The 254,862-nt window shown below is 42.6% G+C and overlaps 13 protein-coding genes across 28 annotated transcripts; 4 read left to right on the top strand and 9 right to left on the bottom strand.

Annotated features, from left to right (window-relative positions):
* Positions 1–23,621: 23,621 nt before the first annotated feature.
* LOC101171617 (trithorax group protein osa) lies at positions 23,622–41,512 on the bottom strand. 3 transcript variants are annotated; one of them, XM_020712575.2, is made up of 9 exons: positions 41,486–41,512; positions 41,008–41,080; positions 31,601–31,878; positions 31,309–31,392; positions 29,716–29,766; positions 29,495–29,637; positions 25,483–25,881; positions 25,089–25,343; positions 23,622–25,017 (listed from the first exon to the last, which is right to left on the bottom strand). In XM_020712575.2, exons 4-9 carry the CDS (start codon positions 31,373–31,375, stop codon positions 24,043–24,045), a joined length of 1,890 nt encoding a protein of 629 aa, XP_020568234.1. In that variant the 5' UTR covers positions 31,376–31,392; positions 31,601–31,878; positions 41,008–41,080; positions 41,486–41,512; the 3' UTR covers positions 23,622–24,042. The 3 variants fall into 3 exon arrangements, with proteins under 3 accessions (XP_020568234.1, XP_020568233.1, XP_011487405.1); XM_020712574.2 differs by having other exon boundaries at positions 29,495–29,640; positions 31,309–31,389; XM_011489103.3 differs by having other exon boundaries at positions 29,495–29,640; positions 41,486–41,511.
* Positions 35,328–41,680, bottom strand: cops9 (COP9 signalosome subunit 9). Its single transcript, XM_004081184.2, has 3 exons — positions 41,486–41,680; positions 41,008–41,080; positions 35,328–35,503 (listed from the first exon to the last, which is right to left on the bottom strand). The coding sequence occupies exons 1-3, from the start codon at positions 41,546–41,548 to the stop codon at positions 35,466–35,468; spliced, it is 174 nt and encodes a 57-aa protein (XP_004081232.1). The 5' UTR covers positions 41,549–41,680; the 3' UTR covers positions 35,328–35,465.
* A 92-nt stretch (positions 41,681–41,772) lies between these two features.
* Positions 41,773–43,576, bottom strand: otos (otospiralin). The gene is made up of 4 exons (XM_011489101.3): positions 43,494–43,576; positions 43,357–43,414; positions 43,053–43,076; positions 41,773–42,380 (listed from the first exon to the last, which is right to left on the bottom strand). Exons 2-4 carry the CDS (start codon positions 43,406–43,408, stop codon positions 42,193–42,195), a joined length of 264 nt encoding a protein of 87 aa, XP_011487403.1. The 5' UTR covers positions 43,409–43,414; positions 43,494–43,576; the 3' UTR covers positions 41,773–42,192.
* A 1,527-nt stretch (positions 43,577–45,103) lies between these two features.
* LOC101170718 (apolipoprotein D) lies at positions 45,104–49,255 on the bottom strand. Of its 2 annotated transcripts, none has more exons than XM_004081182.4 (5): positions 49,132–49,255; positions 48,020–48,159; positions 47,829–47,950; positions 45,574–45,659; positions 45,104–45,498 (listed from the first exon to the last, which is right to left on the bottom strand). In XM_004081182.4, the coding sequence occupies exons 2-5, from the start codon at positions 48,143–48,145 to the stop codon at positions 45,278–45,280; spliced, it is 555 nt and encodes a 184-aa protein (XP_004081230.1). In that variant the 5' UTR covers positions 48,146–48,159; positions 49,132–49,255; the 3' UTR covers positions 45,104–45,277. The 2 variants fall into 2 exon arrangements, with proteins under 2 accessions (XP_004081230.1, XP_004081229.1); XM_004081181.4 differs by having other exon boundaries at positions 48,020–48,278; positions 49,132–49,235.
* Positions 49,256–50,335: 1,080 nt separating this feature from the next.
* LOC101170475 (apolipoprotein D) lies at positions 50,336–52,855 on the bottom strand. Its single transcript, XM_004081180.4, has 5 exons — positions 52,621–52,855; positions 51,466–51,601; positions 51,264–51,385; positions 50,884–50,969; positions 50,336–50,813 (listed from the first exon to the last, which is right to left on the bottom strand). The coding sequence occupies exons 1-5, from the start codon at positions 52,692–52,694 to the stop codon at positions 50,563–50,565; spliced, it is 669 nt and encodes a 222-aa protein (XP_004081228.2). The 5' UTR covers positions 52,695–52,855; the 3' UTR covers positions 50,336–50,562.
* A 1,160-nt stretch (positions 52,856–54,015) lies between these two features.
* On the bottom strand, positions 54,016–57,590 carry LOC101170232 (apolipoprotein D). 2 transcript variants are annotated; one of them, XM_020712570.2, is made up of 5 exons: positions 57,025–57,590; positions 55,193–55,305; positions 54,945–55,066; positions 54,683–54,768; positions 54,016–54,581 (listed from the first exon to the last, which is right to left on the bottom strand). In XM_020712570.2, exons 2-5 carry the CDS (start codon positions 55,301–55,303, stop codon positions 54,313–54,315), a joined length of 588 nt encoding a protein of 195 aa, XP_020568229.1. In that variant the 5' UTR covers positions 55,304–55,305; positions 57,025–57,590; the 3' UTR covers positions 54,016–54,312. The 2 variants fall into 2 exon arrangements, with proteins under 2 accessions (XP_020568229.1, XP_004081227.1); XM_004081179.4 differs by having other exon boundaries at positions 55,193–55,308; positions 57,025–57,588.
* A 470-nt stretch (positions 57,591–58,060) lies between these two features.
* arhgap21 (Rho GTPase activating protein 21) lies at positions 58,061–134,159 on the bottom strand. 5 transcript variants are annotated; one of them, XM_023950022.1, is made up of 26 exons: positions 133,741–134,159; positions 133,011–133,258; positions 94,294–94,482; positions 90,147–90,168; positions 80,506–80,598; positions 79,476–79,554; positions 78,754–78,808; positions 76,903–76,926; positions 74,124–75,939; positions 70,331–70,477; positions 70,145–70,244; positions 69,153–69,189; positions 68,859–68,978; positions 68,484–68,783; positions 66,038–66,102; positions 65,824–65,972; positions 65,603–65,745; positions 65,360–65,518; positions 65,193–65,271; positions 65,048–65,121; positions 64,885–64,974; positions 64,669–64,794; positions 64,549–64,590; positions 62,627–62,732; positions 60,724–60,755; positions 58,061–60,298 (listed from the first exon to the last, which is right to left on the bottom strand). In XM_023950022.1, exons 2-26 carry the CDS (start codon positions 133,086–133,088, stop codon positions 58,733–58,735), a joined length of 5,691 nt encoding a protein of 1,896 aa, XP_023805790.1. In that variant the 5' UTR covers positions 133,089–133,258; positions 133,741–134,159; the 3' UTR covers positions 58,061–58,732. The 5 variants fall into 5 exon arrangements, with proteins under 5 accessions (XP_023805790.1, XP_023805789.1, XP_023805788.1 ...); XM_023950021.1 differs by lacking the exons at positions 133,011–133,258; positions 133,741–134,159 and adding an exon at positions 125,467–126,829; XM_023950020.1 differs by lacking the exons at positions 133,011–133,258; positions 133,741–134,159 and adding an exon at positions 99,026–99,604 and having other exon boundaries at positions 70,145–70,214.
* A 2,877-nt stretch (positions 134,160–137,036) lies between these two features.
* Positions 137,037–146,690, bottom strand: prtfdc1 (phosphoribosyl transferase domain containing 1). Its single transcript, XM_023950017.1, has 10 exons — positions 146,529–146,690; positions 146,315–146,377; positions 145,994–146,100; positions 145,736–145,919; positions 143,270–143,335; positions 141,687–141,704; positions 141,305–141,387; positions 141,050–141,096; positions 138,828–138,904; positions 137,037–137,448 (listed from the first exon to the last, which is right to left on the bottom strand). The coding sequence occupies exons 2-10, from the start codon at positions 146,363–146,365 to the stop codon at positions 137,401–137,403; spliced, it is 681 nt and encodes a 226-aa protein (XP_023805785.1). The 5' UTR covers positions 146,366–146,377; positions 146,529–146,690; the 3' UTR covers positions 137,037–137,400.
* Positions 146,691–146,915: 225 nt separating this feature from the next.
* On the bottom strand, positions 146,916–151,488 carry enkur (enkurin, TRPC channel interacting protein). The gene is made up of 6 exons (XM_011489098.3): positions 151,268–151,488; positions 150,950–151,139; positions 149,147–149,292; positions 148,851–149,077; positions 147,974–148,120; positions 146,916–147,807 (listed from the first exon to the last, which is right to left on the bottom strand). The coding sequence occupies exons 2-6, from the start codon at positions 151,027–151,029 to the stop codon at positions 147,634–147,636; spliced, it is 774 nt and encodes a 257-aa protein (XP_011487400.1). The 5' UTR covers positions 151,030–151,139; positions 151,268–151,488; the 3' UTR covers positions 146,916–147,633.
* Positions 151,489–151,539: 51 nt separating this feature from the next.
* thnsl1 (threonine synthase like 1) lies at positions 151,540–156,432 on the top strand. 5 transcript variants are annotated; one of them, XM_020712478.2, is made up of 4 exons: positions 151,550–151,663; positions 152,139–153,508; positions 153,650–154,462; positions 155,020–156,432. In XM_020712478.2, the coding sequence occupies exons 2-3, from the start codon at positions 152,147–152,149 to the stop codon at positions 154,445–154,447; spliced, it is 2,160 nt and encodes a 719-aa protein (XP_020568137.1). In that variant the 5' UTR covers positions 151,550–151,663; positions 152,139–152,146; the 3' UTR covers positions 154,448–154,462; positions 155,020–156,432. The 5 variants fall into 5 exon arrangements, with proteins under 5 accessions (XP_011487399.1, XP_011487397.1, XP_020568137.1 ...); XM_011489097.3 differs by having other exon boundaries at positions 151,540–151,640; positions 152,179–153,508; positions 153,650–156,432; XM_011489095.3 differs by having other exon boundaries at positions 151,543–151,640; positions 153,650–156,432.
* Positions 156,433–161,653: 5,221 nt separating this feature from the next.
* ptchd3 (patched domain containing 3) lies at positions 161,654–167,827 on the top strand. Its single transcript, XM_004081177.3, has 4 exons — positions 161,654–162,428; positions 163,966–164,087; positions 165,708–165,853; positions 165,930–167,827. The coding sequence occupies exons 1-4, from the start codon at positions 161,712–161,714 to the stop codon at positions 167,489–167,491; spliced, it is 2,547 nt and encodes an 848-aa protein (XP_004081225.1). The 5' UTR covers positions 161,654–161,711; the 3' UTR covers positions 167,492–167,827.
* Positions 167,828–173,444: 5,617 nt separating this feature from the next.
* gpr158 (G protein-coupled receptor 158) lies at positions 173,445–254,181 on the top strand. 2 transcript variants are annotated; one of them, XM_023949968.1, is made up of 12 exons: positions 173,445–174,441; positions 185,436–185,541; positions 208,889–208,991; positions 214,693–214,925; positions 217,446–217,514; positions 230,969–231,078; positions 234,362–234,600; positions 236,249–236,387; positions 244,531–244,636; positions 246,900–247,046; positions 247,143–247,226; positions 247,683–254,181. In XM_023949968.1, exons 1-12 carry the CDS (start codon positions 173,585–173,587, stop codon positions 249,519–249,521), a joined length of 4,032 nt encoding a protein of 1,343 aa, XP_023805736.1. In that variant the 5' UTR covers positions 173,445–173,584; the 3' UTR covers positions 249,522–254,181. The 2 variants fall into 2 exon arrangements, with proteins under 2 accessions (XP_023805736.1, XP_023805737.1); XM_023949969.1 differs by lacking the exon at positions 247,143–247,226.
* LOC111946597 lies at positions 238,556–243,049 on the top strand. Of its 3 annotated transcripts, none has more exons than XM_023949972.1 (4): positions 238,556–239,192; positions 240,720–241,777; positions 241,863–242,030; positions 242,567–243,049. In XM_023949972.1, the coding sequence occupies exons 1-4, from the start codon at positions 238,869–238,871 to the stop codon at positions 242,634–242,636; spliced, it is 1,620 nt and encodes a 539-aa protein (XP_023805740.1). In that variant the 5' UTR covers positions 238,556–238,868; the 3' UTR covers positions 242,637–243,049. The 3 variants fall into 3 exon arrangements, with proteins under 3 accessions (XP_023805740.1, XP_023805738.1, XP_023805739.1); XM_023949970.1 differs by having other exon boundaries at positions 241,863–242,179; XM_023949971.1 differs by lacking the exon at positions 238,556–239,192 and having other exon boundaries at positions 240,536–241,777; positions 241,863–242,179.
* Positions 254,182–254,862: the final 681 nt, after the last annotated feature.

Genomic DNA, 254,862 nt, shown 5'->3' with positions numbered 1-254,862 from the left:
TTTGTGCAGCTCGAAGCGCTTTAACACTAAAAACAGTAAACACACAACATTACAATAAAAACCCCAACCCACCCTTCACCCTTCCCACTCCCCTCCATTAAACCACATGACCCATGGCTCCCAGGTACAATGAATTATGACTATGTAACTGTAAAATAAATAAATAAATAAATAAATAAACAAACAAACAAGTATGGCTTGGCTCTGCTGTGAGGAAACAGTATCTGGGAATCCTTTCATACCAGGAGCCAGCCCGGCCAACGGAACATCGCCACAGTGCCCACCCAGACCGGGACAACACCGGGGTACCCCTCACAGCCATAAAGCTGTAAAATTAGACCCCAGCTGCCCCAGCAAGGGCAACAACTGCAGCAACAACCGCTGACCAAGCCGGCAAGCCCTGGAGGAAAAGATCCCCTCAAGAAACACTGGGGCTAAAATCATAAGATGCTAAAATTAAAAACATAAAAAAAATAATAAATAAATAAATAAATAAATAAATAAAAAAGATTTGAGATGTATGTACATAATATGCAAAGTTTGCTGAACAATAAGTAAAAATAAAAACAGAAGAATTTATAAGGATATGAAACTTACAGGCAAAAACATTTGGATTAAAAGAGAAACAATTTTTCCTCACAAACCAACAAGGGTTTTGTTTAATTCACACAAAGAATACAGGATGAACCCCTGAGGACCAGACTGGGTGGACAACCTAGCAGCCCCTCCCTGAAGCTCTTAAATTTTAGTTCAAGTTGGAGACTTGTGTCATAAATAACCGGAAGACAAAAACGATTTTTAGAATGTTCTCTAAAAATTGTGTTAAGAGAAAATGGCCGTCCCTGGTACACATGATGCGCTGTCCCCTAATGGGTTAGTGCGGGGGTCGACAACCTGCGGCTCTTTAGCGCCGCCCTAGTGGCTCCCTGGAGCATTTTCAAAAATGTTTGAAAATGTAAAAAGATGGGGGAGAGAAATATATTTTTTGTTTTAATATGGTTTATGTAGGAGGAAAAACAAGACACAAACAGTCTTAACGTTTTCCAATGCTGTAAGAATGTGTAGAATAAATATTAAATTTCAACATTCATAGCCTGCGACACACGTTTCTACCAGCAGGGCAGCGTTCTAAGCAGGGGGCTGATGGAAATGAACCCCCGTCAGTTCCGTGCATTGCTTTGTATCAATTCACCCTCCACTCAGCAGGGGAACGTCACAACGCCGTTCTACGGCTGGGGCATTAAATATCAAGACAATCTGCTCTCTAATATTACCAAGAAAAAAACTCATTACAGTTTGTTGGTGCTGCTGATCAGTTAGAGGGCCCACAAATTAAATTTCGCTTAGGGCCCCCGGAAGACCAGGGCCGGCCCTGGCCATAACCCAATTTTCATGCCGGATCTTTGAGGAATTAATTTGGAATATTAAAGATTATTATGGGTTTGTTCTTAACTGGAGACTGAAAATGGTTTTTTAAGCCTTTGTTCAGCTCGTGCTGCACACAGGCTCCCTGTCACGCAGATGAAGGAGCTGTTCCACATGTTCTGCAGGAGCGCCACGAGATTTTCCAGTCTGTGTTGTTCTGTCAGACTCTGTTTCTCTCTGCTTTTCTGGAAATGTTGTTCTGTGTCTGTGTTCTGTGTCGTCTCCAAGTGTCTTTTTGTGCGACTTAAATGAAACAATATCTTCAACAGCGTCCGTCAGTTTGTCCTGCAAAAAGTCGGACAGAACATTTCAAATGTTTGATTCCCGACTAAACAAAAAAATAGTGAACGACTCTCACAGAAAAGTGATTCGTCAGTAAGAATTTGATATAAATGTTTTTTTAAATCCAACTAGTCATGTAATGTGGCAAAAATGGACCAGAAATAAAAGTAAATGAGTAATTCTTTGTTTATTGTTTTCAAAAATATTTCTTAAACAGTAATTTCAGGAACAAATAATCAAATAAATCATCTAATTTTGACAGTAAACCTGACTTCTCATTGAGTCGATGCTGTTTAAAGCCGATACATTTAAATGTTAGCTCATGATTCATGAGTTTAAATATAGCTTTTCATAGATTATAAATAATTGAAGTTCCTAAAACCACGTTAAATAAATTATATGTTGTCAAAAGCAGGTGTGGTACAGAAAAACAACTTAAGTAATAGTAAAAGTAGTCATCTGAGTAATTACTCTAGTGGGAGTTAAAATGTACAAATGTGTAACAGTTTGAATTTCTGTGCTTTAGAGTCTAAAAGTTTTTACAGAATTAACTAAATAAAAATAAATTCCTCTTATTTAGAGTCTATTTGTGGATTTCTGATGATAGCGTAACTTCTCTGCTGAATCAAGTCTGATTTATTTTTAAGCCAATGATGTTTTTTATATTGTTTTGTGTTGAATGAATGCTGTTTACTCGCCACACAGCTGAGACGCTTTACTCTCTGTAGTTTTACACCATCAATGTTCACATTCCTCACATCGATGCGCTCAAATCATCTGAACTTCTTTAAACTGTCTGATGCAAGGTGCAAACTGATACACAACAAATTTAACATGTTTTCCTAGAATAAATGGTTCAAATGTCTCAAACAAACAAAAACTAAACGGGTACAGCCCAGTGTAAAAGAGTGAAAGAACCTTTCTATCAGAAATCAACTGCAGTAACCGGTACAGAAAACTACTTACAAACAAGCCTAACCAGGTTACCTTTGCATGCTGGGTAATCAAGTTTTTCTTAAATAGAAATGAACAGCGAATGTAATTATTTCTTTTCAATATATTTCCTTCATTCTCTCCTTTATTTATTTCATACGTAATAAAAAATCCTGAAAAACTGTCTTGACTAAAGCTCTTGACTAAAGTGACGGGAAAAGAGCTGCTGGAGGTCAAAGGATGAAGTGAGCGCCAGCAAACGTGACGTTTTTGTGTTCATTCATTTGTTTTTATGTCCAAGATGGTAAAAGATGACTTTAAATGTGAGTGGAGGTGGTTGGAGATAAAGCTTCACCTTCAACCTCCTACCTTCCTCCAAGACCAAAGAGACATGAAGGAAAACCAGCAGAAGAAGCCGACAAAGCCTCTGATGTTTGCAGAAACATGATGTGGAAACCTTGAAAATCTTCTATCCAATTTTAAAGTCTTCTCATTTTTCTTAAAGAATAATAAAAAATTGACTGAAAATTGTGAGATTTATGCAACATTTTGCACTTACAGAAAACGTTGTCAGGACTGTAAGACTCCGAGGACTGTTGCACCGCGTTACATCAACAGTTTGATTTCACCAAAACCCTTTCTGTCTTCTCCTGCAGCTCTCCTGTGAGCTCTGTGGAAACCCGACTGAGGATGCAATCATCAACTGGGATTCAGTCAAATCCAGAGGCTGCAGGTTCAGTTATTATTTAGAAAAAATATCTTCACCATGACGATCGGAGTTGGAAATAACTTTTTGAATAAACTGGATATTTTAGGAATGGGGAGTGGCAGCCCACCCAGACCTGCTTTGGGAACACAATCATGTCAAATAGAACATTTTTAACGACTTTTCTATGTTTTATCTCCGAAAAAAACTTCCTTTCAGTACTAAAGGTTCAATAAGAAGAAAAAAAAACTACAACAGAAAACTGAAACTGAAAAAAAGGAATTATTAAAAGCTGAAACATTAAAAGTTTATTGAATTTGATTTTACAATGATGCACATTTTACCAAAATAGTACATTAAAAACATGAGCAACATTTATGGCCCGCAGGAGCAGTCTATGACTGCAACGACCATATTGTTTAATGCAGTATGAAAGATTTCTGCGCCTTTCAGCAAAAATTTGACTCCTGCCACATGCAAGAAAAGTCCTCAAACAATGTGCGCACACCTAGGACTCGGATATACTGACATCATCGATTTCACGAATTGATATGAGCTTTTTGAATCCATTTATGAATCCACTGTTTTCTGAAGATGAACATGTTGATGTGATAAATAAAAAATACATTTAAATGCATTTATTTGGCAAAAATTGTTCAGATGCAAGTCATAGCGGTCTATATTAGCCAATCTATTGAGCATCGATGGACACTGGGTTTTTGCAGGGACTTCTGGGAAGTTTCTAGGACACTCAATTTTGGAATTGTAGATTTAGACAGCACTACAAAATGTCGAACGCACTATGTAGTGTTCTATGTAGTAAGTAGTGGAGGAACTCTGACATGTGTGTGTTTACTTGATTAAGTCACAGAGGACGCATGACATCAGTGGTCAGGTGACAATTCTAATGTCAGTTTTAACACTGTCACATTGCATGTCATATTTTTTTGTTCAGCTTAAGCCACAGAATTCATGGATACCATTTTTAAGACATTCTGATAAAAAATGTGCGAACCAGCTAAGATCGCAACAGTTGCAAACTCGCCAAGCGCACGCCGTTGAAAATCTACAACTTCTGATTCCAACATTATTCCACAGTGGCTTGCCATTGATGCCCCAGAATTTAAGAAACAACTGACAAAAATCTCTAGGAGTTTTTGTTTGTATCTGGAACCAAAGGTGCTTTTTTTTAAATTCAAGATGGCTGCCTTTTCCCAAGGTCAAAGGTCAGTGAAACTTCTGTGGTCAATGTACACTTAAGCTGGGGGCATGTCTGTGAACTCGTCTTAGGGATTTTCATTGATCATTCCCTAACTTCTCTGCAATCATTAGGAAGCAATTATGGAAAAATGTTGCCATTAAAAGTTGTAGATTTTGATTTGTTCTGAAAAAGCAAACGTGGGGTTGTGAGGCACGATGCTTTGTGGAAAGACTCCACTGCAGAGGACTGGAGACGCTTTGATAAATAAATATGAGGGATCTGCAACAGAAAACGGACAGAAAAACATTGTCTTTCAGAGTTTCTCTGTGGACTAAAGGACGCAGCTGCAGTTGCACACATAAGCAGCCGTTACAAACCCTCACTCGTTTCTTCGGATGAAACTGACAACCTGAGCCCCACTCCTAATTTTAAAAATAAGAAAAGAAACATGTTCTGACTTTTTCTGGCTCCACTGTCATACCTGAGGCTGTAGAGGCTAAGATGCAGCTCTGAAATTTTCTGCACTTTTCCTAAATACACATTAGGCTTGATGTGGGGCTAAATGTACCATAAATACACAAACAATAGTTCATTCATCTCCCTATGCATTGTGGTTTTTTTTTTGTAGGAACTCCGGTGTGGCTCTGCAAGAGATTGTTCAGGGTGAAACCCGACTTCACCCATCAGCAGCTGGGATGGGCTCCAGCAACCTTGTGACCCCAAAACGGATTTAGTGGGTTCATAATTTGGATGGATGGAAAATAATTAACAACCTTTCCCAGACTGATGGACAGAATACCTCACTCAGGTTCATGAATTTCTGTCTTCTTTTCTTAACTTGCATCTAAAACCAAAAAATCTGCAACAACTTCATCAGTAAATCCGCTCTTGACTCATTGTGATATTTTCTCATTAGCATCTGAACAGCAGGTGTGTTTTCTGCAGTACAGTCTGTGCAAACACCTGCCTGAAACACGGAAAGGATGTAAATAAAACCCACAGCGTGGCGGATGAGCCCGGCCTTCACACACATCACAGGCTGGGACAAATGACATGAGATAATCACACTTCCACAGCCCAGCCCAGCACACTTCACATCGCCCAGTTTAGCTAATTATTCTGTTCTCGTTATGGGATGTTGGATTCACACTTTAATTATGCTGAGGAGTTCCAGGCCATGAAGGAAACAAATGTGTGCAGCAGACTCTGCACAGCTTGTTACGTCGACTTTTGTACTTTCAGAGCAGATTAGTCGTGTTAAACAAATCAGTGTTTTAATGAAGCTCTTATTTGTCCCTGAAATGTGTTTGTTGTTAAAAGTGGATTGCTTTCTTCTAACCCGATTCTTCACTCAGACTCTGCAAACACTACTTACTTTCTGTGTCGACGTCTGTGGGACTTGCAGCGGGATTTGGCGGGTGGAGGAACTCTAAGATCTGGTGATGCAGTGAATAAAACGTCTGAAATAAGGCCCAGAGGGATTTCTTCCACAGAGCAGCTTCTTTGTCAGCTCACCTGTGCTGCTGCTGTGGCTCTGGATCTCAGAGCTCCATACTTGAACTAACTTCACAGCATTTTCCATTGAATGTTCTGGAGCCAAACACATCAACAAACATGGAGCTAAAATTGGAACTGAGCCGCTCTTGTAACTGGAATTTCGTGTTGCACCTTCTGAAAAAGCCCCAAAGTCAAAAGAAAAGCTTCAAGTCTATCAGACTTTAAATACTCAATGGTACTAAAGTGTACTTCTACATAAACTGATGGTAAACTCAATGAAGTCTGTTGTGGAACACCTAATTCAAGTTTGAATCTAAAAAACAAGTAAGGATTTATGATTTCATGTAAGTAAATGCTTGCTGAAATGGAAAAACCTTCAGTTCACTTTTTGTGCAAACGTATTGCTGTGCATTTGCCATTGACTGTATGTGAGAGCTGGACTGAGTAACCACTCATGGAACGCCAAAATCCCATAGACTTCTATAGAGAAATAAACAGCCGTTCATCAGTTATTCTATTGGTCAGAACAACTGTTCTTGCTCTGAAACCATGTCCTAAAAAACAACACAGGTTTTGGATTCGGCATCATCATAAATGAAAGACCACTGGGAATACTTTGAAAATAGATCCAAAGATGATCGGAGCGGAACTTTAAAACATTGAATTGTTCTTGTAACCCAGCAAAATCCGTTCTCTGCAGAAAATGTCACCTAAACAACAATTTTAAAAAAATCCACAGCCTTTTTCTAACATCTTCCTGCCTTCAATTATAGTTGTTATTGCAGAAATATTTGACATATTTTGATCGCTCAGTGGTAATCAGTTCAGTCTGACGAACATGAAGCTTCAGCTCAGAAAACATGAACGAACGGCTTAACATTATTGTGCCAATCATGTTTGCTTACTTATTAAGAGCTTCCTGATTTTTCCACATTAATCCGCTTCAATTAAGAGAATTATCTGCTTTAGTAGGATTGGCTGTTCACTGGGATGGCTTTAGCTCAAAAATTAACACATCCATTTCCCCCCCAATATTTGTTGCATTAATAGTCCTCTGTGACGAGTCTCAACTCTGAAGTCCAGACATTAGCCCGAGCCTGAGATTCCCTGCGCAGATGGAGCAGTTGTACATTTATTATACGGGTGCGCTGCGAGCGACGGGTCGTGGTGAGCACCTACGTCGTGACGTAGGTCAGAAGCGTGTCCTACTGATTTTTTATTTATCAACCCTCCCAAATCATACGGACTCCACAAGGAGCACGTTAACGCGTTACATGCGCACTCTTTAGCCCAGCCTGACCGTTAGAAATGAGGAAATTAGAGTGTCGTTTGTGAGCACCTGCCTATCACGGGCACACAGTCAGTACAGTGCCAGTACTTGGACCTCACCAATGACTAGAGCGTGGCGTAAGGACGCCGTATGCCAGCATCACCCATACCCCATAAGTGCGAGCAACTTCCTTTATCCCTTGTGCTATCCTAGGGACTTTGACATTGGGAGTTGGGTCATCTAGACCCCACAAGACAGTGCGCTTAACTTTCTTCTTTAATGATCTGTGATCTTCACTGGTGTCCATGGATCACATGAAATCTTTCCTACCTGTCATGGTAGGGAGAACACGTCAATGGTCATCTTGACCCCATAGAATAGCACAAGGGTTAACATCACAAATACTTCACAATACACTTATCACACATGGTACGTTCCATTTTCATGACAACCTTTTAGGTGGCCGCACGAGCCTCAAGGGAACTTCTCCTCTCCAGGGCCTTCCACCCAAGGACCCGCAGAACCCAGACAGATCAACCCTCTGCATGCGACTGGGCTAAAGGGACCTGCAGCCAGAGCACTGTAAAGACGGAAGACTCAGTCCACAAGTGTCCAGATTGCTCTGATTTGTCAGTTCAGTTGAGGTTTTTGGTTTTTAAAGTTTAGAGGCTCCTGCTATCTCAAACACACCTGTTCTCCTTCTCCAAACAGACAAACAAAAGTTTAGGTTACAAAGTAGTTTTTGACGATCCGCCTGGACAAACTGACGCCGCAACACAGCAGCGGTTATCAGCCGGGTCAGTCAGCACAGGTCTGCAGACCCCAGGGGGCTTTGGCAGCACATGACTGCACATTTCTCTTTAGAGGAGCAAACAATCCTCAGCAAATTAGTTTGAAACAAAAACATAATTCATATTCACAACGGCACAGCTGCTGCTGCTGCATCTACAGGAAGGAAAACTGGCTGAGTAAAAAAAGAAAAGAAGAAAAGCGCCAGCTGCTGCCAGTGAGATATAAAGTAGCCGAACCTCCTGCTGATACTTACCTGGCATTAATACGCAGCTACATTCAACACAGGTGATGAAAGCATTGAGTCAGCATGTAGCAACAGTGTCTCTGAGACGCTTCCTGCACAACCCTAACAATTTATAGCAAGTAAAACACTGATAAGATTCAAACTGTTGGTGCTTTTTAAAAGTAAGTACTTATATGATTAAGTAGTAGAAAACACCTCATTATGACAAAGGTGCAGCAGGTCCAGTTTTGTCTCCCATTGGGCATGTCACACGCCAATCATGCAAATTAAAATATCAAACCCGATGTAAGACATAAAAAAATGGAGTCAGCTATAGAGAGAACTTAAAAACAAACTAAACTTGCTTGAAAAGCTTCTAAAGAACAGAAACGGGAACTCTCAGTGGCTCTGACATTGGACTGAACTTGCTCGTATGCATCTCTTCTGGAAGTAGGACATCGTCTCAGCTGTTGGAACTCTTCTGAACATGATTGTATCTCCTCTCCAGGTAGATGGACAGCATCAGCGCATAGGTCTGGGCGGTCCGGACGCCGTCGGACCTTCAAACCCTCACATTGCCGCTTTGAAAGATTTGCTCATGCATACAAAGTTCTGGCTGTGATAAGAACAAGGCTAACTCTCTTCAGTCATAAACGTCCCATTTTCAATAATTGTACATTGTCAAATGCATCGTTTTTATCTATTTTTATGGTTTTTAAAGAATTCCAACTCTTGCAAACTGACAAAGAACCGATTACAGTTACACTTATCATATAATGTTCATTGAACTCTCGCTCCTCCATTCTTATCGGTCCCGTTATAATATTTTCCGTGTGCGCTGGACAAGACTTTCAAATCTCACAGGGTTTCAACTCCGATTTGCAGAGTCATCAAACTCTTCATCACCTCTTATGCTGAGACGAAGAGCGCCAGCTAACAAAGAGCTCTCATGCAGCGAACAGCTTTCCCATTAACTCCCAACCAATCAGAGCAGCTGTGGTGGAAACACCACCAGAGAGCTCTGATCTTCCAGAAGCTTCTGAGGAGCCGTCATGAAGCTGCAGCAGAACTTCAGCACATGTTCTCAGAGCAAAAAAGGAGGTGTTCTCCTCCTTTGAAGAGTCTTATCTCATGGTGCTGAGATGTTGAAAGTTTGCCAATGACAAATGGGGCAATTTATGAGCTACAAATGAAGGGATCAAGATGCATCAAACTGCAGAGAGAAAAGGAAAGATTGGACGAAGATGAAAGGAGATAAAACTGTTCTGCTTGAATTAACTTAATCTGTGTTCGGGATGAAGTCATTATTTTCACGATGCATGCTGGTATTAAAGCAAAAGAGAAAACCAAATAAATCCCTCGCGGTGAAAACAAAAAGATAAATTAATCACTAATCTTGTAAACAAACTTGTTCTTCCTCTGATGCACAGATCTACCACCAAGCATTTTTGTTGTGGGATTTCAGTTAAAAACATAACAGTTGTAATTAAAATCACCACTGGGAAGGTTTTTTATTAAAAACTGTCATTGGAGGACTTTTCCCGCGTGCCTGTAAATGATGTTCCTCTATTAAAGCTCTCTTTCTGGCTCCAGCTTTCTACTGCGTAGACTCTCAGAGGAAATGTCAGAGTGCATGTTGAGTAATGAGCAAATTCATCACAACCGACCGCACGCAACAGTCGTCCCGCACGCGCGCGGTCCGAGCTGCACCTGGGCGGCCTCGCGCGCGCGCGGAGGCGCTCAGCCATGGGATGCTCGTGCTTGTTTATTGTTCTGCCTTTCACTTCCATCCATCATCTCTCAGATTCGTCCTTCTCGCCATCCTGTGGCCGCTGACGGCGATGAAGACAGATGCTGCTGTCCCCCCAACGCACTCACAATGTTTGAACAGGAATCAAGTGTTTCTGCTGGAACAGCATGTTACAACAGAAACATAAAGAAAGCCTGTTTTGATGTAGTTTATTAATGTAATGCATACTTGTAGAAACAAAAAAGCAGACCAAGAAGAAGAGCAACAAGACACACGAATCAGAAGAGGATAAAGATAACAAATACCAGGATGCCGTGTGTTTGCCTTGCAGGCAAACTCACAATTCCTGCATGACAAAAAATTGAAAGTGCAACAGCTTTGACCAATAGCCTTGCCACAGTCTTTAATCTTTTCACGTGCTGTAACCCTTGTTCTATCCTAGGCTTTACCATTGGGAATTGGGTCATCTAGACCCACTAGACAGTGCTCTGAACCTTTTTTCTTCAATGATTTGTGATCTTCACTGTCCATGGATTACATGAAATCTTTCCACCTTTATCCACCTTTGTCATGGTGGGGAGAACACGTCAATGTAAGGGTGGGGTCACCCAAGATAGCAAAAGGGTTAAGTTGGTTGAAAACCAGAGGGAAAGTGAACACAACGTGCTGTGAAAGAAACACAAATGATAACAAACCGGTAACATCCACATTTATTTAGGACTTTTTGTGTTCAAACGTTACACATTTCTGTCTTTGTGTGTGTCTAAAATGAAGTTTCGTAACACCTAACATGACGCCTAGCACATAAACCACTTTTCTTCCGCTGGTTAGTGCTCATACACCAGCTGCAGCAGAGCAAGCTCCAGGTTACCATGACAACTCGTCACACCAGGTATCATATGAAGTAGTTTGCTTCTTATGAAAAATGATTTAAGCGTTAAAAATGACAAGATTAAACCACTAACAATTGATTTAATATCTATTTCTTTCCTAACTGACCATCTAAGTCCTTTTATCAGAAATTGATGGACTTTGCAGAACCAACCACCTTTCACTTTGTGTAGGACGGTTCACGTCTCCACGTCATCCATTATCTCTTATACGTATGAAACTGAGTTTAAGCGTTTTGATATTCCAGATCAGAAAACAAAATCTGAGTCTTTCACAAAATTCCTCGTTGAGTCTGGCAGCAGCAGTGAAGTTTGAGCTACAGAAAACTGAGAAAGTGAGAAGAATGAGAAGCAGCTGTCAGAGAAGCAGCTTATCAGGATGATTGGATTCAGCTCAGAGACGTGGAAAGAGCATCTTAGAGTCGCTGTGAAGTGAAGACAGCTGGTGACTTTTCTGCAAAAGACTGAAGAGACACTCAAGAAAACCAAATATACAAGAGAGGAGTCTCATTATAGAATTAAGGATCTTGAAAAGTGTCGGTGACAAAAACCTGATTCAGGTCCAAAATCAGGAGGATGAAAAACGGGTTAATCTGGAAACAGTGATGCAGAAGAACATCTGCCTCCTGATGCTCCTACGTTTTGTCTGAAGTTCACTCTGGGCGTTTTGTTCAAGAACGCACTAAATCAGCCCATGTTCACACTGGACAAGCAGGGAGGGGCTTCTTCTTTTCCTGCTGTCTACCTGCACATTTCTGCCACCTACAGTTGGCAGAGTCTTGGTGTGAAATGTCAAAAAGGTGCAAATCTGGTGAATCTTGCTCCAGGCTTTTTCTTTCACCGCTCCACTCCGATGTTTGAAAAACGTGGGCCGAATCCGAATTCTACCCCTCTACCCCTCCAGAAGTAGGGGGCATTTGGAGCTGAAGTGGTGTCCGATCTGCAGTGACGTAGGGCTGGACATCCCTCCCCAGAGAAGATACGCATTTCCTCACGTGGGTGTGCTCTGAAGCACAGACGTTTACATTTATTTATTTATTTATTTAATTATGCACTTATTTTTATTGAGTTTTTAACATATTTTCAAAAAAGAAAACAATAACAGATTACAAGAAACAATTTGTAGAAAGAAAAAGAGAATACATAAAAAGAAATGTATCCGGTTTTTGCCAACTCATTAATAAAGGTGGATCAGAGATTGAAAAATTCCCCTACCGTCCCTGCAAGGTGTAAGATGTTTTCTGCATGACCTTCTAAAGTTATAAAATCGCTGTTATGTATTTTCCGAGCGCCGTTACATACGCGCTAATGCAGCTCACCTGTGACTTTAGGGGAAGAATTCGGATTCAACCTTGGAGTCATAGAATTCCGGCAGACACAAACCACAGCTACCAATTTCTCCTTCATGATCAATTTTCAAACGGTTGGCACTTCTGAGAATGAAAGGGGACGCCATCCATAGGTCACGACCAAATCTGAGTCGCTGATTGGTAAAAGTTTGACCCAGTTAACGCACATTCAATGGTGTTAGCAGAGCATTTTCTACATATAAAGCGAGAGTTTTGAACACAGATGTGAAGATGGGCCTTTCCCATCGATAGGAAGAATTGTTTGTTCCATTTCTATTTTTATTTTAGCAAAGTCCTTTGTGTTCTCAATTACAGATGAGATCACTGTATGCCATTTTTTTTTTTTTTTGGTTCTGGAAGAAGTTCCTCTTGCACTGAGAGTCTTTGAGAAGTGGCAGTGCTGATGGAGGAGATTATGGAGATCAACAGAGGAGATCATTAACCCGAGTCCACCGTGCCCCCTCCACTCTCAAGGGTGCTCTCAAACAGGAAGGAATGAAGGGATATCAAGATGGATGAGGCAGAAGAAGGACGTGATGGAGACAAATGCAGTGAGCTGCATGGTGGCTCGCGCCGGTTTGTTCTGTCAACATTCAAGGTCAGACACAGGAGAGGCAAACCAAAAGAGGACAGTAGAACCGGTCTGTCCAACACTCTGAACATCCAAAAACAAGGTTTTGACAGTGGAGTTCAGGAGGTGGCATAGTCTCCTGTCATCTAAAGGCTCGTAGTGTGGTGAATGCCGGAGATAAGATGTGCAGACTTCCCACCAGATCGGCCGCAATCAGCCAGACAACAGTGGCGTGACAAATCCCGAAGAATTTCCTGCTAACATGCAAATACCAAGACGCCTTCAGAGGTTCACGGGAGTTCACACCTCCGCGGGTCGGAGGTGTTGCTGCCTGTCAGCGTTCTCATTTCACCTCACATCTATGTGGGCTGTCTTCCTTTCAGGACACGCTTTCTCCAACAGAGAGGTTTGCAGAACCCTTTTCCAGTTCAGCAACCCCCGCACACTCCCCCCCCCCCCCCACACACACACACACATGCTGCCGTGTCTCCTCAGCTCAACACTCGTTTGTTTTTTACCCAGCAAACCTTTTCTGTCCTACAAGCTTTTTCCTCATCAGATTACTTACAAACTGTAAAAACAACTTGAAAACAATCTTCAGGGAAGAACGCCTTAACCACGATCACAAACCTGTGAAGCTACGTTCACAATACCTTCAGCAACACGTGGTCAAGCGACCCCCTCTAACGATGCAAAGCCCTTGCACTCACATGTCGGCAGTTTTCGGGCTCTACCTTCAAAAAGCGTTATTAAAGTTAAACTAGGAGGAATTTTGACCAATCAGAGCTCAGATTTGTATGGATGGCATCCCTTTTAATGCAGTTTCAGGCTTAGATTCCTTCATATATGTGCTCCGTCATGAGAAAACGCTACATAAACACGTTAAAAACACCATTTTCATTGTAGTGGGAGTTTGAATAAGCATAGATTGAACAAGATGGCCTTGCAGCGTTTGTGACCTGAGTCCTTCATAGGGTCACAGTCCTCCAACATCACTTGCTTTAAAACAACCTAGATACATGTTTAAAACTGATCTGCTAGAAGCGGTTCTATGGGACTGCTTCAGTGTGAGAACAGCCTGTATTGAGTTTGAGTTTTATAACACCTGGTTCATTTCTTGAAGCCACAAAGCTGGCTCAGACCATCACACTACCACCACCATGCTTGACAATTGCAGTAAAGACGTGTTTGACTCTGGATGTAATTCTGGTTTAGAGTTGGTTTGATATTTTTATTCTCGTCTACTGTTGTTTCTTGTGACTTCGCCATTTCTTTCTAGTAGATCTGTTAAACGTCAGATTACTTTATTCTGAGTTTTTAAATGTTATTCTGTTCATCCCAGTTCCCTCTGTGGTCTCATCTGGTCAAAGTTTAATTAACGCCTCTTTTTTCTGGTTCTGTCAGTTGCTTTAGTCCCGTTATTATCACCTGTTTTACAGCTTCTCTTTGTGATTCTCGCACAGTTATTTTTGTTCTGGGAGCCAGTCACTTTCACATATGGTCCTTGTTTAAGCTCATGATTATTTTGGGGTTTGTGAAGCACTTTCTGTTTTTGTTCTGTAATTTAATAAATATCTTTAAGTCTGTTCTTTGTCCCCATAAATGTTCCGACCTGTCCTTCTGTTTGTGTGATTATTGTTTGACATAAAAAGGTACCTCAATGGAGACATTTTGTTTAATTGCACCATGTAAAAGAAGAAATGAAAGTCCATGGCAGAGAAAAGAGAACGTTTCAATGGCAAAATAGATGTTAACATGACAGGAGAGTAAAGGCTCTTCATTGTTTTTATGACAAATTATTTTTTTAAAGCTGAAATGTTTTTAAACTTATTTAAAACTGACACCCCCCCCCCCCCGTATTTTTTAACAACTGATTTATACAATTTTCTTTATTAAAACAAGTTAAAAAGCAGATTTAAGTGTTTCTTCTTAATCTGGAATAATTAAAAACCTGTTTAAATTAAGGATTAAGTCTAAAATGAAAAAGAACTGCATAAAAATCTTTTTTTACTTCAGTTTATTTTGTGTTTTTTTGCGGGGGATTCTGGATTTCCTGCTGAGGTTTCTAATTGTTCACACCTGGGTTCACATGTGGCTCAGGTGTTTTCCGTCAGATCATTACTTCCTCAGGTCTGTCGATCTCAGGTTTCTATCTCTGAGACATCCTCACGCCTGAACTTTTTTTTTAAAAATGTGGGTCCACACCTGGTTCTTTAAGTTTGCTTCCTCAGTTAAATCGCTTTCATGTTTATTGAAGTTTAGTTTCTGCTTTTCTGCGTTTGACCCTTCACCAAACCTTTTTCACTAAAACACACATTCTGACAATCGTTGAGTCCTCATTCAAAGCAGATTCTTGCTCTGGTCATTCAGTTCAATTTTATTTATATAGCCCAATATTACAACAATAGTCATCTCAACGGCCTTCTTCAATTTATGGACTCCGTAGTTTTGTGTTTTTTAAAAAGAGAACAGAAGTTCTGAGAGGAAATACATAAGAACTAATACATAAATAATAATTAAAAATATAGGTACATTTTTAGTACTTTACAAATATTTTCTAAAAGTTTATATTTTTCCCCATCAGCTTTCATCCAATTTATCAAACTGACCTAATTTCAAACATGAATCTATAAATGCTGTCAAGAATCTTTATTGAGGCTGTTTTTTTCCTCTTGAAGTTAGTTTTCCTGCCGAAGGGTTAAAAGTGCCGAGCTCCAGGACAGAAGAGGAGGACGAGCCATCTGTTAGGTTTTTTTAAACAGCTGCTCTCCACTTCTGTGTACGAGCACGCAAACACAAACCTGGGGCGCCGCCGCCGCTCCAGATGGCGACAGGAGAAGTTTGGATGTGTCCTCGCACACGGGCAGGCCAGCTGGATGCTGGGATACGTCAGCAGATGAGTGCTGTTGAAGGACCCCCTCCTCTTAGGTAGATAGATGGATCCTTATTTGTCATTTTCACACGTACAATGAAAATTATAAGTGCTTCCTGGTCAGTGCAACGTTCATACCTTAAAAAAGAACTTAGTACTAAAGAATAATACATGAAAATACATAAAAAGAGCTTCAAAATGTGTTAAAATTGTTAAAAACCAGAGAAATAATAATGATAATAAAAATGATTGATATTCCAGCCGGCCAGACCTCATTTTCCGGTTCCTTTTGTATTTATTTATTGGATGTAAATGCGGCCAAGAGGAGAGACAATGTTCACTTTTTCAAGGGAAGTTTGGCAAAAGAATGGAGGGATGAGCAGGAAAGGACAGGCGTGCCTACTAGTGTTTTAAAAAGTGATTAATATTTATTGGGATGAGCCCCAATTCCAGCGGCAGAATGATGAATGAGAGCCGCAGCTAAAGGATGGCGAGATAAACACCGGAGCATTTGCCAGGAAGACGGCAGAGAGGTGGGGGCATTTATCACAACAAGGTTGCTATGACAACCTGTCCGGATGCTGAGAGCCTGGGCCCTTGAGAGTCAGGCGACGCGGGATCGCGATGTTTTACAAGTCGGAAACAAAAGCAGGGAAAACTGCTTGAAAATGAGGACAAAATTGGGGCCATGTCGAGACTTAAACATTTTACCAGGAGTTTGTTTTTTTGGAACAGGCTGATGAGCAGCAGAAGCCGCTTTTTCACACCTCACATAAGAGCAGAAACCAAATTACATTTACATAATAATGTCTGTGCGCGCTTCAAATAATTGCCTCCAACATTTCTTACATTTCGGAGTAATTAATGGCAATTTTTATGTAAATTTGGTATGAAATTAGTTAATTGTCTTTGGTCTCTGAGCGACCCTGCTTGACAATGATAAGACAAGCCCCCCTGCACATACGTCCTCCTCTTCCTCCTTGGCAGAACGCTTTGAACAGCCTTAAAGACGGAAACACAACTGCAATCAAACTCTACACATCACAATCAGCATCTGTTCTCACAAACAAGTACAATTATGGGTCAAATTGATTTCAAAGAAGAGATATTTTGAAAGATGAAGAGGAGATAAAAACACGACGGATGAAAGTTTCCCTGAAATCCTCACATCGACCTTGTGGATTCCTGCAGCTTAATCCTGCAGAGTTGGAGTCTGCTTCAATCAGCTTCTGAAACCGCTGACTTTGTCAATCTTTGACCTGTTTATCTGATGTGGGGGCACTGAGGGTCTTTGGGGGCTTTCACACGTCTCTTGATGTTCAACACCAACAGTAACTTTGTTCAATGGTAAAGTCTGAGCCTCAAAACAGGCATGACGCGGCATCCGTTGTAACGCTGGTTCTCCTTGCTCCATCCTCTGTCCCACCTGGATCAGGTGGATCCAGTCAATCAGAAGCTGCAGGAAGGGTTTCTGGGAAAGAATCTGGACTGAAAGGCCTGCAGATGTCCTTAAAGACCCACTCCAATGAAAGAGGATATTCCGCTAACTTCTGCTAACAGAGGGATGAGCGTCTACCTGCAGGTGAAGCTGAATCAGATTGTTGAAAAGACTAAGAAATCTGCAGTTCACCACAGACTTTATAATCCGCCTACATCTCTACTGTTTGGCTGGTGAAATGGCTTTTTAAAAATGAGTAATTGGGTGGAAGTTTTTGAAATATTTGGACAAATATTGGACCAGCGGATCAGAAAAATGCAACAAGAAATGCACAAGCGGAACGTGCAAACTCCAGAGAAAGGAACCCAGCCGGGATTTGAACCTTGTTTCCATGACATAAAGAGGAAATCGTGAGCAATTAAGTGGACTGATGAAGTAATTTCAGACTTTGAGAAGTCTGGTTCCTGTCTGATCGAGACTTCCAGGTAACAAGCTTCATCTGTTCAAGCTGCAAAGCTCAAAGATGACGATAATGGGAACACGCGGCCTTCACACCTTAGTTTAGTTTCTCAGAAACAAACGCATCTCCATGTGAAAGGTACAAACGAACTCCTAAACAATGAAAGGACCTTGTGAAGATTAAACCAGAATCGGTTTCCTCGTCTACCAGAAAGTCAGTTCTGAGAAGCCGTAACGGAATAAGATGCAGTAGCATCTTTACATTTACAACTTTTAAAGGGCCTAAACATTCTTTTGTTTTCATTTCTCTAAAACAAGTTGTCAACCAGAACTCAGTTCATATGAGATCTTGGGACAGATTTCCTTTTTAATAAAATAGTGTTTTTAGTTTAATAAAATAACTGAGTTCAGGAAGGGAATGTTGTATTTTCTTCATCAATGGCAGATTTGACTTTTTTTTATATAAACATATTTTAATTAATTTCTGACATAAACACCTTTAATAGCAACCACCACAATGTATCTGTAAGTTTGATTCAACCTCCTTTAAAAAGGCGTGTAACCCTTGTGCTATCCTAGGCACTTTAACATTGGGAGTTGGGTCATCTAGACCCACTAGACAGTGCTCTGAACCTTTTTTCTTCAATGATTTGTGATCTTCACTGGTGTCCATGGATTACATGAAATCTTTCCACCTTAATCCACCTTTGTCATGGTAGGGAGAACACCTCAATGTAATGGTGGGGTCATAGGATAGCACAAGGGTTAAAGCATACTGTGCACACGCTGCTGCTGCGTCGCCATGACAACCACGAAGACACAGGTCCTATTGAGCAAGCTGTTAAAGGAAAAATTATTTTGTGAACTTCTCTAAATTTATCAATTTAAGTCAAAATAATGGTTTACTTTACTTTAAATCTGCTATTTAAGTCCTTAAATATGAACATTTCAGATTATGTATTCAAATGTGTGATTTTTTTCATATTCAGTTTTAATTTTGGAAAAATGGGTGACGTGTTTGGCATTTAAAAAAAGTAGTGAACATTAAAATAGTCTTTTAGTGGTTAGGGAGTGAATTTGGACTTTTTTGACCCATATTTTGTAGCTGTAGTAAATTCATTTGAGATCAAAATTGCAGATTGCTCACATATTTTTTTAATTTTAAGGATATTTTACATCTTGTCCACGGATTACAGAGAAACTTTAATTTAAATGAGACAATAGGTTGACATTAGAACAAAAAGAGCCATAAAAAAATAGCTCTTAATTAATTCAGGCTGTAATTCTATAGGGCAGCAAAAGGTCCTTGAAAGAATCCGCTAATCGAGCTCATTCCATGCTTGTTTCTGCTGGAGCTTTATTATAAAGACACAGTTAATATTTAAACAACAAAAAGAATAATTACACTAATGTTCATGTCAGATTAATGAGGCTTTTTTTGTTTTATCCAGGAAGTGAAAGGGCAAACATGTCATATGTGACCTTTACGGTCATGCGGCAGCAGGCCTGAACACACCAGATAAGCTACGCTGATTCTGTTTGACAAGCACACCTCTGTGAGTCAGGAAGAACCGCACGGAAAAAAGAGGAGTGACAGTCCGCCAACAGACCTTTTCACCTTCACTCGGGGTTTCATAATCAGTGACGTGAGCTGGAATATTCCTGTGCATTGAGGCGCTGTGAAGCGCCGTTTTTAGCCGCTCGCCTGCTGTGTGTCTTTATTTCCTAATCAGTCTAACCTCTTCCTGGGCTTCTCTCCACCTGCTTTCCTCCCTTGATCTTGCTGTGGTTCCCTAATCAGAGATGTGATCATTCCACCTCTTCCCCACACCGGTTTTTCAGAGCAAGGTGACAGAAGCTGCAGCTCTGGGGATGTGTTGTGCTGCCACCACCTCACCGAGTCCAAGTTTGTAGGTGTTGGACAGATTTTTCTCCTCATTACCTTGAAGGTGTCATTTTTTCTTTACTCAAGTCCGTGTCACAGGGCCGCTACGTTGCAGGCAGCCGTCGTAAAGTCAAAGCTGTTGTACCGAAATCTGAAGTTTTAATCCGTGAACAATCCCGAAAAGGACTGCCAAGCATGGGACTTGTACTATTCTATCTCTCGTTGCTTTGCCCCGCCCTCTTCTCTCCTTGCCAACGACTGACGAGATCTTTAGTCACATGGTTTTGTTTAAAACCTTTAGCCAAAACAAGAAATGTCCGGTAGTCCGTATACAGGACTCGGTCCAGACCAACTTATCCCTTGTGCTATCCTAGGCACTTTAGCATTGGGAGTTGGGTCATCTAGACCCACTAGACAGTGGTCTGAATCTTTTTTCTTCTATCATTTGTGATCTTCACTGGTGTCCATGGATTACATGAAATCTTTCCACCTTTATCCACCTTTGTCATGGTAAGGAGAACACGTCAATGGAAGGGGGGGTCATCTAAGATAGCACAAGGGTTAAAGCAAAGCAGACTTGGTCCGGACCAACAGACTTTAGGTTTACATCAACTTGAATCATTTAAATGTGTTAAAATTGAATTTGAATTGTAACAAGAGTCTTCCTGTTTTTGAGCGTTGGCTCCGTGAATTCTAACGGATCAGATGGACTGGGTGTTGGTCCTCATTCTGAGCGTGTGGTTGTGGCATTTATTTCCCCTGGCAGCAGCCCGTCTGCTCTCACCTTCTGTCCAGAGCACCCCCCCCCCCCCCCCCCCCCCCCCCGGATCACATTTGATTTTCTCTCCTGCTGGGTCAAATTGTTCCTGCCTCTGCCCCCATGCCCGCACTCTCCATGTCCAATTCAGCTGCTTGTCCTCTTTCATTTTGCAGGAGTTTTTTCTGGAGTTTGGCTCAGAGGCCGACTGCTCCACGTTTCCGGCAGCCTCGTGTTTGTTACAGGTCAGCGACCCCGTGAATCCCCACTGGACCTGTAGAGGATGAGCAGCTTGGATTCTTCATCAAACCACTTCTGGAGAAACTACAAACTCAGTCATGAAGGCAAACAGATCGTAAAATGAAGAAAAGAATTCTTTATAGATGGTTCAAAGCCACAGTGTGGCCTCTGAGTCACATCCTCACATTTTCAAAACTAGGTTTACTGATTCAGTCTGAAGTAATGTAATCAAAACAACACGCTCAGGAATCTGCGAGAACAAAAGGAAGAACACTGACAATAAGTAGTGAGCAGACTAATCAATTACATGCGCTCATCAGCTCACTTCCAGTGGAAAATTGTCAGAACAGATTAACGGCATCTCGCCTGCATGAGCAGTTTTCTGAAAAAGCAGATGAAAGCAAAACAAAGCATGCGGCTCAGGTTTACTGAGATGGAAGCGGAGCATTGCAGCCACATCTGATCATGCAGCTCAACACGCACGATGTGCTTTTTCCGGATTTGACAAAGAAGCAGAACCAGACAGAATACTAAACTGTGTATTGGAACTCATGCCTGAGCTGAGAGAGGGATGTGAAGCTGGGATGAACTGTCCAGAAAAAACCCTGACATTAAAATGATCAAATAATAAAGTACATTTATAGACGATCATGGGCTCATGTGAAGTTGGACCAGCGTGGAGCGGAGGCTGAGAACTCGCTAAATCCAGTTTTTGAGGGGAACGTTTGTCTTCTGGACATTCTCTTTAATTGAACTTTATTAATGAAGTTCTTTTCCTGTTGCAGAAAACCTTTACGTGCTTTATATATATATATATATATAAAAATGTAAAAACTGTATAACTAGAGCTACAAGCAGCACTGTGTGGTCCACAGGTACTGCTTGCCCCCACTTTACACTTTGTCACCATAGCAACCAGTTTATGTTTTGGTGACAAACAGGTCTATGTCACTTTGGGAAGAATCTGCAAAAGTAACTTTTTGGATTTCCTTGGCAACAGAGTTTTTTATCAACCACGCCCACATTTCTAATACGTTCATATTGTCATGTATTAAATTTTCCCAATATTCCTGTAAAAACGTGGAACACCAGAGCAACGCCACTTTTACAAGCTCGTCACGCTGGCGCCGTTCAAAATCTACAAACTTCAAAACCAGCATGTAGCCTCTGAATGATGCTTGAGGAGTTGGCAGGAGACAGACTGAAATTCCTAAAGAAATATTTTTTTATTAATTTTGTAATTTTAGTAATTTAGTAATTTTAAATTAAAAAAAATTAAAATAAATAAATAAACTCAAGATGGCAGCCTCTTCCCAGGATCAAAGGTCAGTCAATCTTTGGCACTGGTTGCAGAGTCAGCGTGATGGCGCATGTGGGACATTTCATGAAGATCGCTCAAACAAAAGCTTTCTCTGGAAAGATAGAAGCTGTCACACTTTGCCACAAATAAAACGTCATTTTGGGGTTCTGGGTACGGGCAAATGTTGTTTTTGAGTTTATGGCAGGGGTCAAATCTTTGCTAAAGCATGCAGTAAGAAAGAAAAATGTGAAGAGAACCCCTCAAAGAAAAGAATAAATACCAATATCATATTCTGCCCAAAGAAAAGGGAATTTATTCCATTTCTGCTCAAATATTCAGAGAAGCATGCAAAGGTGAAAAAGGGGAGGAACTTAACAACATTTCTGAATATATATTTATATTCATGCAAATAAATTAAAAATAAAAAATCTTTTACCAAACTCTTTTTGACAAACCTTTGACTTGTTACTTTTTCAAATTGATTTCTGATCACGTTATAGAGGTTCTGGCTAATATGAAAGAGAACCACTTTTACAAAGCAAAGTTTATTTCTTTCATTGAAGTAATTCAATCAATTGTTGTTCATAACCAAAGAGCAACACCATGACTTCAAGACTGAAGCGCATTTAGGGGTGAAAGTGGTACCTCGTGCAGTACACAAACTGACCACTAGGGCACCACATAGTTCCCACTCACCCCCGTGTTAATAAGCATGTGTGTAGGATTGTTAAACTTATTCTATTCAGTGCTAGAGAGACAACATGTATGACACCTGTGGAGTTAATTCAATTGAACACATTAATCAGAAACATTTGACTGTAATTGTACACAAATGTGGGCGGGGTTTTTTGATTGACAGATGACTGCGAGCCATCCTCCACAACCCCTCATCCATCCAACTTTTTTTTCTACCTCCAACTCGATTATTATTCCTTGACAACCTTTCATTTCGTTTCTGTTGTCAAACGCGCCTTTATCTCAAAGAGCCGACATTTTCTCACACAGCAGTAATTCCAGCTCAGATGTCGGAAGGCAACTTTTTCACGGCGCGCTGCCTCCTGCTTCTTATCTTGTTTTATAGTTCATCAGACTAACGTAATTTAATTTGAATCCGTTTGCTGCCTTCCAATTTAATTTGTCTCCAGAGTGGATTAATAGTAAATAAGGATTGCAATAAGCAGACAGCTGAGCCGGATTCTGATTGAAAAAAAGGCAATAAGAGGTTTAACTGCCTGATACGAAGACTATTCGTGTTCTTCTTCAGTCATCAGAAGTATGTTACTCGTTAAAAGCCAAAAAGGAATCAATCCATAATGTGGTCTATGAGACACTTTGATTACTAGATTAAAAGAAGGATCTGAGTTCAACATTGACTGTGTATGAGAACTGGACTGAGGGGCCCCTTCGCCCTTCGCCCTGGCGTTGTAACCCTTGTGCTATCCTAGGCACTTTAACATTGGGAGTTGGGTCATCTAGACCCACTAGACAGTGCTCTGAACCTTTTTTCTTCAATGATTTGTGATCTTCACTGGTGTCCATGGATTACATGAAATCTTTCCACCTTTATCCACCTTTGTCATGGTAGGGAGAACACGCCAATGTAAAGGGGGGTCATCTAAGATAGCACAAGGGTCACAGACATTTGCAGGTTGATTGACTGTCGTGAGATTGAAAATGTGTTGGCAGCCGATAGAGATGAATGCAGCGTGTTGAAACCGTAAAATAAAAAGAATAAAATAAATAAAAAGAAACCGTAAAATCCATGAAAAACAAATCATAAATACACATTTCAGGAGTTTTTTTTATTATTATTATCAGGACGTCCAAAGTGAAAACGAATCTTTACATCATCCATCACTGAGAAAAAGCAATAAACCTAATCAAGAAAAAAGATGCAAAAGCAAAGCCAAGGATCATGAAGACGGTACGAGTTTGAATGAGCGGACGTTTGAACAGGAAATCAGAAAAGCAGGAAACCAGCAGAGGTCTGCAGCAGCTAAATACACACAAAGCAAAGGCTCATCGTTCCGGATCAGGCTCCTTCAGCAGGAGGTCATTTTGGATGCACTTGCTCATTAAGTCCCTTATCTGTGTCCCACATTTAGAACCAGTTGCTCCCTGCAGGAGGCGCTCAGGGGCCGACTTAGGAGAACGCAGCATAGCTCTGCGTACTCATGTCCAGCTGCTCGCGTGTTTGGATGCTCACTTTTTGCGGTAGTCGTCTGCGTACGCTCTGTGATCATCCTGCTCCGGGAATCGGTCTCCGTAGCTCCTTAGTATGTCCTGAAGGCTGGGCATGCCCGGTGGGGGGGGCTGGTAAGACATGTAAGGCTCTTCCTGGCCGCTCTGGTAGGGCTCTGCCTCGTACTGCTCCTCCTGATCGGCCTCTGCTGCCCCCTGGTGGTGGTCTTCCTTGGGTCGGGTCTCGGCACGGCCCTGCTCCGGTTCGAAGCGTCGCAGACGGCAGTCAGGGTCGTATTCGGGGTCACAGTGAGGGTTGGAAGGTTCTAGGACTCCGTTGCGGGTGCCGTCAGTATTCAGGTAGGACTCGTAGGCTTCCGTGGGGTAGGGGTTTCGGTGGTGGCCCCCAGAGCGAGGTTCGCTGGGCCGCACAGGGAAGCACTCCCGGTCATACCCAATGTAGCAGTCATAGCCCTCCTTGGTTTTACCTGGTGGACCCAGAGGGTGGCGCTCTTCTGGGGTTGGCTCCTCAAAATGCGGTGGAGGATGCTGTTGCCTGGAGGAGGGGGGGCCTCTGCGATGCATAGCAGCTGCTGTGTCACGCATGGCGGTGAACGGGTCGTTCAGAGTGGACTCCGGGGCGGCGTCCATGCGCGGAGCGTGAAGGTCACTTTCCTGAGCCTGGTCCATGAACTGGCGCAGCAGAGCATAGGGGTCAGCGGCTGGAGCTGGGGGCGGAGCCTGACGGTACCCAGCATAGGGGTCTGGAACTCTGTTAGCATTAGCATAAGCGTCCCTGAACATGGCATAGGGGTCGCTCCGCTCGACAGCAGGAGGCGCGGCGCGCTGAGCGGCAGCCTCCTCTCTCTCCTCACTTCTGTACGCCTCTGGGGGCGAAGAAAACCTGGTGGCCGTCAGGGGGTTGCAGTTGTTCTCAAACAGAGGGTTGCAGGATCCAGGCCCAGCAGGAACGGGGGGGTTGGGAGCACGTGGAGCCTGAAAAGACAGAGGCGTACCGATGAGAACAAAGCAGCAGCTGGAGGGTCTGATTCACGGAGCTGACGTACCGCCAGCGAGGCGGCGTAGGCGCAGTACGGGTCCCGCAGTGGATCACAGTTGGGGTACTGAAGGTAAAGACCAGACGGAGCCTTCTGCACCAGCTTGGGCTTGCAGGATGGGTCTTTGTGTGGGTCGCAGCCCAGGTGAGCATATGAGGGAAGGGGCCCAGCGGAGGGGCGGTACCCATACGCAGCTCTTAGATGGTACTGCAGGCACTCCACATCGTCAGCAGAGCAGATGCGCAGCAGCTCGGCCTTTTGCTCCTGCAGGAGGAGAAACAAAAGGAGACGGTAGAACATCTGTGAAATGTAACTGGGGGAAAGCATCGGATAAACATCAGAGTTGGGACTTTTTGGAATGAAGTGAATGATTGAATAAAACCACAGAGTCAGAGTGGAATACCTTGGTAAGGAAGGACACTGCAGATGGAGAGTAGTAGTAGTACCCGGACTGCGGTGCCTTGGCTGGTGCGGAGCGGACATATAAAGGGGCAGGAGCTTTGACTGGAGCTGCAGGGGCCACTGGGACCACCAGGGGAAGGTAAGGGCTCTTGCCTTGGACCAAAGCCATATACAAGCAGTGGGGGTCTTTAGTGGGATCGCAGGTCTTGAGCGGTGCTGGTTTGGCCGGTTCAGGTTTGGGTCTAGTGGTGTAGGATGCCACGCAGTTGGGGTCAGCAGAGTCTGCACAGGATTTGTAGATCTCCCCCAGGTGACGCAGGTATTCTTTGTAAGAGCGACGCGCCTCAGCGCGGTTCTTGTTCTGGAGGTAGGCCAGGTAAATGCGGTCCATGTCCTGAACCTGGAGAACAGATTTGGTTAGTGAGAAGAGCAGGTTGGTGTGGTTTATTGGGACATCGTTGGGACCAAATGAAGAAAATTTGAGAATTAGACATCGTGGTGGAAGAATTTGCAGCTTTTGAGCGTTTTGGCTCCAGTCCAGCCAAGAACAAGTGTCAACTACAAGCTAGAAGAGGAGCAATGACAGGCACCCGTCTAATGGGGGGAAGTTTCTGTCTCCTGGGAATACAGTTGTTTTTCTGGTGGGTGTGCTAGTTTCTAACCATATGAACAGCAAGTCCAGGATTTTCAAAACCGGTGTATTTTGGTCGCATGCTGTCCTTTGGTACTTCTCCGGATGGTGTACTTTAATCAAAGTTCTGTAAGATATCAACACAGCTGGTTGACCCCTCCCCCAGTGGAACAGAGAGCTGCAACCATTTAGTGGTTTGCACCTCCAATCCAATCCCTTAATGCTGAGTGTGGGTCCCATCAGTGGCGGTTTTTGATATGGGCGATGTGGGCGGTCGCTCAGGGCGGCCCGATGCGTTTGCGTTACAATGTACTACTATATTCAAACAGGCGGCTTTCCGCTTTTAATTTGAAATTGCTTCAACTGCCGACACTTTACACTTTAACCTTGACACATCAGACTCTTAAAAATGTCTTGATCCTGTTTCCTTTTCACACTTAAGGCCTGTTCACACCGGGACGAATTTCGCCGGCGATTTTCGCCGACGTTTAACGCCTCGTGACTAAACAAAGGGCACCAACGAGAGTGTGCACACCGACGCGAAAAAACGCGACGCGTTAAAGCGTCAAAAAAAAAAAAACGCCTCGGGTTCGTTTTTTTTTTTCGACGCGTCGCGTCGAAATCTACTCGACCAATGAGAATGGCGCTTTTGCTCACGTGTCTGGAGCTTCTGAAGTTACAGTAAAACACAACTTGGGGGCGCTCAAACACAAAACTGCCTTGCTGAGCACACATACCAGCGAAGAAGATAGACGCCAAGTAGCGTCTACACAGCCGCGAAGCAATAATGACGGACATTCTAAAATATCCCCGAACCAAGCACCAGTTGGACCTACTGGTGCTTGAAATATTCATGTTTTCGTTGTTTGATTCTGACAAGCGTGTAAATACTTGCTCTCTTCTTCTGAGTGAAAAGCGACTTTAAGAAGCGTAAAGTTGCGCAGCGCCACCTTGTGTACAGGAGTATTTCTGTTTTACATTAAGCGCCATCTAATGTCAGGGAATGAAATTGCATGTTCACTCCACTCATCGTCAGCGAAAATCGCCTGGGTGTGAACACAAAAAACGTGGCGAAAAACGCTGGCGAATAACGCCTGGCGAATATTCGTCCCGGTGTGTACGGGCCTTTATGGTGCAAAAAAAAAAAAAAAAAGATGAAATTACTCAGAATGAAAAAACGTAAAACAGGCACATGAATAAGAATTAGGCAGAACAAACACCCATGCTCAACCAAATTTCGACAAAAGCAGGCAATGGGGATTATTTCCCACAATTACTTGCTCCAACACAGCAGACCCGACGCGCACGTGACCACCGCCGTCTGCTGCAAGATGCTTGCGGCCACACCTTTTTGCGGTAGTCTTTGGAACATAAGTAAAAAAACTCGAGAGGGGGGCGCAACTCGCCGGTGGCTGAATCACACTAACAGGTGTGAGGGGAGTCTTTTTCTATCTGACAATCAACTCTGGGCCGCAGCTGCGCCTCCCGTCATAGAGACGGAGCCGCGTGTGTCAGAGGGAAGGGGAGGGGGAGGGGGAGGGAGGAGAAGGGAGGAAGCACCCAGGCGCAGAGAGCGAGAGGAGGCAGGAGGTTGCAGGGGAACGGGGGCTTTAATAAACACAACTAAGGACACAAAACCAAAACCACTGCAGACGGCAGGCTAGAAACTCGAAACACTAAACCCCCCAAACCGGGGGAGCAGACTAACATACTAACTAACATACTATGGACCAGCCCAGGAGGAAGGAAATGAAAAGACTTAAATACATACAGACAACCGACACACAGGTGAACACAATCAGGAAGGATGGGGAACCAAAGTAGAACTCACAACAAAAACGAAACAGGAAACCCTACAAAATAAAACAGGAAGTTAAACTCAAAACATGCCAGAACACAAAGGAAACAAACCACAAGGGCAAAGAAACAGAAACCGTAACAGGGGTGGTGGGTGCAGACCATTTTTTATGGATTGAGTTTTTTTGGAGGATTTCTACTGTTGGTGTTGCACAAATTTAGGGAAATGCCAAATATTTTTGGAGTAATCCCACTGATGAATTCTATGATTTAGTCTTTAATGTTTTATAAGACCTAAACATATTAATCACAATAAGTTTTATTTTAGATCTAATCCCTCTGATATGTTTCACAAAGACACACAGGACGTCACACATTAAGAAATTATTGCTAAAAATGAAGCAGGAGTCCAGCTCTAAAAAAAATGCTCTAAAAAATTATAAAAGAGCAAAAAAACCCGGAAATATTTGATTTGTTATTTCTTACTAATATTTCCAGGCTTTCTTTGTTTTGTTCTGCAGCATGTTCATATTTGTATAATTTTGACAGAATATATTTCTATGGAGAGCAAAATATTACAAGTTATTTAAGGTTTAACTTGTGTTCCTGTTTTTATTCATATTTATGTTCAAAAAGTTTAGTTTAAAAGGTTTAAAAGTTTAGCTTTAGTGTGTTCAGTAAATGAACCGGCCCAAACCTTAAGCGTGTTTTTAACTTAGATCCCCTGTGTGACTGAGTTTGACCCCCCTGTAATACGAGTCTAGAAAATTCATGCATTTTTTGTGTAAAATGGCTAAATAGAAGATAGGGAACACAACAGGATGCTGTCAAATTTTGTATGTGTGCGGGGGGGGGCGCCTGTGGGGTTACTCGCCGAGGGAGTAAGTCAGTGTAGAACCGCCACTGGGTCCCATATTTAGAGTTTTTAAGTATGAATCAATCGTGGATTTGAACTTACGACCTTCCAGTCTCAGGGTGGACACTTAACCACAAGGCCACTGAGCTAACAGGTGTAAAAGGTCACCTGATCTCTAGAGCCCTGCTGTACTTTAAAACAAGGGTTTCTGTTTACTTGAAAATGAACTCTGGTGTGGTTCACCTCAGTTTGAATGCACAGACACTTTCTGCAGAGAGGAAGAGACCCAAAGTGTGTGAATCTATCAGCTCTGTAAGATGAATCTGTAAATGTGACGAAGAAGAAGGTTATGAGTTTGGTTGGAGAGGATGGACCCATGCCAGTCCAAAAACCTGTTGCATGGGTTGAATGGAGCGTCTGGCGCCTCTCTGGGCGTGGCTCTGACTTCTTCCTGACTGACTCACTCTTTTTTTCCATGTCCCTCTCTTCAATTATTCTTGTGATTTTCGCAGAATACATAAGAAATGTTCAGGTTTTATTTAAAGTGCGGTTCTGCATGACGTGACGATAACGGAACATTTTTGCTTCTTGAATGTTTCTGTTTTCTTTAGAAGTTTCAGGACCTCCCTTAGGAGGAAGAAGGTTCAGCGCTGATGCTCTGAACAGACGTTAAGCCATACGTTCGTGAGCGGAAAGAGGTTGAACCCGTTCCCGTCAGCGTTCACTCACTGCCTCCAGGTTGCCGTTGTCGGTGAAGTACTTGTACCAGGCCCAGAAGTCGGAGTGCTGCTTGTACCAGCTGATGTTCCTGCGGTTGCGGATGAGCTTCCTCTGCCACGCCCCAGCCGCCGCCTTCTCCTGGATGCTCTCCACTGCTGGAGAGCAGAAAGGCGGAAAGGTCGGAGGTCATGCAGCCCCGATGTGTCTCGGTGTCTCAGAGTGAAACTCACCTTTGCCGTCTGCTTTGCTCTTTTGCACAACAGGTCCTGCAGACAGGAAGGCTGCAAGCAGAAGCACAGGCAGCAGTGAAATTGACCTGAAACTCGCCAGTGAAAATATGACATGAAAGCTCAAACGCTGACATTTCTCGTTGGAGGGCAGGAGTAATTGGCTCTGCCTGCAGCGCTTACTTTGTAGATTTTTATGAGGACGCCTGTAACATCAAACCTCATGCTGAGCTTTGTGTGCATGTTTGTGTTTGACCCTTTACAGCCGAGGGAACCGCAGATTCAGCTCTGCTCCCGGCCGCTTTCATCTCTGCGGGGAGAAGGTGTTAATCCCTTACAGAAGGGGAGGAAGAGCAGAAGGTGGAGGAAGAGGAGAGGCCCAGATGATAGGTTTTATAGGATCCAGAGGGGATGATTCAGGGTTAAGGAGGAGGAAGAACTTGTTTGGAGTTTGGATGATCGTCTACTGCCGCTGAAAACTGTCAAAAAGACAGGAGTGACTCAAGGGGCCCCCAGGTGATGAAGAGCAGCAGGAGGAGGAGGGCAAGGTAAATGATTTTGTGTCGAGCATCCGCTGTATTGTTTTTTACGAGGCTGTAAAAAAAAAAGGCACATCTGGAAGCAGCTGAATTTTAAGGAGGCAGAGCAGCAGGAGATGCTGACAGGTACTCATTTTTTTAACTGGACCATGAGCGATGAAAGAAAACCTCCTCTTCCTCCCCCTCAGTGTAACTTCAAAAACCGCCAATCACCTCAAACGCGGCGTTGGAACCAGGTGGCGGAGCAGCAGAAACATTCAGGTCGGGTGACCCCTCAGCAAACTGAGCCCCGATGTAGACGGGAGGCAGTGACTCTGATCACATCAGCTGAGACCCGGCGGTCTCTGGCGTCATTTCAAGGTTTCTCGACCTCCAAAGCGTTTCTGGCTCGTTTTCAGAGACAAACTGCAGAAATGCATCACCTGGCAGCTCGCTTTGATGGACGAGTGGGCTCATTTTTCACATCTGCATCCCTGCAACAAGCAGGTCGGTGCTTTCCTCAGCTATTGATTTGCCTCCCATTCAGTCAGTGGGTGAGATGGTGGGAGGCACTTTCAGCTCTGAATAGGAGAAGACTTGCATTTCTGTCAGGGCTGAGCTTAATGACAAATACGACGCAGGAGAAGTCGCCTCAATGGCGGCCCCGATGAGCTCCTTTGTCACTTTTTGACTGTAATTGCAGCCTCACAGCTGTTTGATGCTTTCTCTAAGTGCACTTTTCTTTTCGAAGGTAATCTTTTCACAAAGTTTGGTGTGAATCACACTAAGAAAGGGGCCTCTTGTTTGCTGTTGGAGTTAAACAGAGAACCGTGGCATTGAAAGCACCGCGGATGAATAGATAGATGTAATGTGCAGAGAAATGTTGTGGGTTTCACAAAAAAGTAACCCGGAGCTTCAAAGTTTCACGTTTGTTGTTGTTTTTTTTAATTTCATAAATCACTGAAGCAATGATCAGGGAGCCGATAACATCTGCAGCCTTTAATCGCTGCAGCAGAACAACAAGGCGACACAGATTGGATGAACTGAGGACGGATGATGAGGTCGCTGGTTAACTCACCAGGCAGCAGCATCACAGCCAGAAGTGTGACAACAAACACGCCGTGGAAACTCGTCCGCTCAGCCATGACTGACCCCACCTCTTCTGCACAAACAAACATAAAAATCAACCTAAAAACTGCAGGAAGAACAGCTTTATATGAGTTTATAGCAACTCTAGTCAAGACTCTCAGCTAAAAGCTGCAGTTTTAGGAGTTTCTCATGGCTTCCATTGCACCTCAGTCTGGAGTTCACCTTCAGAGCTGCTCAGGAGCTCCAGCAGCTGCAGGAAAGCACCTGGATAAACGTCTCACCTGCGCTTGCTCCGTGTGATCCTGCTGCTTGGAGGTGGAAGGAGCTGTCCGGGTGGATGTGCTTGACGGGGATTCCTCCTGAACTCTGTCCCTCTTCCTGTCGGGTGGCCAGACAAGGAAGACTCTGCAAGGTTTTAAACCAGTCCTCTGGGATTCACACAAACGCACACTCAGACCCCCTGAGGGGTCCAGGCCCAACTCCAGTACGGCAGCAGGTTGGCTCAGAGTTTCAGCCAATGAGGCTGAAGGAAGTAATTAAAGACAGGAAAACATGAAGCCTGGAAAAGAGATGAAGACGTGGAAAAGTGGGTTAAAAACGCCCCCACTCCATTTGTGTGTTTGTGTGTGGGGGGGGGGGGGGGGTATTCACAGCCCGATTAACATTTAGGATATAAAGTTATGAAATTAATCTTCACGGTGAGACTTAGTGACTGTGGAGCAGGTGAAACACGGAGACAGTGGCAGAGCGGTGCCACATAAGCACGTCTCAGAGACCTGAGCACGGCTGCACAGCTGGTCTGCACGTGAGGAATTTAATCATCTGCAGCTTCCTCTGCAGTTTAGTGGCGTTCAGACATGCAGCCCCCATTAGAGTCGCAGGTACAGCAGCACGAGAGGAAAGTCTGAGTGCAGGGATGCAGCCGCCAACTGTTAAGATGCTGGGAGGTGTTGTGGCGTTTGCGTGTTCAGAGGACCAGATTAGAGAGAAGTGCTTCCAAACCCAGAAGAAAATGTCCAAAACGTTTGTCACCAAAGCAGAGCATTTTCAAAAAGCTGATGTGTTCATAGAGATGCACATGGCTGCCTGTTTATGAGACCGATGAAAGAAGAAATGATTCAAAAAGTGAAGATGAACTAAGTCCTTGACTTGTTTCTGTCTAAAACAATCAAAGACGTTTCTGCAGACGATCCTGGAGAAAAGTGGAGCCTGCTTCATGATTCAGTTCAATAAACTTTGTCATTCCGTCTTTTCTTTTCATTTCAGTTGCTGCCTTTAGGGGGCGCCACAGTGAGTCACCTCCACGTAATCCTCTCCTCTTCATCCTCATGTCCTCCTCCTCTACATCCATGAACTTCCTCTTTGGAGGCTCCATCCCTCATCTTCCATCTGCTTTTATCTCCAGAACATCCACCGTGATCTGTTCTTCGATGGATCCATTGTTCCTATTGGTCCTCTGGTGGCCGTTTCAGGGACATTAAGGAGCAAAACAAGAACCAACGGTCAGAAAGAGACTTTTGGACAAACATGGATCCATCAAGGAGAAAGACGCTGACGAACAACAAGAACTCAAAGAACCAGGATGATCCAAAACACTTCTGGACTAAAGCTCTGATGAAAACGAATCCAAACTTTAAAAAAACAAACTACAACAAATGGTGGTGGTAGTATAATAGTGTGGGGCTGCCTCAGGATCTGGACGAATTCAATTCAAACCAGCAGATCCAAGAAAGCAAACTAGATGGCTTTTATCAATATTGATTTGCACTTTCTCGTTGGGAAATCCTCCACTTCGTCTGGAAATGAAATGAAAGATTAGAACAACATTTATACAAAATCTTGATGACAGTGGCAATCGTTTATTTACGCGGACCAAAGTAAGTTAGAGAGCTTTTTCTTCTTTCTCTTTCGGCTTTTCCCATCAGGGGTCGCCACAGCGAATCATCGTTTTCCACCTCACTCTATCATGAACATCTTCTACCCTAACATTAGCCAACTTCATGTCCTCTGTTAAGACATCCATGTATCTCCTCTTTGGCCGTCCTCTTGCCCTCCTGCCAGGCAGCTCCATCTCCAACATCCTTCTACCAATATATCCACTATCCCTCCTCTGAACATGTCCAAACCATCTCAGTCTGGCTTCTCTGACTTTGTCGCTAACACAGGCAACATGAGCCGTCCCTCTGATGTACTCGTTCCTTATCCTGTCTAACCTGGTCACTCCTAAGGAGAACCTCAACATCTTCATCTCCGCTACCTCCATCTCAGCCTCTTGTCTCTGTCTCAGTTAGAGAGCTTTTTAAACTTCATAAATAATGCTTTTCTTTAAAACAGGACACCATAATTCCTGCAAGACAAAGTGGTTTCATAAATCCAGATCTTTACAAACACTGTGCTTCTTTTACCAAACTTGATGAGTTTTTATTCCTGGTCTTTTGTGCCTTTGAAGCTGCTTCGTGTTGAACCACAATGAGCTGCAATGCTGACGCTGAAAAAGCGGAAACTTTTTCCACATGTTCCAATAAAAGCCTCCAGAGACCTGAAGGCACCAGAGACCCGGCTTCACGTTTAGATGTTTGTCTTTCTAAAGCACTTTTGCTCCGTTGGGGTTTAAAACAGGACACGTGTGGTAAATGTTGGCATTTATAAACTTATTTTTGTTTAGTCCTTGCTGTGGTTCTATTGTACTGATGTTTACTTATTTATTTACTGGGTTTTTATTTGGTGATTCTGAGTTTCTTTTTTTCTCACATTGAAATAATTAGGGTGATTGTCGAAGCTCCAAATGCAATTTCGCTGTTCATGCTTTGATGACAAATAAATGAATCTTTCAATTTATTTTATGCTCTAATTTCTGAACACATTCATCAAGCAGCACTCCATTAGCTGAGTGTTTTTAACTCTTCATTTCGCAGAAAAACTAAGAGCTATGAAGAAAAAATACACTAAATCCGAGGAGGCAGAAGATAGAAAAGACTGGAACAAATTTAAAAAATCTTTATTGTTACTGTTTAGGTCCACAATAATATGTATGCATAACACTCCTACTTTGCATTAAGGGTGAAGACCGGCTTCAGGGATGGAGGAGCTCCACCCGTCAACCTTCGCCCGTCACTCCAGGCTAAAGTAGGTCTTTTCTGAAAACAAGTGAATTCATGAATAACACCTGCAGTTCCAGAGAAAAGAGATGCAGATTCTAATGGATCTAGAAACATCCAGCAACCTGTTGCTTCATGATGCTTTATGATTTTACCCCCCCCCCCCCCCTCTCTCTTCTTCCCTCCATTTCTTTTCCATCCGGTCCAACAGAAAACTGTTACAAATAGAAGTAAGATGAGTAAAGTTTAGTCTAAATTACAGAAGGGGTTTATTCAAATATACCTCTGGTTTGTCAGAAGATTCATAACACCTGTTGTTAAAATAAAATATGTGCAACACTAGAGGCCTTCAGCTCTCATCTGCCTGCTCATCTGTTGGACAAGTAAAAAAGAAAGAAATGGATCAAATCTCTTCTTTATGCACATCCAATGCTCTCAGAGTGGCTGAATGAAACTTTCAGATGTGATCAAAGGTGAAGAACAAGCTGCCTCCGTCGTTCTTCACTGACGTACAAATGTTGAAGAAACAAAAACCCAACAAGGATGAGAGTTTCTGCTGAGACGTCTGCGTGCTGGAGGACAAACTTTTCCACCTGAATGGAGGACTCGACATCCTCAAAGTGCGCCCTTCACTGAAAATGTTGTTCCTGCTGGAAAACAGAACCCCGTCCGTCGGTTGCTCTGATGGCATTTTTCCATCCCGTCGTGTTCCATCGTGCCTGAGCATTTGGCGTGCGTTTTCCTCCAGCGCTGCACGCCGTGTGTAATTTGCTAACAGGTGTTCCTCTCGGCCCGCAGACCTTCAATCCCGGCAGGAGCCGACCAGAGCGCGGCGGCGCACACACCATCCCGGTAATTTTCTCCAAAGCTGGAATGTCAGCAGCTCTCAGAATTTCACACACACACCTGGTTCTGGCAAAACAAAAACTTTATTTTCTCATAACACGAAACTCATGCAAAGGAGGGAAGGCGCACGCGGGCTCCCAGGGAAACATGGCATCCGTCTTTTCCACGCGGACGTAACTGGACAGATGTTGGAAGGCCGGCGTCACTGCAGGTCGTCGTCATCGAAGAGGTCCTCAAAGTCTGCAGAGCAGAAGAGAGCAGAGGTGAACACTCCCACTCTCTGCTGCTGCTGATGATGATGCCCACTTTCTGAAGGGGAACAGAGTTCAGGCTTCAGCGCTCTGAAAGTCTGCATGTGAGCCGCCCACATGCATCAACGTGACCTCCTGGAGACGGGAGCAAAACACGCCAGAAGAACAACACAAACCTAACATTACCATAGAAAAAGTTGGACTGCGATGCAGTTCCAGAAAATCCTCACTGGCTTCAGTTTAAGTCTGTTTTTTAGAGTTATAAATAAGCTCATTAAGGCTTTTTAAAAATAGAAATACTCAGTTAGACCTGGAACCAGGATAAAAATAAACATTACAAAGACTCCAATCAAGTCCGTTCAGCGTATAGACTCGGTTCTGAGTCTTATCTGCGTGTCATGCGTGTTCTTTTCTGTACACAGGCTGTTATGCATCAAAGAAAACGGTGATGAGATCTTTAAAGTTTCACCCCGATCGTCTTCTGACCTTTTTTCATTAGTGGTCTTTCATTATTATTATGCTGTTTCTAGTCAAAATAAAAAATCTCTAGGGGAAAAAAAAGAGAAAAAAGACAGAAAAAAAAGAGAAGAAACAAAGAGAAAAATACTCTGTTGTTATCTGGGACATAGTTTCTGCAGAGCGGCACGAGTTCACTAGAAATTTGCCTCCAAGTTGTGGGTGGGACCTTTGATGTGGAGCAACCCCGCCCCCCTTCCTCCCCCGCTGGCTTCCAGCCCTTCACACGAACGGCGTACAAGCGGATGCATCTGAACGGATCCCAGCGTCTTTTCTACGTCACAAATACGATCTTTATCCAAACTGCTTCTTTTCATCTGTTCCTGATTCACAACGATTTGAGTAAAGAGATCTTGAGAAATGGAATTTTTGAGCTTCATCTTCTTTATCATCAGAAAAATGCCACAAGAACATGAAGTGAGCAAGAAGAGGTTCTTTAAAACAAAACCAAAGGTTTCTTCTATTTTCTGAAACAAATTCTTCTACTAAAAAAGCTCCAGCTGCTCGAGTTAGTAAATGTAAAACGTGTTGATCTGACTTTTTAAAAATGTTGTTTCCAGAACTTCACGTTAGCCGTTTGATTTGGATCAACTCGTTGTTTCAAATCAGGGATGACGGAGACTCTGGTGGATCTGTGGCGACTCAGATGGTGGTTTTTCTCTCAGTTCATTTCAGTTTCAAATGAAAAAAAACAAAAACAAAAAAACGTACGTTCTCCTACAGAAATCAAAGATGGTGAAAACACAAGTTTACTCTTAACTTTTCCACATTTCACCACGACTCACAGTAGAAGGATGACCGTTTGTGGACTTCTCCTTTGCTCTGAGGAAGAAAAGCGCTCACGTTTATTTTATCATCATTTGGAAAACGTACAGATTTTCCTCCACAGAAGACGGAAACTAAATTTCAAAACAGGAAAAATGTGTCACTTTTAATGGCTTTTTTCCTGTCAAATGCAAGGAAAAAAGGAGAAACCTTTTCGTGTTTTGGGAACACTTGTGCTTCTTGTTAAAGCAATCCGTGTGTCTTTGGGGAAGAGCAGGTTAAAGGAACAGTGGCTCAGGAAAGCCTCGCTTTATCTAAACTCCTTCATTAAAGTTTCTCTTTAAACTTTCATGTAGCAGCTTAAGTTCTGAGATTCAGAAGAGATGTTTTTTCCTGCAACTCCGGTTCTGCTTTCCTCGGGATGAAGAGAACGACGCTTTCAGAACAAAAGTGTTGACGATGAAGCAGAAATGACATAAAGTTTGGTCAAATAAAAGATGGTTGTGCCGTTGACGGGACTCTCCAGTGTAACCAGGACCACCTCCACCGCTGGGGGTCTCAAACCTATCAGAGAAAGCTCAGATTTCAGTTATGCAACCAACCCTCCCCCCCGTGTTTCACACTGTTGAGCTGACCTTATACTGTCATGCCTGCAGAGATCTGGTAAAGGCCACAGCCTCGCTCTGCATTATCAGCACAGATGAAAGATCTTCTAGCTGAACTCGAGAAGAACAGAAGGTTTGGGAACGCAGCACCAGAACGCCATCACAGGAAGATAGATGGTCGGATGGAAGCATCTCTTTTTGCTGAGACTCTCTCTCTAGACCAGAATCTTTGGCAGGTTCAAAGGCCGACCTGAACTCTGGTTCCCCCGAATCTTTTGCATAAGATTGTACTCCAAACATCCTCAAAACTCTCAAAGGTTAGAATTTCACTCTAGTTTCTGTCTCAGTTTTGTGTAAAAATACGTTTCTGTTTAGTCTCAATTCAGTCCCAGTTCTGTTTCAGTTCCTTCTCAGGTCTGTCTCCAGTGTCAGTCCCTCTCCATTCTGTTTCAGCTCAGACTCAATTTTGTCTACGTTTAGTCTCAGTTCTATCTTAGGTGTGTCTCTAGTCTCCGTTCTGTCTAAGGTCTCCGCTCTTTCTCAGGTCTCTCTCTGTTCTGTTTCAGCTCAGTCTCTATTTAGTCTCAGTTCTGTCTCAATTGTCATCTCAGTTTGGTCTTCAAGCTTTCTGATCTTTCTCAAAGTCGTCCTTCATTTTTTCTCTGTTCAGTCACAAACATAGAAGTTGAAAATGAGTTTAAAAAGACCTTTGTCAGAAACATTTTTGGAGGCAAGGTGACTCTTAAAAAGAAAAAAACTACATCCCCTTCTTAACATTTCAAGACATTTTGGATGCATGACGTTTCTTCACATGTAAAAGTCAACGCCCTGAAGGACAAAACACCAACTTTTCCGTATCAGAGAGATAACCGGAAACATCTCAGCCATCCAGCGGACTGTTTTGCAAAAGTGATGTAGGTATGAAAGCTTGAGGTGTTTGATTCCCTTCAAAAAAGTCCCCCAAAAAACTTGAATCTTCTTTATAAAATGTGTTTCAGCAAAAGATTTCCAGCGTAAAACCAGAAACATGAGCATCTATGTTGGTACAAAGCAGCGCTGAATATTTCCATCAAACAAGACAAATACTAACAAATCTGTATGAAACTCAGAACATGTCAGTGTCTATTAAGTACTTCTTGAAAATTCAGATTGAATTCTTCAATTCAAAAGGGACTAAAAAAGATCAGTCATCATAAATATGCAGTCAAAAGTTTGCATCTCATTTGGCTTCCAGGCTGTGGAGCATAAATTAGACTGCTATGATAAGCAGCAGTCACGGATGTCTTTTATTTTGAAGTCATGTAATTCCTAACCCTCTGTGATCAGCGATGCACCCATCAAAGCTCGCATTAGAGCACGTTATTATTGTGGAAGGGCCCTTCAGGGTCTGAGCTTGAACGTCCCATCATCTCCAGAGTATCAGACGGGTTTCAAAGCAGACGACTGGCCAAGTGTCCCACTGAGTTGTAGTCTGGCTTGTGCTATAAACTCACTTCACCGTCCTCATCTACTCCCCCTCTTAGTGCTTTTTACAACCAGCTCTTTTCTTTCTGCTGAGCCAGAACGGTTCTGCCGGAAGCAGCAAACGGATCCGCTCGGCGCCGCTGTGCGTTTGCACAAGGAGCAACCCCACCTAATGAGGAGACACAATGTGGCCAAAGGCTGAAACTTTTCTTGGTCTACTGTCATTTATTTCACATTTATACTTTATGCTGCACTTCTTTAAAGCAACCACAAGGGGGCACTCCAGCACTTTTGTTAGCTGGTCCCAAGTCCAGGCTGTCAGAAAGAGCATCTGACATAAAACCAAACCAGAAATCATAAACAGGAGACAAAACATTGATTGAAATCAATCTGCTTTAATGCCTTGCTCATAGACAAACTGGTCAATGGACTCAAACACCTGTGGAATTATTATTTTTTTTTTTTTCTTTTCTCAAGAAGGATGGGAAAATAGTCTCCGTTCTTGTATGCATTGATTGCCTGTGTACATTTTTAATTATTTTAAATTTTTCTTTATTTTTAGCATGGCTGTCTTAAGTTGAAGGGCGGGGTGGGACGGGGGGGTAGGTCGACATATTTTTGCTACTACTAGCTTTTATGCTTAAATTGTTCAAATGTTTTTGTGTTTGAATTGTTCAAATTTTGAAAACAATAAACAAACAAAACAGAAAAAGAAAGAAATCATAAACAGAACTTTCACAAGTTGAGTTAACAACGCCGCTGTTGACCCTCAGGGTGGAAACTGGAGTACTGTGGGTTGAAGAAGACGATGAGGAAAGACAGGAAGGAAAAACTTAGAAGTGGAACTAAAAATAAGGAACTTTGGCAGGAAAAACACGAGTGAAAGAAGAAAAAAGGATCTGCTGTCTGTTCGGGAGATCAGATGGAAAGAGAGCGAAGCTCATAGATTGGTGGACGCACAGAGATCCTGAAGGAGGAGTTTGATGCGAATGATCATGGAGGTGAAGAGAGGATCAGATAGCTGAAAGGTGAAGACGCTGAGGATCAGGAATGAGTTCATCAGAGGAACAGATCATGGCGGATGTTCTGGAGATCAACTCAGGGAAGCAGATGGAGATTAGAAGACCAAAGATGAGGTTAGTGAGGGAGGCATCTAAAACTGATGATCATCCAGATGATCCGTTTTTTCTGACCATTAAATGAGATTCATTAAGTTGAAATAGAGCACAATGTCATCTGCATTCAAATGAACTCTCTATGCCTTTAATGTGGTCTTTTCCCCAGCAGATGACTTGAGTTCAGCATCCAACCATTGCTAGTGAAGTGATGTCAGATCCTTGTAGTTTAGCTTGGATTTTCAGTTATGTGTTTAGACGTCCCTAAAGATTCATGTTTATCATCCACAGCTGTTTTCATTTCTGTTAAAAGTGTCTCGTTGGTCTTTATCAGGTCATCTCCTCGGTCACTCTTCTGTCGATCCATTGTTTTTGTCATGTTTCAGTTCATTTATAAGAATAAGATAAGATTTGATTGATCCCCGGAGGGAAGTTGATTGAATTAAATATTTAAGTTGGGTCCTACACTTCCAGTTCCTGACATGTGATGCATTTGGAAGAAATGGTAAAGACATGATCCCCTTGTGTCTCTTACCTTCTTCATACCCTTGATGTTTGATTATTCTTTAATTGTATTCTTTTTCCGACATCAATGTTATATTTTTAATGAAAATCACAGTTTAAAAAGTGCATTATGAATCAAAACATGAATATATGTGATTATTTGGTTGCAGGACTCCGAATAATGTTTAGAAATTGTTGTAAAGAAAATGTCCTCATATAGAGAAAGATGCAGAGGAGAGGGTTAAATGGAGACAGGTACCCCCTAAAGGGAGCTGTCAAAAGATAAACAAGACTTTTAGGCTACCCTTTTGATGGAAACATTTAAACATTAGAATAAAAAACTTTAAAGATCTTCAGATATGTGATACTGAGGGAGATGTTTGCTAAAATGACAGGTTTTCTTAAAGAAAGAAAAAAAGATGGCTTCACCAAAAAAAAAGGACTGTATTCCTTTCGCAATAAAAGAGCAGAATGTTTGAAGTGCTGAACTGTGGAGCTACTTTAAACAGAAATCTGAGCCTTACCGTTAAAAAAGTCTGAGTGTACCGCTTTCTCATTGGCTGCCAGGTCCATCAACAGCCCGCTGCTGCCCCCTGCCTGTGAACACGGTACAATGCAACGTGTCATGTGAAAAGCTGGACCCATTTTTAAATTCATTCAAATCCACGAATTGTTTCTTAAAGTTATGCACATGATGATATTAGCTTTGCATCGTTGCACAAACAGCTTTTTTGGTTCTGGTTTTGTTTATTAAAACGGGGCGAAGAGTGTAAACTGCTGAGGCCGGGGTCAGACTAGTAATAAAACAAATGTCATTAACATCAAAGCAGCTTCACTGTAGATAATCGACAAACAATTCTAACTAAAAATATGAATAAATCAAGTGTTTATTGAACCAAAAATGAATCTGCAGACAACATGATCTATTTGTTCTCGTCGTTTTTAGCTAGCAGCAGCCCGTCCGGAACCAGCGTAAACCTCGCTTCGTGAGTTCGGACCCACCTCGTCCAGATCCACGTACGGTCCCGCTCCTTCAGGGAACATTTCGTCCACAGCAGGTTTCATCTTTTACTCCAGAAACGTGGATTAAACGATGCTTCTGCTTTGAGTTTAATTTTCCCAGCTAAGCTAACAAAACGGAAATAAACATGGCGGGCATGCGTGCCACGGTAATTAATGTCCGGCCGTAATCGATGACCTCTGAATCGTTCCGCTCTTCGAATATCTTTAAAATGTCTTTGATTGAATACCTCGGACTTAAAATTGTGAAAAGAAAAATTACGCTTCAATTTACTTTATCCATGAAGCTTAATTTATTTCAACATAAATTACATTACGTGGTTACAATGAAGTTAAAGTATAAATATAGATTAAACAGATCAAAATTAAGTAAAAATTTAATAATTAAACTCCAAATCTTCAACAGAGTTGTGTTAATTGTAAATATATTTTTTGGGGGGGGGGGAGGGGGAGAAAAGAAGACGAAAAGACTTTAACTATTAGAAATTTTATTTGAATTCATTTCCTATTATTTCACTGCACCTAATTAATATGTTCTAAAAAAACTACAACAAATCTATTGCAATCTTTAATAGCTATATTGCTACAGAAAGCCTAATGTAAACTGAAAACAAACGTTTAGTTTATTCCCATTTCACTCATTTCAGTTTGGAACATTTCATTCCTTTCCCTTTCCTGCCTGGATCGTCTTAATGCTCATAGCCTGCGTGGGTATCATATCCCAGGGTGTCCCGGAGGTTCTGGTGGGCGAAGAAGGTCCGAGCCAGCTGGTTGATCTGCTCGTAGGCCCCGATGGATTTGAAGTACTCCACATAGTTCCAGAAGTCAGAGGTGGAGTAGGGCCAGTAGGGGTCAGCAGGAGGTTGTTCATACGGCGCTGAGACACACAGCAGGAGAGATTTTAAGTTCACGTTCGTACATATGTGTGATATATTTAAGGAGCCAATCCGACCAGTTTGAGCAGTTCTATGGTGGAGCGTTGCATCAACCCTGGACTCAGGACGTGTTGACACAGCGGGCATTAGAAGCTGTGAGTCAGTTTGTTCCACAGAGGTATGACAGAACCGCTCCTCATCTACAGAAAGTGGTTTCATTGTCCGACCTTTGAGACAAATTCTTCACTTCATTGTGGGGGAAATGTGACTCGTTTGAATGTGATCTTTGCTCCTGGTTTCCAAATCTGGACTCAAGATCAACATTCTCGATTTAAAAAAGAAAAGGGTTTAGCCTATCATCTGTGAAACGTGCAAAATACAGCTATAGATCATAAATGATCAGCCTTGATGTTTGAGTCAATTGAACCCCGACGACTCCCAAACAAAAGGTGTATTTTTGAGTTTTGATCCTAGAGAAGACATTTTATAAACTACAGTGGCTAAAAAATATACCAACTAACAGAATCTTTCACTTTGGCAGCAGATTCAATCTTGCAGAAGACTTTTATCAGAGATAAACAAAAATGTCACAGAGAAGAGTTCTGTTTAAGCCAATGGTTGACTTTCTGAAGCCTTGGTCTCTAGGATTTGGATTTGGGGGGCCGGAGCCTTACCTCCTTCTGGGATGACTCTGGCCTCTGTGAGGAAGAGGAGCAGAAAAAAAAACGTTACACTTCCAGGCATTCCACAGTTTTCCACGAACAAAGATGGGATTGAGGTCTGCAGGAGCTCAAACATTGCTGCTGACTGTGCACACAAACACTGACGCTCACACTGAGTCGTCTTTGTGCACAAACTGCTCCACTTTAAATACATTTGGTCACTTTTTTAGGCTGAAACACTCACAAAAAATACCTAAATCTATATTCATTTGATGTAAATCTATAATGAAACTAAATAAAAAGGTAAAAGACTCACCGCCGAGGCAGCAGGCGAAGAGGCAGAGGACACTGAGCCACAGCAGCTTCATCTTCCACTTCCAGGAGAACCAAAAATCAAAATCTGGGATGTTTTCCTGCTTTTCAGAGACCTCTGAGAGCAGTTTAGACTCTCACCTGTGAACGCCTGTGCAGCTGTGAGAAGCGGCGCCGCTGCTGCTGGTGGTTTTCTGGGGTCTGCGGCGAGGGGGGGGCTCATAAACACTGCACATGCCCAGATCATCTCTGACCACGTCTAACCTCCGTCCAGCTGCTTATTGATCATCAACTCTCTGCTTTACAAATCTTCTAAATTGTAACTATTGTTCCACATTTCTGCAGAAAACAAAGCTTTAAGTGTTGGAAATAAAAAAAGAAAATCCTGATCAAAAGTATCAAAACCTTTGTAAATTCTGATCCATGTTCAGTTTTGTTCAGTATCTAAATCCCAAATTCCATTTTTTTCCTCATCCGACTGCAGATAAATCAAAACCAAAAATGTTTTGAATATTTCCACTCATTCACAGAACAGACTCAAATACGGTGGCCCAGAAAGGTCACAACACAACACTTTAGATTTCACTACAATTCATCACAACATCGTCGTGTGATGAATTGTTATTTTGTGTTGTGAAATCTAAAGTGTTGTGTTGTGACCCTTGACTTCTCAGAAAAACGTCTCTGAATTCGTGCTGATAACAATCTTTTCAGGCTTCTTTTTCTTCGTGATGACAGACAGATTCAGGTGTAAACCAGCTGGTTGGAAAGCATCAAGCGCAGCTGTTTGCGTGTTTTCTTAGAGACGTTTAGCAGCTTCCAGGACCTCAGAGTCCTCAGAAGCCGCTCCTCTGTTTTCTTTGCTTTGTCTTTATCAAACTTAACCTTTGAGTGACATCCCATCAGTTTTTGTTCAGTGGTTTTACATTGAACTGTGTCCATTGTGTATTTAACACGTCCCTGATCCCACATCATAATTCTTCCATCACCATGTTTGACAGTTGATTCAGAAAAAGAAAATTTTATTTAAAGACTTGGAGATTGGCAGTTGAGTTCAATAAATTTTTCTAAAAAAAAACATCCAACTTTTTGAATTTACAGGTTTTCTTTTGTCCCTCTCTCTCACAAAGACTCGATGAAGCTGCGAACCTAGAAGACTTTTCTAGAGCGACTCAGGTCACATGACTCTCTGGTCAGGAGAAAACATTTCTGAGGAGCCAAACTTCAGCTGGGAAATCTCAAACCCTGAACTCCTTTAACCTCTTCAGCTCATTCACTCTCCGTTTGTGGTCATATTTGATGCTTAAACTTCAATCTGGACTCACAAACAGCTCAAATGTTCTCCTGAATTTTACAGTTTTTGAACTCCATCTGTCCTGAGTGGGAACTTGAAGCTTTCACTTCTCATTTGTTGAAGCCACAGAGTCTTCAAAAGCTGCACAAGCAGTTTTGTTTTTATCCTTTGTGCTATCCTATAGGGTCAAGATGACCCAAATCCTTCCATTGACGTGTTCTCCCTACCATGACAAAGGTGGATAAAGGTGGAAAGATTTCATGGAATCCATGGACACCAGTGAAGATCACAAATCATTGAAGAAAAAGGGTTCAGAGCACTGTCTAGTGGGTCTAGATGACCCAACTCCCAACGGTAAAGTGCCTAGGAAGCACAAGGGTTATCTGAACTCAGAACGTCTGGCTGTTTTAGTGAACTCTGCTTTTAAATCTAAAGGAACCAAATGAAACCCCAAAACTTGATTAATAATGATTTTATTTGATTGGAATCATGAAAAAATTACAATAGAAAAATCCCAGCAACAATTTGGATCAATCTGTCTTCATCAGATTTCTTGTTTCTGGTTTGATTACTTCTTTTAACGAGCAGGAAGTTGAAGGCAGCAGGTTGGAGAAGACGGTTCCGGTGAGTCTCAGCAGTTCTGGACCGTGGCCTTCATCCTGCTGATGTCGATTCCTTCTCGGACCAGCAGCTGTTTGACGTAACGCACGGTTGATGGAGACGGCTTGGGCGAGCGGGAAAGAATCCAGGCGTAGTCGATGTGGAAGAGGTGGAGGAAGCTGGTGCACGAGTAAACCACGGACAGGCTGGTGTAGTCGGTGGTCAGAACCCAGTAGGGAGCGTAAGGAGTGACTAGGAAGAACAGAGACAGAGAGCCGTGAATGGAGGGCTGACGGAAAGGTACCGGCGGCGAGGAGTCGGACTCACAGTACGAGAAGCTGACGCCCAGCTTGGCCGGTTCCCTGGAGTCCCGAATGACGGCTGTTCCTTCAACCGACCTCACCTTCTCCTTACTGAAACACGAAGAACACGGAAACTCAGCAGGAACTCAAAACCTCTTTGCTTTAGAGATGAAAAAACATGAAAAGTTTTCCATCAAACACATTCAAACTCTTTGATTTCTGCACATTTACGAACCAGCAGAACATTAAGGATGAGAAGAGGAGAAGACGTTTCTGTCTTCATCAAAACTGATTTTAAATTTACATTTTTAAATGAATTGTTCAAACTATTAAAGCAGTTGTGATTTGGTGACACACAGATGTGTTTTGTTTGATCCGAGTCCATCAAATCTTATGACACTTCTAGGAATAACATCATGAGATGAAGCTTAACTGTCCTAAAAACTCAAAAATAATAAAGAAAACAAGGATTTATTTCTTATTATTGGAGATAATGTTTGTAATAAATCTCTTTCACACGAGCAGCAAAGAATGTGGAACCCGTCAGACCGGAAATGTCAGATAAGAAAGAAAATAGTTATCATGTTTTGTTAAACCTCGATAAAGAAGCTGCCGTCCTCGTCCTTAAGGTCAGTTCATGGAGGGAGAAGAACATGCAAATGTGCAGGAACAACCCAAATGTACCACAGATGTGAGGACATGTGGGTTTGATAACTCTGACTAAATGAACATGAACTCCATAATCCAGTTTTGTGATAAGTCCTGACTAAGACATGGAAACACTTTTTTGATGACATCATGAGGATACGACAATGGATGATATAAAAATCAGACCCGACTTAAGTTAGTTTATGCTTTAGTCAGCGTCCTGACCGAATATGACATCATCAAACCATAAACTTGACCAAATATGGACAAACCGGTCTAACACTCCATTCACACCGAGCATGTGACGTGCATTCAAGAACGCTCTAAACGTTGCATCCTTGTATGCTCGTTTGGCCCATGGTGTTCACACTGGACGAGCAGGGAGGGGCTTCCTCGTGTCTTCCTTTTTCTGCTGTTCTAGCTCGATTCCGATGCATGAAAAACTTGGTGTCACAGAATTCCAGCCGGACTCAAACAGCAACGATTCATTTCTCCTCCATGACCAATTTTCAAACGGCTGGCACTTCCGTGAATGAAAAGAGACGCCATCCATTCGTCACTACCAAATCAGAGTCCCTGATTGGTCGAAGTTCCAATGGTTTAACTTTCAACGCACCTTTCTAAACACGTGTTTGGTGTTTAGAGCCGGAAAAGGGATGTTGGTTATGCGAGAATGTGAGAGATTTGAACACTGAAGTCTGAAACACGTGTTTACATCGTCTTTTATCGGAAGTGGTCGCTTGAAGGCGTAACGCCAAAGGCAGTGTAAAAGTGGCCCCACAGCTGTTGGCACACGCCCAGAAAGATCATTCCAGAGCAAATCAGCCGTCAATCTAAAGGCCACTCCCTGTTTGACAGTGATACTGTTATAAAAAAGGTCACCAGAGTTCAGACGCCAGCGAGACCTATCCTCAGAAACACGTGTTCAGTCTTAAAGATGTCAGTCTTTTTTAACCAGCTTCAAACAGGAAGTCAGTGTTTAACTTTGGTTCAGACATACAGGGATTTTTGTATTAAATGTTCTGCTTATTATTTCTAAATAAGATAAATTTTTAGATTGGAGAGAAGACACAGAGTGTTCTGAGTTTCATGACTCTGTTCAGATTAAAAATCTTCAGTCCTAAGAGGTTCTGCAGGATCTGGACCCTGAAAAAAACTCTCTTCAGTCTGAGTCGTCCTTTTAAACTGAAAACCCAGAAGCACTCAAAACCGGATTCAACTCAAATGTTGGTCATTTCTCAAACACGCCGCTTTGTGGCATCATTGGTTAATATTAGACGCCCACGTCCACCCAGAGTGCCCAAAACCGTGATGAGTGGAGTAAGATGTGGAGGCCACCCGCCAGCAGTGGCGTGACAGGCTGATGATGATGATGATGATGACGATGATTGAAACCATTCAAGTGGCAACAATTCAACTAAAAACGTTTTTCAAACTATTCTAATTGTCAAAATAATTCATATATTTCAGTAACAGAGAATAAAAATACATTTAAAGCTATCCCAAACACAAAAACAAACTATAAACAAGCTAAGCCTTATTTAAAAAAATAAAATAAACTCCTCATTTCTGCCTTAACTCTACTGGATCCTCTGGAGACGATGAAGACGAGTCAAACTTCTCTGTACTCACTAAAACTGCGAGTTCAGGACCTGGATGGTTCCGTCCTTCCTCAGGGAGTAGTTCGCCTCGATGCACGTCCCCTTCTCAAAGCTTGCTGGGAGTTTCTCGATCTCGTACCACCTTCCCAGGTACTGTTGGGAGACACGTGTCAGAACCAGCGCAGCACGCCGTGTGTGCCCGTGTGTGTGTGCACGTGTTACCTTTTCAACCCGGAAGTTGGGCTGCACCTGTGGCGACGGACAGGGACCCCAGTGAAAAGTCTGAGCTGAGATGAGGGGCAGCAGCAGCAGCAGCAGGAGGAGGAGGAGGGGGCAGATGGAGGACATCGCTGGAGGAGAAGCTGCAGAAGAAGAAAGAATGTGACGAGTCGTCAGGAACGCCGGCGTGCGGAATGCTCTGCCTCAGCAGAAAGGTCGTCCACCCAGACGATGGGAAGCTGCTGATTCTGTGTCACGGTTTCTGTGAGTTTTACCAAAAATAAATCAAGATTTTATGTGAATAGAAACCAAATCAAAATAAAAACCAAGCGGCTCTGGGTGAAGTTAGCAGCCAGAAACCCTCTGTTGTACTTTTTAAACATAAATCAGAAGTGAAGAGTAAACGTCTCTTCAGATGTGGAGATGTTTACCATTTAAACGTTTCTTTAAATAAAAAGGCATTTCACTTCACATATATCGTCTGAATTACTATTAAAATGTGATCAAGGCCAAGAGAATGATTAAAAACCCAAATTGAATTATTAAAAAAAAGAATGTTTCATAAAAAAACAAATACTGGTCGTATCTTTTTTATGTCCTTCAGGTTTATCTGCTGACATTTTGAGACATTGTTGTATTTTTCCCCACAAAGTCTGACTTTTGGCCTCGTTGAATGAAACTAAAATCCAAAAAATAAAAATTACAGGAACAAATAACTCATAATAATGCGGAGTTTCTGTCAAAGCTGGTTTCACAAAGATCCACATTACAGGACTTTGTGTTTTCCCACAGGCAGCCATGAAAAGCATCCGTCTGCGCAGCTTTTCTTTTGTCTGCACACCTTCATCCTCTCACCAACCCGTTCATCCGGTTCCAAACTAACACCCACCTGTTTGTTTATACCGAGTTATACCTCTGAGCGCCTCAAAGTCATCCTCATCAAGACAAACTCGGTAGATATTCATCACTTGGAACAGCAGACATTAACTTTTCCCCACAAAAATTTTAATCCGAATATTTTGGAAAACATGATCCTGCGCCCTCCGCGCGCGCTTTCCTCCGCGCGCTTTCCTCCAACCATGATCTCCCATCAGTTAGCAGGAAGGTTTTCTCACCTGTCAGTACGTCAGGGGTCCGAGCTGCGGGGATGCTGCTTCCGTGAGACGGGGTTGGCGCTTGTGTCCCTGCAGAGCGCGCGGCGGCTCCTTAAATTGGATCACGCGCGCATTCCTGCTGCGTAACTCAATAGAAAGTGTTCCGTAACAGCGCGCGCGGACGCGCAGGACGGACGCCTGTCAACCTTACGAAAAGAAAAAAATCGTTGTGTAATCATTTGTTGCCTTGATTATGAAAAAAGGATTTAGTTTTTGGAGTTCCAGCTATAAAGTTTGATTTAATTAGATTTTAAAAGACATATTTAATGAATAGAAAAGGTTTGAAACGTGTTTCTCACGGAGAACCTGATGAACAACAGCAGAAAACCTTCAGATTTAAAGAAAAACTGAATATTGTCATAAATTATTTTCATTTTTAAAAACAAAATAGAACACGACAAACCCCAACATCCAACAGGGTTATCTCTGCGTAAATGTTATATTTACAATCCAAACTGACCAGTTTGATCATATGTTATATTTAACTTCAGTGTTTTAATGAGTGTGAGGTTTATTTGAATATTTTGATATACTTTTAGTTAAATTTGCCTAAATAGTTTATAAATATAAATGTATAGTTATTTAAATATTTCTCTTTAACAAAAAGAGATGCGTCTCTTTTTCTGTAAAATGTCCAAAAACTGTTTTTTTCCAACTTTTTAATTTTATTTTTGAAGATGTGTTTCTTCATGTTGGTTTAAAAACAAAGAAAAAAAAAGAAAAGAGAAAAGAGCAAAACTGTTTTGTAAAAACAAGTTTTCAAATCTGAATTCCAGTAAAAAACAAAGAAAGTAATTTGCTTAAATGTACTACACGTGTACGTAAGTTTAAGCTAAAAGAGAGGAAGTATGCTTGAAGTTTACTTTTTAAACCCAACATGTGTAATGTCAACTAAAAATGTTCCAGTTTAGTTAATACTTCCTAGGATACTTGCTATACTTATACTCAAATAAAGTACTTTTTTGTAAAGGGTTGAACAGTTTTCAGTACTTAAGACTTAAAGCTTCAATGTCTTTATCACAAGAAAAACATCAGTTTGATGTTTTCTTGACTTTGTGACGTCACAAACGCAGATATTTTTTTTTACTTTGAAAATTTGCGTTTCAAAATAAAAGCGTCACCTCCGTCCAGAAAACCGCTGAAATCAAACCAAACTGAGCCGCTGCTCTCTGAGCCACTTTTATTCCACAAAAGGTTCAAGAACAGAAACATTTTATTCATTTCAATCCGATTTTTGATTGATAGCTTAAGGCTTTTGTGCACAAATGATTAAATTAAACAAATGTTTTTTGTTTTCATCTCTGCGTGATGAAATCCCCAGATGCCCCAGAAATCTCTGAATCATTTCCAAAGTCAACATTTAAGGGTGGCTCCACTCCCAGCTGCTGCCCTTCAGTAGCTGAAGCTTTTCTTTGGCACATCCGTGCAGTCCTGCTCCACCTCCTGCAGCCTGGAGGTGTCGATTCCTTCCCGGTCCAGGATCTCCTCGCAGTGCCGGAGGGTCTCTGGGGACAGGGAGGGCGAGCGGGAGAAGATCCAGGCGTATTCCAGGTGGAAGGCGTGGAAGAAGTCCATGCAGGAGTAGACCACGGAGTAGTCGGTGTAGTCTGTGGCCAGGACCCAGTCCGGCATGGAGGGGGCGACTGAGGGCAGAAGAGCAGCAGTAAACCGGCGTGGACACCAAAGACCCGAACGCTCAGCTGCAAAACCTACATTTGAAGAAGTGAGCGGCCAGTTTGGCCGGCTCGTCTCCGTCAGGCGTGACCAGGACTCCCTCAAACCGCCACTCTCGGTCAAAACTGAAAACAGACGAGGTGGCATGAAGAAATTCACACCGGTCAAAAATGAAAAATGAAAGCTTAAAGGGTCAACTTATGCAGACTCCTTTAGTCTAAAAGTTTTCTTTACATTTAAATGAAGATGCTGCTGTTCAAGAAATCACAGTTCTTCATTTGAACAGCAAAATAAACACATAGAAGTGCATTCATAAATGGATGAATGCATTTACATTCATCCATTCATTCTAATGGATTTACATTCAAATGGGGTTTATTTCCCCCCCTCCAGCAAACATGAAGCTCCTCTATCCTTACAAGAAGTGGGAGCTTGTGACGTGGACGGTGTCGTTCTCCATCAGCGTCAGGTTGGACCGGATGCATTTTCCCGGAGCGAAGAACGCCGGCAGCTTCTCCACCAGGTACCAGCTCCCTGCAAACTGCAAACGGGGACACGGCCGGTTAGCACTGGGACACTCAGGGGGGGAGAGGGGAGCGGGTCTGCCTGAGCGCGCCTCACCTCCTCCAGGGTGAAGTTGGCCTGGACCTCCGGGGTCTTGCAGGGACCCCAGCCGAAGGTCTGAGCAGAGACCAGGGGGAGCAGCAGCAGGAGGACGAGCGAGGCCGACATGGCTGGAGGAGGCGTCAAAGCAGCTCTGGAAGAGAGGGGCTGCTTTAGGTCGTCTCCACTCACACATTCCATACGTTTACCACAAAAAACAAGCATGTTTTTATGTAAATTTGAGGATAACCTGCAAAATGTTGAAGGTTTTAGCTGTTGAACTGGTGCGACTTTCAGAAGGTCAACAGGTGAAATCATCCGATTTCAATCTTTATTTTGTGGCAGATGTTTTCCACAAAATGAAGATTGAAATCTGATGATTTGAACAGGTGATTGACAGCATATGATCATCGTTCATATTCTCACCCGCTGCATCCTTCCAAAACTTTAGCGTTGTTGCCATTCCAAATGTTTTAACCCAAAGATTTTAAAAAGGTTCTTGGTGTAACAAACACAAGAGTTATGACGCATAATTTTCAAACACCTCAGAATAAATCATTTCAAATACATTTTTACTCCCTTTTGAATTCATTTTTACTTTTTTTGTGGATTTGAACATTCTTATTTTGTCTCTACATGTTTGACATAAAACATAAAATCAGTTTGATCTCAATTTTTGTGGTTTTTGCAGTAAAAAAAAATCCAAAATGTACTTTCCTGGATTTGACTTTTTTTGGCCAATTTTAGGTTTATTGTGGAAATATTGTAAATGTAGTCAAAAATAGATCTTAAAACAAAGAAAAGCAGCATCAAGTATTGCCAGAAAAAATCTGTTTTAAAAACTAAATGAATACGAATCAATAAGAGAGGATGAAGCTTCAACCTGTCCGACTGAGAATGAAGCGGCTCAATGTTTTTGTAATAAAACCCATAAAATCCTTTATGTTTTTTAAACTTTGACTTCATAGGTTGAACCTGAAGGTGAGCAACAGAGTCACATTTTCCAGAAATGTTCTTTAACCTCCATCGGAAAAACCAGAAAAGGTGTTTTTTTTTGGTTCTGGACAGCTGAGGCCTGAAGAAAAATGCCCCCATTGTGACTTTTTTCTAAAATCACCTGGAGACAAACACAGCGATGAGGACAAAAGGATTGAAGCTCTTGGACGGACTTACCGGAGCGGCGTGGAGATGTCAGGTGGAGGTTGGAGGCTGGTGTGTGGGATGGAGATGGCGCCGAGGTCTTTCATAGCTGCTGCTGAGTCACTGGAGGGCGTGAGGACATTCCCACTCGGGGCAGGTCTGCATGAAGGAACAAAAGATTAAAGACGGGACCAAAGGTGAGCTGCTCCTCCATCACCTTCAGTGACGAGGTGAGCAAAGAAGAGCGTGACTGCACTCTGTTTGAGGGGATGATGTCACTGCAGCCTTTCACTTTAACACAACTGAAGGTTTCAAACAGAAAACAGGCATTTTATGAATGACAGCCACATTCCAACAGCTGTTGTTGGTCATTTCCCCTCAGACACTCCTGCTCCCATCAGCAGGAGCTTCAGTCCACTCCTCAGGAACAAACCACCTCTCCAAACGTCCCAGCTCCCTCCACGGCTCTCTGGTGGAGCCGTTTCCATGGCCGGTGTCCGTGGAGCTTCTGGCTCCAGAGGGATGGAGAATCTGGAGCTTTCATTGAAGCGTCACAGACTCACGTCTCCTCCGTCTGTGACGCTTCGTCTCTTCTCTTGTTTTTGACCCAACATGAACTTTGGCAAAGTCCAGAACAGCGACCGTCTGCATTCAGACCAGCAGACAGGTGAATTACCTGAGGGCTGTCAGCACTAAGTAAACCTCCACTGTTCAGACATTTGTCTGATTTGGTTTGTGTCATTGCCAACTTACTTTTAGGTTAACTCTAATTTTACTGAACGTATGGTTTCATGTATGTACACAATAGTCCTTTTATTGTGATCTTTTCGGGTGATTTTAACATCTGCAGATGAAAAATAGGCCTTTGGCTAACTCTGGCAAATTAACAGGAATGTTTATTAATATGCGCCGTCCCTGTATACAATAAATAAATGCATCTAAATAAAATAAAATAAAAATCAGAGGACACACCTGAGTCAAACATCATTAAAATGTTCTTTTAATCTTTTTTCATTCTAATTTTTCAGGCTTGTTTGTACATTTCTTTAAATAATTCAGTTAAAACAGGAATTTAGAATCATTTCCTGTCCTGGAAATTGATGTTAATTTCAGTTTGAGACATTTTTACAAACTCAGAACTTCAGCTGTTGATTTAGCCTTTTAATAACCCAAAGTCTTTGTGGTGGTTTTTAGTTTTTTTTATCAGATTTTTAGAGACATTTCCTGTGGATGATGGTTTCTTTAGAAGTGTTTTGGTTTTAGTTTGTTCAAAAACGACTTCCTTTACATTTTGAAGCTAGTTTTACTTTATGTTGGATCCGTATTTACGGTTTCAATCCTTGGGCGCCTGCGTTTATGGAACCTCCAAAGCGCCACCTGCTGGTCAGAAAATGAACTACAACCGAGAAAATAACCGTGAAAACCCTTCAGTCTGTTGGTGAAGATAAAACTTTATTAAAAAGAAAAAAAAACACAATTTCATCCGTTATGAGTAAATCAGAAACAAAAATAAAAATGTGTCACTAAGGAGCCAAATGAAGATGGTAACAGAAGAAGTTTAGGAATAAAGTGAAACCTTAATGCTAAAAATAAAAGAAGCAAAAATTCAACTTTCAGATAAAAACCTTTCAGATTTCTCTCCACAGGTGAACGTTTGGATCATTTAAAGCCCAAATCCAAAACCGATTATAAAACACGTCACAGAGTTGGTAACAGAAGAAGCTCCTAAGACGCAGAGACCCCGGATTCGCTGAAGGTGAGGGTCCCGTGATCCTCACAGTCCTGCTCCACCTCCTGCATCTTGGAGGTGTCGACCCCCTCCCGGCGCAGCACCTCCTCGCTGCGACGCAGGACGTCAGGAGGCGGGGAGGCGGAGCGAGACAAGATGAAGCCGTAGTCCAGGTAGAGGACGCCCAGCACGTTGGTGCAGGAGTACACCACCGAGTAGCTGTCGTAGTCGGTGGACAGGACCCACATCGGGCTGAGGGGGACAACTGGGGGCAGATGAACGGCACAGGAAGTGAGCGGGGGGGCAAACCGCATCAGACCAAAGACGGGCGGCGGCGGCCTCCAAGAAAACCCAAAGTTTACTCACAGTGAAATAAGTTGACTAAGAATTTGGCCGGCTGGTTTTTGTCAAAAGCCACGGCTTTTCCTTCCACGACCCACTTCCTGTCCCAGCTGGAAGAGACGCAAAACAACCAAGTTCCACGCCGTTCAACGCAAATTCAAGCAGCGCAAAAGAAAACAGACAGGAAGGAAGAATTTTTAAATCCCGTTTGAGTGAACCTGAATAAACAAAAAGCTTCTGAAACGGAAGCGTTTGACAGAAACAATGGGAGCGCCGCCGTACTCACTACGACTGGGAGGTCCACACCTGGAGGCCCCCCTCCCCACTCAGGCTGTAGTTGGCGCTGATGCACTTTCCTGGGGCGAAGAATGCCGGCGTTTTCTGGACCAGGTACCACCTGCCCATGTACTGTTGAGAGACGAGCACACGTCAACCTGTGGGGGGGCTCAGGTGAGTGTCTGCTGCAGCCTGTGGGGGGGCTCAGGTGTGTCTGCTGCAGCCTGTGGGGGGGCTCAGGTGTGTCTGCTGCTTTACCTTTTCAACTTGGAAGTCTTCCTGGACCTGCGGCGTGTGGCAGGAGCCCCAGTGAAGGGTCTGAGCGGAGGCCAGGAGGGGCAGCAGCAGCAGCAGGTAGGTGGATGACATCACTGCTTCAGGTGAGGAGAGGAGGAGGAAGCGTCAGAACAGTTTATCCAAAATGATCCGTTTTCTTCTGAACCGCTGACCTCCAGTGTTTGAACGAGAGGAAGCATCAACGTCTGCAACATCCTCTGTTCTTTTATTTTGAAAGGTCCAGGCTGATTAAACCTGTCTTATACATTGAAGCAGTGAGCGTGTCCCAAAATAAAACCCGTCTGTGACGGTTGATTCCGCAGACACGTTTGATTTTAGGACTGACGGATTATTTTCTTGATGTTTGAGGCTCAAACGGTAAAAGATATAATATGGAGTGATATTCGTGCCGCCACAAAACTTTCTAAGGTGCAAATGAAAATATTAAAAATCTGCTTTCAAATACTTTTTATTTGCTTTCAAAATTTTTTGGTTTCAACACTTTGGTTTTTGCTTTACATTTTTGAAAGTGAAGGAAAAAAAATAAAACGTTAAACATTCAATATTTTCATTTATATTACATTTTTTGTGTTGAACGTGGTGCATCAATATAACTCCATGATATAATACTGAATATAGAATAATAGGGTGAACTGATTTAAACACCTAAAGAGGTTTTTGGCCGTCTCACGTTCCTCTAGGATGAATAAATGAAGCTCAACGCCGTTCTCAAGTGTTTTAAAGACTTTGAATAAGTTCAGTTAAAAGCAGAAAAGCTTTTCTCTGAATTTTCTCAGTGAGGAATTGAAATCTCGTTCTGTAGCATTCTTTAAATTCGGAGAAAACCACCCCCCCTCCTGGGCTGGGGGGTGTTTTCCACTTATTCTAGAAGGTTCAGTCTTTTCTTCACCTGCAGGTCCTTGTGGGTCAAATATGAACTCGCCTGTTTTAGCTCAAACATTAACCACAATACTTGTTAGGAAAAAGGTTTCACGTTTAAAAAGGGGAAAGAATTCTGTTTTTGGTCATTTCCCCCCCAAATTGACCCGTGTTTTTATTTACCCTGCATGTAAATGGGGTATACTATAGCGCTTTTCTACCTACAAGGACAAAGAGCTTTTACAGTCACACACACATTTACACACACAGTCACACACACATTCACACACAGGCGCCCGCCTCCCACCAGAGGCAAGGTGGGGTTCAGTGCCTTGCTCAAGGACACTTTGATCATGGGCTCCTCTTCATGTCAACATGAGGAGGAGCTCCTTTAAATTGTTGATTAGAGATGCAGGTGAAACAGGTGGAACCAGTCTGAGCATCTTTAGAAATGTTGAAAATGTTTAAACTTTAAAGCAAGATCAATAACACACCCATCCACACCCACGTACATATAAATATACATATATATATATATATATGTTTCTGATGTTTCAATGTTTTTTTTATATATAAAAACAAATTCCGTCTTTATTTTGTCTCATCCTCAAAAATATAAAGAATTTTATTGAAGGTCTGAAAGGATCGATATATATTTCATACATTTCCATTTTCTAAAATAATTTTTGCCCAAATTAGGAAAGAAATCTTGTTAAACACATTCTGTTCATCTTTATCTGTTTTAATGACTGGATTTTAAACTTCCAGCATTCCTGACGACAGAAAACATAGAAAAACTGTAGGAAATATCATAATCACAAAATAAAACAAAATATTTTATTCCCAATTTTACAGACCAAAAGTCTTCATACAGAAATTATTCTTTAAATCTTTATTTAAACAACCAGACAGAATAACAGAGTAACAATTCTTACCTGGGCGCGTGCGAACGTCAGGTGGGAGATGCTGTCCGGAACTGCAGCCTCGCGCTTCTTAACCTGCTCGTGCTCGTGCTGCGTCACTTCCGAGAGCGCGCGCGGCATTTGTCAAGTTATTATTTTTTTGTAGAGCTTTATTTTCCGCTAAACAGCAACTGAAGGTTTTTGTCTTTCATAGTGGAGGATCAATTATTTCTATTATTTAAGTGAAACCAATAAAAAATTGTAATTATTTATGGTATAGAAACCCGCATGAATCACGCAAGACCGGCTGTGACGCGGCCTTAAGACGTTAGCATAATCTTGTATTTAACAGAGAGTTTGATAGACATGCTATGATTAATGGAAATGTACATTTTATGTTTGAGGAAAGAAAAGGAAAAGAACAAAAGAACTAAACAAAAATATTATTTAAAAATTCAGGCTACAAATCTGACGTTTTAAATTCCGTCACTTTTGATCAATAAATACATTTAAAAAACTCCGAATATTTTTACTGCATGAAGCTGCTGCAGTTATGAAACCTTAAGTGTATAAAAGTCCGAATAAATTCTGGAATTAGAGCATCAGACATTTTTCTATTAAAAATTACATTAAAAAGAATAAATAAACACAAATAATATAGAAAACACCAGACATTTAACAATTATATCATATTTTATCAGGTTGAGCTTTTTCAGTTTGTTACTATATTAAGAAGCTATTTTAAAACGTTTTAAAGTGTGCGCGCGGGTCAGACACAACTATAACGTTATGGTCATCAGATGCAGTTCCACTGAAAAGCAGAAGGTGGCGACAGAGAGCTGCTGGGTTTGTGTCTGTGGTAAAACAATAAAGGTTTTTTTTTCTTCTAAAAATTGACATTTGGTTGAGAACATAAATTTTTATCATGTTAAAAAAATGTATCCAATTATTTTATATTTAAAATATTTTAGGTTTATTATGCAGTTTAGTGCCTGGGTAACTGCAGAAATCCTTCAGCTCCTCTGAAGAAAAACAGGTTTTTGGGGTAATAAATACTTTCACACACATCTGAGACTCTAAAGAGGATTTATTTCCAGTGTTTGTCGGAGAGAGGAGCGGGGTGGCCCCCTTGTTCTGCCGCGGAGATGCTCAGCAAACATCATTTCATGCAGTTTTAAACTTTTTTCCTCCGCTAGAGATCACAGGCGTTTCAGAAACAGGTTTGTATTTTGATGAACTCGGAACTTTGAAAACAGGAAACATCTGGAATGCTGCTTGACCCCCCCCTTTTCCTGACCAATAAAAACCATATTAATAAAAAACAATGAAGGAGGCACTTTTTTCTTTGAGATAAAAACAACGGACACGTGTAAAAACTCTTCTGATGATAACTTGACAACATTTTGGGAATTGAACTACTGTACCCAGCATTCCCTACTGCTGGATCGGCACTTCCTGGTTTGAAGGAAGCAGTCGTCCGGCGCGGTCGGCTAACATCTGGCTGTTGGAGCGCTGCTGTGGAAAAAGGGAACTTCCCGCAGCGGCCAGCTCAGAACGCCGCCGCGGGAGGAACGTGATTGGCTTCTGTCCAGACGCAGGAATACATTCTTCACGAGGCTCCGCCTCCTCTCTTCAGTCCAGAGGGCCTCCCTCGCGCTGGGGCCCTGCACATGCAGACTGTCCCGTAGATCTTCTCTGTAGAAAAATACTCTCTTGAGCTGGACCCCCCCCCCCCCCCCCCTCACAGGTACTGGTAGAACCGGGATCGGACCACTTGTGCTCCTGACAGTTTGTGCGGGTGGGGGTCCGTCCCCAGTGAAGGTTTGTTTTTGCTTTGGGGCCCGCTGCCGTTCAGCTGCTCCCCCGCCGGAGCGCCTGGGGAGCGTCCCTGGGGGGCGTGGCCCTGAGCTTCGGCGGGGTCGTCCTCGGGAACGGCTTTGGGTGCGACGGCGGCGCTCGGCTCCGAGCCTTTGCACCGCTCCCGGGCGATCCAGTCCCGGATGGAAAAGTCCTGAGAGGAGCACCTGGGTTTGAGGCGGTCCAGGGCGGACAGGTCGGCGGCGCCGTCGCCCCCGCCTTGCTCCCTCCAGTCATGAATGACAGCCAGCTCTGCGAAGTCCCTCTGGCCCCCCATGGTGTGGCGCCGCCGGATGCTCCTCTTCTTGCCGCGGGCCTCGGCCGCTCGACTCCGCGGGGCGAGCATGTCGTCCGCGGACGAGCGCAGCCGGAACTTTAGCCGCTCTGTGATCTTCAGGTGCCAGGGGGGTTCTGGACGCTCCGACTCGCTGCGCGAGGACGAGCTGATGCTGCTGGAGGACCTCCCCTTCTTCATCACCTCCAGGACTCGGGACAGGCGGGTGGAGGACTCGGGCCGCCCCTCGCCGCCCACGGTGCCCTCTGCTGACGAGTCGCTGTCAGTTTTCTGGCGGAAGGACCACCTCCTGGACAGCGTGTCGCTCTCGATCATTTTCTGGGACGGGAAAAGGCGCCTTGCTTCCGGTCTGGGGGCCGGCCCCCCCGCTGCGGCCCCCCCCTGCTCCTTCCTGTCCTGACTCTGCTCTGGGCGGGGGGTGGACTGGGCGGCGCTGAAGACGGGGAAGTCGCTCTCGCTGTCCGTCTCCGTGGGCCGCCCCTCGCTGATGAGCTCGCTGCGCTCGTCGTCGGCGTCCTCCCCCAGCTGCAGCTCCGGGCTGAGCGCGCTGGACTCGGCGCCGGTCAGGAACGTGTTGGAGGAGGTGGTGGAGTAGTCGGAGGTGATGGAGCTCACCTCCGCCCTGGCGGACACTCCAATATTGACGAGGAGGTCTGGCGATCCTCCAGCGGCCCACTTCTTGGGTCGGGAGCGTGGGACGGAGGCTCCGGAGCTCATGGTGCCGAGGTCGGAGGGGTTCTCCTCCAGCTGGGAGGGCGGGTCCGACAGGGAGGACTTGCCCTGGCGAGCGTTTCTGCGGATGGCGTTTGGGGAGTGCTGTTTGGGCGGAGTCTCCTTGAGGTATAAGGAGATCCTGTGCTCCCTCTTGGCTTTCGACGCGAGCTCCGGCACTCCCCCGTTCTCCTTTCTCTCCAAGGCCGCCGCCTCCTGCCGGCCGTCGGGGCCGGGATGCGTCTGCGTCTCGGCCTGGAGCCCGCGGGGGTCCGGTTTCTGAGCGGGAAGCTCCATCGCGGAAAAGACGGGATCCAGGTCGTCGTCTGAGCTGCTAGGCTGCACCTTCTCCTTTGACTTCTTTCTTTTGCGGCTGGCTGCAGCAAAGATGGAGGACACCAGCAGCTCCCTGCTGCACGGCTCCCTCCCTGAACCCCAGGAACCCTGCAGGCAGAGGAAAAAGGTGAAAACCCGTCAGTGAGGCAGCCGTGGGCGGAACAGAGCGTGGATCTGTACTCCACCTGCTCCCAGGATGCACCACAGACAAGTGGACAGAGAAGAGCATTAGCAGGAGACCAACAGTGACCGTTAGCATGCAGCGCTGCGGCAGAAGCTCGAGCTGCAGAAGCACCTGCTCAACGCCATCCGCTGACGTGCAGCACGAGTCTCCATTCCAGCTGCTCTCATCTCATCACAACATGCAAGCGCTTCTACTGAACACGGCTCTCCTCCTTCCATCTGAGAGGCGGAGTCTGAGCTGCAAGCTGAGCGTAGCTACTGAAAGTTAGCTTTAACTTAACTTGGGCGGAGCGGATCATGGGACTCCGCCTACCTCCTGCCACCCCACATCATTAGGTCTCTCCACTCACCTTTGATTTAGCAGAGTCACTAGCCGGAGAATCTGCAGAGAAAAAAGAGAGAGAGCGTCAAGTTAGAAGATTCACCGACGAGGTGGTGAAGTGGGAGGAGCAACATGGGGGGGAGAGGGAGCGTGGAGGTGGTGAGCGGACGACAGGCCATGCTGCACACAGACAGATGAGCTGCGCTTCTACCTGCAGGTCAGACGCACCTGAGCGTGACATCAGAGCAGATGTCTGAGAGCAGCAGCAGCTAATAAATCCTTTTTATTCATAATCTATTCCTAAAACACGACTTTTTCCAGATGTTCCTCCTGCTGAGGAGATCTTTAAACAAATGTAGATGAAAATAAAAATATTTATTTTACTACTTAATTGATTAAAACTATTTAACCAATGTTTTATTTTAAGGAACACATTTGATTAAAAATAAATATTAAACATTTATTTCATTCTTTAAGTTGACTTTTATCGTCTCATCTGCCTGTTTCTTACATTTTTACCTACATTACTGATAACAATTTATTTTACTATCTTTTTGAAAACATAAAACATTTTCATAATAAAGTTCATAAGTGGATGTATGTTCCATCTGTTGTTTCTGGTTCATAAACTCATTTTTCTTTGTCAGATTTAGCATTTAAATCATTAAAAGTGAACAAAAGTTCCAAAAACTAAATGATGAAGCTGAAAAAATGTAAATAAGTGACTAATTTTGGATTCCTCTTAAACTTTTAAGATGTTTGGAAACAAGACTCTGCAGATTTAAGGTTTTTTTTTATAAAAGTGTCCATTTTTAAACGTTTTATTAGAAATGTTTAATCTTATTTGTTTTATAATGTGAAGTTTTTAAGGATGAGAAATGCCCCCCCGTAATGAAACATTTGTAGACGTTTTTTTCTCCATTTTTATAGAAAAAACAAAGAAAACACTCAAACCAGAAATCTTCAGCGAGAGGTGGATTCACTGACAAGGCGAAGTGAAGTGCAAAGAGTTGCCATGGCGACAGGACAGGATGGGAACAGAAGGTGATGGAGGGCAGAAATGATCTGGAGGTGAGAGAGGGGCGAGCTATGTGCATGAGGACGCTACACGAGAGAGCCAGAGTGCGAGTAAAGGTGGGTCGTGCGCTCTGAGACCACTTGTGTGTGTGTGTGTGTGAGATAGCCCCGCCCCCCGACACCCCCCTACGATAAGACATGATGGCACGATGCAGGCGCACAGCGACTGTGACGTTGAAACCGTACCGTGCCGTCTCTTCTGTGGGCCAGCGTGTAGGACAGTGAGGAGAGACAGCGGAGAGGCTTTCAGACAGAAGCACCTGCATCAGCCTGAGACTCAGGCGCGGCGTGGGGCGGCGTACAGTACCGTGCCGCCGCTACAAGAACGCCGCTTCGGCTTTAACAGATGTGCGGGTTCCTGCAGACTAGGCAGCTACACTGCGGGCAACAATCCTCCTTCTTCCTACAGTTCCAGCTGCCCATCACAGACATTATAGAGTCCATCAGTGACATCACGGCGTGATAGACTCCTCCCACTTGGCCTGTGTCAAGATCAGTATGAATGGTAGGAAAGCCGTTAGGACACCCGACAGAGCCTCACTAGAGAGAGGAATCAGAGGTGGCCCTTCACTGTAAAAACATCTATTTGTGAGGTGGAGAGAATATGGCGTGTTAGATTAAAAGGGGGCGGGGACTGCCGGAACAGGAAGCTCTGGAGGGGAAGGACACCCGCCGCCCGCTCAAGGAGAAACGTCTAAAGCAGGAGCTTCAAAGCAAAGCCGGACAATCTGCTGCATCTTTCATGGATGCAGGAACATTGTTTGCTTCAGCGAGCGGGGGCGGGGCTTAGCAGAAGAAGCAAAGGGAAGCCTCAAAAAAGCATCGTTCACGTTTGGTTCAGCCCCCACAGTTACCTGACACCTCGCCCTGCGACGCTCCGGTGCGGCCGATGTTGGTGAGCAGATGGTCGATGTTGGGGACGGGCTGAGACTCCACCGCGCTCTCCTGCCGGGAAAGCGTCTGGAAAAACGAAGGAGAGTTCAAAGCAAAGAGCTGCTGAAGGTCTCAGACCAGGAGGCCTCAGACCAGGAGGCCTCAGACCAGGAGGCCTCAGACCAGGAGGCCTCAGACCAGGAGGCCTCAGACCAGGAGGTCTCAGACCAGGAGGTCTCAGACCAGGAGGCCTCAGACCAGGAGGCCTCAGACCAGGAGGCCTCAGACCAGGAGGCCTCAGACCAGGAGGTCTCAGACCAAAGGCCTCAGACCAGGAGGCCTCAGACCAGGAGGCCTCAGACCAGGAGGTCTCAGACCAGGAGGTCTCAGACCAGGAGGCCTCAGATCAGGAGGCCTCAGACCAGGAGGTCTCAGACCAGGAGGTCTCAGACCAGGAGGCCTCAGACCAGGAGGTCTCAGACCAGGAGGCCTCAGACCAGGAGGCCTCAGACCAGGAGGTCTCAGACCAGGAGGTCTCAGACCAAAGGCCTCAGACTAGGAGGTTGGCGCAGACGCTAACTAAACCATCCGAGCTGTCAGTCATGACATCAGCAGATGGAAAAATGAACAAGTTCTCCAGGAGGTCTCACGTTCTTAAACATTTTCCTGAAACGCTCAGCTTCAGAACGGATTTTCAGACTAAAGTCTTAACATCCATTATTATGGGGTCAAACGAGGATCAGCTCAAAGGGATTGAAAATGAATTTAGAAAAAAGATAATTTGAAAACATTTTTAACTCATAAGTACACAAAAACACATCTATTTGTGTTGGTACCACACGAAAAATGTTGTTTATTAGTAACAGCTGCTGATTTGTAGTTTCAGATTTTGCTTTTTCATGTTTATTCTCTTTACTTTCAATTCAGACTTCATATTCTTGAAGTGGGGCCTAATCTCAGATGTGGGCGGGGCTTGAAATAGGCTCATTGGCTACCAGGACGTGACCAACATTGGGTGACAGAGGTGATGATGTCATTTCCCTCCTCATCACGTCTGTACGTCCCATCAGAGGGATGACACAGGCGGCGCCAATAGCAGATGCTGAAATGACGTCATGTCCCAGCAGCCAATGGGATCAAAGCCCCGCCCCCACATAAAATAAGAATCAACTCCCGAAACCATAAAGTCTGAACTAAAGCTGTGCATTGAGAACCAAAAAGCAAAGAGGGAGAGAACTGTTTGAACTGTTTTAGATTTACATTTAACATTTACTTTCAACCCTTTAACATGGGAGATGTTGCCAGCGGACACTAAAGAAAACATGCTCTTTAACTTATATAAACTCCCCGACGATGTAAATCAGCTGATTTATGTCAGTTGCGTAAACGGCTGAAGAGTTGTGGTATTCATACTGGAACTAAAGCTCCAATTCAAGTTTTAAACGCAATTTTGTTTAATTTTCTGTATTTCTGTCAAGTTCACAGTTTGTACTTAAACGTTTATTTACATTTTGGTTTTTCCTTCACTTCAGGCCGATCCTGATTGAACCTCATCCTCTATTTTCCTTTCCTGATAATCACCCAGCAAGCCTTCAAATGCTGCCTAAACCTGGTCTGGTTCCAAAATTCAAAATTTGAATGAAGCTGAAATCATAAAAACGCTCAAATCCATAAATCCATTATTTTATTCAGAATAAAATGAGGAAAGAGTTTTTCTTAAGGAAATATTTTTCAAGAAGATGTCAAGTTTTAGATGCCTTATGCGTTTTTTAAACCTGCTTTTATCCTTTATTATTCTTTGACATTGGTCAGATGATCCTGAACAACAGTCCTCACCACCGTAAAACATCACCATGGAAACGAGAACGCGGGTTAAACGGCTGAGACGTGTGCCTGAACTCACCACCGGATCTCCGTTCCCGTCTTCCGTGAAGAACCAGTCATACTGGGGACAGGAAAGCAGAGAGCGTCAGTTCTGCTGCTGTTCCTCAGCAGGAGGAACCCCGACCGATCTGCAGCTCACGTTCTGGATGAGCGTCTCCACGATCTTGTACTGGTCTGGCATGTGCGTCACCATGTGGGTCATGTTGTCCTCCGTGGTTCGGACCAGAGTGGGGCCAAAAACGATGGCGAGGTTCCTGGGTTCCATCTGTCAAGAAGAACCGGGACAGGTTTTCGGGTCTTCTGGGGTTTTGGTTCAGACAAAACTAGAACATGAGCAGAGAGAACCGTACGAAACCTTGTTTTTCTCTGAGTTTTCAGCCACGGTCTTCAGATGAGCCGAGAGGAACTTCAGCGTCTCGTAATGATGGTCCGGTAACTCGTGCAGCTGTGGGTCAACAACACCTCTGAGGCTGATCTCAGGTTTGAGTTCAGTTGTAATAACAGAAAGTGCTGCTCACCAGCCTCTTCAGCACTTTGAGCCTCTCCACCGGGTCTTCTATCCTGTTGGCCTCGATGAAGTCTGCGTACCTCCCTGCAGCACAACATCAAGTTCTACTACAGCTGTAAAACCCTGTTTACCCACCAGAGGGCGACTCAACTCACTGTTGGTGAACAAAGGCTCTGGAAGTTTACGGAAGAAGGACTTCAGCAAACTGCTGATCACGTTGAGGTCCTTCCATTTCTGTGGGGATGCAGAGTCACCTCAGCATTAGACTTCTGTCTGCGGCTCCTAAAACCCACCCGTCTGTGGCAGAACAAAGGTCACTCACATCCTCCTGGACATCGATGTCGCTCACGCCCTTGTTGTTCAGCTCCTCCTGCATGTTAGAGATGGCGGAGTTGTTCCCAGGGACTCTGTAGATGCCTGTGTACTCCAGACCCCTCTCCTCCACTAGCTTACAGCAGACCTCCACTATCAGAGGCACAAACTGGAACACACAGAGGATTTAGAGGCTTTAATAGAGGTTGCCATGGCGCCCTGATGCTGCGCGTTCACATCTGCTTTGGCCGACCTTGTTGGTCTGCGCAGGAGGACAGTCGTCCAACCGAACTCCGAAGGTGAATCCTGCGGACGACTTCTTCTCAAAAGGTTTCCTCATCAGTCCCGGGATGCCTTTCCTCCACGTCCCTTTATCCTTGGGGGGGCTGGTGTCATCTGCAGGCATGGAGGTGCACAGATGAGCATCAAGAAGACACACAGAGAACTCCAGTCAAAGGTGATAAACCAGCGTGCCTTTGAGCACGCTCCTCTTCTCCACTTCAGCTTTGGGGGATTGGGGGCTCGGAGCTTTGGCCTCTCCTTTGCCTCCCAGCAGCGTATGTCGGATGCTCAGCGACTGCCGTGAAGTCCTGGGTGACGGCTCGCTCTTGCTGCCTGTTGGGCTACAAACACAGAGGAGTTCAAACTTGAGGACGCTCCACAGGCGACCCGCCCACTCTGAGCTTACCTCATCAGGGTGTTGTACTCCTTGATTTTCCTGCTGATGAGGTCATGGCTGCTGAAGACTGCACTCTGAAGAGGTCAGAAGAGGTACAGGATCAGCTGCAGCTTTTATTTAAACTCGTCCTAGAGACAGACCTGAAGGTTAACCACGGGTAATCACCGAAACCACAGGTAACCACGGGTAACTATAGGCAAACATGGATTATATTGGTAACCACGGGAACAGCAGCTAACCACTAAAGCCAAAGGTCATCCTAGGTAACTATGGGTCACCATGGAAACCACAGGTGACCATAGTTAACCTCCAGAACCATGGGTAACCACAGGTTACCAAGGCAACCATGAAAACCAGAGGCAACTACAGGATCAACAGCTAAAAATGGGCGACCAAAGAACCATGGCTAACTACCAGAACCATAAGTAGCCATAGATAACCATGGGAACCACAGGTAAGCATGGTTCACCATTGGAGCCATTGGTAACTTCGGGAACCATGGATAACTATGGGTAACAACCGAAACCACAGGTAACCACTGGAACTATAGGTAACTACCAGAACCATGTGCAACCACAAATGACCATGGTAACTGCAGGAACCATGGGTAACCTCTACCTTAGCACTGTGGACTGATGTCCAGTGAAAGATCTGACGTTCTGCAGCACACATCACTGATGAAGCTTCTACATGTACTATCATTGCAGCTGGGTAGCTCGGTTGGTAAGGTGAAGGAATCCAGGAATCCAGGGTTCGATTCCCGGAGCGGAATGAACCCCAATTAACCCTTGGGCAAGGCCTTTAACGCTACTGCCTTCCAGCACGAAGGTGCATGAATGATCCCGGTGGCGGTCACAGGGGCCGTAGGCGCAAACTGGCAGCCACGCCTCTGTGCGTCACAAGTATGAATGAGGAGGGGGGAATGAATAATGCACACAATGGATAATAATGCACAACAATGCACGCTCTGGCTTTGAGCGTCTGAAAAAGCGCAGATAAATCCAATCCATTTTTATTGTTATTTGATTACTTTCCAAACATTTCATCTCTGTTTTATATTTGACTCAAAAACTCTTTATGTTGGCTTTTTTAAGTAGTTCTAGGGATCTTCTAGGAAGTTCTAGGCAATGAAAGGGTTACTGAAAAAAACACAACAACTTGGAAAACAAAACTCACAGAGTTGTAAGAAAACAACCCAAAAAAATGTAGGAAAAAATGGGAAAAAGTGGCTTTTCCTAAGGAATATGTCCAAGCAGCACTAAAGCGGGGCGTCCAAGCTTCTTTCATTTATTTTCTTGATCTTTGTCTCCACAGGAGGAGGGGAAGTAGTGCACACACCTAAACTCACACAGTGGTCAGTGCAAACAGGTGGACCACCTCAAATATTTGTGAAAATCTGAACAACACTGGAAAAAAAAACAGCCAAGTTCCCCTGTGATTCTCTCCATGTGGTTTTTGTGGAAAAGCTTTTGGACGCCCCTGCACTAAAGCACAACGTCTCTACATGTAGAAGGAAGGAACCTTCACGATCACCAAAAGATAAAAACAAACTCACTAACTACCCACTACTGTTTTCCAGAAGATCGTCTCACCTGTTTGTAGCCTGAGAGCCAGCCGCTCTTGTGGGTTAAAGACACAAATCCTTTAGTTTAAAGAGTTTCCATCTGCTGTCCAGGTTTAAGTTTAGCGTTTACACAGACTTCAGTCTTCAAGGATGTAGATTTACCGTTTTTTCACGACCATACTGGGTTTTAGGGCGCAGTGTCAGTTCTGGGAGCTTTTTCTATATTTAACACATACATAAGGCGCACCGGGTTTTAAGGCGCTAATGTGTGTTTTAAAAAAGGCAGTGGGAGCTAAACTGAGTTGGTTGTGATTTACTTTGTCAGTCATCAATCAGCATCCAAAAAGTCCTCATATTCTGTATCTGAAATGAACAGCTGGGCTAAATTTCAATCAAACACGCCAGGTTCCCTTTCGTCATCGTCAGAGTCCGTCTCGTCGCCGTGCGGCTCCTCTGGAACGACGCCGGCTTTTGCGAATGCTCCAAGAATAGTGCAAGCAGACACGTCAGCCCAAGCTTCTCCAATCCATTCACAAACTGTTTGTTGTCTTTGTAAAAGTGTGATAGCTTGCAGTTTAAACTGCAAAAACTACCTGCACTTTGGTACTATTCGAAGGGGGGCGGGGGGGTCTTCTTTCACGTCCCTTCTAACCCTTCCCATGCTGTCCTCCCCTACATCCTCTTTACCCAAGTCTCACAACAACACATTCTCAATGGGCGCTCCGTACATTCTGGAGAAAATTCTAGACTTAAGTGCGCCTTGTGGTCATGAAAACACGGTAATGAAGAATTTTTGAAGCACACGAGAGGTGATGACATCAGCTCTGTGGTTCAGGTTCAGCTTTAGGCCCGTCCAGAAATGATGCCGCGTTTAACTTCAGCTCCTCTAACCTCCTCATCCAGGTGGCTGTTCTCCTGGATGACTCTGATCCAGGCCAGCATGTCCTCCCGGTCCTCGGCCTGGAACAGGTACTCGCAGTCGGAGGTGGTCAGCCGCAGCACGTTCTTCCTCTTGGTGTCGCTGTAGGAGATGTCGATCAGGCAGGCCTTGATGCTGATCTGTAGAGGCTCCTCCACCGTTTGGCAGCTGGCGTGAGCTTGGCCCTCTCTCCTGTCCTTGTAAAGGCAGAGGCAGTGACCTCTCAGCACGGCGTACACCTGTTTCCACGGCCGCATGCCTCCTCCCACGCGCTGAGCAGCAGAAACGCACAGTTGGAATCTACCAGCATGAACATTTGGACGGGTTAGGACTGAGCTGGAGCTCACCTTCCCCTTGTCTGTGTGAAGCTGCTTGAAATGCAGGAAACCCTCTTTGGTGGCGTCACAGAAGACGTCGGACGATGAATCCCCCCTGGAGCCGGAGTCCTCTGAGGACCTGTCTATCGCCTGGAACGCATCAGACCAACACAGGCACTGAAACACGGCCGCAACTCCAGAGCAGTGTTTTTTTTTAGGAGAAATGTAAACACCGTTCGCGGACTAAGAGTTTTATTCCTGGGCCTGGACAGGAAGTGATGCAAAAGGAGGAGCTGGCACGAAGCCTGGTTCTGGATAACTTACCTTCCTCAAACCTTTCAGGCCTGGTATCAAGGATCTCCTAAACACAAGGAAAAAGGCTCGAGTTACAAGCACGAATGCATTTATGAGAAATCCGTCATTAGAACTCACGAGGAAGACGAGGAATTACCGAAAAGAAAAACAAACGCATTAAACAAAACATCTGGATTTGTTTTCAGGTCAGGCGGGAACGTCTCTGAATTTCTAGAAGCAAAAGCTTGTGGGCCAAAAAAAAAAAAAAAACTAAAGCAGTGATTTTTTATCTTCATTACATACGAGAAACATGTTTATGTTTCTCGTATGTTATGAAGACTAAATCCCACAGAGAAGTGAAGCTGAAGCTTAGAAGCTGGAAATAAAGAAATGAGAGAACAGCAAAAAAGTTCCTCTTTTCTTTACTTCTGTTGTTTTTATTTTATCACTCAAGCTATGTCAGATTTCCAGCCCTAAACCCAACTACTAAAAAACTTTATACTACCACTCTCATCTGAAAACGTTGATGTTTTATGAAAAAAATACATTTTTTTTGGCAAAAATTGTTCCAATGCAATGCATTGTGGTATATATTCGCCAATCTAGCGAGCATCGATGCACACCAGCCTTTCACAGAGACTTTTGGGAAATTTCTAGGGTACTCAATTTTGGAATTGTAGGTTTGGACAGCACTAGAAAATGGCGAACGCACTATATAGTGCACTATGTGAGGGTTAGGGTGGGAATTCGGACATGGCCTCAGTTACACTTCAGTTTCTGAATCAATAAACCGAGGCTAAAATCAAAAATGGGTCTGTGAGGCGTTTGGCCTGTGCTCCCCGCCTGCAGATGCCGATCTTTCCCGAAACCCGCCCGGACAGCAGGTCACCTTCACAAGCCGCATCACGGCGCGCAGGTAAAGACTCAGCAACCGTCCGGTAAAGTCTTGGCTATCGTATTTGCTCCCACGAGAGCGAGTGAAACAGCTAATCAGAAGCACATTTTCTTCATGAAGAACTCACCCTCTGCCGTCCTGATAGTTGTCCAGACCTTCGTCGTACGACTTGGACCGTTCGGTTTTAGAACCCGAATCTGACTCGACAATTGTGAGACGGAAAGAATCTATTCAGAGAGGATCAAACAGTTACGTGAACTTTTCCTTTTAGCTGACGAGCTGCATTCTGTGCTCTTCAAGGAGACGGCGGTACCTTGGTCGTGTGACAGCTGGCGGCGAATGAGCGGGGAGGAGGAGGTGGGGCTGGGCGGGATGGTGGTGATGGTGGGCGTTCCGCAGATGACCACGGAGGCTGGGATGTGTGTGCTGTCCAGATCGATGCTGGGACTGGAGGGTTCATCTGAGGGCAGAAATGGAGAGAGCCTGAAGTGAAGAGTTCTCCCAAGAAGACCGAGTTCTGACGCCGCTGAAGGTCCAATGAAGGGATTCTGAACACTAAAGTCTTTCAGGAAACATCAGAACTCTTCTTAAAACATTGTTCGCTGGTTGAAGTTATCAACCATTCTTATTCTTTGTTTTGTATTAATTCTGTATTGTTTGCATTTCTGTGATCTTTTTTTTAAATTTATTTTTAAGAAATCTGGTGCTAAAAAGGAAAATGTGCCTGTGCACATTGTTTTACTCATAAAAAGTGAGTTAAACTTTTCTGATGTCCAAACAAACATCAAAAAAATCAAATTAATCTGATTGCTGAGACAGAAAATCTCCGTCCTTTCTAAACCACAAAGACTGTGAGGATCTCAAAAGATCACCGGAGAAAACTTTGACCAAACACTCACTGACACGGACTAATGTCAGGATTTCTTGATCCTGTTGTAGAGAGAAGCCTCAACCGTTTCATTGCTGTGTAATGCACAGCGGTGGGAGCATCATGGTTTGTTGCTGCAGCACTTTAACAGAGTGAGTTTAGCCGTTTCTTTATTTCCAAATCCTTTTTGTGAGCAGAAAGCAGCAGCACATGAGGAGATTCTCCAAACAAGGTGGACGATGATCGAACGGGTTATTCCGGGGCAGGAGGACGGAAGGAGCTGCAGATAATTCACCGATTCAAACTTTTTATAAGGAGCAGATCAGGAATATTTGCCAGTTTTAAAGACCGCAGACATAAGCTTTCAGCACCAGCAGAAGGTGTGATTTCCATCTGCTGTCCCAACCTGTCTAAGCATTTCAGAGAAAAGCTATAAAAGGCAGTAATAAAGGAGACAAGAGTGCTGGCATCCGGGCAGACGCTGTGTTTGCTTCTCGATAAGCTGCGAGCGGTAGCTGCGCCTGCCGCTGCGGCGGTGCTCCTGTTACATAAGCAGGATTGACCGTCCCTTCATGCCTGATATGAATTATCGGCACATCAAGGAACTAATGAGGTCTGATCCTGCACCTCAGTGGTAGAGGAGCAGCCAAACTACACTTTAAATTAAAGTTCTGATCTTCTTCTCTGTCGTCAGAAGAGCGCTCATGAACCACAAACGTCTACAAACCTCCTTTCCACCGTCCAGCCGGTGTTCAGATGTTTGTTTCTGGGAAACAGTCAGAACATTGAAGCTCTTCCAGGGACTTCCTAGAGACGGCTACCTGTGACTCTCACCTGCAGCCGTTACTGTCAGGTTAGCCTAAAATCCTGGCTTTGGGTGAGCGATTTCTTGGGTGTTGGCAGAAAGCCCAAAGACTTCCAGAAAGCAGTTATGACGCAGAGGAGCCTGCAGCCCCAACCAAGTCACTGATATGTACGCTTCACTGAAATATGAACTATGATACTACAGTCTACAGTATTTGCCCCCCATCCTTTCTGCATGGAGGAATTTGCAGTTGCACACAGCCGCCAGTATGAGCGGTGGCGCCAAATAAGCAAAACAAAAAAACGACGCCAGCCACAGGTCGGTAATTTAATCAAATGAACCTTCAGGAGTTTCAGAAAGCCCAAAATTCCTGAATCCATCAGTTATATTGATTATAATCCAGTACCAGTGAGAAGATATGAAAAAACATTTCCATTTCACTTTAACAGTTTAATTTAAATAAGAGTCAACATAACTTAACTTACACTCCAAATGACCATCGTCTACACAGAAGGCGAGCATCTAGTATAAAGGCTTCCATCCGATTGGTCAACAACTGATTTATTTGATTAAATACTTCAAGCTGCCATAAGATTGTTTTAGCACATTTAAGGTAACCATTTATTGCAATTTTTGCCATCTTTTGCAATATGCGAACTGCACAGCTTGATATCGCGATAACGATAAATTTGCGTTTTATTGAGCGGGCCTAGTCTGATTCCAGGTGTTTTCGTTTTCTGAATGCTCAGACATTGTAAGCATAAAAGTCTGGGAGGTTATTTAGCTACAGAAGGACTGAGGATGAGCTGGAGCTGGAAACAGGTCCCTCTATCGTCATGTGCGACCCGTTTGTTTCAAATCCTGTTTCAGGCAGATTGCAACATGTTCCACGCAGCCGGAGACGTGATGTTTCCCACGTGCACGTTCTGTTCCCAGCACCAGATGTTTGCTCTGCAGCTAATGCAAAGCAGTTGTTCTCCTTTTGCATGAAGTCAGACGGCTGCAGGAATGTTCTCATATCTGCGTTATGTCACCGGCCTTTTGGAACGCCGTTTCTTCGGTTTTCCCCTCTCAACACCAAGAAGGAGAAACAGGTGATTTCTGGGGGCGTGTCCATCCCTACGCTGGTGCGCGTGCATCATGTTTCACCGCATCGTCACATAACTTCATGAATTCCTTTCACCTTTTTCGTGACGGGTTTTTCTGCCCGCATACCTAGAATGTTTAGTCCTCATTTCACGGGTCAAGTGGACCCATTTCATACACATTTACTGCAACTGAAGAGGTTGTTTAAACAAACTTCCTGGGAATTCCCCCATCAGCACTTGATTCTTCGACAGCAGAAAACGAAAAGCGGAGCAACAGCATCAACTTCTGCTGCGTGTTTGAAATGATGGGACAACAATCTCAGGCTGAGCAGCAGCGTTTCGGATCACCGGACAACGTCTTCAGACTCAACAGTTATTGGAGTTTAAGGATTGAATCTGGAGAAAAGTCCAACCAAAAGATTCCCAGAGAAAACTTTTAATTTAAAGTTAAATGTAAAACCGGAAACAAACATTTTTAGAAAGGAAGTTTAATGATTAAAGCATTAAAGCCTTAAAGATCATATTTGTACTTAATAAGAAACTAAAAGCCAATAAATAGGTGAAAAGGTAGACATTTTAAGATAGAATATTAATGTTTTTTTTAGCATGTTTTTCCCTTTATAAAGTATTTTTAGTCAGAGCATCCCTGGTCAACATTAGCTTTACAAATAATTCACTTCAAAGGCTCTCGCTGAGATTTTTACATTTTTTTTGCAAAGTTTTACGTTCTAAAATGACAATAAGCATAATTTCTCTGTTTCTGGAGTAGAGGCACCATCTGCAAAAGCTGAGGTACTGCGTGGTTTCGGTCCACACAGCCACACAGATGCACGTGAGCTCAGGGTGCACTGAGAATTGTGGGAAGTTTTCCAGATGAATGATGGGTAAATTCTTTCAACAACAAACCTTTGCCACAAATGAAATGATTGAACCTGAACTTGGAAACAGTCACATCCAAAAAAAGACTCTGCTTCCACCACGACAGCTGATGTGGTTCTAAAACAGTAAGTAAAGAGAAAAACCCTGAAGGAGAACATGTTCCTGGTTAAAGCCATTCATGCTAACTATTTGCATTCAAACAAACTAGTTCAAGTCCGCCTTCAGCGCAGCAGATAAAGACGTCTATCTTGCAGATTTACAGCCTGGTCTCTTCTGACAGACACACGAGATCCATCAGAAGAACGTCTGCTTGTTCTGTAGGGATGCTATAAACGGGTCTCAGCTCCTCAGAGCAGCGGCCTCAGGAGACCTTAGGATGTGTGAGACGCTCCTCCTTTGTCCCATGCTTGGAATATTTACTTTAAGATAAGAGTGTTGACCGAGTGCAAAGGTGGAGCGGACTTACCTATGAAGGGGATTGAATCCAGGGAATTATCCAGGTTGGTGGATCCGGACTGCTGTCGGTTTTCTCCCAGACCTCGGAGATGCAGGTCCCTGCAGCTCTCTGCAGACATCCAGCACATGGCTCCGTCTGCAGAGCCCGCCTTCACCAGCGGGGGGGGCCTGTAAGCCACTTCCTCCTTGTTGTCGTTGACAGCAAAGGCGTAAGACGGAGGGCGAGGGCGGGCGGGGCCGAAGTTCCTGTCCTTCCTGAGGACCACCACTGTGGAATCGGGTCCTTCGACGCCCTCTGCAGAGCCGTGGTTAGTCCTGAAAAGTGCCTGAGCGGAACCAGAGTAGGGCTTTTGGGTCACAGCTCTGTTGGGGGGGGGGATTCGGGAAGAGACCGTGACAACTCCGATGTGAGGTTGCCGTAGCGGTTTTGAGGAGGCACCAGAGCAGGACGAAGACCGAGCCGCTAGGCCCGACTCTGACCGGTTCTCCACCTTCAGGCTGTCGGCTCTGCTCCTGAGCTGCAGGTGCAGAGGGGGGCAGGAGTCCTGGTGGTTCCCCATCGCGCCGGCTCTTTGGTCTTTAAGGGGGTCGGCCGTTTTAGCGGGAGAGGAGGCGGGAGCAGCTTCTGATGTTTTGACGGGCAGACGGGAGGGCCTCAATATGAGACCCTCCGTCCTGGATGTGGGGGCGGAGTCTGTGGTACCTTCAGTAGGATCAGCAGCGGCTGCAGGTGGACTGGATGACCCGCCCCTCTGGGTTTCCTCTTCCTGGACGGCGAGATTCCGGCGCAGATGAGGTAAAGCTTTCTGCCCCGATCCCAGCCCTGCCCGGCATTGCAGCAGCCTCTCCTCCACTGCTGCCCTGTCGCCAGGATCAGCGCCCCCCCGCTCCACAGGCGGCTGGCTCAGGTAGTCACATGACCGCGCTCGAGGTTTGAGGACTCTGACTGCGGGGGAGAAGGGCAGGGCATCCTGAGAGGCGCTGCGAGGCCAGTTCCTGTCGGCTGCGGCCCGCTCCGTCCCGCCCCCCAGCCTGTCCTGAGAGACGCTGCGTAACGGAGCCGCCCCAGTGCAGCTGATGTCCCCCCCACGTTCGTTAGAGGCGCTCCTCCGCCTGACCTGGGAGCCCGGCGCCCCCCTCTGGCTGTTACTTGGAGGGGGTGTGCGTTGCTGAGAGTAGGCGGAGTCAGCCGCCGCCCTCAGGCTGTCCAGGCGCTCCTGGATGGTGCGGCATCCGTAGGAGTGCAGCCTCTTGGCGTCGATGTAGTCCTTGTAGGTAGTGTAGTTCCTCCAGTCAATGTGCTGGTGTGGAGAACTGGGGGGGGCCGGGGGAGACGGCGAGCAGTGGTTGGGGCTGGGCGAGATGGCGGCAGAAGTGGCGTCCCGTGCAGGTGGGGGTAAAGTGTCAGGATGGGCTGCAGCAGGTTTGGCGGGTGGGAAGACCGGAGTTTGTGCGGGATGCTGTAGTTGTGTCCCCCCCTGACCTGAAGGAACCGCGGTTCTGTTTGCGGAGACGCCGTACCGGTTCTCCTCCGCCCTGTGGCTGGGACCGGCCCGAGCCAGCTGGGACCCCCGCTCCACTGGGTCAGGGGGGGCAGTCCGCGCCGCTGCCTGCAGAGGAGATGGCGAGACGGGGATTTCCATCCGATAGCTCTTCTCCGCTGCCCCCCCTCGCCTTCCTGGCCCCGGCAGCGGCTCCGACGTCTGGGCCGAGCCCGCGGTCTTCAGCTCTATCCGAGGGTAGCATATGGGAGGGGGCTCCGGGATGTTCTGCGCATTTCCGCTGTATGCCTCATTCCCTTTGAGGTATGCATCCTGGGAATACGCCTGCAAGAGATTAAGGGACATTATGTCACGGCGAGGTTAACCCCCCCCCCCCAGCCCACACAGACCCAGAGGGTCCTCCTGATGTTTAAGCAACCCGAGAAACTCATCTTTACCTCACAACAACAAGCTGCTAACAAAGCGTCTGGCCATTTCAGCAGCATGGCTGCTTTTCCTAAACCTGCACTGATAATCTGGAAGTCTCGCTGAAAAGACAGGAGTCTGCTGGAGTTGATGAGATTATCAGACGGCCAATCACATTCTCCCAGGAGCTCACAGTCAATACCAACTAATGGAAGTTTCTCTGAGAGAAGCAACTTCAGCTGCATCAAAACAAAGCCTTAACAGCTCCAGAAATCTTTCAAAGGAAATGACAAACAAATGTTGGGTCTCTGAGGAGGCAGAGAAAGTGGGAAAAGGGAAAAATCTGAAGAAAGCAAACCCGAAAAGAGCAGAATAAATCCGCGATTTCTTCAGTCCAAGAGGGTTACCCACCTTTACTGCTGAGGAGCGCGCCCTGAGGCATGAGGAGAATCTAAACGGGGGTCTCCTCTGTCTGCTTTTGGGAGCTAAAGCTACTCCTGTCAGCATGACTCTGCTAGGAGAAGACTTTGAAAAAGCCGTCACACTACAGGCGTCAGGCTGAAGACGCTTCTTTGCCTCCCAGGTCACACCCTCCGGGAGGCAGAAAGGGAAAGGGCTTTTCTGCTGGACTTTACTCTGAGCGCATCACCTGGGTGTCAGATTACAGCCTCACCGGCAGGAGCAGGAGCTCTGCTCTGGAGCTAACCTCCCACCGCCGCGGAGGAAACGCTTTCCTGATGGTGGAAAGTCCAGATCGCCGTGTCTCTTTTTTCCCCCCCCGCAAAAGCAAAGGCAATCATGACATGGAAACGTTTGGGATTCGCCAACTGCTCCGTGACTAAACACAAACTGCAAAGGTGTTGAATGAAGTTCCCGTCTTACCAGAGCCGTGATATCCCTGGAAAACTGCGTCCGCAGGTTAGAAAAGGGCGAGCAGAAAGAAAGGAGGGAATAAAGAAAGGCAAGTGAGAATCAAGAGGAACAACGTCACAGATGGAGGTGAGACTTTTCTGGCATCAGCAAAAAAAACTAAACATACACCTGGAGGAGTAGAAAAATGACTAAATAACCCCCCCAAAAAAACCTCTGCTTCTCCTGAGACCTAATTTTGAGGTGACCTCATTTTGAGGTCACAAACCCCGGCTGCTGGTTCTCCTCCTTACAGGCAGCAGCTCCTGCCTTTCAGGTGTCATCTCACCTGCTCACCTCCTGAAACAGTTCATTTGCATTGCACTCCCTGCCCTCCTCCCTCGTCTCCCGGGCTAGGCGCTGCTTATCGTCTGCTCCCTCTTTGGGCGAGCGAGAGCGCACGCCTGCGGCAGCGGCGCTGGCTTCCTCCCCTGTAAACAGAGGGGTCAGCTGACTGCAGCTGCACTCCCTCTGGTTGTGACTCGGCTTGGACTCATCCAAACACACATGCGTGTTTAAAAATAGGCAAATACACGCCAGCCGAGCCTCGAGTTCAAGTGTGCGGCCGGCGCGGAGGAGGCGTTTTAAAGCAAAAGTCTACTGTAACAGAAAGGCGGAATGTTAAACACCAGATAAGAGCGGGTTTTTGCGATACGGGGCCCGACTTTCAGTCATTCCTGAGCTTCTTGATAAAACAATGAGCCGTCACTTCATGTCAAATACCGAGCTGCCTCGTTTGGGAGCGCTCGTGCTCATTCCAGGACGCCAAAAGCACGGCGTCTGCGGCTAAATGCGAAGATTGAAACCAGTTTCCTTCTCACATTTATGGAAGAGTCAATGAGTGAGGGGGGGGGGGGGGGGCACGTGGTGAGGCGCGCCGCTTGTTGCTCCGTCTGGGTGGTCAGTTAAGGATTCTACATGAATCCACTTCTTACAGATTTTAAACTCAACCTCTTTTCATGCATCGTCTGTCAGAAGCTGAATCTTTTTTTGTGGTTTTTGTAAACGGTTACCACAGAATGTTCTCCGTTAGTCAAAGTGTTAACTTTACAGTCCATTTCCAGAAACTCAAAGAGGCACTGAAAGCAGCTTGTGTCGGAGGAGACTTATGAAAATCGGTTTGGATTGTGTTCCTGCTGGTCTGTTTGGACTGTAAATAACTTTCCATTTGAAGTGCAGTCATGCAGAGGAAGGCGTTGAAAGCAAGGACAACGTGTTGCATTTAGCAGATTACTCGATTTCAAACATGGTTCAGCTGTAAATGCCTCACTTTCTGAAAATAAAGGATTTTCTACTTCCTGTTGGAAAACAAACGTCATCTTCTATTTTGACATTTTCAAACTCTCAAACTAAGATGCAAAATCTTTTTCTACAGGTTCAAAGACTTTTTTTTTCTCAAAGATTTCTAATTTTTTTGCTTAAATCCAAAGTTTATGAAAAGTAAAATTGCTATTCGAAGGAGCTAAGGAGGTTATAACACTGCAATAAATGTACTTTGTTTATAAAATATTAAGAATGACAAATTTGTAACTTCTCCTGTGGCCTTCATTTGCTTTGCCTTTCAAATTTCAAATAAAATGAAACCTGCATCAAAGTGCAAAAAGCTACAAGTTAGAGGAAGCAAAACATCTGAGTACCGTAACAAAAAGAAAAACAGATTGAATCCAGAAAACAAATGAAATCAGATTCCCAGAAGCCTCTCCGGCAAAAAGCGTTTTCCCCACAGATGGAAACGTAAAACAGCGGAGCAGCAACGACACGACACACGGGAGTGACTGCACATCAGGCGTGGCGCTCTGCAGCTGCAGCCGCTGACGGTCTTACCAGCTGTAAGATGTCTTCATCCTTTGGCATCACACAGAGCTCCAGCGAGGCGTCGCTGATGGAGGACGGAACAGAAACGCTTTAGGAGGGAGCTCACCTCACTGCTCAACGTCACAGACAAGTTATTTGTAGTTTTTCCTCTGCAGAAAAAGTTCATCAATCTTCACAATTTAATTTATTCCATTAAACAGGACTTAATGTCTCTTTAGCTTCCATTCAAAACATTTATTATACTTTGAAAAAAACCCAGCACATTTTCACATAACTGGGGATTTCAAAAACACATTTCTTGTCAGAAAAGCAGTTTTTGGTTTGTAAAAAGCAAATGACTTAATGATGGTTTGCTAAATGGATGATGCCTTTTCTTTGAACTTTAAACCAAACATGAATCCGATTTTCAGTCCAGTCAGAGCGAGTCTCGTCACAGCATGAAAACAGTTTAAGCTGAACCTTAAAATGAACACATTTGCTTTAAACTTTTCCGTGGTTTTATAGGAATGTTAATTAGTTGCTAATAATTAAAGGCAGCAAAACGAGGAGCCTTGAAAAAGCCCGGCCAGCCTATTCTTTGACCCAGGGCTAAAGCTTTCACACCTGATCCTTTCTCAGGGAAACTAAATGATGTTTGGTTCTTTCCTCTGACTGAATGACAGGAAGATGAAGTCAAAAGGAGTTTCTAGACTTCGGAACCTCTTTCCCCATCTCTAAACGTTGGGTCCTACCTGTTCTGGATCAGGGCTATGACCTGAGAGTACGTCTTCCCAATGATGCTCTCTCCGTTCACCTTCACGATTCGGTCCCCTGCACAGAAACAGAAATGCCTTTGACGTTCCGGACCGTCTCACAGGACGGGAGGCGAGGAGGTTTACAGGAGAAGGCAGACACTTGTGGGAAACGGCGGCGCAGCCCCGTCCCAGGAGAGGAGCGCAGGGCGAGCAGACGGGAGGTTGGAGGGCTCGTCCACAGAACTCCCTCATGGCGATCGACTTTGGCACTTTTATCTTTGCATTTCAAACTGAGAAATGATGCATTTATTCAAAACGGGGAGGAGTCAGAACCTCCCACAGAGGAGCCATCTGGTATTTTGTACCCGGCTGTGTTTTGCATGACGCTTTACAAGGAAGTAAAGCACCTCAAATGTTCTGGAATGATTTATTAAGATGGATTTCAACAAAAAAACTCAATCCCTACATTTTCATACTTTAACATTCAATCATGTTTATATAAAAAAAGAAAACAATGTTCAGTTTATTTTTAATAATTTTGCTATGTTAACTAAATAGTTTATTCATTGATGTTGTTTTATAAGAGAAGCCCAATTTTTTGTATCTCATAAACTGCTTTTTCATAAATCCCTTCAAAAAATACACAATATGTAAGCTATGAAGCACTTGAACTGTTTATTGGTTTATCTAGATTAAGGCCTTTGTTTCTTTTTTATTTTTTTTATATTTTTTGCTCATTGGTTCTTTTAGATTGGTTTTATATGTCTGTTTTATTTTTATTTTTATTACTCATTACTCTATTTGATAATATACAATCCTGTACTGCCTTGTATGTTTGGATTTAAATGTTCCAAGTGGAAAAAAATGCTGTGTAATTTTGAATGTTGTCAATAAAAAATAAAACTTTACGAGGAAGTGGAATTACCCCCCCCCCCCCCCCCCCCACACACACACAGCTCCATGACAGAGCTGATCATGGGATCTGACAGGCCCCGCCCCCCGATGAGCGGCCTGGGTTTGCTTGTACCTGTACAGAGTCCAGCTCCGTGGGCGGGGCCTCCCTCCTTCACTTGCTTAACAAATATGGTGTCCATTGGCTCCAGACGGTTCCGCTGTCTCCCTGGCAACGAGAGAGCACAAACGTGATTGGTCAGAAGTGGAGACAGACCGGCAGCAGAGGAGTCGGCAGGAATTTCATCTGAGGATTAAAACTTTGATGCAAAACAGTGAAACTCTCTTATTTGGAAGAATAAATCTTTGAGAAAACAAAACAGTTTTGTTAAAAGAAAATACTACTCCATACAGCAGTTCTTCATTTCTAAAAGCAGCATGTTTTTAAGTGCATGAGCGACTCTGAACTAGTTAAATGTTTGTATGTTTTAGGGTTTTTTTTTTCCTTCCTTAACTTGTTTTGAAAATGGTTTCTCTTTGATTTATTTTGTTGTTAGCCTAATTTACTGGATTTCATATTTTTTCTTAAAAGTGTTTTGTCATTTAGAATCATCTGTTTTTTGTTTTGAAACGTTTTTGCCATCTTAGATCTGAATCTGTTTACATTAGTGTGAATTAAAGATGAATGAATAGATTAATTGGTTCAAAAAAAGAACAAAACTCCTTTTGCTTTTGGATTTTTTATGGATGACTTCATAATGAACCAAATTTCAACTGCGACCTGATTTCACAGAAACTATGAATGAGGCTTCTTTTTATTTAGTTTGTGAGGAAACTTCTGACCTCAATAAAGCTTCAGGCTTTTCTCAGAGTGGAGGAAAAGCTCCAGAGTGATCTGCTGGAGTTGGAACGTATTGTTGTTATTTTTTTCCCTCGGCTGACTCCTCCTTGTAGAAGAGAATCGATTCTTAGTTGAATCAAAGGTTTATAATGACTGGAGGCAGGAGCTTTTAACCACCCCACAGTCTGTGTGCATGCGAGGAAGAGGCCAACCACTCGGCTTCGTGTTGCTAAAAACACGAGCCTGGGTGGCGGGCTTGGTCGCCCGGGCGGCGGTTGTTCCCTGCCGGTTCCCGTGTGGCGTTGGGGGGATTCCGGCTGCCGCTGCTGGTGCGGTGGGGGTCTTGGGGTGGGGATGGCTGGGCACTCTCCCTCCTTCTTTTCACGTTCCACCATCCATTTTAGAAGAACATAAACACTCACCTGAGCACAGGTGTTAGCTCAACAGACTGAATGACTGAATATTTCACACTAGTTGGTTTTAAGGCATAAGTATGCGTGTGAACACTATCTGTTTTGTGTACATGTCGACAGGTGGACATTTTTGCAACTAACAGGTGTGTTTATAACATTTGAGTGTGTGTGTGGACAGGCTCCGCCCTTTTTTGTTTGTTTTTTTTTACATTTGAACCTTACCATAATGATTAACAACCAGTAAACTTGTTGCTTTATGCTGCTTCATGGTCTTATCCCCCTTCCCCTCCTATTATCACCCCCTACCCCCCCTCTCTCTAACGTCCCTCTCTCTTCTTCCCCTCTTTCCTTTTCCGTCCGGTCCAACACCAAAGATTTCAGACATGTTTGAAATTAATAAAGTTTGGCCTCAATTACAAAAGGGGTTTATTCAGACATACCTTTGGTTTGTCTGAAGATTAATAACCCCTCTTGTTAAAGTAAAATATGTCCAACCCAAGAGGCCCTCAGCTCTCATCTGTCTGCCTAGCTGTTGGACAGGACAAGTGGAAAAAAAAAAAAAAAAAAAACACGAGCCGTCTTTCCCGGAGCCGTTCCGGGCCTCAGGTGAGGAGGAAGTGCAGCTTCAGAGCATCTCGGTTCTGTCTGCACAGAACACCAGAACACCTTTTCCAGTTCCCGCACACACCGAGAAAGGGGATCATTTGATTTAAGGAACTCTGCTGCCACCGTGAAGGCTGCAGAGTAACTTTAAATGTCTGTTTGGTGCTAAACCAATCACAGCAGAGCACAAACTCCCCCTCCAGTGTTGAGGTTTTCTCTGCAAAATAGTTAAATTCAGGGAAACAGTTCAAGACCTCAAAGCTAAAGATGAGAAGAAATATTCACATTACTCAAATCTCCCCATGAAGTTACTTTATCAGGAAGGGAATATTATTATGTTTGTCTAGATTCACAAAAGAGGCACCAGGAAGTCCAGACGACCTCATTTCAGGCTTGTGTTTTTGCTGCTGACAGGAGTTTTGCTGCAGAGGGACACCAACAGTCCACAGAGCCGCACGCCAACTTTGACGGATACCGACCCGCCCCACGCTGCACGAGCAAACAAATGAGCCGTTCAGGTCCTTCCAAAGCCGGCTGCAACCTCCAGATATACAGGCAAATTGGATTCCGGACCTTTACATTTATCTGAACCAGATTAAATGAGTAAAATCTAATTCTTTGGGTGATTTTTAAAGCTTCCAACCGTCTTAGTGAAGCTGTAAGGATTGATGAGAGGCTGCTAGCAGCTTCAGCTGCTCCAAAACACAGAATTACAGTTTAATAACCGAAGCCGATCAAGATGTAATTAAAGGCAAACGGTTAAGACAAAACATGTTTAGTTCATCTTCATTACAATAAAAGCTTTAAAATATCTCAGTATTCTAATATATTTTCATAACTGCTATGAATATTTTAAATACCGTTCTATTCATTTTTGCTTACAGATGCTTTGTCCTCTAAAGTTAGCTCTTTTATTGGAAACATTTCATTATCTGAGCTTCTAATTCTGTTAACAAAAAATAAATCATCATAAATGTTCATTTGTTAACCTGTACAAAGCAGGATTGTCCAAAGCAAACACAAACATGGCTGGACCTTTCAATAAAAACAAACTCACTCAAAAAATATTCTAAACGTGACCACTAGATGTCACTACATCCTTCCACATTCCCCTTTTCTTAGCTCATGTCTCAAATTGAACAAACTTCTTTCACAGAAAGCCATTCTCGTGGTTAAATGTATTTATTTTTCAAGGAAAATAAAGCTAATAATTTTTAATAGTTTATCATCAAAGAAAGGAAAGTAAAAAAATGATCCAAGTTGGTTTATAAGTTGGTTTATAAGTTTAACTAAATGATGTGGAAAAAGCTGCTTAATAATGGAAATATTTAAACTATGGAACACAAAACGACCAAATAAGAAATTCTGCAAAAAAAAAAGAACAGCTAAAATAAACATTTACCTAATTATCAAAATCGATGCATAAATGATTATTGAGGAAGAAGACTGGATGAGAAGCAAAAAGCAATTCTGTGGTTCCGGGTGAGATCTAAATGTTAGTCCCGTCTGTCTGTCTGCTGATGGTCCACACCCCGCTGTAACATCCAACATGACCCTCACAGGTTTACAAACCAACACAGCCTCATCCAAACACACGCAGATAAAAAAAAAAAAAAAGAACTGCAGATAAAGAAGGAGAAGGTCTGTGTTTACTTTCTGATGTCTATCTGAGGAAGTCTGTTCCGACAGAGAAATATGAACAGGGAAGCTTGTAATCTCGACATAAAGTGGTTCCTCTCCGTATGAGAAGATCAATGTTTCACTTTCCATAAACGTCAACCCAAACACATCATCTAACCGGCAGTCTATAAAACAGTTTAAAGCACTTAACTTCCTGTTTGAAGCTCAACCTGTCGCCTGAGGATGAGAACCCAAGATTCAGCAAACTGCATCCTTCAAAAACTGAAGCTGATCATCTTTAATGACAACGATGAACTCCATTCGGTTCATCCACCATCATTGGATTTTTTATATGTAAATCTGAAAACCGTGGTTCCTCCGGAAATGTCTGTGGTGGTCGCTGTGGCTGCGTCTGCTTCCTCCAACCAGTGGTTACAAAGCTGATGAGGACTCGTTATTGCCATGACAACAAAGCAAACAGAGTCACGCAATAGAAAAAAACCTAGAGAACAATTTACAAAGAAAATGGTTTAAAAAAAAAAAAGATTTTATTCCTGAGTGCAAAACTGATCAAATATGTGAAAAAAAGGTTTAGTATTAAAGTATTTTCCACACGGAGGGCGAAAAAGGCCACAAATGTCCTTTCATCCAAACAAAGCCTGATGCTTTTTCCGGAAGGTAACCGCCTTCTTTCCATCCTTTTTCCCCGAAAGATCCAAAAACCAACAACCATCCAGAGGACAGTAAGTAAATACTGACATTACATGATGACAGAAAAAAGTTTGAGTTCAGTTTTCTGTTTGTGAAAGAGTGATTGAAGTGACCGACATCTGGAGTTTGACAGGTTGATTTCAGTCAGAAACATATTTGCTTTATTCAAAATCAAAGGCTGCCTTTATTCTTCAAAGAAAATGTCGCTATTACAAGGTTCCTGCATTTACCATGGAGTATTTAGTACTTTCTGAAGAATGGATGTATTTCAGAAAGGCGATGGGTCTGTCCTGTCGTTCAGGGTTGAGGTGTTCTGACAAAAACAGCTTTTATTTGATCCAGATTCCAGCTCAGACCAGGAAAACAAAGACCTTCATGGATCTGTTGGTCTGCAGGTGGATGATCAGAATGGAGCAGAGCTGAGAGCTTGTGGCTTTTCATAGTAGCTTCTACGTCACTGCTACAAATGTTTTCAGTTAACTCCGCCTGACTCGAACGTGAATGAAGCTGTTTTTTCCCCTTTAGTTTCTGTCCACGTCCGGTCGGTCCCTCCAAGCTAACGCTAACCGCTTTAGCTAAAGTGCAGCGGTGCACTAATACTTACATCTTGAGTCTTTATCGGTAAGTACTTGGTGTTTTACACTTGTAAAGCTTTTAAAATACATTTAGGCAACAATAAACACATGTTTTTACAAACTGCCCCTTCTAACGTATTACAAGTTGGACACTGTTATCTCTGTATGGTCTGTACTGTATGTCATATCAAAATATAATATCCTATTGTAGCCTTTACATACATTTTTAGACAATACATCATAATAGTAGTAGATAAATGTGTAAAACGTCATCAAACTGTTGGCATATGATCATATATAATGTTGTGATTCCAATGTAAGGAGTTTTTCTTTTTTCCTCTTAATTGAGTTGAAAGTATTGTCATAAACCTCTTTAGACCCGAGCTAATATTGGAGTTCACCCTCTACACTCAGTCACATGACTCCAGTTAAGCAGAATGCTGCTCTGCTGCTCACAATCCAAATGGAAATACTGAAATGTTAATTTTCTTATGTATCTTGAGCATAAACAAGAATAAATGTTTTCCTTTGTGTAATTTTTAACACATCTTTAAAAAAAACAGCACTTGAATGAATATTTATTGAGTAAAATCTATTTTGTTTTCCTTACAATTAAAGTTTGGATCATCTTGGTTAAAACTCTCAACCCTGACTCTGTTTTTATCAATTAATGTCCTGAATTGACTTGAAAGTGATAATCTTCTCTCCTAATGCCAGCATCCTTTTTTTTTGATGATTTCCTCGATTTTTATCTCCAAACATCTGAGGTTCTCCTTCCATCCTCCTTGTTCCCACAAAGAAGAACTTCAACATCTGCGGTTCTGCTACCTGCAGTTACAGCATCATTCCACCATCTATGAGGATTTGATCAGAGACTGGATTTGGTATTAAACTTCTTAAGGAAAAAGGAGAACATGTGAAATAAAACAAAGCTGAAAACATCAAAGACATAAAGAAAGTGAGAGGCATGAAGACAGAAGATAGGAGGAGAGGAACTTTGTTGGGGAACGAAAAGGGCCGCATGAGAATAGAAGGGGATCGGGTTTGCTGTTGCTGCATGACATTCCTACTGCATTCACAGGAAAAAACCTGAAATCTGACCAAAACTGAAAAGAGCAAAGCCAGGAAACAAAGCTGGAGTCTGCAGAGAGGAGCTTTTCCCGTTGAATGAAAAACAAATATTTGAACATATGGAGGATTTTTCTCTTGCTGCTCTCACTGTGCAGTTGCACAAGCGTTGCACAACGGCTGATTCAGATTCTAACCTTGAATTCTTGTTAAAATACACAGCTGAAGAGAGGCAGAGGGAGAGACCGGAGGGAGGCAGAGAGGAAGTGAGACAGAGAGGAAGATTTTGGATAACAGCCACTTGGTATGTACACAACCGCGGCGAAAGGAAATAAACACGTCCACATCTGAGGCATCCAGGGTGAGAGATACCAACAATGTTTTCATGCCTCCTCTGCATACCTAGGCTACATTTGACCATCTTTATCAGAGCCTGTGTGGCCTGTTGGGGGGGGTTTAAAGTATGTCCAACAACCACACTCACCCCTAACCCCCACAATCCACCTCTAGTACAAACACAAACAGCCTCATCACACGCAGACCTGAGGGTCAAGCAAATAAATGGCGCTGCGGCCTCCTGGGGAAGATGTCAGGACCCGAGCCGTGAGACAGGCGAGTGTGGGGCGGGGCTTCTACGTCTTTGCGCGACTTCATGATGTTACACTACGGGAAACTATGTGAACAAATCTGACACAACAGCAAAGTCCTGGAAGCAGTTTCCTCTACAACAGGTAAAGCAGATCAAAGGGAGAAACAATGACTGGTTGGATGGATGGTTGTTGAATTTTTCAACCATTAACAATTACTTAGAACATTTCTTCCTTTTCATTCCTTCATGTCAGACTGATGCAGCAGGAAGGATAACAAAAAATGGGGGTAAGATGTCCTCCTATTGGCTGAAAGCTTCACTTCCTGTTTTGTGTCTCCTTAATAAAAATGTCCTCTTCTGAGACAGACAGTAACCTTAACTTATCTCTGTGAAGATTTTTCAAAAATCCAAAACATTTACCGCTTGGATCAGAGCGGCCTAATCATGGTCATTGACGGCTGGTTGTCCAGCTTCACCTGCTTTACCTGCTGATCAGTACAACCATCAGGTCTGTGGATGTAAGAAGAACAAGAGAAAGCTGGATCATTTACCAGAGTTTTTAAGTCCTGGGTTGGGCTGTTCTAGAGAAGAAGATCTAAACAAATGTATTATTTTAACATCATTTATGTCCACTGGAACATCTCCAATAGGATTCCATTTTTATTTTCCATGTGATATTTTGATAAAACTGTATTAACATTGTGCATTTCTATTGGTGCCAACCATTAACTGTTAATGAGAACTGGACTGAGTGACTCCTCCCCCCTTGGCGTTCCAAACAGGAAGTACCTACTGGGTCCAAGAAGCCATAATCCCATAGACTTCTATAGAGAAATAAACAGCTGTTCCTCAGTCATTTTACTGGTCAGAAGAACCATTCTTGCTCCAATACCTTTTTTACACATCTTCTTGGCAATCCTATTTTTTTAAATTAAATTGTTTCTGTTGTTCAAGTTGTTCAAGACGTAAACTGGCCAATCAGATACCTCAATAAAAGTCCCATCAGACCAATCACTGCTTACCAACGACGTCTGGCTCCAATGTGGGCGTTCGTTTCAGGAAAACATGGTGACTGAATTGACTTCATACTGACATACAGCTCTTTAAAATGCTTTTATATCCATTTTCTATGGATGACGTCAAACTCCCTCCATCCAGTTCTCAGATACAGTCAATGGTGGCGACTCAGCGCTGCATTGGTCTGGCTCTAATACTGGTTTCCAATAGGTTGCGTACCCTGCTGTAGCTTAGATTTTTTTGTAACCTCTTATGCGCAGTTCCAATATCTTAATATTAATATTAATATTTTAAGCTCTTGATAAGTCTAGATCCTCACTACAGATGTTTAAGGTAATAGTCTAAAACCCTAGCTGTCAGCACCATCACTACTAGTGGATATCCAAACCTTGTAAAACATTCAAACCCTCAAAAATGCCAACAATAATGATGGACTGAAGGAGAACCAACCAGAAGAAAAACCATAGACACAACTGCCTTTATATGTGGAAACGCTTGAACAACGCATAAGTAAAGGTGAAGTAGGTGAGACGCCGGCGTGTCATACAGAATTTTTATCGTTTTAATCCCCCCAAGCCCTATGGACTGTCCAAGGAGCCCGTTAGTGCTGCTCACGTGATAACTGCATGCTCCTTGCTGCAGCCTGACTGTTAAAAATGAGGAAATTAGACAGAGTTTCCGTTGACATCCTACAGGCGTCCTAAGGTCACTTATGTCTCACGTGCAGATCCCACACTTGCAGCATTAAACGGTGAGTAAGGAGCCAAAACTCGCGACTTACTATCGACTAGAGCGATGCCATACCATAGCATCACTCGTGTAACTTCTATTAGCCTTACAAGTACTTCACTATACATTTACCACATGCCCAACAATGGTACGTTCCATTTTCATGACGTCCCTTTGGATGGCCGCACAAGCCTCAAGGGAACTTCGAGACACACCCGCGCTTCTCCGGAAAAGCAGCTTTGACCATGCACAGCCCCGAAAATCCCCAAGACCCGTAGCACCTGTACGGGGGTCGACCCTTACGGGCTCATGTGACGCAGAAAGCAGAAAGGACTCAGTTGGTTGAGTTTTGTCGTGAACGTTTCTCGTGCACTTGACATGCAGGATTTTTATTGCTGAGTTTTACATGACTAAGCGGTGGCGTAAAAGGGGCCGCCGCGTTCATTAACTGAGTAATGCTGCAGCCTGACAGTATGCAGACTCCATTCCCTGAAGGCTTCCTCTCCACACAGCAAAGAGAGCGCGTGTGTCAGGTTTGATGTGTTTGGCTGAGCTGGAGGGGACGGGAGCACACACAGTTAAAATGGGGGGGGGGGTAACATGAGGAATGTGACACTGCAGGCCAGCAGTGATGGGGAGAGACACTCTCAATTTCCTGTTAAGAGGCATTTAAGAGTCAGATTCATCACAAAAGCTCCACTCAGCCTCACTTCACCCGGCATTTTTCTGTCCTGCCAGCTCGTGACGCGTTCGTTTCAGAACATCATTGTGAAAATCAATGGAGGACAAACAAAAAGCAATAATGAGGATTATTTTTCTTTTATTGGGTTCGTTTCCAATAAATACCTGGCATTTGTTTAAACTTGGAATGAACTTTTGGCAAGCAAATGCAAAAGCCTAAACAAACACGGTGTAAGAAAAATCTATAAAGGACTAAAGTAAATACAGGTGTTTAAATAAAAATGTAGATTCCCTTTTAACGCTTCCAGCTGGTGCTCTGCCTGTGTGTAATGATGGCAGCAGATGTAAACAAGCTTTGAGGCTGTACATTTAGGCATGCAGGCGTGAGGTGTGAGGCACGGGCTCTTCAGAAAGCTTTTGATGAAGAGCAGCAGAGCAGCCCTGCTGCATTCATGAGACCCGGACGTGAGCGGAATACCGACAGGCTGGAATGACGAGCCGGATGCTCTCAGGAATGTTGACTCCGTGCCAGGCCAACAGCACCGGCGGCAGCGGAGCCGCGCTTTAACCTCGGCGTGAAGCACAGCACCTCCCTGCCTGCCTGACAGGCACATGTGACACTGTTTTTGAAAAGAGGTTAGAGGGTCCAGACCGGCTTCTTTGAGGTAATTGAAGAGATTAAGAGTCCCTGTGTGGATGAGGCGCTCACACTGACACCAAGGTCTTTAAAATGCATTTACATCTATCTGCTCTCAGTCCAAATACATTAGAGTAATGGGCTGTCAATCCAAATCAGGTTTCCATTGAAAATGACAACAAAAGAGAAGCTCTGAGGTAATTGGTCTTTTTGTTTTTTACTCAAACTACACCTGAGGCCTGAGCCTTCAGTGCTGCTAATGCATGCAGCAAGGAAATCAAGAGCAGACTCACCTCGACTTCCATTTTCATCATCCTGAAAGAAAAAAAAAAGATATTTGTCAAAAACTATACAAGTTCCAAACACGTGAACAAAAATTCACCTAAATAAATCATAGAAAATAATGTATTCAATCATTACGATGAAAACAGACTCATTTTTTTCCAAAAAATGTTAGAAAAACAGTTTTGACATCCAAAGATTGACAAAAAAAGGACACATTTAATCAAAATGTTGACGTTTTCTCACTGTTAAGAGCTAACGGGCAAAAAAACTAAAGCACAAACTCAAAAAGTAAAAATACGATAGAGGGAGGGAGGAAAATCCTTATTTCAGTCATGAAAAGACAAAAATTCATCAAACTTTTGTTTTGATTAATAACCATACGGTAATGTGTAACACTATTTTCACAAAGTTCTTCCAACTATAAATGACAACACAGTGAAGTTTGAACCCCAACAAGTGACTTTCATCACTTCAGAATCCAGCAGCAACAGACCCAAAAATGTCCTTTGAGAAGCAGACGTCACATTTTTTATTTTTAAGGTTCACCACAAGGAAAAAGGATTCTCCACGGCTCAAAAACGGAAAGATGTCAAATCAAAGGTTTACTTGTGCCACTTTTTAATTTAGCAACCTTAACTGTGGCATTGGGATGTAGAGAGTGTGGATGGATGGATGGATGGATGGATGGATGGATGGATGGATGGATGGATGGATGGATGGATGTTCAGCTATTATTGAGCTGACACAAAAACAGCTCTGTGTTTTTAAAACACTCTACAATCTTTATAGGATATTTTGTTGTGATAAAATAATTTACAATAAGTGGAAAATGAAAAAAAGAGGCAAATCTGCTTTTCTATCCTCTTAGCTGTAATTTCCTTCACAAATCCACACACTGCATCTTCAGTCCCTCACTAACACATGCCATCCATGTGTCCTTTGTGACCAGGCCTGTCTTCATGATGGCCTGACCCTCTTCAATCTAACCCCAACCTCTTCATGTAGTTCAAAACTGCCATTACTGTTAGAGGAGGACAATGTGAACTTTTTGAATCCTGAAGCTGGAGAGTGTGGTCTGTGTCAGATCCAGAGTCCGACCTTGATCACTATACTTCATTGCAATTGTACAACTTCTAATCAAATCTGAAAACTACCAAACTTGTAGCTAATCAGCAAACTTTTTTCTCTTGGTTCGATGGTAAAATGAAACACAACACTAAGGTCACAGAATGAAACAAAGCAGCTAGAGACTCTTGACACCAAAGGAGACATCTGAGAGAAACCATCTATCTCTTGGGCAACAAAAATGTCTGAAAATCCCAGCAGATTCACCAAAGTTTCTCCTTCAACAAGCTGAGCCCATGCCAAGAGATATAAACACAAAGTCCTACACTTACTTTGTTGGAAATCCTTCTGTGAAAACAAGAGACGTTAACAAAAACACACTTCAGAGAAAAGTACCCTTACTTATCCTGAATTATCAAAGCTAATACAAAAGAGGCCACGATAAGATAGCTTTTTCCCAGTAAGAGCGCCGTGCTGCACGCCCCCAAAGCCCTTCAGCTGGTGTTGGTCCGCAGGAGCCGGAAGTAATGCCAGGATTAGCAGTGACGGACAGATTGGAATTGCTTTTATCCAAAAGTCAACTGGCAGGGTTCCCAATGGAGGACCAGTTCTGTCTTTGAAGCAGCAATGCAGATGTTTGACGACCAGTTAGACATTGCTAAATAAATGCAAATGTCATTGAATTAAATATCTTTGCTGAAATATTGTAATTTTATAAAATGAAAACATATATTGATTTCTCTTAGCAGTTGGATCTCATATAGTTAGTTGTATGTCTTCGTTGACTTTGTGCCTTAAGCAGACTGAACTTCTACTTGCATCCGTCCGGACTGGGAATCTGAGCTGTTCCACTGGAGAAATGTGGGCCAAGGGCACCATGGTGGTGCGAGGAGGGCAGACTAAACACTGCTGGGTATTTTTGGCACCAGAGTGTGATATTGTTGGTACCAGGACTTGAACCAGCAACCCTCCAGCTGGAGATCTATGTCACTTATTATATGCCAATCGCTGTCTTTTTTTTTTTTTTTTTTAATCGTCTGTGTTAAAGACCCCAAAGTGCCAATCAAAAGGCAAATGGGGACAAGAAATGTAATCATAAAATAAGTAAAACTGCAAAACATAAAAGAAAACAAATACAGAGAAAAAATTCTTTAAATACTTGCTGAATTAAAAATTGTTCTTAATAAATCTGCTATTCCAGCCGTTGAATGATCTGTTGTGCAAGAGGAGCAGTTCTATGAGTCCTTAAGAAAAGCTGTGAAAAAGTATCTGCACTCCACTGTTGGATGTTGCCGTCTGGAATGTTTTTAGTGTAACTCCAGCTGTAAAGACCATCTCACCTTAAAGATTTGTCCAAAAGAGTTTCTCTAATGTGAGCTGAGTCTGTGTTTGGTTTGTGCTCAGCAGAATCTTTCTAAAGAAGCTATAGATGGGACCAGCAGATTGTTATGGAGTAATATTTATGCCACCACGTTGCAAACAAAACGTTTTAAGTTGCAAATGAAAATATTCAATATTTGCTTTCAAATACTTTTATTTTTAATGTTTTTTGCTTTCAATTTTTTTCTTTGCTTTCAAATTTTTTTAAAAGCAAAAAAATAGATAGATGTTTGATATATATGGCGATTTGATTGGTTAGTAACTCGACCAATCAGCAGGCTGTTTGATGGCAGCTATGTAATGCTAAACTGAAACTTATTAGAGAAAAATCCAAGACAGGAAGAAAGCGAGATGAGACATAAAGCACGTGAAAACATTAGTTGCAAACTCAAAAATATTTTTTTAAAGCTAAAAAAAAATAACATTTGAAAAAAAAAAGTTTTTGAAGGCAAACATAAAAATGTTGAAAGCAAAAAAGAAAAATTGAAAGCAATTATTGAATATTTTCATTTGCAACTTTTGAAAAGTTTTTAGAAAGTTTTGAGTGCAACGTGGTGGCATAAATATCACTCCATAGATGGTAGCTGCTATGCATGGTTGGTTAACCAAAGACTCTATTAGGACCCAGATGCCTCCTTGCTCTGCATTCGGCACCAAGCGTTGCCTTTGGACTCCCTACTCTTTCAAAGTCAAGTGCAGACACTATATTATATACGTTTCAAAGCCATTTCTGTCTAGTTTTTACTTTTTCGTTGAATCATGAGTAAGGCCTGCACTTCTTCTTTGTTGACCTCCTACAGATGTCCATGTTGGGTTGTTTTGGTTGGTCCATCACTCCCAGGAAGATTCTCCACTGTTCAGGTTTTCATTTTCTGTCACTGTGTTTCTCACAGTCAGTCTGATTTATGTATGAATGCATAATCTTCACATTCCTAAAAAAAACACGTATTTGAATAATTCGGAAATGCAAAAGCATAAAAGATCCCACGCCAAGTTCCTGTTTAAAATGTGATTGAAAAGATTCCGAAATATGAGATTAAACTGCTTTTCAAATGAAATTCTTGCTCACACACAAAAAACACAAGAATTCTGATGTAGTTTTGTTAGGAATCTAGTGTTTCTGTATTAACAAACGCTGAGAACAGCACTGAAGGAACATTTTGAAATGGGAATACAGGATGAGAGGAAAGCACTTCCTCCCACCACACTACTGTTACAAAGGAAACTGTGGAGCCGCACACAGCTGGAAAAATAACAGATTCAAGAAGATCCCAAGCTTTGCATTTGGTCTGAGACATTTCATTGACAGCTGAGGTCTAAAGCTGTAGTTTGACGGAATAACAAATGTCCACGAAAAATCAACAATCTTAAAAAACCCTCATAATATCGGTTTAAAAAAGAATTTCATTTTAATAAAGTCAGATAAATGCCCATGGATACTAACAAGAGCAGATACATATGGATGTATAACCTCACTTTACCTATAGGGATTATGTGCAACAAAAGTAAAGCACATTGGCCAGAGTTTGCTCCGGCCAACCCAACAATATTTTAAAGATGTGCAAGAGAAAGTAAAACGTTTTGAGTTTGAGTTCAACTAAAACCAGTGGATTTTATTAAATGTTATTATTAAATGATAAATTCAGGCTGTACGCTGCCTTCCTCTTCCATCCTTTCTCATTGAAAACATTTGGAGCACAAGTCCGTCACCTTCAGGGAGTTGTGGACGGCGGATTCAGGCGGGTACACGATGAAGTGCCGTAGAGTGAACCCGAAGCCCTGCGAGGTCCGCCGCAGACAAAGCGTTTTGGGTCCTGGCCAGGAGAAGGGCTCTTCCTCTGCCCCGGGAGAGGCGGTGGCCGACGGCTCGCTCTGTTCACGCCCATCTTTCGGTTTGGCCTGAAAGAAAAGTACAGGAGTTTAAATACGCAAACGGATTTTCCTTAACAGTTCAAAGTTTGGTCGAGGAAAAGGCAGTTTTAATATTTTATAAAGAAATGTGGCACTTTAATTGCTTTTTTTAAACACAAAGGTTCACATTTGAAGAAACATATTTTTAAATCTTAAAGGATTAACCTACAGAGCTCCAGCCCAGGCTGGAAATTAGATGTAATGGTCTGTCACTTTATAATAATTTAAACCCTAAATCTAAACACAGATGTCAGAGGAAACTTAGTGAAACACAAAAACTGCAGAGTCAATAACTGTTCATAAAAGGGGGGTTGTTTTAGCCACTGTTTGGTTAAATGCTATAAAGCATTGAATGCTATAAAGCATCCAACCCATTGTTTTCCTGGTTCTCTCTCTTTATTCTAGTATTTTCTGCCATTATTTTGGCACTTTAGTCCTTCTACAATTTTTTAGCTATTTCAACTGTTCAACTCTTCAAATGTTCAGCTCTTTCAGCTTTCTCCAGTTTTGACTGTTGGTCCTTCAAATCCTTGAACTTTTCAAGATATTCCAGGATTGTGTGGTTTATATGTCCTGGACAACGTACCTGTTTGGTGGCGTAGTGGCAAGACATGTGAGCTGTGATGCACAACTTTGCCGGTTTGAAACATTTTTTTTACAAACATATAGTTTTTCTATTTGTGGTGTTTTCACTTTATTTATGGTCAACTTTGATCATTTCTTTCTTTTTGCCAGTTATTACCTTTTAAGTTTAATTTTCATTCAGCAATAGAACATTCAACCCTATCAAATATGTCTCCCTGCAAGTCTTTTTAAAAGACAAATATAAATTTTAAGTGATTTCAATCTGCCACTGGTTACAGAGATCATATTGTTACATTCACACATTTTAACAAAACAAATCCCTTAATTGGAAGAACAGCTGGTATTTGATAGAATATACCTTTATATTAAATAGAAAAGAAAAAAAGGCTGGAAAATGAGACTCATCAGGATTGTTGTTAAAGCCACATTGATGCTGCAGGGAGCATCAGTCAGCCAGACATATGGCTTCAGTTATTACACACTTGAGCCTCTGCAGGGCTGTTTGGTGTGTTTGCATGATGACATCTTTAGTCTGCATTCCTATTATGATGAATAAAAAGATTTTTTTCTTTTAAAAGACAGAAAAAAGTTGCAGCGTAAAATTGTAGACACAACTACCGTTACCTTCCATAAAATGTGCAATATGAGCCATGAAGAAATATCATAACAATGAAATGTTCTGTAAGAAAAAGGTGTTTACTCTGCTTCAGTCTGAAATGGGAAGTTTAGATGACGAAACAGTGAGTCAGTCCACAAAAGGTTCATTTTCTAAAGATGATGTTATGAGACTTTGGGAAAACAGAAAGTCACACTGGGAGAACAGGTGGCGGAGAAATGCTCCAAGTCACTTTTAATTAGAGTCTTCATCTGATGAAAACCTGTCAGACACTACAGGACCTATTGATTTAAAAAAAGATACATTAAGAAACAAATGGTACAATTTCAATTTTTGTACGATTTTCATTAATGCTGGGGAACTTTTCAAATGTTTCAGTTCCATTTAATTGCATACATTTCAGGGGGTTAATCACAATGAATCACATTGCTATCAGCAAGCTATAAAAATGTATGAAGGTTTTTCTTATTGCAAACTTTAACCTTGAATACTGGAAGATGCCACTCACTCTAGATCGCCGTCTTTACTTAAGCCACAAGCTCCAAACAATCCCGTTAAATCTAAATGATAAAGCCTCAGCTGCTATAGAATAAAGATCAGTGTGCCTCAGTGTTCAGAGGCAGTGAGTGAAAGACTTATGCAGCATTACATTTAAAGATTTAAACAATAACACTCAAAGGTTGGTGAAAGTACTTTTTGCCACCTAATCTAACTAACTGTTAATTCAGTAATATGCTAACACATAGTGAACCTCATTAAAGTGCCCAACCCTAATCTTTTATGTAGGGCAGATACAAAAAATGAGGTAAACATCAGCTCAAATCAAATGGTCTACTGAATAATCCTGAAGCCTGTGCAATGCTTTAACAAGTTCTTAGAGTTACTGACAGTAAATAATGAACAAAGAATAATGGAACTGGTGGATGTTTAGGGAATAAATCAAGAAAAACGTCATCATTTAAGTCGGTTAACAGGAACCCAATTCTCAAAAACTGTTCTCTTAATCCCCTGTCCTCATCTGAAAAAAGCTAGAATCCCCCTCCTGATTAAGAATGAGTCATTTCCTTAGTAATGTAAGTAGCTGGGTGCTGTGATCAATAATGAGGTAAGGATAGAGCATGAGATCGACCAACAAATGACAACAAACTTTGTATCGGTCCGTTAATCCACGTTTCCCGCCTATAAACCTGAGCTGTGGGTTGTGAATGAACAGTTAAGACCCCGGGTAAGGCAATAACAATAAGGTTCCAACTGGAGAGATTATGACTGGCTTGGGAAAACTCTGGCATTTTCCTGGAAACACTGGAAAGGTGACCAAAAAGAGGGATGTCCGCTCATCTAAGCTGGGACTGCAACCCCACGGCCGGACAAGAATGGATGATTTTGGGATTACCAGTACAAAAAGAGTGATGTTAAAAAGAACTATAGTTCACTTCACAATACAAACTCAACAGATTCTCTAAAAACTCTGGTGAACCATTAGTGATTGAGTTTTGATTTACTAGACAAAAAACTAATTTTTTTTGTGCGTGTTTTACCTTCAACTTTATCAAACGTTTATTGCAAACGCTTGGAGAACTTGTTTTTTTGAGAGGTGTAATTAAAAAGTGAAAATATGTTGGAGGAAATGTCATTCCCAGCAAAGCATCACAGCTTTTTGCTGCAGCTCTCAGGCTCCTGTCCCATCCATCATCAAAATAATGCTTGAATTGAACCACTGCACCACAGGGCGTGCGTTAGTGGTTATTGCTAACATGGCCATGGAGGCTTCAGGCGATGAGAGACTGTCAAAAGTTTGGGCCTCTGTCCACATCACTCCACAGGCTGTTCTCCTATCAAAACACATGTTGTGTGTGGATCCAAAACAAAGACCTTCTTCCCCGCCGCCCCTCTGGATGTTCTTTCTCCACCTCTCCTCTGCATGTCTGGGAGAAGCAGATGAAGAAGCCTCCAGAGAGAAGTAGGGTGTAGCTCTAATGGTTGGACGGGTGAAATCACTACCGATGCCCAGAGGTGCGGAGCTGGAAGTAATCCACAGTCCACAATGTAACTGAGAAGGGAGGGAAGAGGCGGGACGAGGAGACGCACACAACTCAACTGTTTATGTTCCATGCTTCCAAAATGAACTCCTGCTGTTAAACTCTTAGGTCCCTTTAAGTTAAATGCTTTTGGTGTAAACGCACTTGAACATCTGCATCTGCCACCCCAACCTCTCTGCACATGAGGCTTTGGTCACAACGGCCCTTACAGGTGGATGGGGCGGTCTGTGGGTGAAGACCTGTACGGGGGGGGCTGTGAGACACACCTGAGCTCCCCTTAAGATGTGTCCTCTCTTCTCCACAGACCGGACAACCACAGCACCCATGCCAGTCAACCCCCCCATGAAAGATAAGGCATACGATGAATCTTGACAGCGCGCCATCAGTCACAGTCATGGTGAACAGTCATGTCCTGAGTCCTGAGCTCACAAGTTAGACTGAATTTGAAGGGCAAACTATAAGTTATAATTAATGGAACTGACACATTTGTAGTTTGGCAAATGCTTTAATCGCTTCCTGTCCTCACCATGACTTTTTCACTATTGACCCCCGAACTTTTAAACTTTGGTTTTTAACATACATAAAGGGTTTGTGAAAATTTACTTTAACACACCTCTCCGTTTTGTTCTATTTATTTGGTATAAAGATTTGGTGGTTTTTGTGGGTGAATTCACCAATTTTTAAAGCCTTGGCTTGTTGGCGAAAATGAATAAATAAACAACTTTAAAAGTGTTTTTCATTCTAAAGCCTTTTCTGTCCCTACACAAGTCATCCGTCATCACAGGAAAAACTTTCTCTGTTTGCCTTATTTTTGACCTCCAGTAACCAGAAATTGACCTAATTCTATTAAATAAACTTTACACAGAAAATAACAAATAGCTGGTTTCATGGTTTTTTGCTTAGAAGAAATGCTCCACAATGTAAACTGGCCTTATAAGAACAGCTTAGTAATAAACTGCAAACAGAAAAGGGTCACCCAGAACCCACCAAGGGGACCAACAACAATAAATGAAACTTAACCCAAACGCGCACACACACACATACACACACATTACAAAAGATATCAGTCAGTGAAACAGGACTACCCTGCTGCTGTAGAGAAGAATGACGCACGTAAAATTCTTCAGGCAGCATGACAGAGTGTAGCAGTCCCTAACCTCTTCTCTCAAATGTTTCCAATGTAAACCTACACACCCCCGCCAGTGACTAACATCTCTTTAACACATCTTTAAGTTTCTTTAAAAATGGTCATACAGGCATGCCCCCTAGAACAAAAGCTTTAATGCTTTACCCGAGATCGGAGGAAGCTTTTCCTAGAAGCTTCTCGGAGGCGAGCCCAGGACACACTGCGGTTGGTACTGTTGAGCCCCAACTCCACCTCACCCCAGTAAGTTCTGGCTAAGAGCTGAAACCACAGGCAGTATGGCTCTGACAAGCAGCCATCCACACCGGCTAGACGAGCCCACGGACAACCTCCGGATGACAGAGAGGAGGACAAGGAACAGCAGCCTTCAGCACTGACATCCACATCCCATAAGTCAGAGGGATCCTTCAGAGGAGCTTCCTTACAGCCAGGAGGGAGCCCGTTCCTCTGGGTGAGCATGGCATAGCCAGGTTGATGTAATAGGTCCAGATATCAGAGATGATAAAAGAAAATATATGCTCTGATTGAAGTCCTTTTTCTTCCTCTGATTTCTTTCTGGGAAATTGACTCACAGCCTTCAGCTGAGTCCACTTTGCATCTTCTGTCCTCCTCAGTTGCTCTTTCACTCTGCTCTGGTTCTTTTTGCAAAAGCGGGGCAGTTCTTCTGGGCGTCCCTCAGACATATGATGCTTCCACCCAGCCGACTGAGGACCGCAGCAGCTGAGCACACTGCAGAGAGCTCGGTCCGACACACTGACGCAACCACCCACTCACCACACAAACTCTGTGAAGTACACACACATTCACACACACAACAGCCACTCAAAGCGAATGTCTTGCCTCCTGTATCCGCCAATGTGCTTCCGTCTTTACCAGATTGTCTTTTAAAGTTTTCGCTGTGCACTTGCTAACATGTGCAAGACTCCACACATGCCAGGCTGATCAATTATTCATAAGTACAAATGGAAAGGCTGCAGAAGTTGCACGTGTAAGTAGAAGGTAAGAAAGGTTAGGAAAGGTTTTAATTGGCTTTAAAAATCTCAATGATTTCAAAGTAAAAAAGAGAAGATGTGAAATGTGAGCTAGAGGTCAAGGGATAAGGGACAAATATGACCACGCAATGTCTGCAGATCATTAAGGAACTAGCTTTCAGACAGGAGAAATACTAGCAGTCAGATAAAGAAACAGGATGTTGCAGCTGAAGTGATCAGGAAGGCTGGGAGAAAGGTAATTGGCGTTTCATCTGGAATGAGGAAAGCAGATCAGGGGACTTGGTGACGAAATGAAGTGAACATTTGTGAGCAGCAGTATGGTTTCATGCAGAAAAAGAGAACCACAAATGGATGTAGAGGAGGAGGACATGAGGGTGGTTAGTGTCAGTCAGGAAGATACATAAGAGAGTGTTAGATGGAGACCCCCCCCCCCCCCCAAAAAAAAAGGCCAGCCAAAGACGACAAAGAAAGAAGACTTTTGGAAAAGAGAAAAACTTCCTTTTATATGTAATCATATTTTTATCATGGTGCAGTTTTTGTGCAGCTCTTATGGTAACTTCAGGGCAGCCGCAATGCCTGTTACATAACGTTACATAAGTATTCGTAAGGGTACTTCAGAACAATGGATACTAACTGAATTCCCCTGCTATGCTAAAAATTGTATAGACAACTCCATTGTGTGTGTTTTGTGGTTTACGTCCGCAAATGATTTCAAACTGCGAGGAACACCGGTCTATTATGACTGAGGAATATTTGCCATCTAACACATGAGGTTTGATGAAAGCGACATCAGGAACCCAGTTGTGGAATGTTTCCTGTCAGCTTTTCTTTACGACCATCTTGTTACCACATTGGCTTAGCTCAATATAGCATGCGGTATTGTGTACGAAAAAAAAAAAGGGGGCAGAAATAGAAGTCGCCATCACAGCCAGCTAAGACATCTGAGTTGTGGAAGGCAGAGAAGGATCAAGTCTCACAAGAATGTACATACGAGACTCTGTCAGTTTGTGTTTGTGCACCACAACACCATTTGAGGTCCAAATTGCAGCCCAACAATGCTTTCCTCAGACTATTATGGGGTTTGAAACCACATCGTATATGTCTCTGAATTCCTTTAAATCAAAAACACGTGACTACAGAAAAGGTCTGGGGGCGGGGAAATTCACTTGATGCCATGAAAGTACATAAACAAGATACGCCACCCACAAATATTGTGCCGTTACCAGGGCGACAAGCAAGCCCACAACAATGCTTGGTGGGATTTTAAAGACACTGAGGGTGATGATGGTCTCTCAGATTTTGCCACACATTGGACTTGAGGTTGGAGATCTTTCTATGACCTAATGTGTAAACATAGACAAAGAGTAGATATGAAGCTTATTAATAACTTCCTTAATGTCTTTAACAATTTGATGAACTTTGGGGAGGAGGGCGCATCATGTCAACCAATCAGGAACTCAGCTTTGGCTCATGACATGCGCAATGATCAGCGGGTGGAGTTCAAAACCAACATGGGGGAGAAGCTGATCGTTCTCTTCCGGAACTTCATGACATTTTTCTCCTTATTTGCAACGAGTCAATAAAACTACGCTCTCTAATTTTATGGGTTTTTTTTTTTCCCTCCACGGACTAAAATGGAACACCAAGTTGTCAAACTGGGTCACAGAGAAGTAAGTACCACTGAAAGCGGCGTCACTCAGATGCAGCTCCTACTGCAGGAGTGAAGCTCACTGTACTGGGAGAGTCTCTAAATGATCTCATGAATGCAGACATGGAGACCTGATTACAGATGCTTTAGTAGAGCTCTTCAAAATTAGTAAATCTGACCTCACAAAATCATTCGTGTCTTTGATCTTTGTAAACAAGATATACACAGTCACTACTCCCTCTGGCGGTAGCTCCTCCCACACACGTCAGGACGTCAAATTTGTCAACACGTTTTTGGTTAAGCGTTGAGCCGCTAATTTACCTTGCATCCAAATGGAGCCGGCCGAGGTGAATTTGACAAACACATCGCGTTTGGCGTGAACATAAATAGCATTATGTGCCTCTGACAAACTTCAAGGATGGAGCACAAAGTGCAAAACAACAGTCAAGCTGAAAACTTATAAAGACATGAACAGCCTTGAAGTGAAGTGGTCTCCATTTAATACCCTTGATATTTGATTTTTGTAACCTGAAAAACACACAACAAAACTTTGTGTGTACATAAGGTGTGACCCAATAAATTTTGTGTAGAAGAAAGGTACGGAGATGAATGAGATACCATTACAGAAAAACTTGGCAAACTCAAAGGGCTGGACATAAAACTTATAAAGATCTTGTTATAGTTTCCCAACAGTGCAAATCCCCAGAAGCTTCATGTTGATATAAAACAGGCAGGAGCAGTAACAGATGAAGGGATACGAGCCGCGTTCAAACACGTAATAAAACAACTCATTAACACCAACAAGGAAAAACCTTTGAAGACATTTATGAGATGACACAAAGGTGCAAACTGTGAGCGATGCTGTACATCCTAAAAAAGCAGCAACATCCTGGTGTGTCTTCGTTTACAAAAATCAAGCTAAGCATGGTCACAGATCTCTGTGAAATTCTAACAGTATGTGTGCAAGATTTTTTACTTCACGCTTCTCCCTCCACCTTAATATATTACGTGGACACAGGGGTTTTCCCATGCAAAATATATTTTTGAGCTTTTAACTGTATGTTTATTTGGTATTTTGATCCATTCGTGCATTTCTGAGTATTCCTCTACAAAACCTGCTATCTGAGCATCAGCCTCCCCCAAACCATGAAAACGAGCGGGTTCTCACATTGTGACATCACAAAGTGAGGAATAGCCCCTTCTAGGAAGACTCTGTGCTGCCAGCCCCGCCCCCAGGCTAAACTACACACACACTCTCTCTCTCCATGGAGCTAGCGGTGTTTGCCAAAAACGCTTTTCTTTTATATGCACATGTTGCTTGTTTTTGTGAAGCAAAACACGTGTTAGCCCACACGTGTGTTTGGTGAAACACAGACACGCTGCCGAGGCTGGGTCTAGGTTGATGTCATGAAAGAGGCGGCACCCACAAGCAGTGAAAGGCGGAGCTTCGGAGATTTAGTCGTCTTACTTCTGGGTTGGAAAAGAACTCAGGAAAATAACTAATATTTAATTTTTACAAAATTGTTCTTTTGTGTGCCAAAGGTAATATATTATCATGGATACTGTTGAAAGGCTTGAGAGTAGCATTGTTTAGGGCCTATAAATATAGAAACATGTTAACTTTAAGGCAGTAGTTAAAGGAAAAGTTAAGCATAGAGAAGTTGAAGTTTCTTTGAATTCTTACTTTGAATCTTCATACTAGATAGCGGAAACACCACAACAACAGGAAAGATATAATAGAAGTATAAAAGAAAAACATTTAACAAAACATTTGCAAGTCTACATGGTGTTTCTTTCCTTTTAAAACTGACTGCAGATGGCAACTTTTCAGATTTCTCACAAAACATGGAGTCCAGGATTAATTAGATGACTATCTGAAGCCCTGATTTGTGTAGTTTTAAAGCAGCTGACAGCATCTCTGGAAAGGGATTAACGACATAAGGCAGCAACGGGGCTCCAAAGACAACAAAAAGTCATTTTGAAGTCTCAGAACTTGTGCCGACCGACTCCACGCTATTGTGTATGCGTACGTTTCCGCGCAATTCTGTGGCACTGAGAAGCAAAAGAAAAGTGAAAGTTTTTTAGAGGGATTAGGAGCGATTCAGGAGTGGCTTTTCAGGACTCCTGGAGGGTGCAAGATCTAATCTGGCCTGGCAACATCTGAGCTCTGCGCGCTATGGCTTACAGTAACAAAAGACCGGCTAATGAGGGCCACAGAACCAGCAGCTCCCATCAGGCATGTGCTCTCCCAAAGAGCCATTCTTCATAGGGCGCACAGGCTGAACAGAGGGTATGAACCCCACAAATGGCATGTGTGGAAATGAAAGGTTGGTGATGCTGAATGGTCAGATATAAAAGAAAACCTGTTTTAGGTTTAACAGGTTTGAATGAGGACTATGAGATGTAATATAGTTTCAGTCCACTAAGCTCCCACATCGGGAAAGAAAATGTGCACTTTTTCTTTTTGTGTATTTATGGGATTGCTATTGTAAAAATGTTGCCTGGGAAAAAAAGAAAGAATTTAAATAAACTACAAGAAGCAGAAAGTGTGTATGTAGTGTCAAAAGAACCCCAAGTATCCCTAACTATAAACAAAAAAGCCAAAATGATATTCAAGAAAAAACACATTCAATTTTGAATTTAAAAAATGAAGAAATAATAGCCATTACAACATTAAGTAGATTTAGGTTTTTAACTAAAATGCAAAAGTAACAGGGAAAGAAGCCATGATTAAAATGAACTAAGAGTAATATGGAAGTTTTTCATAACAAAACAAACATGGTATGAAAAAACAACTCTAACGGCCAGTGGTTGAGATTATCATGACTTATGCCAACCATGTTTTTATAATCATCACAATGACTTTTCTTCCTCGGCGAAAAGACTTGACCATCAATATTTCAGGTCTGCTATGGAAACCATGTGTGTACAGAGGAAAAGCAAAGCATGACAAGACTTCCAAAAGAAAAGAAACTTTCAGGGGATTTCCACCAGGCTGGAGCCGAGCAGAGTGTGTGCTTGAAATGTACCCAAAAAGATCAGGTAGGACCAGCGCTTGAATCCATCATGCATTTGTGGTTTCCCCCTGCATGAGCAGGGAAATTGTCTCCAAAGGTCCCTTGGTACTGCCAGACAAAAGCCACCGCCAATCAAGCAGTCTGGGGGCTGGACATGTCCTCCTCAACAGCTGCTCTCACACAGCTATAAAAGATGCAAATGGGTTCCTAATGACAGTTCTACTCAAACCACCTGAATTAGAAATGTGGAAATCCTGACAATGTCCAATTATTCCAAGCTCCCCTCATCATTTAGATTTCCTCTGGGGCAAGATGTGCCTTGGGCTAACAAAGAGGTAGCGATCATCAGAAAGCGTGAACGAAGATATTTTTGCTGTCTTTTTTTTAGCTCAAAAAGTGTTATAATAAAAATCCTGCCCAGCCAAAACCTTTTACGTCTAAAAAATGTTTCAAATATGATGATTCCCTAACATCATAAGTGCAATACTGCTGTCAGTAACTTTAGCTAAACTCAAACAGTAGCCAGAGAAAACATAATAACTGGGCGGGGTTTAAGGTGGCCACACAGACTTTTATTAATTAAATTCAATTCAATTTTATTTGTATAGCCCAAAATCACAACAACAGTCGTCTTGATCGGCTTCGAAGTAAAACATTGAATCAAAAGGATCGTGAATACAAAGAGTGCAATAGGAAAATCCTAAAATGAACTAACAAACTGACTAAGCTATACTGGCATCTCTGCCCTTAGACCCCCCCTCGCGGTAAGGAAAAACTCCTAAAAAACCGGATTCCGGAAAAAACGAAGAAACCTCAGGGGTGCCCACATGAAGGAGGGATCCTCCCCCAGGACAGACAGGCGATTTACCAGAACTCTTAGAGAAGAATTAACTTATCTAAATCTACAACTACATAAATAAAGTCCAGCAGACGAGCTTCATCCAGCCGTGGTTGGGGGGACAGTCAGGGGCGCGAGTCGAGCCGGAGACAGGATCCACAGCATGGTGCAGGAGCAGGAGCAAAGGCGAGGTAAACGGTCAGGAACTGGAGCACGGATGAGCCAACTGGAGTCTGGAAGCACTCCCACTCCCCAGGAGGGGAGAGGAAAAGAGGGACAATACATGAATCACACTGCACCAAACAGAGGCATGGAGAACTAAATGATGAATAATGATCAAGAATAGAGGAGAGGAAGGGTAGAAGTAGATGAGAAAAGAGGACAGAACCCCAGTGCACCATAGTTACCCCAGCTTCAACTTCTAGCAGCCTTTTAAAACAAATAGTTACTGTTAAGTTTAATTTAAACACATTAGGGTGACAGGTGGCACAACATAAAAACCAACAAACAAAACACTAAAGGCTGCCTTAACAGCAAGAAAACTTAACAGAAATACAGTCACTAAAACAACTACTCAAAAGACAACCAAACATCACAACATTAAATGCCCTTAAACGACAAAGCTAGAATAAAACCAGAGGCTTTGAGAGGCTAAGGCCAGGCAGACAGCACGAGCCGGCTGAGAAACTAATTCCTGTAAGAAATTCAGCCGCCACTAGAGCAGAAGTTGCTGGGAGCTTATAAACTACCCTCCCAGCCGGGCGATTGGTGGAGAGTGGCAGTCTCAATTAATTCAATTCAATTTTATCTCTATAGCCCAATATTACAACAATAGTCATCTCAATGGGTTTCAAAGCGGTAGTTGTGTAATAAACATGAATCATAAAAAAGAACAAACACCTCTGCAGGGGGGTGGAGTCAGCAGCATTGGAGGAGCTGGACCTCTGCAGGAGCTAAAACCGATGTACACAGACATGCATCACAAAAAAGATGGAGGCAAGACCAGGGGTCGTAACAGGACTGAATGGTCCAAACACTAAGGTTGTATCCCAGTTTCTTCCCTATATAGTGCGCTCGCTGTTTTGTAGTGCTGTCCGAATCTACAATTCCAAAATAAAGTGCCCTAGAAATTTCCCATAAGTCTCTGCGAAAAACCAGTGAGCATCGATGCTCACTAAATCTGCGAATATAGACCACAATGCATTGCGTCGGAACAATTTTTGCCAAAATTTGTTTAAATGTATTTTTTGAATTACCCATCAATGTCTTTATGTATTTTTATGGTGCAGTGGTCAGCGCTCTTGCCTCACAGCAAGAAGGTCCATGGTTCAAGTCCCGGCTGGGGGACCTGAAACAGAACACCAATGGGGGACCTTTCTGTGTGGAGTTTGCATGTTTCCCTGTGCATGTGTGGGTTCTCTCTGGGGACTCTGGCTTCCTCCCACCGTCCAAAAACATGCTTCATAGGTGAATAAATTGCTCTAAATTGTCCCTAGGTGTGAATGTGAGAGTGTGTGGGTGTGTGGGTCCAGGGTGTTCCCTGCCTTCACCCGCAAGTGGCCTGGATAGGCTCCAGCAGCCCCGGGACCCCGAAAGGGACCAAACAGATTAGAAGATGAATAGTAGTTACGGGTTAGGGTGGGAATTCGGACATAGTCTAGAAGTTTTTAAAGTTGGTTTTCTGTGTTTTCAGGTTTTCCAACTCCCCTCAGTCCCATGCAGGTTTCAGTTTCAATCATCCACAGCTGACCCTGTCTATTCAAGTCCATGGTTGCCAGTGTCACTTTTTTGTTTCCATAGTGCAGACTTGTAAAATCAAGTTCTTGCCGCAGATCGTCGGCATTCGACTCCTCCCAAACCTCTATTCCTGACAGTGCGCTTGTGACTACCACCTGGGCTAATGGAATGAAAAAATAAAATAAAATAAAATAGGTGTGTGGAATAACTAGCCCACCCAGAATATAAACTGTGCTGTTCCTGGGGTTGATTAAAACAAGCAATACTTGCAGAGGTCTATGTGGGCTTCATAAAGAGCTCATATGTTGAGGCAGTGATCGGAAATGGTCTTGGAATTTTATGCAGGTTTGAGGTTGGATTTCTATGAAATGGGAGGGGGACAGATGAAGGTTCACTCATTCCACAAACATGACTGAGTAATGGATGGGGGGGGGGCAACACCCTGAAGGACTCAGACTGAAAGACACCACCAGCTCTGCAGGAGACAGCTCAACTTCAGTTAAAAATAAAGAAATAAATTGAAAAAAAAAATGCAGGAACTTTGTCAGATAAAATGTTATCCATGAAAAGGACAAGGAAATGTTAGGATGAAAGAATTTGTAAAACATGTAATTAGACAGAGAAGTCTGAGTTTATTAAAACTGGAAAAATTCTTAAGTTTTGGACCTACACAATAAACAACATTTTCTATTTTCTGGTGCTAAACGTATTATTGGCTTTATGTATTGTATTATGAGGCAGATGTTTGTGCAGTAATTGTCTTCCATTGTTTAAAGCTTTAGAAGATGAGATGATACATCTGTTGTCATAACAACATTTTTCTGAGGAACACTAAAAGATTAGACTTATTAAAAATTACATTCCTTTATGCAGAAAAAAGCAATATCCCTATTAATCATCTAGAAATACTGAATCAGTCATTTAAACTGATCCACCCCTTTAATAAAAGGTGGATCTCATGTCCCATCCTCCCTTGAATCCAGTCTCCTAAAAAATTCAAAACTGTCAATAAAAAATTCACAAGAGGAGGGTAAGATGCAGACAAATTCTAAAAACAGCAACTACGACGTAAAATGTATAAAATATTCACAACTGTTTGAAACCATTGGCAAAGTTGGGCAGTATCTCGTAGTCTCTCACGTGTAACAGCGTCAGAAAGATGCAAGCCAAGTTGCAAAAGCAACAGCTGAGGATGATGATGATATCTTGATTTAAATTTTACTGTTAAAAGTCATGTCTGAAAAAAAGGCTCGATACAAACAGAGTTAGAAATCTTTCTATTAAACTGCTCAGTTTTGCTATGTTTTTTAGACGATAAAAACAAGAGTGCACAAGTGACCCGACATGAGAGTCAAGGGATAAAACCGGGTCTAGAGTCACCCTGAGGTTACTGACGGAGGGTTTGATAAAGGAAGCAAGTGGACTGAACCACTGGACTATTTGGGGGAGGCAACTGTCAGGAACACAGACTAGTACTTCAGTTTTGGCTTCATTTAGTTGGAGAAAGTTATTATTAATTCAACTCTTGACTGAATACAGACACCTGCATAAAATCTGTATTTTATAAACATCCGTAAAGATGAACATCATTAGCATAAAAATGATAGGAAATATATTTAAAAGAACTTAAAATTTATACTGGTACAAATGTCCAACGTAAAATAAAAATCTAAAAGAGAAACTTGGGCTAATATCCAAGCTCCCGGCTTTCATTCCTAAATTTGATGTGAGCCAGAAAGAACTGCCATTGCAGTTCATCAAATGACCACTTGAGGCTGGTGGCAAAAAGAGCTTTTTCCCATCAACTTCTGATTTCACACCTAGAATGTGTCAAAAATACTTTTGAAGTTTTTTTGCTTCATTTTTGTGTCTGCCTCATTTTAAACTTGTTTTTTTGTACAGAACCATACGGATGATGTCGGAAGTTAACCATCCACTGTATACAGTAGGGCTGCACGATATGAGGAAAACTCGCGATATGCGATATTGGTGATTAATATTGCGATAACGATATAATTCGCGGTATATAAACAAATAGCAAAACAACCAAAAACATCATTTCCATTTCACAGCAACAGTTTAAAAGTTATACTCCAACTGACCCTTGTCGACATAGGAGGCAAACATCAAACATAAAAGGGCTCATCTGATTGATCAACAACGTAAACGGGTCCTTCTGATTGGTTAAATGCATAAAGGGATTTATTTCATTTGTTAAATATTTCAAGCTGCCATGAGATTGTTTTAGCACATTTAAGGTAAACATTTATTGCGATTTTCGCCGTCTTTTGCGGTATGCATATTGCACAGCTTGATGTCGCAATAACGATAAATTTGCGGTATATTGTGCAGGCCTAGTATACAGTAAATGTCTATGGCACTAAAAACCCAAAACATGCTTTGTAACAGTAGAAAAACAAAGAAGGCATCTATTGTTTAGCCCTGCTCCTTCTACCTGGCCAGTGTTCAGAAGTTTTATAGATTTGAAGGTTAGTGCTCAAACTGTGACAACAGTTCAGCCCATTTTACTGTCATGACACACAATCCAGACACAAACATGTATGCTATGTGTTACTACATTGGAAGTGAGTCTATTTCTTTTGCAGAACTAATCTTTTCAATCTTTACAGACGAGTTTTTGTTCTTGCATTTGAAACCAGACATTTTTTATTTGGAAAGTTGCAGAGGTTACCCTGAACTTGCAAATTTAAAAGAATATTTGCATGAACCAGTTACTTCAAGACCTGGGTAGGGCATCTTTTGTGAGAAGTAAAGTAACTTAGGTTTTCTTTATAATTTCTTTCTCTTACAAAACCCCAAAAGAATCAGGAAAGTGCTGTTAATGGGACTGCTCCCAAACCTCTAAGACGTGTTTTTTCCACTATGTGCCATCAGGAAGGGAGAGGCCAGTGAGTCAACATTTCACTATTTATTTTGGACATTCAACATAAAAATATTTGCATGGCTTGTCAGGGAGATTTCAGCGGTTGACCAGCACCAATATTTAGTGAATAAACCTGATAGGCTGGTGTCATTATGTTTGAAGCTTTTGGCATCTTTATAGCAGCAAACATCAAAGCGTTTGCATTTATTCATAACTTTGAATTGTTGTTTGAAGAACCACGTGTGCAGATTACCGTATTTTTTGTACTACAAGTCGCTCCATAGAATAAGTCGCAGGAGCCAAAAAAAATGTATACAGTAAACCCTTGTTTTTCGCGGGGGCTACGTTCCAAAAAGAACCTGTGATAGGCAAAATCCGTGAAGTAGAAACCTCTATTTTTTTAACAAGTATTATACAATTAAATACTCTATTATGCATTGAAAAGAAAGAACAAACCATTTTACAGGCTCAAGCATTTGTTTCACAAATAAAGGTACTTTAGAAACGTTTTTTCAACAAATAACTTCTGTACTTTACTGTCAAATAATAATTTTAATCATCAATGTGAACAGAAGGCTTCAAATTGCGGAGAGTAGCCCCGCCCACCGCGACCCGAGTAATAGGATTAAACGGGAGAAATTTTAAAATGATTATGAAAAAAATCAGACAAATAGTGACTCGGGTGTATTTCACTGGTCTTCAGACTGAGCCGCTGCATCCTGACTCCGCTCTGCAGGGTTTCCTTCTTTTGAAGCCCGCGGTGCAGCTGTGTTTGTTCGGGAGAAGAACATAGTGATTGGCAGTTGTTGTTGCTCTTTTTTTGATGTTTTACGTACGTGTACATATTAAACTGCAACATTATTGACGCACAGGTAGAGAAGAAGCGGAGTGACTTTTTAGCCAATCAGAATGCAGAACACAATGCACGATGCAAATCCGTGAAGTAGCGAAACTGTGAAAAGTAAAGCGTGTTATAGCGAGGGATCACTGTACTGAAGAAGAAATAAAAAATCATGCATATTTCCCAGTGGAGTGTAAGTCGTACTTTTGGGAGAAATGTATTTAACAAAAAACAAGAATGGACTTTTCATCTTAAAAGGCAAATCATAATAAAATAAATTTAAAAAAATCACTACTACTGTGACGCATGCTGGAGGCATGAAGCCATAGGAGGGATCTAGTATAGTAGTATGAACAATATATGAAAACTTATTTAGATAAAGTTTGCATACAGAACATGTCAACTGAACTCTTTATATTACTAAAAATCACTAAATTCGTTGAAGAACACCGCCAACCTGGTCTGTGTTGCTGTCAGCAGCAAATGCTGATACACACCTACAGTGCCCTCTAAAGGTTCTTGGTCATTTTTTTAATCACTACACACACCACAGTAAAATTGTGCCACTTCTTGAGCAGAGACAGCTGTTAGCTTCAATTAATGTGAGCACAAAATAAGTGCTTTTATTTCGTCTGTGATACGGAAGTTAGTGAAGAGCCATTACTATTGAAAAAGGGACATTTTTACAGCTTTGGCATGTTATACAGATTCCCCTTTATATTTTGTTACTGTGACATTTTGATGCACAAATGAGCAGCTTAACTCCTGAAAAACAATTTGTGCAACTGCAATTGCATTACACGTAACAATTAAAAGGACTGTAATAGATCTGGTGTGGGACAAATGTGGCCTTTGTTAAAATGAGAAACAGTCCAGATCTGAGCCAAAAAATGATGGTTGCAGAAAACGCCCATTTAATAAAAGACACGTACAGAGGCCATAGCAGTAAAGTACTTGACTGAAACGTGGCGTGGTGGACAGCATGATGGAGAACAGAAAGAGGCAACAACTGAGAACAATACGAGAAGAAAGGATGGTGTCTGTGCAACTGGATCACTTCTTGTGGTTAAGGAATCAAAGGTTTGTTGGGACACAACAGCACCCTTGGAGACCACCTCCATTTATTGCGGATCTGACAATTTTCCGAAAAGAACAGTGTTAGCATCCCGTATTAGCTCTTACATGAGGGTGAGAGGTAGAGGTAGCTCAGCTAATTCTTACACTGACACAAACTGTCGACATCTATAAAGTTTTTGTATTTTTCATAACAGATTTCAAATAATTGAAATTAACTGACAAGAAATGAGGATTCATATTGCTATCGTTACAGAACACCCATCTCTCCCGCTGGACAATAAAACAGAAAAGGGAGAGGAAAGCAGGCGGCAAACACGTAAAGGGAAAACCAGCGAAGAAGAACACATTAAGGAGGGGCTACCAACCCAAGGGAAACAAAAAGACAATCTCGTCCCGTTACATCTGCATGGCTCATACAGGAACATACAGGTAAATCCCTCCTCTAGTCATCTTCTTGCACTTCCTTTGATAGTCTTTTCTCTGTCGGTTAGGGCTGCACGATATGAGGAAAACTCACGATATGCTGTATTAGTGATCAATATTGCGATGACGATATAGCTTGCGATAAATGAACAAATCGCAAAAAAAAAAAATCAATTTCTCTGCAAATGTTTAGTTTAAATAAGAGTCAAAATACCTTAAATTATTCTCCAAATGACCGTCGTCTAATTAGGAGGGCCACATATAACATAGAAGCTCCTTCTGATTGGTCAAATGCATAAAGGTATTTATTCAACTCAATAAATAGTTCAAGTTGCCATGAGATTGTTTTAGCACATTTAAGGTTTACCATTTATTGCGATTTTCGCTGTGGATATCGCACAGCTTGAAATCGCGATAACGATGAATTTGCGATTAATTGTGCAGGCCTACTGTCAGTGATGGTGTCTCCTAAGACTCCTCTTTCTCTTCATGCTCTCTCTATTGACATTAATGAAATCTCTGAGGTTAGCCACAGAGACTTCATCAGTTAAGGAAAAAAGAATCCAGAAATTGACTGTGACATCATGACGCATTTGATCTGACTGATGGCGGAGGCTTTTTTGGATTGAATGACTAATTAGACCCTAGCGAACCACATCAGTATTGAACCCCAGAAAGTCACATTACGGCTGGAATGCGGTAACTAAAAAAAAACTCTAAAGGTTGCGACCATAAGAAAAACCCAACAAGATTCCTTGGATATGATCGTTTGATTTCATCTCAGTGTGAAAAGATTTATGTCAGTCATCTGTTTTTGTGTTATTGCAGGGAAAGGCACTTCTTCCATGACAACACAGGGTGCAGGTACGATTCTGTGGGTCAGTATGACTGAACTGTCTCTTGTCAGCTGATACTCCTCACCTAAGTCAGAGCAGAGTACTGGCTGGAAGATTACCAACACAGGGGGAAAAGCTACTAAAGAAGAAAATGTCAGTTCTCAGAAGAAACCGTCATTCCAACACACAGTTAACTATGGGACAGCGGATGGAGTCCGAAGAGGTCATGTTTTTAGCTAATGTCTGCCAGGACTTTTTAGAGTCGAGTTCAAGGAGTTCTTGCAGCAGACACGCAGACAGAGGTGGGGTTTGCTTAGGGTGGAGAAAGTATAACTGAACAGTAATGTCCTGTATTAGCTGAGTAGAGAAGAATGTTGTCTTTCAGTGGAGATCTGACGTCAGTCTGCCAAAAAAAAAAAAGCTTTGTGGATCATGTTGTTTTTCTACATGTGCCTGCTTTCTACAAGAACTACGCAAACTACAAAAAGATGTGCCATTATCTTCAGTGTAGTGTCACATTTAATACAAAGCAGCAGATCACATACTTTGAATACAAAAAGTCCTTTCCCCTCCAGACCAGTTAACTTCTGTGTCCATCCAATAATACCTAGTTATGTAATGAGGATGCAGGCCAGATAAACTAAAGGTCTGGCTGTGAAGCTCTGCACTGCATAGACTGTTTTTTTACAGCAATGTTCTCCTCCCATGTTTGTTCAGAGGGATTCAAACCTTGGGCCTCAGAGATGACGAACCGCTGCTCTGTACATCTGTGAGCATTTTCTTTGGCTAAGCCCTCATGAGTCAAATGTGACTGATGAGTAAGCCTTAAAAGAAGTAATTCAAAGAATTTTAATTAGGTTTTTTTTTCCATTAAACGTATCTACTGACTGTAATCCTAGGCTATGTCCGAATTCCCGCCCTAACTACTAAAAATCTATATAGTGCGGGTCTATGTAGCGCCCTTAATTTTAAAAGCAATTCGGACATAAACAGCAGATATGATGTCATCAATTTAACGAATGTAAAATCTAATTAGTATAAGGGCTTCGCGACGATTATTTATGAGTCCACTGTTTTTTGAAGATTTTTGACAAAACTTGTTCAGACGCAATGCATTGTGGTCTAGTTGCAGATCTAGTGAGCATCGATGCACACTGGTTTTTCGCAGAGACTTCTGCATATAAGAGAAAATGTAATATTGTGCTAGCTAAATTCCAACTCTTCCTACTTCAGTTTTAGTAGAGCAGAAAGAGGGAAGCTTGTCACCAACATGTCACCTGCTAAACTCCAGAGAAACATGAATAAAAGGTCTAGACTGCTCTGGCATTGTATTTCCAAAGCTAGTGCTCTTATTGGGATAGCAGACCTGAACATCAGTTAGCAGTGCTTGTCTGGTTCTTATGCTTTATTTAATATAAAAACAAAAGTTTAATCCCATTTTTGTTCTACCTTTTTGCTTATTAATGATACAGTTATGAGTAAAAGCATAACTCTAGTGAGGCTGCATTGAATTCAATTCAATTTTATATATATAGCCCAAAACCACAACAACAGTCATCTCAATGGGCTTCATACGGGTAATTGTGAAGTAAACATGAAATCATAAGGATGATGAATAAATTGGATTTAATAGGGCAATTCTAAACTGAAATAACTAAGCAGACTAAGCTAAACTGGGCATCCCTGCCCTTAGACGCTCCTTCAAATTCATTTTGGAATCTTGTGTTTTTTGTCTGTAAAACCTAAAGTTCCATGTTTTTGAAATATTTTGGAGCTTAAATGACTGAAAATCTAGGACTAGGTGTAACTGGGGAGTGGAAAGGACGGCAGGTTGAGAGCCAGATGGTTTCACCAGCAAACCCCACTGACTGTAACATGTTCCTGAAGGTGGAAGGACAGTCAGGAGTGTTCGTGTGTAGGTCTTCTAAGAGAAGCTGTCAGTGATGGCAATGAGACAAAAGTGAGACTTGCCTGCTTTCCCTTAGTGAGACATATAAAAAACAGTCTTCTCTCTCATTGGCCTCCTCTTTAGTCATTCAACCTCAGCCCCTCCATCTGCTTCCCTGAATGCATCTCCTTAACATCTACCATGATCTGTTCCTCTGATGGAGTCATTCCTCATCCATTCTGGTCACTCCCAGAGAGAACCTCAACCTCCAGCTCTGCATCAGTCTAAAGAAACACAAGGCTTCTCTCATGGAGTTTTTCTTAAATATTTCAGGAAAAATAAAACACTTTAGCAGGTTTGGGGTCTTTCTCTTTACAATGTGTCATCTTAAATTAACTGAACACAATGAGTTGGTATCAGACAGCTTTTACTTTATGGGCAGCAAATGTAAAATACACGAGAAAACCTTATCATTGAATTTTAAAGGAACTAGAAGGAGCTGCATTTCCAGAAGAAAATGCAGGGTTTAATGCTATATTGCAAAATGAAAAAGAAACTTAAAGGGTAATAAATGGGGGGGAAAATACATAAAGAAATGATCAAAGTTGACGGTAAATAAAGTGAAAATAGCACAACTAGCTTCGGCACCAAGGATTCCCCATGTATTTCTATAGAGGCAAAAATCCTGGAAATCCTGGAATATCTTGATAAGTTCAAGGATTTGTAAGACCAAAAGTCAAAGTTGGAAAAAGCTAAAAGAGCTGAACATTTGAATAGTTGAATGGTTAAAATAGCTGAAAAATTGTAGAAGGAGTTAAGCAGCAAAAAATGGCAGAAGATACTATAATGAAGAAAGAAAATAATCAAGAAATAAATAAAAAAACACAAAAACAATGGCCAACTAGTTTCTCTAGGTCCTTTACCTTTGCCACATCAGGCTGTAAGGTGAAGAAAATGAGGCCTTTACCCTCATTCTAAACATGACGTCAGTGGATTGACTTACTTTCACGGAGACGTCAACGTGGTGTGTAAGTCAGCGTCACAGATGTCTATTTAAAGCAGCACCAAGCTGGTCTAAAGCTGCACTGCCAAGCTAAGAATGCAGATACAATTCCAGGTGAGCGTAAGACATACCAGCAACCACAAAGTCACAGACAACATTAAGCACCCAGAGTCTATCCTATAGATGCAACCGCTTTGATCCTTGTGAGAGATAGAAGATCAACTGCTAATCTAAGCAAACCTCACTCGGCCGGTAATTACCAGACACTGTGAGGGATAATGGTAACAGCACGCTCCACGACTGACAACTGACTATAAAGGGTATAGAAGGGCATCATATATTTTTAAAAATGATCTTAAATAACCAGATATATTTGATTACAAACAAACACCTTACAAAACAGCATATCAAAAATTAAAAACAGCTCCGTTCTCATGCAGAACCTGAATGTTAGAAGTTAAACATTAAAATAGTTTCATTTCAATCGTCTTAACTGTCTAAACTCTGCATCATTTCAGCAATGCATCTTTGTTCTTGAAGCCCTTTTGGATCCAATTATAGGACAACGTGTGGTCAAATTAAAAACACAAACACTGAATAGATTTTTCTGAGACAAAATCCACAAAAAGCTCAAACAAGAGGTTTAACTAAATAAAAACTGCAGCTTGAACCTCTTACATATTGGCAAAAAAAACAAAAAAAACAATCATGTCTCTTTACTCCAAAAATTGAGGTGCAACCGTGCAAGGCCCTTTGTACTCTAAAAATAAAAAAATATCTGAAAGAGTACAGGAATAGAGCTGTGAGGAAACCTTATAAAGGCCAACATTGTCATATTCTCTGGATTTATTATGATAAACGAGGAGAAAAACTGAGAACAGGATCATTAAAACTAAAGTGCTGTAATGCAATACTGTTTCGAGAGAAAAGATTAGTAGTTGAGTTACCAGGTAACAGTCATAAACACTTTCAAACTGACACCAAACACTGAGCAAATCCATCCTGGATAATTATCAGCTGATGAAGAACAGCTCAATGGTGGATCACGCCTCATTACTGAGAAGCCTATATTCCCATTGGAATGAAGTTGCAGTTTTTTTTACCTGTTTGGATAACAAAAAAAATATGTGAAAGAATTGCCAAATATATTTGGCAGCTGCTAATACACCGGGAAAGCCTGCCAAAGCATGCATGCTGGGTTGCAGACCTGAACTTCGATGGAGCCACAACAAACTGCTCAGAAAAACTTCCTACTCTGTCTTCCAGCCAAACCTTCCTTAATCAGAGACTCTGTACTCCGTGAACTTTATTTTACAGGCATTTCAGGTTAAAATGCATAAAATTACAATATACACCTACAGCTTCCTATGACTGTAAAAGCACGTTATGTGACGGCGGCCTCCAAAAGCGCACATAGCTCCTTTCCATTCAGCTGAAGCAGGAAGCCTTGCTGCGGAAAATGTTGGCTTGTAAAACTCTGGAAAAGTGGCAGGTTAGGAATTACATGAGCTCAATGCAGCAAAGTCCTTTAAGAACAGAGCAGTCCAGCACAGGTCTCTGAGGACGGTGATGCAATGCAGGATGGGGGGAGTTGGTGAGAGAAGAGGCACAAATATGTGGACTATTACAAGCTCAAGCTCTCCTCCTCTTCTTCTTCTTCTTTTCCACAAAGTCCACAGCAGTCCCACCCAACGCTGAGGCCCATCTGGAGCGCCCCGTGACCCAGCTGATTAAAAGCAGTTGGGTCCGTCAGTGAGAGAGCCGGTGGAATGCTGCGGTTCTGCAGAAGAGGCTGTAAGAGGTGTATAGATGTATACAGAGCATGGTGGAAGTGTTACTGTGTGTCAAGCTCTCTGTGTGCAACCAGTGCAACTGTCCATTAGTGCCAGTCTCCAGCAATCAATCAAACCCGAGAATAAAAGTTCCTGAGTTAAGTTGATAGATGCCTCCTTTGGGACGAACGGGTCGGTCGAATAAGAGCATCGATGCACCTGAATCCCAGCTCTCTCTGTATAACCCAATTACACTCCACACAAAAGCACTTAAAGATTTGGAGCCTCGAATTACAGCCATCATTGTCATAGGAACCAGAGATTTCCTAACCTTAAACAACTCTTGACTTTAACCACCCACCTACGGCAGTCACGTCCTCCCAAGCCTTCGCCAGCAGCGCCCATCATGTAGCTTCCCCCTGTTAGAGTGCAGAGCGGGCAGATTTTAATCTCTGCCGATGGGGCAAGTTAGAGGACAACATTTGAGCTTTACTGCTCGAGTCCACAGGGGTTCCCCAAAGCAATAAATGTACGACTAAACATGCGATTTACTGCTTAATTGAATAATGAAAAGATGAGAGAGTGGGGGAAAACCCACATGACCATATTTGCACTAAAATGCTGCCAGAGCAAGAGGCTGTGGTGAAACACAAATGCTTTGGTTTTAAAGCAGTTCTCTATAAAAATGAAAAGAAAAACAAAGGCAGCAGGTTTGAGCCGTACGCTGTCGGAATCTTTCACAGGAGTCGAAGCTAAACTCGAAGCTTCCCACTCCGCTCTGGCATGACCATTTACCCACAGAGATCACGAACGCTGCGGTCTTCAGGTTGGCGTCAAACCTTTGACGCCAACCATCATCATTTGTGATGATGATGCAAAGGGGTCAGACCAGTCCTGATTGCAGAGCAGGGCCACCTGTGTCCTCTGGGTTTTAATAAAATTGTACATCACATGTAGGAACACACAGACACGTGCACACGCCAAGCTAAAAGTCAACAACCATAGATATAACAGTCACATTTAGGAGCTTTACAGACCCAACAGCAAATTCAGTTAAAGGAAGTGAGCTGTGAAAAATCAGTTATTTTTGTGGTGTTTTATAAGCGATTCAGGTTATTTTTATTAAACTGAAAAACTAAATAGAATGGATACAGATAAAGCCACACGCAAAATGCTAACATCTATGTCAGAAGTAGGCCCTTTACAACACATCGCAAATTTCACAAATGTCCTCGGTAAAACTCACATTTGGCGGGTAAACCTTCTAAAACGGTTCAACTGGGGGGGGGGATGTACAAAAACAAATTAAAATGCCATTAAGTCAAACACGTGTACGACCATATGATGAAATTACGCACAGAGAAGTTATTTGGCAAAAGTGTCGGAGAAAAATCTCTGCAGAACTGAGACCAGCAGGTCTCTGGGCGATGATGATGACCACACCCGAGCCCAGCTGGAAACAATAAAAGCCTTCTGCTCCTCATCACAGCTCCTTCCTCGCCATCCCTGCTCCCCTCCTATTGTCGTATCTCACTGCAACCTTCAATCCCACTGCTTCTGGGTTCAAATCATGCGTCTTCAATCTCGTGCACTTTGTGGTTGCTTTACATGAATCCTGTCTGACCACATGAGGCGGATTTACGACCATCTTTCCCAACGTACCAAATTCTTTCTTCTCTGCCGTCGCCCACTGAGACCAACGTTCTGCAAACCCAGCTTTAGATTTTCATCTCGGAACAAACGCTTGTTGAAACATTGGTTTAAATTGAATGTAAATCCTGCTTAGAACTGAAGTGCTGATTATAAAAAAGTCTGTTTGGATTTCTAAGCTTTATTTTTACTATACGTTTATACAAGCTCAGGTTTTTTATGGGCGCTCCAATACTCCACACACATCAGGACATTTTAGAACACAAAAAACTAGAAATACAAAAATCGTAAAAACACAGGACGATGAAAAAAGGTAAAAAAGAAAAAGAGGTCAATTTACAGAAACACATCGATGTGGACTAAAAAAAGCAGAAGCAGTAAAAGCCATTACAGAAGAAAAAAATAGAAAAGCAACAGAAGATACAAAATACATTGAAACGAAACAGAAATTGATTATATTATAAATAAAACTGGTCAACTCAAAGTAAATGAACAGATAAAATGTTGTTATGTTATAGCACAGCAGGGCTTGGTGGTGTCGATAAACCAGCACCTGAAGGCAGAAGAAGGATTTTCAAACTAATACAGGGGTTTTACAATCAACTCTGAAGCTCACAGGCAGGCAGTACTAAAAATAGCCCTTCAGTCTCCATCTTCCTGTGCTGACTTCACCCATGAGACTGGCATCATTTATTAGTTAAAGCAGAGGACGGGTCTGTAAGTGTGTCAGGTGTGCAGACATGACGTGATCCTGAAGAAGCGCGAGGACACAACAGCACAAAGGAGAGCATCTTTTGATCCGACCAATCACACGTCCTGTCTCCAGAGATGCTGAGGTCCGTGGGAGGATCGGCATTCATGGAGGATTTCAAAGGGGGTTGTTGTTTTTACGCAGTGGTGGCAGGAGATGAGAGGGCCGGCAGGAGAGGCTGAGCGACGCACACCAGTGATCTATGGATCCTGTCAGAATTCTGCAGAGGGATTATTCACACACACACACACACACACACCCGGCTCCACCCTCTCACTGTCGTGCATGACGTAACCACTCTTAGCGGGCTGGGATTAAATGCACCACGCACAAGGACAGCAGCTTGGGCATTTCAACGACGAGGAGAACTAGAGACGTGATGAAGGAAGGGGGGAAAAAACTCATCACTATGGCAACACGGCTCCCCTCTGACTTCATCAAGATGTTTACTAACTTGGTTAAAGAGATTCTTAAGGAGGGCTTGGGCGAAGGGAGAAACGGATAAACGTGTATGCGTGAAAGCACAAATGCCAATGAAAACAATCACATAGCTCCACCCACCGGCGACGCTTCTCGCCGACCTGCCTGCAATGCACCAAAGACAGTTGAACCTTTTCAGAGCTTGTTTTTTTCCAGGAGTGAAGCCAAGCAGACCCATCAGCATCCAGCCCCCACCCAGCCTCCTCTCTCCCCCCACTGCTGTCCCATCCTCCAGCCGGGGAGCAAGGCACACCTGAAAGTCTGAGGCAAACGGGCGGTTTCATGTGCCGTGTGCTGTTACCAAGGTGACGCTCCAAGGACAAAGTCTATCTAGGGCTTTTCTGAAGCAGGCGTCCAGATATTAGCACCAAAGGAAACAGAAGTCAGTGTTTCATGCACCACTGTGCACGTGTCACCAGGATTACTGGTTTGTGCCGACATGACTGCGGGGGGGGGGGTTACTGTGGTAGCATGAGGTGAATCAGCATTCTGTTCACGCCTCTTTTCAATACATCTGCTGAGGACTGCAGTGCAGCTCCCATCTACAGGCACAACGGTCCCAGTAGCAACAACACCTGCAGTCAAATTATATTCAGGAAATCAATTACCCACAGTTTGAAAGTAGTGTTTTGGTGTAAACAATAAGATTTCCACACAAAAAGCATCTCAAATAGAATCTGTTTTTTTTTTTAAAGAACAGGCTGTTCTCCTGAACTGTGAAGCATCGTAAGTCTTTAATATTTGTTAAATCAGTTGCTTTCACACAGACACTGTTTTCCAAAGGCAATAACGTAGTAAACGCACCAAAGAACAGACTTTCAGTCGATTGATTTCTTATAAGCTTTTGATCATCCTTTGATCTATCATCAAAGTGTTTTAATGATGATTATTCCATTTCTAGCCAAGAATGAATAAACCTGTTGTTGTTTTCTATGACAGTTTCTGCAGAGCGGCAGGAGTTCATCAGAAACTCACTTGTCGGCCCGACCCGTCCATCATCCCTTTGTTTACACTTTCTCCCGCTAGCTTGCAGCCCCTCACATCTCCAACCTAACATTAGCGGCGACACAAAAATGCAGAACAACATTGGAGATAACCAGCCGTACAGTTCCGTACCAGAGGAGCAAAGATCTATTTGTCTGCCAGTGGATCCATCAGAATGGAGCAGAGCAGGGAGCTTGTGGCCCGCCTACTGTAGCACAGCTACAAGCTTTTTCAAAATGCATTTTTCCGTCTGCACCTGACTCACAACGATTTGAATTAAGAAATACTCAGAAATGCAATTGTCCCCCATCAAGAGCAAAATGCCACAAGTACATATTCAAAACACTGAAGCTACCAGACAGTTTTGGAATGTTAGGAATGGCTTCCAATAGAAAAAAATACAATTCTATTAAATAATTATTAACATTAAAACTATTAAACCACGTAAACAATTAAAAATTAAAATGACACACAAGTTCCTGACCTCTTCGGTTATTACAGGTATTCCTGAGCAAACCTCAATAATGTTGTTAATAAATGTACGTTATCTTTCAATAGTGGAGTTCAACTTTTGTGTTACGACTTTGCACAGTTTCAGTTTCACTGCATAGAGAGCTGACTCAGATCTTTGCATATAATCTGCAGGATGGTGAGTTTCAATGTCAGCAAAACAAACTGGTAAAACTCAAGAATCTAAAGTTCTTCTTAAAACAAAAAAACGATTTCACCTTTCTATGTTTCGATCCCTGCTTGGAAATAATTTGGAAATTTTATGACCCTCCTTTCCCTCCCCTTCTACTGCCACCCCCCAACACACACACACGCACACACACACACTCCTTTCACATGCTAATGATGTGCGATTGTGCGGCCAGCAGCAAGAAATTCCTCTCCACAAAGGAGGAATGGAGATGGAAGAAGAGAAAGACAGACAGAGCAGAGGATAGCAGGCCGACGCACAGAAAAGACTCAAAACGAAGGTGGAGATGAAGATCCAACTACAGGCCAGCATGGCTGTGGATGTGAGACTCTTAGTGTTAAGAACTGAAGGGAAACATTCCCAGCCTGCCGACTAGGCCTGCACAATATACCGCAAATTTATCGTTATCGCGAAATCAAGCTGAGCAATATGCATACCGCAAAAGACAGCAAAAATCGCAATAAATGATAACCTTAAATGTGCTAAAACAAACTCATGGCAGCTTGAAATATTGAACAAATGAAATAAATCCGTTTATGCATTTAACCAATCAGAAGGACCCGTTTACGTTTTTGATCAATCAGATGAGCCCTTTTATGTTTGATGTTTGCCTCCTACGTCGACAAGTGTCATTTGGAGTATAATTTTTAAACTGTTGCAGTGAAATGGAAATTATGTTTTTGTTTTTTTTGCTATTTGTTTATATACCGCAATTTATATCGTTATCGCAATATTAATTACCAATATTGCATATCGCGAGTTTTCCTCATATCGTGCAGCCCTACTTCCGACTAAAATACATAATTACAGCTCCAGAATTGTCCAAGTTATCAGTAAAAAAAAAGAAACAAGCCAACCAACGATGGAGATCTAGCTTTAATAAATCAACAGATTTAGCAAATAAATAAAAAAAAACGATATGGTGAGCGTTATTTACTATTGACTGTAATTATAAAGTTCACATTCAAACATCTATTTAAAAAAAAAAAAAAGCTTATGTTTTAGAGTATGGGTATACCATCCTTTATTTATGAACAAAAGGGGTTCCAGAAAGATAAACCAAAGCCAATCAGCTCCCAACTGCTGTCACATCTTGGCTTCAGGGGCCCGTCCTGCTGTGAAGGGTGCAGCCCATCAGGATGACAGCTGAGATGGTCCCAGACAACCCCACCCACACCCACACCCAGAAACCAGGGTCAGAGGCATCCACACAAAGAGAAAACACACCAGCTTCTTACCTAGACGGCCCCCCACCTCCAGGGACAGAGAGCAGGTGGGCCAATTACAGTCCCCTGGGTCCCCCCACCCAGATGTAAGCAAACCCTTGAATAATTGCTTTTCTTATCTATGAATTATTAATCCTGGTGACTCTTTGAGGTCTGGAGCCGTAGAGTGTTATGACAGTGGATCATCTGACACACAGACCCCCCCCCCCATCTTTGATAGAGACCTAAAGCTCTCACAACACCACCTTAAAAAAAACAGTTTAAATTAAGAAAAAAAAATCCCTTTGGCACCACAACTAAACAGCATGCAGATAAAGCAGAATCTTGTTAGGACTAAAAAGACAAACACGATCCATCAGGATCCACCATCAACATGTTTGACCTGAAACGCTCTGCCTCCAGCGAACGAGTGGGATTTAAGAGCTGCAGCTTCATCACTCCTTCAGATTTCCAATCACCGTAGACGACATTTCATTTTTCACCGCTGAGCCGAATCCTCTGCTCGCTCTTCCTTCTGCTGCGTTACATAAGAAATCATTAGCAGAGAAGTCCATTTGGAATCAGGGAGACTTCGCTTTAACCCCTCAGCTGAGAAGGCAACCGTCTTTTCCCGCATCAATGCCGGTGGAGAAACTATGTCTGGTATAACATAAGCGCTAATGAGAATGAAGGCGCTGCTGCTTCCCATCGATCGGCTCCGGTTCAATGAAGAAACAGAAAGTGACAGAAAAAGGTAGAGAACCAGGGTGAGGACGTGACGTTCCTATTTGGATTACCTACGATGGTATAAGAAGAGCGGGAGCTCCACAAAATGTCATTTTCACTTGTATTTGTACTGCTAACGCTCTAATGAGAGTCCAAAGATGAATAACACAAATATTCTTGGCACGGCATATGAATACGGCAGAAGCTGAAGAGCTGTTGCGTACCTGGCTCCTCTTCTCACACCAGGTGTTAGCCTGTAAATATTCCATAAGCCTCCACGCTGCGCTAGTGGCACGCAAAGGCTGTTTTCAGGGCCTTGGACAGCGGCGGCTCTGGAAACAGAGTCCTATCAGTTCGTCTTGGGACGCAAACAATTTTCAACACAGCTAAAATTAAATTAGGGGAAGGGGCGAGCCGGGGAGCACGGGCTGCCACATTGCTCCACACGGCAGGATTTCTTTATTCCTTACACCAGGCATTCCACAGGGCAGTGAAGACGGAGGGGAAGGGGGGGATGCGTGTAACAATGAGCTGTCTGTGCGAGTGTCCGGAGGAAAAAGAAGCGTGTTAGAGATAGAACATGGCTGCGACATCCGCACACATAGAGACAGCCTGATTCTTGACAAAGACCACTTTATGACAGAAGATATCCACATCTGTATGTACAGATGTTTGCAGACTTACATCATTCAGCTTTGCATCACTACACATCCCATTCAGAGGAAAAAACAGGGAGGAAATTACTACTTCAGTTTTGGATATTTAACAGTTTTGCAGGAAACAAGACCGTTTTTCTTCGGAATCCTGCAGAACCTTTGAGAAAGTCGTGCATGCCTCGCTCTGAGGTAGTTAACTTTAGTGAGGAGCCACCTGAGAGGGCGCTATGCAGGGACACTCGGAGGTCAGCATGCCGAGCGTGCCGCGGTCTTCTGTTCCACATCGCACATCTGAATGAATGCTGGGTATGAACGCCCAGCATGTCAGGGATGCCAACACTGAACATTGCTCAGGCAGAGAGAGAGCAGGATGAGGATGGGTGAGGAACTGCAGCCAAAATCTGAACTAAATTTAAAAACGTCAGAGGAACTGATGGATCAGAGATGAAAAACAGCAGCTGGATGTTTGAAGACACTGACCTGATTGCTCCAGCCGCAGTACAGATTGCAGACCAGGCTCCAGTTATGGTTAATCATGCAGTCCAGAACTTTAAGATGAGCCATTAGCACAAGAACATGGGTGCTGACTCGACACCTGCCCCCTCAGGTGTGTGCGCCCAAACCCGGCAGCGCCGAGCTGGCAGCAGGGCTCCTCGAAGACGCCTCACCTATGCCAAGGTGCAGAATCGTCAGCAGTGAGCAAGGCGTGCACCTCCGCGGCCATCTGTGAGGTCTGCTGTCAGCTGTGGCCGCCGGCCCAGCCACGCTTCATTAGCTGCATGTTAATGATTCATGCTGCATACAAACTCTGGGGATTATCACCGGCAAACCTCTCCGAGATGGGGGGAGACAGCAGGAGGGAGTTCTCAGCAGAAGAAAAAGCCAGCCCGGACATGAAGAAGCAGGAGAGGCATTGCAGCTAAATCCAAACTTCATCCGCTAGTCAAACGCCACAAAGCGAGTTGTTCTTTCCTTTTATCCGCCTCAGCGTTTCTGTGAGCCGCCCTCTTTTTGATGCTGCTGGTCTCCCAGCTGGCGGTGCCTCCCTGTGCTGGTTTTCGCGGTGGTACCAGGCAGCGGCGGCCCGAGATTCAGAGCAATAGATCACCGTGGATCAATCCGCCACCCAGGACACAGCCACGAGAAGGAGGATATCACCTCTTCACTCTTCCAGCTCCTAGAGTCACTGAATAAATATTCCTCTGCAGACTGAATCTCATAGAAACTGATAAGTTTAGAGTTTTCCGACGAAAGGCTGCATCTTCCAACTCCAACACCGACAGGTTCTGTGATTTACCAGCCTTTCAGGAGGCTGTGCAGTCTGCATTATGTGTGTATGTCATTACTCTGCAAAAAATTGGTCGTGTTACACCAAGACGACTACTGCAGCCCCCCCCTCCCCACGTAAGGAGTCAGCCTTCTTTGGTGGAGGAACTAAAGTACTACGGACTCTTAAAGAGATCAGGCTGTCAGACGGAAATGCACTAAAAAACTCTCATGTTCTCACTTCTGTCCAGCCTCATTATCCTCTTTATAAAACATCAACAGACCAGACAATTGCACGACAGCAACAAGCGCCGTTTGTGAGCTGTAAATCTGCCGTTTGAACACACTGACCTTTTTGAGAGATTTCTGCCTACACACTGCAGCATCATAATCACATCCCACGCCTGCTGTTGTTTTTAAAAGTCAGAGTAATCATGCAAACGTAAACCTGACAGGTCAGGAGGCTTTACACATGGGGGGAGTTAGGAAGGTCAGCCAAGTTTCAATGGATGATATTATTTCAGGCCACAAACGTTTGGGGGTTTTTTTTCCTAACAAGCTCTCCTTTTTTGTTTTTCGTTCCCTGTATTTCTGTGTTTTTCTATGAACTTGCATGGGACTCAAACTTAGTTTGTAAATCAAATAAAGTAAATGTTGTTTCCTAACTGTCAGCAGCCTGGAACATCGGGAATGTCTGCAGCCATAATAAGTTTGGAGAAACAAACCATCACCTCAACTGGAACCAGTCCTTTGAATCATCTTTGGGATGCAGGGGAGGAGAGTCTCATCTGTACCAAACTGAGCCGTTGCTGCACCATTTTTGGCCTCACTGAGTGTTTGCTTACCCAGTTTACACGACTCCTAAATGATCTAGATAATCACTCTTTCATAAACCAAACAGAGGGTGGCACTATTCCATTTATTTGTTGGTTTTCAAATGATCTCTACACATGTAAAGAAAACGGTTGGCTGGTGCTTAAAATAAATCTTTTCTAATACTAAGGTCTGTCTTGTGGAGGAGTGCTCCCTACTCCCGTGGCATGGACCGGTACCAGTCTGTGTGACAGCTGCTAGCGGGCCACAGAAAGAAAAGAAATACATATTTTCCGCTTTATTTATATGATTCTGAAGGATTTTTTTGGGGCAAACTACTGGATTCTCTCCACCACATCCAACTCATTCTTGACGCATGACACCAAACTGGTCCGTGAGCTGAAAATGGTAAAGGACCACTGTTGTAGAACAAAACAACATTCTATGTTTTGTTAAGGTAAGACAGGTGCTATGTACATGGGCACAATTAACAATCAAACAATCATTTAACAATCAAAGCAGATCCATACTGTTCCAGAATCCACTTAACCTGGATCTAGATCACCTCTGCAAGCTAGCCTCACTCTCCTCACTCTCGTGGCCAAGCAGGGAATGGATCGACCACAGGCCCCAAACCTACCAGACTTTGGGACAAAGCAGACTCAAACATGGTAGAAATTGCTGTGAGACAGATTGCTTGTTTAAACTTCTGGAACTGACTCTTTTCTCTATTACATGTTCAACAGAAGCAGAATTCGGGAGATTTCAGATCAAAATCAGACCCGTTTCACTCATCTATTAACTAAAGTCGCATTTGTGCTCTCTGCTCATCTATCGTAGGTCTACATCAGTGTTTTTCAACCTTTTTTGAGCCACGGCACACTTTAACCCTGACAAAAATCCCGCGGCACACCAGCATCCAAAAAAAAAAAAAAAAAGCAGAAATTCATGGTCTGTATTGAACGACAGCCCCCCCCCCCGCGCGCAATCTCACGTGGATTTTTGTAATAATTGTGGCAGAAAAAGCAGGAAGTTGCGGCTGTTTTTTTCTAAGAGATGAACCACCAGCTAAAGACGAGCTCTAGCTGGTATTTTTGTTAGAACTGAGCGACTTTATCAGCAGAATTAAGAACAAGGAAGTGAAGACTTTAACCACTTCTGATTGGTTGATTGATTAAGGTTGAATGATTAAGTCTTCAAGAATGATTGGCGGAGGCAGTTAAAGGGGCGGGACTTTTCCTTACACAGTTATAGCTGCAGCTAAATCGCGGTACCGTGATTCTTATCAAAATGTCTTTAATAGAATCAAATAAACACAAAGAAAAAGCAATTTTAAGATCTTTAATATTCCTAACTCCTCAGTGTTTTATCAGGGCCTGTTTGGATGAACAAAGAGCTGATTTCCTGGAGATGGAAAATGTTTTTAGATCAGTTAATGAGGGCAATTTCTCCACGGCGCACTTGACCATCTCCCACGGCACACTAGTGTGCCGTGGGACACTGGTTGAAAAACACTGGTCTACATCATACATCATAAACATACTGTAGACTTTTTGCAGCTATTTTGTTCTGGTTTTCTTTTGTTTTTGTTATGGTAAAAATGTTTCATAATAATGAGGCTAACAGCTAAAGCTAACATGAGGATGAAACTCAACGATGTCATTCAGAACTTGCGATACATGACTAAAGAGCAAAACAACCAAAACGACCGACATGCCAACATCCAGCTGAAGCTTTCACTCACAAACCCAGATTACCCAGCAGCCCAGCTGTTTCCAGATTGCCTGCTTAGTTTTGGCAAAAGCAAACACTTCAAAGCCTTAGTTATGGCATCTGATGTTTAAAACCAAACCTCACAAATCCTTAAGGAGTAAAGGGGATTAGCGCAAGCAAATCTGCTTCCAGCATCTTCAAAGTGACTAAATGTTTTCACCAAATCTAGGCCAGCCGGTTCCTATATGCCGGCCCAATGTAGGGCAGCATTCAAGATGATAAACTACCACCAAAAAACACACAGTACACAAAAGAAAATGCACCTAAAAATACCCCAACAGCAGTCTCTACAAAAAGGCTTTACTTGAATATCACTTCAAGATGAAATGAGAAATCCTCTGATCGTGAAAACTAAGCTGTGTGAAAAACATCTTTTTACTGCGGCAGCGTGAGATCCTAGAGCTCCCAAACCCCCTCGCTTCCATCAGATGCCGGAAATAGTCCAGCAAACACCCCCCCCCCCCCCCCCCCCCACGTACAATCAAGCCAATATAATCCGATCAATTCTGAGTTATGGATCTGGAGGCCTTTCACACGGTCAGAGCAGCACATGCTGCTGTGTGTTGGTGGGAAGGGCAGAGAACAGATGAAGACACGGCGTGTGACAAAAACGTGACAGCTCAGTTTAGTTCTTCATTGATTATTATGGGATCAATAACTCTGATCGCAGAAACCAAAGCTCAAGTGATACATTTCCTAAATGAACTGAAGAGAAATAAAGGTGTTTTTTTTTATGAGAATTCCTTGACCAAATAAGGATGTGGAAGTAAAACCATCATCTGCTTTTCAATTATGATCAGCTGCAAGGGTTTTTCCACGAACGGGATTAAATGCATCTAAAAACCTGACTTTTTGGCAAATATTCATAAAACTCTGATGCTTACAGAAAATAATGTGGATTACAGTAAACAAATAAAGAGATTACACATGCTGTCATCTTGTTTACAGAAAACTAAACCAATAAAATGAAGGATTTGATCATATTTGACTGTCCTATGGCTGCAGTTGGTTTGCTCTCTACGCTGCTGTACAGCATGGATGCTCAGTCTGTGAAGGGCAGGACAAGATGAAGGACACTGGCTTTAGAATCAACTGAGCATCCAGCCTTTCTCCCACACTGATGACCATTCCAGCATCTTCAGGCCAAAGATGCAGTCAGAATGACAGTGGAGCCTTTGGCCGTTGGAATGATAGCTTGTCAGGTTCACTGAGCATTTCACCGTCTCTTCTCTCCGTTTTGTAACATCTCTCAAAGTCCCGCCACTCAGCGTCTGCCCTCTACATTAGGACCAGGGGCGTCCAGGCAGAAGAGGCGGTGACAAAAGCAATGTCAAAGATTAAATGACGCCTTTTGACAGGGGTTAAACTTTTGTCTACATTAATGGATTCTGTTCCTTCTCTTCTCACTTCCCTAAATCTATCAGAGAGGGACCACATGCTTTTTCTAGGTGACCTTGACTCAGATGCAGTTTCCCATTTTATTTTATTTTTTATCTTTCAGGAATCAACTGACAGGACTTCCCCTCTAAACGCTCTCTAGTTTGAGTTTATCTGTGGGCGTTACAAAGCCCCGCAGAGAGCATGCCCTTTAACGCCACAGGGTGAGTTGGTGTGAGGACAGGAGGCAGGTCACGTCCAGGGTCCTGTCATGTTTGCTGAATGTGAACTCAAGCACTGCACAAGACACATTTGCCTCTCAGATGTATGCAAATGGCTACAATGACAGATGAGCTGCCAAGGCTCTGAACGCTGATGAATGTGCGACCCCTTCCCTTTGGAGGATTTTATTTTTTCCCCAATATCTGACAGAGACATGCAAATCTTTAAAACAAAATCTGAGTCTAACTCATACTGATGATGAAGACAAGGACATCGGTGTCTTTAACCGAGACCAAAACCCCAAAACAAAGCTGCCTTGGTTTAGCTTGCCCAGAATAAAAAACCTCCCCAGCACATACTGAGCATTACTGCATTCCTAGACTCCTGGGATGAAGCCGCACTGACCGGTGCTCACATGTCCACCCCTTGAAAACACGGCACTTCCAGCACAGTGATTCCATTTTCCCTCAACACTCATATTTCCATGGTTAAATATAGTGTCAGTGAATACACCCTGGAATAGAGGACTGGTGAAAGATACGCATGTGGACAGGGGATAGAAAAAAAAAAGAGCTTGGGGGTGGTTATAGAGTTATGAGGGGCTATATTTAGCTCAGTGAATCAGTGAGAATGACCACCCATCGTCTCAGTATGGATGTGGTCAACATATATAAAAACTAGTTGCTACTTTAACAGCCCAATCCAATGAAAATGGTGTTTTAACATGTTTTTGTGGCATTTTCCTCATGATGGAGGACATAAATAAAGAAAAATAAGCTTAAAATTGCATTTTTGTTTTCCTCGTCTGAGCTGGTATCTGAATGGTTCCAATATTGCTCGCCATTTATTAGGTTGGGAATGTGAGGGGCTGTAAGATAGCAGGAGAGAGTGTAATCAAAGGGATGATGGGCAGTGCAGACAGGCTTACACCACGCTAACAGTCCCGCGCACAACTCAGAGGTGAATTCCTAATGTGCTCTACTGAAACTATGTCCTAGAAAACGACACTGTATTTTCTTGTGTGACTAATAATAATTAAAAGAACTTAGTTTTATTCTTAAATCCAGACTTACTTCCACTCATTCAGGCAGTAATAGAATGAATCAGCCTATCAGAAGGTCTGCATGGCCTCAGCTGCTCCCTGCCTGTGTGGCGCTGACGGCAGGTTGAGTAAAGAAATGGTGATGAATGGGGAAGACAATGTGTACACATGGGGTGTTTTTTCTTAATGATCAGAGCAGCTGTGCCTAAATTAACACGCCGTCGCTTTCATGCTTTGGCAGCAGCGGGTGGAGTGTGCAGGCTGCAGGGCTCGTTTTAGGGGAGAGAATCTCCCTCATTAGCGAGCCACAATGACGCAGAGGAGCTGGAGGAGGAGAGGGAGACGGGGGGGGGGGGGGGGGGCTTCATCCCGCCTGGGATAGCGGCTATGAACAGACCCTGAAGTACAGTCATCCATGAGCATCAAAGCTGAGAAATCCACAGCTGGATACCTGCCACGAGCCTACAACAAGGTTATACACCTGCGCTGACTCACAGGTGAGTCACATCTGGAGAAATGCCAATTTAAGACAAACTTTCTATTTGTTTCTGCTGGGAAAAACATGCAACTCCAGCAAAGGAGAGCTTAAGCTCTTAAAGTAAAAGGAGATTGTGCCGGGAAGTGGGTGATGGAAGAACGTGAGGATGTGGTTTCTTTAAGTGCTGCTGCGAGGAGCATTTATTAGATTGCTTCAATGGATACAAGGCCTTTCTAACCACTAGGACACCAGAGATGAACAGATGATTTCATAGCAAGTCTCTGCCACACCACTATCATAATCTTTTGTTTACTTTCTACTCCTCCTGCTCCATTTTCAACATTAGAAGAAAATCCATTCCAAAACACCGCCAGGATGCTGCGCTACCAAAGATTTATGTCATCCGTCCTCCGCCAGTTCTGACACCGTAAGAGGATTAGAGCTGCACACACGCACGCTCAGACCACTGCTGCCATTTTCTGATGATGGAATAATCCAAAACATGCCACCGCTGCAGTGCCGTTATGACAAGCATCAAGCCGGGCTGAGCGGTGGTGATGTAACCACCGAAGCTCCAGGAAAGCGACGAGTCAGACATTTTTCAGAGACGTGGCACGCAAAGCTACAAAGGACCCACTAACATCAGCAAGTATAGAACGCTCTTTGTGCGCCTAAACAGTTGTCGGCGAGGGACAGAGTGAACCCCATCACCCCGAACACTGGCAGATGTGCTGCAACACTTAGGTCACTCCGGTTCCCACACTGAGGCGCTTCGCAGGAAATCAAAGCTTCTCTGACACGGAGGTTTTGATGAAGACTTCAGGTGACAACTTACAGCGAGTCCTAACGAGAGTGCAGCTGCACAGAACTCGCATTGTTACAGAAATAGAAGTGCCATCAAAATCTGACTAAAGCGCGCTAAATGTCAGGACTGTTACCACAGGGAGGAAACTGTCAAAACACTGCAGACTTCATTTAACACATAGATAAATACATACAGAAGGAACCAGAGACAATGCCCCCACCCTGCAGCCCAAAACCCAGTTCTCCTACCTGGCAAGCAGGAGTCAGGACAGCATGCTGGTTCTCCTTATTGTCCCGGGTTGTGTTACTCCAACGCGCCGCCATCATTTAAATCCAAACCACAGATGGGGGCAAGAGTCCTTCAGGGCCCACATTGAAGTCAGGAGAATGAAGCTCCAAAGAGGAAGAGGGGAGAAAGTGGAGGGAGAAAAGGGGGGGGGGGGGGGGGAAGGATCCTAATCCACACCGTCCTCCTTCTTCATGTCAGCGGCTGAAACCTGCAGAAGATTACAGATTCATCCAGAATATTTCAGTTGAATAATATCCACTTTATCATAAAAATCAACAAAAGCATCATCTCAAGTTTAGCTGAATATTTCCATTTCTATGTAGATTTTGACTAAACCCTGAGGGAAGAGAGTCCGGGTCAGGTGTCAGCAGGTGCATCATGTCATGGTTGTTTTGGTACAAATGACTGATGTGACACCTTTGCAATCAAGTGTCGCAAAAAGGTCGTAAAACGCATTTTAATGTTTCATAAAGGCGGGAATTCGTCTTTAAGGGGGGAGAAAATCTGCTCAGCAACTATTACCACAGCGGTTAATGAGACAAATACAAATGTCACCTTTTTAAAGCCACACAAGTATATAAGTAAATACATCTACTAGTTTGGTTTAAAGGAAAATCAGAGCCGCTATGAACAGATTCAAGCTAACGAGCAGACGACAGGTTGTTGCTAGAATAACCGGACGGAACCTACCTGTTAATAAATGCAGGAAAGCCGCCCCGGAAGATCGATCCAAGCCGCTGTCCATGGTTCGACCCAGAGTGAGGGCTCCTCCGGATGTCCCCGCCGATTAATAAAAATAAAAAGATGGTTTTAAAAAGCTGTCAGAAGATTACGAAGCGGGATGTAATTCAGCCTCGCTTCGGACTCGGAGCCGCCTCCGAGGCTGCCCGCTGGCAACCTGTTAGGGAAAACACGCTGAAAAAAAGACGGTAGACGCCCATCATTTGACATTTTTCCGCCTTGGAGGCTCCACTGGAAAAATTAACCCATCCTTTTCATTCACATCCACCCAGCTTCACCCTTCAGTTTGATGAGAAATTCCCCAAAAGAGACAAAAAGTGCCGCGTAGTCCTGCGCGGTCCCGCGACAATATGAACACACAGATTTATGAACCTCCCTACTCCACTGGAGCTCCGCCCAACTGTTTTCCCCCTTGCTTGGATTTGTCCAATCAGGGAGGCGGTTTAAATTTGGAATTTAGGAAATGACCAATAGGAGACGTTGTTACATAAAAATTACAATAAAGAGTGGAAGCTGGTGCCTTCTGGCTGAAAACCTCCAAATATTTAGTATTTTCACCGGTCTCGTTGTAAAAAAATTATTCATTAAGTGACGATTAACATTCTGCTTGATAATAACAACTGACAGATTCATGGAAAATATTAATAATCAAAAGCATCTTTAAAAACATTATTTCCAAAAATGATAAAAGATCTATACATAAACGCACTTAAATGACCCTGTTGAGCAGGTTTAATGAATTGCATTGCAGAAACTTTACACCGTAGACATAAATTCCTATTGTTCTAAGTTATATTGTAGTTATTATCTCTACAGATAATAACTTTAGAGAAGGAAACTTCTTTAGAGAAGTTTCCTTCTCTAAAGAGGAAACTCTGTTTTATTGTAATAAATATCCGTCACTCCAGTTAAACGAAGACTTTAAAACTGGTTACGCAAATATATTTACACAGCTGACATACTGTTTTCAGATATTCTATGTTAATTTATGACTTTCAGACGACAGCTTAGTAGTCAAAACAAAAAATGCTGAGCACTTTGATTTCCTAAAGTTTTGCCGCTGAAGCCATTTCCTTCATCAACTGTTACAGTAGTATGCTCAACTTCATTATAGTGACATGCAGGACATGGCAACCGCATGGGACTCCATGGAGCGTGAAAAAGGAAAGCTGCACAGCTGATCTATGCAAAGACAAAGACTTATAGTGTTCGGTTTGCAGGCTATTCCAGTAGCACAAAAGGAGGTAGGACAATAGGGCTCTTCTGACCCATAGTATGCTGAGGTTTCCCTGGTTTCAGAGAGGAGCCATTGTCTGAGGAGCCGTTCAACCATCAGCCAGACAATGGAAAACCTAAACGGATAAAAGTTGGACTCTGCAGTATGTGGTGACAAACACCAGGGTCACATTTACGGGTAAGTTTAAAAGTTACAGTTAGAGTTATGGATTGCTGCAACCTCCTCCAGCAGCGTCTAGCATACGTTGTTTCAGTGAATGAGAAGAAAAGGTTTGCTTTTGTCAAACTTTGCAGTTTATTTAGAAAGAAAATGGTCATTCCCCCTTTTCCCTGCTGAGAGAAAGGGACTCAGATTAGGAAGAGATTAGGAGCTCTTTGGTTCCTGCAGGCTGGATTAAAACCCAAAGTTCAAAAACAGGACAGTCAGAACAGGTGAGTCTGACTCTGCAGCTCTGCTTCTTTACATGATCAAGAAAGGTTTGCAGCTTCTGTGACCTTTAACCACCTCACTCGCTCTGTTTTTTAAGCTGTTGCCTGAATTTAAGAGGATGAGGCTCCCTCCTTTACTCCGGGTTGTGTAACTGGATCTGGAACAGAGTATGATGACAGAACCAAAAACAATCCACCAATCCCTCGGGCCGGCCAGGTAGAAAATACTCAGGAGAAACGCTGCAGGGGATGTTCTTTCTATTTCTGCATTGATACGTCACAGGAGTGGTAATTAAATGCATCACAAAGTGTTAATGAAGGATTTGGTTGATTAAACACTCGGAGAACAAATGTTTAATCTCAGTTTAACTCTCTTCCACATCAATATTTGTGGCAAATGTGGAGAGATATCCACATTTTCTCACTTTTTAATGCTAAATGTATACATTTTTAATTTCACTGAGACACTAAAGAAAATATCCTTAAACTTCAGGCAAACAGAAAAAGAGATTCACAGATTAAATATGCTCAACGCTTTGTTCATCTTTTCGATCTGTGGCCACAAGCTTCAAATGTCAGACTCAGACATGTGTGGCTATTCAGCTGTACAATCCCTGTTTTGTTCCTTTTGTGCTGCTGGCGGTTTACCTGTAGTCCACTTTCTGCAGCCTCTGTTCCCCACGCGAAGCCTCACAAAGCCTCAGCATGAGAAAGCTGCCGGGCTTTTTGTCCCCTCCGGCCCTCACCGAGCCCGGCATTAAGGTGAAGGACAATGGCCCGTGAGTTCCCAGAGCAGTGCTGGGGGCATCAGAGCAGGGGTAAGTTAACAGCTAAGTGTCGATGTTTTATGATAAGGAAACATGGGACGGCAGCGGGAGGCACAATGCTGCTCTCTGTGCTTCATGCTGCACACACAGAAAAATGGACAGCTGGGTAATTTGTTCAGGGTTTTTGCAGCTTTCTTTTCTGCCCGTTTGAAGCTTTGGTTTTACATACTATGATAAAAAAATTAAAACTTAAAAAAGAAAAGTTTTTGTAAAACATGTCATGTTATTGGAACAGCAAGCTTTCAAAAATCCTTAACTGTTTTTTTTTTCAAGCAGAGCAGACTGACCAAATTTAGTTGAACAGGTAAGCCAGTTACACTGCCAATAATCTCATTTTGAGTCACCGAAAGGTTCAGAATTTCTTCGTTTTTGAAACCTATCTGGAAATAAAGCTTCAAAAATCGCTCCACAACTTTCGTTTGGGTGTTTTCTCTTGTTAATTTACAGTTATGAATGTTTTTCTTGTAAACCTACAACTTTAAAGTCGTAAATTAAATGTCTTTTTTGTGAACTGGCCCTAAAGTTCCACCGTATGAGAAGAATAAGTATCGTCTTTCTAATGGCAGCTTGTGAGCAGGAAGATATCAACAGTCCATAAAAAATCTTAAACTTTAAAAAACTATCAAGATGAATGCAAAAACCAAATGCCTCATTTCAGCCAAAAGTATCTCAGAAACCTATTAATTAAAACAAAATAACAGAAAATATTTCCTACTAATGCACTCGATTACATTCACTTCAAAGAAGAGGGGCTACAGCCACATCTTTTAACTTCTTCTGGAAGATTTAATACACAGAAAATAACATTTATGTCGGTGAACATTTCTTCTGTTCAGTATCTTTGCAGCCAAATGTTTTGGTCCTCGTTTTCTGTCGTTTCTGGATAAAGTCAGAGGTGGATTCTGCGTTTGCTGTGGGTCTTTCTGCCTCAGTGAGTCGATGTGGGCATCATCTGGTCGTGAGGTTGCCAGCAGAGTCCAGAAGCTTCCTCCATCTGTCACCAGCGTCCTCTCCTGGACGAGGACAGCCTGTTTTTTCTCACATTTTTTTGATCCTGGCGTCTCTCACCGAGGGAGGAGGGATGCCACAAATATATTAAAACTTAAAGCGGCACATCTCAAATCTTGTACTTCAGCTTTCCAGTTTTACTGATGACACAGATGTGCTGAAATGAAAAAGAAAAGAGAAATAAAAGTTGAACAGAGAGCCTCCCTGCAGCGTGCTAGTGTCTGCTGGAAGCTTCCTCTGCACCCTCAGCACACATTCATTCATCTGACGCCACAGAAGTCTTCATCTCTAATTGAGGAATGATGAGAGAAGCATGAACCGATCCTAACCTTCACATTCCACAGTCCATCAGGCTCGTACAGTAAACAACCCCCCCTGAAGCTGCACTGTACACTGAGGTGTGGGAGGGGAGCAAGTTTCACAAGAACCAGAGGAGAAAACAGCTCGTCTCTAGATGTTAAGTTGGTGTTTGTTAATTCCAGACTGACCTGATGTGAACATCATGACTATGAAAACAAGAAAAAAAAAGGAGCATTTCCAGCTAAACACTTACCAGAGCCCATAAAACTGTAAAGTCTGTCCCCTCCAACGTTTACATTTAGCCCAACAGCTGTGGGAACTTAAACCTCCCCATTTTCCTCTAACCAGGTCAAAGACACAAATGAATAGAAAACTATCCTCAGGTTGAAAACAGAAACATAAATGCCAACTTTATTTAAAATGAAGAAACTGACTTTTTGAAAATAATACGCAACAGAAATAGTTGTGCATTTAATGCCTCGATTTAAGGTATGGATAACAGGAATTAAGTGTAAAACAGTGTGATAATACATGACAGAAGAAGCTCTAAAGGAAAAGAATTCAGTTAATAAAAATAAAAAAACATTAAAATGTTCAATGTGTCTGTTAAAATCTGGTTAAAACTTCAAATCCCATCAGAAATGGCTTCACATCATTTATTTCTGAGTACGACGCTCCAGCCGGCGACGTTTAGATGCATTTAAGGTAATTAAGGCACAGAAATCTAAACATTTTCCAACTTTAATGCTACACCTGATCATTTAATGAGCTAACTGATTCCTTTGGAGCTTCAGGTTTTGATTTTCTCACGGTCTGACCTCAGGATGACCTCTGGAAGGCTGTCGACGGTCTTTCTAAACTTCAATTAGATGCGACAGATATGTGCTTAATACTTTTGACTTTTTTTATTTTTTTAATGTGTGAAAATGTTCAAGAAGGTTGACCTGCAATGAACTTTCAAACTTCCATTGTGATTATTTTCAAAATAAAAGTAAACATGGGTTTGAATGATCAGACCAATATTTGAACAGACTTCTGACAGATGCTCAAAGAAACCAACCAACCACAGAGAGAAAAGATCTGAGCTGTTTGCTTCATTTCAAGTCTTCTAAGGCTTGGAGGGCACCTGCCAGGTGAGTTTGGGTTTCAGGAAGTGGGGAGCATCTCTTTGATTCACCGCGTTCCCTCTCCCCGCCCGTGTCTTTCACGTCTTTCTCTGAAGCGTTTCATACTTACATTCAGGTCACGGAAGTATTCATTGTAGTCCAGGGCATAACCCACGACGAATCGGTTGGGAATTTCAAATCCGATGTCTGTCAAAGCAAACACAGAAAACCACGAGATCCTCAGTCGCTCATACAGTGGAAACAGACTCATCGATGCCACCCAACGTGCATATGCAGGGATGTATTCCTCATTTCTGAAGCAAAATCCTGATTTCTGACACCAATGCTTTCATTTTAATTATTTATTTATTTTAATATTTTAAACATTTGTGCCATAAAAACAGAAAAACAAAAAAGTAGGAAAAGTTTTGGGTATCCCTAAATGTAGTTATAAACCTATAGTTTCACCCATTCAACCCTTTTAAATCTGAAAATGTAATCATAAATATTTTAGTTTGTGTCATTCCCTCTTTCTTTTTTCGGTTGAACATTTCCTGAGATGCACAGCTTCCTCTGGAACGTTCCACAGCAGTGGATTCTAAAGCTTCGCCTCTTTTAAATGGTCAGATGATGCTTTTTTTTCATTTGTCGGCATTGATAAAAATGTTTTTGAAAAGAAACCGCAGGTATATGTTCAGAGGAAAACAGGATTAAACAAATCCTTGCACGTGTCAGTATCTATCCGTGGCAGCGCACCAATAAGTCACGGAAAATGTCTTTACAATTACAGCTTAGTCCTTTAACCCTTGTGTTATCCTATGGGGTCCAGATGACCCCACCCTTACATTGACGTGTTCTCCCTACCATGACAAAGGTGGAAAGATTTCATGTAATCCATGGACACCAGTGAAGATCACAAATCATTGAAGAAAAAAGGTTCAGAGCACTGTCTAGTGGGTCTAGATCAGTGTTTTTCAACCAGTGTGCCGCCGCGGCACACTGGTGTGCCGTGGGAGATGGTCAAGTGTGCCGTGGGAAATTGCCCTCATTAACTGCACTAAGATTTCCCATCTCCAGGATTTCAGCTCTTTGTTCATCCAAACAGGCCCTGATAAAACACTGAGTAATTAGGAATATAAAAGATCTTAAAATTACTTTTTCTTTGTGTTTATTTAATTCTATTAAAGACATTTTGATAATTATGACGGTACTGCGATTTACCTGCAGTCCCCGCCCCTTTAACTGTCTCCGCCAATCATTCTTGAAGGCTTAATCACATCATCAGTCTGACCAATCAGAAGAGCTTAAAGTTTTCACTTCCTTGTTCTTAATTCTGCTGATAAAGTCGCTCAGTTCTAACAAAAATACCAGCTAAAGTTCGTCTTTAGCGGTGTAGCTTTCCACCGAATCCGGTATCAGACCGTGGAACAAGTGAACAAAACAATGAAGCTCAGAGACGGGAGTCTTTCTGCCCTTTTTCTGCCGTTTTCACACTACATCTCCCATGAAACCACAACAAACAGTCTCTAAATTTTCTAATTTAACTTTTATTTCATCTCATAGAAAAAACAGCCGCAACTTCCTGCTTTTTCTGCCACAATTATCACAAAAATCCAAGTGAGATTGCGGCCGGGGGGGGGGGGGGGGGGGGGGGGCTGTCGATCAATACAGACCATGAATTTCTGCTTTTTTTTTTTTGGATGCTGGTGTGCCGCGGGATTTTTGTCAGGGTTAAAGTGTGCCGTGGCTCAATAAAGGTTGAAAAACACTGGTCTAGATGACCCCACTCCCAATGTTAAGGTGCCTTGGATAACACAAGGGTTAAATCCACGCTGATGAAAATCCTGTCCTTATTGGTTTTTTAACATGTTCTTGTGGCATTTTTCTGACGATGGAGGACATATATGAAAAAGATTAAGCTCAAAGATGCATTTCTGAGTTCTTATTGGATCAAATCCTTCAGGCGAGCTTATTTGTGACGTAGCAAATACGCTGGGCGGGTCAAAAGCTCCCTGCTCCGAAGCTCTCAGCAACGGGGAGGGTAAATGTGGGCGGGGTTGCTCCACATTAATGGTCCCGACCATAACTCAGAGGTGAATTTCTAATAAAGTCCTGTTGCTCTGCAGAAACTGTGTCCATGAAAACGACACAGGTTTTTGGATTTAAGCTAAAAACGGCTTAGTCAGAACTGAAAGACCACTTTGAACGCTCTAAAAATAGATCAAAAGATGGTCAAGTGGAACTTTAAATGTGCAACCATAACAGTTTCTTCTGTCAGATTCAAACATTCAAAGTGTAGTAATTTGTGTTCAAGTGTGTTTTGGTTGTGGACGGGTGTTAGGACGTACTCACAGTCTGTCAGGCTTTCAGCCGTGTTCGGGACCCTTTTTACCAGCAGCCTGAACATTTGAGACAGGAGATGTTAGGGACGAAACCGTTTCAGCACATCAACATCTCTGAATGAAAGGAGATGGACCGCAGCAGAAGCTGTAAACATTCATGGTCTGAGCGGTTGCTAAGCAACAGACAGCAGAGCAGCTTCGGACAGAAGTTGTTTCCTTCGACTCGTCACCCGCTCTGCATGTGCCCTCCAAAGACCCGGCTCACCCCGCAACCTTGACCATCTTGGGTTGAAAGGTCTCCACGTGCTTCAGGAGAGCCTTCATGGTCTTTCCTGTGTCGACTATGGCCTGAAGGAAGGGAAGAGCGGCGGAAAAGGGAGTGATGAGGAAGGAGGGACATTTGAGCGATTAAAAAGATTGACAGATAAGAGGAGCTTTTTTTTTTCCAGTTACAGGACAAATGTCATTTCTACCGTCTCCTCTACAGGTTTTGTTTCACCTCTGGTGTCTCTGGTGCACAAACAGGAATCATATCCGGTTTGGATAAAGTTTCTGATTCAAAAGGTTGACTGTGTTTCAGGATTTAATTACACTAAAACTAAAACTATTTGAATAATTGTCAAAAAAATAAGTGCTTCATCACTCACCTCCACAATGAGCACGCTCTGGGCACATGAAAACAAAAACACACACATGTGAAACATCATGTTAGTGCCAAGCAGTTATTACAGCTGGTAACCATAGCAACAGAGCTGGCAGCATCCTGGATGCCTCCAGGAACACAGACGGCTCTTTTTTTTCTCCGCCTCACTAATGAGCATCTGTTTGCAGAAGTCACCGGGGTGTTTGGGTGCTGCCCGCTCTCCGGGGCTTCAGATGCATTCCTGCTCCTCTGGCTGTGTGGGCTGCTTTGTCAGAGTCTCTATGGCTCTGGAAGAGCGACCGGAGAGAACGCCCGGTTTCCGGCCAACGTTCTCAGTCCACCTGAACGCGGTTACGTAACCGTCAGAGAGACAAAGACTCCAAAGTCAAGACGGCAGGAAAGCTGCAAACACAGAGCCGACCTGTGCGGCTGCAAACACACAACTCAAAGTCACAAACTGATGTCCAGACAACACAGAGTCTCGTTCTGCTCTCACGAAAACGAAACACGGAACAGTGACAAGATTTTCTCAAAAATTCAGCAACACAAGAGCGAGAGGAAATTTAAAATCTTTAGTGGAGCCGGTTTGGTTCATATTTCAGACAAGTAGTGCATTTTGTGGGACAAGCACCAAATTTTCTATGGATGTACCTCGGGATCCCCTCATTTGGAAAAGTTTCTTTGCCATAAGAAAATCGATTATTACAAAATAAATATTTCATTTCTATTTGCCCCAATCTCAACAATCTGGGCAATTAATGTACCATCGTCCTTTAGCACCGATGGAAAATGTGCTCATCGATTTTCGGTGTGGATTTCTGGATGAAGGTTTAAAACAAACCAAAAGTTTACATGCATTAAAAAAAACCCTACAGGATGTCACTGATGGAACTGTTCAAGGCCTGAAATGATCAGTGAAAACAAAAATGTCCCTCCTTCATAGGTGCTATGCAGAATGTCATGTGACTGTTTTGAACAGAACTGTAAATAAAAATACACAGATCATCAGGTGTTGTTAGGGATCATACTCTTCAACCCATTCAAGCACAGTCTTGTTCATCTGTCTGTTTTAAACTCTTGTGTTTGTTTTCATTTGTGTTTGAAATAAAGAAAATGGGATTGAATTAAAAATGAACAGATTGTCTTTTTTTTAGTGTAATATTTGATCCCCTCTGAAAACGTGGAGCAGTTTTACAGAATTGGATGCGTTTTTAGCTGTCCCGTCTTCTGCTGGACTCTGAGGAACATTGCTCCATCTGCGGGGGGGGGGGGGGGGGGGGGGGGAATCCTCACGATGCCGCTGACTCCTCACTCTTTCCTGCTGCAGCTTAACAGGGTTTAACAGCCAGTAAATCTGTCCGAAAGGTCTGAGTAATGACAGCTCTGGTTTGGGGGAAGAAGTCAAATCAACTCTTGAGACACAGAAGGAGGATTGGTGCCCTGATAATCTGATAATGCTTAACGTTTGCAAAAGTGCATGTTGGAGGTTTTTCAGATCCCTGAGGACCCCCCCCCCCCCCTTCAGGTTAAGGTTGTGTTTTTTTAGGTTTTATTCCTAAAGGTGATGTAAAACTTTGGTGCACAAACCTTTTCTCGCAGAAAAGACAAATCGCTGCTTCCCACGATGTGCAGGTCCTCCGTTGATTGGTCGTTCTAGACGTTAGAAAACAAGAACAACGGTGACCATCACGCATAACTTTGGGCTTGCACAAAAGATAAAACATCCTCAGAGGGAACATGTGGGATTCCTGAATCAGACACGTCCATCAGATAAGAGCAGCGGGTCACATGACAGTCATCCAACAAATATTTCTACATTAGAGTCAAACACACATTCCTGTGGGGGAAAAAAGGGAAGAAATCCGTCGGTGTGACGTTTTTCTGTTTTCAAAAGTCATGCAGGATTCTGATTTAAACCTGAGTGTCTCACACATTTCACCTTTAGGTGGCAGCTCATAAAATAACCCCAACGCCCGACAGCGAAGACTGTGAGGAACTATGCTTTAGTGAATAAATCAGGCCGTTTTATGTGAGCCGTGAGCCAAAACACACAGACATGACGGTGACACCGCCTGCTGCTGCATCGTATCAGAGGCTCATCAAATCCAGGTGTTTTTCTTTCTTTTTCTTGGCCTCAGCACAAACACCAATCAGGTGTTTCCAGAGCCTCATATGTAATCGTCCTTGAACTGACTTTAATCTGACTCCTCAATGGCTCTAAACATGTGCAACACTGACACCTGCTGGTCAGGGCTGGCATAGAGAAAAAAAAAGGTGAATTTTGTTCTTCTGAATCTCATTTTAAATAAATTACCCGTATTTTCCGGACTATAAGTCGCCCTTATCTTTCATAGTTTGGCAAGGGGTGCGACTTATACTCCGCAGCAACTTATATTAGAACTAAATTGAAATAAATCCATTGTTAACCCTCCTGTTATGTTCATTTGTGAGGAACAGAGATGATGTTCCTGGGTCAATTTGATGTATGAGGTATGTTAAGTGTTAAGAGTATGTTAAGTGACTCAGAGAATCAGCAAACTTTTTTTTACAATAAGATCTTGAAGGCTAACAACACAATATTCTATTTTCCAATGATTTCATAGATTCAGAAATGCAATAAAAATGACAACTGTTTCTACAAATACAGGATGAAAACAGAGTATTAGTTGGCCAATGATGCTTCATGAAAGGAATAAATAAATAAGTATGAGGAAGAATTACTGTGAAATTATGAGATAAACAGTCTGCTATGATTGTGTCATATGAGGTTGTGGAACTTATTAGTTCTTGGTTTTGTCAAATAAATTTCGCGTCAAAATGCGACTTATAGTCCAGTGTGACTTCTCTGTGTTTTTTTCTACTTTATAATGCATTTTTGGGCTGGTGCGACTTATACTCCGGAGCGACTTATAGTCCGTAAAATACGGTAATTGTTATTTTATGATGAATATTTTCCTTTTTTTTTTTTTTTCAACACTTGGCAGCAGAATGCATCAGAATTTAAATTTTACACAAAAGGATTTTTAAAAAATAATTTTGTGAGTAAACCAGTGAAAGTCTTGCAGTTCTCCCATGATGCTTTAGTGTTTCATGGATCTGCAGCTGTAGACCTCTAGTAGGTTTTTCTGCAGCCTCTGGTCTGCAGCCTTCAACACTTAAAGAGACATTCATGTCGATTTCTCACCCAAAGTCTGACTTCACCCTTTAGAAAAAGAAGACACTGATGTATGTTATTGTCACTGTTGTTGTAAGTAAAAATGTACTATTGTTTCTCTTTCTGGCATAAATAAATCATTATGAAAAAATAGCTTTTTGTGAAAAATGAAATTGTTTCTGAGTTTTCACATGACTTCCTTTCAAAATAAAAGTCAGCCGGTGTCACATAGGATCATCTCAGTCAGAAATGCATCAATCTAACCAAACAAAAAAGTTAAATCAGAGCTAACTAAGTGACCCTTACTGGGTCATTATGAGCTATGAGGCGATCTTAAAAATCCTTAAATATGTTCAATTACAGGAAAACCGTCTTTATAATTTGGTGTGCATATAGTTTGAAATGCTCCAGTTTAAAAACCTGAACTTAAACCCGGTTTTGAAATGAATACTCAACTAAAGTAATCTAAAACTAGTTACTTTGCTCTAAAAGAGTACAGATAAACGTAGAGTAATATTTAAATTGTTACATGTGTAGTAACTTGTGTATTACTACAACAAAATACAAAAATAGTTATTCCTAAAAAAATGAGACCATAAGGAGGTAACGGATGAAAAAAAGGCCAAAATCAAACGTTTGTCTGCTTGTGGTCACGTTCAGCTTCTTACTTAATTTCAACCAAAAGGACCAGAGTTCCTGTGAGTATTTTTGTGTTGCCAATTAGGATCAAGTCCTGTCTGTTCAGTTGTATCCAGATTACTTAAGAGGATCTAAATGACCAACTGATGTTCTCTGGAATTTCACTTGGAGCTTCTCCGTTGAGTGTTGAGCCATTCGAGGCCTTCAGCGTGACCTCAGAGGTCGCTCGTGTTTAGCTGCTAAACCTTTGAATCGCCCACCAGGTAGCTCTTCAAACGGATGAACTCCACTCGCGTCTCCAGGTAGCGGTTGGAGTTGCGGCCCAGAGTCTTTATGAACTCCACCAGGTCCACGCAGAACTTGTAGCCTCCCTTCAGGACGCAGAGCACCACCATTTGGTCCTCCTCAAAGTCCTCCATGACGTAGTGGGCCAGACGCTCTATCCTGCAGGAGAAATCCCACGGCTGAGACCCAGCAGCGAAGCGTTTAGGACCTCAGGCTCCTCCTGCTGCCTTTACCTGTTCTTAATGATGCCGTGTGGGATGTAAACGTTCTCGATGTCCTCGTGGTAATGTTCTGGGTAGGTGAACAGATCCAGACTGTATCCGGGCCAATCGTCTTTAATCTGAGCCCAAATTAAAAAAAAACAACACACCAAGCACCACTTTGATAAATGGAATCTTTTGAACATTTGAAAACTTTTGTATTGCATTTTAAGTTGTTCAGCAAACATTTGTTTCCAAATTCATTTACCGGCTCAGACTGCCTTTGAAACATATTTTATTTACAGATTAGAGTTGATCATTTATGGACATCTGTTTTGAAATGGGTCAACGTACCACAATGCCTCTCTTCAGCCCTGCTGTGTCCACATTTTCAGCTGCTGACATGATCAGTTTTTGCTGCAATAAACAAGTCAACCCATAAAATACTGACTTTTTTCAATGTAAAGTCACAGATCAAGACAGACGAAAAGCATTGACCATTATTGTTCATGCTAAGTTAGTTAGAAGAAGAAAAAAGATGAGGTACCACACCGACGGTTACTCTTACCGTTTAGTTTCTTTGTTTTCTGCAGCGGAGCAGAAGAATCCGGAGAGGTCCTGCTGGGTGATCACGCCTGGGTCATTAGGGAAAAGGAAAGAGTTGTTTGGAGGCTCCGATGGATAATCAGCCTCATGTGACGCTGCTGGTCTGCGGCTGCGTCATGAGGCGCGGCAGAAGGAAACAAACACTTTCTTTTTGGGGAGTCCGTGTTTCAGTCAGAAGAGGAGCATTTGAAGATGCCTCCATGGATAATTCCTCATAAGAGACCCACTGTGTGATGCAGGATAGAAGAGTTATGCATGGAGCTTTGGCAACCCCCCCCTCTCCCTTTTGGCAGCCAAATGAAACTGCACGGCAGAAAAAAGGCCTTTATTCTGAAAAAGGAGTCTGGTAATGAGTGAAACGTGAGTTTATTTGTTTTTAGAATCAAACAGTTAAACGTCCGTTGGATGGAGACAGGTGACACAAGTGTTGCCATGACAACAGAAGATGCAACACGTTTGGTTCAGAGGAAGCTCTTTGAGTTTCTGAGTGGATCGGTTCAACTTTAGGGATTTTGTTCTAAAGGTTTTGCAGGAAACTGTACATAAAGTCAAAGATTTCTGAGCTCGCTCACAGGTGATCGTGTGATCACGTTTTTTAATTATTCATCATCCCGTGGCCTCTGCTGTTCACATTTCACACTTCAGGGTGGAGCTTCATGATGAGGATGAAGAGCAGTATCCTCTGTTCCAGGATGCTTTCAACTCCTCCACCAAGCGCAGAACAATCCTCCTCCTGAACGCTTTAACTGTTGGTAGTTGAGATGAGCGATGAGCAAATTTCCTTTGCTGTTGTTTGTGTCCTGAAATGTTTCGGAACTGTTTTACATCTTTGAATCTTTGAGTTGTGGAAATGTTGCATTTTAAGTTTCAAATTGGACTGGAACTATTTGGTAAATATAAAGAATCAGATGTTCTGATCTGTTCTAAATATGATTTTTTATTCCTTTTTTGGGAAATTACTGAACAAAAAAACACAAAATCATTCAGGTATCTTTAGGAATCACAAAAAAACCTGCAGGAAAAAAAGAATCATGAGTTTCCGGAGGAGGCGGTTGAAGACATGCAGACTAATTCTTGGTGATGTAGATGATGGGGAACTTCTCCAAGAGGCAAATGTCCTTGTCCAGCTGATTCATGGCATCTTCCAGACTTTTCTTGAAGGCTTTCTTCGACATGGTCTCGATGATGAGAGGGAGGCGCTGGTACTCCTCGTGCAGAGCGTCCCACTTCTTCTTCAGATGCTGCAGAAGGGAAACATGGAGGGAATCCACAACATGCCACCAGACAAACACGGAGAATGAAAGCAGTAGAATTCAGGAATGGCAGACGGATTTGTTCAGCCTTTCCTCTGAAAGTGAGGAGTTTCTGAACGACTCCTCCACCGGCATCACACGTCATCAGACCTACCTGCAGGGCGGCTTGCCGCTCTTCCTCCGTCAGTTGCTGCATGGCCTCCTGCTCCTCCTGCTCCTTCTCCACTCTGGCGTGCTCCTCCTGAGACCTCCACTGCGCCTCACTGCGCCGCTGCAGGTACGCAGGCACTTCCCCATAATCCTGCAGAGCCACACCTTTAGGGCGGGGCAAATGTGGAATCCGGCCCAAGCTTTGGCTTCTGGGCAAAGATTCTGAGCGTGTGAGGGTTTGACAGCCCCTCTTCACTGACGCATTGTGCAGAAGTGGAAGAATCCCAGTGAGTTCATCACAAAAATGATAATGGAGTGACTTAACAGGAGGTTTTTTTTTTAAGTTAAAGACATTAAAATTCAAAGATGTTAGACTTTAAAGCAGAAGTGAAAGCATAAAAGCAACAGATTTCAACAGAACAACAGTTTCTCTGATGGTTGACTTTTAGGAGTTTTCATGGAAGTGACAAACGTTAAAAAGGTCAATTATTTTTTTTAAATAATGATTTAAAAAAAAACTTTATAAAAAGATAAATAAGATTAAGCCTCTGCACCTTTTAGACTCTTTCCAAGTAATTAAGAACCAAGAATTCATGTTTTCTTTCCATTAACAGCAGAACAGAATAGAATAGAATAGAATAGAAAAGACTTTATTTGAACCCACAAAGAGGAAATTACCTCTTTAGGTATTTGGAAACAATCGACAACACTAAAAAACACACTCAAAATAATAATTAAAACATTACTAACAGTTTTTATGATGATTATTCTTATTGTTTGTTTTTGGTGTTTTTTAAAAATTCCAAATGACCTAAAAGTCAGAACCAGCCTAGAATTTAGGAACTAGAAGGGTAAACTGTCAGGAGTGTGTAGAAAAGAACCTTTTTCGTGACGTATTTGGGGACGAGCCCAGATGTTTCCAGAAGCTGTTTGTGTCCTTTGTGTGAATCCACAGACACAGGCGTGGGCTTCAACGGCGCCGTCACAGCCGGCTTGATGAAGCCGCCCTTGGTCTGACCCATCGGGGGCCGGTCGGTCCTCGCAGGGACGGGCGGCCTCCTCTGAGTCAAAGCACAGGCTCGACTGACGCCTTTGGAACCGTGTGACTCTGAAAGATGGCAGAACTTAGGACCACAGATCCGCAGCATGGAGGCTGGGTTGGAAGGCAGGAACTCACGCTCTGGCAGCTGGAGCTCCTTGCAGTGCTTCTTCAGGTACTTATCTGGAGAGGGAAGCTCCACCTTGGCAGGTCCCATCGTCCTCATGACGTCCTTGATCAGCTTGTTCTCAGAAACCACAGCCGGGTGAAAACTGGACACATACCTGCAGAAAAGCAGGAAAAAACATCAATGGAGGTTTAGTAAAGTTGTTTGTTTTGCCTTATTTTTCATGAAAAAAATAAAAATCAGAGACAACATTGAGCTGAAGTTGAAATACTTTTGGAGAAACCAAGTGAGAACAAAGCTAAGTGAGATCTTTCATTCATGTTACAAATGCAAAGCAGTTCGTTTTAGTGAGAAGACATGGTATCAAACTGTTTTTTTTGTGTTTGTTCTTCAATAACTGAACTTCTGCTGTTAGTAGAATATAAATAAAGGTTCGTTTCAAAGATCCCGTTGTAAATTATTGATTTGAAGGATTTCTCTACATTTTAGCCAAATGGTTTTTTCTCTCTTTCTCCGTCAGAAGAACATTTATTTTCCAACTTTATTAAAAAAGGACAAATCAGATCAAAGTTTTGTTTTTGTTCTTTTTTTTTTACTTTCTTAAATAAGAGTTCATTTTAAAAACAATTAAAAAAATGTAGGAATCAGATTTAATATTCAGGGTATTTTATGCCTTTAAATGTTTAAACGATGTTAAAACCCAGAAACACCTTTATCATGATTATCATTTGGTTAATCTTGTTTAACAGAATATAAATGATTTTAACAAAAAAGTGGATTCCTCCATTCATGTGTAGCAACATTCAGTTTGGGTTTATGAACAAATGACATTCTAAGTAAACAATTAAATCATTTTAAAAATGGTTTTCTTCTCAAATGTTGTTCTTTTAGAATCTGAGCCCCAAATGTGTGTTTTTTTTAAACAAACGTCCCACTCCGATCTACTTCTGATGATTTAAGCGTGAATCTGTGTTCTAATTATTCTTTTGGGACAAAATCTAAAAACCTGTGTCGTTTTCTAGGACTTCGTTTCTGCAGAACGGCAGGAGTTGATCAGAGATTCACCGTTGGCGCGGCGTGAGCCTGCCCTACCTTCCTGTCATCCATTTGTCTACACTCTCTCCCTCTAGCTTACAGCCCCTCACAACCCCAACCTAACATTAGCGGTGCAGCCGTACACTTTAGAGCCGGTTGCCAGACAAAGACGGATCTATTTGTCCCCATCAGAAAGGAGCGGTGCAGGAAGCTTGTGGCCCCGCCCACTTCCTGCGTCACAAACAGAATGTTTTTCCACTTGCTTTTTCCCCTGTCTGCTCCTAATTTCCCTGCTCCGGCTTCCCAATTTAAATAAAAAAAAGCTCAAAAATTCAAATGGACGCTTAGTGTCCTCCATCATCAGAAAAATGCCAAAAAAACATTTCATATACACCATTTTTATTGAAGCGGGTTCATAAAAAAATTATAAAAATAGGAAAGTAATATAGAAAGAGAATATCTGTCTGCCTTTTTCTGTCCTTTTTCCATTGTGTTTATTACTTAATTGCATGACTTTGGGTAATATTTTGTTGTTGTTCGTAATCATTTGGATTCCGATGTTTGAGTTTTATTTTGTATTTTTGGAAGGTTATAGTTGTAATAGTGATTTTGAGTGACTCAATGTTCTGTAACTTTGAATATGTAAAAACAAAACAACACCCAGAACTTTTGTCCAGACTTAAACATTTTAAATGCTGTTCATACATGAAATAACTGACATTAATGGAGTCATTAGAGCAGAGCGTGTTTTTCCTGCAGGTCACAGGTGAAGGACTCACCTGGGTGGTTTCTGAATTTGCTGTTCCTCCTTGGGAATAAGAGCATAAACATTTTCTGGTGGATCCATGCTCCCAAACATGCCGAACAACCTCAGACAGCACCGGTCAAATGGGAATTCTAGCGGAAAACAAGGAATGTGTTCTTGTTGCTAGGCGACCGCTGCCATGATAGCTTCAGGGACGACTGCGCCTAAAAATGAGCGAGTGTTTTTGATCATTAATAAGAGTTAAATGTACGCTAATTATACGATAAAAATAAATATAAATAAAGATTAAAATAATAATATATCCTAATTCAAATAAAGTTTTAAATTTTACCCTTTTTAATCATTACTTTCAAATTTCCGAGGTTTTGATTTGTACATGAAGCCAAAAGAGATTTACCGGAAGTAGCAGGTTTTTTTTTATCATTAGTATTTTCTGTTTCAAATAAAAACTCTAAAAAGATTTAATTAAAAAAACAAACATTTCAGGAATGATTTGTTTGTTTTTCTGCGACAAACTGGTTAAATTATTCGCTTCTACTTGCGTTTGCGTTTAAAGTCCTTACCGGGCTTCCGTACTTGCTTGTGCACTTCCCGTAAGGCGGGGGGGGGGGGGGGGGGTAGTTTCTATTACCATAAACACACTACATGATATCAACTAAACCAACTAATTACTTAACTCAAAGGAGAAGAACGTGACCTCTGACGTAAGCATCGTCTGTGGAGATAAGTATGTAGTTTGTCCGCCACATATTTACTCCACAATCTTCGTCCTTGAAGTAGTTTTATTGATTTTTCAGGCTCCTCCCGCGTGCAGAACGCGTGATCTTCACAGTAACCTCACATTTTATCACCTTTAAGATAAATGCGTTTATTAATAGTCGTGAACTCTGTGCAATCCATTTCTAGATTCGTTTTACATCTGCAGCATGTGACACAGTCTGCATGCATTGAATACATTTAAAGTTCAATTAAACAGATAAAAATTTAAATTTGTTTTGATGAATTTCGTTAAAAAACATAGAATATGAAAAGAAAATTAAAAATCACAATATTTTGATCATAAAATATGATAAAAGTATTAATTTTTTGCTCTTTTTTGCGTTTTATTACAGATATTTTGATGTTTTCCACTTTAAATTTGCTTTCAGATCTGCCTAAAAGCTCATTAGGGATGCTTGTGATGTTAAAACCTTCCCCTTTAGGTTCCTGAATGGCCTCGGCCTGTCGTCTTTCTCCTGTCAGACGCCGCTTGCTTCCACGTTTGGCCCCAAAGTCATGGCTTTCCACCAAAGCCTCCGTCCTGGGAGACAGGAACATCCTGCTCATGGGCCCCCCCGGAGCGGGGAAGACCACAGTTGGGAGGATCGTGGCTCACAAACTGGGACTGCCGGCTGTCGACGTGGATGATGACGTCTTGGAGGTGGCGTGGAAGAGGCCGGTGGCTGCCGTGCTGGCGTCGCTCGGCGGGCGGCGGTTCCTGGAGGCGGAGGGCGGAGCCTTGTGCCAGTTCTCAGCCTCCGGCTGTGTGGTTTCCCTGACGGGGTCCAACCCTCTCCACGCCGAGGCCATGCGGCACGTCCGACAGAGCGGGCTGGTCGTCTACCTGGACGTGGACGTTGAGGACATCCTGCAGAGACTTGGCAGGATGAAGGTGAACAGGATCGTTGGCCAGGAAGCCGGAGTTCCCATGAGAGACATCCTGCTCTACAGGAAGCAGTTTTATGAGAAATGGCTGGACGTTCGGGTGCTGTGTGGAAGGGGAGACACGGAGGAGGAGGTGGCGGAGAAGGTGGTCAGGGCTGTGCAGAGATACCAGAGCCGAGATGAGGAAACGTACGTGTCAACCAGGCGCAGCGGCGAGGAACGCTCTAAGGACAAGGCGTACTTCAGTGACGTGGCGGTGGAGGGTCTGGCCGCGGACGGAGGTCTGTACGTTCCCAGGAACGGCTTTCCCCAGGTGGATGCAGGTGAATGGAAGAGGCTGGTTTCCATGTCTTATCCGGAGCGGGCGCTGCTCCTGCTGGAGAAGTGCATCCACCCTCTGGATGTGAGCGCCGCAGATTTAAGGAGCATGGTGTTCAAGGCGTATGGCTCCAACTTCTCCAGCGAGCAGGTGGCACCGGTGAAGCATCTCATGGAGCATCAGTTTGTTCTGGAGCTCTTTCACGGCCCGACCGGCTCCTTCAAGGACCTGGCCCTGCAGCTGATGCCGCAGCTCTTCGCGCACTGCCTCCCGCTCATGTGCAACTACCTGGTTGTGGTCGCCACGTCCGGAGACACGGGCAGCGCCGTGCTCAGCGGCTTCAGCAGGCTGAGCGGCGTGGACGCTCAGCGCACGGGCGTGCTGGTGTTTTTCCCAGAGGAGGGGGTGAGTGAGATCCAGAAGCTGCAGATGTTGGGCTTCGGGGAGGGAAACGGCAGGGCCGTCGGCGTTCTGTCAGACTTTGATTTCTGTCAGAAGAGCATCAAGAGGATGTTTGGGGAGTCGGGGCTCGTCGGGCATCTCGCTGTGGAGTATGGAACCGTCCTCAGTACCGCCAACTCCATCAACTGGGCGCGGCTGCTGCCTCAGGTGGGTGTGGTCTTCAGCTGTGACCGTTTCTGTTATTCGATGTCATTTTACCTAACATTGAACTTTTAACGGGCTCAATATTACTCAATATTTTATTGATTTAAGTTGACAGATTTTGACCAAAACTGCCTCCTCCTGCAGGTGGTCTATCACTCCTCCTGTTACCTGGATCTGTGCCGAGACGGCGTGATCCGGTTTGGCGAGCCCGTCGACGTCTGCATCCCTACTGGAAACTTCGGCAACGCCATGTCAGCCGTTTACGCCAAGCAGATGGGCGTCCCGATCAGGAAGGTCATCTGCGCCTCCAACCACAACCGCGTCATCACGGATTTGATCAACACAGGCGAGTACGACCTGCGGCGGCGCCGCCTGCTGCCCTCCCACTCCCCGGCCATCGACATCCTCAAGTCGTCCAACGTGGAGCGGTTCATCTTCCACGCGTCGGATGGGGACGGCGGCCTGGTGGAGGACCTCTTCACCCGCTTGGACACGCAGAAGCACTTCCGGGTCGCCGCCCCTCTGCTCGGCAGGATGCGGCAGGAGGTGCAGGCCGGCTGCTGCTCAGAGGACGAGTGTCTGTCCGCCGTCCGCCGCGTCCACGCTCGCACGGGCTACCTCATGGACACCCACACCGGCGTGGCCAAGGCGGTGGCCGACCGGCTGCAGGACGGCTCGTGCCCCGTGGTGCTGTGCTCCACCGCCCACTACGGCAAGTTCGCCCCCGCCGTCTTCAAAGCCTTAGGAATCCAGAACCCCCCCGAGGATCCCGTGGAACAGCTGAGGCAGCTGGAAAGGACCGCCCCCAGGCCGGGGGGGCACCGGGACATGCTGAGAGGCCTGCGGGGGGGCAGCGGGGCGCACTCCGTCTGCCAGGCAGACTACAGAGAGTTGGAGGAAAAGGTGGAGAGCTTCATCTGTGAGACCTTCCTGAAGGTCTGAGAGCTTCTGTAGCTGCTTCTAAGTAATAATAATAACCATTCATCTGATTTAAAAGCGCCTTTTTAAGGAACACAAGGACAAAACAAAGCATAATAATTAGAAATGGACAGAAATTTAAAAGTGCAGTGAAGGGAGAAGGCAGAATTCAACAAAAATAGATTTATGAAAATATTTTAAACAGTGCAATTGTTGTCATGTTATTTTTTAGGCTGCGTTTCAAGATTCATTTCAGGAGAGATGCACAGCTGAGACCAGATGTTGTTCCTCACCAGTGTGACAACTCAAAGAAAGAAAGCAATAAAATAGAATTAAAGCACAATAAAATAGCAGTCAATGAGAATAAAATAGAGACCACCATTCAGTATTAAAATGCACCTTTACTGTGAAAATTAGGGAAAAAAGGGAAACTTTCACGCGACCATGCCAAAGAAAAGTCTGTAGGCGAGCAAGAAGGCGCGTTTGAGGTTTCCGCCTTCAAACTCCTGCCTTGAAGCGTTGCCACGCACGTTTCTATGAGCGTCTTTGAGCTCTACGTACAAAACGTGTGGCCACTGAACGCGCTGAAAGTAAAACCGAGTGGAACTGTGGCGTTCCACCCGTTTGAGCCTTTGTCACGAAGGAGAAATGAATCGGTTTGTGTTCGGATGGAATTCTATGACATACGTCTTTCTGATATCGGAACAGAGCTGTGAAAGAAAAAAGCCTGGAGCGAAGATTCACCAGATTTGCGCCGACATTTCGCACCAACCCTCCTCCAGCTGTAGGTGGCGAACATGCGCTTGTACACGGTAAAAAAAGGCATGGAGGAAGAAGCCCCTCCCTGCTTGTCCAGTGTGAACATTCAAAGGGGCGGAGCCGTTCCTTTGAGACTTCCTCACATGCTGAGGTCATCAGTTTTGGTGACACTGGGATTGAGCAGCTTCTGTTTTGTCTACACGTCCTTTGCGACAGCGGCCGTCCAGCCGGGCTTGATAAGGTCGATAGCCAATATTGGTAAAGCGGCGAGCGCTGTTGGAGCCCCAGAATCCACGGATTGGTGAGGTTTTTTGCCGCCGTTTGGACTTTTTCTCTCTCCTGAGCTCCCTGTGAACATTACAGCTGCCCGGCGTGAACTGAGCTTCAAGCTGTGATTTAATTATAAGTCTTAAAAATCTGTGTCGCCTTCTAGGACATAGTTTCACCTCCAAGTTATGAGAGCAACCCCACCTCCTCTTCCCCTCCCCGTTGCTAAGAGCTCGGACCAGGGAGCTTGATGCCTATTCAGCTTTTTCTTATGTCTGCTCCTGATTTACAACAATTTATATAAAGAAATACTCAGACATGCAATTTTAAGATGACAATTTCTTTATATCATCAGAAAAATGCTACAAAACACCAATATCACTGAAGAAATCTTTAATTTCAGGATTTTTATTTGTTTGAAGCCTTCTTTTTGGCTTTGTTTATATAAATGGATGCAATAGAAATGTCCACATAAAGTTTATATTCTCATATTTCTCCACCGTGTTCTTTCAATCATTAAATCCACTCAGACAAATGTTGACTCGCCGTCCTGTTTTATCGTTGTGCCGTAAAAATAGATGCCGCTAAAGTAATAAGTGACTCTCTTATCTGGTCCTGATAAGGTTTTTTTATCGTTAGATCAAAGACTATAATGTTTGAAATGACTGAAACATTAAGTAGTGGTGCATTAAGAATTCTGAAACACAGAATAAATCACAATTTCCCATCGTTTTCTTTTACATCCTAATGTTTCTCCTTTAAATATGTTTGTGTTGAATGAGCTGTAGGTTTTTACAAATGGCCTCAACCACTCCATGCTGTTAAAGGTGAGCCTTTATGCTCACAATGTGACTGTCATCACAATGAAGAGCTTTAACTTCACAGTTTTCAATCCCAAAGTTGCTCACATCCAACATGACTGTTGTGTTCTTTTGTTGATCAGACTTTAAATAAAGCTCCTGCAGCTGCAGTCTTAAACTTTATTGATATACTGCAGGCTGTTCTTTCCCAAACGGCATTCCTGGAAAACACTTGATGAATCACGCCGCGGTTTGACGCATGAAAGCTGGGATGTGGAGCGGCGACGTCGGAGGAGGATGGTCGCAGACCTCCCACAGAAGGTCACCCCACCGGAGAGTTATGTAACCCGGCCCTCCGAGGAACAGCAGACGTTTTAGTTCCTCGAAAACTGCTCCTCGGCCTCCGACAGACGTTTACTGGAATTCTAAATGTCAAACGATGCTGGCCAGGATATTCTAGAATGAATGGAGGGATTTTATGCCCTGGAACATGTCATGTGACCGGAGGACTCTAAATCTCAGGTGTTGTTCCTGAAATCCACCAAACAATAAACACATAAACAACTTCCATGCTGGTGTTTTAACAGTGAAATCCTGCATCTTATATTAAATTAGAAAACAAATCCAAACCTAAAAGAATGTTTGTAACCATTTCACAATGTAAGATATTTAAAACTCAAAGTTTACTACAAGAAGACGTGTTTCCTGCCTGAATGTGGCTCCACACTTTGGAGCGTGCATAATACATATGAGGAAGAGGAGGAGGAGGAGGAGAGCCAGCTGTTGCTCCGGGTGGCCCACGGCTGGCTGGGCAGGAGTAATTCAGGTACCAGAATGTTCCCGTCTCCTTCATGGGAGCCTGTGCGGAACGGAAGCTGCTGCGTCATGGAGGACGGCGAGGAGGAGGAGGAGCCAAGAGGAGGTGCAGTTTGTTTCGCCTCTGGAATTCTCAGATTAATGAAATGTTTTAAAGTAGGGACGAACTCGTGGAGATCTCAGACAAGCCCGCATTTTGTATTTTTGGCAGAAATTATTATTCTTTTTAGTTATTGTTTAAGAATGTGTTTTAAAATAAATGAATGAAAAAGGACTGAAGACACATCCAGGGTTCAAATGTGGAAAAACATTTACTGAGCTGGGATTAGACCGTTAGATGCTCAGACATTTTTTAAGTAATTCAAGACAATTCATCAAAGCAAAGAGTAAAAAAATAATAAAAAATACACAATTCTGATTTTATAACCAAAAACTATCCAAGTTTTATTTTTATTTTACTTTTGTTGAAATCAGATGTTCAGCAGGTGAAACACTGAATCTAAATTTATTTAAAAGAAGGAACAATGCACAAAAGAACATTGATCAAAGATGGTCCAGGTTACAGCAAATGTTGCTCATTTCCGCCTGTTGGCCCTAAAGGTGTCACAACAGGAAACAAGAAGATTTCCAGTCCAATGAAATACTGTGATATTAAGACGACACAGACTTTGGTTTGAGCTGCTAGGATCTGACATCTCACCTCAAAATGAACAAGAAAACCGTTTAAACGAAGGACACAGATCATCCGACACCTAATTGGTCTCATGTATGTCGCCTAAAACTCGCCTCCTGGTTTGTTTGTTTTTTTCATCCATGGTCCAACAAGTCCCCGGATGCTTTTAACGGGGGGGCGTGGCTTTGATATCCAATCACAAATCAATCCATTCTCAGAGAGTTTGATCAGTAATAGAAACGAAACCATCCACAGATATTCTCACTGAAAATGATTTTGAGTTCTACTGGAGCAGAAAACCCTTTAGGGAGGACTGGGATGTAGGGAGGGGGTGCCTTTATGTACGCCCCTGACAGGACACCCCCCACCTGAATGAACAGTTGATCCAACATAGGCCAGGTTTGTGTCGTTGTTACATTTTGACTTTCATGTTGGTGGGTTTTTGTTGTTGTTCTCTCATTTGTTTCTTGAATAACTTCTTTTTCCAGAGGAATTGGACCCGCGGTGCCGCAGACCGTCCCCCTGAGAAAGTCATTAGCACTGCTTTGGTGTAGTTCTGCCATCCTCTGATGCTTTAAACAAACGCGCTCTGCCAACAATTAAGTCCCGGCGGGGAGCACTTAATTCTCGTCCTCCCATCCATCCTGTTTCTCTTTCTTTATTTTAGTATCTTCTGCCATGTTTTGCAGCTTAACTTCTTCTGCAATGTTTCAGCTTTTTCAACCATTCAACTATTCAAATGTTCAGCTCTTTCAGCTTTTTCCACCTTTGACTTTTGGTCCTTCAAGATATTCCAGGATTTCTGCCTCCATTGAAATAAATGGGGTATCCTTGGTGCGGAAGCTCGCTGGTTCGATACCTGCTCTGGCATTTTTCACAAACATATCTTATTTGTTATTGTCCTGTTTTCACTTTAGTTATGGTCAACTTTTGATCATTTCTTTCTTTCTTGTTTTTTTCTTCCAATCCTGTAAGGCTCGTTGTCATGCAGTAATATAACATTCAACCCTGGATTGTCTTCTGGAAACGCAGCTCCTTCTAGTTCCTTTAAAATCAAAATAGACAAAAGACAAAGCTGGCGTTTGCATGTATTCACTGCAGTGAGGAGCAGACAAACAGGAGCTCCACTCTCTGCCGGGGAGCTTTGATGGACTGGCAGCGTTGGAGCATTAATCATTGATGAATGTCAGCAGACTTCCTTTTACCTCCATTTTTGGAAGCCAAAAATAAAAAGCTCGTTAGGGAGAAAGGGCTGCTCAGACACGTCTGTTTCTGTTTTTTCTTTTCATGGAAACCATATTTATTGGTCCTATTGGAGGCTTTTATTCTGACATATCAAGAGTTTTATCACACGGCAGTGAGCAAAGTGAATGATGGACTTTTTTCTGTTTATGTTTTAGCTTTGCTTCCGTATATTTTATTTTAAACGTATGTGTTTGTCGTTATGGAGACTTTTCCTAAAGCTCTTGTTTGCAGAACAGCTCCACATAAATAAAGATGAGTGATGTAGTCAATATTTAAGCTGGATTTCTTATAAAACGTTGTTGTTTTTTAAAGTAAATGTTATGAACCTTTAAACTGAATGATTGTAATAAAGTGGATTATCTGTAAAATGCTAACGAGGTCTTTTTCATGATGCACATCCCCACCTGTGTTCACCTGAGGCCTCCCTGCTAATTAGCAGGCTGCTGATTCGCACCGACACACCTCTGCGACGTGCGAGGAAGACGAGGAAAAGATGAGCGTTAATGAAAGTATCAGCAGGAGCTCGCCAGCCCATCATGACGGCTGCTGTTGCAGACGGAGACCTGATGTCCATCCGGGTGCAAACTCACAGCTCAGCAGTTCGCTCTGGTCCTCACCAGCTGTTTCCTGCTGAGGCAGAGGAGGAAGAGCTCTGAAGAAGATGAAGCTGTTCTCTGGATCATCTTCGCTCTTTGAGAGAGAGAGCAGAATCCATTGGTGACTGCTAAGATGAGAAATCGATGACCTCCAGATGGATGCGAGTGAAATGAGATCCGTTCAGACCGACGGCTGACTGCAGTCACATGACAGGAAGTCTCTGTGCTGACGGTCCCAGCAGAACCTGGACGGGTTCAACAGACGCCTCGCCTGCTGCTGGAACCAGGAGGCCCACGTGCTCCTCACCTGACGCGCTCAGAATGAAGAGGAGAAAAGGAAACTCGTGAGTTCAGTCACAACCTTATCTGGAGGAGCAGACAGTCCACCTGCAGGAGATAAAGCTGAGATATGTCCTGTTATGTAATTCAGATCATCAAAGTTGGGCTTAATGTAGCTTTGATGAGGCTGAAGCTGAACGTCTGAGTCGAGATGATCCTTTTTTTATTCCTCTGGAGATCAACTCAGTTACCTTTACTCTTGTCTAATCTAATATGGAGGCGTTTCTGTAGCATAACTAAAAAATAAAAGTCAATACCAGTTATGCTTTTTCCTTTTCAAAATGAAGCTGCGTCTGTTGACTCAAATTTAAAATGAAAAATCCATCCGCCAAACCGCTTTTTCTTCTTCTGTCACTTAATTAAAATGCTATTTGACATTTCATTTTTAAACAGTTCTCTAGTAAATGTGTTGCAAAATTTAATTAGAACTATCTAATTTGACAATTAAAATGGATTAACAGAAATGCTGTTTAATTTTCACAATAACTGCATTAAATGACTCAAGAAAACCGACTTTGACATCGCTCATCTGTGACGTAATTAAAGTGAAAATGAAAAGAGGGGATTGCATTTTCGTTTTCACATCCCAACCATAAAAAGCGCATCTCTACCCAGCAGGGAGACTTAGGCTCTCATTTTAAAGTCTCTGATTTGGCCTCACTGTGAATGCAATCCCATAATATTCCCATCTTATTCAATTCAATTCAGCTTTAGTTCCATAGCACTTTTCCAGCTACAGAGCATCTCAAAGTGCTTCCTATAATAAATTAGATATTGGTAAGATAAAACAAATAGTAGTTAAAAAAGTAAACATGGTAAAAATACTACTACTAATGATAATTAAAATAAATAAATAAAAACATACACATCCCGCCAGTGCAATCAAAACAAATCAAATTTATCTTAAACTGAGCTGAGGAAATAAAGTTGATTTCTTTTAAATTAAACCTCTCTAATTGAAAAATCAAAAGCGCCAAAAGCTTGTTTTTCTTTTTATATTTTCAAAATAAAAGCAGTGATCTGATGACGCCTTTCTTTAATATTTTATAGGTTTTGTTCAAAGGAAACATCTGATTTATGAGGAAAAAGTCAAACATTTTGACATAAATGTTTTAAGTGGACGTACAGGATAAATAAACTCCAGAAGACAAGACATGCCGAACAATAGAATATGCATAATTTTCAGGTAAATGATCCACCTGGAGACCAGTAGTTTACCTCAGAAGTTTTAAAAGGGTTTTGCTGATGACCTGTTTTCATCCTGTGACTCCGATTTCTAAGAACCTCCAGAAACTTTGGAGAAAAACTTGACGACAAAATGACTTTACAGTCACCTGGTGATCCTTAAACCTCCAATCAAAAATAAAAAGAGTCATATCTTGTGACCTTGATTGCCATTTTATGACATTGTTTGTGCCCCAGAATTGCCCCATTGTCCCCATAAGTAATGAGAGGGACAACAAGAATTGTTTCAACTATTACACCTACTTAAGTTACTTAATGGTGACAAACCCCTGAGTGGCTGTAAAGTCATAAAACATGACGGCGTTTCGTCACATTTCTTCAAGAACTTGCTTCATATCTCGTCTGGTTTTATCATTTTAAAGTCTCTGCTTATCATTTTTACAGTAAAATGTACCATTAACTGCCCCCCCGCTTTCTGGATAGGGTAATTATAGAGTCAAAAAGGAGATTGGAGCGCCGATGGCAGTCTTTATAAGGCGGCCTTTGGCTCAGGTTGGGCCACACGTCCCACAGCAGCAGCAGCAGCAGCAGCAGCAGCAGCAGCAGACATGGGCTGCAGACGCACTGACTGCCTCTCAAAGCCTCTGTCAGGCCTTTTTGCAAAGCTTGGCTCAACCGTAGGCTCACATCCTTTATTCTTCTTCATTATTCCTATCTTTGTCTCTGCAGCGCTCGGTGCTGGCTTCGTTTTTCTTAAGGACCATGAAGACAATGATTTTGAAAGGCAGTTCACCCCCATGAAAGGCCCCTCCAAGGTCACCAGGGCTCTGGTGAAAGAAAACTTTCCTTACGACCACTCCCTGTTCTCTGAGGACAGGCTCTACAGCGGCGGCAGGTTCGCGTCCATCATCGCCGTGGCCCAGAACCACAACCTTCTGGACAGCCCCGCTTTAGAGGAGCTCACCAGACTCAACGACAAGGTCCTCAACATCACCGTGGACGGCAGGCGGCTGGGGTTCAGCGACGTTTGCGCCAGAGTGGACAGAGAGTGCGTCTCAAACGTCGTCCTGGAGATCATCAACTCCAGAAAAACCCATCAGACCAGCATCACCTACCCAGAACACTCCCACGGGTCGGAGACCGTCTTCCTGGGCTCTGCACTCGGTGGAGTCACCACGGACGCCAACGGCACAGTCGCCAGTGCTCAGGCTGTCAGGCTCACCTACTTCCTCAACGACCAAGAAAGCTCGTCTGAGGCCGCCAAGCTGTGGCTGAGAAGATTCAAAGCTCTGCTGTCCGAGGAGCCAAGCAGCAAGCACGTTGACGTAGGTTCCATCTTCACTCTTCCAGAGAGCTAATCAACCAGACAAACAACAAAATACTCTTACATGGTCACTGTCTACGTTCAGGACACATTTACTCTGCTGCTGCACTGCTAAAACAAAAGACAGAAAAACTTGAACATCGTAAAAACATCCTATATTTTAACTCATATTTGGACTGAACTGCATTTATTGTTAATTTAAAAAAAATAGTTGTTTCAAAGACGGACTTGTTGAATCTAGGGAAACCTTTTATTGAGTTAAATTTAAGATGATTCAAGATTCAAGAGGATTTTTCTTTAGAAATGTGGCCGTTTGGACTGTTGTAGCTCTCGTATTTGGAGGTGGTGATTATACATAGTGTGAAGGTAGAACATTTTTTTGAGCAACATAAGCAGAACGCTTACGTTAAAACTCACGAATTTCCACTGTCAAAATAGCAAAATCCCTAAAATGAGTGTTTTTAGCAAATTTCAAGATTGAATTTTGTCTTTAGATTCAAAGGGTTTATTGTCATGTCACAGCAAGGAACGGGTTTCCCTGCACAATGAAAATTTACTTTGCTGTCTGCTCCGAATGCCAAAAAGTGTACAGGAAACGGAAATTTCACACAAAACGTACACACAAAAAACACAAAATGTCGTGCAAATTCTGAATGTGCAAAACAGTGATAATAAAAAGCTAAGACATCAGAATTTAGTTCAAGAAGTCTTACCAAGGTAAAGTCTACCAGTTCTATGGATAACAAGGGCAACACATCTTGTATTCTATAGTTTCCAAGTTGTTTTAAAAAGGACCTTTTTTTTAGTGTACATAATTGCTGCAGCAGAATTCACTTCATGGACTTCCATTTCGGTTTTATATCGTTTAGACGCCAGCTTTATTATTCTGACCGTTTATTGTTTTATTGCATAACTATAAAGTAGAATCTACCATAAATTTATCTAATCGAATCTGATGGAATCTCATCTAATCTGACCTAATCTAATCTAATCTAATCTAATTGGGGCCAAGTAACCCTTTCTGAAAGAATCTCAAGAATACGACAAAGTGTGAGTTGTTTAACAAAAATGTGCTTTTAAAATTTTTTTTATTTACTATTTATTTATTAAACAAAAGAAAGAAGACAAATTGGAATGATGGGAAATGCAGTGTTTTATTCCCCCGTCTGGCTGCTGTTTCTTACTTTTCTTCTTTTTTATTAACAAACTTTCGCTCTTTTACTCTCGTTTCTTTACAGTACTTCACTGCTAAATTTCTTAGAACTTCTCAACTTTTTAATGCATTCTGTCATTTTTGATAAAGATTGAATTTAAAAATGTATTTATTTTTTCTTAAAATAAAAATTTAAGAACAAGTTTGAGGGAATTTTACGACACCTTCAATCAAAAACCAGAACTAGTCTGGTGAATTAAGTGTAAATCATTACTGAAACAGTCCTAAACTAAATCACTGCAGAAATGCACACAGTTGTGTCCTCAAACCCAGGAATCCGTCCTGACTCAGGTGTGTTTCTTGCTTCTGCTGTGTTTCCTTGCAGGTGTCGTACTTCACCTCCAAATCCAAGCAGGAGGAGATTGACAGTCACACCACAGATGGCTTCCCTTTGTTCCTCATCACTTACGCTTTTGCCATCAGCTTCTCTGTCATATCTTGCATGAGGTAAGAAGGGATGGGTGGCGGTCGCACGGCGAGCTCTTCTCGGACCGCACGTCCAGAAAACAGAGAGGAAACATGCAAAAAAAAAAAACATGCCAATACACTAAACTGCAGGATTTAATGTGCTGCACACACAGCTAAGCGTGTTTAAGAAAAGACAGACGTTTGTGTGTTTTTAATAAGGGAGGAAAAAGTGAATACATCACCATTTACCGCTAAACATCTTCAATGACATCAGGGAAAAGAGCACGGATGAAATTTTTATTGTACACATAAGAAAAGCACAAAGAGGTTAAAAAAGGTTTGTGATGTATTTTATAGATTTATCAATAATCACTCAAAAAGTTCAGGTTAAACTTATCATGTGAGAAAAACAGAGGAAACAGAGTCATTGTGGAAAATAGAAATGTCTTCATGATAACAGCAAAGATAAAACATGGATGTAAAAACGTTCTTAAGCTGATAAAACTAAAATGTGCTTCGTTCCCACTTTTCTTAAAGAGGAATTTATTCCTAAATGTTGCATTAAAATAGTGAACAGCGCACAGTCATCTGCAGAATAACATTGTATTGCAAAAAAAATTTGCATTTGGAAAATTGTCTGCCGTTTATTTCTGAAAGGTAGTGTGATTCATTTCAGGATGCAACCATTAAAATTAATCAGATTAATAATACATTTCTGCTCCACTGAAGCCTATATTTTTACTAAAACATTAGTAGTTTTCATTACACGTCATTTAAACATGAATACCAGATTGATATGTTTTTATTAATTATATCAAGAAATTCACATGATAGATGTGACATCAGAAAAAGTATCCTTAAAAATCATTAGTAAAATAAGGAAATTATTTGTCATGCCGTAAAATGACGTATAAAGTTTTGCAACTTGGCACATACAATGCCCCCCCCCCCCCCCTCCACACACGATCAAATACAACATAAGAGATATAAAAGAAAAATGAAGAAACTAAAAGAAACGAGAAAAAAACTAAGCTCAAAATTGCATTTGAGAAATTTCTTTATTCAAATAGTTGTTAATCAGGAGCAGACGAGAATCTGGAGAATCTGACTCAAAACTGTACGGCTGCAAATCTCCCATAATGCTTTTTGTTGCACCGGTATGTTAGGTTGGGTGTGTGAGGGGCTGTAAGCTAGCAGGAGACACAGAGAGCTCTAAGCAGCGGGAAATAAAAGGATGTGCAGGGTTGCTCACCGCCAACAGCCAGGGGCAACTCAGGTGCAACTCAGGGGCGAATCCCTAAAGAACTACTGCCGCTCTGAAGAAACTAGAAAACAACACCTTTTTATTTTATTTTATTTTGTCAAAAAAAGGCATCATAGCCAAAAGACCATTGGGAATTATTCAGAAATAGATAAGACAATGATTTAAAACTAAAAGCCATCAAAGCTTGGTTCCAAAGCAACAAATTATGATAAAAATGGGCATGCTACATCAGCTACAGCTACAGCAAAAAAACAAACAAACCAACTTGCACTGCCGTCAGGTAACGGCAGTAAATATCCTCAGTACTCCGGACACATTTGATGCAGTATATTTAACTAAGCATTAAAAGAACTGGATTGTGCTGCGTTATCTGATCAGTTTCTGTGTCCTGGCAGGGTTGATAATGTGAGGAACAAAGTCTGGGTGGCGGTCTTTGGTGTCGTCTCCTCTGGCCTGGCTGTCGTCTCCTCGTTTGGTTTACTGCTCTATATCGGAGTACCTTTTGTCATCACTGTGGCAAACTCTCCTTTCCTAATACTCGGTAAGGAAAACCCCTGGTTTGTAGTGTTTCTCACTACAAGTCTGGCCGAACGCTGAAACGCGTGTTTTCTCCTCAGGAATCGGTCTCAACAACATGTTCATCATGGTGTCCGACTGGCAGCACAGCAACGTGAAAGACTCCGTCCCGAAGCGAATGGCTCACACTTACGAGGAAGCCGTCATGTCCATCACCATCACGGCCCTGACGGATGTCCTCAAGTTCTTCATAGGTGTCATGTCTGACTTCCGGGCGGTCCAGTCCTTCTGCTTGTACACCGCCACCTCCATATTTTTCTGCTACATCTACACAGTCACCTTTTTGGGGGCGTTCATGGCGTTGAACGGGAAGCGAGAGGCTGGCAACAGGCACTGGTTGACCTGCATGGAGATCCCGACGGTCAAACCCATTGACCGTCCTGATATGTACAACTTCTGCTGTGTGGGCGGGGACTACGACAAGACCACAGGAGCAGAGAAAAAAAAGCTGGCCAGTAATTTCTTTAAGGATTGTTTTGGCCCATTTCTGGTTAAATCCTGGGTCAAAGGATTGGTCATCGTCATTTATCTGGTTTATTTGGGCATGAGCATTTTTGGATGTTTCAACGTCCAGCAGGGGATTGAGCTGTACGATCTGGCGGCAGATAACTCCCACGTCACGAGGTTCATCAAGAAGGAGAGGCAGTACTTCTCCGACTACGGTCCGTCCATCATGGTCATCGTGAAGGAAGAATTCCCGTACTGGGATCACGTCAAGAGGCAACAACTTCAAGGATGTCTGGAAGATTTCAAAGGACTCTGGTTCGTGGATAAGGAGATCTCCACATCGTGGCTTGACTCCTTCCTATCGTACGGACAAGAGAGACACCTGAACCTCAACGATAAAGAGGCTTTTCTCAATAATCTGACAGAGTTTTTTGAAGACTCCCCAGTTTTCAAGCAGGACGTGAACCTCACAGGAGACGTCCTCACCGCGTCCCGCTTCTTCATCCAGACAGTGGACGTTGCAAACGCCAGCACAGAAATCGAGATGCTTCAAGGCCTGAAATACATCGCAGACCAGTGCAGAGTAGCGTCTCTAACCGTCTACAACAAGGACTTCATTTACTTTGACCAATACGACGTGGTGGTGAAGAGCATCATCAAGAACGTGGCAGTGATCTCGGCGGTGATGCTGGTGGTCTCCCTGCTGCTGATCCCAGACCCCGTCTGCGCGTTGCTGGTGACCTGCTCTATCGGGTCGGTGATGGTGGGGGTGACCGGCTTCATGGCGCTGTGGGACATCAGCCTGGACTCCATCTCCATGATCATCTTCACCGTTTGCATCGGCTTCACGGTGGATTTCTCCGCCCACGTGTCCTACGCCTTCGCCTCCAGCAAAAAGCAGAGTCCCAACGAGAAGGCGGTGGAGGCCCTCTCCAACCTGGGCTACCCCATACTGCAGGGCACTCTGTCTACGATCTTAGGCCTCTCGGCGCTGATCTGGTCGGAGTTCCACACCTTCAGAACATTCTTCCAGATCTTCTTCCTTGTCATGTTCCTCGGGATGGTCCACGGTCTCATTTTCATTCCTGTAATTCTAACACTCTTCACCTGCTGCTCTCGTGAGTCCAAGAAAGACTTGAAAATGACCAGAATGTGACCAAAAAAAGAACAATTTCTGGACTTTTTAGAAATAAATCATAGATATTTTTGAATTTTTTTGTAATATTTGCTTTCAAAGTGAATTAAGTATCAGTATGAACTTTGAGTTCCATCTATCACTGGTGACAAAAATACTTGTTTTTTTACATTTAAGTTATTCTATTTAATATTTTCCCTTTTCTTGGTTATTAGTTGATTTTAACAAGCTGTCCTCTTCATTGCTTTTTTTATTGTATCACAAATATTTCTAGTTTCTAGTGTTACGAACATGATTTTCCATTGAATTTGTTTTTCATATTGTAAAACTTAGCAATAAATGTTATGTTTTGTACAAGCTGTGTTTCTGTCTTTTTTTATAACTAATAGAGGTTAATGAAATGTAAGCATGAACATTTATTTTTATTTTTTTTTAAACAAAATTTGCACACAGAAAAGCTTCGTTTGATAGAATTAGTGGATGTTTTAACATTTTTTGCACAAAAAAACGCCTTTTATTACAATCTTTGGTTGGAAATGAGAAAATATTTGAATCTCTGCCCTTCCTAATTTGCCTCTGCAAGTTGTAGCAGCTGGACTGAAATCTGAAATGCTCCTGGAGTATTATTAGATGTTTAAGTGTTTGAAACGGATGCAAACACTCATATGAAGGCAAAACATTAACTCTTTTTACATGAACTTTCCATCGTTTTCAGACATTGCTTCAGCTCTGCTCGGTCTCTGTAAACCTGCAGAGGCTGCTGCTCGCTGAGAAAGAAGCTTTCGACACTCGGAGACAAACAAGCGGCAACGGCTGCAGTTAAGCCGCTCCAGAAACCCACCGGGTCCTCAGGATCCGGCTTTCAGCATCCCTCACACTCCGCTCAAGGCGACTCGCTCTGTCGCCCCTCGTCACGCCTGTCATCCCCCCTCCCCGGGTGAGGCGCCTCTGGCCCACACAGCGTTACATGACATGCACCCAAACCCAGGAGGGACACATGAGGAGGAGAGGAAGCTGCAGGAGAATGACAGGTGGTCAAGAATCTGCTCAGTGGAGCTCAGATCCTTTCTGCAGCAGCTGCACGTCAAACTGCAGCAAGAGAGGATTTTCAGCATCAAATTCTTCCGATTGTTTAATGATTCAATTAAATCGATTTGTTCTTTTCTGCAAGTTTTCTCAGAAACATTTAGCTGTGTTTTCCAAGTGTCTTTTGAATAACTTCCTGTCTGCTCCCGTCTTGTTTTAGTATTTCTAACCCTGCATGAAGCTGTCAGATTTCTGTCGCCACGTCTCTGTATTGCCTTTGCAGGCTTCCTGCATAACAACTGAGCTCAGCTCTGCAAAAAACTGCAAAAAGTGGTGCTTCTTCTTGGTTTCCAAAGGCCCGCAATGATGACAACAACCTTTAGGTGGCTCTGTGGTTTCTTTGGCTGCAGGTGGACCTGAAGTAACATTCCTCTTTTTTCCCAGTAAAATAATGAGCGGATCATCTGAACACAACGGGAGAACAGCTACACAATAGGGAAGTGTTGTATAATCCAATGCCTTCATTTAGTTTCTGTGCTTTTTGCGTCAGTCACAAGCCTTTGGTCTGGGATTTCTGTTTACTTTTGTGTCGTATAATGAATTCTTGAAGCTTTCAGAGTGGTAGATAAGGTGGATTTTTCTAAATATTAGCATGCTAAAAACCAGATGCGCTCATCTGACGTTTGTCGTGTGCCGCGATAAACACCTAACCCTAACCCTGTCCCAGAAAAGTGAAAATCAACAATTTTACTATTTGCAGTTTAATGAGGCGGACCAGAGTTTGGGATCTCTTTTGAAACCGAGTCATTTGACTCCAAAGAAAATGAGATTTTAAAGTAAAGTTGTCCAAAAACATTCATTCTTATGTTAGTCAAAATGTTCTGACATCAGTGTGAACAGATCAGAGGTCTGCAGCGTTAAACACTTTAAGAGCCTTTTGGGTCCATTTCTTGCTGAGCCCCAAATCGGACTCAGAAAAATAAGACATTGTTTTATATTTATATTTATGTTACTATTATGATAAATGCAAATAAGTGATTGTTTTTTTTCTTCAAAAATAACACATGAAGAGAAAAAAGCCTACTTTTTGTCATGGTGCCTCTGGCAGCACCCCCCCCCCCCCCCTCTGCTCTGTTCCTGACGTGACCAGCTGTAACGACTCACCTCATCAGCCTGCAGCCCTCGTAAGGAGTTCCAGTTCCAGTATTCATAACCAGTTTGTTGTTCCTCTGCGGTACATAGTCGCCTCGCTCATCTTGTTCATGCCTGGCTTCCTCTTGCTAATCTTCTTACGTCTCACCTACAGGAAAATCCACGAGTGCTCACCTGGTTACCGTCACAATTCCATGCTCCTTGGATCCAGCTCAAGCCAAGCTCTCCTGATCTGCTACTGTCTATCCCTCCAGCCACGCCTCACCTCCTAGCCAAGATTCCTGATCTTCATCATACCATCTACCATCTGAACTCTGCTTTCAAGTTTGCCACTGAACTCCCTGGCTGTGAATTAAATCATCTTACTTACTTTACGTTCTCCTGGGTCTGCCAAGTCGAGTGATATCATGACAGCTTTCTAAATATGACATTAAACTTATAACAGAAGTTCACATGTCATCCTTACAAAATAAAAGACCCAGTGCCACATCTCAATGATGCAAGTTAGTGAAAGGTAGCATCAATAAAAAAGAAACCTACAGTTTAATTTTGATGTTGCACCTCAGTCAAAAATCCATAAAAAAGGTTAAATTAGAGCTGAGTGACCACAATAAATGCTACCAACTTTTAAATAACCGACAATCTGCCTTAATCCAGCACACTGTTTAATTTCACTGACCTTAAACCATTTTTCTGTGGCAAACAAAGCTCAAAAATGCGTCAAAAGCTTTTGGTATGACTGTGGTTAACTTTGGCACTGCTTGATGGATTCTTGGAGCATTATGGGTACGTTAGGAGGGAAAAATGTGGGAATAAAGTTTGACTAAACTGTTTTGTTTTGCTTGAAAAAGACATTACTCCTTAAAACGTGTTATATTTCTTCAGCCAGAGAGACAGAGGTGTAAAAGGGGCAGATGTGGCTGCAGACTAGAACAATGCTCTCATCTGACAGCAGGTTTTCTTCCTCCTGGATTTACAGGAATGTTGCCTCAAACAAATGTTGTAATTTTACACACTTATGATTAAAAATCACTGAAGTCCAGTTTTAAAGGCTGTTTGAAGAGTAGATGTTGGAGTTGGGTTGCAGTTAGTCAAAAGGGAAACTCTCTCTGAGATGAAAACAAAATAACCAAGTAAAAACAGGCTGCACTGCGTCTGGGACCTCTGGGACTGAAAGGATTGATGGCATACACACCAAAGGGCAACACTTCATGTTGAAGCTGGTTAAAAAAGAAAGTCACATGGAGCCAGGTCAGTTCAGCAGGTTTACCACCTGTAGGCTGTGTCTTTCCACTCAAATGTAAAACTCTTAATGTTTGTAAAATATGTCTTTATTCAATACTCCTGACTGTACTGAGATGATGTCTTTTAACACCAAAAATACAATTTTTATGATACAGTTGCAAAGTTTTGTTTTTTTGAACACTCAAAAATGAAAATGAATTGTGCTCTAGCTTCTGAACTTCAGAACGGTGGGAATTCAGTGGCTTCTTTTATTGTGAAGGATCCTCTGTAAGCCATGAATATTTTAATTTAACTCCTATCATCTTTTAAATTATTTTTAAAGTGTTCCTCATAGTCTTTTCATGATGATTATGCTGTTTTTATCCCCCCCCCCCCCTCCCAAAAAGAAAAGTTTCTATTTGAGGATCTATTTGTCTGCCAGTGGATGCATCAGAATGGAGCGGAGCAGGGAGCTTATGGCCCACCATCTGTAGCGCCTACGCTAAAGCTCCTAGCTTTTTGAGGCATCTTTTCATCTGCTCCTGATTCACAATGACTGCAGTTTTAGCATAATTTACTTCATGTCCTCCATGAGAAAATCATGTTAAAAACTGAAAAAACTAAATTTTGTTCGGTGTGGGTCTTTAATCAATCAGGCTCTGGAGGAGCTTCAGCACCGGACAGCTCCATCGTCACGACAAGGCGCAGCTCTGGGTCCTCTGGAGCTGGAAGGTGGAGAAGACGCGCCTGACGCGGATCCTGAGGATGCGCTCCTGGTTTCTGAAGACCATCTTAATGCTCGCCTCTGGACGGAAGAGGGCGGAGTGCGTTTGTCGTCCGAGGGAAAAGCTCCCTGACTCGGTGCTTCCCCCCCAAAAAAATATAGAAACACAATAATAACAACCAGCCCCTTTACCCCTCCCTCCCTTCTGTGGAGTCTGGGGGAGCAGGTCCGCAGCACAGCGAAGCCTCAGTCCTACAGTGAGTGGATCAGGGAGGTGGAGGAACAGCTGCAAGCGGCTCCTCAGCATCAACAAGCTGGATGAGCGCGGCGTGGAGAGGGGGGGTCCTGCTGCTCCTTCTCCTTCAGCATCAGAATTTCCAGACCCCCCCCCCCCCAGTGGCGGTTTTAGATATGGGCGATGTGGGCGGTCGCCCAGGGCGGCACTTCATAGGGGGCGGCATTTGCCGTGCCCGATGCGTGCGTTACTCATATGCGTTACTCATATTGTGCTACGATATTCAAAGAGGAAGCTTGCAGCTTTTAATTTGAAATTGCTTCAGCTGCCGACACTTGACACTTTTACTTTGACACATCAGACTGTTAAGAATGTCTTCATCCTCTTTGCTCTTCACAGTTATGGTGCAAAAAAAAAATAAAAATAAATAAAAGATGAAATAACTCAGAGTGAAACAACGTAAAACAGGCACATGAAAAGGAATCGGGCAGAACAAACACCCGTGCTCAACTCAATTTCGACAAAAGCAGGCAATGGGGATTATTTCCCACAATACTTTGCTCTGACACGGCAGACCCGACATGCACGTGACCACCGCCCTCTGCTGCAAGACGCTTGCGGCCACACCTCTTTGCTGTAGTCTTTGGAACATTAGTCAAAAAACTCGAGAGGGGGGCGCAACTCGCCGGTGGCTGGCTGAATCACACTAACAGGCGTGAGGGGAGTCTTTTTCTATCTGACAATCAACTCTGGGCCGCAGCTGCGCCTCCCGTCATAGAGACGGAGCCGCGTGTGTCAGAGGGAAGGGGAGGGGGAGGGGGGATGAGCGCAGACCATTTTATATGGATTGAGGTTTTTTGGAGGATTTCTACTGTTGGTGTTGCACAAATTTATGGAAATGCCAAATATTTTTGGAGTAATCCCACTGACGAGTTCTATGATTTAGTCTTTAATGTTTTATAAGACCTAAACATATTAATTACAATAAGTTTTTTTTTAGATCTAATCCCTCTGATATGTTTCACAAAGACACACACAGGGCGTCACACATTAAGAAATTATTGTTAAAAATGAAGCAGGAGTCCGGCTCTAAAAAAAAATGCTCTAAAAAATGATAAAAGAGCAAAAAAAATGGAATTATTTGATTTGTAATTTCTTATTAATATTTCCAGGCTTTCTTTGTTTTGTTCTGCAGCATGTTCATATTTGTATAATTTTGACAGAATATATTTCTATGGGGAGCAACATATTATTTAAGGTTTAACTTGTGTTCCTGTTTTTATTCATATTTATGTTCAAAAAGTTCAGTTTATAAGGTTTAAAAGTTTAGCTTTAGTGTGTTCATTAAATGTTTATCTTCTTCGGCCCAAAACCTTAAGCGTGTTTTTAACTTAGGCCCCCTGTGTGACTTAGTTTGACCCCCCTGTAATATGAGTCTAGAACATTCATGCATTTTTTTGTGTAAAATAGCTAAATAGAAGATAGGGAACACAACAGGATGTTGTCAAATTTTGTAGGTGTGCAGGGGGGGGGGGGGGGGGCGCCTGTGGGGTTACTCGCCCAGGGAGTAAGTCAGTGTAGAACCGCCACTGCCCCCCCCCCCCACACACACACACACACCCACACCAGTGCTGAAGCCATGTTCTAGCGGAGCTCCCAGGCGCATCTCTTCTCTTCCCGCCAGCTTGACGACGCCGTGATTCCGAGGAGCCTCCGCGGACGCGCTCTGCTCTGCGGGGGGCGGGAGGAGGAGATGGCCGTTTTCCGGCTGTCGCTGCTTCTGCAGGTGGGATTCGTGATCGGATCAAACCCCGGATACGCGGATCGGTCGGATGCGGGCGCACTGGAGGCGACGGCCGGGGCTCAGGCGCACCGGCGGCAGCTGGCGCAGCTCCGCGCGCCTCACCTCGTTCCCGCGGAGACGGCGCAGCCGCCGCAGAAGGCGGAGGCGCACCTTCCCAGGGTGGTCACGGCGTTTCTGCACACGGGGGACTCGTCCGCCTTAAGGCATGCCAACTGCTCGCAGAAATACGAGCTCACCTCTCTGCGGGGAAGGTCACACGCAACCCCGCATCTGTCCATGAGCAGCGTGCTGGATACGGTGCTGCACGCCACGAACTTCCTTAACATGATCCTGCAAGCCAACAGGTCCAGGGAGCACAACCTCCGGCGAGACATGGAGTGGTACCATGCCCTGGTGCGGAGCATCCTGGTGGGAGACACCAAGATTCACCGGGCGGTCGTCACTTTTGGCGGGGATTCCTCCTTCTCGGGGCCCTCGGTGCTTCTCCAAGCCACCAGATCCGGAGGGGAGATAGTCCTCCAAGACCTGTCCAGCACGGCGCACCGTCATCTGCACAACCGCAGCGCAGAGACGGAGTGGTTCTACGAGATGAGGGACATCAAGAACCCCAGTTTCCACAAAAGGGTTCTCAGCCAACATTTCCCATCCGCTCTGGCCAAAGGGGAGAGTTTCATCCCAGACAGAACGCACGTCAGGTGGTCTGCGCCCTACCTGGAGTGTGAAAACGGGAATTACGTTCCCCACTGGCTGCTGACGCTGTCAGCTGCCTTCTACGGCCTGAAGTCAGACCTGGTTCCTGAATTCAGGTAGGGAGAAATCTGAGCACCCAAATGATCCAAACGCACAAAATCCCCCCTCAGGTGTGTTCAGGTTAGCTGAAATAAGTTAGACATGCTCAGGGAGTTAATCCCATCAGCTTCCCTCTCCCCTCCAAACACAGGACGCCTCCTTTTTTGTCACAGAAGAGGGGTTTCCTCCTCTCCTCCAGTCTGAGGCGCTGATGCTAAAAATAACCCCCATGTTACTAGCAGTGGTGAAAACCTCTGACTACAGGCCCTAATTCATTTTTCAGATTCACTCGTCTGCTGCCTCACTACCACACAAGATTACCTTTCTTCCCAGCCGCCGCTAAATCTGCCTGACAACCAGCAGGAGTAAATAAAAATCCATCTTTAAAAGTCTTGGACATTTGTCCTAAAGTCACCTCAGATGCCGCTCGCAGGGATAAGGTGCCACCTTAATGAGAAACGATAGTCAGGAGTTAAAGCTCCATAGGACCCCATCCAATGAATATTTCATCCCCTGTGCTGGTTGTGTGTGTCCTGCTTTCAATGAATCATTAATTGATAAACCTAAGTTGCTGCAGGCGGATTGCAAATGAGTCACAACCTGCAGTAATTGTGCTGTAACCTGGCTTTACATCAGAGCCGCAGCACAGATTTCAGGCTGAAGAAGTCAGTCGGGTTTTCTGTTTTCCTCTCATACGATGCTTTTTTTTAAATCAGATCAAAGAGAGACACTTTCAACTATAGTTTAAAGTACAAATGTTGCTAAATTTGCTTTACAAAAGTGTTACTTGCTACTGCAAGTGCAGGTCCTCCAGCACACCTGACTCCAGTGAGCTGCCTCTATCCGTTTAGTCAGGCAAACGCTGGAAACATATGCACGGTAAGTCTGGATATCTTATTTTTTTATGTTTGCTGATGCAGATTTGAAGTAATTTAAGAGGTCTACAGAGAGATGATGAAACAGGATCAAATGTTTTGCTACCCTGAAGCACATTAGGAAAACACTGAAGAAGACGGGAATCTGAATACTCAGAGGTCCACTAAACCAGCGTATCACAGATGCTTTTAATTTGAAAGGTTTATCGGTGTGATTTTCGCAGAGGAGCACATCGGAATCTGTTTCTAACAGAATGTGGAGTCACTTCAGTTACACAGATCCAAAAGATCTGAATCTTCGGAATCTGTTCCTCCAGGTTCTGCTGAGTTTTTGTGTTACCCTGCAGACACAAAGTAGAAGGAAGAAACACATTTAGATTTTGATAGAAAAGGGAAGTCTGTTTTTTAAAAAGTAAAATGGCGTCTTCGTAAAGCCTCAGTCACACGCACCCGTAAGGGGGGGTTGAGCGTTCTGGTGCTGTGGGGTTTTCGGGTCGTCCGGGTCCATGGACAGGAGCGGCTGCATCTGAAGGGGAGTGCAGGTGTGTGGTAGGTGCATCGTGAAGTATTGGTGAGGCTAATTTCAGAGCTAATATTTCAGAGTGAGTAAATAAATCACTCTAAAATAAGATGACCAAGCAAGCAGACTCCAAATTCCAAACCATAATCAAAGACAGAATTCAACTGATTCTGGGAGACTCTGTTGCCCCCCCCCCCCCCCCCCCCCCCCCCCTGCTGCAACCCAGACTGCTCTCTCTCACCTGGGGAAGTTCAGCCCATATAAAGGCTTAGCCCCTCCCACAGGCCAATTAACCAAACACTTCTTTTAAACAAATCCCTGCTTTCCAACCTAAAGGATTCTTAAACATAACCACAAAATTACAAATATTTAACAAACAAAAAAATGATAGTTATAAATAAACAGAAATAGGTTTGAAACAAAAGTTATAAGACAGAAAGAGAAACACAGAAAAAAACAATCTTGACATGTGAAGTCACTTCCTGTTTCTTGTGGATACGTGTGCTGATGTGTGCATTGCTCTGGTTTGGCTGTTTGTGGAGGGAAACTCAGACGGTGAGAAAGATTCTGTTTAAAACCAAGTGTGCACCCTTGGAATGAAACAAAATATATAAAGTGAATGATTGGTTTGTCTGGGTGTGTGCTTGTGTCCGGTGGAAACTGTAAACTGCTACTGGGCTGGGAGAAAGGAGACGAATAAACAGTTGAGGCTGGTGTTCAGGTGTTGTCCTGCAACACGACTTCGTCACGCGATACAGAGGAAAAGCCCGATGTAGATCACGTGTAAGTGCTCCTATGACCCGTCGCCTGCAGCACGTCCCTGTACGATGTGTATGAACATTTCCTCTCTTCGGGATCAATGAGCGGCCCTGATATTGTCTGCGTGCCCCCGTACAGGTTTAACCACTTATGCCTTAGTCACCTGTGAGGACAGTGGTGACCAAGGCATAAGTTAAAGTAAATGGGAATCAGACTTTTTGTGTCTCTTACACACACATAAAAAAAAAGAATTCCCCAAAATCTGCCATCATGGAGCGACGTGCTGATGTGACCATCGTGAGCCAAGCTTCGTCTTTCCCTCTACTTTGTCCCATCAGCAGAATTAAATGAAACGGTGTACACAGGGTTTTCCTCTTTGCGCTGCTGTGCCACTGCAGGCCTTCAGAACTCTACTTCAGCTATAAAAATCCAACTGAAATGCTTCAATCCGAGCGCTGGAGCCCGTCTGGTGCTCTCTGTCGTCTCTGTCCTCGACAGCCATCTTTCAGACGAGCCAGATAAGAGACGGGAGAGGAGGGGGAGTGACGGCTAATGTAGCCTATAGCTGCAGTTCCCTACCTTTCCTAGATATACACCTGCAATCAATACAAGGCTGAATCAGTAATGAACGATGATGAATCCCTACCTCGTCTTTGTTCCAGCCTCCTCTATGTGGATCCTCTGGAATCTGTTTGTTCTCTAAACACATTCATCTCGTTATCTGAGCGTCTGATGAAACGGTTAATGCGGCTCATTAACGCGGGAGCGCAGGAGCGTGAGGGATGGAGCGCGCTCTTTCTGGACCGGCTGCTTCTGCTGTTGGTGATGTTTTCAGACATTTTTCAAGATGCTGCTCTAATTGGCTCACCGCTCTGAACTCGGATGGAGAAGACAAAGTGAGAATGCACAGAGAAGAAGGGAAGGGGAAATGAAGCAGGAGGCGCTGAACATACTTCAAACTCACCTTAATTGCTTTGACGGCAAAGCTTGAAATGATATATAGGAAAGAAGATTCATTACAGTGAGAAAAATCCTGCATTTTCTCCACCTTTGTGCATTTCTATGACACATTTTGATTCATAAGCAGCAGAAATTCATCCAAATATGTTCATTTGATGCTCTACGGTAAACAGAAACTCAGAAGCAGGATATTAATCCACTGCAGAGGAGCTGAAATGGGAGCAAGGGTTAAAGACCCCAGAGGTGCGCTCTTCCTCACTGCTGACGTCAGTGGGACTCCTCTGCTCTGTAAGGTGGCCTGTCAAAAGCCTCCAGCCTGTAAATGTCAGCATAGCAGAAAATGCATCTGCACTGGCTCTCTGCTGTGCAGCAAACAGGCACGCTGCTGCTAATCCGGGATTTTTCACCACCTTGCAGTTCTGCGTGTGCATTTGCTTACTATCAAAGGGCTGTGCAAGTTTAGCACATTTCTTTTAGATCTTATAAACCAATTCAGTTTAATCATGTAGGGTTAGGGAAACTTCCTTCCAGGAGGAGGAGGAGCGATGTTGCTGCAGTTATTAGACAAGTTTTTGGGCCTGGAGCATTTAAGCAGTGAAAAAATGGACACAAACCGTTGAAATGCTTGGACCTGCAGAGGCATCTTCCATGTTGAAGATGTGCACAAATGGAGGAAGCCTTTCAAAATGGAAACACACTTTTCTCAGCCATTTCCCTCAGGGCGCCTCATCCTCTCTGGTGCCCGGCGACAGAACCCACCGGAAGAACCGCGGCTGAGCTGAAGTGCTGGTGGACGAGTGGCACCGAGCCCGGCGGCTCGACTGGCATTGGCGTCCTGTCAGCCTAATGCGTTTCCATCGCACGTGTTTGGACGGGGAAGGCTGTGGCGCTCTCACGCGGCCATTGTTCCATGACATAACGGGGGAAGTGGCTCTTTCTGAAGGAAACACAAATGTGTTTTTGTGAAGGCGCTCAGGCAGGAGCTGCCGTGCAAGCAGCTTCCTGCTGGTGTTTGCTGCTTCCCCTGCACTGCTTTACAGTTAAACAATCACAGGCATGAAAACTGAGCAGAGAAAACACAGTTTTACATTTATTTTTAAAAACATTTGATTAAAGGAGCGGTTTGGCTGATCACCGCAGCGCTACTGAAGCCACACTTTATGTCAAAGCCACAGTGGTGCTAAATGCAGGATAATTCACTCAGTTGGGCCGTCGGCTATGGAAGCATATTCTATTCAATTACAGAGCACTTAAAAACACATGTTTTGTGTTGTTTGTGCTACATTTTTTTCAAGAACTGCAAAGTAACTAACCCCATCTGCTCAGGAAAACTATAAGATGACCTCCAATTAAAAAGTTGAAAACCTCCAACGAGTCATAGACGTCATCTATGTAGTTTATGAGCTCGTCACCAAATCGCCAGTCTGTTTAGTTCTACCTGCTTACTTTATACACAAACTTAACTAAGTAAAAGGATAAATAATTTCCCAAAACGTACTCATTATTGTTAAAACAAACTTGACAGAAATCCCTAATATTGTCACTTTTTCTGAACCAGCGCATATTTAAGACTACAACTGTTTAGTTTTTAAAAAACTTGGCACGAAAAACAAAACAAAAAATATCTGAAAAAATTGTGTCGAAAACAAAAATCTTGAAAAACAGAAAAAAATGATGTCGAAAAGTAAAAAAAAATCTGGTAAAAAGATCTTTTGAAAAAAAAAAGATATCTAACAAACAAAAATCTGGAAAAATTTATATCAAAAAGGGCAAAATTCCATTTTTGAAAAACAAAAATAAAAAGAACATTTTAATATAAAAAAAGAAATCCAGAAAAAGTTAAATGAAAAAAGAAAAAAAATCTAGAAAACCAAAATAAATATTTCAAACAAACAAAAATCTAAAAATTACTGAAAAAGATTTGCTGCAGGTTATTTTAAAGAGCATACTGGTTAGTGCCCCACCTGTTTGGAGCTCTTTGGTTTTTTGTAGTTCTTAAAAAACATAAAAAAATAACAAAGAACACTTAAATATTTACAATATGATTGCATACTTTTCCTTCTCTATATTTGATAGTCAAGGCTTTGGGTCAACTGGAATATTTGGAATTTTAAAAAATTCTCATTTTTTTCCCCTACTAATTCGTAGAGTTCAATAAAAATTGGTGTTTTTTTCAGAATGGGTTTTCTTTTCTTGTTTTTTCTGTGTTGTCAATAACTTTTCTATTTATTTGTGTTTATTAAGGCTTTAATTATCCAGGAGAGACAGAACAATTTTCTTATTTCCAGCCATGGCCTGGCAAGATTTGAAGCGTTGGTTTCTTGTTTTTAAACTGCTTTTTAGTCTGAGATCTTTTAAAACGACCAAAACATTCATTTCAATCCCTTTGAGATCTTCTTTCATCCTCACAGCTTCCTACTCACGCAGCCCACACCATGATTCTCACACCCGCACTCTCTACAGCTGAAAACAGAAGTCTATTTAGACATGTTGTCAATAAAAAAGCTTTATTGTTTATGGACAAACAATAGAAATGTCCTTCAGTTTTGTCACAAAGGATGTTTTTAATGTTAAAATTGGCTTAAATGTTTAAAAGTGAAGCAGGAAACTCCTAAAGGTGGCAGGAAAGCTTCTTGTTTTGTGCATTGGTTGTTAAATAAACTTTTCAGTTTAGAGGTTTTTCTAACTTGTTCTGTCCATCAGCTGAGCAAACAGATTAGAGCTGAAGGCCTTTTGAGTTGGACAGTTTTTACTATCACAAAAAGAGGTTATAGAACTTGTGTATATTTGTATAAACCCCTTTTTGTAACTTTATTATTTTTTATTCATTTGTTACATTCAGTGTGTGTGGGGAGGGAGAGGGGAAGAATGTGAGGGGGGGGGGGTGGAAGAGAGTAAAAGGAAGAGAAGTGCAGAAAGTGGGGGATACAAGCACTGATTTGGATAAGTTATTATTTTAAGCTGTAACAATTATACCAGATCTGCTGGAAAGGCAAATATTACATCAAAGGTGAAATTATGACACTAAGATGAGCGAAAAACATCTGTCCATCAATACACTGTGGGTTAGGAGGAGGGATGAAGCAGACAGGGAGCAGTGTGGTAGTGTACACGTGGGGGTGGAGACACAAGGGGAACCAGATCCTCCCCAGCCAGACCAGGAAAGGGGGGGGGGGACCCCCAGGCCAGGAACGCCCCCGGTGACGGGACCAACGCTGCCCACCCAGCCAGGCGCCGAGTAACACTGAGTAACATAAACATGATTGTGGCATAGAGATGCATTTTGATCAGTGTGTTAGTTTGGTCAGTAATAAAGTTAGTGATCGTAACTGAGTTCTTTTTCTTTTTCTAAAGTTTCTCACAGTCACGTAACTTTAGCTAAACATCCTCTGATTATTCTGCTGCAGAGCTAAACTTCTATTCGTTTTTATTCTCAAATTGATTTTATCCTGAATTTTTTTTTCTGCATTGAATGTTTTGTAATTGCGGGACTCCCCGCTCCGTATTAACCCTTGTGCTATCCTAGGCACTTTAACATTGGGAGTGGGGTCATCTAGACCCACTAGACAGTGCTCTGAACCTTTTTTCTTCAATGATTTGTGATCTTCACTGGTGTCCATGGATTACATTGAAATCTTTCCACCTTTATCCACCTTTGTCATGGTAGGGAGAACACGTCAATGGAAGGGGGGGTCATCTAAGAAAGCACAAGGGTTAAGATGCTAAATTATTGAAAAGCCATTTTCTGCCCCTGAAAACGGAGGATCGAAGCTTGGAGTGTGCAACCTGGACTTGTTCAGCAAACCCGTCAGAGATCCCCTCGTGCACAGGGATGCCTTCACTGAGGGCATCGCCTCCGCTTAGCTGTTTTGGCGCGAGCCGAGCTCCGGCTGCTGGGATGTCGCTCTGCTAGCCGGTCTGGCCTTTGAATCCACAAAGAACGGAGGAGGAGGAAAGGAGGGAGCTCTGTTTCTGAGGGCATCAGCATCTCCTGCTCTCTGTGATAACAGTTTTAATGCCTGCGGCCTTTGACGCCTTCCCTAATGCCTCCTGCACCGTGCTTCTTCTTATCACCACTTTCAAATTACATCCCAGCGTCTGCGTTCTCAGCCTGTTCCTCCATTTCACATCAAGCACACTTGCTCTGTTTGCATTGTTCCACACGAGGTTCTGGGCACCATATGTCAGTTTTGGCTGATAGAAAAATCCGTTTTTAGCTTTTGAAATGTTAAACCTGAGTAAGCCGTTCGGCCACTGAAACACAGATCCTAAACTTTTCTCCCTGAGTGCCGCGTGTCCGTGCACAGCTCTCTTTCCTCAGCACACAACCAGGAAAGCATCAGGAGAAAACTGCGAGGTCAGTTTACCCAGAGGAAAGACCAAACCAGCAGTTATTAATAACAGAAGCAAAACAAGCTCTGCACCCGCCTGCTGTCCGCTGGGAGCTGGTTCAGTCAAGCGGCTCCCGCACACCTGGACAACCAGTCGGGGCTGCGCTTTCTGTGGACGTCTGTGCACGGCGCAGAACCTGATCATTGATGTCCAACCCCTAACATCTGGACTCTAAAGTCTGCTCTGTTGTAAAGAAAGGCGGAGCTCCAAACCGGATCCCTTCATGCACCTGAGGAAACCTCTGTGCAGAAGACGGACTCTCAGCAGGACTCTCTCTGGAGACCTGGTGATGACGATCCCTTCATAGTCGACTGAAACCGAAGAAAAAAAGGTGGTTTTGTCTGAACGATCTCAAAAAAAAAAAAAAAAGGTTTGCAATCTGATGGATGTTTATGTAATTTATTGACACCAAAAAAGATCAAACTGAAGGAGGCAGATTATTCTGTCCTGGACTGTTTTCAAAATATGAAATGGAAATCTCCAAACAAAATAGGATAAATAATAGTCAACTCAAAACATGTGTTGGGGGTATCTTAAGGAAGTCTTAATATTATTATGGGATGGCAAGAGGACCTATGTCTTATAGACCATTTTGTGGCAAAGTGTGATATTTGGTGATTTTCACATTTTTTATGTGACACTTTTCACAGGGTGGATGTAAAAACAAAAATGCAATCTCCTCTTTGCATTATCGCTTTAATAATGTGACAGAATGAGCGGTATTGAAGTAGAAAATGAAAAAGCATTTTGATTTTTAATTATATTTTTGAGTCATTTGATGCAGTTACATTGGGAAAGTGAAAAAGCATTTCTGTTAATCCATTTTAATTGTCAAATTAGATATTTCCAATTGAATTTTGCTAGACCTTTACAAGAGAACTTTTTTGCTTTTTCTTTTTAATTTGGAGTCAACAAATGCAGCTTTATTTCGAAAATGAAAAGGCATTTCTGGTGTTGATGTTTATTTTTAATTATGCTACAGAAATGCTTCCATATAACAGTAAAACAGTGTTTGACTGTACAAACAGGCGCAGCATCGTCCTCCTGCTGGTAGAGGATAAAGTCCAAATCTTAGTTTGCTCTGTGTTTTGCAAACACATCACATCTGTCCTGCTGGAATCGCTTTAAAACAAGATTCTATTTAACATATTAATATCTGTCACCTTCAAATTGGCTTATCAGACATTTAAAATCACGCACCTGTGACATAAATGACCTTAGTTTGACACACACTCTTTGGGAAAATAATTTATTCCTCAGCTTTGCTGACAAAGTGAAGACAATATCTGATGTGTTTTAAACAAAAATATAGGTTTTATTGATCACATGTCTAATTTTAGCACATTTAAGCAAATATCTGTGGTTAAACATGGTTTTCTATAGCTGACCAGCATTCGTAAGAAGTTTTTACCTTCATTTAACTCATTAAAGTAAAATAAAAACATTTGTAGGGTGAGAATCCTGATGATGAAGCAGTCATAGCTTTTGATTGGTTTTGTTTAAATGCTCTTTTCTTTTCTGCCTGTTTGTTAATTACTGTCAAAAAAGACATTCTAACAAATAAAGCTGGGAAAGTTTCCTTTCTGCTGCAGCAGCTTCTCTTGGATTCACGCCTCCAACACAGCAGCTGTCCTCAAGGCTCTCTGGCGTTACACTTTTAATTACGAAACCCTATCCTTCCCTCAGTGACACTCTGACTGCATCCTGCCTAATGAGCTGAAGTGGTTTATGCAGAAGAATCCCACTTTAAATGTGAAGTAAAGCCCACAGATGAGACTCTGCTCCTTTGATCTTTGGGTTTTTCAGAGAATCTCTAGGCTCAAATATTTATTTAAAAAGTTATTGAGAGTAAAAAAAAAAAGTTTTCCTGAAACTATTTTCAGGTCACAACAGTTTAAGGTTTGTTTTTCTGACTTTTCCAGCATTGAAACACATTTTCGCAGAATATTGATCGCATTTTCGGACACTTTTCAACTGAGAAATATAAGTTAGATTAGTTTGGGCTGCTGATATTTAAACCAAATTAAGTTTACGCTGGAAATGGTTAGATTTGCGTCTGAACAGTTTTTATGAGAAAACCTAGTTTAAAATAAAAACTTGTGAAAAAAATAAAGTTTAAATCTAAAGATGATGTATTGAGAAAAAATTTTCTCTTAAAGAAAAACAAATCAAAGCCAAACTTAATGTAAAATATGGTTTAGTCTTTCATTTTCCTGAGTTTTGCCCTCAAATATGGAAAGCTAGAGTCAAAAGTCAAATGTTTGTGTTCCAGCGCATCACTGGAGCTGAAGGTCGGCAGAGAATCAACCGCTGATGTATTTGCAGTGGAGCAGCTGCAGGTTTTGCCTGATTAAACAGATTACAGCACTGATTTAGTTTCTCACTGAGGGGCCAGAGATGGATGGGATCCAGCAAACGGGAGGAAAGTTCTGTGCGATTCGGAGCCGGCGGACTTAACATTCACAAACGGAAACATCCTCTCAGCTTCCCCTCCAAAAGTTTGAAGCTAGGAGAAAGTTTAGATCATCACTTTCCTCTGGCTGTGGTCCAATGTTAGGACGAGCCAGGGAAAAAAAGGGGGGTTATCCTGATAAAATCTGAGTTATACGGTTATATAAATTAAAACAAAAATAGAAAAAAAGTGCAGGTTTAGGGCTGTGAAATTCAGGATTTCATTTATTAAAAATAAATTCATCATTTAAATGAATAGCATCCCAAAAACAAATGAATGATGCACAAATTATGAATATATGAATCTGTTCCCTCCATTAAAAAAATGGTTTAAACGTTTGCTTTTAGAGCCTTTATTCACTCACATTATAAATATTACATGTAATATAGAAATATAGGCAAAAAAACCTCTGTATAAACAATAATTTCAACATCAAAAAGGCTTCAGAAACATTCCAGTAACTGAGTTGGATTTGTTGGAGATTTGAGGGAATCTGGCAGAATTGCTGCAGCCAGATTGGTTGGCTCACATGCAGCAGCAGCAGTTAGTTACTTTCACATCCTCCTGGATGTATAATCATACTTCATGATGTCTTTGGTTACATAACTGCTCTTTCTAAAACGAGCTCAGTTCACAAATCTGTGTTTGAAAACACGTATCACAAAAGCTCTCATTTAATGCAAAGTAAAATTCTCCAAAAGTTTAAAAAACTTTTGTTACTTTAGCTCCTCCTACACCTCAGGATAGTGCAGGTTTGTCCTCCTTTTACTAGAGTGACCCTTTTCCCTGATGTTCTAGTCTGAAGTAGACTAACAATAGATTTTAATAATCAGGTGTCGATAAAAATAATTGCCGATAGACAGGAACTGAAGCAAATCAATGAGTTTTAAAGTTGGCTTAAAGGGTCAGGGGGTTTCAGTTTTCTTTTGTTTCAAAAAAGCTCTTATCTGTGTTTTGGGTCTACAACACTTGATGACTTTCCCGAAACTATCCCTGTATTCGGCCCCGCCGCTCCCATTGGTCCTGACTTCCTGATGTGCTCTTGTCTGGCAGGGGTGTTGTGCGAGTGGACGTCAATCTGCAGGATGTTGACATAGACCAGTGCTCTGCTGACGGCTGGTTTGCAGGAACCCATCGATGCAACCTGACCACCATGGAGGTGAGTGCGCTGGACGTGCGGATCGCAGACACGGACTGATTTGTGAGCTGGGATGTACGTCCGCTTGCCAACAACTTTGTGAGGCCGTAATGGATGTCTTTTGACAAAATGGACGTGGGTCTGACTCGATGTCACACTTACAAGCCATAAACAGCTGTTTGAACACTTTAGAAACATCATATAAGACGTGCTTCAACATGATCACAGAGCAGATCAATGTGAATGCAGCAGATTTGGTTTTTGTTATAAAAAACACTATTTTTTCTGTATAGATCAATGTAAAGGGGTGTTAAAGCTGCAGAAGGGAGTGATGTTTAGGTCTGTCTAAAGATTTATGGAGAAATGCGGCAGATCGTTCAGCTGTTACCTCTATCAAGGCTGAGTCTTTGTGAAATATGAAGTGTTTGTCTGTTGACACTGAATGCATCATGTTGCATGAAAGCAGGGCTGACAGATGGGACAATCATTTTTGCACTCATTAGGCAGCAGGCAGGGAAACCAAAAAACAGAATCGGTTTGGTTCTGAAGGGTCCGTTTGCTTGGTCAGGAACCGGTAAATGAAAGGCTGGAACACTGAAAAGAAGGAGTGAAGATAGAACATGTCTGTTATGTTGGAGAAAGCAGTGGCAGCTGCCTGTCTGTGGGTAAAATGACTAAGGAATGCTGGAGTTATGGACAAATTAATCAAAGTTTATATTTAGGCAAAGTTGGATGAAGCAATGTTTCCATGGAGGATGGTGTTCATGTCATGTTCTGTCTCGGGTTGAGAGGGAAGTAAGTGATTGATAATCATCAGAGATAGCTTATGGATATTCTTACCTCAGCATAAATCTGCCTGTTCCTACAGAAATCTACAAATATTTATTGCTACCTCTGTGGTGACGTTTGTGGGACTGGTGTTGTCCTGGGGCGAATCCCTATGTATATTTTACATTTATTTGTATGGTTAAAACTGAGAGGAAGAGCACCTTTTGATTGACAGGCAACCATAGAGGTGTTTTATAGGGGGTTGCAAAGACTCTCTGGATTTTGGGTTAATTTAGAAAGGAAACTGTGGAATAATAGAAATAAAAATGGCCCCTACCACGGCCCTAGAAAAAGGCTGTAACCCTCCTGGTGAACTGTTAACTTCTATTCCCCCTGGGGGAGGTGTCACATGTGCTATGCATGTGAATTCACCATTTATGTGAATGTACCATGTGTGTGAATGTAATATGCTCATGATTGTACCATGCGCGTGAATGTACCATGCCGGTGAATGTACCATGTATGTGAATGTACCATGCGTGTGAATATACCATGCCGGTGAATGTACCATGCGTATGAATGTACCGTGTGTGTGAATGTACCATGTGTGTGAATGTACCATGTGTGTGAATGTACCGTGTATGTGAATGTACCATGCGTGTGAATGTACCATGCGTGTGAATATACCATGCCGGTGAATGTACCATGCGTATGAATGTACCGTGTGTGTGAATGTACCATGTGTGTGAATGTACCATGTGTGTGAATGTACCGTGTATGTGAATGTACCATGCGTGTGAATGTACCATGCGTGTGAATATACCATGCCGGTGAATGTACCATGCGTATGAATGTACCGTGTGTGTGAATGTACCATGTGTGTGAATGTACCATGCGTGTGAATGTACGTGTATGTGAATGTACCATGTGTGTGAATGTACCATGCGTGTGAATGTACCATGTGTGTGAATGTACCATGCGTGTGAATGTACCATGTGTGTGAATGTACCATGCGTGTGAATGTAATTTGCTCATGATTGTACCATGTGTGTGAATGTACCATGTGTGTGAATGCACCATGTGCACCAAGCGTGTGAATGTACAATGTGTGTGAATGCCCCACGTTTGTGAATGTACCATGCGTGTGAATGTAATATGCTCATGATTGTACCATGTGTGTGAATGTACCATGTGTGTGAATGTACCATGTGTGTGAATGTAATATGCTCATGTTGTACCATGTGTGTGAATGTACCATGTGCACCAAACGTGTGAATGTACCATGTTGGATGCATGTGTTTTTTAAGAAACTAAGTGTTCATGGTTTTTAGATGACACATGATCTAATTGTATTATTTTAGATAGAAATGGAAACAGAAACACTACATGAACAACCGATCCTGTTATAAAATGCTGAAATGAATACAACTGTTTCCTAATAAATCTGTGTTGTTGATTAATTCAATTAGGACTTTACAGAAAAAGGGAAGTTAAATAAAAATATTAGTTACTTGAAATAAGCTCTGTTCTTAGTTAAAGTTTTACTCAAATGTTTAACATGATTGTTTTAAACAGTTCTTTAGCTCCAAGCAGCAGGTTAATCACCTTTTTTTCTGTGCAGCTCAACTTGGGATTCCTATTTTCTAACTTGCAGCTTTAGACTCACATCCTCCGGGCAAAAGTACAGTAACAACTCTTCTCCAACTCAAAAGTTGTCAGAACTGTTGTCTGTTTGCTGCATGGAGTTGAAATTCTCTTCAGGTTTGGTCACTTACCTGTCTATGCTGCTCTTTTTTGGCTTGTTAACTTTTGGTCATGGAGAATTTTTTGTAAAATTGTAGGTAAATTAAATAGATGCCCTTTTAAATAAATACATTTTCCTATTTTTTTTACTTCAATGTAAACTTTTGTTTTATTCCATAGCTTGGACCACTTAACACTGAGATGAAACCCTTTTTCCTTTGACGCGGTTCCATAAGTTCTCCCTGTGACAAACAGCAAGCATCTCTGGTGAAACTGCATCCATCCAGTGTGTGCATCTGTCTGCCTCCTCTCATTAAGGCCAGAGGAGGACACAATGGTGACAAACATGAGCAGTGACAAGCACGAAAACACGAAAACATTCCTGCAGAAGCGTCCAGGCAGCGAGGTGAACATGGCACTCCTCTGCTAATAATGTCCTGTTCAACGCAATCTTTCATTTCTCAAGTTGCTCCTGGCCGAGGAGCCCCCGCGCCTCCCCCTGCTGACTTAGCTTCCTTAGGAGCGATGGATTTTGAGGATGTGGATGAAGATCAAGCTGCTTCATAATGCATGTGTTGTAATGGATTGCACTGAGCCTCTTTTAATAATTAACGACTCTCTTTGTCTGAGTACTTCCACCTCTCGCTGGACAGTCAATGCCAGCGGCGTTTGACATAGTGCTGTTGAGCATGTGTGTGTGTGAGTCATTGCAAATGGTATGGATTTCAGCTGGGCTTGCAAAAATAATGATGGGCGAGCTGTCGGCGCAGGACTGTGGCTGGATTATGTGGTCATGGCGTGACGCAGGATTTATTCTGTTTTTCACCAGGCAGCCTCATTATGCAGAAGTGCTCATTACCATCACACCTGCTGGATGAACAACAGCAGCTCACATGGAAGTGACTCAAACCAGTGTCAAAGCTCATTAAGGCTTTTTTAGAGGGTATATTGTCATTTATAATGTCCTTTTGGAAAATAGTATTGGCCCTCCAAAAATAAAGCTAGACTTTTTCCTCTTCTCTGCTAAACAGTTATGTTTTATTTTGTAAAGCTCTCCCAGAGACTCTGTACTAGGACTGTGTTGCTCATTTCTAAGCAGGAGTGGTTGAATCTCCACTGTTCCTGCAAGTGCATATCCCCCCCCCCATCTTTTCTCTGCTTTAAAAACTGTCAGAAAAACAGGAGGATGCTGGAGTTAATTCAGCAGCAGGAAAGACTTCAGCGAGCTCCAGGTGAGGCTGAAGCTGAAATCAAACTCTTTCAAAAGCCAAATTCATTGTGGTTTAAGTTTTCATCATGTTCAATTTCAAACCAGCTTCAATACAAACACTTTTGAAGGAAGTTTCTGTCTGATCAATTCTATCATTTATTGTCACGATAGGCATGGAAAAGCACTCCGACTAATTACAGGAATGATCCAAACCAAACTTTCATAATCAACTGAATATTGTAAACGCAGTGATTTGACCGAGATGTTGTTGTGGCATTTTGCTGATGATGGAGGGCATTAAAAAAATTAAGCTCAACTTGCAGATAGACAGGTCCATGAATGTCTTTGTTTTCCTCGTCTGAGCTGGAATCTGGATCAGAACTGTATATTCCATATTTCTGGTTCTGATTTTAAGAGCATGTTGAACACAAATAAAAGAAACATGGAACTGAAGAAAATACTAATCTTATTAGATCTCTTTTTTGTTGTTGTTTTTACTTAAATTACTTTGCACAAAAATGTTAAGAGTAAAAAAACGAAAAACGGAACAAACTAAATATTCTCTATTTCGTGTAAAATTCTTCAAATATTAAATTAAATATATGAAGATAAAATAATCTACTCAAATGTCTCCACAGAAACAGATGTTTACTCCAAATACGTTTTTCTGTAAACCAGTTAAAGATCTCTATTAATTTACAAGAGCGTGTCTTTAAAAAACTAAAGCTCCTGTCAAAAACCAGATAAAACAATGAACAGTGTACAAGATGCTGCAGGAACTGCAGTTAATTACCTGAAGCAGAAGGTGGAATTCCCTTGATTAAGATGTCCAGAGAGGATCTGTAGAAACCCAGAGAGGATCTGCTGAAGTTTAGAGAGGATCTTCTGAAGATTAGAGAGGATCTGCTGAAGTTTAGAGAAGATCAGCAGAGGTCCAGAGAGGATCTGCAGAAAACCAGAGAGGATCTGCAGAGGTCAAAAGAGGATCTGCAGAGGTCTAGATAGGATCTCCTGAAGATTAGAGAGGATCTGCTGAAGTTTAGAGAGGATCTGCTGAAGTTTAGAAAACGATCAGCAGAGGTCCAGAGAGGATCTGCAGAGGTCTAGATAGGATCTCCTGAAGATTAGAGAGGATCTGCTGAAGTTTAGAGAGGATCTGCTGAAGTTTAGAAAACGATCTGTAGAGGTCCAGAGGGGATCTGCAGAGATCCAGAGGGGATCTTCTGCCTATGGAAGAGTGTTTATGGTGGCTGACATGGACGTTCACCAGTTGCACTTTCTTAAGCATGTTCTGGAAAACATGGTTCTGGTTTGTGGAAATTTTCCGGGGCAACGTTGATCCTGTACATAATGATGATGATGATGGATGTCGGAGTCTATTATCTAATTTTTCAGAAGAGCTAGTCAAATATTCCAGGTCTTATCTACATACACATTCTGTTCAGTATTTTATGTTTTCAAGAACTACAAATGTACACTTCTATTTTTAAATAAATGACGGTAAAAAGGCAGTTTTTATTTGTATTTGTAAATCCATAAAGGTCCATTAATAGTATTATCTTTAGCATTCATCCCTCTGAGCTTCCCTCCTGTTTGGTCTGAGACCAAAATCTGTGTGAATCTCAAATCCCGTCACGATTGACCCAGAAAACTGGGATGTTCTCCTGCTGTGACCTTTTGACCTGCAGGTCGTCTCCGCCATCATCACGTGCGCTCTGCTGTTGCATTAACCATGACGTCTTTGTTGAGCGGCCGCTGCGGCCCCCCTGCCCCCCTCCATTCGTGTCACATCCACTTTTGTCGTGTTCATTTGTTGGAATCCACATGGATGCTCTTCCATCGCCGCTGGATCTTCTTGAAAATCCAGCATTCCTGCACTTTAAATCAACCTCAGTGTTGATTTATCCTTAGAGGTAAAGATGACAATTGTTTTAGTTGCTGAATGGATAATCTATAAATAAATAAATATATTTGAAGTCAGATGACTGGTTTAGGATATTTTAGCAGCTCTGTTTCGAGCTGGGAGTGTAATGGGTTAGTGTGTCTGCGTTTGTTCATTTTAACCACGTCTTGATGCTTATTGATAGAAATGTACATCAAAAATACCAGAATTCAACACTCCACATTTTTCACAAGCTGCACTTTCAGGGTCTTTGTGGAGAGCAGTCGTCAGCTCCGCTCTGCCTAATTTATTCAGGAGTATCTCCGCTGCGTCCAATTCTGTGTTTTTTTTTCTTTTTGTCAGATTACCAAAGGATTTACTCGATTACAGTTCTGCAGGTCACTCATTCCACGGCTTTGGTCAAAGTGTGCGACGGTTTAAAAAACCTAATCTGTGCCGTATAACTGCTTTCTGTTCTGGTTCACTGTAATTAATCCTCTTACTAAAATACCACATTAACACAAAATGAATTTTGCATTCAATTAGCTTTTATGCTGCATTTCATTTACGGATTTTCAGAGATTTAGGAAACTGTTTCTTCATTTATGATACAAAAAGAGCTGAGCAGGAGCAATATTAAAAGTATATCATTAAATTATCAAAATAAATTCACTGGTTTCTGATCAGATATTTGCTAAAAACTACTCATTTGAAAGTGGATAACAACAGAAAGTCAACAAAGTTTTCCTGGACATTTGGCTTGATAGTACCTTCTGTAATGCAGGTTTTTTACTATTTTTAACTTTTTGTCAAATGAAATTATTAAAAATAACCTGGCAGATGTGCTACATCTCCTACATTTCCCTGTAAACATTCATTTCAAACGTCTAAATGGAAAAAAAATGTGTTAAAGTCGACTAAATTTAATGTTTGGAATTGCTAATCTTTTTTTGACCAGCTGCTATTTCTCACAGGCTAGCTCAACCTCTTATGATGCAGATATATTATTATACATTGTATATCGTATCTTTAAAATGTGTATACGACCAAAAGTAGCAGCGGTCTCAGGCCTAAAGGTTCGAGTTTTCTGCCGTAGATATCACACCTGCCTCCAAAGGGATCTTTTTCTTTTTCTTGAAGCCCATCTCTGCTCATTTGCAGTGAGAGCTGGTCCCTCTGACAGCTTCCCAGCTATTCAGCCAAAATGATTCGCCTGCGTTCTACAAGAAAAGCTGTTGTTTCAGCGTCCTGGGATCTCCCCCCGCTGGTGGAAAACATGTTTGTGTTGTCGGGCAGGGATGCCGTCGGGGGAGCCTCGTGAAACGTTGCCACTCCAGGCTGCGGCCCTTTCAACCTGCTGTCCTCATTTTGGAAATTTGGGTTGGGAGATTGGGACTGAGGCCTCTTCGTTAAGCCCGTTCCCCACTATGCTGCGTTCAAAAACTATAAATAGGCTAATTGCTAATTATGTACAAAGATCTCACCAGAACTGTAATTATGCTTCAGAGTCAATAAGGGGGCTTAGATACATATAAACGGAGCGCCGCTTCACACCAGCAGATTTAAAGCCACCTTTCAAGTTAATTCGGTTGTGCCAATTAATAATGCAGCACTAAATTAGGGGCCATATTAAAGCCTCTAACGGCCACGCTTTCTATTAACATATATGACTTTGAAATGATGGTGAAGGAACTTTCCGTTTCCTAGAAATAAATAAAAAATGTTCTTGGCTGGAAGATTTCCTAACTGTAAAGGTTGATTGTATATTGACTCTGGATTGGCCCAAACTCACCCACTGCTGCAAACTAGGAGCAGTTTTGACTCTGTCCACTTTAAAACCTTACTAAAAGTCTTTGTGTTGGTTATTTTTATGTAGGTTTACTGTTTGGAGGTTTGACCTGCTGTATTTGCCATTAACAGATTGGAGGGGGCAGGGGTCTTTTTAGTATGACTCATAATCCATACGTTAATGTTAACATTCATTATTAGATAAACAGAGAACAGAATTCAAACCAGCACACACTGTGTTTTAATGGCAATGTTTTATGGTGATACCGTTTGTTGCAAACAGAAATGAAACCAGCATTTTTTTAGCAGACTCCTGGATGATTCCTTGTTCATAAAACGACTTTTTAGCAAATGTTTTTTCTTCCAGAAATGTCGCCTTACTACATCTTCAAACCACACCTTAATTTAGTCTGGTAAAAATAAACTGCATCCACCGCTGCCTGGTATAACCATTATTTGGGAATGATTACTACCATTCTATAAAATCTGTTATGCAATTCTTGTGCACCCTGACGAATTTCATGAATTTAGTTTGTCTTCGCTGGACAGCAGACGCATTTAGAAATTTCACCAGGTAGAAGCTGTGAGGACAAGGGGTGGGTACTGTTTGGATTTCATTTGGTGCTGGAACGACAAGTTTAAAATGGTTCAGTGTCTGACCGGGCCTCGAACCAGTCTCCTTCAATAGTCATGACACGGCCGTTGTTTTCATCAGTTTGCTTCCTTGAAGTTGAATCACGTAAAGGCATAAAATGTACGCAGCATAAACAATTTGTATAAACATGTATGGCCCATAGTACCGCAAGCGATTTTTCAGCACTAGTCCCTACTGATGACTGTGCGTTGCTGGTCGTCACTTTTGCCCATCAGTTGCTGGGTAGACTGTGTTCTCAAATTATTTTTTCTCAGGCACGGTTTGTTAAAACAAACTCCCTTACTCTGCAAAGTCATGTACAAACCTCCTCAGCACAGCCAAAGTTTCATTGATGATTTCACTGAAATGCTCTCAGTTGTGTGCACAGACTTTGATGGTCTAGTCCAGTGTTTTTCAACCTTTTTTGAGCCACGGCACACTTTAACCTTGACAAAAATCCCGCGGCACACCAGCATCCCAAAAAAAAAAAAAAAAGCAGAAACTCATAGTCTGTTTTGATCTACAGCCCCCCCCGGCAATCTGACGTGCATTTTTGTGATAATTGTGGCAGAAAAAGCAGGAATTTGCAGATGTTTTTCTAAAAGATGTAATAAAAGTTAAGTTACATACAAACTGTATGTTCGTTGTGTTTTCAAGACGCTGTCCCTTTAAGCCAATGCATCATGGGAGATGTAGTGTGAAAACTGCGAGAAAACGGCAGAAAGACTCGCGTCTCTGGGCTTCATGGTTTTGTTCACTTGTTCCACGGTCTGATACCGGATTCTGTGGAAAGTTACACCGCTAAAGACGAGCTTTAGCTGGTGTTTTTGTCGGAACTGACTGAGTTATGAGCTAAATTGGAACAAGGAAGTGGAGACTTTAACCACTTCTGATTGGTCAGACTGATGACATGTGATTAAGCCTTCAAGAATGATTGGTGGAGTCGTGGAGACAGTAAAAGCTGCGGGACTTTTCCTTACACAGTTATAGCTGCAGCTATTTCGCGTTACCGTCATTCTTATCAAAATGTCTTTAATAGAATCAAATAAACACAACGAAAAAATATTTTATGATCGTTTATATTCCTAACTACTCAGTGTTTTATCAGGACCTGTTTGGATGAACAAAGAGCTGATTTCCTGGAGATGGTTAATGTTTTTAGATCAGTTAATGAGGGCAATTTTCCACGGCACACTTGACCATCTCCAACGGCACACTAGTGTGCCGCGGCACACTGGTTGAAAAACACTGGTCTAGTCATTACAGGTGATTTTAATGTTCATGTTGATAATGTCAATGACAGAAATGCAAAAGAGCTCAATGCTGTCCTTGAAACCTTTGATCTAATTCAGCATGTGAGTTGCCCCATCCACAGCAGAGGGCACACTCTGGACCTGCTCATCACAAAGGGGGTTAATATTTACAATGTCAGTGTGGTTGATGTCGCCCTCTCTGATCATTTCTGTTTATTCTTTGACCTGTCTGTTGCTCCCAAACCACCGCCTGCCCCTGCAGTTGTCCAAAGGAGACAAATAAATGAGAGCACTACAGCACAGTTTGTAGAAATGATAAACCCTGAAAACGCCTCTGGTGCCAATGTTGATGAAATGCTGAATTCTGTTACTTCTAGCATCTTGAATGTTCTGGATGCCATTGCCCCTATGAAGGTTAAATTGAGAAAACATAGACAGAAAGCTCCCTGGAGGAACGATGATCTAGTCAGGGCACAGAAACAACAGTGCCGCAGAGCTGAGCGAAAGTGGCGCAAGTCAAAACTCCAGGTTCATTATGAAATGTATAAGGGGGAGTTGTACGCTTACAACTAGATCTTATATAGAACAAGGGAAAGGTACTTCTCTGAAATCATTGGAAGTTGCAGCAGCAACTCTCGTGTCCTGTTCAGAACAGTAAACAGATTAACTAACCCTCCAACCCAGCTACCAATAGAACTGGTTTGCACACCTAAATGTAATGAGTTTGCTGTATTTTTTAATGACAAGGTTCAGGCCATTAAAAAAGCCATCAACTCCACAACACATATAACTATCCAACGGCCACCTACTCACTCTAAGCTGACTCACTTTGTACCTGTCACTGACCAAACTGTCCAAGAGACCATCACCCGTCTGAGCTCGTCTGCATGCTGCCTTGATGTGTTACCCACTACATTTTTAAAGTCTGTCCTGAACAGTTTGTTGCCACCAATTACTCAAATAGTTAACATGTCTCTTCAATCTGGAATATTTCCCGAGGCCTTAAAAACTGCAGTCATTAAACCTCTCATGAAGAAAAGCGGTCTTGATCCCACTGTACTGAATAATTACAGACCTATCTCTAATCTGCCACTTTTAGGAAAAGTCCTTGAAAAAGTTGTCTACCAACAGCTCACTGATTTTCTCTTATTAAACAATTCATTTGATGTTTTCCAGTCAGGTTTTAGACCCCATCATAGCACAGAAACTGCTCTTATTAAGGTAACCAACGACATCCGCCTGAACACTGATGATGGCAAAGTCTCTGTCTTAATCCTGCTAGACCTGAGCGCTGCCTTTGATACTGTTGATCATGGGATCCTTTTGCACAGACTCCAAGACTGGGTTGGCATCTCTGGATTTGCCCTAAGTTGGCTCAAGTCTTATCTAGAAGACAGGAAATACTTTGTTGAAATTGGGAGTTGTGTCTCAGACTACATGGCCTTGACTTGTGGTGTGCCCCAGGGATCGATCCTGGTACCCCTTCTGTTCAACCTCTACATGCAGCCACTAGGGCAGCTAATACGCAGTAATAACATATCTTATCACAACTATGCAGATGATACTCAGATCTATGTGTCACTGACAACAGGTGAATATGGGCCGGTGGATTCACTCAGCCACTGCCTCCAACAGATCAGTCCGTGGATGCAGAACAACTTTCTCCAGCTAAACTCAAACAAGACCGAAGTTATTATTTTTGGTCCACAGAAACAAAGAGAAAGTATCAGCAGCTACTTTCATTCTCTGTCTCTTAAACCCTCAAATCAAGTCAGAAATCTAGGGGTAATCATGAACTCTGACCTGAACTTTAACAGCCATATCAAGTCAGTAACATCAGCGGCATTTTACCATCTGAAAAACATCGCCAAAATCAAAAACATAGTGTCAAAGCCAGACCTGGAGATACTTATTCATGCATTTGTCTCCAGTAGGTTAGACTACTGTAACGGCCTGCTCACCGGCCTCTCCAAACGAGCTGTAAAACAGCTTCAGTACATCCAGAATGCTGCTGCTCGAGTCCTGACCAGAACCAGGAAGTATGATCACATTAGTCCTGTGCTCAGGTCTTTGCACTGGCTCCCTGTACCTCAAAGAATAGACTTCAAAGCAGCTCTGCTTGTGTACAAGTCTCTCCATGGCCACGCACCAAAGTACATCTCTGACATGTTAGTGCCATATGAACCATCTCGTACTCTGAGGACCTCAGGGACCGGCCTCCTGTTGATTCCCAGAGTCAGAACTAAACAAGGGGAATCAGCGTTTCAATATTCTGCAGCTAAAATCTGGAACAGCCTCCCTGAAGGCGTAAGACAGGCCTCTTCTGTGTTCATGTTCAAATCTAGACTTAAAACATTTCTGTTTAGCTGTGTATATGACTGAAAGGTCCTATCTGCACTTTTCTTTCCTTTCCTTCCTTTATTTTTAAATCAATTTTCAAATTTTTTCTTTTCTTTTAAAGTAAATTTTACGTTGATTATTTCTATTATGTATTGTGATTTTAATGCATTTTTCTGTTTTGTGAAGCACCTTGAATTACTTTGTGTACAAATTGTGCTATACAAATAAACTTGCCTTGCCTTTTTGTCAAACATTCCTTACATGTTAATTTAAGAACACAGTTTAAACTTGTAGACACAATGAACTTAATTAAATTTGTTGCTGGGTAGGCTCCAGCACCCCCATGGCCGTGACCCCAAACTAAAAGGTTTAGATAATAGATGAAAGCTAAACTATTGGATTGCAAAGCTTCAAAACTGACCTGCATTAAAGACCCTAAATATTCTGTCAAAGCAATAATTTTCCCAACTGTAACCTCGTTAAGTGATTCTGTTATGAAACAGGTTTTGTTTGTAGATGAGATAACGTAAGGTAAAGGACAGTTGGTCATAACTCAGAGGAAGAACAGATTGCTCTCTCGTGGCTTGAACAGGCGTGATGCCCCTGGCAGTGCAGCCGCTACTTAGCGGCCGTCCCACTAACTGCGTCTGTAGATTATGTCTGTGCCTAGATTTGATATGCAATCACTTTGAAGACTCCAATGACTTTGCCCTCGGGGTCTTTTTTGGACACCAAAGACGCTTCCAAAAGATGGAAACAACCCGAAGAAGAATCATGGCGCTATGACGTAACCGGGTAGTGCATTCAGTTAAACTAAAGGCGAGTGAAGACGCAAACACAAAGATAACCCTTTTTAAGTACAGACGATCTCGGCTTGTTTTTGTTTATGCATTTTCCTGCTTCCGGCAGCTCCTATCCATCTGCTCCCAAAGAGAGCTCTAAAAGCATTCCCATTGTAAACCTGCAAGGACTGCAGGAAAATCTCCTCAGACGCTTTTCTAGAGGATTAGGACTTAGTTACCCATGATCTTGCTGCAGCTTTGAAGTTCCAGCTCTGAAGAGCTTCTTTAAAAGCCCGAGCTCCTAAGAGTTTTACCTGATGCTGCAGGAAAAAGATGATTTTGATCACTCATATTAACTGTTTCTAATACAGAAACATCACAGTTACTAATAGAAGCACTTTATAATACATTTTAAATGGATGTTTGGGCCGTTTTTACTTTTTAAAAGTTCATTTTTGTATTTTATAAAAATCTGTGTTTTTGTTTTGGCAATGTTGTTCATTTTAAAATCAGAAAAGGAAAAAGAAAATTTCTTCTGTTTATTAAAGGAAACTGTGACATTTGCAACTGACATACCATAAATATAATTCTTTTTAGGGAAATTCCTCCCAAAAAACTTTCTTAAACCATTCCTAGTTCTGTTTTAGTAAATCAAAATAACTAGGGGAGCAATTTTGTGAAGTTTTTGTGACTTTTGATTTAAAAATTAGGATATAAGTTTGGTTTTAGTTCACTGGTGGCATCTGAATACTCTGACATACCGTAAATCTTAGACCATCAAAGTGAATCAGCGGATTCTGACGCAGGGAAAAGCGGCTCTTTTATATCGGCTTTGTGCCAAAATGCAAGACATTTCTGACATAACGTGTCCTTTGAATGTGGGAACACTTCCCTGCTTTAAAGTGTTGAGCATAAAAAGCTACTTTATTCTGCTTCAGAATCCATTGAAATTTTATTAATTGCGTCAACAGTTGAAATGTTACGGTATGATGGCATGATGAAGGTCAACACTGGAGACAAAGCTCTGGTGTTAAAGGGTAATCATCAGTATTGGGGGGTTATTTTGCACTAAAATGGTTTATTTTAGTTTGTGGTGTAAAACAAAAGAAAAATAGAGTTGATGTGTACGATATAGAGTCAAAGTTTGGGTCATTTGATTAAAAACCTGCTCCAATGATAACAGGTTTTGGTGTTTTTAACATGTTCATGTGGGAAGTTTCTGATGATGGAGTTGAAGAATATTAAGATTAGCTTCTGAGTATTTCTGTGTTCGTGAATCAGAAGGAGACGAATGATTGCGTTTAAAAAAAACATTTTCTGGGTCACAGCGGTTTCATTTGAACCACGGTGTTGGGTCAAAAACAACCCGACTTGGGTTATTTTTAACTTTGGAGTGTTTTCGATCAAAAGATGATAGGAGTGGGTCTTTAAAGAAAACCAGGACTGTCGATTAACTGCTGTTCATGTGTTGCTGCTTTATCTGATTTTGTGAATAATAAAAGCTCAGAAGCGAAGGCACATTGTAGCAGTGTTTATCTGCCAGCAGGGACGCAGCGTGTTTGATTTGAAGGAGCGCCTGAAGGCTAAACACAGTTGCAGCGCAGCGGTGGCGCCTCCAGTTTTACACACTGAAAAAACAGCAGCGGGCTTTCAAAACCGGCTAAAGTGGCACCTCTGAGGGGGATCATTATCAAATTAATACTGTAGAGGTGCTGTTTTTCTAAAAACACAACAAAAACTAACCTCTAACAACTTTTTAGATCAAAAATGAGTCCTGTACTCTTGATCAGGATGAGCCAAACGACTGAAAAACTCTACATAATGATGAGAAACATGTGTGTTTTTCCTACAGATGGTTGAACTAACTGCAAAAAGAAAGAAGTGAGCTTAAACAAAATTATAGATTTTGTCAACTGTTTTTTTGTTGCTATTTTTCTTAAATTTTCCTGCATTTTAAATGATGTCTTGGAACAAATTAGTCAACAACAAATATGGTTGTAGTTTATAGAAAAACTTATTATTTTAACAATAACCTGAGATATTTTGATCTTTAAAAAAGTGACATTTTTCATTAGGATTTCATTTTAATGAGCAAAATAAAAATCCTTTCTGCTTTTGAAAAGCTTGTTTTTTTATTTTCAAAGCTGCTGATGGGATGACTCACCCTCAGCAGGACGGCGTTTTTTTCCCCCCATGCCGCTGCAGAGTACCCAGAAACCCTCCGTGCACCCAAAGTGCCTTTTTCTCATTTGTGTTTTGAACATGTTGGATGTGTTTGCAGTGGCACGGCTGCACAATTTACTATGCAAGCATGAGAGAACCGCCGCAGATGCCCGTCACTTCTCTTTGACACTTCCATGAGCTGTGAAAGAGATTTTGAGAGCAGGATTCCATGTTGTGGGTCTCCCTGCTCCATGGCAGTGGAAAGCTCCCCGTCTCCCACAGCGTTTATCCTGCTGGTGTTTAGTCTTTGGACAGCGCCCAGATCCGGGTCCTGAGCTGCTCCGCTCTGGCTAACTCGCCGTGGTTGACCTCGTTTAAAGGCCCGGCCAGTAGCTGTCCCTCTGAGCGCAGAGCCTCTGCTGTCCAGCACCGAAACGTCTCCGACACTCACAGATGTTTGTCCTTTTGCGGTACACAAGCCAGAGATTCTGGTCAACGCTTTTGACATTATTGCTGCTCCAAACACACAAAAATAAATTTAAAAAAAGATGGCATTCTAATGTCCTCTAAACAAAAGTCCTGAGCTAATCACTCACATAAATTGTAAATTTTGTTTCTTCTCCTCGAACATTCTTTTTTCTCTCCAATATTTTATTTTCATTTTCAAGTGTACAAAATCAAACAGGCAAAACAAACAGTTCAGGTGCTCTGTAGACCATTACAAAACAGAATGTAGAAATACAAGTAAATGAACAATTGCCAGTTACATTCGATTCAATTTTTATTTACAGGCCTTCCAAATAGAACATAAAGGGAAGAAAGAAAAATGCAGTCCCAACACAGAGCTAAATAATTTGAACTTTCTGTAAGTGATTTAGAAATGGTGTCCAGAGTTTATTGTGAACATTAACTGAGGCAGTCCTGACATGGCGAATTTTTTCCATGTGGATGAGAGATAGCATGTCAGTGAGCCACACTTTAAAGTATGGAGAAGCCGTGGATTTCCACTCTCGCAAAATTTGTCTTTTTGCAGTCATCAACCCGAGTTCTAGTGGCTGCTGCATTACAGTTGGGATAGCTCTAGTACGTATGCAGCCAAAAATGGCAAGCTCTGCATCGGGTGTAATAAAGCAACTATAGGCTTTGGAATACCAGTCAAATATTCTGTTCCAGAAGCCAGCCAATGAGGGACAAGACCAAAAAGCATGAGCCAATGTGCCTTCAGATATTTTACATCTCTCAAACATTCTTTTAGCAGTGGAGCAGGAAGTTGGAGTCATTTACTAATGATTTAAAGCAAAAGCTTTTCAGCTCATAAGGAATAAGAAAAAAATGTAATTTTAAGTCCAAGATGTAATGCATTCATTCATTGGGTTAGTGTGTCTGAAAGCATGAATTTACCCACAAGGCCTTTCCTTTATGAGTCACTTAATCAATCAAAACTTGCAGTGATAATGTCTCTGAATTGGTTTCAGCGGCTCAGTGGTTATAAACCGGATCACAGGAGGATTTGGGGTCTTCATTTACAGGAAACTTTCCCCTAACAAACAGACTTAGCTGGTCTACTAATTTCCCCTGTGCCGGCACGCCGCTCCGCTGCTGAGCTGGCAGTTTACAAACTGCTGCTGAACCGTTCACACCAGGACCGGCCTCCTCCTCCTCTTCCCCCCATCTTTCCTCAGTTTTCTTTGGTTCGATCTGTAATTACTTGAGGATAAGGTTTTCTTTAGGGCTGATGTTGTACTCTGGAGGGTCGTTGCATACATCTACAGAGGCCTGTCAGCCGCTGATTAGGCGCGGTGCTGGACAGGAAGAGCGTGGGCTCATTTCAAAGCCAGGAAGAATCCTCGTCAGGCTCTAATTAGGCCGCAGAATCAGACAAGTTTCTGGTTTCCTGATCCGGTGGGGGGAGGCCTGGCCTCTGTAGCAACTGGAGACAACCAGTTGGTGGGATTTCAGAAGAACGACGTGTGGAGTCTTGTTTGCCATGAAGACTGCGATGACGTGTGCAGGACTGGAAATGTGTACATTTTGTAGGATTTGCAGACCACAAACACATTTTTAATCAGTAATGTCAGAAAACGGTACAGAAAAGAAAATGATCTGCGGATGTGACTATTTCAGCTGGAAACTGTTCCTGACGTGGTTCTGCTACACGGACCACGTGTCCACAAGCACAACAGCAAACCCGCAACACGTTTCAGCATGTTGACACTTTGAAATGTGAGGCGACAAACTTGATGTTTTTGTCTGTTTGCTATGGATGGTGTCAGTTAGTGATATTAATCACATTTGCCTTGATTGACATCAGCTCTTCATCTGTCAAACCTCTGTGGAGCACAAAGGTGAGCTGCAGGAAATATTAAGGTCGTAGATGGGGGGGTCAGCCTGTGATGCACCTTGGGGGGAAGAGCTACTTGGCAGTGGTCCCCCTCCCATGGTTGCCGTATGGAATTGCCCCCCCCCTCTCGGTTTTATTTGCACCTTAGACATGTAGGGCCCTTGGTGGTGGTGATGGGGGAGGTGCTTGGACATCGCTGCCAGCAAGCAGCAGATGTCCTTTCAGCGCCAAACCCGCCAATTTTAACTGCACCCCCTTAGTACACACACCCTTTACTCCTCAAAACATACACTCCAACACAAACGCACACACATGCACACACACACCCTCACACATGCATTTTGCAAGGAAGGTGGGACCTCGGACCATCTGTCCCCTACTCCATCCCTGGTAGGGGGTACTGGGCCCTTTGCAACGGCGGTCCTCTCTCCATGCAGGGAGAGGGAGCTTACTGGCAAGACCAAGAGCCGGGAAACACATCACATCTGAGCTGGGGGGTGTCCGTGTCCCTGTGATGTGGGTTCTGGTCCTTGCCCCTGAGCGCTGGGCCTCGCCAAATTTTCAACTGTGGGCGAGCCTGGTCGGGCCATGTTTACAACACTCCTTGTGGACCCCCTTTCCTCCTGGGTGCCCTCCTTCTGGGCGGGGACAGCTGGCCCCTGCCTTGCTCTCTCCGGGACCAACCGTGGGCCTGGGTGGGTGGCTGCCTGGAGCGTGGGCCGTGTCTCCCTTGGGGGGTCCTGGCTCGCACCTGGGGTCTAAGCGGGAGGATGCCCAGAACTCCTGGAGCTGTGGGCGCTCTTCAGGGGCGGGGCCCCGCGTTGGGCCCTCCCGGCGCGGCGGGGGGGCTGCTCTCCTGGTTGGGCTGGAGTAGCACTCTCTTTCCCCCCGTGCCTCCCTGCTCTCTGGCTCTGGGGGCCCCGTGGTGGTCCTGCATGTGTAACCCTTGTGTTATCTTGTGGGGTCCAGATGAACCCACCCTTACATTGATGTCTTCTCCCTACCATGACAAAGGTAGATAAAGGTGAAGAGGATTTCATGTAATCCATGGACACCAGTGAAGATCACAAATCATTGAAGAGAAAAGGTTCAGCGCACTGTCTAGTGGGGTCATCTGGACCCCACAAGATAGCAAAAGGAGTAGTGAACACTTATACAACACATAAGGGGTAAGTAAAGGTGAAATGGATGAGACGCAGGTCTGTTGTCAGGATTTTTATTTCAACCCTCCCATATTCTGCGGACTGTGCCCGTTATACGTGCGCACTCTGCTGCAGCCTGACTGTTAGATATGAGGAAATTAGACAATCAGAGTGTAGTTGGTGTGGACATCCTACGGGCACTTACGTATCACGTGCACGCCGCTTGAGGAGCCAGTACTCCCACATAACTATAAAGTATATTATAATGGATGCAATGAAAATTATAATTATTCCCCCAAACTTCATTACAGTAGGTGAGGTAGGGGGAGCAGTAAGTTAAATATTCTCTGATTACTAGCTAGTCTTTTTTTCTAAATTAGCTTTGTGATCAAAGGCTTAAAAATTCTGGTAAGCATGTCTTTATAAAAAAAAAAATCATTAAATAAAGTTGAATTTTCAGTTTTTCACCATCAAAAGTCTTCAAAATGAATTATTTACATTGAGACAAGAAGGTCTGATGCTGCACTTAATTCCATTTAATCCTATTTTCATACATTTAGGTTTGCGTGGTTTTATGCAGCACCTTAAAATTATCTTTTAATGCCAAAAAAAAACATCTGCAGACGCCAACAGCTGTGAAGCGTGGGATCCATTTCTTGTGACCAAATTCAGATCCAGTGATTGAAAATCAGTCGGCATGAATGACGGCAACCAACAATGTGAGTGTGCGCGTTAGCCGGCGTGGGTCTTGAGTGTGTGCTGCGTCTATTTCGGGGTTGTGTTATTAATGCTGCGTTGCAGGCAGACCTCGCTGCTCTGACAGCATGACGCACTCCCATAAAAAAGGCCTTCGCTGGCGGCCACACACATGTCACCATGGCAATTAGCGTGTCAGGGTGTGCGAGGTGATTGACAGCTGCCACAGCTGATTATGCAGGGACTGTGGGGGTTGGAGGGGGGCTGTAGGTGTTGGAAATGTGTCTGATGCTTGTGACTGCTGATGAGGAAGCACACATTAACTGGTCTCTGCAGACAGACAGCGAGGAGGAGGAGGAGGAGGAGGGGAAGGAAGAGGAGGTCAGAGCTGTAAAAGGCAGTTTTCTCTTTAGTCCATCACTTAAATCCCGTAGAACAAAGACATGAAAGAATAAGATTCAGACTCTTTCCACACAGACCCCCACTACACAACCCACTCCATCCATCAGTTATGATGGAGTTTAACCCCAGAATATCCTCAGACTGAAGTATTTTCAGGAGAGGAGACGGGAGAACAGAAGATGGAGACGCCAGAGTTTGATTCAACATTTCTGCAAAAACGCGAAAGATGAAACGCCACTCGAGTTAAACTACAAATAATCAGAAACGGACTACAAAAAGCATACTTCCAGCTCCATCATGCAAACGTAATGCTGAGCAGCACAAAGGAGGAGCTGCAGCATCAAAACGTGGTTGAAGATAACAACAAAGGAAGTTCTAGACCTCCTTTTTTTTTAAAGTTACTTGCCTCCTAAAAATGCACCTCAAGTTTTGCTAAAATAACATTTAGTTTTTCTGAGTTACTGCAGACTTAAGAGGAACATCTCTGGAATTACCTGGGAAAAGTCAGACTCTTTAAGTGTCTCAGCTGAGCTTCTCTTCTCCAGCAGATCCAGTTCTCCGGGATCTGCTGGAGAAGCTCCCGGCTGAGATCACACGTGAGTGACGGCGGGCGGCGAGCTGCTCTCCCATTCAGCATCCCTCACCTCTGCCAGTGCGGCGGGCGGGATCAGAATGTACTGTCAGGGCTATTCCTGGCTCGCCGTCACGCACCGGGGAAACATGCAAAATCACCTGCACACGCACCTGTCTCCTGGCGTTTCAGTCATGTGGGCAGATCACCGATGGCAGGCAGAGGCTGTAGCTCCCCAGTCGTCCTGAAGAGACGACTGTCTGCAAATCAGAGAGGAAACCAGCTTCCTGCCGCCTGCCGTGGCTCCATTTAAAGGCCATTCTTGGGCAGAAATACTCCAGTCAGCAGCTTAAATCAAAACGAAAAGCTCCAACCTGGTGAGGCATTTTACACATTCAGCTGAATTTAAACTAACTGCTGAAATCCAGACAATCTCTGAGGCAGAGTTAGCTGCACGTTGTACGCTTTCAGACTTCTTTAAAACAAACCAAATACCTCAGAAGACAAAGCATTTTATGTGACACCCAAACTTACTGCCGTGTGGAACCACTCCTCATATTTAAGACATGTTTCATCTTTCTGGTTTGCTGCACACCAGGATTTACAGATTCACCCTGAATGTCCCACAAGGCAGCAAATGTGACCCAAGACGGACTCGCCCAAACCTCAAACTGCTTTGAGAGCTGGAAGACTCTTCGTCACGATGTGTGAGGAGAGCCGGAGAAGCAGTACGAGAGCCTGAGCTGCAGAAAGCAACCTGCACCTCCTGTTCTATAGAGGAGGCTGCTTCGGTGAAAAAAAGTTTGTTTAAGGGAGAAATGTCAGTGAGAATAAGGATCAACCGAAGCATGACTCCTGTTTCCCCAAATCAGATGGGAACAAGCCTGCAGCTCGTTGCTCTGATCCTTCAAACTATGAAAATCCTTAATCTACTTTTGAGAAACGATGTGAAGTAGACAACAAAAATCTCAGACGTACGAGAAAATCTTTCCTTCTCCAACAAGGAGCGCATGAACAGAGTCCCACTTTGATCAAATGAGAGTTTGTGTCAGGATTGGCTCTCTTTCTCAAATCTTTAAATGTCGCAACTAATCTGCTAGTGGCTTCAGTCCGGAAGTCAAGTGTGGAAAAATGCACAAAGGAGATGAATCAGAAAAATCTGCATGACAGACTGATGAAGGGATGGAAAAAACAGGAAGTTTGACTGGAAATGAGAGCATAAGTTAAGGTGATCCGAGCTCTAATCAGTGTAATAATTAAAGCTTGTTTTTATCAACACAATTAAGCAGAAATATATACAAAATTTGCATTAGTAGCTAAAATCCAGCAGAGGATCATTTCATCGGAGAGTCACCGATGGAGACTCTAGATTATTATTAACCTGCCTCTCAGGAAAAAGTCATTTTTCATCACATTTAGATATTTTATCTCAGCTGCTATAAGAGTGTATAATGCATAATTATATTTCAATATATATTTTTTATATGTTTTAGGAAACAGTATTTATTTATCAATTCTTTACTTTCAATTTTCCTTTATGTCTGTGTGATGGGTACTGAACATCCATCCATCCATCCATCCATCCATCCATCCATCCATCCATCCATCCATCCATCCATCCATAACTTTGTTGCATCTGTCGCCCATTTAAGTATTTTATTTTGAAATTTGGATCCGAATGGATCCACAGTGTGGAAAGTCTGGAGTGAAGTTTAGGGAAATGATGCAACAGTTTGGTGAATTTGATGAATCTTTCAAAACCCAAAAAGCACAAAGTGATTTTAGGGTTAAACACAGTTTGTTTACATCTGATAGGTTTGGGTGTGACCTTGTTTTGCCCTTCCTACCCCGCAGCAGCTCAGCCGTTTAAAGGACTCCCATTTGAAGCGATACAGGTGACTTTTAGAGGAGAAGATCAGGAGCAGAAGCTGTTTCTCTGTGATGATCTTGGACCTTTGAAACATTTTAGCATTTTTTGACCAATGCAGGGTCTAAAAAAAGTCTATTTTGGTTAATTAGTTCTGCGCCTCTTCAGACACTCTTCAGTGGAGTTTGTCTGCTGGATGGTGAGCTGGTAATTCCTCTGCTCTTCTGGGTCCTGGCCGGCCTCTTCACGAGGTCTCGACTGTCAGAAATAGCTCCCTAATGCTTGCAGAGTCCTGTCCGCGGTGGAGAGCATCACCGTGTCCGCTGCTGCTTCATTTAGTCGCTGCCGGCCGTGCCTCCAGACCTCTGTCAGGTCACAAACACTTCACTTCGTCAAGCATCAGGCGGAGGACCGCTGCTGCTGAGTCGCCCGTCCTGTCGAGGGAGTCATAACTTATTATCTGTACTTGGAAGAAATCGTGAAAAAGTTTGGAAAGAAAAAGAGAAGAAAGTCAAAGTTTTGGTTTCCTCACCTACAGTTTTTCTCAGTCGCTTTGGTGCATTTCCTCTCACAAACGGTACTAAAGTTTGCATCACGGCTACGGCGTTTCTCAAAACAATTAGTGCAAACTGCAAAACGTGTTAGATGCTAAAAGCCAGTCACTCTCTCAAAATGGGAAGTCAGCAGCACAAAGGCAAAGCAGTAGGTCAAAACTGGTAGTTCATGCTTCAAAAGTAAGTCAAAATGGATGATTAGATCCTCTAAAGCACGTATTTGACAATGAAAGCCACTCCAGCATTGTAGCATGAAAGGGGTCAAAATGGAAAAATCAGACACAGTTTTATTTCATTTTTGTTATTTTTTTAGGCTTTTCTGTTCATTGAAAAAAAGATTAATTCTTCTGCTTTTACTAAGACAAAAAAAAATACTTGTGAATTTTCATCCATTGCGGTAAATTAGTTTTATATTTACCTTTATATACTTTTTAAAATCCTAAATTTAACTTTTTTCTTGGTATTTATAGATAAACTCTACAAGAACAGGCAGACGGCTGGATCCAAATGCAACAGGTTTATTAGCTCAGCTAAAAGGCTCAGGCAGGCAGGAGTCAATAACAGGCATAAGATCATCAGAGGAGAGACCGGATAGTCAAAATCCAGGCCAGGGTCAGGGGACGGAAGACCAGGTCCAGATACAACACTCGGTCATGAAGGCAGAGTGGCACAAACAATACTTCCGTGCTTACGTATGCTGTGGCTGATGAGGAATGACAGTCAGGTGTGCGGCATCCAGGAAGTGCACGCAGGGCATGCTGGGAGATGAAGGGCTTCAGTGCTCTGGACACTGCACCCGCCGGTGACCAGAAGAGGAGACAGACTCTGACTTCTGATAAAAAATGTTAATATGTTTTGGTTTTGTTTGATTATTCAATCCCTTTATTGAGTTTTGTGGTATTTTGAGCATTTTTAAAGAAGAAACACATTCTCCTCTTTGGGGTTTTCTCTCCTTTTCTTTAACTGGTTTCAGACTTTTGGATTTTTCTTCATCTCTTTTTCTGTGTTGAACTTTTGCTTCAAACTGGGCTGTAAGTTTATTCCTAAACTTCATTTCCTTCTCAATCCTCCTTCAGCATCATCAGGAAGCACATCCAGCTTCAGTTTCTGCCTTTTACTCTGAAATATTGTCTTTCAGGTTTGAAAATGACGATCGTCTCCGGCTGGCAACTGCCCCCACTGCCAGATTAGCCATACTGAGGTGTTTTTTTGTTGTTGTATTTCCTGTCCAGTGTTTGCCGCTGCGTGGTCATGGCTTTGTGCTGGATAAGTACCAGTGCCACTGCAAGAAGGGATTCTACCATCCCAGCAGAGTGGCGGTCAACAGCTTCACCAGTAAGTCCCAGTCTGCTTGTTCTGCATGTTTCAAATTTAAGTAATCACACATGTCAGATTATTTTTTCTTTCAATTTTTGAGGATAAAAAAATCACCCTGTGATCACAAAAATATATTTTTAAGTTATCTTTGTAGATAAGCAGCTGAGCAGAAACACATCAGCCCAAACACAATATTTAATATAACAACTAATTACATAAAAACAATTTAATTTGAATTTCAAAACAAGAGACAGATTTGAACCTGTAGTTGGGATAACATTTCAGCAAAGGATGTGGAAATTTACCAAATTAAAATTGTTTTTTTGGTAGATTTGGTAGATTTACTCTCATTTAAAAACCTAGTGTTCCCAAATATTTCCCAGAATTCCCAGTGGTTGCCCTCAGAGCAGGAATCAAAAGGCCGTAACAAATTATTCTTACAACTCAAATCTAAATGTTTGTCTCCAAAATAATGTCAATAAATGCCAGTCTAACTTTTATTATAAAATAATGTCCTTAAAATGGAACCAAAATATACAGAATCAAATATGCAAATTTATGTTTTTCTTTAGGAGTTTGGAGTACAATGATTTTGACTTATTTTAGTAATAATTTCCTTTTTTCTACATCTTAGTGCTTCATGAGACAAAATGACTTTGACTGTGTTGATTTTGAGAAAAGCTTGGAAAGAGCAAAGAGAAGTTAAAACAACTGAAAACCTGCTCAAATTCCTTTAACGTTTCAAAACAGGGTTTAAAATCTTTGCAAAAAATTCAAATTCTAAAAAAGACTTATACTCATTTTTGTCTTAATCGAGTCTCAATTTATTTTGGTCAAAGACGTAACGTTTTCACGCTTTCTGGGTTTGAGAGGAATCTGAGACACGGAAACACGGATGAGGAAAACAAAAAACTGCTGTGAGAAAAACACAAAGCAGCTCTTTGGTTTAGGACCAAACATGCACAGACAGCAAATTTAGGCCAGGAAAAAAGCTTGACATGTTCTTCAATGGTTTTAAAAATGCCAGTTTTGTATTTTACTGTAGTTCTAACGTGACATATTATGGAAAACGTCTAATGTTCTACAAAAATGCAAACGTGGTTTTCAGTTTCTCAGAGTTCCTGAACTTCAACGCTGAAATAAAAAACGATTTTGTAACTTTCTTTATGTTTGATTCGTTGATTTAATGGACAGAAGCTACTGTCACTATTCTCTATAAGTTCTCTCTATAAGTTGACATCAGTCAGTGGGCGACCAGACATATTTCCAGGTCGCACGGTGGCAGTCCAGACATTTACACATTGTGTGACCGGAGCCCAAGTAAAGCGAGATGATGTTTGGATGTAAAATCTTATTAAACAATAATCTAAACCTTTAAAAGTCTAAATTTGTTTTAAAAAAAAGCAGATTTAAGCAAGGGACGGAAACTACAGGCTGATACGAAGAAGTGAGGGTGGATGAGAAACATTCATGTCTGAAAAAAGCCAACCGGACAGGAAGTAAATTTAGGGAAAGAAAATAGGACAGACGAGCATGACTGAAGAAAACGAACACAAAAGATACCACAATTAAGAAAATGAGACGGACAACCTCCACACGAGTAGAAAAAAAGAATAATGCTGCCGTATCACAACCTGCTGAAACGCACAGACGTGTCAGCAACACATTTCATAAATAGTGAAATGGGAACAACAGCAGGTTAATACACAGACAATGGAGCGGTCGCAGCCTGCAGGTCGATGTTCATAGGAGATAAGAGGCTTCTGTATCCAACCTGCAAACATCACATGATGCAGCGCCGACATGAAGAGCTCTTCTGAGCCGTGAGAGCTCCTTTCTGCTGGGGACGGACATGCACCTGTGTCATTTAAAACTGTGCTCGCATGTGAGCTGAAACAAAGCAGAAAAAACAGCATGGCGGCAAAAATAAGCTAAAATTCAAATGTAAAACTTTATGAGGGCTACCTTTCAGCATCTCTGCCAGCTTCAGGTAACTTTCCCAAACAATTTTTCGGGTGTAGCCGCCACTTTCCAGGCTGAAAACTGATCCGGCTTCACTTTTTCAAAGAGTTCATTGTTTTGACACAAGGAATATATGTTCAGCTACGTGTTTATGTCCTGCAGACCTCCTGGACTGAAGGACCAGATTGTTTTCGTAGTTCTTCTTTCCTGCTGCATCTTTTGAGCGAAAATTGCACCAACGCCACACACCAAAAACTCACCAAAATGTGAAAATAGTTCTTTGGCTTGAAGAACGACAAGACGCTCCCCAAATAAATAAATAAATGACACCCCAGCGGGAGCAACAGTCAGAAAAATGTGTGGGGCCAAAAGTCTCTGAAAAAATACACAGAATGAAACTAAAACATACCTGCCGAGGACATCCAAACAAGGTTTTAAAAGTATTATGGGATCTACAGCTTGGAGGTTGTGGCAAAATGTGAAATTTGGTGATTTTCACGTTTCTAGACAGTATAGAAAAGCATTAAGCATTTCACACACACTTCACCAGTTTCAGTCTACAACCACAACTGGACTTTTGTTGACACCTGATGTTGGGAAGAAGCCGCCATCTTGAATCCCCCCCCCTCCAAAAAAGACCTTTACTAACTTCCACTAACATAATTTGGGATTTCGATCGATCGCCTCCCAGCTGAACGTATCTGAGCTTCATTGGGAAGCTGCTTAGGGAAAAATGTTGCTTTTGGAGTTTGTAGATTCTGAACGGCGTTAGGGTGGCGAGCTCACACATGTGGCGTTCCCCTGTTGCCCGCGCATTTTTTTATGAAATGTGGTGAAAACTGCAAACATGAATCCAGGGCTCAAGCTGAACAAAACAATATGACGTACGATATGAACATATTAGGAATGTGGGCGTTGTTAACTAAAGACCTCCGTTGCCAAGGAAATCCAAAAATGTACTTTTGGAGATTCTTCTAAATATTACATAGATCTGTTTGTCACCCCCAGGAGACTAAAACATCAAATGGTTGCTATGGAGATGAATCAACAGAAAAATGCCATTTTGAAAAAGGGAATTTGTCCGGGCTGACAGGGGCAGAAGAGTGAGGGGCGGCCAGGGAAGGGGTGGGAAGCGTCTGCCTGTATGCCATAAAATTTTGCTCACAGCTTTAATTTTCTGCTATTTTACTGTCCGTTGTTAAAAGACGGCCATCTCCACATCTTTACGCTTTTTTTTTTTTTTTTGACTTTCTGCCCAAACTTCACCCAACATTTTCTCCTCCACCTGCTTAGCTTCCTACCCCTCCTTTCCCTCCATTACTTCTTACAGAGTGAATCAAAAGTCTTCCGGCTAAACTATTTTGAGTAAAAGCCCGACACTACTAGAGAGGAAAGGCATCCTGGTCGGAGAACTGCCACCGCGCGGCCACTAAATCCACGGAGAGACATCCTCAACGCCGCTTTGTCTCATTCTGCTGCGTCTGTGATGTTACATCCTCGTCATTTGAGGAGGAAGATTTTACCAAACGTATTTGAGAAAATGAGATAAATGTGACTCATTTCTATGGAGATAAGGAATCCCTTTGAAGGATCAATGATGTCGCAGCTCTGAAAATAGGCCAGTTTCTTTTTAGAGGAAGAATCTGCAAATCTCTGAGACAAGTCCAAAATTCCTTATCTATCCAGCCATATGGAAGTTTCTCAAGGGATTTCTATACAAACCAGGAAGCAGCTAACTCGTTTTTTTCCCTAATTTACCCAATATTCATGTCTTTTTCATGCAACATTCAGGGTGGATCTTGGGCTTAACTTGAGCGTGATAAAACACACTCTTCATTTCTGTCCTTGCCCAGAGGAAATCCCTGTGTCCTGCAGAGTCGTCCTCCTCGTGTGACGCGCCAGCGGCTGAAAAGGCTGCATGGTTTACCTTTCACGATCGCACACCTAGATCCCTCCGCTGTGTTGACACAATGTCGATGACTCCTTGTTGGGTCAAAGAAGGAAAAGCCCTACGTATCGGCTCCTGTGTACCCAGGTCACCTTTTCTCTGTAGGAGCAGGAAATTCAATAAGCGCACAAAATTAAACGGCTGTTGCTTCCACATCTGCTTCTGTCGCCCGCTCCTCAAACTGGGAAAGACCCAAACACAGAAGAAGGGGCAGTGATCCTTATTCTGGCCCAGTCATTTCATTCATCTCTATCTAGTTTCCAGATCTGCACCAACTGCTTCTTCCAGTTTATTTTATAAGGCATCAATTCCAATTTGGGGTGTCCAAATCCAGGCCTGGAGGGCCGGTGTCCTGCATGTTTTCCAACCAACCTGCCGTTGAAGCTATTTATTGGCTAAACACACCTGATCCAGGTAACCAGCAGCAAATCAGGCAGGTGTGGCAACACGAGCGGTTAAGGCACACTAGTAAAATGGTGGCTCAAACCAAGTGGAGACGTGGTTCCAAATTTAAAAGAGATTTAGTATAAAAATTTCAAAAGACAGAATAAATAAAACACAGGATAAAACCATTAAGGACCTCGAGCCTACCTGCAAACAGAGCTGGTCACTCAGCAAAAACAAGACAAAAAACCCCCACTCACATGCATTTACAAAGTCTGACAACAAAAGCAAAAAGATAAATAAAAAATCTTCCACTTGAGTACCTGTCGGTCACTGTTGCAGAAAGCGAGGGAGGGGTAGATGTTCACAAGTCCCAAAAGGCCTCCAAGTCCCAGGAGCGCCTGCGCAGCCGCAAGGGAGGGGGGAGAGGAGACGCCGCTGTTCAGCGGCAGAGCAGATGAGAAACCCGTGAAGCAACTTAGTCCCACAAAAGCACCAGGATGGGAGTAGCTACACCTGTGACCAATGAACTCATCCTGCCGCACAGGGTTTCTGGAAAAGTAGCAGGAGGCCGGCGCAGAATGGATTGAGTAGTCTGACTCTGTAATACAAATCTTTCTTCATTGTTAACATTTAAGATGTAATTACTATCGTTAACATCTCAATCAGCGGACAGAATCAGCTCATTTAAGTTGATTGCGTAAACACTTCACTGCTGCTTCAGAATTCGCTGTAATTACACGACTTGCATACACGGTTGAAGAGTAATAGCAGGCCAAAACATGTAAACACTACATATAGAGCTCTGCTTTAAAAATGAACACCAAACGGAGCCTGATCGTTTATTTATCCAGGAGTTTGGTTTGTGATTCCCCCAGTCATCACTGCAACGTGGAGGGAACAAGGGACCCGATCAACATCTGCCATCACCAGAAAGAGCCAAACAGAGACACAAAAGCACCAGAACATCTGGAGTGAGACAAAAAGACACAAGTCAGGGATCGGCAGCAAAATCACTAACGCAAACATTGACTGGACGCAAAAAAGAGAGAGTTTTCAGTTAACTGCAAAATCTCATTATGATAGTTTGGAGAACTTTAGTCAACTGTTAACCTAGTACTTGTGAGGCTTTCACCATTAGTTGCAACATTTCTCTGCTTGTTTGCAACTTCAGTCCGGCTGCAATTCAACCAAGTTTTCTCAAAAATAGCATTAAACCAGGTTCTCACGATTGGATATAAAGGGTTCACATTAACCATAAAAACAAACCAGCCAACATTGATTTGCTTCATCTCTTATTCTGTCCTCTTTTCTATATAGTAATGATCAGTTCTGTGGTTTGAAAAACGTAGAGAAAACTGATTTTTGAAAGATGTTTCTCACTGAGGCGGACGGCTCGGATGTGGTTTTTGTCTCCCCCATCAGAGTCGGGAAGGAAAGCAGACGCCGCCGCTGCAGGAGGAGGTGCCCGCGAGGACGAGGGGTCCTCCCGCCACTGCGTGCCGTGCCAGAAGGGCTGCGCCGAGTGTAAGGACGACACCCCCTGCGTGGCCCCGGAGGACGGAGTCCTGCGCCTGGCCGTGCTGTCCTTCCAGTGCCTCTGCATGCTGGTCGTCTTTGTCAGCATGGTTCTGGTTTACCACTTCCGCAGGAACAAAGTAGGTCTTCTCGACGACGAAAAAAGTTGACATACTTTGCTGAAAAGATTAAACTTCCTTTAAATAAGAGATAAAGGCCTTTGAGGTGTCCATTATCAAATAATGAATAAACTTCGTGAAAGCTCCACGACGGCACCTCGTTGTCCCACTTATGGTCTCTTATGGAAGAAATATTAAATCACTCATTAGTACTTTTTATCTTGGTATTTTTTCCTTTAAATAGTTTTTCAAAAGAAAAGGACTATTTGATACGTGGTGTGTCACGGTGACGGTTACAGATCCTGCAATGACCTCGCTGTGCAGCAGCGGAGGAAAGTGGCATTTATGCTGGATTCTGATTGGCTGCAGGTTAAAATGATACACCACAACTAAAAAAGAAGTACCGGTCACATAGCCTGAATGTTCTGTATCACTGCGCCGGCCAAACGCCAGCTAGTGCTGCAATTATTAACATCTTTTAAACAAATAAAAAAACATAGGTTGTTATACCTTATTCCACAGTTTATCGCAACAGCAGACAGTAAAAAAAAAAAAAACTGTAGTTTCCTCAAAGCTGCTTGGTTCATTTGATCATTTTGAAGACCGGGATGCAACAAAAGAGAAAATAGACAGAAACCTTTATTTCACCTGACGAAACATTAAGAACAATTTTTTATTTACAGTATTGGCCTGAAAATGCTAAGAACACTTGAAGGAGAGGGAAAAAACATCAAACATGTAAGGAAGAGGAAAATACGACACGAGAATTGACGCATTTATATTTCAGGCTTGGTTTTTTTGAAACAAACTTGCTTCATCATCAGGAGGTAAGAGGTGAACTTTGGTGAACTCTCTGTGAACTGATGCTTTATTTAAGCGATCACGGCGATCAGCGTATCGCATTCCTTTACCGCTGCAGTTGAGGCTGTTACCATGACAACGAGTCGCACCACGTGTCAAATAGTCTGCCCCTTTTGTTTAAAAAAATAAAAACAAAAAAAAACAGGAGTAAAGTACAAAAAATTGATTGAGTAAGTATTTATTTTGTAAAAGACCATGGTGTGTGTGGACGCGTCACGGCGTCCATGAATTTTTGATAATGCACACCTCGTCTGGCATTATCTTTTTACATAAGTTAAATGTTATGCTAGGTGATCCGAAACATCATTTTAGAGGGAAAGTTCACCTCTTCAATAATTCATAATAAACTCAATAATTCAAGCAAACGGCGTGGAGTCTCTCGTTTATCTTTAACACAGAAGTGCACCTCCGTATTGGTAAAAATCACCTCAGTGGCACCCCCCCCCCCCCCCCCCCATTAGATAAGATATACATTACTTTCATAGAAATAGGGACTTGTGCTTTTCTTTTGTGTGCATTTCTAAAGGCCGGAACGGCTGACGTCTGCTCCCTGAAAGCCCCTCAAGCAGCTGTCATTTTCAGGATGAGATGCTACTAATCAACTTGCACAAGAGGTGCACGCAAAGTGCCTGAAATCCATCTATAAATAAGAAAAATAAACCCTAAAGGGAGGAGCCTTCGCCGCTTTCTGTTCTGTTAAATATAAGAACCAGGAGAACAGAATGATGTTCTGCTTTTGGACCGGAGCTTCCTGCAGAGTGAACGCCTTGTTGTTTAGAAACTCTGATTATGACAAAGAAGAAGGGATTAAAAAATGGAACAAAGTAAAAGACTGCAAGTTACTTTTTTTTAAAATGTTAATGTTTTTTTGTAGTTTTCTCCTTAAAGACAACATTTAACTCAAATGTGAAAAAGATTTGTAACATCTCAAAGACGATAAAAGTTTAGTTTAGGTTGGAGCTGAGAAACTTTCACAATTAAAGCACTCACAGACTGTGAAAATAGCCCCAGAAATAAGTAAAATAATCCTTAAATTTGAAATTTTCTTCAAATAAGCAAAAGAAAATCTGCTAATGAAAAATAATCCTTTCAAAAATTTGTATTTTAAGACAAAATATCCAGTCACAAAGACATACTTTATTAAACTAAGAGTATTTTGATATTGAAAACGTTTTTTGATAAGATTATTTTTTGTAAGACCTAAAAAGAGACATATTTTCTTGAGACAAAGGGTAATTTGCTTATTTAAGATCCAGTTTTTGCAGAATAAATCCACAATTTGTGGGTTATAGAGGATTTTTTTCATGTATAAAATTCCAAAAGTCCCTTTTTTTAAATGTTGCACTGAATTTAGTGAGACCTGCTCTTCTCTCCTGCTTCTTTGTGGACATCCTGGAAGAGTCCTCTTTGGATTCTTGTTGGTCTCCTCTGCTTCAGGTTTCTCCACGTGTTAATGATGCCTCTCACTGGTGTTCTCCGGAGTCTTAAAGCAGCAGAAATGTCTTCATGTTCAATGTTTTTCGCAGCAGCAGTTTGTTGTTTTTATATGAGAGTGAGGCACCCATACAGTCAAATGGAGGCTCTGGCTTCTCAGAAAGTCGATGTGCTGCAGGCTTGCTTTGTGAGAGGTCCTGCATGTTTTCACCGTTTGTGAAGAGATGCATGTTTCTGTTTTGGCAGAGTATCAGAGCATCGGGTCTCGTCCTCCTGGAGGCCATTCTGTGTGGAGCTCTGCTTCTCTACTTCCCGGTAAGACACCTGCTCCTCTGTGCCGATCATTTCCATTTTCAATGAGCTGAAGATGTTCGGTTGAAGCCCGCAAGTCATTCTTTTGCTTTTTCAAACGCGTCCTAAAGGCTCATTTAACAGACGGAACACGTGTGGATTCATAAATCGCATCATTTAGTTCCTTAAGTTCTCAAAACTGTGGTTTAAAACCTGTGTGTATAACAGATTTGAACAGAGTTGAGTTGTAGTTGACTGACGGTGTCAGAGCCTGCCTCTCACATATGAAGCCCCTCATGACTTCTTCATCACTGTAAACTTCTCCTCGTCCTCTGCAGTCAGTCTAAACTCTGCAGCTGTTTCAGTTAAAGATTTTTGCCAAACAGCTCCAACTTGATCTTTTGGTCACTACATTAATTCAGAATGTAGAAAACTGAAATGAAACATAGTTCTGTATGTTTCAGCAGCAGATGAAGCTTCATTCTGGAATTTTAACTTTTTTATTTTTTTATGTACTTGCTAAGAATATGAAAATCTGTGTTTTCATCATTTTATGTGTTTGGACACAAAGTATTCAGGACAAAATGTCGGACTCCGAGGTTAAATAAGTTGGTTTTTTAATTGTTCCACGGGTATCTACAGGTATTCCATATTTATATTTTTAAATCAATCTCTGAAGGACTCTGTATTTAGACTGTCTATGGAGTTCCACAGGGTCAAGTTCTAAGCCCTTCATTCCTTTCTGTGACTGCCCCCTCCTACTTTAGAGCCACAGCATTTCATTTTATTGATATGCTGATGATGGTCTAATTTATGTGCCAATTTGTTCCATCAAGTTTCCGTGTTAGAAGGTGAAACTTTTTTAAACCATTTTGACCCCAAAAGATTGATTGATGCACACCGCTGTGATAGTCCAGAGGTCAGTGCCTTCAATATCTCCTTTTTGAACGTGTCAAATTCACAGACAGTATATGTTAAATGATAAAAATGTGGCTGGCACAAACTGAAAACAAACTGAATTCAAGGCTCCAGAAATTTTCACATTTTCCTAGTTTGGTTCACTGTAACGGGTTTGCTTTTGTTTTAATATGAAATAAAATAAAATAAGATTAAAGATGCTCCCTCATTACAAATCTCCTCTTTCCTGTCTGTGTAAGCCCTTTAACCCTAAATATAACCATTCGTATCATATTTGATCCTGGTCTCGTTAGCACGATATAACCTTCCCTTCAAAAAATCATTGTTTATTCCTTGCTCCGCGTTTTCCCCGCTGCAGTTCATCATCATTCCACTAGAGGCAGTAGAAGGGCTGCTTTCATGAAATCTCAAAAACAGAAAAAGTTTTTGTTAATTTTCAAAACTTTATGGTGAGAATAACTGATCTATTTATTCTTTTATTTTTTTCATATATTTGCTGTATTGACAAAAATTAGTTTTAGAAAATGTCTCTATATTCCAGTTCCAGCGTGTCAAAAATGCAGATCAAATGAGAGGCAGTGGGTGAATAAGGTTATTTTTCATTACTTTTGCATCTTAACATTGTTGTGAGCAACAATGTCTGTGTATTTCTGAAGGCCGGAACGGCTGACGTGTGCTTCCTGAAACCCCGTTTGAGTAATCCTATAACTCATTAAAAAATGGTATTGCTGATTTTTGGTGGATTTCATAAAAAGCTAAAAAAAAAATCCCACTGTAATTCCCCCCAAAAATGTAATTATCTGTCATTTCTTTGATGTAGTTGTGGTCTGAGAAGTAAACATGTTGGTTTACACATCAGTGTTTTGGATAACTCAGACGCATGAAGCTGAGTCCATATTAAATATTATTAACACTGGGGTCAGTTTGGTCAACTGGATTCTGTGCTTAAGATCAAGTTTTATATCTTGACCTTTGGGACAAAAATATCAATAATTGGTGTTTTCTTTGGTGCATCTGCAGCCTCTGAACCTCTTTCTCATTTTCTGCGTCTTCATTTCCACTTGTCCTGCTCTGAATCCACATGAATCTGCATGGTTTCGGTTCAGACCGACTGTGTCCCAATAAGAAGAGAACGTCTCAACCGCTGAACCTTTTCCTTTTAGTTAATACACATCTGCTGCATAAATCCGGGTCTGCCAAAGCGTCCATTTATACCTCCGGATTCAGACTTTGGTAGAGTTGGTTATCAAATGGGTCATAAATGGTCTGAATTCCTGACTCACTGTGGCTTCTCCAAGCCTTAAGTCAGTCATCGAGCAGAATACAGTGGAAATGTATAATCAGTGAACTTCTTGTTGATCAGTGATATTTTTTCCGCGCTGCCTGTGGTACCTCATTATTTTTGCAGATGATTAGACTCTGCACCCACACAACCATCAATTTACCTCCATCCAACATTATTCCTTCCTCTTTGCAGTCAGGGGGAATCAGATAATTACAATTCAGTTGCAATCATGCAGGACTTTATGCTTTGGCGCAGCAACACAAAGTAAACGTCGGTAAAGCAGCTGATTTAGAGCCGGCTAATCAATGCAATTTAGCGGGCCGAGCTCAGAGGAGGTAATAACGCTTGAAGTTTGGAAGATGAAAGCGAGCTGGAGAGACAGATTACCGCTCGGTGAATGAATGAAGAGCAGAGGATATTTCTGCCCCCAGCTGGTGTGGCGATGACAACGGATGCTAAAAATAGAAGTCTTGTAAAGAAAAAAAAGGTTGTGGGTTGTGTCAGTGCTGCAGAACAAAGATGGCATATCTCAGTTCAGGTTTTTTTTTACTGCTGTGATTGTTGCTGCAATTGATCCAGCTTTGAAAGTATAAATCCTGGCACAGCCGTGTTTAAAATAGCATCTCTTTGTGTAGATTGATCTCCACCCTGATAGATTTGAACGTCTCTGTTGCGAATCCGACCCAAACCGAGGCTGCGGGGGGGGCTTCACTCCCAATCTAAATATAGAAGCTGAAGTATTCCTCTGCTGCTTCTATTTTAAATAATTCCTCTGTTATTAAGCAGCAGGACATGCATCTCCTCCTGCTCCCCTGGCATTCTGCTTTGAGCGGTAATGCAATTCCTTCTCCCATTCTCTCCCCTGAGTGTGTCACGTGTAATAACTTCAGCTTTGAAACCAAAAGAAAGGAGGAGGAGGAGGAGGCAGAATAACGGCAGAGCCAAAGATGGCTGTTTTCAAAACCGGTTCTGCAATTACGGGAATAGAACAGATGAGCTCTGCAATTTGTCATTCAAGATGTCGGACATGGATGAGCCTGTCTGCCCTGCTTAGTCTGTTCAGGGATCCAGGTGACGCTCGGAATGAAGATTCACGAGGCTCCTCATCCTCTACCGCCAAGTCAGGCACAGATGATACGTCTCGTTTTTTTTAGATGACAATTCGACAGCAAACTCTCAAATCAGAAAGTTTGTTTTGTACTTTTGTTTTCTTATTTGGAGTTTATACCAGAACCAGCATCTGCAGGATGAGGCAGAATGTTCAAAGAATAATACTAAAAAAACTCTTGTGATGTGGAAAAACAGCAGTGGACTGAAATGTTATTTCATTTATCTGGAAAGGTATTCCTGCACTCTTCAGTCTCCAGGTGTTTCTCTCTGAGTCACACTGGTTGAAGGTTTGGATAAAGATAAATAAAGATGAAAAAAACAAAATACAATTTAGCTCTAAATGAATGGATGCCGACTAGGAATTCATAAACAGTTTATTATGAAATTGTTGTAAAAAGGAATCGTTTTACCTCTAGATAAAACCAACTGCTTTAACATTAAGAAAATTCACTTTTGTTCTTTTTTTCTTTTTAAATTGTTGGTCTGACTTGATTGTGTGGCGACTTTTGCTCGTTGGACCCAGATCTGTGTGAACGTGAAGACTCAAAAATGAGTTGGTGTTGATGAAGGTCACTGAAAACAGAAACGTTTGATTTGAAAGTGAACATTTCCTAAAGGAAAGTCTAACATTTAGTCTAATCGGATGAAAAGAAATCAGGTTTTTCTCAAATGCATGATGTTTAAAATGTAGCAGGAAGTCTGTAATTGGATATGAGCTCAGTATGAGACTTCTTCTCCATCAGTATCACCATCCCCTCCTCTGCTGCTAACACAATCATATGCAGTAATGTAAACATTAGACATGGGACACATCTGTGCTTTTCTGTTCTATAGAAATTAATAAAAACAATGAGTTCATTTGTTTTTATCTATTTAGGAAGTTTAAAATGTGAATATTTGTATCTAAATCATTTAAACTACCTTAATTGTACAATAAACAACAATATTAAAGTCTAAATTAAATTAATATTTAATATTTTAATATTTTTATTAATGCCCTTAAAGAAGTTGAGACAAATGGACTTAAATAAAGTAAAACTAATTTGTATCACATGAGTTAAAATATTTTAAGCCTTTATTTTTTTTCAATTTTAACTCACAGATGATACAAATTTGAACTTCGGTGTCTTCGAAAATTAAAGAATGTGCTGGAAACCCACGGTGTCGCATCCTAGCAGCTACGGTAATTAGAGAACTCCTGAAAACGCCGTCAAAGACCCACTTTGGTGTCGTTGATGTTTTTGACATGTATTCTTCTGATGATGGAGGACATAAAAAAAGACATTTAGGATTAAAATTCCATTCAGGTAATGTTAGCCTGGGGTGTGAGTGACGGTACGCTAGCGGGATAGGCTGCAAACAGATGGATGAGGGGAAGTGTGGGCAGGCTTACGCCCCACCAACGGTCTCACCCACAACTCGTGACTTTCTGAAGAACTCCCGCCGCTCTGCAGAAACTATCTTCTAAAAAACGACACAGGTTTTCTGACTTCGGTTAAAAACGGTATCATTATAATGAAAAGACCACTGGGAAGGCTTTAAAGTAGATCAAAAGACGATCGGAGTGGTTTTTATGGGGAAGACTTTGGGCTGAATGGACGTCCAGAGGACAGTCATCAATCCAACAAAAGGGTTTTGCTGATGAAGCTGGTTGCTCACAGAGAAAAATAGATTTCAACAGAAAATAGATTTTAAGAAAGAAACGGTGGTGTTTTTCACCAAACTCTGAGTTTAAAAAGAATATAAAATACCAAAAGGTCATTTTAAGAGCTGTTTTAAAATGGCTGGGTAGCTCGGTTGGTAAGGTGAGAGGCTAACATGCAGGAATCCAGGGTTCAATTCCTGGAGCGGGGTAAACAATGGTACTGGGTCAATTACCATATCAATGGCGAGCAATTAACATCACCCAGTGAGGGCCCTTAGGCAAGACCCTTAATGCTACTGCCTCCCCAGCTCACCGCTCCCCCAGGGGATGGGTCAAATGCAGAGAAGAATTTCCCCATTGTGGGATAAATAAAGTACCAATTATTATTATTATTATTATTATTAAGAGAAATCTAGAAGGAGTTCCTGTGGTTCCTTGAAGAAGACGGCCTTCATCCTTCATCCCATGCTTCCACTTTTATGACCTGGGTTTGAACCCTGTGCCGTGCGCCCGCTGAGCCTAACTCAGGCAGGTGGCGTGGGGCTTCACAGCACATCGGGGGGCTAATGAGACAAAGTCTGGCCAGATGACAAAGCCCCCTCACCTGACAGGCCGTGAGTCTCTGCTCTGCTCTCCCTTCCATCCCCTCTGCTCTGCACTTTCAATCTCACTTAACTAGATTTGGACAGAGCCTCTGTGCTTTTCACAGCACTCTCCTTCATTCTCAGCTTTCCTTCCGTCTCAAACGGTAACTAAGCTGAAGCTTCTGCAGCTCAGGGGAGGCCTGGACGAAGACGAAGTTCGAGGCGGGAGGAGAGAAAGATGGCTGACACGGCGTGTGGCACGCGGCCGGCTCCGTCTGATGCGTGTCGCCGTGTCGCGGCACGATGGGAAATCTCTCAGGATCTAAGTGGCGATGAGGAGGGAAGGGATTTGTAGGAGGCAGACGCCACGTGGCTCCAGTCTTGCCTGTGCCGAGGCCAAGCTGGATGTAATTTACACTCAGCCCTCAGGGAGCAGCAGAAGGAGAAGAAGCCATTACCCCCCCTCCAGAAAGTTGCCCTTCCCATGTGGCGGGAGTGTCAGCTTTCATTTAAAAACAGATCTATTGCTGTTACCACTCCCCCCTTTTTTTCTGCTCTTTCATTCTCTGGAATTCACACCCAAGGTGTTTGCAAAAAAAAAAAAAGAGGGCTGGAAATGAGTTTTTGACAATCCCAGAAAAAGCCGGCCATGGGCGGAGCAATGGTGACGACCGTTCATGTCAAAACATTTTGACAGAAGAAATCCAGGAGCTCCAGGATCCCAGACTGTCCTCAGACAGACGTGATAAATGGCTGAGAGTCATTTCTGCTCCTTTCAGCTGCATTTCTAAAAAAAACTGTGATCACAAAAAAACTACACTGAAGCTCCGCCTCTTCTGTCTTTACTTTCACTCGTATCCTTATTTTTTATAACTTTCTGATTTTTTTTATGTTTTATCCTTTAGAAAAAAAACTGCCTGATCTCTCCTTTACATCTGTATCATTATTATTAATTATTTTAATTGTCTATTTTTCTAACTTTTTTGAAATTACTTTCATTTTTTTATTTTTATTCCATTTTACTTTTATATTTGACTTCTAATATTATTAATGCTATTATTAACTTTTATTTATTTATTTTTACTTTAAAAACAATTTTATTTAATTTACTATTATTTTATTGTTAATATTTTTTTATCGTTTACTTTTTATTTTCCTTTTACATTTTATTTTATTTTTTTTCATTAATTACTATTATGATTATTTTAGTTTTATCCTATTTATTTATTGGAGGGAAAAAACTTTGTTATTTTTATTGGGTGCTGATTTTTTTTAGGCCCAAAGATCATAAAAATGTTTTAATTGAAGTTGGAAAAAAAAGATAATCTTAGAAGATTTTACTGATTTGTAAACAAAAAACAAATAAACAAAAAAGACATCGTTGTTTTACGTTACGTTTTGTCGCATTTTGCTACTAAGTAGAAAATAAACAAATCCAGTGATGAGTGAAGTGTAAGGAGGAGCATAATAAGTAAAATCTTCTGGTGGAAGTATCATGGTTTGGGCCAAATTTACTCAATCAGGAAAGCCCTTTGATTGAGTATTTTTACCCAGCGTGACCTTGACCGTACTTTTAGGGCAGGAATCTGGTCAATTACTGCATAAAAAAACATTAAAGCCCTTCAAAGCCTTCTTATGGGATCAAAGCTGGCTGCATGTTGGATGGGGGGGACAGGAAAGTGGAGCGCAGGTTGGTATCCATGTCCTCCTGAGGGTGATGTGCTCATTTCATGCCGATGAGGAGGAGGTCTGACATCTCAGCTGATCAATATCCCAGGGGAATCTGACCTTCACGGGACGACGAATCGATCCTGAAGCTTTTCCTGTCGTCCACATTTGCACTTTCATTGTCTACACATTTGAAGTTGATTACCGACCGCCGCCTCTACTCCTCAAGGGGGGGGGCTGCGTCTTTTAGAAAATACTTGACAAACATGTTTTTTTACTTTACAAAGATCTCAACAGTTTATTTGACTTGTTTGGGTTTCCGTTGCTTAAAACGGTTGACTTCAGGGAATTTCCCAGAACCTTTAGGGCCTGATTTTTCTTTCTCTCCAAAAAATAATCCAAATTCTCATCCATCAAAGCAGAAACAGGTTGTGTGAATCCGTTTTTGGGGACGGCAAACCGTCTGCACTGGATGCAAAACATAAGCTTAAGAATAAAAATAAGGAAACAACAATCTTTATAAGCTTAGTTTTGGCATTATCACTGAAAAAATATGAAACAAAATGAAAACGTATTTAATTTTTTGATTTAGTGCATCATGGCAGCTCATTTTAGATCTAGTCTTAAAATGTCTTTTTGGAGCCTCCATTTTTCCGCACTTTTGTGATCTTAAGATGACTTTTGTCTTCAGATCTGATGCTGTTGTTTGTTGTATTTTAGTTTAACGTTTCTCTAGTTGTGTTTTTGTGAATTCCTTTTTTTGACAGACCTTGCCTCCGTCTCTCTGCAAACTCAGCAACTCTGATGGCAACAAAACGCACTCTGCTGATTACAAGGAACACACTCGTCATTTAAAATGTTTTCACATCAATGAAACTTATGGTAAAAGTCTTTATTTGGGTGTTGTGGTCGGCTAATGTGAAGAGTTTTCAACTTTTGAACTCTGTGAGTTTGTTCTGCAGAGGTTTGATGGCTTTGCCGCACGTGTTTTTGACTTTTGCTCACTTAAGTAGGAATTTTATAGCTGATTTGTTTGATCTAAAAGCAGATCTCGATTTTCTAAACAGGCTTTTTTTCTTTCCTGGATCATCAGAGGTGGGGATCTTCGGGAAAGGATGATGGCTGACACCCAGAGATAACAGGAACAGCAAATATCCGTGCATTGGTTGCGACATATATTTGTTTTTTATTGAAAAGGGGGGGGGGGGGGGGGGGGGGTGTTCTTCTGGTTTGTAATTCCCACATGAGGAAATGTTGTTTGTTGCTGTCAGATGAAGCGGTTTGTATTAAGGCATCAACCCTGAGGATTAAGCTTCATCATCTCAGGAGCTTTTCCGTTCGCCTCAACCTTTAAAAAAAAAAAAAAAAAGCCCCGCCTCCTCCAAACCTTGACAGGTTTGAATCTCTGACGGCTCAGCTGGAGCTGATAATCTTTGCTATTGAACTCCATTAAAAAGCTACACAGAGCTCAAATCTCTTCACGTGCACTCTCACATGCACAGCCGTGAATAACACTTGATCCTTTGGCCTTCCCACAGCAGTGAATCCTGCACTTAGCATCGATTTTTAACCGAAGGTTTTAGAAGCAGAGGAGGGCAGGAGTTCTTCTTCAGTTCTACACGCCGGCGTTAAGAGGAGGAAGAAGGTCAGACGCTTCCCAGAAACCGCTCTGATGGAAAGTGCAGAGCAGGATTTTCCTGTGTGCTGAATTTCTGAGCGGCGGCCCGGGATGTCGGGGTCATGCTGGAGGGCGGCGACTACGCTTTTAGTGACGCTGTTAAAAAAAAAAAAAATGTAAACAAAGATCTCGAAGATCTAACATTTTTACACCTCATGACATGATTTTTTTTTTCCATTCACATCTGATGATGGATGTTTAGTATTATTCAGGCAGTTTATCATGCATCAGAATCTACAGACATGTTTGGGTTTGGAGGTAAATGCTAACATGAACTTGATGATGCAGAAAAGATTCATCCAGCCCAAACGTGGTAAACATGGAACACAGGGAAGAAAACTATACCTTTTGGGTATTCTTGTAATTATTTTGTTTGTAGGGATGGGAATAGAAGCCCCATGAAGCCTCATTGGGTTTCTTGTAACCACCCATTCAGGGCTTTGAAACCACACAGAACAGCGGCATCTGGTGGCGGACTGGAAGTTTATAAACATATGTTTCAACTCCGCTCCTTGTAACACTTCAATGTGGAAAATGATGACAAAACTCAAAACAAAACAATGTTGTTAATGATGATTAGATCAAATAAAAGCAACGTTAAATAACACATTTGATGTTTTCTGTGAGAGGGGCTTGACACTACAAAATACACATCACATGAAGAAAATAAACGCAAAAAAAAAAAAATCGTAGAAGACGGATCTTGAACTTGGGACCTCTGGGTGCCAACCCCGCAGACTGCTCCGCTGAGCCATCACTACTGATACTACTATGATCCACCATGATACATTAATTGAAGTATTTTTTATTTTACACACTGTTCATAATGTATTGTTTTCTTCGTAGAAATCGAGTTGAAACGATCCAGAGCCACAGTCCGTTTTTTACAAGGAACCATGTTGAAGTGCAATGAACTGACGCTGATTCCAATCTTGGGGAAACAATAGAACGTGTCTGGAAACGTTCGGGATTCATTTCGTATTTCTAGAGAATAGCGCGCCCAACTGTTCGAAACGCATGTGACATATGAACCGTGGTTCGACCAAACGAAGCATTTGACGCTTCACACGTCATCAACCACGTAATCTGCGCTAGTTGACACACGCCCCGAAACATTGTGCCGAAACACTCTGTTTCATGAAGGTGAACCGCGCGCCGAAACGTCTGTGTCAAACGGGGCATCCCTATTTGTTTGCCTTTAATATTTCTATTCCATTTTTTGTTGCCTATTTAAATAAACAGTTCGTTTTTTTATGCTTTTCACCCATCATATCATTGAGAACACTCTAATGTTTTTAGAATTTTCTCTTTATTTGTTTAAATGGACATTTGTTTTTTGTTTTTGTTGAACTTCCTTCTCAAAATGATCTTTTCTGCCTTTTAATTTCTTAATGTTTTCCACAAATTTTTCTCACCTGATGAGCCAAATTTGGCGATTTATTTTTTGGTGTTTTATTTATTGTAATGATCGATGGCTGACAGCTGCTACCTGCCCTTCAATCTCCCCATCTGCCCCTGCCACCCTGGTTAGAGCTGCATCTGACACACTTATTACTGATTTTCTTCTAAATTGCAGCTTTTCTGATTGTTTTATCTCCATAGCAACCATCGGTGTTGGGGTAACGGTTTACAAAGTAGCAAATTACTGTATTTTAAATACTTTTTTTAGTAACAAAGTAACGTGACGGATTACAGTTCAAATTTCAGTAATTAGTTACATTTAGTGGACTACCAAAACCCTAATTACTTTGTCACTTAGGTTTTGTAGGCTCTGACGTTTTTTCTCGGGTTTAAATGAAACGAAACTTTAGAAAATTTGGAATAAATAGCGCACTCATGCTAATCCAGATAAAGATGAAGATTATTGCTGCAGTCACATCGCTTCTAATCAAAGTCTGATGGCTCAAAGATGAGACGAAGAGAGACGCTGTGAGGAGCAGCAGAGCAGAGAACCGCACCACATAGAGCCGCTCCATGACGAGAACGACACGAGCCGGAGCTGTTGTTTCTAAATTCTTTCACTCTTTCATTAGTTTTTGCTCAGCATAACAAAGGTGATGTGAAAAGCAGGTTTTTTCCTCGTCAGAATCAGTTGATTCACAGTGATCACGTAAACGGGTGAGGATTCACGTTACGTCAAAAGTGTGTGTTTTTTAGCTGCCGGCTGCGACAGCTCTAGTGTTGAAGAGTTGATCCAGACGGCAGCCTCTTCCTGAGGTCAAAGGTCAGTGAAACTTCAGTTGTGGATAGAGATTTGATCCGGGTGGTGCCTGTGAAAAATTCATGAAAATCGCTTAGTTTTGTTGGAAAATTAAGAATTTTTGTCATTTTGGCTTCATTCATGTCTGTATTCTGACGGTTTCTCTCGCTCTGATGTCATCTCCTATTTTGGTGGTGGTGGTGGTGGTGGTGGTGGGGGGGGGTCATTCTCGATGGCAAAAATTCTAAAACCGTGCGTGAACATTTGTAAGTAAAGTTTTGGCCGGAAGCCGCAGTAAGAAAGAAGAATTGTGGAAACGCTCTGGTCCTTCAGTCCAGGACTCCTGCAGGACAGAACGCGTTGATGGAGCTTCTCGTTGTTGTGATCGGTTAAAACAAAAAGGAGGTGAGATCACACCGTCAGAACCAAACCCCGGACTGCTGAATGGGCTGAGAACCTTGCAGAATGGTTTGGAGGCGGGCCTCAGGGGAGCACGGCCGCTGACGCATCCGTCTTGGCTGCAGACAACAGCGAGCTGACATGAACACGTGTTTCCCATCCTGCTTCCAAGTGTCCGTTTATCCACAGAGTCATGAGCTGTCTGCCCCCTGAGAGCGCTTTTACGCCTCTTCCCGCGCCCCCCTCCGTCCCCGCGGACCCAAACATGCGTCAGCAAGTTGCTTAGTGCCGCATGTCTGTCTGATAGCTTTTTCTCTGCTTTTCTTGGCCTAAACAAACAAACAAAAAACACCTATTAGCTTGTTTCTAACACCTCACCAGTACTTTTGGATGAAGAAACCACATGACTAGAAGACGATTGAGTCCCAAACGCCTGGATCCAGACTGACACTCACCATTCAGCGTTTTCTGTGTTCCCTCCCATCTTCAGCAGATGAAGATCCGGGCCGGTTCCGCCCCTTTGACAACTACGCTGCGCTCACATGCCTGCGTCTTCGCTGCAGCCTGAGGGAACGTATTCATGCCCCAGCTAATCCGATTAACACTAACGGTCCCACAGGGGAAATCCCTGCACATCTGCAGCGGACAGATAATTATGCCGCCTTAGATGTTTGTTTGTGTCTTTGTTTTCCCTCTTCCACGATTGTTCTGGATCTCTTCATGTCTTTTTGAGATCATGTCTGGTTCTTGGCAGAACAGCAGCTTCCTGGGGTGGTTTGTCCTCCTCCAGGTCTAGCTGACAAACAACCCTCTGATGTAGCCAAGTGAAACATCACGGGTGTCCAAAAGCCGCCCAAAAGACGTCTTCAGAAGACCAAGATAGCTCAGAGACCATCCTGAACAATTATAAACCTCTGTTTCCGTTTTTGTTTATGTTTTTAATCAGATAAACTTGTTTCTTGTTCAGATTCAAACTTTGAAAGCCTCATTTCCACAAGTTTGGACCAAGAACACCTGAAAAGTCCTTCACCAGGAGAAACCAGTCTGAAAAATCTTTCATTTTTCACGTTTAGTAAAGGAAATCAATGATCTCAAATATGATCGGAAATAAATAAATAAAAACTCTCCAAACATCTGCTGCAGTTATTTCTTCATGGTTCTCAGTGTTGTTTATCCTCCCAGAGATGCTTCACTTCAGCAGCTTTCAAAGCTTTGCTTCTTGATCAGCACCCTCGACATTTTAGGGGGGGAGTGGCCCGCTCAGACCTCTCAGGCGTGTCACCTGATCAGAGGAGAAAAAGACTCATGCTTGTCAGCTTCCCAGCATGGATGAGAGGTTCCAAAAGCAGGAAAGCTTTTTCCAGCAGCTGCACGTCAACTGATGCACGGCGGCGGAGCAAACGCCATCATCTGATAAACATCATGTAAAAAAAAAAGTTACTCTGAGCTTTTGGATGCTGTTGGATGCTTTACAGATTTAGGATTTTCCTGGATTGTTCTGAAGGTGTCGCAGACGGCAGAAAGTTTGAGTCCAACCAAGACTTTGTAAATCTGGTAAAGTCTGAGCACTGTAGTGTGTTGAGGAGAAACCTTCATACTGGAACAGAAACATGGGAACAAACTAACATTTCTGTTTATCAGCAGCGGTTTAAAGATTACGCTATACAAAGCAGTGAAACGAGAGAAAAGTTGTCGGAACCGGCCTGAGTCCACGTAAAATGGCAAAGTGAGGCCTCAGCTGCAGCCGAGAGGGTTTTATCTAACTGTGAGTCTCTGCAAAGATGTTTTACTTTAGACACACTGCAGAGTTTAAGAATAAACATCTGTTTGAAAGAAAAAAACAGATTTTTGGTCTAATTTTGATCCACTTTTCATTTCCATTAAAGACCTACTCCAATGAAAATCCTGTTTTTGGTCTTTTTAACGTGTTCTTGCAGCATTTTTCTGATGATGGAGGACATTAAGCTGAAACCATCTCTGTCCTCCTGCAGGTGGGGATACTTTTTTTCCATCCTAGCGTTTTCCGCTGCATCCTCCTGCGTTGGGTCCGTCTGCTGGGCTTCGCCACCGTCTACGGGACGCTCACTCTCAAACTGTACAGGTACGGAGCTCGTAAACATCTGCATGCCTGTGAATCCCAGATTCACAACCTCGTTTATCGCAGGAGAGCTTTACAAAGTAATTAAGAAAAAGCCGACCCCATGTGACCTCAGTGAATCAATTGATAATTGGCAAAAGGAAAGGAGGGATGTGTGAAGGGAGCAGAGGAGTGATTCAGGCTGCATGGGGGGTAAATAAATAGAAATCAGTGACGGTTTAGGGTTAGCATCTCTGCGCCGTTTCCTTTCCTGGTGGAGGTGGTGGTGGGGGACACTGATGGAGAGGATGTGCCGTCACACGGATCAATTTTTGATGGGGGCCTCATTAGTGGGGAGCACAGTGGACATTACATCAATGTGCATGAAGGGCAAGGCCCAAGAATAGCAGCGGCTGGCCGTGTGTTTGAGTCCAGCTCCTGCTACACAACTTTAACGTTTGTACGACAACCGCTGCAAACCAGTGGTTTTTCGAAACCTCAGACTCCGACGTCGACGCGTAAAAATGGACAAAATTGTAGTCCCTCTTTAACAATCATCCATTGATCATGAACCTGCAGAGAAACTCAGCTTTCTCATCATTCAGTGACAAAACCGGCAACGGCTCGGCCAAACCTGTCCTCACGGAGGATACGGACTGTCTGCAGGTGAGACATGGTCAAACCTGTGCAGGCCACACAAGTGACCCACAGGAAATATCAAGGTGGTAGACCGCTGGGTGAACCCGTAGAGCAAAAGTGTTCACGCACATTTTACTACAGGTAGGGAGGTTGTAGTGGAAACATATATCAGCGTTACCTTTGTGTGTTGTTTAACAGAGCGTTTATTTAAACAACACGCAAAGGTAAGTATGGGAGAAGTAGGTGAGACACAGGCGTGCCGTTCAGATTTTTCATTTTTAAAACCCCTTAACCCTGCATAATCCACTGCATAAGGAACCCGTTAGTGCTGTTTACGCGATACGTGCGCTACTTGCTGCAGCCTCACTGTTAGGAATGAGGAAATCAGACAGAGTCTAGTTTATGTGGACATCCTGCAATTATCACGTGCACGCACCGTGCTTATAGGACTTGTGCACGGCCAGTATGGAGCACCTTACCAACGACTAGTGAGGCGCAAGAAGACCGTACAACTGTGTGTAACTGAAATTATCCTTACGAATACTTCACAATAAACTTACCACAAGCAATGGTACATTCCATTTTCATGATGACCCTTGAGGTGGCTGTACTGGCCTCCTTTCTGCGCCCCTCAACAGACCCGGACAACCCAAAAACCAACCGAACCCATCTGGGTCAACCTACGATGTGACTGTACCTTGAGGTCGTTCAAGTGCACGTAATTGGAGGATGTTTGCGGTGATGGGAGTTTCTCAAAGCTTTTTTGTGTTTTGTGACGTGACATTTTTTCTAAGGAATCAATGAAGCCCTACAGATGGAACAACCCGGTAAAACCAAACGTTCATTTTTAAAACAGAAAAAATGACGTAAGGATATTTTTTTTCCATCCGCACAAAGCCTGCGACATCACTCCACACTGTTGTTGTAATGGAAAAACATTCTTTACGTCTATGAGATGGTCAAACCAACTGCCTTCAGACAAATTTCACAGGGTTTCTTTTTCACTTACTACACGGTGCCACCAGATTTTATCCCCCAAAAAACCCTTCAAAAGTGTTTTTACACCTTCGACACTTCTTTTAGGTGAGTATGAGCAGCAGTCACATTTAGAAACCAATTTACAAGGAGCAGCTTTGTACTTTGTTTTTAGGACAAGTGGGATTTGCTCTCTGAAAGGAAAAACCAGGATCACCAGTTCTTAAGCCCAGAGCTCCGAAAGCAATTAAGTACGGTGTGCATGAATCCAGTGCGAAGCCAGGGAGGGGATGGGTTCACAAACCAGTTCTATAAATATATTAAGCAGGATTGGTCAATTATCTTGTACAAGAGATAAATTTTGAGTCCCATTGTGTGGCAGCAATGTCAGAGAACGGTGGCCCTGGGGCTTTATTTTACAGATCTGCAACTGAGGAAAATAAAAATGGCAACTTTTAGTTGAAGTGGCAGGAATTTCCTGGAATCGCATCACTGTAGCGCTACACAGACAGCTCGTTCTCAAGACTTCTGAGGCGACACTGCACACACCAAAAACCCCGCCTAAGCCGCAGGGGTAGACAGAGCCCCCCCAACACCGGCATGGTATAGCAGATAAGGGAATCCGCCCACCGGGAAGTCCAGCCAGATAAGCCAAGCAGGACTGCCCCACGGCCCCCCAATGGCAAAGAGCAGGGAGGCACAGGAGTACGGAGAGTGCTGGCCCTAGGCCCGCCAGAAGGATAGTCCTCCGCCCCACCAGGGGGCCCAGCCTGTAACCCCATCCGCGGACTGCACCCCCAGCCCCAGACAAGCCGCCTACCACCACCCGGGGGTTCCCCTCCCCAACCCCAGGCACGAGCCAGGGCCCCCCAAGGGAGACCCGCCTCACGCTCTGGGCAGCCACCCTCCCACCCCGCAGGAGGTCGGGAGAGAGCAAGGTAGGGGCCGCCCACCTCCACCCGTGAGGAGGACACCCAGGAGAAGTGGAGGTCCCTGAAGAGTGTTGTAAACATGGCCCGACCAGGCTCTCCCACGGTAGGAATTTTGGAGGGGGGAAGAACTCGAGGACAAGGACCCACACCATAGGGACACGGACACCCCCCGGCTCAGATGTAATATGAGTCCCGGTTCGTGGTCCAGCCGAGAACTCGGGGGTCCCTCTCCCTTCTTGGGCATCGTGTTAAAACCATTTTTCCTGGCAGATTTCTTTTGTTCATTCAAATAAATATTTTTTCAATTGTTGACTTGTTTCTTGTGGGCCTGTTTTTCCAGTGTCTTGGTATTCAGTTTTATTTACTATAACGAATTCCACTGTGAGGATCAAATTTTAGACAGCTGTTTTCCCCTAAACATTCATGTCAATATTTTTTGCATCTTAAACTAACATTGTTGTGAGCAAACATTTGACCAAATCGACCAACGTATCTTCATTAAGACCGTCTATATTTTATTTAAAAAAATGGTTTGATTGTTTTTTCCGTTTAAAATATGCATCTTAATTCCCTTTAAAACTGAAATATCTGTCAATTCTCTGATGGGGTGGGATTGACAGGGTTAAAGGGATTGATGAAGAATTCAAATACTGGCATGTGACGAGTCCTTCAGTGAGATTAAGGTGCCGATCAAATTTAGAGTTTATGTAATCCTAAAGAGTCAGAATTAACAGATACTAACTGGGGTTCTCCTCCCTCAGAGTGCTGAAGGTGTTCCTGTCCCGCACGGCCCAGAGGATCCCCTACTTGACCAGCTGGCGGGTGTTGCGCCTGCTGGGCTTCATCTTGCTCATCGTCCTGTGGTTCCTGGTGGCTTGGACATCTGCCGTCTGTCAGAACCCAGACAGGAAGTTGGCTCTGATCGACGTGGGCAGAACGCCTGACGGGCTCCAGTTCAGCATGTGCCTCCTGGATCGCTGGGACTACATGATGGCTGTCGGTACGTGTCACAATCTTCCCCGGCATCCGCATAGATTTAAATACATCTCACTCTGCGCGTGTTTACTAGTGTGAAAAATATGGGGAATTTGATGGATTCGTGGCATAAAACCAAGAGGTAATTTGTTAGGCATCACAGCACAGGGAGTAGGAGAAAGATGAGGGAAGAGTGAGTGATGAGGTGAAGCGGGATGAGGGGGTTTGGGACTAGGTTTGCATCCGTGTACAGTTGACAGTGCTCACATGTTTGCCAGGAGAAGACATTAATCCTTTAAACTGCTGCGCTTTGTTTTTGTACGTTCATGGAAGGGGGGGGGGGGCATCCAGCAGCAGAAGAAGGCGGATGAGAAATCAAAAATTCTTAAAGGGGAGGTGGCAGCATCTGGAGGTGCTTTCTGCCTGCTAGCTGCAGCTTTACGAGACCCTTAAGGGTGGCCGTTTCAGCCTCAAGTGTCAAGTCTTCCTTTGGCCCTGTTGCACCTGACTTGAAAGGTTCCAACCTCCCAACGAACTGAAGGAAAACACGCAACCTATTTCTGTTTCCTTTACTTTACTTTCTGCTATTTTAGTGGTTTTTCACATTGAAACCTCAAAGAGAAAACAAACACACGGTGATTTTTTTCACATCAAAAAAAAGTTGTGCATCGCAGCTCACATGTCATGCCATTACGCCACCAACCAAAATGGGTATCATCCTGGAATATCTTGAAAAGTTCAAGGATTTGAAATTTAAAGTCATAGCTGGAAAAACCTGAAAGAGCTGAACATTTTTATAGTTCATATAGTTTTTATGGTTGTAAAATTGTGAAAGGGGTTAAGCGGCAAAAAACGGTGGAAGATACTATAATAAAGAAAGAGAAGCAAGAAAACAATGCATAAATCTCTCTGGCAGTCCTACAGGAAGGTGGCTAAGTTATAGGTCTTCTGGTTCACTCAAGGCTCCACTGCTAATTAAACCATTTGAGACAGTGGAGTCTACCTGATGACTGAGGAAAGCCACCTGTTCCACTCCCGGTTAAAGGAGTGCTGGCTGAATGATTGACGCAACAGCAAGACACTTGCACTCCCCTTAAGGTACGGCCGCTCCTCTTCACAACCTTCCACTGACCCAAATAATCCAAAAACCCACAGTACTGTACGGGTCAGCCCCCCACATGGGCTCTTGTGACAAAGGCTTTGGTCACAGATCCTCAAGAAAAGGTTGAACTTCTCCATATTCATAATTTTAGCAGAAGCTGATGGCAGGCGGTTCAGTTAAATCCTATCTCTGGTAACCTTTTCCAAACTCTGCCGCACACTCGTCATGTGAAGTCTGTAATTAACTTGATTGTTGTGACTTTACGATCCTGACAGAAATAGACGGGTGCAGGGATCAGACTCCTGCTGTATTTCTGAGAGGAGCGTGTGTTTCTGCTGCACACTTGCAGCCGGCCACACCAGGCTGTTTGTGTTTGATAAGCCGATACCTTGGAAACGGTACCCAGGGCTGTCATGGAGGAGCACAGGGATTTGTTTACTGCCATGAGAGTACAGCCACAGCTGCTGCAAATGAATTTGTTGAGCAGGGCATTTCTCTCCAGTCCTGATTACAGTATGTGTTGGTGGATGGGTGCACTTTGTGTTCATTGTCCCCTCTCTTCTTTTAACAGCTGAATTCCTCTTCCTGCTGTGGGCGGTGTACCTTTGTTACGCTGTGAGGACCGTGCCGTCGGCCTTCCATGAGCCTCGCTACATGGCCATCGCTGTTCACAATGAGCTCATCCTGTCAGCTATATTCCATGTCATCAGGTAACCCTCACGCTGGAGGTCCGGGTTACACGAAGGGCAAACTCCCCGATCACCACTGGCACAGATTTCCCTTCTTTTCCACAGTCCAGTGCAGGAGGGGGAGGCGCCCACAGCTTATGTTGGTTTATCATCTGCCGTTTAATGGAAAGAACCAGGGTCTGCTTTCATACATGTGGCATATTAAAGACTATGGTCTGTCTTTCATAGTAGCAGGTTTAAGGGTTGTCATCTGGACTTGGTTTTTAAAGTTGAGGATGTTTCACCTCTTATCCAAAAGGCTTTGTCAATTCTGAAATAGTTTGACCCTGACCACCATGATGGTCTCAGGTTTATTCTTCCATCCATCTACAGCAGTGTTCTGAAACCCAAACAAACCGAACCAAGTCCACCTGGGTCGTTAACAGCTGAAAGAGATGACCAGGTTGGGGACGGAGTCACTGTCTCCCCAACCCCCAGCTGAGGACAAAGGACACCTAACGACACCAAACCATGTAGACACTACTACTATCCAGTTTCAGGCCTGACTCTTCCCCCATGAGCACATATTAACCAGCTCTTTTACCAGCTATTTCAGAATTGGAAAAGCCTTTTGGATAAGAGGTGAAACGTCTGCAACTTAAAAAACCAAGTCCAGACGACAACCTTTAAACCAACTACGATGATGGAATCTTTCTGGATGAATGAGAGTCTTCATAGACATATGGTCTGTCTTGTATGAAGCAATGGGTTTTAAAGGTTAGGTTTTTGCATATGCCAAGCAGTTTTAAGCTAGTTTGCTCAAGATGAGGGGTGTTTAAGGCACAATTTTTGGAGAATCAGACTTCCTCACGGCAAGCACCGTTTCCACCTGTGAGTCCATCATGTGCTTAGTTTAACATTATTATGATTGGGTTATCAAAGCTGTCCCAACCTTTTTGTCCATTTGTTTGCAAAGCCAGAGTTTGATGCTAAATGTCCTGCCAAAACGACCAAAGAAGCTCAAAAACAGGCTTTTAATCAGCCCAAAATATAAGATGACAAATCTGTACTGAAGCTTTACAGTTTGAGTTCCGATCATGGACTTTCTTTAATACAGTTTTCATTTCAGACAACTTTATACAAAGAAAGAAGTTCTGTTTTCATGCCCATTTGAAGCATTTGCGATTTTTCATTCCTTCCTAGAATGTACCTCCCACCTGGAAATCTCTGTTGTTCCATCTCAGATTTTCATGCTTTTGTACTTTTATGCATACAGTCAGGCCCAAAGTAATTCATACCGGGATAGATTTAGAAAAATTGGATCACTTTTTTCAAAGTAACTATAATTCAAATTTGCCTAGAGGTTTGAATAATTTCAGGATTGGTTGTATCATTTAGTAGATGGTTACATAAATAAATTATTTAAATTGCTGAACTTCTTATGTCATGTACAGTTACCTTTTTGTTTTTTTGGCGGCACCCTCATGAAACATATTCGGAGCCTTGAAATCTATTAAGCTCTTTGAGGAAGTAAAAATCTTTCTTTGCCGAGTAAATCAAAGCCCAGCCCTTAATTCTTGGAAGAATTACTGCTACAAACTGTACAAATTTAAATTAAACTGTAAAATACTGACGTTTTTTGCTGCTGAATAAGTACCTGGCATAACTCTTTTAGTAAAAATCCTATTTTATTTGTCATTAAAGATACAAAAATTCTGCACAAAAATATGTTTGAGTTTTAAAACAGAAAGTTTTAACCAGCTAATCACATTAGAGACCAATGGTGCACCCGAAGGTGCATTGGTACCAAAGTTAAGGCTTAAAGCAACTCAGATGTCTTTTTTATTTTTTACTTTTTGTAACGACTGTAGCACCACACAACAGTACACATCATATTTATCACATTGCTTGTATTTTAATTATTTTCTTTCTAAATATTCAAAGCGTCTTCTACTTTAGCCAGAGCTGTTTACAACACAAAGAGCTGGAACATAGTAATATTTTTTTTCTGATTTAGGTCATTTGGGTTGTTTAGCAAAATCGCACAGTTGACCTTCATTTAAAGAAATCAGAAACACTGCATTGCTGAGCGGGAAGGCAATAAGTCGCATTTGTACAGTCTTTGGTATGACTCCGCCTTGGATTTGACCTTTTAGTCTTAGGGCAGACACTCTAGCACAAGCCAACTGAGCTGGCATGATCTCCAGAGGTGTAAAGTACTTGAGTAATTTTACTTGATTACTGTACTTAAGTATTATTTTTGGGGATTTTTACTTTACTTGAGTACAATTAAAAATCAATACTTTTACTTTTACTTAATTACATTTTTTTAGAAAAAAAAGTACTTTTTACTCCTTACAATTTTATTTACAGTCAAAAAGTACTTATTTTTTGGAGATCACTTCATTCTATTTTCCCTTGCTATTACCAAACCAATTGAATTGCGCTGATGCCCAGTTTAATTTAAATGTTATTTATTCTGCCTATGAAAATCGTTTTCACATTATATGAAATTGGTCAGACATGTTCATTGGTCCTTTGGAAGTGACGTCATGTCACATCTATTACCACAATGCACAGCACCTTGACCTGGAAATTAGGGAAATTATAACAGTCAATCAGTGGAAGAAAATGGAGGAAGTATGTGATTCATCAGCAGCTGCGAGCAGCACAGTCCAAAATCAGCCACAGGATCAAGAGCACCCGTGGCCGTATCTTCGCGAATTCTTTTCTTTAAGTGGTGTAAATAAAGATTCATTCAAGATGAAATGTGTCCTCTGTCTCCCGCTTAATAAAGAAATATCGGCCTTCAAAAGTTCGCCATCAAACCTAAGGAAGCATATTGAGGTAAGTACATTAAGTATTTTGTTTTACTGATAGTTTTTTTTTTTTTTTTTTTTTTTTTTTTTTTTTTTGGGTGTGCATGTTTTGACGTTGATGGCGCGCCTTTTATATGTGTAGTAGGCCTATTTTCACTAATGCATGCGATTGACAATATAAGGCTCACGTAATAAAATGCTAAAATGCATTTGTAATTGGTAACGTTAGGTCCACGGGAAATTTGGCGCCTATTGCAGCTTTGAATAATCATTATCATTCCGTGCTCTCATTGTGTTTGAATTCATGCAAAACACAAGAAAACCAAGCGAGAAATTTTTTTCCAAACATGTTGTATTGTCAAAACGGTAACACTTTACAATGAGGTTGATTAGTTCATGTATTAACTAACATTAAATAACCATGAGCAATACATTTGTTACTGTATCTGTTAATCTTTGTTAACGTTAGTTAATAGAAATACAGATGTTCATTGTTTGTTCATGTTAGTTCACAGTGCATTAACTAATGTTAACAAGATATAAAGTATTAGTAAATGTTGAAATTAACATGTATACGTGCAGTTCATTATTAGTTCATGTTAACTAATGTAGTTAACTAACGAACCTTATTGTAAAAGTGTTACCATCAAAACTAATGTAATGAAATCAATTCACCCTGTCATGTCAGCCTTACAGTCCTGTGTTTTTGTCAATATAATCAGAAATAAAATTAATGTTTGATTGTCACTAAATGCTACTGTATTTCTAAAATCAACAAGTATTTAACATTATAAAGTGTGCAATTGGCTGCAAATGTCAGTTTTATTAAAGGGTTAGTTCACCCAAAAATGAAAATAATGTCATTAATGACTCGCCCTCATGTCGTTCCAAGCCCGTAAGACCTCCGTTCATCTTCAGAACACAGTTTAAGATATTTTAGATTTAGTCCGAGAGCTTTCTGTGCCTCCATTGAGAATGTATGTACGGTATACTGTCCATGTCCAGAAAGGTAATAAAAACATCAAAGTAGTCCATGTGACATCAGTGGGTTAGTTAGAATTTTTTGAAGCATCGAATACATTTTGGTCCAAAAATAACAAAACCTACGACTTTATTCGGCATTGTATTCTCTTCCGGGTCTGTTGTCAATCCGCGTTCACGACTTCGCAGTGACGCTACAATGCTGAATAAAGTCGTAGGTTTTGTTATTTTTGGACCAAAATGTATTTTCGATGCTTCAAATAATTCTACCTAACCCACTGATGTCACATGGACTACTTTGATGTTTTTATTACCTTTCTGGACATGGACAGTATACCGTACATACATTTTCAGTGGAGGGACAGAAAGCTCTCGGACTAAATCTAAAATATCTTAAACTGTGTTCCGAAGATGAACGGAGGTGTTACGGGCTTGGAACGACATGAGGGTGAGTCATTAATGACATCTTTTCATTTTTGGGTGAACTAACCCTTTAATGCTGTAATCAGAGAGTGTATGTGTAATTGTTACATTTATTGCATACAATATAAATATTTATTTGTTGTTTTTACAGAGAATGCACCCAAATTACCTCAAAAACTACTCTAAATTGACAGCACAGAAGAGAAAGATCGGGACCTCCACCCATGCTTCCAGCAGTAAGCAACTGAAAGTTGACTCAGTTTTCCCAGTCAAACATGTGTCTCCAGTCACTGTGAACAAAGCTATATTAAGGTACATCATTCAAGGACTTCATCCTTTCAGCACTGTTGATCTGCCATCATTTAAAGAGCTGATTAGTACACTGCAGCCTGGCATTTCTGTCATTACAAGGCCTACTTTACGCTCCAAGATAGCTGAAGCTGCTCTGATCATGAAACAGAAAGTGACTGCTGCCATGAGTGAAGTTGAATGGATTGCAACCACAACGGATTGTTGGACTGCACGTAGAAAGTCATTCATTGGTGTAACTGCTCACTGGATCAACCCTGGAAGTCTTGAAAGACATTCCGCTGCACTTGCCTGCAAAAGATTAATGGGCTCTCATACTTTTGAGGTACTGGCCAGTGCCATGAATGATATCCACTCAGAGTATGAAATACGTGACAAGGTTGTTTGCACAACCACAGACAGTGGTTCCAACTTTATGAAGGCTTTCAGAGTTTTTGGTGTGGAAAACAATGATATCGAGACTGAGGCAAGAAGGTGTGAAAGTGATGACACTGATTCTGAAGGCTGTGGTGAGGGAAGTGATGGTGTGGAATTCCAAGATGCCTCACGAGTCCTGGACCAAGACGATGGCTTCGAATTCCAGCTACCAAAACATCAAAAGTGTGCCTGTCACTTACTTAACCTAGTCTCAAGCGTTGATGCCCAAAAAGCTCTCTCAAATGAACACTACAAGAAACTCTACAGATCTGTCTTTGGCAAATGCCAAGCTTTATGGAATAAAAGCAGCCGATCGGCTCTAGCAGCTGAAGCTGTTGAATCAGAAAGCCGGCTTCAGCTTTTAAGGCCAAACCAAACGCGGTGGAATTCAACTTTTATGGCTGTTGACAGAATTCTTCAAATTTGCAAAGAAGCAGGAGAAGGCGCACTTCGGAATATATGCACCTCTCTTGAGGTTCCAATGTAAGTGTTTTTCCCCTCTATCGATGTAAACAAATGTGGGTTGTTTTTGTTTAATACTCTTTGATTATGCTGATTTCTCCTGTAGGTTTAATCCAGCAGAAATGCTGTTCTTGACAGAGTGGGCCAACACAATGCGTCCAGTTGCAAAAGTACTCGACATCTTGCAAGCGGAAACGAATACACAGCTGGGGTGGCTGCTGCCTAGTGTCCATCAGTTAAGCTTGAAACTTCAGCGACTCCACCATTCTCTCAGGTACTGTGACCCACTTGTGGATGCCCTACAACAAGGAATCCAAACACGATTCAAGCATATGTTTGAAGATCCTGAGATCATAGCAGCTGCCATCCTTCTCCCTAAATTTCGGACCTCTTGGACAAATGATGAAACCATCATAAAACGAGGTAAATGAATGCAAGCAACATACACTTGACGAATTCTAATCTGGGCAACCTTTGAGCCATACCAAAATTATTCTTTTATTTATTTATTTTTGCACTTTTTAGGAATGTTATATCCCATCTTTGGCTGTGATCTCAATATGAATATTGATGTAAAGTATTCTTGCAGCAGGTTGTAGTTATCCCTCAGTGTTTCTTGAAACCAAACTCATATGTATCATATGTGGTTTGGAAATGCAGTTAGATTTTATGCTAAAATAAGGGATTTGCATGATTTTAGATGTAGATGACTGCACGTAAATGTAGTTAATGACAAAATCCATAAAATTTGTTCCCAGTCAGAAGCCCCTCAACCAAACTTTTCTTTGTGTCTGCTCACTGTGCTTGTAGGCATGGACTACATCAGAGTGCATCTGGAGCCTTTGGACCACAAGAAGGAATTGGCCAACAGTTCATCTGATGATGAAGATTTTTTCGCTTCTTTGAAACCGACAACACATGAAGCCAGCAAAGAGTTGGATGGATATCTGGCCTGTGTTTCAGACACCAGGGAGTCTCTGCTCACGTTTCCTGCTATTTGCAGCCTCTCTATCAAGACTAATACACCTCTTCCCGCATCGGCTGCCTGTGAGAGGCTTTTCAGCACTGCAGGATTGCTTTTCAGCCCCAAAAGAGCTAGGCTTGACACTAACAATTTTGAGAATCAGCTTCTACTGAAGTTAAATCTGAGGTTTTACAACTTTGAGTAGCGTGTACTGGCATTAGATTGTCTGTCTTATAGTTTGATAATTAAATACAAACAGTTCTAAAGCAGGATAAAACCTTGTATGCATTTCATTTAATGTTTTTTGAGATTAAAAGCTTAAACAAGAATCTCTAGTTTTCTTTCTTGCTTTTACTTTTACTTCCTTAATACTCAAGTACAATTTTAATGGAGTACTTTTTTACTTTTACTCAAGTAAGATTCTAGCCAGATACTTTTACTTTTAATTGAGTAAAATTTTCCCTAAGTACTTGTACTTTCACTTGAGTAAAATTTTTGAGTACTTTTTACACCTCTGATGATCTCCCATATTTTGCCTGATGTTTTCCCCTCCTTTCTTTGCTGATGATGTGATTCCTGTAGAAAATGTCCTTTTCTGTCCCTCCTCCATGTTAACCTGCTCCTCCACACAGATCATGAAGGAGGTGCTTCCGCTGACTTTCCTCCTATCCCATCACATTATTTACTAATTAACCATGTCGGAATCGTTACCTTTTTTTACCTAAGAAAGCACCAATAGATAGATTTACTGTCAGTCATTTTGTCATTATAAATCGCTTCTGATAAATGTTAACAAGAAATGAATGTTTTGTGACTCTGGGCTGATGGTTATTTAGGTTTTTATTGCTTTTTAGGAGATTATCCTGAACAGAAACCATCAGATGACACTCACTGATAAAGTGAACAGTTACCCGATGCTGCGAGTCGATCCGGCCTTGGGAACGGGCTACACTCTGGAGCTTGTTACAAGGCGTCCATATGAGTAATTTGCAGCCTATTTGAGTTAAAGCTCAGACCTCCGCGCAGGTTTGCTGTAGTCATCGGGTTTTAGTCGAGTGCAAATATGATGGACAGAAACGGGGACTTGATGTGTGAAAGTTCTTGTGATGGTTTCACAGCATGAGAGGAGACAGACCTGAAACCAAACCAAAAAGTGTTTGTTCTTGCCTCTGGGATGCAGGAACGTTCTATTCTTTAGCCATTCGTCAACAACATAATGAGGCCACTTTTTGACATGCTCCTTCATTAAAGCAGTTTCTCACGTGAAATCCGTTACAGGAAACAGTTTGCTAAAGTTACCTTCACCTCTTCTTCTACCAGTCTTGCACATTACAGTTTGATTTATGAATAGACTTAAAATTCTTCACACGAAGAATATTATCTTTTGTTGCAGATCCTGCTAAAATAACGAAAAAATGTGTAACAAAAAGTGGAATGTTGTATACACTCAGTGGCCACTTTAGGTCCACCTTGCTAGTGCCAGGTTGGATCCCCTTTTGCTTTCAGAACTGCCTCAATCCTCTGTGACATTGATTCAACAAGGTACTGGAAACATTCCTCAGAGCAGCAGGTCATCATGACCATGTCTGCATGCTTAAATGCATTGTGATTGGCTGATTAGGTTAACGAGCAGTTGGTTACCTACTAAAGTGAGTGTATAACAGAGGTTTTGAGTCTACATTGTGAAGAGCAAGACATCATAGCTTCCCTGAAGGAACTGAATTGTGAAAACTGTACCTGAGGTGTTAAAGTCCGACAGTAAATTAGGAAAAGTTTGTCTTTGTTGACTTTGTTTTTGTTTCTTTGACAGATTCACCCTGTTGTATGAGCTTAATCCAGACTGGATGCTGCTGCTGTTCTTCACCCACACCCACCTCACCGTCACGGTTACTTTGGGTTTGCTTCTCATCCCAAAGGTAAACTTCCCGTTTTCTGCTGTTACTCTGACCGTCGTTAAATCCGCTCATTGCAGTGCTGTGGTGCCAAATTTGATTTAGAAGGAAGGTTTGTTAAATTTGATGCCATTCTTCATTTTTTGGAATCTTTAGTTCTTATTTTAAGTTAGAATCTGCAAAACAGTGTGAAAACTTTATAGTTGATGACAATTTTATTGCCTTGGTCACACCTCCCTTGCAAATGGATACAGGTTTTCTGCGTGTCAAAAATGGTCAAACATATACGGGACATGCAGGTGGTCCACAGGAAACAGCGAGATTGAAGACCACTCTGTGAACCCGTGGAACAGAAATGTTCATGTGTTTCTACGGGCATACCGCCGGTCACGGGTCGTAGTATGAAACATTTTAGGAAAAAGTATGTGAGACGCAGGTATGTTGTACAGATTTGTCATTGATTCAAACCCCTGAGGGCCCTCTTGTGGATTGCACAAGGAGCCTGCTAGGGCTGCTTAGATGATAATTGTGCGCTCCTTGCATGCAGCCTAACTGGCATCCAACAGGCACCTGCATTTGACGTGCACAACCCGTGCACGAGGCATTCGCATGTGTCTGTCAGGAACCAGTACTCACACCTTACTGACGACTAGAGTGTGGCTTAAGGAGAACCATATGACAGCATCGCCTGTAAGTTAGAAAAACTTCTATTAGCCTTACGATTACTTTAAACTCTAAACACATGCACGGCAACGGTACGTTCCCTTTTCATGACGTCCATTGAAATGGCCGTACGAGCCTCAAGGGAAGTGCAAGACACACCTGCGCTCCCTTTTAGATGCAGTCGCTCCTCTCTATGACCCTCCACGGAGCCGGACAACCCAAAAACTCACAGCACACATAGAGGTGTGATGAAGGCCTTAGGTCAGGGGTCGGGAACCTATGGCTCGCGAGCCATATATGGCTCTTTTGATGGTCACATGTGGCTCGCAGACAAATCTTTAATTATAGTTTTTTTTTTTCATTAGACCAGTCCTTCTCGGGCGCGATGCGATGTCAGAGGCGCGCAGTAGTAGCAGTGCTTAGAGAGAGAAATCTGCGCCAGCGCTATCAGTTACTATTATCTATTATTTCACAGAGTTTGTACCAGCTGGAAACCTGTGAATTGACGTGCCTAAAACTGCGCGCTCCCGTCTCTGAGAAAGAACGCGCAGATGCGGGGACGGGATGTGTGAGGGAGAAAGCAGAGGGTGGGGGTGAGGGGGTTGTGGGGACAGCAGGTGAATCGCGCAGGGATTGTAAAAACGTAAAACCCGCTTCCCGTCACTCACTGCAGCGTGTGAGTGTGTGTTTGGCTCCGCGTCTGCATGTGAGCAGTCTTTGTCACATTTACAGAACATTCAGACCTATGATCACGTTTAAAGTCTCAACGCCTGAACGAAGCAGAAACTCACCACGTATCAACCAGACTAGACCATCAGCAGAACTACCACGAGAAATACTCATCATTTATTAGCAACAGAATAACAATGTTATTAAAAAGAATCCACAGACTTATTGTACTTTAAAAATGTTGAAATTAAATCAAATGCACACATTCATTTGTATATTTAGTTTTAAACAAATTGTCGCGGACTGAGTTGGATGGCTGTTGGGCCGCGTTAAAAGTTCTGGAGTTCATTGAACGCGTCAAGCAGAGATCTGATTGGCCCTCAGTTCTGTCGCTCAGCCTGTTGTTAGGTAGTTTGGACCAATGGGGTTCAGCTATGGGCCGAATAAGGGAAATGGGAGAGCTGGAGCGGGAGCAGGGGAATATAAAGTTGGGAGAAGCGCTCTCGTGTCGGCGGGAGAGATTCAGGAGTTGCTGAATTAATTGAAGGGCGTTTGTTGCGGTCTGCAGTAATCGGAATAAAGAACTTTAAAAGAGGTTAAGTCTCCTTGCCTCAGTGTGGGGAAGGGACGCTACATTATTGTATGGCTCTTTCGAAATTACATTTCAAAATATGTGTCATTTATGGCTCTCTTGGCCAAAAAGGTTCCCGACCCCTGCCTTAGGTGCTAGAATATCATATGTGGGTGTATCCTAGTCAGTAATATACCAGATTTTGCCATAACATATCAGGGACTTGTGAAAAATGTTTTGTGTTTTCTGATGACTTCGCATTTTTAACTGGTTGTGATGCATTGCAGCTCATTTCTGTAGCGTCTATAAACATCAGGAAGCATCAAACAAGTTCTTGCGGGTCTGTCTGTTCGCTCCAACACTTGTTTTAATTGGTTTCATCAGTTCCTGTTTGCCGGCACTCACATGAGAGACGACATCGCCTCTGAGGCCTATGAAGATGAGCTGGACATGGGCCGCTCCGGGTCCTACCTGAACAGCAGCATAACGTCTGCATGGAGCGAGCACAGCCTGGATCCCGAGGACATTCGCGTGAGCAGCGCCTTCGCGCTTCCCTTTAAGTTGCACAACCTAGTGATGCTGTTGAATCCTACACCAAAACTGAGCCATGGCAGTTTTTTATTGCAGACACCAGACGAAATGGGCCATCTCAGTTCTGTTAATGGCTGTGGCGTAAGATCTCGTGACAGTCTTTGGGAAAAACGTACCAACGTGAGCAGAGATGTATGTTTGTCTGTTAGAGCTGAAGAAGTCTCTCAACCAAAAGATTTGGCTACCTCAAACCAGTGATCTGGAGGATGTTTACCACCATGGCATCCAGTTGATTGAAAGTGTTCATTGAGGCGAATGAAAAGGCAGATGGGGTTATTGAAGACCTGAGCTTTGAGGCTGTTTCAGTACTAACACAAAACACGTCACCTCCTTTTTTGATGCTGTTCAAGACCGTCCTGTCTGCTTTGTTCTCGCAGAACGCATGTGACATCCAGTAGTTTGTCATCTAACTGCTGTTTGTAATCTCTGGTCATGACCTTGTAGAGCATGTTGTTTGTGTAGTAGCTTGTCTGCTTTTTTTTCGTAGCGGTGTCTTGAAACAGTTTGCATTACATCCTTCAGGCAGTTAAATGCAACTCAACATTTTCCCTACTTGTGTGTTTGTCTGATCTGTAGGAAGAGCTGAAGAAGCTGTACTCCCAGTTGGAGATTTACAAGAGGAAGAAGATGCTGGCGAATAATCCACACCTGCAGAAGAAAAGAAGTTCTAAAAAGGGGCTTGGCCGCTCTCTGATGAGACGTATCACAGAGATTCCCGAATCGGTGCACCGGCAGTGTAGCCGGGAAGATAAGGATGGTGGAGAACATGGGAGCAACCGCAACAGCATCTGCATGCTGAAGAAAAACCCAATCGATGCAGGAAAGACTGCAAAAGAAGATACTTTAAAAAACAAAGTTTTTTCCCTGAAGAAGTCCCACAGCAGCTACGATCATGTCCGTGACCAAAGCGAGGAGCCCCCCGCAACGGACAAGACAGATTTGACCACGGCTGAGGGATGCCTGCTTGAAACACTTATGGGGAAGAAGCTGGTGAAGAAGACGTCCAATGAGACCATAAATCCCCCCAGTGATTCTACAGAGTCCGTTCCCTTGGTCTGCAAGTCAGCCAGTGCCCATAATCTCAATGCAGACAAGAAACCTATTCATCCCAGAGCCTCCATGCTGCAGAAGTCCCTGAGCGTCATCGCAAGTGCTAAAGAAAAGACACTGGGCTTGGCTGGAAAGACCCAGAACACAGAGGAGAACAGCAAGAAGAGTCAGCCAAAGAGCAAAGACATGAAGACCAATGCAGAGGCAGAAAACGAATGCCAGCCCAAGATGATCGTCAGCCAGTCGGTGGAATACAAGCAAAGCACTGGCAAAGGCAGAATCATGAAGCAGCCTGTGAGTGGCAGCCAGCCTACCATCTCCTCTGAGCCAGGCAAGGGAAAGGACACCTATGATCTATCAGAAGTCTGTCCCTGGGAGGTGGAGGACCTTCCTACTCCATCTGAGAACAAGGTCCAGAAGCATGTTTCAATCGCACCCAAAGAAACCACAACGATTCATGGAGGCAGCACCAAAGGAACCAAACCCCAGAAGCAAAAAGGTTCTGATCAGTCTCCACTTAGTGGAAGGCACCAGAAAGAGGCTCTGAGGATATCAGCCGTTCGAGCTGAGATATGTCCATGGGAAGAGGGAGGCGAAAGCCAAGCCAGTCCAGCAGAAGGGTCAAGGCAATCACCGTTTAGTCAATCGAAGACTAAGCAGTCTCATTCCTCAGTGGAAACCTCCAAAACAAGTCGGGCAGATGTTTGTCCGTGGGACTTGGAAGAGCCTCAAAATGTTGCAGAATCGGCTCGACCGTCAGAAACAACAAAGCAGAAAAAGAGTCCTTCTCCTGTGGATGGGAGAGGGAAGACCATCGTGGCAGATGCACCAAAAGCGGGAGCATCACTGCAGCCACCGACATCAAAAGCTGACGTGTGTCCCTGGGACTATGACAGCCCTGCCGCTTCCTTAAGTCCAGAGCGGACACCAGTGCAACCGTCAAAAACCAAGGACCTCCCCTTGAAAAAGAAAGGTGTCCTATCCTCAAGGACAGTCGAAAAAGAAAAATCAAAGGACGCTGAAGATGAGAAAAGTAAAACAAAAGCAAAAGACAAGAGTAAATCTTCAGAGAAGCAAGTCAGCCAGCAAAAGGCTGAGGTCTGCCCATGGGAAGTAGAAGGTCCACAGGATGTGCCGCTGGTAGAAAAAAGGAGAAGTGCTAATGTTGGAGCAGCCAAAGCCAAGCAGGTGGACGTCTGTCCGTGGGAGTTTGAAGACGCCACAGACAAAAAAGGTGCAGACCAAAAAGCACCGGTAGTGAAGCAGAGCGCCCTTAATGCTAACATTGGAGCAGCGAGCGCGACCAACAAAGCCGATGTTTGCCCCTGGGACTTTGAGGAGAGCACATTTGACAAGAAGGCTTGACACTCACCATGAGGGACCGCTGAAACGATAGCTATAGGTGTATACTTGTTTTTTCACTGAGAAATTATTAAAAATATACCTTTTACTATTTATACGGTGACTTGGAAGCTAAGTTGATGGAGTTCCACAAGTTGCCTTCCTTTCCGAGGTTTAGTTCTGGTTTTACACATTTTAGAAAAAAGCAAAATGTCTGAAAAAAAACAAACTCCATGAGCATTCCAGATGATCCTGAACTTTAAATTGTAATCCAATTATGCAACTTTAAATTCAACATTTTAACTTCACAAGAAACACTGACCATCTGCTGTCATCTCAACAACTCTTGCATTATTTTGTCACACGTTGTCAGACAGATGATGAAGAAAACGATAGCATCAAGAATGAGTCTTAAAGAGAGGAAGCCAAAGAAAAAGAGAATGTCTGCTTCAAGGAGGGCTCACGAGTCTCATGGGTGATTTATACGTTTGTGTTCCTAACACAGAATTAACTAAATTGTCTGATAGCACTTTAGCAAACTTCAAAAGTTTAGAGCAGATTCCATCCTGGTGTGTATTTGTTTTTTAGTCCCTCTGTCATCACAGCAAAATATCCCAAAGGATTTCCAACATCAAACTTTGTTTCTGGTCTTTAAACCTCTTTAATTGTAACTCTCTACAGGTTTAAATGCTTCCCAGTCTGCAGAGATGTACTGTATGTGCCTAAATAACTAGCATTGTCTCGTATTAGTTCGAAGGGGAGCAAGCAGCTTCTCCAGCAGCATTTTGTGACGGTGGATGATATAAAACCGCATGAGCATCCGGGTACCGTGTCGCTGGACCAACACCTTCGTCCTCTGGAGCAGCGGATGCGCTTAGAGGTCTTTGTCGTCGTTTTTCGTCAGCTTGTTTTCCATCTGAGGATATTTACGATCATGCCCTGTCATGTCTGAAAGCAAAGAGGAAAATTAGAGCTGATGTGATTGTGTATCTGAATATGTTATGTCTTCATGAGTGAAACCAAACCCAGGTGGAAGAATGTACAAGAAGAGAATCAGCACCAGCTTTGCTCATGATTGCGGTTTAAACTTTGTGTTTCAGCCGGTTTCTGCCTGGGGAAACTATATAAAAAGCTTGGTGTAAATGGAAAAAAAATCAATATTAAGTCATGTATGATATCCTATTATTTTAAACTTCAAAAGTCTTTTAAAAGAATTCAAACCTGGTAACTATTCTGATTTTAACAAAAGCTTTCCACGTAGACGCCAACTTTCCTACTTGATCCAATTAGCTCACCTCCTGACCAAGACACTGCCATATTAGTAGATGTCCCCTAAACAACTGACTCTTTGACCGCGCTTTAACACGGGGAAGTGATGCATATCACCACATAACTGCTTTTTTCTCCACTTCAGAGACTGCTGGAATTACGTAAAAAACAGGTGTAGAGTTGGTCAAAAAAAAGAAATGACGACACTGGTGCTAAAGGTTTGGTGTTAAAGGATTAACCTCCTTTTTGAATACATTCAATTTGATGTTTGAATATTGTTTTCCAGTATACTCTGGTACATAAAATTGTTAAACTCCGATTATCTTTTAAGATATTTTAAAAACGGGATTTTGACATTTTTAGGCTAAATCCAAAAACCTCTGTCATTTTCTTGGACATAGTTTCTGCACAGCGGCAGGAGTTCATTAAAAATTCATCTCTGAATTGTAAGCAGGACTGTTGGCGCAGAGAAAACCCCGCCCCCTCTTCCCCTCCCTGTCGCTAAAAGTGGTGTCAAACAGTCACTACATATATTTTGCGCATTAAATTTCGGTCTTTCGTGATACATGTGTGATGCACATAATTCATACGTGTTTCTTGCGTTTGTCATTTGTCAAATTCGGTTTACGTGAATTCAGTTTTGAGCGGTTTCAAAATTTGTGGTGGGTTAAGAATAATGCAGTTTTTGCATAAGAATAATGCGTGATTTTTGCTAGATGCATACACACATTTTTGGCTACCCATAACCGTTCCATGTATGTCTAACGGACTTTTCACGCACGTCCCACTGATGTATAACTTTTATATTGCGTATACGGCGCACATGTATATTTAAATTATGTAATTGACGCATGAAACACTAATGACTTATATATAAACAGTGCAATAATCACGCACGGTTCATGTCCTACACTGGTTTATGTGTTCTTTGCGTGGTTTATTCGTGCGTCTTCCGTGGTTTTAACGTGGTTCGTTCCTGATACATCTGGGAAAATTTCACGCCAAGACCACAACTTTTCTCACTTTTTTCATGTATATTCACATATGCACAAAATCTGAGTAGTGGCTGTGCGACATGGTCTTAAGAGCTTAAAGCCGGGAGCTTGAGTCCCACCCAGTGTTTTCTACGTCACACATAAGATCTTTTTCCAACTGCATTTTTCTCATCTCCTGATTCACAACAATTTGAATGAAGAAATACAAGAAATTCAATTTTAAGCTCAACTTTCTCTAAACATGTCCATCATCAGAAAAATGCGACAAAATATATGTTAAATTACACCAAAAACACAATTTTTATCGCAGTGGGTCTTTAACGAGTATTTGAAGAGTTTCCAATGCATTTGTTGTACGGTTTCTATTAGCTGATCGTCTGCTTAACAAAATTGGCCGTCTGGTCTGTATTGTTGCCAATTTGGTGGGATTATTTTTCAAAAATGTGACCCGTCGTCGTGCACGTTGCACCTTCAGCACCAGCTGCTAATCCAGATAACGATTTGAGAGCGTTTCCTCTCTGCGTCCTTCTCTTTCGATGCTAACTGAGTTAAAATGTGCTGACTCAGCAGCAAATCAATCCATCGTTTTCTTCTCTGTGTCGCATGACAGAACAGTAATGGACATTTTGGGGACACTTTTTCTCAAACAAACATTTTGAAGCAGCTCCTCATTATGTAAAGCAACACAAATGAAATCCATACAAGTTTGGTGGCACATGTTTGGGTTCCTCTACCTGCAGCTCCTTTCATGTCTCACGATAAATGTCTGAGCGGAAATTATGTTCGAAATGCAAGTCTAAAAGTATTGAAATGTATTCAGTTTTCAGGTAAAAGTGGACCTAAACAAAAGAGGGTGAAGCTCATTGAGGATATTATTTGAACCTTTCTCTAAATAGTTTTGCAGTCCTGTTTGGAGTCTGCAATGCTGTCTTGTGGAAATGACTGAATGTTGCTGCTGATCGTCTGTAAATCGCCCTGAAAACACGTTTTTCAAGAAATCTGTGTAAAACACCCGTTCAACAAAGTTGAAAATAATCAGGTAACAAATGTTTAGCACATATAAAGTGTGACATATCTATAGTTAGAGAAGATGAAGTGATGTTTGAGCTCCCTCTAAATGGAAAAACGTCACACCTCCTTTCCAGGCACACTTCTTCTGGACAAATGGAGCAGGAAAACTGCTGAAAGATGACATTTCCTATCCTTTGTCCTGCTGATTTTCCATAAATCAGGAGGACACGGTATGGGGCATGGCTGTAAGATTAGCAAATTTAATCAAATATTCAAAGTTAAGGGCGTGTTCTTTATCTGCACAAACTCCATTAATTTGTGTATTCTTAATGAAGCTTTGCACAAACTTGGAGTTTTGTCAAACATTTCTATTTTCTTTGACTCGTTGTGTTGAATTTCACAATAAAATGTGGATTTTTCTGCATAGTTTGACTGCAGAGGACAAAATGTAGCCGATCTGAAGTTTTGACATTGTGAGAGGACTTTTAAGTGACTCTGAACACAAACCGTATGGGGCAATGTGTGATAAATATAGTCTATAGATGATTATTAGCTGATGCTGTAGTCCTGCATCAGATTTATGGTCCTGCGTGATGAACTTCATGCTTTTAAGATAAAACAAGGTGATTTTCTTTTTCTTTTATTGCTTTTACTCCAATTTAAAATGATAAATACCCAAACATTCTTGATATTTTATGGATTTTTGTTTTATGTTTTGCTCAGATGAAGACTTTCTTTTTCCTCCTGGTCTCTCAATGTCAGCCTCCGGATGAACAATCTCTTGTTTCCTTTGCATCCGACAGCGGTCCTGCCGTAGCGTTTCTCTGTTGATCCATAGTCGTCTCCGTACTGAGCATGTACCACATAACCGCTGTCTGTTTACTGTTTTCGGGGGATCATCGCTGTAATTTATCCTCATTATCTATACGTCAACGCAGTTTTGAACCTCATCTTCGGTCTGCATCTCCTCGTTTCCGGTCTTAAACCATGGTGCGATTCTGTTGGCTAGCTGCTTGTTTTTGGTTGTTTTTTTACTTTCTTTTATTTTTGTGACGGAACCAGGTCACACCGTGGAAAATACAACTACTACTAATGCTACTACTCGATGCTGTAACGTCGTAAATCTTGCTCTTGTGGCTTCTGCATGAATCAAGAAATTAGTAGGACCGATGTTTCACTGCCCTTGATAGAATAAAAAAATGAGGTGATCTTTTTTGGACTGTTACCAGTTGTATAGTGAGTGATATTGTACCTTACCCACTGTATTCTGTGCTTGTTATGACTATTGCTCTATGACAAGCTTATAGCATTGATATATGGGAATATTTGGTAGATTTTTATTGTGTTACATTGTGATAGCATGTACATAAAGATACCTCCTCTGCAATAAATATTTATATGAAAGCGGATGTGCATTTGCTGGTTTTAATTCGCTCTGATTTGCATCTCTGGAAATGTTCCCATCAAGAAGAGTCTCACAAAACGACGATTCTGCAGAATTTTCTGCTCCATTTCCTTTAATCCCAGGAGCAGCTAAGAGGAGACACTCCCATGATGCTTTTCTTCTCCAACTTCAAGCTTTAACTTGGCTTTCAGCTCATGTAGACATGCAGTCAGAAGACTTTCAAACCACTTCAGAAAATGTGTCTGTTGGCATTTCTCCTGAAAGGCTTTTGTCGCGTTTTGGACAAAATTCAAAGGAGAAAGATGCTGCTGTCAAGGTTGATTTGAGCTACCGACCAATGACCAAGTCGTTCCCTGTCATATAAACACATTGAAGTCTTGCTAAGTCGCTGTGTTTCATCAAAAATGGAGTGTCTATGCTGTCACATGTGCTTCCAGCCCCCTAAATATAGAGACAGCCAAATAACACAGCTGAGGTAAACATGTTAGCATTGATCTCTGTTTGCAGAGCACTTTCTGATGCTTTCTGATGAATAGAAGATCAATGCAGGCTGCAGTGGAGAGCAGGAAGGAAGAAACATTAGAGCAGACAATGATGATAAATACACGTGACTTAAAAAAAAAAAAAAAGAAAGTTGGAGATTATAATGAAGAGGCAGCCTTTAGGCCTTCATCTGGGTTTTATT

Source organism: Oryzias latipes, chromosome 20 (genome assembly GCF_002234675.1).
Source record: "Oryzias latipes chromosome 20, ASM223467v1".
Classification (NCBI taxonomy): Eukaryota; Metazoa; Chordata; class Actinopteri; order Beloniformes; family Adrianichthyidae; genus Oryzias; species Oryzias latipes.
The sequence above is the reverse complement of the archived record's forward strand: the minus strand, read 5'-3'. Positions and strand labels throughout refer to the sequence as shown.

What these genes read in the sequence shown, in the direction of transcription:
- ptchd3 (XM_004081177.3), top strand. Translation starts at nt 161,712, where the DNA reads ATGGGCTGCAGACGCACTGACTGCCTCTCAAAGCCTCTGTCAGGCCTT. An exon ending in CAAGCAGCAAGCACGTTGAC is followed by an intron (nt 162,429 to 163,965) that starts GTAGGTTCCATC and finishes GTTTCCTTGCAG; the next exon opens with GTGTCGTACTTCACCTCCAA. An exon ending in TCTGTCATATCTTGCATGAG is followed by an intron (nt 164,088 to 165,707) that starts GTAAGAAGGGAT and finishes GTGTCCTGGCAG; the next exon opens with GGTTGATAATGTGAGGAACA.
- LOC101171617 (XM_020712574.2), bottom strand. Translation starts at nt 31,375, where the DNA reads ATGGCTGAGCGGACGAGTTTCCACGGCGTGTTTGTTGTCACACTTCTG. An exon ending in GGCTGTGATGCTGCTGCCTG is followed by an intron (nt 29,767 to 31,308) that starts GTGAGTTAACCA and finishes TTCTGCTTGCAG; the next exon opens with CCTTCCTGTCTGCAGGACCT. An exon ending in GAGCAAAGCAGACGGCAAAG is followed by an intron (nt 29,641 to 29,715) that starts GTGAGTTTCACT and finishes TCTGCTCTCCAG; the next exon opens with CAGTGGAGAGCATCCAGGAG.
- LOC101170718 (XM_004081182.4), bottom strand. Translation starts at nt 48,145, where the DNA reads ATGTCCTCCATCTGCCCCCTCCTCCTCCTCCTGCTGCTGCTGCTGCTG. An exon ending in GTCCTGAACTCGCAGTTTTA is followed by an intron (nt 45,660 to 47,828) that starts GTGAGTACAGAG and finishes TTCGTGTTTCAG; the next exon opens with TAAGGAGAAGGTGAGGTCGG. An exon ending in GGGCGTCAGCTTCTCGTACT is followed by an intron (nt 45,499 to 45,573) that starts GTGAGTCCGACT and finishes TGTTCTTCCTAG; the next exon opens with TCACTCCTTACGCTCCCTAC.
- arhgap21 (XM_023950018.1), bottom strand. Translation starts at nt 99,337, where the DNA reads ATGCTCACCCAGAGGAACGGGCTCCCTCCTGGCTGTAAGGAAGCTCCT. An exon ending in CCGTCCACAACTCCCTGAAG is followed by an intron (nt 90,169 to 94,293) that starts GTGACGGACTTG and finishes TTTTTCTTTCAG; the next exon opens with GATGATGAAAATGGAAGTCG. An exon ending in ACAGCCACCTGGATGAGGAG is followed by an intron (nt 66,103 to 68,483) that starts GTTAGAGGAGCT and finishes TGACCTCTTCAG; the next exon opens with AGTGCAGTCTTCAGCAGCCA.
- LOC111946597 (XM_023949970.1), top strand. Translation starts at nt 238,869, where the DNA reads ATGTTCATTGGTCCTTTGGAAGTGACGTCATGTCACATCTATTACCAC. An exon ending in ACCTAAGGAAGCATATTGAG is followed by an intron (nt 239,193 to 240,719) that starts GTAAGTACATTA and finishes TTGTTTTTACAG; the next exon opens with AGAATGCACCCAAATTACCT. An exon ending in ACCTCTCTTGAGGTTCCAAT is followed by an intron (nt 241,778 to 241,862) that starts GTAAGTGTTTTT and finishes TTTCTCCTGTAG; the next exon opens with GTTTAATCCAGCAGAAATGC.
- enkur (XM_011489098.3), bottom strand. Translation starts at nt 151,029, where the DNA reads ATGTTTGGGAGCATGGATCCACCAGAAAATGTTTATGCTCTTATTCCC. An exon ending in GGAGCTCCAGCTGCCAGAGC is followed by an intron (nt 149,078 to 149,146) that starts GTGAGTTCCTGC and finishes GCCATCTTTCAG; the next exon opens with AGTCACACGGTTCCAAAGGC. An exon ending in AGCGGCAAGCCGCCCTGCAG is followed by an intron (nt 147,808 to 147,973) that starts GTAGGTCTGATG and finishes TCCCTTCTGCAG; the next exon opens with CATCTGAAGAAGAAGTGGGA.
- otos (XM_011489101.3), bottom strand. Translation starts at nt 43,408, where the DNA reads ATGAAGCTGCTGTGGCTCAGTGTCCTCTGCCTCTTCGCCTGCTGCCTC. An exon ending in CTTCGCCTGCTGCCTCGGCG is followed by an intron (nt 43,077 to 43,356) that starts GTGAGTCTTTTA and finishes TCTTCCTCACAG; the next exon opens with AGGCCAGAGTCATCCCAGAA. An exon ending in CAGAGTCATCCCAGAAGGAG is followed by an intron (nt 42,381 to 43,052) that starts GTAAGGCTCCGG and finishes TGTGTGTCTCAG; the next exon opens with CGCCGTATGAACAACCTCCT.
- LOC101170475 (XM_004081180.4), bottom strand. Translation starts at nt 52,694, where the DNA reads ATGAAAGACCTCGGCGCCATCTCCATCCCACACACCAGCCTCCAACCT. An exon ending in CCAACTTCACCCTGGAGGAG is followed by an intron (nt 51,386 to 51,465) that starts GTGAGGCGCGCT and finishes CCCCGTTTGCAG; the next exon opens with TTTGCAGGGAGCTGGTACCT. An exon ending in GTCACAAGCTCCCACTTCTT is followed by an intron (nt 50,970 to 51,263) that starts GTAAGGATAGAG and finishes GTCTGTTTTCAG; the next exon opens with TTTTGACCGAGAGTGGCGGT.
- LOC101170232 (XM_020712570.2), bottom strand. Translation starts at nt 55,303, where the DNA reads ATGTCATCCACCTACCTGCTGCTGCTGCTGCCCCTCCTGGCCTCCGCT. An exon ending in AAGACTTCCAAGTTGAAAAG is followed by an intron (nt 55,067 to 55,192) that starts GTAAAGCAGCAG and finishes GTCTCTCAACAG; the next exon opens with TACATGGGCAGGTGGTACCT. An exon ending in GTGTGGACCTCCCAGTCGTA is followed by an intron (nt 54,769 to 54,944) that starts GTGAGTACGGCG and finishes CGTCTCTTCCAG; the next exon opens with CTGGGACAGGAAGTGGGTCG.
- cops9 (XM_004081184.2), bottom strand. Translation starts at nt 41,548, where the DNA reads ATGAAACCTGCTGTGGACGAAATGTTCCCTGAAGGAGCGGGACCGTAC. An exon ending in CGTACGTGGATCTGGACGAG is followed by an intron (nt 41,081 to 41,485) that starts GTGGGTCCGAAC and finishes CCGTGTTCACAG; the next exon opens with GCAGGGGGCAGCAGCGGGCT. An exon ending in ACACTCAGACTTTTTTAACG is followed by an intron (nt 35,504 to 41,007) that starts GTAAGGCTCAGA and finishes TCTGCTCTGCAG; the next exon opens with ACTTTGAGGACCTCTTCGAT.
- thnsl1 (XM_011489095.3), top strand. Translation starts at nt 152,147, where the DNA reads ATGGCCTCGGCCTGTCGTCTTTCTCCTGTCAGACGCCGCTTGCTTCCA. An exon ending in GGGCGCGGCTGCTGCCTCAG is followed by an intron (nt 153,509 to 153,649) that starts GTGGGTGTGGTC and finishes CTCCTCCTGCAG; the next exon opens with GTGGTCTATCACTCCTCCTG.
- gpr158 (XM_023949968.1), top strand. Translation starts at nt 173,585, where the DNA reads ATGGCCGTTTTCCGGCTGTCGCTGCTTCTGCAGGTGGGATTCGTGATC. An exon ending in GTTTGCTTCTCATCCCAAAG is followed by an intron (nt 244,637 to 246,899) that starts GTAAACTTCCCG and finishes TGGTTTCATCAG; the next exon opens with TTCCTGTTTGCCGGCACTCA. An exon ending in TGGATCCCGAGGACATTCGC is followed by an intron (nt 247,047 to 247,142) that starts GTGAGCAGCGCC and finishes TTTTTATTGCAG; the next exon opens with ACACCAGACGAAATGGGCCA.
- prtfdc1 (XM_023950017.1), bottom strand. Translation starts at nt 146,365, where the DNA reads ATGTCAGCAGCTGAAAATGTGGACACAGCAGGGCTGAAGAGAGGCATT. An exon ending in CACGGCATCATTAAGAACAG is followed by an intron (nt 145,920 to 145,993) that starts GTAAAGGCAGCA and finishes TTTCTCCTGCAG; the next exon opens with GATAGAGCGTCTGGCCCACT. An exon ending in AAGATGGTCAAGGTTGCGGG is followed by an intron (nt 141,097 to 141,304) that starts GTGAGCCGGGTC and finishes TCAAATGTTCAG; the next exon opens with GCTGCTGGTAAAAAGGGTCC.